The sequence below is a fragment of the Pituophis catenifer genome, unplaced genomic scaffold, assembly GCF_029215685.1.
Source record: "Pituophis catenifer annectens isolate HBS135680 unplaced genomic scaffold, rPitCat1.0.hap2 SCAF_5, whole genome shotgun sequence".
In the NCBI taxonomy this organism is placed as follows: Eukaryota; Metazoa; Chordata; class Lepidosauria; order Squamata; family Colubridae; genus Pituophis; species Pituophis catenifer.
Window position 1 is genome coordinate 5,031,616 of NW_027256885.1, and position 288,358 is coordinate 5,319,973.

General features: G+C 43.2%; 1 protein-coding gene across 1 annotated transcript; it reads right to left on the bottom strand.

Moving 5' to 3' along the window:
- Positions 1 to 58,118: 58,118 nt before the first annotated feature.
- Positions 58,119 to 214,875, bottom strand: KAT7 (lysine acetyltransferase 7). Its single transcript, XM_070944367.1, has 15 exons — positions 214,793 to 214,875; positions 172,028 to 172,175; positions 163,141 to 163,317; positions 162,436 to 162,675; positions 162,254 to 162,336; positions 161,847 to 161,936; positions 161,030 to 161,128; positions 159,272 to 159,382; positions 133,111 to 133,302; positions 126,331 to 126,420; positions 122,162 to 122,302; positions 83,630 to 83,723; positions 82,696 to 82,842; positions 81,640 to 81,746; positions 58,119 to 58,294 (listed from the first exon to the last, which is right to left on the bottom strand). The coding sequence occupies exons 1-15, from the start codon at positions 214,805 to 214,807 to the stop codon at positions 58,193 to 58,195; spliced, it is 1,836 nt and encodes a 611-aa protein (XP_070800468.1). The 5' UTR covers positions 214,808 to 214,875; the 3' UTR covers positions 58,119 to 58,192.
- Positions 214,876 to 288,358: the final 73,483 nt, after the last annotated feature.

Here is a 288,358-nt window from a genome sequence, read left to right on the forward strand (position 1 = left end):
GCTACGAGCTACATGCCCATAGCGCCGTTTTTAAATCGCGTACGACTGCAGTATCCTTCGTTGCTACGAAAGTAAACCATCATCCCAAAGCAAAACCTTGTCTATTGGTGATTTGTTGTGTTTCTTCCGTTTCCTGGTCCGAGGATCCTGAGATCAGTCCTATGTATTTGGTTGATAGATAAACCCGATCTCCCACACGGAATGGAGGTTGAAGAGATCGGTGTTTATCCATTTGTTTTTTGTATGCCTCAGTGGCTTCCACTAGCACTTCTTTAGTGTTTTCCCAGCCCTTCCTCAGCGACTCCATCCACTCAGTCAGGGTCATGGAGGAGGGGGGTATTCTCTGGGCAGTTCGGGCATGGGTACAAAGTCCATGCCACTGGTGATCTGGAAAGGGGTTAATCCGGTGCTGCTGTGCACGGCGTTGTTGTAAGCCACTGCAAATGGCAGCAGGTCCGCCCAGTTTTCTTGTTGGTAATCCACATACCATCTTATATATTGTTCCACCATTGAGTTCACTTGTTCTACAGCTCTGTTCGTACTTGGATGGAAAGCCGAGCTAAGTCCTTCCTAAGTGGAACCTAAGTGGTTCCGGCTGATCTCAGGAACTCTCTCCAAAACCTAGCTGTGAATTGGACTCCTCAGTCTGAGATGACCCGGCGGGGTTTTCCGTGCAGCCGGTAAATCTGTTTGATGAACATCTTCGCCAGTTTTTTCACTGATGGCAATCCGGAACAGGCTGTGAAGTGGGCTTGCTTTCAAAATAAGTCGATTACTGTCCAAATGACTGTATTTCTCCCACTCTCTGGGAGTTCGACTATAAAGTCCATTGCAATCTCCTCCCAGGGTTGGTAGGGGCTGGCTACTTGCTGGAGGAGCCCAGGAGGTTTCCCTGGTCTCATTTTCATGGCAGCACAGGTGGCACAGCTTTTCATGGAGTCCTCTATGTCAGCTTTCATTTTTGGCCACCAAAACTGCCTCCTGGCCAAATGCAGGGTTTTTAAGAATCTGAAATGGCCGGCCGGCCTGGAATTGTGGCTGCACAATTAGGGACTCTGTTTACGGCTTCTGCAGATCAGGAGAAAAAGAAAGGAATAGCTGTCTACATTAAAGAAGAGATAAAGGCAAACTTAATATTTGCAGACCCCAAAGGAAGAATTCTGACAATAGAAATACAGATAAATTTTAAAAAAAATTAGTGGTAATTTATGCCCCCAATGATAATCAAAAAGAATTTTACAAAGCCCTATATGATAAAATTATTGAATTAGAAAGAAAAAATATTTGCATCATAGGAGATTATAATGCGATAACAGATTATCAAAAAGATTACAATGGGGGAAATAAGAAAGGGGGGAAAAAAAGAGAACTACCCAAAATATATGTAGAAATGACCAAAGAATTAAATTTAATAGATATATGGAGAACACTAAATCCAGAAAAGAGACAATTTACTTTCTATTCCCCATCAGTCCCCATCAGTCATGGTCACGCATCGATATGGCTTGGATGAGTGGAGAACTAGCAGAAGAAGTGACAGAAGTAGAAATTTTACCAAACTCGTGGGCAGACCATAACCCACTCAGAATTAATTGGAAGGGTAAAAAAAAGCCAAGAAGAAGATGGACGCTAGATTCCCAATTATTGAAAGATGAGGAATTGACCAAGAAAATTAAGGAAGAACTAAATTTTTATTTTTAAGAAAATAATAACCAATATACAACGACCCAAAACTTATGGGATACTATGAAAGCTGTTATATGGGGAATTATAATATCCTATGTTGCAAAAAAGAACAAAGAAAAATATGCCCAACAAAACAATCTACTTCAAGCAATCAAAAAATTAGAGACCAAATTACAGAACAGCCCTCAAAATTCCCAATTACAAGAACAATTGATTTTTCATAAACACAAACTCAATTTAGTTGATCAGGAAGAATTGGTTAGAAACTTGAAGGCAACCAAACAAATATATTTCAAACAAGCAAACAAGCCAGGAAGATGGCTATCTTATAAACTTAAAAAAGAGAGAGAGAAAAGAACCATCTACCAACTACAAGATGAAAATGGAGATTACCAACACACAATAGAAAAGAAAAAAGAGATTGCACATAAATATTTTGAGGATCTCTATAAGAAAGCAAAAGTAGATGAGGATCAGATTAGGGAGTATCTAAGAGAAAAAAGAACCCGAGAAATAAAAGACGAACTGAAAGAAACTCCGACTAAGGATATAACTAGGATGGAATTAATTCAAGCAATCAGATCCCAGAAAAGTAACAAAACACCAGGCCCCAATGGTTTTCCATCAGAATTTTATAAGGTAATAGAAGAACAAGTAGGACCAATAATGGTTGATCTATACAATGAGGTATTAACATCAGCTAAAATGCCGGATACATGGAGGGAAGCATTAATTTTGCTAATCCTGAAGGGGGATACAGATGCCAGACTGATACAAAACTATAGACCAATCTCTCTGTTAAACGTAGACTATAAAATATTTGCTACTATAAAATATTGCCAACAGATTAAAGAAAATTTTGAACGACTATATACACTTAGATCAAAATGGATTTCTTCCAAATAGACAAATCAGGAATAATTTAAGAATAATAATGGACAGTTTAGAATATTACAAAGCCCACCCGGAGAAACAAGTAGCCTTTGTTTTCTTGGATGCCCAAAAGGCATTTGACAACCTCAATTGGCAATTTATGATTCAACAAGTTTATGATATGAATTTTGGCACTAAATTTGAGAATATTATAACAGCAATATATTCGATACAAAAAGCAAAAATTATAATTAATGGAGAAAACACCCAAACTTTAAATATAGAGAAAGGAGTTTGACAAGGTTGTCCTCTATCTCCTCTGCTCTTCATACTGTCACTAGAAGTATTATTAGAACGAATAAGACAAAATTCAGAAATAAAAGGATTGAAAACCAGAAATGAAGAATATAAATTGCAAGCATTTGCAGACAATTTGGCTTTTATTATCGAAAAACCAATAGAGAAAGGACAAACATTAATTAAGGAATTAGAAAGATATGGAGCTGTAGCAGGACTGAAAATTAATAGACAGAAAACGAAAATTCTAGCGAAAAATCTAACAGAACTACAAATAACAGAATTGGAAAGAACACTTGGACTCCAAACAACAAGAAAAATCAAATACTTAGGTATATGGTTGACAGCGCACTGCAAATTGATAAAGAATAACCAGTGGTGAAATCTAAAATTTGTTACTACCGGTTCTGTGGGCATGGCTTGGTGGTGGTGGGGGTAATGTGACTGGGTGGGCGTGGCCAATTTATTTTTTTTACTTTTAAAACCATTTTTTCTACAACCTCTTCGGCGAAGAGGTTGTAAAAAAATGCTTTCAAAAGGCTCTGACGATCCCAGCTGAGTTGCCTGATCGGCAGAGACTTTTTTTCTTTTAAATGCCTCTGACGATCAGGCAACTCAGTTTGGATCGAAAAAAACCCTTTTTTTTCTTTTAAATGCCTCTGACGATCCAAACTGAGTTGCCTGATCATCAGAGGCATTTAAAAGAAAAAAAGGGTTTTTTTCTTTTAAAAGCCTTTGACAATCCCAGCTGAGCTGCGCGATCATCAGAGGCTTTTTTTTACTTTTAAAAGCATTTTTTCGGCCGAAGAGGTTGTAGAAAAAATGCTTTTAAAAGTAAAAAAAAAAGCCTCTGATGATTGTGCGACTCAGCTGGGCATGGGGGGCGGGGGGCAGGGATTTTTGCTACCGGTTCTCCGAACCACCTGCCTCCATCGCTACCGGATCGGGCGATCTGGTCCAAACCGGGAGCATTTCACCCCTGAGAATAACTATAACAAACTATTACAACAAACAAAAAAAGATTTAGAACTATGGACTAACATGCAACTGTCACTTTTAGGAAGAATAGCAACCATAAAAATGTCTATATTACCAAAATTTCTATACTTGTTCCAGACCATCCCAGTTAAATTAGAAAAGACCTATTTTAATGACCTTAATAAAACAATAGCAAAATTTATTTGGCAGGGGAAAAAACCCAGAATAAAAATAAAATTACTACAAGATCTGAAGAGCAGAGGAGGATTTGGATTGCCAAACTGGAATTATATTATAGTGCAGTAACATTAGTTTGGTTAAAAGATTGGATCAATTTGAAGAATAAAAGAATACTAGCTATAGAAGGTCACGACATGCAGAGAGGATGGCATGCCTTTCTGTGGGAAACAGGACCTACAAAACAACAATACTTCCACAGACACTTGATTAGAGATTCGCTAATATACAATTGGATTAAACTCAAAAAGAAACACTACATAAAAATCCCAACTTGGCTATCCACAATGGAAGTGATGATCCACCCAAACAATTTAGATTTGAACAAAATGTTAAAATATAAAGACCTATTAGATATCCATGGAAAGTTAAAAACAATACAGGACCTCCAAGAACAAGGGCTACGAGGTGACTGGTGGGCTTATCTCCAATTACAAAACCGATATAAACAAGATATAAAAGATTATGGAATATATCTTAAACCACAACAATTAGATAAATTTTTATTAGGACCAGACAAAAAAAATATTACTAAAATTTACAAATATCTTCTGGATGTAGAGCTGGAGGAAGAAGTAGTGAAAGGATGCATGATTGCATGGGGTCAAAATATTGGACATGACATAAAACGATCAGATTGGGAGAACATATGGAACAGAAACCATAAACTAACAAAATCAGCAGCATATAAAGAAAACGCATATAAAATGTTCTACAGGTGGCACTTACCCCCTTCGAGATTAGTGAAAATGTACCCTAAAATGAGCCCCATATGTTGGAAATGTAAAAAGAAAGAGGGAACATACTACCATATGTGGTGGTCCTGTCCTGAGGCTCGAAAATATTGGCTAAAAATTAAAGATTGGCTACAGGAAATTACTAATGAACAATTAGACTTTGAACCGGAACTCGGACCATACGTTTTCTGAATAGTTTTTATCCCAGAGCTATAATTGCACTCAACAATGAACTAAAGGGCCACCATCAGTGAGCTGTTGGACAGTATTACTTGGTCTGTTGTGTGGATGTTTGGGCAGTTTAGGGGTGGGGAATTGTGGTGGGTGGGAGTGTGTTTGGGGATTATGTGTGTGGGACCTGGTCTTTGGGTGTCAAGTAAATTTCGTTGTATGTGTATACTGTGTATACACATACAATGACAATAAAGTTTATTTATTTATTTAAACTCTTCCTATTGGGGATCTTCAAAAAAAAAATGTGAAGGGCACAAAATATCTAGTACTACACATATTAACTGCTGCCAGCATTGCCTACGCTCAATGTTGGAAACAGCCATGCACACCTGCAGAAAAACTGGTCATACAAAATGTCATGAATTGCGCAGAAATGGACAAATTAACGCTGAGTCTAAAAGATAAAGAGGCATCGATATTTTACAATGTGTGGGAACAGTGGTATAACTGGATAGAACGGAGATAGATTAAAGATAGATAGTTATTAAGTATAAGTAATAGATAAAATAAGAATGTAAATACGCACAATTTAATTTTTGTAAATAATGCATGAATTATCGTCACAAGAAAAACACCACAAATAGCTGTTGTTGAGTGAAATAATTTTTTATGTTTTTAATGTAATAAAAGCTTAATAAAGTGTATTGGGGGAAAAAAAGAATCCAAAATGGCCGGCCAGCCTGGAATTGTGGCTGCACTGTAGTACTTTCAATCTCAAGCTGGTGGGGACATACAGTTTCGAACCCTTCCAAGCCAGTCCATCTCTCATGGTCAAGATATCCCTATTATCTATGAACCATGGGTTGGCTGGGAGCACTGCTTTCAGTGCCGTTGTCTGCTTGTCCCAGCTGGGATCGGGTTGTCATTTGGTTTGGCCCCTAGTGGTGACTTGTGCAGCTGATTGTGAGGGGGGAATGATGGCGTGGATGACTTCTTCCTTGCGGCTATCAAATTGGGGTTTTCTCGATAGGGCATCAGCTAGTAGATTCTTTCCCACTGGGATGTACTTCAGCTCGAGTTTAAACCGCCTGAAGTACTGTGCCCAGTGGATTTGTTTGGGAAATAGTTTCCTGGGGTTTTTTTAGAGCTTCGAGGTTTTTATGATCAGTCCAGACCTTGAAGGGCACTTTACCCCCTTCTAGAAAATGCTCCAGGAGAGGAGAGCCCAGCGGACTGTGTAGGCTTCTTTCTCCCAAATGGCCCACCTCCTTTCAGTCTTGGTGAGCTTGTTGGACATGTAGGCACAGGGTAGGAGCTGTCCTTGTGGGTCCTTCTGTAGGAGAACGGCTGCCACAGCTACATCGCTGGCGTCCATTTGGATGATGAGCTGTCGTTCCGGGTCCAGGTGTTGGAAGATCGGCTCCTCGGCAAAGAGCCATTTTAATTTTTCAAAGGCTCTTTGACAGTCCATTGTTCAGGCTAGCGGTTGGTTCAGCCATGGTGCCGCAGGAGAAGGCCCCATTTTTAATAGTTCTGTTAGGGGCAGAGTGACTTCTGCAAAGGCTGGGATAAATTGTCTGTAGACGTTTGCAAACCCCAGGAAGCTTTGAAGCTGTTTGCGGGTGTGTGGGGGCTGCCAGTCTATCACCACTTTCACTGCCATTCAGGTTCGCTGGTGTCACTGGGGTTTGTGGCATTTTGGCACTGATCTGGTTTTATGGGCAGTAGCGGTCCGATGCCTATGTTTAGTTTTCTATAGCCGTCCTCCCACATGATAGTCGGTCCCCATTTGTCTAGCCACGTGAGCCCTAATATGATTGATTCAGTCATTTTTGGAGCTATGATGAATCGGATAAATTCTCGATGATGGCCCATTTGTAGTCTGACAAGTTCCGTGACTAGTGTGGCCAGGGATCTGCCGATTAGTGTCCCATTGACCTGCTCAAAGTGGATGGGGCAGGCTAGGGGTCTCATGTGTATTTATTTATTTGTTCAACTTGTATGCCGCCTTTCTCCGATGATTCAAGGAGGCTTACAATGCATTTAAAAACCATATATAAAACATTAAAAGTTAAACCATTAAAAACAATTAAAACCCATTCACACCATTCATGGCTGGATCTCGCCAGATCGCAACAGCGAGATCAACGGCCCCAGGCCTGCCGGAAGAGCCAGGTCTTCACCGCTTTTTGGAAGGCCAATAGGGTGGGGATGGTCCGGACCTCAGGAGGTAACTGGTTCCAGAGAGCTGAGGCAGCCACAGAGAAGGCCCTCCCCTGCGGGCCCGCCAGCTGGCATTGTTTAGCTGACGGGACCCCGAGGAGACCAACTCTGTGGGGTCTTACCGGTCGCTGGGAGCTATGCGGTTAGAAGGCGGTCTCGAAGATACCCTGGCCCTGAGCCATGTAGGGCTTTAAAGGTAATAACCAACACCTTGAATTGTGACCGGAGACCAATAGGGAGCCAGTGCAGCTCACGGAGAATTGGTGTAATGTGGGTGTACCTAGGTGCACCCACGACAGCTCTCGCGGCTGCATTCTGGACCAACTGTAGTCTCCGAACACTTTTCAAGGGTAGCCCCATGTACAGCGCGTTGCAATAATCTAACCGTGAGGTGACAAGGGCATGAGTGACTGTGAGGAGAGCCTCCTGATCCAAGTAGGGTCGCAATTGGTGCACCAGGCGAACCTGTGCAAAGGTCCCCCTAGCCACAGCTGACAGATGTTGCTCTAATCTTAGCTGTGAGTCTAGGAGGACACCCAAATTGCGAGCCCATTCTGAGGGGGACAATTTCTCCTCCCCTCCCAGAACCAAGGATGGACAATCATCATGGTCTTTAGGAGACAATACCCACAGCCACTCGGTCTTGACTGGGTTAAGTCTGAGCCTGTTGACTCCCATCCAGACCCTCACGGCCTCCAGGCAATGGCACATCACATCCACCGCCTCACTGAATTGACGCGGGGTAGAGATATACAGCTGGGTATCATCAGCGTATTGCTGATACCTCACCCTGTATCGTCGGATGATCTCACCCAGCGGCTTCATGTAGATGTTAAATAGGAGGGGAGAGAGGACCGAACCCTGAGGCACCCCACAAACGAGGGGCCTAGGGGTCGACCTCTGTCCTCCTACCAACACCGACTATGACCAACCAGAGAGATAGGAGGAGAACCACCGTAACACGGTGCCTCCCACTCCCAACTCCCTTAGTCGTCCCAGAAGGATACCATGGTCAATAGTATCGAAAGCCGCTGAGAGGTCAAGTAGCACCAAGATGGAAGAATGACCCCCATCCCAGCTATGCCTAGCTGTTCGACTATGGGGAGGCTGATTAGGCACCTGGTGCAGCCAGTGTCTATGACGACTTCCCCTTCCCCTTGGGCCCCCTTTTCTGGCACTACTATCCTGGTTTTGATAGTGAAGGGGTGGATGGCTTCACTTACCATTGGGTCATCGTTGCCGCAGCTCCCTTCAGCAGAGCTTGGAGGGGCTTCCCTGGCTGGAGTTCTCTCGACTTCATTGGGAAGGAATGGAACCTCCACAGCCTGCTTGGCGATTCTCCCCTTATTGGGCAGTTCCTGCGGGGTCATCCTTGCCCGGGGTGTGGCTGGAGTCTGGGCTTGGGGGACTGGGGCTGGAGCCAAGCATTCAGAAGCCCGGTGCCCGTGCTGACCACACCAGTAGCATTTGATAGTCTCGGATGGTGTGGGCTGCAGCGCTTCAGGCGGCTTAGCTGGGGATCAGCGACCTAGGGATCTTCTCATTGGTTTCTCTGCAGTTGGCTTTCTATGGGGGTGGATTTCCAGATCCATGGCCACGGCTGTGCTGTACCATGCCTGTATGCATTCCGGTACTCCTCTGATGCCACAAGCTTTCCTAAGGTCTGGGTTGAGGGCCTCCTTGAAGTGGTGGATGAGGAGGCGCTCTGGCCAGTCCCTCAGCTTCCCAGCCAGTCTTCGAATCTCCCAAATTAGCTCCTTGGGAGGCCAGCCGGCTTGCTTCAGTGCCTTAATTTGGGCCTCAGCTTCTACTCTGTGGGCCATGTCCTCGAACTGGCCTCAGAGCAGTTGGACAAACTCATCCGCATCTTCCAGCTCGGGGGCTTCCTCATCATGAAGCTCCGCTACCCACTCTGCTGCTTCTCCCTCATTCATGCCATCTGCAATAGCTGAAATCAATTCCTGATCTGATGGGTATTGATTCCCATATTGGTCGATGTAAGCCCAGATTCAATTGAGGAAGTAGGCTAGCCTTCCTGTGGTCCTGTCAAAAGTTGCTCTGAACCGCGGAGGGGGAGCAGCTGGCGGGGCTGGTTGCTGAGCTGGCATGGGCTGTTGGGCTGGTGCTGTCTGCTGGGCTGGAATCTGCTGTGGGACCACGACTGGTTATTGGAGCTGCAGTGGTGGCTAGGCCGGTACCGGCTGCGGGCCCATGACCAGTGGCTGGAAATGCACTGGTTGACAGATGGGCACGGGCTGCAGGATCGGGGCAGGTGTCCACTGGTATTGCACCCACCCCTGGCCGGGGTAAAATGCTCACCTCGAAGGGATCTGGCTCTGCTGGAGGTGGCCTGAAGACCGGTTGCTGGGGTGGAGTGCTTGGTCCCAATGCCCTAGTTGCAGTGCCTGTAGCACTGGGCTGGGCTGGTTCAGTGAACTTTGTTGCTGTGCCATTCCCATTCCTGCGGTGGCTGTCACCCCAGTAGACTGGGCCTGATGCATGAGGCTATGGAATGAACCGCTCGGTGCCGAGTGAAAGGAGGTTGGCATCCCACTCAGTGGTGCTGCGGCTTCCTGGCCTGGGAAGGTGAACATAGGTTGAGCCAGAGCCCATCTGGGCTGCTCGGTCCCAAGGGGTTGAGCAGCGCTGCCCATGCTGAGTTGGCCGAACTGCTCTGGGAGACCGGATAGTGACTGGCTATGTGAGGGTGGCAGGAATCCCCATTCCCAGGAGTGCTCATGGCACACTTGCCCCGGTATCCGCCATTCGAGGGTTGGGATATGTTCCGCTCTGCTTCCACCCATCTGTGGTTCTGATGGCATCACCCCGGTCATTATCTCCTGGAGTGGCACAGTGGCCGCAGCTTCGCCCCACAGGGTTAGATCTGGTTGCGTAGCTTGCTCAAGCACCAGCTCTTTGGGCTGGGCACCCAGCTGGTGTTCTCTTTCTGCGGCCTCCTCTGCTTCTACCACAGCTTGGGAAGGGGAATAGATGGTCTCGACATAACTCGCTGAACCATCTCCTGTGGCTTCCTCCATGGCTGCCTTGTTTTCCTCCACCTTCCCTGAGTTTTCACACCGCCTGGTTCTGGGTTGACGTTCAGGGCTCAGGACCCCAGACAGCACCCCGGAGTCCGGGGAGCTGGTTGAATTTTTTAAAGGAGATTGGGTTAATGTCAGGGTTCCAAGTAACACCCCCGACGAAAGAAGACTCCAAGGCTTGAAGTTCCTCAAAGTTCTATTTTATTAGAGATGTCATATTGGCACATCTGGGAAAACCTGAATCTGAAAGCTTTGGTCCAATCAAAGCACCATCGCAACTGGAGATGCCACCCAGTTCCAGCCTTCCACGTGCAGGGGAAAATGTCCTTGACTCTCTGAGAAAGGAATGCTATTATGACTATATATCACCCCTGCTCCATACAATCCCCCCTCCCAGTTTCCCACAGTAGTAAATGTGGCAGGCCTGAAGGCCCAATGCAAAAGATGTCTTCCAGGCCTGACACTTACTTTAGTGCATCCAGTTTGTGAGTCCAAACTGAGGTTAGCCAGTGTGCAATTAAGGCTATTTAGTATTTTTAAAATTACACACAATGAGCCCTGGGACTCCTACTCATGAGACCACCAGTGCAACATATCCTGCTTTTACTGGGCAGCTGGGCAGCATCATTTGTGAGTCACAGTCAGAGCTTGGGGTTTTGAGATCTCTTTTCTGCTGTCTCTTCAAGTGAGGAAATTGCCTGAGGGGGATGCCCCTCCCCCATGGAATTAGCAGGGAGATATGACTGCTTGGGCCTTAGTACCACAGAGCAAAAAGGAGAAGCTTTGTGTAGAGGTAGATGAAGGGGATAGTTTCAGTCTAATTCTGAATGGGGTGTCTCTCTGTGTGTGCGTGTGTGTATGCAGCTACTTTTACAATACAGGCAATACAAACATGCTGTCAGGTATAAATGCTCTGCCCGTGCCAGGGATCAGCTATAGCGCAGCAGTGCAGGGGTTAACCCAGACTCCCACCTGGTCAGCTCCTCCCATAGACTCCTCCTTACCTGAATCCCCGCCCACAGGTATAAAAGGTGGGCACACTCCTCCATGCCCCAGTTCCTGATGCATTCAAGTGATGATGTGATGAACCTGCAAATAAAAGTGATATATTTTACCTGATGACTCAAGTCTCTTTATTGGGCCTGATCCACCATTCCTTGTAACAAAATGGTAGCAGAGGATGGTTGGTAAGGCCCAAAGATCCCAAGCCACAAGACAAGGACCCATACCTACCTGCAGAATGGCGACACCTCCGAAGCAACGGGAGAGCAACCCATCGGACTCGCCAGGGAAGGCAGGAACCTCAGCCACCCCCAAAGCCACCGCGACGGAAGAAAGGGGGGAGATCGAAAAAGGAAAAAGGGCCCACCACCACGACCAAGAGGAAGAGAAGCTGCGACTCGACGTCCTGCAGCTGCTGAAAGAGCGAGCCGGTGACAAGAACCTCCTTGCCGACCTGCGGAGCTTCATAATCGACCGCGAAGTGGCAAGGAGCGAAGAGGGCTCGGACTCCGAACTCGAGGAGCTGGACTCGGTGAGTGGATCGCCCAAAAGGGCACCCCCAACGGCCACCGAGCCCCAAAGCCCCGCTCTAAATTTGAAACGGCGGCCATCTTTGTCCACGTGGTCGGACAAGATGGCCGACCCCCAACCAATCAACGAACAGAATTCAAAATGGCCGGCGCACGAAAAATGCCGGACCATAAACAATGATGAAAGTGACCAGGGAGAGGGAACCGAATCCGACTCCGACCCCTGGTACACCCCCAGCGAACGCCAAGTGGATAGGGCCATGAAGACCCTTGCCGCCGCCTTCGGCCCAGGCCTCAAAATCACCAAAGAGAAGCCGGAGAGGCCGAAACAGAAGGGAAGGCGAGGAGAGGGACAGCGGAGCACCCACCCGAGAGCCACCGACGCCCGCGACGATTCGCCAGCCCACCTTCGCACCCCAGGGACACCGCGCCTCCGATCGCCCAGGCCGCGCACCCCGGACCGCATGGATTGGGGCAGCTACTTACAACCGTCGCCGGATCCCCAGCACCGCCAAGATCTTCATTCCGGAGAAGCAGCTGCTGAACGACGCCTCCCGGAGCACACCTGGACCCCCAAGGCCGAGGCCGAGGCCTACCCGACCGGCAGAGGCCTCTACAGCGGAGCCGCGACGAACAGGTCCTTCCTCGGCGATGGCGGAGCTGAAATGGACTTCGCGCATGCGCTCTTCCGCCTAGAGGAAGAAAAAAGAAAAAAATTACAAAGCGGGACTTTTAAACTACCGGCAAGCGTTCCTATGCCCTACTGCTGCTATAGGAACATAAGGAACCATGGACAGCAGCCAGCAGTAAGTAATTTTACTACTAGTGCTGGGAACTTACCTGCTGACTTTCCCAAGTTGAGGATGGATGGGGGTAATATTCTAGAGTGGTCACAGCAGCTCCAGGTGGTGTTTCTGAAAGAAAACATGTCTCATTTTATTAATGATCCCCCAGAGAGGCCATGGACTTTAGAGCTAGATTGCATGCACCATAAGGCATTCTACCTTTTAATTGCCAGTATTTCCCCCACAATTTACCACTGTATTGGCCATAACCTCACAGTATCCGAAATTATAGGGAAAATGTTTGGATTGTTTTATAGTGAGAGTGTGTCCACCACCACACAAATTTCCAAGGACTTCTTTTCCGCCAGACTTAAGCCAGGGACCCCCATGAGTGAGCACCTAGTGTCCTTAAGCGGTACCAGAGCAGAGCTACACCTTAGGGGAGAAGTTATTTCCGACCAAATCATGAAGAGTGTGATAATCAACTCTTTAGATCACTCATGGAATAACTTCCTGACACACTTAGACACCGTTAGCCTAGGGATGCTGTCTGTGGAGAGGCTATCCAACAGACTTATAGCAGAAGATAATCTGAGGAGGAGCTGCCCCGGCCCTCCCAGAGAACACAAAAACGAGAAGAGAGTAGTCTTCCAAGAGAAACAACACAACACGCCCGAGTGCTACATCTGCGGGTCGAGGGGACACATCAAAAGGGATTGCCCCAAGAACTATAGGGAGAGAGGCAGGCCGGAGCATAGGTATAGACAAACGGAAAGGCACACATCCGAAGAAAGGTATAGGCGCAGAGACTCACCCATCCCCAGGGATAAGAGAGGAAACAGAGACAGCTCACGCGACAGCAGGACAGGGTCTCTATACGGGATAGGGGAGCACGCACACACCACACACCAAGACAAAGACACCAGCTCATGGCTCCTAGACTCGGGAGCCTCCAACCACACCACATACAACCGGGAACTGCTCTCATCATTCAAGAGGGAGGATTTCTCGATCAAAGTTGCAGACCAAAACCAGGTTAGAGTAACAGGCAAAGGGGCAATCACATTACCTGGCGTAGGAAAGATAGAGGGAGTACTACTAGTCCCGGAGATACCCCACAACATCCTGGCCGCAGTGAAGCTTAGCAAGGAATCAGGGGTTGAGGTGTTATTCACAAAAGGCAATGTCAGGGTTAGCAAGGATGGGGAAGATGTAGGAAGGGTAACCGTTGACCAAGGGTTGCCTTACATAACTTTCTATAAGGAATACACCCACAGCATAAACACCAGTTCAGAGAACACAGACGACACCGACCAAGACAGGGCTGAGAGTGAACGGGTAGACAGGAGAGAGATAGATAGCGATGATAACACGACAACAGAAACGCAACACAACAAACACACCCAAAAGAGGCCCTCAATAGGCAAACCAATGCATGACAACTGTGCACATCTGCTGCACCGGAAGCTTGGACACGCCAGTTTTCCCGTGATAGAGAAAATGGCCAATTGTACCGAGGGTATCACAATAAAAGACTGTAAAAACTACCTCGAGTGCTCGGTGTGCAAGTGTTCTAAACTAAAGGTAAAACCCAGACCCAAGAAGTCATTGCGTGCCGCCAAACAAATATTCGACTTGGTACACATGGACCTGGTAGGGCCCCTAAGGCCATCCATAAATTATAAGAAAAGGTATTTCCTCACCATAGTGGACGACTATAGTCGATATGGCTTCGTCTACACCTTAAGGAAGAAGGATGAGGCCTTCCAAAAATTCAAAGAGTTTTATAAAAGAGTAGAAACTCAAAACAACAAACAAATCAAACAAATCATGACCGACAGAGGGTCTGAGTTTCTATCTAAGGACTTCTCCAATTGGCTCAGGTCTAAGGGCATGATTCACTTTACGTCGGCCCCGTTTTCCGCCTTTCAGAACGGGGTCGCAGAACGACGGAACTCCACGCTGCAAACGATGGTCAGGTGCGCCCTAGAGGACGCGGGCATTGGCCAACACTTCTGGTCTGAAGCCCTGGTCTACTCCAACTATACATTAAATAGAACATGGTCCAGTGTGATAGACAAAACACCCTACGAGGTCATGTATAACAAGAAGCCACAGATAGCACACCTACATGTGTTCGGTGTAACGGCTGATGTACACATACCCAAGCAGTTGCGCAAGAAAGGGGATAAGGTGTCCAGAAGGCTCAGGTTCATGGGATACGAGCCAGGAACCAAGGGCTTCAGGTTTGTGGACAATAATAATAGGTTTGTGATCTCTAGAACGGCGGCATTCCATGAGCAAGCCAACTGGTCCAGATTACACCTAAATGAGGTACCCACCAAGCGGGAGGATAGTCCAATCGAGCAAACCCAAAACAAAAACGAGACAGTGAGTAGACAGGAAGGGAGCAGGCCCAAGCCCGACCTCCAAGGCATCAAGGTTGAGGGATGGAAAGAGAATCATCCCAAGTTAAGTGTCGAATCACTGACACAAAGAGAGGCCAGATATCTGCATGACACTGAGCAGGCAGCAACCAGGCCGGTCAGGTCAACCAGAAACCAGCTGCCAAAAAGGTTGAGTGACTACGTGATGCACGTGCACACAAACCACGTTACGCCAAACTCATACGAAGAGGTACTGAGACTACCCCAGGGGGAGAGGGCAAAGTGGGAGTTGGCCATGGCCAAGGAACTGGACAGCCTGAGGAAGCTGGAGGTATACACCCCCACCAACGTCCCAGAGGGCAAGAACACAATAGGCACCCGGTGGATATTCAAAGTCAAGAACTTAGAGGGGGGCCAAAGCCTATACAAGGCAAGATTAGTTGCCCAGGGGTTTGCTCAGAGGTTTCCGGAGGACTACACAGACACCTATTCGCCCACCGTAAGAACAGAAAGCGTCAAAAGCGCCCTAGTCATCGCATCCTTGCTAGGGCTGGAAGTACACCAGTTCAACGTGCAGACCGCCTACTTGCACGCCAAACTAGACAAAGAGATATACATCAGAGCCCCCCACAGCAAGGAAACCAACAGAGGGGACACCTGGTTACTTCATAAGAGCCTGTATGGACTAAAACAATCAGGCAAACGATGGTACGAATGCCTGGTAGAGGCCCTGAAGTCTATGGGATTCACGGCGACCATAGCTGACAACTGTTTCTTCACCAGGAAAGAGGGGGACTCACCAGAATACATCCTAGTTTACGTGGATGACATTCTATACATCAGCAAACACGAAGCCAACCGCAACACCTTTGCCAGCAGGCTGAGCGAGCATTTCACCCTAAAGTACCTTGGGAGGATAAACCGATACCTGGGAGTGCAAGTCAACCAGACGCCAAAAGGTTTCCAACTGTCACAGAAAGAGAAGATAGAAGAGTTACTCCATAAGTGTAACATGGCAGACGCCAAGGGATGTGATTCACCCATGCAGGCAGACTTCCTAAAAAACATGCATGATGAATCACCCGAATTTGGAGACAACACGCTGTACAGGTCAATCATAGGCTCCCTCCTGTATATCGCTAACTGGACCAGACCGGACATCGCTCTATCCGTTAATTTACTATCCAGGCACGTGAGCAAACCCACCACATACCACTGGGACGCAGTGAAAAGGGTGCTAAGATACCTGAAACAGAGTGTCAATGCATGCTTAACCCTAGAGCCTGAAAAATCCGAAGAACCCATCCTCTCATGCTACGCTGATGCTGACTGGGCCGGAGACGCCAAGGGGCGCAAAAGCACATCTGGGTACGTATTCTACCTAAATAACTGCCCGGTGCATTGGTACTCAGGCAAACAAATCCTGGTGGCAACCTCGACTACTGAAGCTGAATACATATGCCTCTCCAAAGCCGCCAACAACCTCATCTGGTTCGACGACCTACTTGCCAGCGTGTGGAGAGAGCCAGCTTACCCAATAAATATCTACGAAGACAACAAAGCCGCCATAGAGATATCTATGTCCGACGCTGTAGGGCAAAGGTCAAGGCACATAGACATAAAGTATAAGCACGTTAGACAGCTCTCCAGAATTGGTTTCATAAAGGCCATACACTGCGATACAGAAGAACAGACCGCAGACATACTCACGAAACCCTTACAGGGCAAGCAACACTCACACTTAGTTTCCAAGCTCAACATTCACCCCAGAGTACCAACTAGTCAGTTAGGCCTACAGACACGGGTCAGGCATTTAGAGGGGGATTTGTCAGGTATAAATGCTCTGCCCGTGCCAGGGATCAGCTATAGCGCAGCAGTGCAGGGGTTAACCCAGACTCCCACCTGGTCAGCTCCTCCCATAGACTCCTCCTTACCTGAATCCCCGCCCACAGGTATAAAAGGTGGGCACACTCCTCCATGCCCCAGTTCCTGATGCATTCAAGTGATGATGTGATGAACCTGCAAATAAAAGTGATATATTTTACCTGATGACTCAAGTCTCTTTATTGGGCCTGATCCACCATTCCTTGTAACACATGCTGGACAAATTTCCCTCCCACCAGACAAAAGTCTAAGGTGTTCAGAACTTGCTGTGGCAACCACTCCCAAATACAATCCCTACATGAATCCATTTAACTGATCAGTTACAATTGTAAATGAAGCAAAGAAAGAAAACCTTACAATGAATTTCCACCTTCCCCCATAGTCTTTCCAGCTGTCTTCTGGGGATTGAAAAGAGTCTTTTAGACTTTACTTATCCATCTCAGGGTCCTTTCTTTTATGTCTGCTGGGTGGCATTAGGCTTGACCTGGTGGTAAGGGTGGTCAGTCAGGCTTGGGAAGGTCTGCTCCACTCTGGTTGCTGTGATGACTTTCTAGTGGAGGGCTGGATCCAAACCCAATTTCCTGGCTCAAATGAATGGAAGGTCTCCTCTGGAGGCAGCATCTGGATCAGCGTGATCTGCTTCTACATGTTGCAAAGTCATCTGTGCAGGGCTGAAAGACATGAGAACAAGGTCCCCTCCCCCCTTTGTGGGTAATCTTCCCAGGAAAGGCATTGTAAGAGGATTAGAGATGGGGGGGGGCTGAAGTGGGGGTGGGTAGATAGCTTGCAGGCAGCGTTTTAGGGGAAAAAATCAGTACTGCAGTTATTAAACAGATAGACCAGTTATAACAAAATGGGGACATCACAGATGAGGAAAAAAAACTGGATTCACATGCTTCAGAAAAAGGATGGACAGATAAAACCATACAGTAAATGTAAGAATAAAATTTTCCTGTAAATTAACTTAATAAACTTGGGCTCTTCTTAAAAGTACACAGAGGGAAGAAAACTTGACCCTGTTCTGCTGGCCAGGCAAGCTCAGTGTGAAGGAATTTCCATTGCTTAATTCAACATTATTTCTAACAATTTAATTATTATTTTTTCTCCTAGGGATCAGAGACATTTAAGAGTTACATTTACCTCGAGGGAACACAAAGACTTTGACACACACACACATGGAGAAAAAAGAGGAAAACAGAACTCTCATGTTTACACACACACTGGTCATTCCCACCATAAATCTCAGTTAAATTAGGGAAGGCACAAATCTTAACAAACATACCACGTGGTTGCATGGAAGACAAAGAGGAAGAGAGAGAAACAAACAGACAGACAGACAAACAAAACCCCCAACATTTTCCCTTTTCTTTTAAGTACTTTTATTTAGCCAAATTGGTTTTCCAGCTTCATTTAGTCCCTGAGCAAAGCCCACTCTTTACACAATTTGCTCACATCTTTTTCCTAAATCTCCTAGGGCAGCGGTTCTCAACCTGGGGGTTGTGACCCCTTTGGGGGTCGAACGGACATTTCACAGGGGTCGCCAAAGCCCTCTCTCGCCCCCCCCCCACGCCTTCACTCACCCTCACCCTCTGCCTCTGTTGGATCACCGTTCGCCGTTCGCTTACCCCGCCCACTCCCAATCTATTGCTGCCTCCTGAGTCCCAGCTGATGGCTAGAGGGAAAAAAACTTTAAATTCTTGCCGCGGGACTTCAAAGAGCCGCCCTACAGCTGATCAGTGTTAAAAGAAAACAAATGAATAGACCGGTGCCTGCAAAAATAGAAAAAACAGCCCCTTTCAGCTTCAGCATAGGTTAATTACCATAAGTTGATTTGATCAGCCTCTGGACTCTCAGCTGATTTGCTGTCAGCTGTTTTGCAGAGGGCTCTGTTGCTAGCTAGCTGCAAAGAGGTAAATTCCTGGAGCAGATTTTTTTCCCCCTAGCTATGCTGAAAAAGCGAAATTGAAAGTAAAGCAGGGTCTTTGCTGCAACGTGACAAAATGAGGCAGAGAAAGATTTCTTTTTCCTTTTCCCTCACCAAAAAAGGTAGGTGCAAAACTGCAAACAATGGGAAATTTAGGGCAAAAGAGGAGGTTCAAGATTTTAAAACACAAAAGAAAAAAAGCTCTCTGTCGAGCGGCAAGAAGCACTCGACATCATGACCCCGACCGCTGCGTCATGGATAGCATGCCTGATGGGGGGAGGCGGATGTGGCCCACTGGGTGATGGTGAAGGGGTTAGGTATAACGACTAGGAGTCTATGCGCATGGGTGTTTAATAGGGTCGCGTGGGCATACAGAAGAATCTGCGAGCACACAGCTTCGTCGGGGACCAGTGTGGATGACGTCACCGCTGCGTGCCCGGACTGTCAGCTGCGGGAACTTTAAATCGTCCCAGCTGTCAGCACTCAGAGACCGCCCTATAAAAGGACTCAATAGCCGACTCCCAGCAGCCGCGTCTGTGTTTGTGTTACATTCCGGTCTCTACCGAGAGCTGTTGTCATTGATTAAACCAAGATACTCCGATCCCTGGTCGAGTGTATTTCTTGTGAGTCGGTGATCCGGTCTAAGGGAGGCTGAGACTCTATTTAACTAGGGAATTGTAATAATTGAGATACTATTAATTGTATATTGTGGTGAAAGCAGAAATGGTTAAGTTGTGGTTTGGAGGAATATATGGGGGAAATTATTTGGTTTATTATTATTGGTAAATATAATTAATTGATTTGTAAGAAATTGGATTGCATGGAAATAATTGGAATATTCATGTTCATATTGATTAATTTGTGCACATGGACTACTCAGAGGGCTGAAAAAGTTATTTTTGACTGGTCCTCGCACTTTTGACCAGTCCTCGAATTTACGACTTTCCTCACATTTTACATTTTTTGCCCTATCTTATCACCATGTTGAAGAGAAGCAGTTGTGAAATGAGTGACATGGTTGTTAAGAATGCTGCACAGGCATAAATGTGAGGATGGTCATAAGTGTGAGGACCAGTCAAAAGTGCGAGGACCTGTCAGAAATGACTTTTTTCAGCCCTCTGAGTAGTCCTTATACACATAGCCATGGCCACCTGGTCACATGGCCAGCTAGCCACGCCCACCCAGTCACATGACCTCCAAGCCACGCCCACAAAATAAGCCACGCCCACAGAACCGGTAGTAAAAAAATTTAGAACCCACCCCTGGTTGGGGGTCACCACAACATGAGGAACTGTATTAAAGGGTCGCGGCATTAGGAAGGTTGAGAACCACTGTCCTAGGGGGTTCCTATCACTACCCTCGAGCTACAGCTTCCCATGTTCCCTTTCAGATGTGGGGTTCACTTTGGTTTAGCAGCCATCAGTTTTCAGATAAAAAAAGAATCGGGGGGGGGACTCTGGTTCCCTCAGGGTACGGGCAACTCCTTTCCAGGGAACACAGCCATCAGTTTTCAGACCAAAAAGGGGCCTGGGAGGACCTGCTGCCCCCTACGCAGACGAGTACGGACACCTCCTAACACAGCCATCAGTTTTCAGACCCTCGGGGATCTGGGAGGACCTGTTGCTTTTCCTAAGCCGTCGAGTACGGGCACCTCCTAACACAGGGCTTTGCTCAGTGACTTCCCAGCTGGTTACCCTCTCTCATTCACTTTTCCATTCCATTTTCACACACTCTCTCCTTTCCCTAACAGAAGGTCCTGTGCTCTGGCCTGACCCCTATACTTTCCAGGCTCTCTTGGTAGAACACACAGAGGAAGCAAGATCCAAGTGTGAATGGGAGATGGGCCCTCTCACTCACACACAGAGGCATACACACATTTCCCATACTTTTCTGGGCTTTAAAAGTTAAAATTTAGAGGTACTCACCTTCTTTCCAAGCAGCTTTTGAGTCCAACACTCAAAACCCCTTTAAAACCTTTGTTCCAACCTTTCCAGGAAAACTCACCCACAGACTCAATGGGTCTGCTGCCAGCAAGGGAGGCTTACCTGGGCCAGGTCCATTGGTCAGGTTAGCTTGGAGTCCCATCTTTGGGTGCCAAATAGTTGGAAGAAATGTCCATCTGGGTTCTGTTCCAAGTGGGAAGAAAGACACTGGAAACATGGAGACTGCTTGGAAAGATGGTTTAATGGTGGACAGGACCACGTGGTTTGAGGTCCTGGGCAAAAAGAGCACATGGGTGAGAGAGGGAGAGAGATTTATACCTTCTGTTGGGCTTTGAACCTGCTTCCTGTTCATGTGGCAAGAAATGTATCCTGATTGGTTGTCAGACTCCCATGCTTGGTTGAATCTTGCTGGGTGCTGTAATCTTCCTAGGTGCCATGTGGTGAGATGGGTAGAGGGCTAATACTATTATGTCCTGAGGGTGAAGGTCTTTTGTGTTGTAGATAAACTTGCTCAGCCTTTTGTCTTGTAAATAACCAAAGTATCTGCTGGGGGCAGGGAGCTGGGGCTGAGTTTCTGTTTTAAGATTTCTATTTCTCTTTTAGGGGAAATATTCTGCCTTTTTAATATTTCCTAGAATATTTCATTTTTCTAGGAGAGGGGTGGGTGCTAACTTCCTACACTGTCCCCAAGAGTGATTTGTATATTATCTGCCTGAGTCAAAAGCATTCCAGAAATGTTGGCTCACTGCTGGTCAGTGAAGCCTGTGTGCTTTACCTTTTAAAATCCTAAATGTGTCAAGTTTATTGAGTTACATTTTTGTCCCTTAACATGGCATCAAATCAGGGTGAAAGGGGGGAGGAGAAAGTAAAATTTGACAATCTTTGATAGAGTTTTCATGGACGTGAATAGTCTATCTGACAGTAGACATCTGCATGACATACAACCTTGATCGGGATTCCCTGTGCACAGTCACTCACGCCCTCGTCACCTTTCGCCTTGACTACTGCAATGCTCTCTACATGGGGCTCCCCTTGAGGGGCACCCGGAGGCTCCAGCTGGTTCAGAACGCAGCAGCGCGGGTAGTGATGGGAGCAGCATGGCGCTCCCATGTAACACCGCTCCTGCGCGAGCTGCACTGGCTCCCGGTGGTCTTCCGGGTGTGCTTCAAGGTGTTGGTTATCACCTTTAAAGCGCTCCATGGCATAGGGCCTAGCTATCTTCGAGACCGCCTGCTGCTACCGACGACCTCCCAGCGACCCGTGCGCTCCCACAGAGAGGGCCTCCTCAGGGTGCCATCAGCCAAACAATGTAGACTGGTGACCCCCAGGGGGAGAGCCTTCTCTGTGGGGGCACCTACCCTCTGGAATCAGCTGCCCCCAGAGATAAGGAGAATCCAAGACCTCAGTGCCTTCCGCCGTGCCCTTAAAACCCACTTTTTCCAGCAAGCCGGGCTGGCTTAGGAAGACATTTTTAAAAATTTTTTAAATGTTTAATTGGTTTGTGGTTTTTTAAATTTTGGGCCAAATTTATATAGATTTTAATTGTTTTTAATATTTGTATTTCATGTTTTTAATTCTGGCTGTGCACCGTCCTGAGTCCTCAGGGAGAAGGGCGGTATATAAATTGAAAAATAAAATAAAATAAAAATAAATAAAACCTGTTTTCAACTGGATGTTATTTTTTAAAAAATTGTCCTCTTGTCTCTCATCTTGGAGAAAAAATGAAAAGACACTTCATCTCCAGCAAGGATTCCTACACAAGAATTCCTGTCTGTTCCTGTGTTTGGTTTTGCCTTTTTATTGCTATCCTCAATCTGTCACAATTTCTGTTTCTCTGCACATTTTCTGGCAATTGTCCTCAGGTTCTAGATTATTGCAAATGGGATGATGCTCTCTTTTGTACCAAAAGGAGGCTGGCTGTTCTTGTACAGAAGCAAAACTGTTTTCCTGGATATTTTAGAATATGTTACCAGTGTATCAACTTCTTAATAAAGCATGTTCTCTGTTCTCACTTTCTTCTCATAAATATTATTCTGAAAGGATTGCTTGGTATGTATTGACCTCTAAGCAAAATTTTCTAGAGAGTACTCCTCCTTGGAACCACAACCAAAACCAAAACCATGAACAGAGGACAGTAATCATGAATCTTTTAGGTGTACTCAGAGTGTATATTTCACTAATTTCAGGAATCATAAACATCCACTGCTCTCCAACTGTGTTTTTACCTGTGAAAAAAGTCTACAATATTACCTATGCCTCCACCCTTTTATTTTTACCTAAAGGTTTCTTTTTGTTATGTGGGCATGAGGCTCGTACTCATGTCCCAGCCTACAGTTTAGGGGAGAGGGGTCATGTGCCATTGGGTGCTTGACCTCTATATGCCCTGCTTCCTGTGCAAGTAACCCTATCAACCCAATTTAAGTGAGAACTATCATCTTGCTATTTGTATTATTTTACTTTATGTTAATTTCTTCAATCTTTCAATGTGTTAAAATGTAACTCAGGTGGATTAAGTCACCTTTTTTATTCTGCATCTATTGCATATTCTACATTGCACACCCAAAGGACCAAAAGGACGACCACGTGGGAAGACTCATTGCCCGGTTGTCAAGCATTAGTGTGCAAGCTCCTTGAAACTCCAGTTGGAAAGATGAGGAAATAAGTCAGAAGGTCCTCTCTAGTAATTTGCTGAATGGATCAGTTGTTGACCACTGGATCAGCTCAGAGAATCCTTGGACAATGCAGCTTGCTTTGATGCTCTAGTCTTTTCTGAGGCCACAAGTGGCCAAGGATAATTTTATAAGAGGCCTTGATGGCAGGAGTCTCCACCCTTTTTCAGGTCAAAGAACTTGAGTTGCCTTTGATGTATCAGGAATTGGTTCAGGATGAAAACCAGATGAACAGAATAACAGAGTTGGAAGGGACCTTAGAGGTCTTCTAGTCCGACCTCCTGCCCAAGCAGGAGACACTATACCATTTCAGACAAATGTCTGTCCAGTCTCTTCCTAAAAGCCTCCAGTGATGGAGCATGCACAACTTCTGAAGGCAAGCCGTTCCACTGGTTAATTGTTCCCACTGTCAGGAAATTTCTCCTTAGTTCTAGGTTGCTTCTCTCCTTGATTAGTTGCCATCCATTGCTTCTTGTCTTGCCTTCTGGTGCTTTGGAAAATAGATTGACCCCCCCCTCTTTGTGGCAGCCACTCAAATATTGGAACACTGCTATTATGTCGTCCCTAGTCCTTCTATTAACTAGACTAGACATACCAATTCTTGTAACCATTCATCATATGTTTTAGCCTCCAGCCCCCTAATCATCTTCATTGCTCTTCTCTGCACTCTTTCCAGAGTCTCAACATCTTTTTTACATCGTGGCTTTATTATTAGTATGGGAGAAAATTAGAGAACAACATTATTTGAAGATACCAGTTTGGCTTTCAACAATGGAAGCACTAATACATCCAAATATTACTAATATGGGAAATATTGTCAGATATAAGGATATTTTGTCAGAAAAGGGGGAACTTAAAATGAAACAGGATTTGGAAAAGCAGGGGATTGATATGGTGTGGTATACACAACTGCAAATACAATCTAGATATGAAAAAGATGCAAAACAATATGGTTTTTATAGGGAATTGACAGAATTGGACAAGATATTAACAGGAACAGATGAGGGAGTGATAAGAAAATTGTATAGCTATTTATTGTGTATTAAGTTAGAAGAACAAGTTAAAGAAACAATGATAGCATGGGCAAAAAATATTGGACATACGATAGAGTTAGATAAATGACAGCAACTATGGGACAGAAATTATAAGTTAATGTCTACTGCATACAAGGAAAATTTGTACAAGATGGCATAGATGGCATTTGTCACCGGAAAGACTGGCAAAAATGTTTAAAGATAAATCAACTAAATGTTGGAAATGTCATCAGATACCGGGATCGTACTATCATATGTGGTGGATGTGTGTAGAAACAAAAAAATACTGGGCAAGAATTTGTATGTGGTTGGAGAAGATGACACAGCAGCATATTGGGGGATGGGCAGCTGGGGAGGAACCCCCACAGTGAGTCATCTGGGGTGGGGTGGTGGGATGAAGTGGTGGTGGGATGAAGTGGGCTGGGCCAGATGGCTACAGTCAATTGTCCCATTCCACAAGCAGAAAGATCCTGTTAGACTTCTTGATCTTTAATACGTTATTTAAATGGACTAAGTGCACGCTCATAGCCCATCAGTAGGAACTCCTCTTTGGAGATTCCAAGTTGTTGGAGTTTTTGTGAAATAGTCCTAACCCATGTTGATTTATAATTCCTCCATAAGGGAAAGAACAGTAATTTCAGCCAGTGTGCTGTAATGCAAATCCATGCAGCTGTTTGAACCTTGGACAACCCTGCTTCCCTCCTTAGTACTGCTGTTTTATCCCAAGTTATTGCTTTACAAGGGAAGGGAAACCACATGAGTGTAGGGTATCCAATATAATTCACAGCAAATGGTCAGTAAGAAGAGACAGGAACTAGAATATATGTTGAGAATGTGAAAATGAGAAGAACATGTATAAAGCAAAGGATCCCTCTAGAAAGGATGTTCATAATAGAAGTAGCTGCTTGCTGTGCCTGAGTTGGGGAGGGGAGGGGAGGGAGATAAAACCAGACAAATATGATATATAAGTAAACATAGCACAAATATTTGCATACAAAAATTAGTGTTGAATGTTATCCATGTTTTGTGATTAAAGTATTACAAACAAATGACCTTCAAATCAAAAGCTAATCAAATGAAATCAAAGATTTATAGATCAGAGGCCTGATTTTTTTTTAAAAAAATATATTCTTGGTGCTCTCCTGTTGGAATGCCTTCAGAGCCAATTAAAATGTGTGTGTGTGTGTGTGTGTGTGTTACAGACCATTGGAATAATAATTTATTTTCAGTAAGACACAAAAGGATTTTTCCACATTATATCCACACATAACACAGCCTTCTGCAACATTATACCTTTCCAAATGTGTCAGGGCTACAATTCTATGTGGCATGGCCAAATTCTGGGAGTTACAGTCGCAGTACATTTGTACAGTGTCTGGTTGGGAAAAGTTGTTCCAGATTTAAACAGCAAGACCATGGAGACCACAATATTTTAGGGGAAGATACCCTTACCCTAATAATATACAGAGAGTCCTTGTGCTTGTGTGAGATACAGAGATTGACCTGTGAACCCAGCTCAGCACTAAGAAAAGCAGGATCTGCATTATTTTAAACCATTGCACTATTGTGCTAATAATGGCATGAAGCCCTTACTAAGGCAGAACTGAGGACAATGCATCAACAAAAGAAAGATGTCCATCTCAAGCAACTTCCTCTTCCAGAGCCTCACAAGGATGGGATTTTTGCTCTACTCTCCCCCAGTAACCTGATGTATTTGCTTACCTCTCATGTTTCCCTATCAAGCCATAGAACTGGTGACATTTTAACCACATCAGCAAGTTAGAAAAGCCCTGGCTGCCTCTTGAGGGCTTCACCCTAGGGAGCCCATATTGTTTGAAAGGTGTCAAAAGAGGCAAGAAACTCTGAAATAAAGTACGCTTAGAAATGAAGCTGCACACATGGTTGTTTTTTATAATTTTATTAAAAGTTTTAAAAGCAAAGAGAGAAACTAATACAAACTAATATAAAATAAGGAAACAAAAAGAAAAAGGGAAAACTTAAAGTACAAGAAAGAAAAAAATGGAAAAGAAAAAAGATACAAAGAATTGCCTTTGAACTTTTTAACAACAGTTATAAGTACAATTATAAATTTACCTCTTTCTCTAAAGTTACATCATAACTCTCTTTTTCTATACAGTAATCTACCCTGCCTAACTTTCAAAACCATAAATCATAACTTCATTTTTTAATGTTTTACGCAAAAAGTCCATAAGGGGTTTCCAGTCATCAATAAACACAGATACTGTCTTTTCTCTGATCAAAGAATTCAATTTGACCATCTCAGCAAGTCATCTTAACCAACCATTCATCTGTTGTAGGTATTGCCAAATCTTTCTATCTTTGTGCACACAATAATCTTGCTGCAGTTATCATATACAAAAACAAATTTCTGTGACCTTTTTTCAACTGTCCATCAGTCCCAAAAGAAAGGCCTCTGGTCTCTGTTGCATATTAATCTATAAAATCCTCTGAATGAGTATTTGAATCCAAAATGTTTCACACGTGATTTTTTCAAAAAGGTACCATCAACTTCTTAAACCAAACATAAGCTACAGGTGAAACTCGAAAAATTAGAATATAGTGCAAAAGTTCATTTATTTCAGTAATGCAATTTAAAAGGTGAAACTAATATATGAGATAGACTCATTACATGCAAAGCGAGATAGTTCAAGCCTTGATTTGTCATAATTTTGATGATTATGGCTTACAGCTCATGAAAACCCCACATTCACAATCTCAGAAAATTAGAATATTGTGAAAAGGTTGAATATTCTAGGCTCAAAGGGTCCCACTCTAATCAGCTAATTAAGCCATAACACCTGCAAAGGGTTCCTGAGCCTTTAAATGGTCTCTCAGTCTGGTTCAGTAGGAATCACAATCATGGGAAAGACTGCTGACCTGACAGTTGTGCAGAAAACCATCGCTGACACCCTCCATAAGGAGGGAAAGCCTCAAAAGGTAATTGCAAAAGAAGTTGGATGTTCCCAAAGTGCTGTATCAAAGCACATTAATAGAAAGTTATGTGGAAGGGAAAAGTGTGGAAGAAAAAGGTGCACAAGCAGCAGGGATGACTGCAGCCTGGAGAGGATTGTCAGGAAAAGGCCATTCAAAAGTGTTGGGGACTTTCACAAAGAGTGGACTGAGGCTGGAGTCAGTGCATCAAGAGCCACCACACACAGACGGATCCTGGACATGGGCTTCAAATGTCATATTCCTCTTGTCAAGCCGCTCCTGAACAACAAACAACATCAGAAGCGTCTTACCTGGGCTAAAGAAAAAAAGAACTGGTCTGTTGCTCAGTGGTCCAAAGTCCTCTTTTCTGATGAGAGCAACTTTTGCATCTCATTTGGAAACCAAGGACCCAGAGTCTGGAGGAAGAATGGAGAGGCACACACTGCAAGATGCTTGAAGTCCAGTGTGAAGTTTCCACAGTCTGTGTTGATCTGGGGAGCCGGTGTCGGTCCACTGTGCTTCATTAAGTCCAGGGTCAATGCAGCCGTCTACCAGGAGATTTTGGAGCACTTCATGCTTCCTTCTGCAGACGAGCTTTATGGGGATGCTGACTTCATTTTCCAGCAGGACTTGGCACCTGCCCACACTGCCAAAAGTACCAAAACCTGGTTCAATGAGCATGGGATTACTGTGCTTGATTGGCCAGTAAACTCGCCTGACCTGAACCCCATAGAGAATCTATGGGGCATTGCCAAGAGAAAGATGAGAGACATGAGACCGAACAATGCAGAAGAGCTGAAGGCTGCTATTGAAGCATCCTGGTCTTCCATAACACCTCAGCAGTGCCACAGGCTGATAGCATCCATGCCACACCGCATTGAGGCAGCAATTGATGCAAAAGGGGCCCAAACCAAGTACTGAGTACATATGCATGCTTATACTTTTCAGAGGTCCGATATTGTTCTATGTACAATCCTTGTTTTATTGATTTCATGTAATATTCTAATTTTCTGAGATTGTGAATGTGGGGTTTTCATGAGCTGTAAGCCATAATCATCAAAATTATGACAAATCAAGGCTTGAACTATCTCGCTTTGCATGTAATGAGTCTATCTCATATATTAGTTTCACCTTTTAAGTTGCATTACTGAAATAAATGAACTTTTGCACGATATTCTAATTTTTCGAGTTTCACCTGTATATTGCTTAAGCAATTTGTATATATAACTTACTCCATACAGCTTTTTTTCTGGGCAAGCATAGACAATTTATGTGATCAGTGAATACGTTCTGCCTTGGTTTACCTTCCCAATAAGCAACCAAGTCAGAAGATAATTTAAAAGCAGTTTATTAGGGTACCCTGATAAAGTGGGATCTCTCTATGAAAAAGAAAAGAGAACCTCGAGCCCCATCTTACATTCCTTTTTATAGTTAACACAACAAAGAAAAATGAAAGCGGAAAGTTTGTTGGACAAGATAAGAGTAACCCCTCCTTGCACAGTAAATCAACCACAAAGCTTGTTTGAAGTTAGATAACCAGATGTCAGTTGACACTAAAAAAACTTTTTCTTATCAGAAGATAGTATCCAGACATCCTTCTGTAAATTGTCTTTTCAGTTTAGGAATGTTAAAAGCTATCTAAACAATCCATACAACCATAGGGTAAAAGTTTTCCTACATTCCAATGTGTAATGAGGCTGAACATAAAAAAGATGCCCTTTCAGCATCATCAAAAAGAAAATATTGATAAATGTTACATATTTTATGTTATATGTTATGAATATATCACAAATTGACTCAGCCTTCCATCCTTTCGAGGTAGGTAAAATGAGGACCCGGTTTGTGGGGGCAATAAGCTGACTTTGTATAAAAAAGAACACCGCTTGGGGGGGCCGAAAGCCCTACTAAGCAGGTATATACAAAAGTATGAAGGCTATTGCTTAACACATTGTAAGCCACCCTGAGTCTCCGGAAAAGGGCGGCATATAAATCGAACCAATAAATAAATAAATATAAGTTATGAATATAGGGGGCCTGTAATACAACCATAGTTAGCCTTTTCATGAATTCACTGGGAAACTCACATTGCTGGAATGTGTGTACTACTGATAAGGAAAGATTCTGAGTGTGTGTATGAATGATTTATTGTTGGTGATACCAGGTAGAACATTAGTGGGTGTAAGGAATGCAGTGGATTCATGGAACAGGGAGTAAGAATGTGAGGTTTGTGACAAAACTGGGGCAATATGTACCATACACATGGATTCAGGGTAAACAAGCTGAGTATAAAGAGAAGACTGTTATGAACCCAGACCCCCAAAGTTCGAGACGACTCTTGTTGGATCAGAGGACACCCTGAGACTGCTTTCCAGCCCACTCTAATGAAGCCTGATCACCTGTGTTGAAAGTGTATGTGAGTATTGTGTGAATGTGTAGCCTAGTTAGGCAACAATACTTACAGCAACTTGAATAGCCTTGTTAGGCATAGTAACCTGAATAGCCTTGTTGGACATAGTTATTTGAATAGCCTTGTTGGGCATAGCTTATTGTAGTAAGATAACTTTGAAATTAGACAAGTACATGTACGATTATAAAGGAACTAATTAACCTTAGTTGCACATTTGCTTTTCTTTTTCTCCGAATAACACAAGAATAAAAGAACTATTGGAAAACTCTATTTTGAGTGGCTTGAATTCAATTTTATGACATAAACAAAAACCTAACGTATTTGGACCAAGTATCAGGGACCAAATGAGCAGAAGTGTCAATTTGGAAAAGAAGGAATAGAAGCCTGTGGAAACAAGCTCACAAAAATTGCATAGTACAGGGCAGGCACCCTGAGTAAAAAGAAACAAAGCAAAATCCCTAACATATCAGTCAAAACAACAAACACCCCAAAATGGTGCCAACTATGTCAAGACAGATAACCAGGAAGGAGTAAATTTCACTTTAAAAATGAAGGAAAAAGAGACATCAACACATACTACAAACTGCTTCTGGACTTTGTGCTTGAGGTGAACAAAAATGAAACTTTGATTTTGGGTTTTACCGATTAGATAGATTTGTTCTTATAGAAATGGCTAGTTTATACTATTATGTAAAAGTAAAAAGTTGAGGTTTGATGTTAATGCCTTATTCTACTGCGCCAAAGGGAGTCGGGAGTCAATGCCTTTTTTTTACTTTTCCCCCTTTTCTTTCCCTCACTTTTCCCTTCCCTATTTTACCTATTTACTTTTGTATTTTCTTTGTATGCTATATTATAAACTAATAAAAATTTTACAATATAAAACATAGCCTAAATGAAAATACATAAAAAACTAACCCTGTGCATAACAATGGGCATAACAATCAGAAGTATTGAGTGCACATATATCTCCTAAGTTTGCCCATAAAAAAACTAGGGCCATGTGGGGCCAAATAGCAATTAGAGACACAGGGAAGACTACAGTAGGTAGTATCATAATGGCATTGACAATAATATGAGCATAGATTACAAGCAATGCAGACATGAGGAGGAGGGCAATGCCAATTGAAGAGCCTCAACCAGGCAAATACCATGTATAAGATAACACAGTATAAACAGCAGGCCCAAATATCCAAAATTAACCATCTTTTGGAGGTATTGTGGTGTTCCAACGCAGCAGAGACATTAAAAGTCCAAATGTAGTATGTCATAGTCCCAACAAAAATGACCATTATGTGGAGGGATGTGCGATATATGCAGGAAGTATAGATCATCCTGTATCACCCTAGAGACTAAGAAATAAGATGCATCTAGAAAAAAAATGAAGAGTTAAGGAACTCCCAACAAACAGGGATGCCCTCCATAGGTGGTATATACACTCAGAAATCTGCTAGCTCTATACGTACAACAAGGGTAGAGGACATTTTAAGAAAAAAAATAGCCTTCAAAATCAATAGGTGACCTAGGTGTAATATTGGCCATCTTGTTTAGCATGTTCCGTGCTATGCAGTCCCTCTGTTCTATGGACAAAGAAATCCTTTTGTAGAAAGAAAGTATAAATACAAGGTCAATTATCCCCACAAGTTACTACCCTCACAATCTGCTACACCCAGTCTTCCGGAATTATTCCCTGGAGGTTCACTTGATGGGGTTTCTCTAACATGTAGTTTGCCTATAAATACATTTTAAATACGTGGAACTTCAACAAGAAATACACATAACAAATGAAAGCATACAAATAAGTACATACATACAAATCAATACCCAAATGTTCACCATCCCACTGTTCCATTAAGCTAATATAGCATCAGTCCCAGGACAAAGTCAATCAGTTATATAGCAATGCAGCGATGCCAATCTTCTTCAAAAAAGTTTTTTATTTTTTAAACAAAAACAACATAAAAACATCAACTTTCCAAACGCTTACAGACAGTATTTCGATCGGTGAAAATCATTTCGTGCTCTCAAAATTTTCAAACTCTCGTTATATGACAGATATTCTTACCTCTATCAGAAAAAAACAAGTGCTTAAACATTTTATCCAAATTTCATTTCATATATAATATTTCATCTCCATGTTTTATTATCTATCCATTGATAAAATAGTTCCCATATCAAATAATATTGTTTATCTTCCTGTTCTCTTATTTCAAATGTCAATCTACTCATTTCAGCACAGTCCAACATTTTCCTAATAATTTCTTCATCAGTAATCATCTTCTCTCCTTTCCAGTTTTTTGCAAATACAATTCTAGCCGCTGTTAATATATTCACAATCAAATATTGTAGTTCTTTGTTAAATGTCTCTGGTAAGATCCCTAATAAAAATATCTCTGGTTTAAGGTCAATATGTCTCTTTGTCATTTTTTCCAACCATGTGTGTATCTTAGTCCAAAATCTCCTTGTTTCTACGCATGTCCACCACATATGGTAATAGGATCCTGGGGTCTGATGGCACTTCCAGCACTTCTCCGATTTGTTCTTGAACATTCTGGCTATCCTCGTCGGGGGTAGATGCCACCTGTAAAACATCTTATACAAATTCTTCTTATATGCTGGAAGAAACAGAAGGAGCTGTGGGCGGAGTCATAGAATACAAAGAGCAACATGAAGCCAGAACAACTAGAGCAACAAAACCTAATTATAAAGTATGAATATGAATGAAAGGAAATTAATCACAATAAATATAAATGGACTTAATTCGGCCAACAAAAGAAGAACAGTATTTCATAAATTAGAAAAATTAAAATTTGATATAATTTGTTTACAGGAAGTGCATATTAAAAAGCAACACGAACAATTACTGATTCAACCAAAACTTGGTAAAACTTTTTTATCATTGGCGCAAAGTAAAAAAAGAGGTATTGCTCTGTATATTAGAAATACACTTATGGCTGAACAGAAGTATGCTGATCCAGAAGGCAGAATTTTGATGGTGGAATTAATTGATAATAATACAAAATTACTCTTAGTAGCAATATATGGCCCTAATAATAATCAGAGTGATTTTTACAGGAAATTACATAACAAGATAATTGAAATGGAGTATGAAAATGTCTGCATGATGGGGGATTTTAATGGTATTGTAGATGAAAAACTGGACTATAAAACAAGTAGAACAACAAGATATAGTAGAAAGATATTGCCGAGGACTTTCTTTAAAATGACAGAGGAAATAAACTTGAAAGACATTTGGAGGGAGAGAAATGGGAAAAATAGACAATACACTTTCTACTCGGACAGACATTTATCTTGGTCCAGACTGGACATGATATGGGCAACAATGGAATTGACTCTAAATATTGAACAAGTGAATATAGATACTAATACATGGGCGGATCACAATCCAGTGATTGCTATTTGGAAAGGGCGAAAAGGCAGATCTAGATGGACATTGAACAATACAATATTAAAAGAGAAAGATTTTACACAGAAAATGAAATGAGAATTGGACTTTTTTCTCAAGGAGAATAAGAAAGAAACATCGATACAAAACCGTTGGGATACAATGAAAGCCTTTGCCAGAGGATTAATCATTGATTATACACAGAAAAGAAATGGGAAGAAAAGACAAACCCTTAAAGCTTTGAGAGATGATCATAAAAGACTTGAAAAAGAACTCCAGAAAGATCCATATAAGAAAGATGTAAAAATTAAAATGAATACTATAAAGCACAAAATGGATCTACTGGAGAAAGAAGAATTAGCGCAAAAAATAAGAATTGCTAAACAGAATTATTTTGAAAATGCAAATAAACCTGGCAGATGGTTAGCTTATAAATTGAAAAAAGAAAGAGAATCAAGGAAAATAACGCAATTAATTGATCATCAAGGACAAAGTAGATTTGGAAACAAAGAGGTGGGGGAAATAATACAGGAATACTATACACAACTATACAAGAAAGATGCGATAGAAGAGGATAAAGTGGCAAGGTATTTACAAAAAGCTAAATTACCAAAAATTCCCAAAGAGGTTGAGGAGTTATTGGATGGAAATATAACGATGATGGAGCTAACAGAGGCAATTAAGAAACAAAAGAATGGAAAGGCACCAGGCCCAGATGGACTGCCAGCCAAATATTATAGAACTCTACAAGAATCACTATTGATCTCAATGCTGGAGGTTATGAATGAAGTAATGATAAAAAAAGAAATACCCAAGACATGGACTGAGGCATACATTACTTTGATTCATAAGGAAGAGACAGACCCACAAATCAAAAACTATAGGCCGATATCCCTGCTAAATGCAGATTATAAAATCTTTGCTATGATATTGGCAGAAAGACTCAAGAGATACTTGAATAATTTTATACACTCCGATCAAAATGGATTCTTACCTAAAAGACAAATCCGAGACAATATAAGAATAATCTTGGACACTTTAGAATATTACGAAGCGCACCCTGAAAAGCAGATGGCCTTGATATTCTTAGATGCACAAAAAGCCTTCGACAATGTCAATTGGCGGTTCATGATGTTACAGATGGAGGAGATGGGCTTTGGGAAAACATTTCTTCAGGCAATTGAAGCTATATACTCAAAACAAAAGGCTAAGGTAATGATAAATGGAGAATTGTCTGAATGTATTGAAATAGAGAAAGGCACTAGACAAGGATGCCCACTGTCCCCATTATTGTTTATATTGACATTGGAAGTGCTAAACAGAAATATTAGAGAAGAAAAGGAGATAAAAGGTATGAAAATTCGGAAAGAGGAATATAAACTACAAGCTTTTGCAGATGATTTGATTTTTATCATGGAAGAACCCTTAACATCTATAAATAAATTGCTAGAAAAAATTGGAGAGTTTGAAGAAGTGGCTGGTCTAAAAATTAATAAAGACAAAGATGTCTCCTGGGGTTGGAGAGGCTGGTGGACGGCTCAAGTATTGGGTCGCTATGGATGGCCTCCCCCCCTCCCTTTTTCTGGCCCTGTTATCGGCCTATTGGCCAATGTAGACTTTCTTCCCCAGAGCTTGGGACCTGGCTCTGTCTTTCGTCCTGTCTCCTGGCTGTATGGAGGACAAGGCAGTTACGGGAGGATGGATGGAGCCAGCTCCAGACTTCGTTCGCCACGGATGGGACTCATCTTTCCAGGGCCAGGAAGCCCAAACCACCGTGAGAGGGTGGTTTTTGGACTTTTTCTGACTTTTCCCATCTTGCCTTGATTAGGATGGCCAACCACCGTGAGAGGGTGGTTGGATAGTTTCCCTCAGTTGGACTGAACGTGAGGACTCCTACCCATTACCGTGAGAGGGTAATGGTGACTCTTCCGATTAACTTAGTCTTGCTTCCTGGACATTTGAAACCATCATTAGAAACCCCTAGGCCATGTCTAGGCCAAACCTGTATTATCACTCTGGTGTTAAAATGTATTCTAGGGCAAAGCTTCTTGCGCTGCGAGATTCCCCCCTCTCGCAGGCCTGGCCCTCTATGTTATCGAGGGCCCACCTTAATGACGGATCTTGGGACCCCGAGAGGTGGCATGTCGCAAAAAGGGGATTGAGGGGTTTTTTAAAGACTTTTTAAAATAGACTTTTAAGGGGTTCTGAGGGTGGGGGAGGTTATGTGGGTTTGGGGGAAAACCCACGAGGGTTGCAGACCAGTCCGGTTGCTATTAATGGTGCCGTAGGGGGTGCGGACTCTGGGGGAAAGGGGACTGTTAGAATGCCCTCTAGTGAGGGCTTCTCTATTAACACGCTGAGTGGGAGGGGCAGGTATGGCGGGAGCAGGGGGCCATATCATGTGGTGGGGGCACGTGCTCGCTATCTCCGAGCGATTGCGTGCCCCGGTCCCCTTAGCTCTTCCCGTTCCCCAGGCTGCTTAGAGTCTCAGCGCCCGAGTCTCCGGCTGATGTTATGTAATGCCAGGTCTGTGGTAAATAAAGCCCCTCTCATTTGTGATCTTATTCAGGAGGGGGGAGCGGACCTGGCAGGTATCACGGAGACCTGGTTGGGCCATGAGGGGGGAGTTCCCCTCGTGGAGATGTGCCCATCAGGCTTCCGTGCATTTCATCAGCCGAGAGCTCAGGGCAGGGGCGGGGGGGGTGGCGGTCATTTTAAAAGAAGGTCTTGATCCGAGGGAGACCACTGTACCTCAGATAGCCGGATGTGAGTCCCTTTTTGTGAAGTGGGGTCGTGGGGCGCAGATGGGTCTGTTGATCACGTACCTGGCTCCCTGCCACGTGGCAACGACCCTGCCCGAGCTCCTCAATGTTATAGCCGAGGTGGTGGCTGATACCCCCAGACTTGTGGTCATGGGGGATTTCAACTTGCCATCCATCGGTGAAACATCTGAGGTAGCTCGGGAGTTCATGGCTTCCATGACAGCCATGGACCTGACCCAAGTAATTCACGGCCCTACTCATATGGGGGGACACACTCTGGAGTTAGTTTTTATCTCTGGTCAGTGGTTGAGTGGTCTTGATATAGGGGATGTAGATATTGAACCCTTGTCATGGTCTGACCACTCGCTCCTTCGACTTGACTTTCTGACCGCCGTACCCCGTCGCAGGGAGGCGGAACCGACCAGGTGGTTCCGCCCCAGGCGCCTGATGGACCCTGATAGGTTCCAGATGGAGCTTGGGCCATTTCCTGAGACTCTAGCTCATGACTCGGCTGATGACCTGGTGGCCGCCTGGGATAGGGCGGCTGCCGGGGCTTTGGACCGGGTCGTGCCTTTGCGGCCTCTGACCCGGCGCCGAACTCACTTAGCCCCTTGGTTTTCCGAGGAGCTGAGGGAGATGAAGCGCCGGAAAAGACGCCTAGAGAGCGGTTGGAGGGCCAGTCGTTCTGAGTCTGACTTGACACTGGTAAGGTCTCATATTAAGACCTACCTAGTGGCGATAAAAGCGGCGAAATCTAGCTATTTTGCCGCTCTTATCGCGTCATCAGATAACCGCCCAGCCGCCCTGTTTAGGGTGACCCGCTCCCTCCTCCATCTGGGAGCGCGGGAGGACCCCTTGCAGGGCCGAGCTGAGGATTTTGTACAGTATCTGGATGATAAAATAACTCAGATTCGGGAAGACTTGGCCGCCGACTGGGTTAGTTCAGACGAGATGACTGAGGCAGGCCTTGAGAGTGTTATCTGGGAGGAGTTCGATCCTGTGGCTCCCGAGGACGTGGACAGGATCTTGGGACGGCTGAATGCAACCACATGTTTATTGGACCCGTGTCCCTCCTGGTTGGTGCTGGCTTCCCGGGAGGTTACACGAGGCTGGCTCCAGGGGATTATTAATGCTTCTTTGAGCAAGGGTGTTCTGCCGGCCGCCTTGAAAGAGGCGGTGGTGAGGCCTCTCCTCAAGAAGCCATCCCTGAACTTCCGGTTTCTTTGTCTTCGGCGACGGCGGTGCCCTTTGAAGCTCCGCCAGCCCCGCCGCCTGTAGAGCCGCTTCGAGACGAAGAAGCGGCTCGAAAACTTCTAAATCCATAGGATTGAAGAAGGAGAGATCGCAGGGCACAGGTCGAGCCCCTGTAGCCCCCCAGGGAAGTTTCTGGGGAGAGAACAGGCGTGGCTCCCTTCCAACCTGCTGTAACTCCGGGCGACGTGGGACGTTTCTGCCTTTGCAGAACAAGCCGGCTGCAGGAAACTTAAAGTGAAAGAACCAGCTTTAAATAACAGCGAAACTACCTGAATCCTGAAACTTGGAAACGCAAGTATTAGCGCTTTGTTGACTTTTCAATCTGAGAAAATGCGAATGAGTGAAAGTGCTTTGAAAAAACATGGCGCTTAACCTCAGAGTTAACGAGCCAGCGAGTGTGGATTGGTGAAGTTATTCTGCTTTGTTACAAAGTTTCCAAGTTGCTACAAAGTTGCTTTGCTTGTTATAAGAGAAACAATTGGAAAATTTCTCCCTTTCAATATTTGACTTTGCTTTACTTCAACCTCTATTTGATCAAATCTGGGGGACTTTTTTAGAAGTCTTTGTGCAGGAGGGAAAGGAAAAGGAACTTCCCTTTTTAGAAAAACTAGATCACGTGGCAGGATGGCTTCAAAGAAGCAGGAAGGGAAGGCAATAGGGGGGGGATCCCCCACACACAAACATGAAACGCAACTTCCCCCTGCTCAACAGTTACAGACTCAGAAAAAAGAATTTGATGTGGGAGATTTAAAAGAATTTATTTCTAAAACTTTGGATGATAAATTTCAAAAATCTCAACAGGAGATAGATGACAAACTTCAAAAATCACATCAGGGGATAGATGATAAACTTCAAAAATCACACCAGGAATTTATGCAGGAAATTAATGAAGTTAAAGATATGGTGAAACAGAATCAAAACAAGGTGACCAAAAAAATATCAGAAGTGGCATCTGGCCTGGCAGAATTTATTGGGAAAGTTGATTTTAAAGTTGAAGAACTTAAATCAGAAGTTAATGTTAAGATGAAAGATAATGATTATAAAATTGCTGATGTTGACAATAAAATGCAGAGAGTTGAAGACGAGATTGTTATGATACAATTCAGGGCAATGGAGTTCGCTATACGGCTTCGGGGAATTCAAGAGGAGGAAAGACAGGATTTGAGACAAGTTTGTTCTGAGGCCCTGGCCAAGATTCTACAAGTTAATCCTGATGTGGTTTTTCATAAAATAGACAAAATTTACAGAGTGAACTCTTGGGTGGCCAGACAAAGACAATTACCTAGAGATGTGGTCATATATTTTACAGATAGAGAAATAAGAAACGATATCCTGCAAAAATCCTTTTACACTTCTGTACAAGTGGGGGGCTCACGAATTGGAATTTATAAAGAATTGCCTCCTAAAATGCTGAAAGCTAGAAAAGAATTTGGCTTTCTTGTTAAGGAATTGCAAAATTTACAGATACCCTTCCGGTGGGACGCACCAGTTGGGATAATTTTCAGATACAAGGGAGAAAGATGCCGTTTGAATACCGTGGAGAAGGCACAACACTTTTATACTACTATTCTTAAGGAAAGAACACCATCTCCACGTACATCTACAGTTTTGGAGATTAAAGAGAGTGAAGAGAAGCAACCTCAACGAGAATTGCAAGAACAGTCCAAGCAGGAATTAGAAGGAGTGCAAGGTGCAGAAGGAGGTTTTTTGGATGAGCCCTTGCTGGAATCTTCTCCAATTTTGGACTCGGTTCGGATGATTGAAGTTAAGGATCAACGTATAACTAGAGCTCAATCTAAGTTACTTAAACAAAAGCAACAACAACAACAGGAAAGACAAGACAAGGAGGCAGTTAAGAGTACTACACAAGAGATTGGAGCTATGGGAGGAGCGAAATCGAAGCTTTCGGATGACCTTCAAGTATTTTGCTCTGTGCTCCGAAAAGAGGCTGATGACCTTTAAGTGTTTATCTTGGAATGTTAATGGGTTGAATTCAGCACAGAAAAGGAAGAAATTATTTACATATTTGAAACAATTTAATAATGATATAATTTGTTTACAAGAAACGCATATCACAACTCAAGATCAAAAATATCTGATAAACTCCAAACTAGGAACACATTTTATATCCTCAACTTCGCAAAAAAAGAATGGTGTGGTTATCTATGTAAATAAAAAGTTAACAGCTAAAGTTATAGAAACAGATGAAGATGGTAGGTTTGTAGCAATTGAATTGCTTACGGCAAAGGGCCAAATTCTTTTGATTGGAATTTATGCTCCCAATCAACAACAGGACTATTTCTACAAGATGCTACATACCAAAATACTGCAATGGGATTATAGATCTATTTTAATTATGGGAGACTGGAATGGAGTAATTGATTCTAAATTAGATAAAAAGAGTTTGGCAAAGTCTAGAATCAGATTACCACAGACCTTTTTTGACATGAAAGAAGATATGGAACTAAAAGATGTTTGGAGAATACATAATCCAAAAGAACTGGACTACACTTTCTTTTCTGATAGACACAGATCCTTCTCTAGGATTGACTTTATCTTGTTGTCAGATGATTTACTTGTCAAGACAAAAAGAACAAAGATTTTTCCAAGAACTTTGACTGACCATAGCCCAGTATGGATAGAAATTGAGATGGATAAGGTTGAGAGACGTTCCTGGAGATTAAATGAGAACTTGTTTAGATATGAAAAAAATACAACAGAACTTAAAAAGCATTTGAAAGAATTTTTTGAAATAAATCTGAATAAAGGTACCCCAATTGAAATTGTCTGGGACGCAAGTAAAGCTTATATGAGAGGGGTACTTATCTACATGAACTCTAAACATAGACTGTTTCGACAAAAGAAAAGATCTGAATTGGAAATAGAAATAAAGAATAAAGAACAGTTACTTATTAAAAATCCAACAGATGAAAGAATAAGCAGTGCTATAAAACTTTTGAAAGACCAATTTCAAATGCTTATGGCGGAACAAGTTGCAACAAACTTACAATATGCGAAGCATAATACATTTTGTAACGCTAATAAACCGGGCAGATGGTTGGCTTACACATTGAGGAAAAAACAAAGTATACGGACTATAGATAGTATTGATATTGGAGGGAAATAAATTTTTCAACAAAAATTAATTAAAGAAGCTTTTGTGGACTATTATACCAAACTATATGCCAAGGAGGAGGTGCAGAATGGACTTATAGAAAAATATTTAAACGATAAAAGAGTTACAAAAATTACTGATCAACAAAAGGAAAGAATGAATTATCCTATAACAGAGGAGGAGATAATAGTAGCAATTAAACAGTTAAAAACAGCCAAAGCTCCTGGTACGGATGGTTTGACTGCAGTGTATTACAAAACTTTGCAAGCTGAAATGGTGGAACAACTTAGAGATTTATTTTGCAATATTCAACAAGGGGGTAAAATACCCCCATCATGGACAACAGCTTACATATCTTTGATACCAAAAGAACAAGTCGGTCCTAAAAAACTAGAGAATTATAGACCAATATCTCTTTTGAATACAGATTATAAAATCTATGCGAAAGTATTAGCCAACAGGTTGATGCCAGTAATCCAAAAGGTGATTCATGAGGACCAAGCGGGATTTATCGAGGGCAGACACATGAAGGACAATGTAAGGCAAGTAATAGATTTATTGGAATATCTTGAGAAGAATAAACAGATTCCTGCAGTGCTGGTCTTTTTGGATGCAGAGAAGGCCTTTGATAGAGTGGATTGGAATTTTCTACTAAAGACTTTAAAAAAGATGGATTTTGGGGATCAATTTATACAGGCGGTTTCAGCAATTTACCAAGAGCAAAAGGCACAGATCATCATTAATGGAAGTTTGACAACAGAGTTTAAAATTGAAAAAGGAACAAGACAGGGATGTCCGTTGTCCCCACTTTTATTCATCTTAACACTAGAAGTCTTGCTAAATACAATACGGGACTCTAATATCTTGAAAGGAATAATGATTAGGCAAGAGGATTACAGAATAAAGGCATTTGCAGATGATCTGGTTGTTACCCTATCACAACCAATGGAATCAATAATCCTGATGAAGGACATTATACAAGACTATGGTAAAGTTTCAGGTTTTAGACTGAATCCAAAAAAGACTAAAATGATAGTTAAAAATATGACACAAGATCGTAAATATGAGCTTGAAAGGAGGGCAGGCTTTGAGACTGTACCTAAGGTAAAATATCTAGGAGTTCAGGTTGCAGAATCAAACATGAAATTGTTTCAAAATAACTATGAGGTGTTGTGGCGAGAGGTGCAGAAAGACATGGAGACTTGGAAAAAACTGCAGCTGTCTTTACTTGGAAGAATAGCAGCAGTTAAGATGAACATTTTGCCAAGATTTCTTTTTTTGTTTCAAATGATTCCGGTGCTTAAAAGTGATAAACAATTGAAAGTTTGGCAATCTGGAGTGAATAAGTTTGTCTGGAACGAGAAGAAGCCGAGAGTGAAATTGAAAATTATGCAAGATGTTCCAGAAAGAGGAGGTCTTAAACTTCCAAACCTACAGCTATATTATGATGCAGCAGCTTTAACTTTAACAAGTGATTGGTTTGGAAGGAAAAAGACTGGAATATTGAATGCAGAAAGTTTTGATCTTGAATTTGGATGGCATGCTTATTTATTTTACGACGACAAAGTAGATAAAGTATTCAAAAGTCATATACTTAGAGATTCTTTGATGAGAGTTTGGAAGAAGCACCGACTCAAATGGGATTATAAAATACCGTTATGGCTGGATCTTGGTCATACTTTGTGGAATACAAATATAATGTCACTCGGGGGGTTTTTATATAAAGAGGTTCTTTTTACAGATGCGGGCAGATGGCAGCTGAAGACATTGCAGACACTGTTGGATGAAGGGATTAATTTAACTTGGTTACAATATAATCAATTACAATTGAGATGGAAAGAGGACCAAAAAACTGGTATTATGTTGCATGAGGAAGAATTGGTTAGACATATAAGAGAGAAAGGTCCAATGCATATCAAAAGGCTTTATAATGTTTTGCTAGAAAGAGATTCAGAAACTGAATTAGTTAAAGACTGTATGATTAAGTGGGCACAGAATTTTGAAGAACCAGTGATGCTGGAAACATGGGAAAAAATTTGGGTTCAGAATGTTAAATTTACACAGTCGCAGAACCTGAGGGAAAATTTCTACAAAATGTTTTATAGATGGCATTTAGATCCCAAAAAGTTGTCATGTATGTACCCTAATGTTCAGCCAAAATGTTGGAGATGTGAATGCTTGGATGCTACATATTATCATGTTTGGTGGACCTGTAGGAAAGTTAAGGCTTTTTGGATAAAAATTTGGTGGGTCATGCAGAATGTTTTGAAGAAAAAAATTCAATTTTCTCCACAACTGTTTTTATTGGGTATAGTTAAGGGTTTCACATTGGGTGAAACAAAGTTGATATTGTATATGATAACAGCAGCAAGATTATTGATAGGTAAATATTGGAAGAATGAAGCTTTGCCCACTATTGAGGAATGGACTTTGAAGATGGCCAGTTTTGCAGAGATGGCGAAGATTTCAGCATATTTAAAAGATTGTTCACAAGAGACTTATGAGTGGGAATGGAAAAGGTGGATAGAATATGTTCAGAACAAATATCAAACTAGAAAGTATCAAATAGCATTTATTTGAAAATAATGTACTAGAAATTTTTTTAATGTAATGAGATAAAGAGAAAAAATATACAGGGGAGGGTGGGGTTCAAGTTTATATATAAGTGTTATATTAGGGTTCTTTATGAGTATGAGTATATTATAGGGAAGTCTGGGGGGAGGGGAGGGTTAGGGAGGGATAGGGAGGTTGGGAAGTTTGGGGGGAGGTGGGGGGGAAAAAAGGGGTGAAAATGTAATTGTAAAACTTTTGCAATAAAAAAAAAAAAAAAAAAAAAGAAGCCATCCCTGGATCCGGCTATTCTGGCTAACTATCGTCCAGTCTCCAACCTTCGCTTTATTGCGAAGGTTGTTGAGAGTGTGGTGGCGCGACAGCTTCCCCGGTACCTGGATGAAGCTGTCTATCTGGATCCGCTCCAGTCCGGCTTCAGACCTGGGTACAGCACGGAAACGGCATTGGTCGCGTTGGTGGATGATCTCTGGAGGGCCCGGGATAGGGGTTATTCCTCTATCCTGGTCCTATTAGACCTCTCAGCGGCTTTTGATACCATCGACCATGGTATCATGTTGCGCCGGCTGGAGGGACTGGGAGTGGGGGGCACCGTTCTGCGGTGGTTCTCCTCCTATCTCTCCGACCGGTCGCAATCTGTGTTGACAGGGGGGCAGCGGTCGACCCCAAGACGGCTTGTTTGTGGGGTGCCGCAAGGGGCGGTCCTCTCGCCCCTCCTGTTCAACATTTATGTGAAGCCGCTGGGTGAGATCATCCGTGGTTTTGGGGTGGAATTCCATCAGTACGCTGATGATACTCAGCTGTACATTTCCACCCCAGACCATCCCAATGATGCCTTGGAAGTGATGTCCCAGTGCCTGGAGGCCGTGCGGGTCTGGATGGGGAGAAACAGGCTTCGACACAATCCTTCCAAGACCGAGTGGCTGTGGCTGCCGGCGTCCCGGTATAGCCAGCTGACGCCATCGCTGGCTATTGGGGGCGAATCATTGGCCCCCACGGAGAGGGCCCGCAACTTGGGTGTCCTCCTGGATGCGCGGATGTCTTTAGAAGGGCATATGACAGCCGTGGCCAGGGGGGCTTTTTGTCAGGTTCGCCTGATACACCAGTTGCGCCCCTTTCTGGACCGGGACTCCCTACGCACGGTCACTCAAGCACTCGTCATTTCTCGTCTGGACTATTGTAACGCTCTCTACATGGGGCTCCCCTTGGGGTGCACCCGGAGGCTCCAACTGGTGCAGAATGCGGCTGCGCGGGGGATTATGGGAGCGACGGGGCGCTCCCATGTGACTCCTCTCCTGCGCGAGCTGCATTGGCTTCCGGTGGACTTCCGGGTGCGCTTCAAGGTGTTGGTGATCACCTTTAAAGCGCTCCATGGCTTAGGGCCAGGGTACTTACGGGATCGCCTTCTGCCACCAATAGCCTCCCACCGGCCGGTTCGCTCCCACAGAGAGGGCCTCCTCAGGGTGCCGTCGGCCAGACAATGCCGGCTGACGACCCCCAGGAGGAGAGCCTTCTCTGTGGTGGCACCTACCCTATGGAACAATCTACCCCCAGAGATACGAGTGATCTCCGACCTCCGGATTTTTCGTCGGGCCCTAAAAACTTATTTTTTTCAGCTAGCCGGTCTGTCCTGATTTTAGGGTTAGTTTTAAAAATTTTAATATTTATTTTAATTGACAAGTTTTAAATTATGGGCAAAATTTATAAATTATTTTAACTTTATTTTTTAACTGTGATGTTTGTATAGATGTTTTTTATCTGGCTGTTCACCGCCCTGAGTCCGAAAGGAGAAGGGCGGTATAGAAATTCGAATAAATAATAAATAAATAAATAATAATAATGACTAAAAATATGTTGAAAAAGCAAAGAGAAGAATTGATGGAGCTTTCAAATATACAGGTTACGAATAAGGTAAAATATTTGGGGATACAATTGACAGCAAGGTGTAGTTCTCTTAAGGAAAATAATTATAATAAGGTTAAACGACAGATAGGACAAGAGTTGGAAAAATGGCGAAACTTGCAACTATCTTTAACTGGGAGAATTGCAACTATTAAGATGAATATTTTGCCTAGAATGTTGTATTTGCTTCAGACAATTCGGATAAAGTTGGATAAGGATTTTTTTACAGATTTGAATAAAATGATATTGAAATACATTTGGCAAGGGAAAAAGGCAAGAATAAAAATTAAGTTGTTACAAGATGCTAAAGTGAGGGGTGGCTTTGGTTTACCTAACTTTGAATTATATTATCAAGCAGCTAGTTTAATTTATTTATTTTATTTATTTTATTTTATTAAATTTCTATACCGCCCTTCTCCCGAAGGACTCAGGGCGGTGAACAGCCAGAAGATAAAACACAGAAATACAAAATTTAAAATGAATTAAAACGAATTAAATAATTTAGGCTGAATTTTAAAATACCCCATAATTAAACAGATTAAAATTTATGTTTAAAATTTAAATTTAAAAAGGAGAAGATTTAGGCCAGGCCAGCTTGATGAAATAAAAACGTTTTAAGTGCGCGATGGAAGGTGCGAAGATCCGGGATCCTCCGTATCTCCGGGGGGAGCTCGTTCCAGATCGTAGGTGCCCCCACAGAGAAGGCTTTCCCCCTAGGGGCCGCCAGTCGACATTGTTTGGCCGATGGCACCCGGAGGAGCCCCTCTCTATGGGAGCGTACTGGCTGGTGGGAGGCTATTGGTGGTAGCAGGCGGTCCCGTAGATAACCAGGTCCTAAGCCATGGAGCGCTATAAAGGTGGTAACCAAAACCTTGAAGTGCACTCGGAAGACCACCAGGAGCCAGTGCAGCTCGCGCAGGAGAGGTGTTACATGGGAGTTACATTTAATGTGGATCAAAGAATGGGTAACACTGAAAAATACTAGACTTTTGAATTTGGAGGGACATGATTTGTTGATGGGGTGGCATGCCTTTTTATGGTACAAAGGAACTAAAATACAGGGGTATTTTAGAAGACATCAGATACGTGAAGCGTTGCTTTTGAATTGGGAGAGGATTAAAAAATATCATTATTTGAAGATTCCAGTCTGGGTATCTACAATTGAAGCTTTTTCATATCCAGTGATATTCAAAAGGGAACAAATTGTTAGATATAGTGAATTATTGGATGAAAAGGGTGAACTTAAATTAAAGCAAGACTTAGAAGATCAGGGATTTAAGATGGATTGGTTTTCATATATGCAAATATTTTCTAGATATCGAGAAGATCTCAAACAAGAAGGTTTTTATAATGCTTTGACTACCTAAGATAAGATATTGATGGGCTCTGATGACCATGTAATTAAAAAGTTATATGGACACTTGCTAGAGGCAAAATTGGAAGAAGAACAAGTTAAAGAGTCAATGATAGCGTGGCGGCGGTGGGGCGCGGTGGGGTGGAGCCCCCCCCGACTCGTTCGACGACAGCCTCTCTGGAATCAGCGGGCACCCGCCGAAGGTGAAGGAGTTGTCGGCGGTGTGCGTAGAGGGCTGTCGGCGGCATGGAGGGCTGGTCGGTGGCGGAGCATCCCATCCCAGATGCGGCTTGGTGGAGGAGTGGCCGAGCCATGGGAGATGAGGAAGGCTGCGTATCGAGATCAGGCTCCATCTGCCTGCAGCTGGGGGGCTCTTCTTCCCCCCCTCCCCCCCCTCGCCATGGAACCGCAGCGTTTTTGGGGCTGCTGGAGGCATGAATCTGGAATCGCAGGCTCCCCTGTGGAGGGAGGGTGTCTTGGAGGCCTGTCTGCACCGCCCAAGCGAGTTGGGCCGAGCATGGGGGCGCAGGTGGTTGAAGGCCTTGCCTGGACGCTCCATCCTACTGCCTTGACCCCCGGACTGCTTCTGCTGCAACCACTTGGATGGGTGATGGCATCTAGAGCCCTGCTCCCCCCCCCTTCTTTCCAGCCCTAAAATGGTCGGTTCTCTGGGTGTGGTTGCCCGCCGCCGTGAGAGGGCGGCTGTGGACCTATTGTGTGATCAAGTTGTGTTGCAGTGGGAGAGCATCAACGACCTGTGGATCCCACCCAGATGATTGTCCATCTGGCCTAGGAACCTCGCTGCGGTGAGAGGGCAGTGAGGATTACCATCGTCTTTTTTCCCATTGCCGTGAGAGGGCGTTTTGGAAATGCAGACTTTATTGCCTATTGCTAGGATGGATTTTTGGATTGTAGATCTTGAACTACCGGCCTGAGATCTTGATAGCCCCTGCCACCATGGACATGCCCATCTCTATGTTTGAGTATGACTATACGAACTTATACAACTGCGGACTTGGTCGCCTTGAGAAATTCCCCCCATTCTTGGGTGTGGCCAGTGGGCCTTGAAAAAACTTACCTTAAGGATGGGTCTTGGAACCCCGAGAGGTGGCACAAGGATTTTAAGGGACATAGATTGAGAGGTTTTTTAACAAAATTTTTAGCGAAAATTTTAAGGGGACCCGGGCGGGTGATTAGGGTGGGTTCGGGGGGTAACCCACAGGGGTTGGGGGGAGCGGGGGGAGCTAGTTCCAATATTGGGGAGGGCGTTGCCATCGACATCGTGGGTGGGAGGGGCAGATATGGCGGGAGCAGGGGGCCATATCGTGTTAGGGGAGGACGCACTCGCTTTCTGCGAGCGTTTGCGTGCTCCGGCCCTCAATGCTCGTCTCGCATCCCGGGTTGTTCAGATCCTCAGGCCCTGGGCCTTCGGTTGATGTTGTGCAATGCCAGGTCTGTGGTAAATAAAGCCCCCCTCATTTGTGATCTGGTTCAGGAGGGGGGTGCGGACCTGGTAGGGATTACGGAGACCTGGTTGGGCCAGGAGGGGGGGGTCCCCCTCGTTGAGATGTGCCCTCCAGGTTTCTATGCATTCCATCAGCCGAGGTCCCAGGGGAGGGGTGGGGGGGTGGCGGTTCTAGTAAAGGAAGGTCTCGCCCCAAGGGAGGCCACTGTACCTCAGATAGCCGGATGTGAGTCCCTCTTTGTGAAGTGGGGACAAGGGAGGCAGATGGGCTTGCTGATTACGTACCTGGCTCCCTGCCACGTGTCGGCGGCCCTGCCCGAGCTCAACGTGATTGCCGAGGTGGCGGTGGAGACCCCCAGGCTTATGGTCATGGGGGACTTTAATCTGCCGTCTGTCGGTGAAGCGTCTGAGGCGGCTCGGGAGTTCATGGCTTCCATGACGGCCATGGACCTGACCCAATTAATTTGTGGACCCACGCACATAGGAGGACACACTCTGGATCTGATTTTTGTCTCTGGGCAGTGGAAGAATGATCTCGAGATAGGGGAGATAGTGATTAAGCCCTTGTCATGGTCGGATCATTCCCTTCTTAGGCTTGACTTTCTAACCGCCACACCCCGCCGCAGGGAGGCGGAACAGACCAGATGGTTCCGCCCCAGGCGCCTGATGGATCCTGATAGGTTCCAGACGGAGCTTGGGCCATTTCCTGAGACTCTGACTCATGGCTCGGTTGAGGATCTGGTGGCCGCCTGGGATAGGGCGGCCGCTGATGCTTTGGACCGAGTCGTGCCTGTGCGGCCTCTGACCTGTCGCCGAGTCTACCTGGCTCCTTGGTTCTCCGAGGAGCTGAGGGGGATGAAGCGCCAGAAAAGACGCCTAGAGAGCAGTTGGAGATCTAGTCGCTCCGAATCCGACCGAACACTGGTAAGATCTCATATTAAGACTTACCTAGTGGCGATAAAAGCGGCAAAATGTAACTATTTTTCCGCTCTTATCGCATCGGCAGATAATCGCCCGGCCGCCCTGTTTAGGGTGACCCGTTCCCTCCTTCATCTGGGAGCGCGGGAGGATCCCTTGCAGGGTCGTGCCGAGGATTTTGTCCAGTATCTGCACGATAAAATCACTCAGATTCGGGAAGGCTTGGTCTCTGACTGGGTAGGTACAGGCGGGATGATGGGTGTCGGTCTTGAGACTGCCATCTGGGAGGAGTTCGACCCTGTTGCTCCCGAGGACATGGACAGGATACTGGGGCGGCTGAACGCGACCACATGTTTATTGGACCCGTGTCCCTCCTGGTTGGTGCTGGCCTCCCGGGAGGTTACGCGAGGCTGGCTCCAGGGTATTATCAACGCTTCCTTGAGCGAGGGTGTCTTGCCGTCCGCCTTGAAAGAGGCGGTGGTGAGGCCCCTCCTCAAGAAGCCTGCTCTGGATCCGGCTGTTTTGGCTAACTATCGTCCGGTCTCCAACCTTCCCTTCTTGGCGAAGGTTGTTGAGAGTGTGGTGGCGCAACAGCTTCCTGGGTACCTGGATGAAGCTGTCTATCTGGATCCGCTCCAGTCCGGCTTCAGGCCTGGGCACAGCACGGAAACGGCATTGGTCGCGTTGGTGGATGATCTCTGGAGGGCTCGGGATAGGGGTTGTTCCTCTGTCCTGGTCCTGTTAGATCTCTCAGCGGCTTTTGATACCATCGACCATGGTATCCTGCTGCGCCGGTTGGAGGGGTTGGGAGTGGGGGGCACTGTTTTGCAGTGGTTCTCCTCCTATCTCTCTGACCGGTCGCAGTCGGTGTTGGCAGGGGGGCAGAGGTCGACCCCGAGGCGCCTTGTTTGTGGGGTGCCTCAGGGGTCGGTCCTCTCGCCCCTTCTGTTCAACATTTATGTGAAGCCGCTGGGTGAGATCATCCGTGGCTTTGGGGTGGAGTTCCATCAGTACGCTGATGATACTCAGCTGTACATCTCCACTCCGGGCCATCCCAACGATGCCCTTGAAGTGATGTCCCAGTGCCTGGAGGCCGTGCGGATCTGGATGGGGAGGAACAGGCTCCGACTCAACCCTTCCAAGACCGAGTGGCTGTGGCTTCCGGCGTCCCGATATAGCCAGCTGGTACCATCGCTGGCTATTGGGGGCGAGTTATTGGCCCCCACGGATAGGGCTCGCAACTTGGGCGTCCTCCTGGATGCACGGCTGTCTTTAGAAGAGCATATGACGGCCGTGGCCAGGGGGGCTTTTTATCAGGTCCGCCTGATTCGCCAGTTGCGTCCCTTTCTGGATCGGGATTCCTTACGCACAGTCACTCAGGCACTCGTCACTTCCCGCCTGGACTACTGTAATGCTCTCTACATGGGGCTCCCCTTGAGGAGTACCCGGAGGCTCCAACTGGTGCAGAATGCGGCCGCGCGGGGGATTATGGGAGCGAGGGGTCGCTCCCATGTGACACCTCTCCTGCGTGAGCTGCATTGGCTTCCAGTGGTCTTCCGGGTGCGCTTCAAGGTGTTGGTTACCACCTTTAAAGCGCTCCATGGCATAGGACCTGGGTACTTGCGGGACTGCCTTCTGCCGCCGATAGCCTCCCACCGTCCAGTACGCTCCCACAGAGAGGGACTCCTCAGGGTGCCGTTGGCCAGGCAATGTCGGCTGGCGACCCCCAGGGGGAGGGCCTTCTCTGTGGCAGCCCCCGCCCTCTGGAACGATCTGCCCCCGGAGATAAGAAGGATATCGGATCTTCGGGTCTTTCGCCGAGCCCTGAAAACTCTTCTTTTCCAGCAAGCAGGGCTGGCGTGAACCCCGCCCCCCTTTTTTAGTTTTTAATGGTTATTAATTGTTTAGTTTTAATTTGTTAATGGGTTTTAATTCGCACTGTTTTAATTCGGGCCAAAGTATATAATTCTTTTAATTAATTTTAAATTTTGTATTGTTATGTATTTTAGTTTTGGCTGTGCACCGCCCTGAGTCCACTAGGAGAAGGGCGGTATATAAATTGAATAAATAAATAAAATAGATAGCATGGGGGAAAAATTTTGGTTATAGTATTGATTTAGAGAAATGGCAAAAACTGCGATGCCAATCTTCTTGTAGCTGAAATGGTGATCAGTCTGTGCAGCATCTGTAGCGATCAGCAGGAAAAGCATAACCAAGTTCATTGTTGTATAGTTTTCAGTAGTGTGAAGAACTCTTCCCAAAGTGGCTATAGTTTCTCCGCACAGGTTCCTATTAAAAACTACTGAATCAAAAGACAATCATTAGTCATTAGTTGCAGGGAGCCAGGGTTCTATTAGCACTCACCACACATCTATTGGTATTTCCACTCAGGTTCTATATTGATGTTATCAGACATTTTCTGTTCTGTTGCTATAGCTCTCAGTTGTGTCCACCAGCAGGAAAACAGGTTTTTACTTTCACACATGGGATATGCAAACCTCCCCTGGGGGTTTCACTTGCATAGACTAGGTGAGATGCTTAGCTTCCCCTGCTTAAATGACCTGTGGCCAGACAGGAGACAGATCAGCTGTTAAAAAAAGACTTACAAAAAGTAATGGATGCTATAACCGACTAGGTAAGAAACCTGGACATCAGTCTGTTGCCACAGGTGCAAGAGAAGTCATAGATACAGGGAGTGCAAGCCACAGCTCACCAGAACCTGAAGTGTCCACCTTCCTTTTGCCACCATTCCACATAATTGAAAATATTAAATATTAAGCAAAAACATTTAATACTTTCCAAATTCTTGATAATACCCAGAATAAGGTCCTACAAAGTTGGGAAGCTAAATGAGAATGTATTCATCATTTTCTGGATTGCTTCCACAGCTGAAGGTTGAAGAAAGAAAAAATTCATTTGTCCTGTGTTAGCTAGACTATATTTGTCCATGGAGGCTCTATCAAAGATTGTCAAATTTTACTTTTTTCCTCCCCCCTTTCACCCTGATTAGATGCCATGTTAAGGGGAAAATGTAACTCAAAAAACTTGACACATTTCAGGATTTTCAGAGATAAAGCACACAGGCTTAACTGACCAACAGTGAGCCATGTCTGGAATGCCTGGTGTCTCAGGCAGATGATATATACAAATCACTCTTGGGGGCAGCATAGCAAGAAAACAAGAGGATAGCTGGGACGACAAAAGATTGCCTCCCCCTTTCCCCATACAAAACCTTTGCTTTTAGGGGACTAGAACAGCCTTCAAAGCAGAAAACAGGAGGAAAATTGCCATAACATTTTCCTGAAAAAGTAAATTTGGGGCTTCTCCCCTGTTGTAACATATACTAGGGAAAGCATGTTGCAAACAACTGCCTAGGTAAGGCCAACAGTTTTTCTTTGGCAACAGATAGAGACATGGTTTCCCAATGCCTCCCTTCTAGAGCTGAGGGGAGAAAAATAACTAGCCCAAAATCACCCAGCCGGTCCTCTGTACAAACACATGCTGTAAATAAAATTTCATAGGATTGTTCCTTTGACAAGAATGCCCTCCAATGCATTATTTAGGATAAATCCAAACTAAAATGCAAAGGAAAATCACTGAAATTTTACACACACTCACACACAATACCAAAAACAGAATATCAGAGTTGGATGGGACCTTAAAGGTCTTTTGGTTCAACCCCCTTCTGAAAAATTGTTGTTCCACCTTCCTTTTGCCACCATTCCACATACCGTATTTTTCGGAGTATAAGACACACATTTTCCCCCCATAAAAGAGGGTGAAAATTTGGGTGCATCTTATACACTGAATGTAGCCCCACCCACCCGCCGGCCCCCCTGGAAAATGGGGTGCTCGGAGGCGGCAATAGGCTATGGCAATCCCTGCAGCCTGAAACACCTGATCTTCGGGAGGCCGATCCAACCGAAAATCAGCTGCTTGTGCTAATCAGGCTGTGCTGAAGCTGAAATTGAAACGGGCTGTTTGCTGCAAGGAGGCAAATTGCTGGGAGGCAGAGGCAGATTTTTTTTTCTTGTGCTAATCAGGCTGTGCTGAAAATGAAACTGAAACAGGCTGTTTACTGTTTGCTGCAAGGAGGCAAATTGCTGGGAGGCAGAGGCAGATTTTTTTTTCTTGTTTTCCTCCCCAAAAAAGGTAGGTGTGTCTTATAGTCCGGAGCGTCTTATACTCCGAAAAATACGATATTTCTTGTACTGTATCTTGTGGGTAAAGGTAAATACCTGTAAATGGTTCAATGTCAAAGTCCTGACAGATTAAAAGTCACAATGTTAGGGATGGAAAAAAAATTCCAAACTTAGTTGAACTTAACTAGCCATAGTTGGTCCTTGAATCCTGTCAGGCTTAAGTACATAGTCATGCAATGTAAGACAAAGCTGCTAGGCAGACTGTTCCTCTCCTCTTACAAAGACAAATGAGGAGAGATCGGAATTGCAGAGCTGGTTCCCATACTGTGATAGGACTATACACAGCCACTTGTAGCTTAAGGCAAGACTGAGACAGGCCATTACTTGAGCTACAAAGCTCGGAAACTACATGAGAATGTATTTATTATTTCCTGGATTGCTTCCACAGCTAAAGGTTAAGGAAAAAAAAGAAATCATTTGACCTATGTCAGATGTGAAAGGCATAGCATGTGGACAATTATATCTACAGGATGCTTCATCAGGAAGTATGTCACCAAGCATTACCATTAAAAACTATACTCCTTATTCCTCCTTTTTGTGGAAATTGTAGTTAGGAGTGCAAAATGCACCAGCCCATTTTTCTGAACCCCTGAAACTGATAAAACATACTGTCTCTTTGCATAGTTCACCATGTCAGGAAGAAAAAAAAATTGCCTAAGGACAAGAAGCTATCTTAAGATCAAATCCAGGATGTAAATGTCCAGACAGCAAGCTGGGGTGCACACAGCCATCCATTAATCTCCATTGTGGCCACTTTGATTTCCTGCATGTAAGTGTACTCCCAGTTCCAGATTACTCTGTGTCTCATGATTTGAACACTGGTGTTGCACTGGTTTGTACAACACAAACTCAGCATTTAGGAGTAGGTTCCCATCTCAAACATTGGAATATTACTGCATAATATCATGCAAACCTGTGGTCAAAAGATTGGCCAGTAGAGCAACCTAATATAGCACAGAGTGCAGAGACACAGTCCAGCAGCTGAATGTTTTCAAAGACATAACTTGTCACTCATAATACATGCAAAAGGGAGAGAAGCCTTGCAAAGACAGTCAGAAGTCCAATTCATTAGGTATAGATTGCCATCTATACAAAAGTGGAACCAGTAGAAAATAGGGTAGCAGACTGGCCAGAGTTTTCCTCTTCCTCTTTTTGTACTTTAGGAACATTGAGGTTTTAGAGATGGGCAAATTAAGGCACCCTGTAGCACCTGACTTACAATGGTCAAGAGTTTTCATCGAAACAGCTTACAAATCTTCCTTCAGCAGACAAAATGCTTTCTTTCCTCTCTTCTCTTCCACTGTTCCCAGCTGTTATAAGTAGGTATTATCTTAAGGTGACCAGATTTTAACATTGGTAAAGAGGGACATTGTGGGCGTGGCTTATTTTGTGGGTGTGGCTAGCTGGTCATGTGACTGGGTGGGTGTGGCTAGCTGGTCATGTGACCGGGTGGCCATGGCTATGTGTATAGGGACTACTCAGAGGGCTGGAAAGTCATTTCTGACAGGTCCTCACACTTTTGACTGGTCCTCACACTTATGACCATCCTCACATTTATGCCCGTGCAGCATTCTTAACAACCATGTCACTCATTTCACAACTGCTTCTCTTCACCATGGTGACAAGATAGGGCAAAAACGTAAAATGTGAGGACAGTCGTAAGTTTGAGGACTGGTCAAAAATGCGAGGACCAGTCAAAAATAACTTTTTCAGCCCTCTGAGTAGTCCATATGCACAAAAGGACTAACCAGAGGGCTGAAAAAAGTCATTTCTGACAGGTCCTCACACTTTTGACTGGTCCTCACACTTATGACCATCCTCACATTTATACCCGTGCAGCATTTTTAACAACCATGTCACTCATTTCACAACTGCTTCTCTTCACCATGATGACAAGATAGGGCAAAAATGTAAAATGTGAGGACAGTCGTAAGTTCGAGGACTGGTCAAAAGTGCAAGGACCAGTCAAAAATAACTTTTTCAGCCCTCTGAGTAGTCCATATGCACAAAAGGACTAACCAGAGGGCTGAAAAAAGTCATTTCTGACAGGTCCTCGCACTTTTGACTGGTCCTCACACTTATGACCATCCTCACATTTATGCCCGTGCAGCATTCTTAACAACCATGTCACTCATTTCACAACTGCTTCTCTTCACCATGATGACAAGATAGGGCAAAAATGTAAAATGTGAGGACAGTCGTAAGTTCGAGGACTGGTCAAAAGTGTGAGGACCAGTCAAAAATAACTTTTTCAGCCCTCTGAGTAGTCCATATGCATAAAAGGATACAGTAATAGAGAGGGATGAAGGAAGGGAAGGGAAATTAGAGTAGGAGTGACGGTAAGAGAGGGAGGAAGAGAGGAGGAGAAGGAGAAAGGAAGAGGAAATAGGGAGGAGAAGAAGAGGGTGGGGGGAAGAGAAAGTAAGAAGGAAAGAAAAGAGAGGTGGTAGGTTTGAGGAGAAAGATTGCTGTACAATAAAAAAGATGAAAGGGAAGAAAGCCAACCCCAAACAAATATAAAGATATTAAGATAAAGAATGAATTGTTAAACTTTAAAGAATAAAAGAGAACAAATATGAATAAATAGCAATAATTAGAAACACACATACAAACATACAATGTATTTTCTTTGAACAGAATATTTGGCTGGTTCACAAATTTAAACAGTGTTTAGTCATTTCAATTAAATTTACAATTTCTATATTTCCTTTTTGCCATATTTATTCCTCATCTATTTTTGTAAAAAACCATTATTACCCTTCATCCTCATCTCTAATCTTAATCAAATTCAATTTTTCCCTTCTATTCTATATTATACCCCTTCTCATTGTCATCTACTTTTATATCCATCCTCACATTGGTTAATTATGTAATTATGTAATACAGTTGTTTAATACAAATTCAACATTTTAATATAAATCAATTAGTTATATAACTATCTTTTTTGTATATTAATCAATATGAACATGAATATTCCAATTATTTCCATGCAATCCAATTTCTTACAAATCAATTAATTATACTTACCAATAATAATAAACCAAATAATTTCCCCCATATATTCCTCCAAACCACAACTTAACCATTTCTGCTTTCAACACAGTATACAATTAATAGTATCTCAATTATTACAATTCCCTAGTTAAAAAGAGCTTTTTTTTCTTTTGTGTTTTAAAATCTTGAACTCTCCTCTTTTGCCCTAAATAATTTCCCATTGTTTGGATCTACCTTTTTTGGTGAGGAAAAGGAAAATAAATCTGCTGCCTAATTTTCCAACGTTGCAAGCAAACAGCAAAGCCAACAGCCTGTTTTACTTTCAGTTTCGTTTTGAGCTTGGTTTGCACAAAGAGAAAAAAAAAACTGCTGAGCAATTTAGCAAGAGCAGAGCCCTGCGCAAATCAGCTGAGAGGGGGAAGCCGAGCTAATCAACGTAGGGCGGCCCTTTGAAGCCCCGCGGCAAGAGTTTAAACAGGTTTTTTCCCTCTAGCCATCAGCTGGGACTCAGGAGGCAGCCGGGACTCAGGAGGCAGAATGAAAAATCAGGACTTTTTTAAAACGCCGCGGGACGCGGGACAAATTGCTCAAAAGCGGGACTGTCCCGCCAAAAGCGGGACGTCTGGTCACCTTATATTATCTATTACTAGTAAAGGATTCCCTTTAATTCAGAGGCTTTATTTAAAAGATAAGTGCACTCTCGTTTGAAAAGGGGCACACTTACTATGGAACTGATGCTGGAGGTCTACCACAGTTTAAGTTTTATTTTTAATTTTTCACAATTTCAAACTGTTGGAGTCATTTTATGACAAACATCCAAGTACCAAATCTTAAAATGAGATTAAAAATGTATCTTTGGGTAACCTTGTGTAGTGGATTTTATTTTTTTCATTTGCAAAACAACAAGCTATTATTTCAAAAATGCCCACAACTGTCCACCTGCCCTCAATGACTTCTGAGCCAGCTCTCAACTTTCATGTATGGAACAGCATCACTGTTGATCTCCTTATCTACTCCTTGAAAAAAGAAAAAAGAAGTTATGAGACCTAGGTAGTCTCATTGGCACGGAAAATCTAGAAATTGCCAATGTATGACCAAAAAACACAAGTCATCATAAAGACTACATTCAGTCAGCTGCAACAAATTCCCCCAAGGCCTGGTACCAGAACATCCAGCAGCTTTACAAATTGAATCTTAAATGACAAAACTGCCAAATGTACATAGTGATCTATTGCAAATGAACAACTTGGCAAAAGGAGCATCCTCCCCCCACCCTCCAGCTGATGGAATGTGTTCCTATGCATATTCCTTGGGCTCCAAGCATAGGAGCCTTGAAGCAGCAAATCCAAAACGATGAGGTATCCCAAATTAGTAAGACAATGCTATGCCAAGGCTAGAATGTTGATCTGGCAATCTTCCTTCCACAAAGTTAATTGACTCTTGGAAGTGTACTGGCAGTCTGAGCCTGTTCAAAAGCTGCCATCAGGCCACCTGACCAAAATCCATCAGCCAATTCACAGAGAGCTGACTCATTGCTTCTGCTACCATGTGTCCAGAATTATAAGCACTATTACTATTCTCAGAAATCAAAGCCACTTTGGAGATTTCCTTCCCCGTCAACTCCTATGGTGGACTGAAGGGGGAAATATATTGTGGGGAGAATGTTGGCATACACAGGTGCCAAGATCAAAGACGTATTGGGTTCTGCAAATAAATGTGAGAAATTTGCTCATCCAAAAGTAAATTGCGATTCCAGGAAGTATTGGATCATTTTTTACTTGTACCTTGTCATCAAGTGGTTGGGAAATAGTCTCATGGAGTTGCATTTCAACTGTATATAAACATGCAGCAGAATGACAGGGAAGTGTAAGGCAAATAGAATGGACTGGAGCATTTCAGAAAAAAAGGCAAAGGACTATTTTTTTTGAGTGGTCTCTTATCTATTAAAAATGTGCAAATGAAAACTAGTATAGGAATGGGACTGATGAGAACCTCTGTCCCTGGCCCCACTAGCTTTCCTTTAACAGAGAAATTTAAAATTGATCTTTCCCTGCCCCTGCTCCCCCATCTATAAAATGAAGCAATATGATCCTATCCATCACATTTGCAATCCCACTGTATTGCATAGGTGGACTACATCTGAGGGCTACAACAGAAGCAGCAAGTTACAAAACTAAAAATATGAGAAGCAACCCAAGCATAAATGTAGGAGTAAGTAAATCTTAGTACACTTTCTTGAGGCCACATTAATATTGTGCAGAACTTTTTCATCTTTTCAATTTTGCCTCATGGACAAGGCGTCTGGTCAAAAAGGTTCTTAAAAAAGTGAAGCACTGCAGGAACATCTGAAAAGGGAGAGCTGGTACCAAGAGCAAACACATATCCAAGATCTGAAAGGATGTTTCCAGCTATGGACAAACAAAAAGTACCCAGAGTGGTGATGATGGCAGCATGGTGATGGGATGTTCACACTTTTTGGAGAGACTGGTTAATTAAGTGCCCTTGGGAGGGCTCCATTTCAAACAGCTGGGATCCATGATTTTATTGCTGTTGGACCTTTTGGCCTCTTTGGCTATCCATTCATCAATAAGATCCTGAGAAGAGGTAGGGGAAAAAGAGAGAGGCAGGTTAAAAGCTTGGAAAAATTTATCTACAGAATGTAGAACTATAACTAGTATTGGCAGAAATTTCAAGCTAAGATAGCTAAAACAGTTCTGTTATTGCCCCTCTCCTTTGGCACAGTGCTCTTACCTGAGGTCAGATCAGCACCAACCCTGCTAGTGTTTAAGAAAACCTTGGAAAAATGAATGCTGCTTAGCATCATCTGTGATTAGAGTGGCCTTTAGGCCTAAATAAAAACATACATAGTTGTATGTCACAAAAACAATTTAACAGTCCTGCTTTCTTAAGTAAGATCCTCTATGTGTAGGTTCAAAAAAGGCCCCTGACTGATTAATTTAAAAAGAATCCTATTTTCCCATATTTTTTCTACAGGTTGAAAACTGATACGTCAGTATTTCAGGCTTACTGTTTTAGAGAGTGAGGCTGTAATAACTTAGATGGATAAAAAAAGAAAAAGGAAACAGAATAAAGGAAAACTTTAGGAAACAATGTTTTTTATTGTATTGATTTTGTCTTAATTCATTTCTACTGTTCACTGTATGCCTACAAAAAGGACCTCAGTCACCATGGATTTGTTGAAATGATTATTTTGTTCTTAAGTCAGAATGCCTCAGTCCAGAATGAGAACAGCTTTTTTAAAAAAATCAGAACTTAAACATCCACCACCAGGACCCAAGGGTACAAAAATCGGATATACTGTAAAGGTAGTCCTCGACTTAAAACAGTTCATTTAGTGACTGTTCAAAGTTACAAGAATAAACAAGAGAACTTGAAAGAAATGATGTCAGAGGCATTGGCACAGTTGCTGGGGGAGACGAAAACTGAGCTGGGCTGGCAGATTGACAAGGTATATCGTGTCAATTCTTGGGTGGCTAGACAGAAACGCTTACCAAGAGACATTGTAATATATTTTACTACAAGGAGAGTACGCAATGAAATTTTACAGGTGTTGTGGCCCCGCCCTCTGAGCCTATCCCATCGGAGGAAGAAAGCTCCGAGCATGAGGAAGAGGAGTCAGCCAGGCCTCCCTCTCCAGGCCCCTCCCCTCTGGCACTGTCTCAGGTGCCGGCCGAGGGAGAGGAGATTAGCAGGGAGACAGGTGTCTCGGATGAGAGTGAAGGAGAGACATCATTCCTGGACGCACGCCTCCGAAGGCGTGATAAAACAATTGCAGCAGCTCAGGAGGCGTGCTAGGGATTAGAACTGAGTCACTGGACCACACCCCAGAGACTATATAATGGAGGGTGGTGGCCAGTGATCCCTGTGACGAACAAAAATAAACCTTGGATAGTCACTAAAGCATCGTTCGAAACTGCTGAGAGGAATATTATTTTCTGTTGGACTCTTGTATGCTGAGTATATTATCTTTCTGTTTCTGTGGAAATAAAGCACTTGGCAGACGGTGTGTATATCGCTGCCAAGTTGGAGATAAAGACCTGGGTGTGTGCCAAGTGCTTCCTTAACCCTCGGCTGGCTGTGTTTGTGTGTGTGTGTGGACGGGGACAGATCAACAGGCTACTTTTAAAAACAAGCTTCAGGTTGAAGGCCAGGAGGTGATGACAATGAAAGAAATCCCCCCCAAGATGCTGAGAGCGAGAAGGGACTATGCTTTTCTGGTGGATGAGCTGAAAAAACGTCAATTACAGTACAGATGGGAGGTCCCAGCCGGTTTAGTGGTGACGTATTCTGGAGAGAGATATCGGCTTAATACAATATGGAAAGCAAGAGATTTTTATATCAATGTATTAAAGGCTGGGACACCAAAATCACCAGAAGGAAAAAGAAAGAAGGAAGTACTGGAAGGAGAGAGAGAAGAGCTACTGACAGTGGTTCAGGGGGGAGTTTTGACTGGTCAAGAAGAACCACTACAAATTCAGATGGCTGTTCAAGATGTGGAGTTAATTGATATTTTTGCAGAACCGAAGGATCAAAGACAGACCAGAGTAGCAACAGCTAAGCGCAAGGAAGAATTAAGACAGCAACAACAACAACAACAACAACAACAACAACTGCAGATAGCAACCCAAGAAACTACCAAAATAGAAGCTGTGGGGGGAGCAAGACATAAAGGTCAAATGAGGCAAGACCATCAAAAATTGCTCCAGACGCTTCAGAGGCCCAGAGATGGGAACTAGATTTTTGACTTGGAACGTCAACAGTTTGAATTCTCCACAGAAGAGAAGGAAAATATTTCACTATCTTAAACAATTTAAGAATGATGTAATTTGTTTACAAGAGACTCATATTAGGATACAAGATCAAAAATATTTGACAAATGCAAGATTAGGTATACATTAACTTGCAGCAGCATCAGAGAAGAAAAATGGTATAGTTATATATGTGAAAAGAGACTTAATTGCAAAATTAGTTGAAGCGGATGATCAAGGAAGATTTTTAGCGATTGAACTTTTAATAAAAGGAGAAAAAACGCTTGTAATTGGAGTATATGCCCCGAACCAACAACAAGAAAAATTTTATAACTTACTACACTCAAAGTTGACACAATGGAGATATAAAACTTGTATCCTATTGGGAGATTGGAATGGTGTTTTGGATGTAAAAAAAGATAAGAAGGGACCTAAACAAAATGTTTTAACAAGAGCAAAATTGCCCAAATTGTTCTGGGAGATGATGGACGACTGGGAGTTGAGGGATATTTGGCGTGAAAGAAACCCAGAAGAAAAAGATTTTACTTTTTTTTCGGATAGACATCAATCTTTTTCAAGGATTGATTTTATATTAATTACTAATGATTTATTATCTAGGGTGAAGAACACAAAGATCTGTTCAAGAACATTGACAGACCATAGTCCAGTCTGGATGGAATTGGAGTATGGGAAAGGGCCTAGGAGGTCCTGGAGGTTAAATGATAATCTGTTTAGATACGAAGAAAATGTAAAAGAGTGTAAAAAATTTATGAAAGAGTTTTTTGCTATGAATATGCAAAAGGGTACATCTATGGAAATGGTATGGGACGCAAGTAAAGCCTACATGCGAGGAATTTTGATATATTTGAATAATAAATATAGAAAGAAACAGGGGGCAAAAAGAAAAGAATTAGAAGAGGAGATTAATAAACAGGAACGGGCTTTAATAGCCAACCCAACAGATAAGAAAATTAAAGAGGCAATTAATTTACTAAAGGGTCAGTTTAATATGTTAATAGCAGATCAAGTGGCAACCAATTTACAATATGCAAAACATAATACTTTTTGTAATGCCAATGAACCAGGTAGGTGGTTGGCATATTTGTTAAGGAAAAAGCAGAAAGCAAGGTGTGGGAATGCGGTGGCCATAGTATATGTGTAGACCAGTCTAACTGGTTGGACACTGTATGGAGCTTGGCACCGAAATAATCTGAGTGGAAAAAGCGGGTTCATATGGATATTCTCTGAAGGGCCCTATTCGTTCTCTCTTTGTTCAGAACATAGGCTGTGCCTGCATAGCAGAGACATCTCCTTGTAGAACGAGGCCTCTCTGTTGGCAGGTGATGGGATGCTGGGAACAAAGCCAAATATGATAACATGACAGAGTTAAGTTTTGTTTTGCACCTTAAGTATCGCTTTCCTAGAATTCACGTGATTTACTGTAAATTGGTAGAATGTGAAACCTATAAGGAGAATATATGGATGCTTTTCTATTTCTTGTATGTAATATGAGATGTGTAGCCATAATAACGCCTTCTGATGACGCTGTATTTGGATAACTAATAAAAGAGATGGCAGCGTTTTGTTCTCTGCTCTCTCATCACGAGAAACACCTGTCCTTGTGTTATCTCTAATCTGAACCTCTCATGAGGAGCCCGCCAGGATGAATGCAACACAAGGACAATAGAGAAAATAAAATACAAGGGTAAGGAGGTTTATGAGCAAGAATTGATTAAAAAAGCCTTTTTAGAGTTTTATTCAAGGCTGTATACTGGTGATAAAATTCAAGATATAGATATAGATAGATATCTGCAGAAAGAGAATATTTGTATAACTTCAAAAGAGCAGAGGGATATCTTAAATCAATTGATAACTTCCGAGGAAATTATGTTTGCAATTAAGCAGTTGAAAGTGGGTAAAGCTCCTGGAACGGATGGTTTGACAGCTATTTATTATAAAAGTTTACAGGAGGAAATGGTGGAACCACTGAAGGAATTATTCAATAATATACAACAGGGAGGAGAGGTACCTCCAACTTGGAAGACAGCATTTATATCGCTGATCCCAAAAGATGGGCAAGACTATACAGATCCTAAAAACTATAGGCCAATTTCACTTTTAAATACAGACTATAAGATTTTTGCTAAAATTTTAGCAAACAGATTAATGACAGTTATGCAGCAAACGATTCATCATGATCAAACTGGTTTTATAAATGGAAGACAAATGAAAAGTAATATAAGGCAAATTGTTAATTTATTAGAGTATTTGGGAAGGAACAACCAGGTCCCCGCAGTGCTAGTTTTTCTGGATGCTGAAAAAGCTTTTGACAGATTGAATTGGCAATTCTTATTAAAACTAATAGAAAGGATGCAATTTGGAGAACATTTTACACAATCTATTAAGGCAATATATCAAAAACAAACAGCGCAAATAATAATCAATGGTGGTTTAACAGATAATTTTAATATAGAAAAAGGAACAAGGCAAGGCTGTCCCTTGTCTCCATTATTGTTTATTTTGACGCTGGAAATTTTATTAAATAAAATACATGGGACTGATATAATAAAGGGAATCAGAATTAGAAAATTAGACGGCATGAATATAAGTTACGAACATTTGCGGATGACCTGGTGGTTACCTTAGCCCAACCGGTACAATCGATTACAGCCTTGATGGATATAATCTGCTCATATGGACAAGTATCTGGTTTTAAAATAAATACAGCTAAAACAAAGATAATAGCTAAAAACATGGACAGAAGCCAGAAAGAAGAGATAGAAAGGTTAACAGGATTTGAAATAGTTAAGAAGGTTAAATATTTAGGGGTTTATATTATGACTGCAAATATGAAATTATATCATGTTACGAGTGTTTCCAGGATTGCTGTGGCTATCTGCCTATTCACAAACAGTATGGTTTTAATCAAGCCATCTACTGTTGCCAATTACCTGCAAGCCTTCCCCGCCCTAGTTAATTGCAGGTTAACTCCCTATATAAGCAAGGACCTTTTGCTTGCTACTCGGGCCTAGTCTTCTAGGCCTAAATGCACAGCTCCTGCAGGAAGCTTGGTGCAACGCCGCAGATGGGAGAAGAATGCAGATAAGGACTCCAGACGTTGTTACAGAGAGACTCCCACGGATGCTTGCCTTTTGCTGTTTTGTAGCACGCAAGCTATCATCGGGACTGCTGTTGCTGGACCTTCTTCCTCCCACAAGCTTCAAGCAATGTTTGCTGTTTGAACTGTTTTTACTTCAGGAGACTTTCAGCTGTGAAGCTCGTGCTGCTCCCATTATGATTGCCTTGATGATGTATCGACGCCGAAGCTGCTTACCTTCATGCTAGCTTTATTCTTTTGTGAACTGTTTCGGTATTGTGGAGAGGGATCTAGGGAGATAGCCTTGCTTCACATACCCAGATAAGACTTTGTTTTTAATGTGTTTTCTTAAAGACATAGTGCTTTTTAAATGTTTTAAAGTAAATTATATTTTTACACAAGACGCCTCTGTCAGAATCATTTCAGTCTCAGTGTGTTTACTCATGAGCTGGTTCACGGTCCGGGGTACCCCTCAACCCCATTTCGTCACAGTTGGTAGCAGAGGATGGTTTAACGAACTTATGCTCATGTGGTAACACGCTAGACTGGAATGTCTGCAGTTGAACAGATGTTGACTAGGGCAGCAGCAGCAGCAAAAAGTATGAAGTCACAAACTGGACTGTCTGGGGCTCAGGCCAAAAATGTTTTGGCTGAAAAACCCCAAACTCTAATTGATTTAGAGAATAGTGGAGCTGTAAGTTTTGGAGCAGAGGCCTCAACTTCTGAAGGGCCTAAGATAGTGAATAAACCATCATCACCTAAAGAAGTAGAGACTGGAAGAACGCCACTTCAGGTCTTGAAAACAAATACAGAGGTGGATGATGAGTTTAGGAAGGCAATCCTTCAGTTTTTAGGTTTGCCCACAGTAAGTCAGAACCCGACTGCTGATTCTAGCGGATTATTAAAGAATCCAGCCGTGAAAGGAAAGAAGATCGAAGTCCTAGAAAACACCGGATTGGTAAGAGACTTTCAATCTTTTCCTAAAACCCCCACCTCAGACCATAAGTGGAGAATGGGGGATAATAGACTGCCTGATTCGAATGTTCCTGCTTCTTTGTTAAACCAGCATGGCCAAGTTGATATTGCGCCACCTGCTGTTGAAGCCATCATAGATCAGGCCATAAAGACTTTAGCTCCCTTGATGACATCAGTGACTTCTGCTAAAAATTTAAGAGAGTCTCATGTTGAGCGTAAGGTTGCAAGTGTGATAGAAACTTTGGCAACCATTTTAGGCGATGGTTTGCAGGCACCATCGGCTCAACAAATAGTAGCTGCACATACCAAAGCACCCCTGATGTCTGCGACTAATTCAGCGCACGCCACGAGTGGGATATATCCATCCGTGATGACATCGACATCCAGGACGGTTCCGGAGGCTGCCTCAACTGAAGATAGGAATTTGGGAGCGCGTCCAAAAATTCCTAGAGATGTGCACCAGAGAGGACCCTCGAGTTTTTGTGATCAAGCCAGGATGAGCTTTGCATCCGCACAACCTGAAGTTTTAATCCCTCCCATTGGGGAGGAACGATTGTCAGAATGCCAGATGGAAGACACTGTGTTGTGTGCTTCTATTCCAATGCCTTATTGCCCGTTCCAGGATGGACCACATTTTGAACATCAATTAATGTCTGTTTCCATGTTTAATAATGTACAGGTCCTTCCTCCTAATTTTAAAAGTTTAAGTGTGGGTGGAGGAAATTTTAAGGAATGGGTTAAAAGTATTCAAGTAATTTTAATGAAAGAGAGTGTTTTATCGTTGCTGTTAAAACCCCCACCTAGACCATGGTCCTTAGAAGTTGATCTTTTACATCATAAGGCCTTTTGTATTTTATTGATGTCTATTGACCCTGCATTATATCCCAGTATACCTTGTAACCTGACCATAACAGAAGTTTGGGTGAAACTGCATAAGCTATTTTGTTCAAAAAGCTCCCATGTTACAAACAGAGTTTATAGGAAGTTCTATTCCGCAAGGTTGAAGGCGGGAGTAGATATTAATGAACACTTATGTGAGTTAAACAGGTTAAGGCAGGAATTGATGTTGAGGGGGGAAACAGTGTCTGAACAAACCCTCATTACTGTTATACTCAATTCCCTTGATCCTAGCTGGGATAATTTTATATTGCAACTGGATAATGTTAGTTGTAATAACTTATCTTTAGAAGTGTTATCTGGCAGACTGATTGCTGAAGATAACTTGCGAAAATGCAGGGCGGCTTTTCACAAAAAGGAAAAACCTTTAAGAAGGCCCGATAGTTCAGATAGAGCATATACTATCGGAGAATGCTTCAATTGTGGTTCAAGAGAACATTATAGAAGGGATTGCCCACAAAATGTGAATGCTAGGGCATGTTCAAAAGCACCTTCTGATAATAAATGTAAAAGGAGGCCATTGCCTCCTGGTAGAAAGCCAAGTATAGATGTTCCTAACCACAGAAGGGGTAAAAAGCCAAATAGAGGCAACAAAGGGAACAATCCCAGGTTTAATGATAGCTCTGTAGGTATAGTGGAAACTACTGAGTCAGAGCTTACAAGGAAACAGCGAGAGCAACTATGGTTAATGGACAGTGGAGCCAGTAACCATGTTGTCAGTGACCGAAGGTTGTTTGTTAATATGAGAAGGCATCAATCCATGGTCAAAGTTGCAAACGGTAAAAAGGTGAATGTTGTTGGCATTGGAGATGTTTATATTTCTGGGATAGGAAAGATTCATGGAGCATTGTACGTACCAGAGATAGATCACAATTTGCTAAGCCTAATGAGGATATGTGAGAACCCTAGAATGGAGATTCTGTTCTCAGGAGGAACAGCTGTGATCAAAAACAACAAATGTGTGATTGGGGAGGTTTTGAAGATAGGTGGCTTGCCTTATTATTCCCCCAATACGAATGCTGAGTCCTGCAGTGATAGCAATTATGCTATCTCATTTGGTAGTAACAATGCATCACAGTTAGAACTAGGTGATGAGGATCAAGACTTTCACCAGAGGAAGCCTTGTAAAGACAAATGTAAAGTTAATAAAAAGTTTTTAAATTTTAATTTAGAGTCAGATAGTAGGGAACCTGAAAATGCTAATGCAATTGCTATAGGTGAGCCGCTGCACAATGAATGTGCTCACTTGATGCATCGCAGATTAGGTCATGTGAGTTTTCCTATAGTGAAAAAGGTAACCGAACACTCAAGGGGAACCAAGATCAATGACTGTAACACATTCCTATACTGTTCAATTTGTAGGAGTGCAAAATTGAAGGTGAAATCTGCGCCCAAGAGGTCTCAGAGGTACTCTGAACACCCGTTTCAGCTCGTCCACATGGATTTGGTGGGTCCATTCGCACCTTCCGTGGGTAAGAGACGGTACTTTCTTACCATAGTAGACGACCATAGCAGATTTGGATTCGTTTTTCCCCTAATGTCTAAGAGTGAAACGTTGACTAAGTTTAAGGAATTTTGTAACTTAGTCCAGAACCAGCACCAGGTCAGAGTTAAGAAGATCTTAACTGACAGGGGGACTGAATTTAATTCCAGGCAGTTCTCCAGCTGGTCAAGGAGTAAGGGCATAGTCCACTTACGCACCGCGCCTTACTCTAAGTTTCAAAATGGCGTTGCAGAACAGCGCAGCGACGTATTACAAACAATGATGCGGTGCGCCCTAGAGGATTCCGGACTAGACTTCGCGTATTGGGTAGAAGCAATTAGATACGTGAACTACACCTTGAACCGAGTGTGGTCTAGCGTGGTGCAGAAGACCCCATACGAGGTGCTATACGGCCATAAGCCTAGCTTGGCACACCTCCACGTTTTCGGGGTGATGGCCGATGTTCATGTCCCGAAGGAGCTCAGGAGAAAGGGAGACCCAATCTCTGTTAAACTGAGATTTGTTGGTTACGAGCAGGGCTCCAAGGCATTTAGGTTTGCTTACCCTAACGGAAAACTGATGATATCAAGGTCTGCCACCTTTCACGAAGGGGCCAACTGGAGTAAGATCCATGCCAATGAGATTCTTACTCGGAACCCTTCCTGTAGTTGTTATAGACGAGCGGAGGATGTATCGGAAAACCTATCCGAGGATAGGGATACATCTGGTTCTGGGAAGCGTGCATCCCAGGCACCCTTGAAAGGGGTATTGAAGCATAAGATGGGGGTAGCCAGGAAGGATAGGCACCCAGCTTCTGAGACGCATAGTGATAGTCACGAGGTAGATGACTCATCGGACGACTCTGATGTGAGTGACTCTCCTAAAGGCAGACCAGTTAGGGTTACCAGGGGCAATAAGCCTAAGAGGTACAACGACTTTGTTACCTCAGTCGACCAGGTTTTGGCCACCCCTCAGAGATATGAGGATGTGTTGGCCTTACCTGACCATGAACGACAAAAGTGGCTGGCCGCTATGGATACAGAATTAGATAGCCTGAGAAGGCTCGATGTATTCATGCCAACAAGATTGCCCAAGGACAAGAGAACTTCCGGTTTGCTGGCCGCCAGCGAAGACGGTCTCTTCTTAAGGACTGCCAGCCCCGCTGTCTGTAGAGCCGCTTCGACATCGAGAAGCGGCTTGGAAACTCCAAAATCCGAAGGATTGTAGGAGGAGAGAAGGCAAGGTACTGGTTGAGCCCCTGTGAGCCCCCAGAGAATCGCTGCTGGGGAGGAAACAGGCGCGGCTCCCTTTCAACTTGCCAGACTCCGGACGGCGTGAGACGAGTCTGCTTTCTGCAGAGCAAGCTGGCTGCTGCAAACGTTCTAATTGAATGAAACCAACCTTAACAAACAGTGGAAGTATCAACTTGAACCCCCAAACTGGAAAATCGCAAGTATTAATGCTTTGGTGACTTTTTAAATTAAGAGAAAGTACGATCGAGTGAAACTGATTTGAAAAAAAATGGCGCCCAGCAGCAGAGTTAACGAGCTAGTGAAAGTGATTCTGTGAAGCTACTTTGATCTGTTACAAAGTTACTCTGCCTGTAATACAGAGGAATAGGAGAAGAGGAAAAATTCTTTCTTTAAAATCTGAGTTTGCTTCAGTCTAGCTTCTATTTGATTAAACCTGGGGGACTTTTTTAGAAGTCTTTGTGGAGGTGGAAAAGGAAAAAGGATTTCCCTTTTCAGAAAAACTAACCTACGTGGCAGGATGGCTTCAAAGAAGCAGGAAGGAAAGGCAGCGGGGGGGGATCCCCCACACACAAACATGAATTACAGCCTCCTTCCGCCCAACAGACTCAGAAAAAAGACTTTGATTTTGAAAATTTAAAAGAATTTATCTCTCAGGCTTTGGATGATAAATTTCAAAAATCTCAACAGGAAATAGATGATAAACTTCAAAAATCTCAACAGGAAATTATGCAGGAAATTAATGAAATCAAAGATATGGTGAAACAGGATTATGGCAAGGTGACTAAAAAAATATCAGAGGTGGTGTCTGGCCTTGCAGAATTTATTATTAAAGCGGACTCCAAAGTGGAAGAATTCAAATCAGAAGTCAATGTTAAGATTAAGGACAATGATTATAAAATTTCTGATGTTGATGATAAAATGCAGAGAGTTGAAAATGAAATTGTAATGATGCAATTCAGGGCGATGGAATTTGCTATAAGGCTTCGAGGGATCAGAGAGGATGACAGACAGGATTTGAGACAGATTTGTGCTGAGGCTTTGGCAGTGATATTAAAAATTAATCCTGATGTGGTTTTTTACAAAATAGACAAAATTTACAGAGTGAATTCCTGGGTGGCCAGACAAAGACAATTGCCTAGAGATGTGGTGATATATTTTACAGATAGAGCAATAAGAAATGATATCCTGCAAAAATCTTTTCTCTCCTCTGTGCAAGTGGGGGGGGCTCAAATTGGAGTTTTCAAAGAATTGCCACCCAAAATGTTGAAAGCCAGAAAAGATTTTGGCTTTCTAGTAAATGAATTGAAAAAACAAGAGATACCATTCCGGTGGGATGCCCCAACTGGTATAATTTTGAAATATAATGGAGAAAGACATCGCTTGAATACTGTGGAGAAGGCGGAGCATTTTTATTCTACTATTTTTAAAGAAAGAACGCCATCTCCACATACATCTACAGTGCTGGAGATTAAGGAGAGTGATAAGAAGCAACTCCAGCAAGAATTGCAAGAACAGTCTAAGCAGGTGGAGTTAGAGGAAACGCAGGGTGCTGTAGGAGGTTTTCTGGAGGAGCCCCTGTTAGAATCTTCTCCAATCTTGGACCCGGCTCAGATGGTTGAAGTTAAAGATCAGTGTATAACTCGTGCAAAATCTAAGCAACTTAAAGAAAAGCAACAACAGGAAAGACAATACAAAAAGGGAGCTAAGAGTACTACACAAGAGACTGAAGCCATGGGGGGAGCAAAACCGAAGATTCCGGAAGATATTCGGTTATTCTGCTCGTTGCTTCAAAAAGATAAAGATGACAATTAAGTGCTTATCCTGGAATGTGAATGGGTTGAATTCAGTACAGAAAAGGAAGAAGTTATTTGCATATTTGAGACAATTTAATAACGATATAATTTGTTTACAAGAAACTCATATCACAACTCAAGATCAAAAATACTTGATAAATTCTAAATTAGGAACACATTTTATAGCTTCAACTCTGCAAAAAAAGAATGGTGTGGTTATTTATGTAAACAAAAGATTAACAGCTAAAATTATAGAAGCAGATGAAGATGGTAGGTTTATAGCAATTGAATTGCTTACAGTAAACGGCCAAATTCTTTTGATTGGAATTTATGCTCCCAACCAACAACAGGATCATTTCTATAAAATGTTACACACTAAAATACTGCAATGGGACTATAGATCTATTTTAATTATGGGAGATTGGAATGGAGTAATTGATTCTAAACTAGATAAAAAGAGTTTGGCAAAATCCAGGATCAGATTACCACAGACTTTTTTTGATATGAAAGAAGATTTGGAATTAAAAGATATTTGGAGAATACATAACCCAAAAGAATTGGACTATACTTTTTTTTCTGATAGACATAGATCCTTCTCTAGGATTGATTTTATTTTGTTGTCAGATGATCTACTTGTTAAGACAAAAAGGACAAAGATTTTCCCAAGAACTTTGACCGACCATAGACCAGTATGGATAGAAATTGAGATGGGTAAGACTGAGAGACGCTCATGGAGACTAAATGAAAACTTGTTCAGATATGAAAAAAATATAATAGAACTTAAAAAGCAGCTGAAAGAATTTTTTGAAATAAATTTGAATAAGGGTACCCCAATTGAAATTGTGTGGGATGCGAGCAAAGCTTATATGAGAGGGGTACTCATTTATATGAATTCTAAACACAGACTGAATCGACAAAAGAAAAGATCTGAATTGGAAGTAGAAATAAAGAACAAAGAACAGCTACTTATTAAAAACCCAACAGATGAAAGAATACGTGGTGCTATAAAACTTTTGAAAGATCAATTTCAAATGCTTATGGCGGAACAAGTTGCAACAAACCTACAATATGCGAAGCATAATACATTTTGTAATGCCAATAAACCGGGCAGATGGTTGGCCTACACATTAAGGAAAAAGCAGAGTATACGGACTATTGATAGTATTGATATCGGAGGGAAAGAAATCTTTCAACAAAAGTTAATTAAAGAAGCTTTTGTGGACTATTATACTAAATTATATGCTAAAGATGATATGCAGAATGGACTTATAGAAAAATATTTAGATAATAAAAGAGTTATAAAAATTACTACTCAACAAAAGGAAAGAATGAATTATCCTATAACAGAGGAGGAGATAATGGCAGCAATTAAACAATTAAAAACAGCTAAAGCTCCTGGAACGGATGGTTTGACCGCAGTGTATTATAAAACTTTGCAAGCAGAAATGGTGGAACAACTTAGAGACTTATTTTGTAATATTCAACAAGGGGGTAAAGTTCCACCATCATGGACAACAGCTCATATTTCTTTGATACCAAAAGAGCAAGCAGGTCCTAAAAAGCCGGAGAATTATCGACCAATATCTCTTCTGAATACTGATTATAAAATTTATGCAAAAGTACTAGCCAACAGATTGATGCCAGTAATTCAAGAGGTGATTCATGATGATCAAGCGGGATTTATCGAGGGTAGATACATGAAGGATAATGTAAGGCAAGTAATAGATTTATTGGAATATCTTGAGAGGAATAAACAGGTATCTGCAGTGCTGGTCTTTTTGGATGCGGAAAAGGCCTTTGATAGAGTGGACTGGAATTTTCTATTAAAGACTTTAAAAAAGATGGACTTTGGGGACCAATTTATACAGGCGGTTTCAGCAATTTACCAAGAGCAAAAAGCACAGATTATTATTAATGGAAGCTTGACAACAGAGTTTAAAATTGAAAAAGGAACAAGACAGGGATGTCCGTTATCCCCACTGCTATTTATTCTAACACTAGAAGTCTTGTTAAACACAATTCGGGACTCTAATATCTTGAAAGGTGTAATGATAAGGCAAGAGGACTACAGAATAAAGGCATTTGCAGATGATCTGGTTGTTACCCTAACACAGCCAATGGAATCAATAATCCAGATGAAAGACATTATACAAGACTATGGTAAAGTTTCAGGTTTTAGATTGAACCAGAAAAAAACTAAGATGATAGTTAAAAATATGACACAAGACCGTAAATACGAGCTTGAAAGGAGGGCAGGTTTTGAGATTGTACCAAAGGTAAAATATCTAGGAGTTCAGGTTGCAGAATCAAATATGAAACTGTTTCAAAATAATTATGAGGTGTTGTGGCGAGAGGTACAAAAAGACATGGAGACCTGGAAAAAACTGCAGCTGTCTTTACTTGGAAGAATAGCAGCAGTTAAGATGAACGCTTTGCCAAGATTTCTTTTTTTGTTTCAAATGATTCCGGTGCTCAAAAGTGATAAACAACTGAGAGAATGGCAAAGTGGAGTGAATAAGTTTATCTGGAACGAGAAGAGACCGAGAGTGAAATTGAAAATTATGCAAGATGTTCCAGAAAGGGGAGGTCTTAAACTTCCAAACCTACAATTATATTATGAAGCAGCAGCCTTAACTCAAGCAAGCGAATGGTTTGGAAGGAAAAAGACTGGAATATTGAATATAGAAAGTTTTGATCTTGAATTTGGATGGCATGCTTATTTATTTTATGAGAACAAAGTGGATAAAGTATTTAAAAGCCATATACTTAGAGACTCTTTGATGAGGGTTTGGAAGAAGCACCGACTCAAATGGGATTACAAAATACTGCTATGGCTGGATCTTGGTCATATTATGTGGAATACAAATATAATGTCACTCGGGGGGTTTTTATATAAAGAGGTTCTTTTTACAGATGCGGGTAGATGGCAGTTGAAGACATTAGAGACTCTGTTGGACGAAGGGATTAATTTAACTTGGTTACAATATAATCAACTAACACTGAGATGGAAAGAGGACCAAAAAATTGGTATTATGTTGCACGAGGAAGAATTGGTTAGACATATAAAAGAGAAAGGTCCAATGCATATTAAAAGGCTTTATAATGTTTTGTTAGAAAGGGATTCAGAAACTGAATTGGTTAAAGATTGTATGATTAAGTGGGCACAAAATTTTGAAGAACCAGTGATGTTGGAAACATGGGAAAAAATCTGGGTTCAGAACGTTAAATTTACACAGTCGCAGAATTTGAGGGAAAATTTCTATAAAATGTTTTATAGATGGCATTTAGACCCCCCAAAATTGTCATGTATGTACCCTAATGTTCAGCCAAAATGTTGGAGATGTGATTGTTTAGATGCTACATATTATCATGTTTGGTGGACTTGTAGGAAAGTTAAGGCTTTTTGGATAAAAATTTGGTGGGTTATGCAGAATGTTTTGAAGAAAAAAATTCAATTTTCTCCACAACTGTTTTTATTGGGTATAGTTAAGGGTTTTACATTGGGTGAAACAAAATTGATATTGTACATGATAACAGCAGCGAGATTGTTGATAGGTAAATACTGGAAAAATGAAGCTTTGCCCACTATCGAGGAATGGACTTTGAAGATGGCCAGTTTTGCAGAGATGGCGAAGATTTCAGCATATTTAAAAGATTGTTCACAAGAGACTTATGAATGGGAATGGAAAAAGTGGATAGATTATGTTCAGAACAAATATCAAACTAGGAAGTATCAAATAGCTTTTATTTGAAAATGTTATATTAAGATAGAAATATTTTAATGTAATGAAGTTGAAAAATTATACGGGGGAGGGAGGGGTTCAGGTTTTATACAAAGGGGTTTTTTTTACTTGATATGAGTATATTGTGTGGAAGTCCGGGGGGAGGGGAGGGCTAGGGAGGGTTAGGGAGGTTGGGAAGTTTGGGGTGGGTTGAGGGGGGGGAAAGGGGTGAAAATGTAATTGTAAAACTTTTGCAATAAAAAAAAAAAAAAGATTGCCCAAGGACAAGAGGGTGATCGGCACCAGGTGGCTTTTCAAGCAAAAGCCCATTGAAGGTGGGGGCTTTATCTATAAGGCGAGACTAGTGGCGCAGGGATTTTCGCAGAGATTCCCTGACGATTATGAGGACACCTTCTCGCCCACGGTGCGCCCTGAGAGCGTGAGAACAGCTCTCACCATCGCTACCATGCGAGGCGAACATGTATATCAGTACAATATTCAGACTGCGTACCTGCACACCCAGTTAGACAAAGAGCTGTACGTGAGGATTCCTCAGGGAGTAAGCCATCGGGAAGATGATGTGTGGTTGTTGAACAAGAGCCTATACGGCTTAAAACAATCTGGTAAACGATGGTACGAGTGTCTCACAAAAAGCCTGATTGAGATGGGCTTTTTACCATCGTCGGCTGACGAGTGTGTTTTTGTCAAGGAAGATCAGGGCATTAGAGAAACAGTACTGTTGTACGTTGATGACATACTATATATTTGCAGATCAGAGAACAGGCATAAGAAGTTCTCTGAGGACCTAAGTAAGAGTTTCGCCTTAAAACCATTAGGTCACATTAGCAAATTTTTAGGGGTGCAATTCGTAAAAACCGAGAAGGGGTTTGGGCTCTCTCAGGAAGATAAGATTCAGGAATTGCTTAAAAAGTGTAGCATGGTAGAGGCGAAGCCATGCGATACCCCTATGGCAACAGACTTCCTTAAGAACATGTACACTGAGAGCACGGAGTTTGAAGATAAGACCCTTTACAAGTCCGTGATTGGGTCGTTGTTGTACATTGCAAATTGGACTAGACCGGACATCAGTCTAAGTGTAAATGTGTTATCTAGACATTCTGAACATCCCACACAGTACCATTGGAGCGGAATCAAACGACTCCTGAGATATTTAAAAGGTACTGTGAACTATTCATTGTTATTGGAACCAGAAGCAACTAGAGAATTAAGATTGAGTTGTTTTTCGGATGCCGATTGGGCAGGGGATGTTAGATCTAGAAAAAGTACCTCGGGGTACATTGTATACCTAAATAGTAGCCCCGTGTATTGGTACTCTGGGAAGCAGAAGTTAATTGCAACTTCCACAGCGGAAGCTGAGTATGTCAGTTTGTCCAAAGCTTCCAATAACCTAGTTTGGTTTGACAAACTTCTGGTAAGCTTATGGAGGCAGCCCATGCAACCTATAAAAGTCTATGAGGATAACATGGCTGCCATTAACATATCGGAAGCCGATGCTGTAGGCCAGAGATCACGCCATATTGATATACAAAACAAACATGTGAGGCAATTGGTGAAAACAGGTTTCATTAAGACTGTGTATTGTGAAACCAAGGAACAGGTAGCGGACGTGTTTACCAAACCGCTGCCCCGTGACCAACACCTCTATCTTCTGGGTAAAATGTCGATGGCTATGTGAACATACTTACCATTGATGTATATATGTATCCAATGTAGAATGTATGTTTGTTAACCAGTCAAATAGCCGCAGAGAAGGGGATTGTCACGAGTGTTTCCAGGATTGCTGTGGCTATCTGCCTACTCACAAACAGTATGGTTTTAATCAAGCCATCTACTATTGCCAATTACCTGCAAGCCTTCCCCGCCCTAGTTAATTGCAGGTTAACTCCCTATATAAGCAAGGACCTTTTGCTTGCTACTCGGGCCTAGTCTTCTAGGCCTAAATGCACAGCTCCTGCAGGAAGCTTGGTGCAACGCCGCAGATGGGAGAAGAATGCAGATAAGGACTCCAGACGTTGTTACAGAGAGACTCCCACGGATGCTTGCCTTTTGCTGTTTTGTAGCACGCAAGCTATCATCGGGACTGCTGTTGCTGGACCTTCTTCCTCCCACAAGCTTCAAGCAATGTTTGCTGTTTGAACTGTTTTTACTTCAGGAGACTTTCAGCTGTGAAGCTCGTGCTGCTCCCATTATGATTGCCTTGATGATGTATCGACGCCGAAGCTGCTTACCTTCATGCTAGCTTTATTCTTTTGTGAACTGTTTCGGTATTGTGGAGAGGGATCTAGGGAGATAGCCTTGCTTCACATACCCAGATAAGACTTTGTTTTTAATGTGTTTTCTTAAAGACATAGTGCTTTTTAAATGTTTTAAAGTAAATTATATTTTTACACAAGACGCCTCTGTCAGAATCATTTCAGTCTCAGTGTGTTTACTCATGAGCTGGTTCACGGTCCGGGGTACCCCTCAACCCCATTTCGTCACATATCAACATAATTATGAACCGTTATGGCAAAAAATACAGAAAGAGATGGAAAATTGGAAGAAATTGCAATTGTCTTTGCTGGGTAGGATAGCCGCTGTAAAAATGAATATCTTACCAAGATTCTTATTTCTTTTTCAAATGATACCTATACTTAAAAAAGATGAAAATTTGAAGGAATGGCAGAAGGGCATAAACAAGTTTGTGTGGGCAGGGAAGAAACCACGAGTTAATCAAAAGATAATGCAAGATACCCGAGAAAGAGGTGGTCTTAAAATGCCCAACTTAAGACTGTATTATGAAGCTGCTACCCTCTCAGCAATTACAGATTGGATAAATTTAACGGAGGAAGAGATACTGAATATTGAAGGATACGGTCTGGTCTACGGCTGGCATGCTTACCTATTGTATGACAAGAAAGTAGATAAGACTTTTAAAAGTCATATATTAAGAAATGCTCTACTGCGTGTCTGGAAAAAGTATAAATATAAACTAAAGGATAAGTTACCAATATGGACAGTACCCAGACACGCGATAGAGAATATAAATTTGGAGCAAAAGCAAGATAAATTTACATATAAGGAACTCCTTTATAAGGAAGGAGTTAGATTACAATTAAAATCTATGGAGCAATTAAGAGAAGAAGGAATTATTAAGACTTGGTTTCAGTATGGTCAGCTGCAGGCCAGATGGAGAGAGGATCAAAAAACTGGTATTTTGCAGCAGGATCAGAATTTGATAAAGCAAATAAGAGATAAAGGTCAAATGCATATTAAAAGGTTGTATAATGTATTAGTGGAAATAGATTCGGAAACAGAGCTAGTCAAGGATTGTATGATAAAATGGGCACAAAACATAGGTGAACCAATAATGTTGGATACATGGGAAAAGATATGGGTTAGAAATGTAAGATTTACACAAGCTCAAAACTTAAGAGAGAACTTTTACAAAATGTTTTATAGATGGCATTTAGACCCCAAAAAACTAGCCTGCATGTATCCAAATTTACAACCCAAGTGTTGGCGATGTGAGTGTGAAGATGCTACATATTTTCATATATGGTGGACATGTAAAAAAATTAAAAGGCTTTTTGGATTAAAATATGGTGGATTATTCAAAATATTTTAAGGAAAAAAATTAAATTTACACCACAGTTTTTTTTGTTGGGAATAGTCACGGATTGTACTGTAATAGAGACTAAGTTGGTTTTGAATTTAATAACAGCTGCCAGGTTACTGGTGGCACAGTACTGGAAGAAGGAAGATCTACCTACTATTGAGGAATGGACATTAAAAGTTGTGCATCTGGCTGAAATGGCAAAAATTTCATCATATCTTAAAGATCATTCAAATGAAAGATACATATCAGAATGGAGAAGATGGATTGACTATATGCAAAAAAAGTATCCGAACAAGAAGATTCATATAGCTTATGAATGAAATATTTTTAAGTAGTTTATGTTTATAGTTTTTGAGCTATAAAGAGTTAAAGACTTAGGGAGAATATGAATGTAATAATTTGTTAGCATATTTTAGCTTTGTTTGTGAATGCTATACCCTGTGCCTGTTCTGGGAAGTCTAGGGAGGGGGGTGAGGGGGAAGGGGGGAGGGGGAAAGGGTGGGGGGGAAATGTTTGTATTTCTTATAAAACTTTTCAATAAAAAAAAAAAGTTACACCGGCACTGAAAAAAGCGACTTATGACAATTTTTCACACTTATGACCGTTGCAGCATCCTTATGGTCAGGTGATTTACATTCGGATGCTTGACAACTGACTCATATTTATGACAGTTGCAGTGTCCCGGAATTATGTGATCCCCTTTTGCGACCTTCTGACAAGCAAAGTCAATGGGGAAACCAGATTCACTTAACAACCATGTTACTAATTTAAGAACTGCAGTGATTCACTTAACAAATGTGGCGTGAAAAGTCGTAAAATGGGGCAAATTCACTTAACAAATTTCTCACTTAACAACATAAATTTGGGGCTCAATTGTGGTCGTAAGTTGAGGACTACCTGTACTTTTAAGATTTTATAACTCAAGAATTTGTTCTGAGCACCAGAACTGAACAATGCTCACAGATTTTCCACACATAAATTCATTTCTGGCATACTTAATTTTTTAAAAGTTCATCAGTATGGTGGGGGAAGGGTGCTTTGGTTGCTATTACTAGACTCTGTGACTCAGAAATCTGAGCAATTCTTCAAAATCACCCAGAGATTTGGAACTACCGTATTTTCCGGCGTATAAGTCGACTGGGCGTATAAGATGACCCCCGACTTTTCCTGTTAAAATATAGGGTTTGGGCTATACTCGCCGTATAAGACTACCCCTCTTCCAACGCACACCAAATAAAAATTAAAAAACATCAACTAGCTCACCCACAATGTAAAAGCAGCTGTGCTAGACCCAAAATGGCCCCTGCAACAAGCAGGAACCTCACACAGCCACAAAAAGCCCAAAAAAACAACTTTCACACTTTACACACACACAACACAACTGGCTCACCCACAATGTAAAAGCAGCTGTGCTAGACCCAAAATGGCCCCTGCAACAAGCAGGAACCTCACACAGCCACAAAAAGCCCCCAAACCCAACTTTCACACTTTACACACACAAAATTCCACATACAGCTTTAGTTAGAGTGAAACACTACAGAAACACACTAAATCTCAGAAAGCTGCACAAATATTATTTTATTTTATTTTATTTTTATTTTTATATGAAAGCTAAATTTAAAACTTCCCAAACTTTAAATGGCTAGGTCTAAAAAAGAACAACTAAAAAAAACCCCAATTAACTATTTTTTTAAAGCTCCCAAAGGGGAAAAAAACTTACCCAATAGAACAGGGGTCTCCAACCTTGGCAACTTTAAGACTTGCAGACTTCAACTCCCAGAATTCCTCAGCCAGCTTTGTTTTGCTGGCTGAGGAATTCTGGGAGTTGAAGTCCACAACTCCCTGCCTGCTTGATTGCAGGCAGGGAGTGGCTTGCTGATGGAATGGATTCAGGCAAGCGAAGCAAGGCAAGCATTGCGACTAGCAGCTAAGGTAAGCAAGCTGGAGGGGGAAAACTTTTTTCCTTTTACATGGCTCTGGCGATCCAAGCTGAGTTGCCTGATTAGCAGGCAACTCAGCTGGGATCGTCAGAGCTTGGATCGCCAGAGCCATTTAAGGCTCATTAGAGCCTTTCGGGCTGGTCTGCCTGGTTACAGGAGAACGACACCTGGTGTATAAGACGACCCCTGACTTTTGAGAAGATTTTCATGTGTTAAAAAGTCGTCTTATACGCTGGAAAATACGGTATCTATATTTCAGTTTTTCTATTTGTAGTGTCATGGCTATTCGAGTCAGATGTCCTATATTCTTGTTTTCTAATGTGTACTCCTCTTGTTTTTTTAAGTAAACAAAACAAGTGGAACCAGTAGCTATCACCACAAGCATAGGGAGAAAAATTTAAGGGATCAAAGGGATTTCTGTTTACAGAACCCCCCCCACACAGATCAATATTTACATTTTGATTCCTACCACCCACTGGAGCACAAAATGGGAGTCATCAGAACCTCACACCACCGAGCTGAAGGCCTGCCTACCAGCAAAGAAGGGAAAGAAAAAAAACCCCGAAACACATCAAGGAAGCCCTCAGAAGGTGTGGCTATCCCAAGTGGGCCTTCATCAAATCTCAAAAAAGACCCTACAGGAGCTCCTTCATAACAGACAACGAAGAGAACAATAAATGAAGCAATGTTGTCATTCCATACATTGCAGGAATATCGGAAAAGCTCAGGAGGATCTTCAGCCAACACAACATACGTGCATACTTCAAACCCAAGAATACACTAAGGCAGAAGCTTGTCCACCCCAAGGATAAAACGCCCAGACACAAACTGAGCAACGTGGTATATGCAGTACAATGCAGTGAGCCATGTGCTGATCTGTACATTGGGGAAACAAAACAACCACTTCATAAACACATGGCACAACATAGGAGAACAAACCCATCAGGACTAGATTCAGCAGTCCATCTGCATTTAAAAGACAAAGGTCACTCTTTTGAAGACAGCAAAGTTCACATTTTGGACAGAGAGGACCGCTGGTTTGAAAGAGGGGTCAAAGAGGCCATCTATGTCAAAACTGAATAGCCCTCTCTCAACAGAGGGGGAGGGGTATGACATCATCTATCTCCAGTCTACAACACAGTCCTTTCAACAGTTCCAAGAAGGTTCCACACCCATTTGCACCACTCAGGTGACTCCGATGACACAGATAAACCTACAGGTGGCCTTAGAGACTCACTAAAATAATGGAAATGACTAGCTGTCTGCAAGGAGTATAAATCCATCTATTCCCCACCATCCAGTCAGAGCTGAAGAAGCTTCTTGGATGAGAAGCAAAACATCTTCAAAGAAAAACCAGAAAGACAAGTTGCCTCTTGAAAAAACACCTTTGGGACAACCATGACCTGGATAACTGAGAATCTCCATAGACATTTAAAGGATCAAAAGAGAAACAGGGGCAGTATGTAAATATTGTATTCTGCAGCCTGTTCTGCCCCAGCTACGGATCCCAAAGAACGCAGCACACACAAAGTCCGTTCAGACCTTAGTTTACTAAATAAACCAGTCTTTTACAACAACGACTGTTAATTAATTGCATTAACAGCCGCCAAGAATTCAAAGAATAATAACTGAAAGCTTACTATGGTTGGCAGAATGCCCAGAAGCAATTTGCAGGAAGCTGATAAGATAAGCAAGACAAAACACGAAGGCATGTGAACTAAATTGTTCCCTGCAAATTGCTTCAGTGGGTGTTCCTCCTTAAATAGGCTAAGGGAGTGGCCAATTAGCCCCAAGACTTACTCTTGAGGAGACCTCCTCCTGAGGAGCCACTCCTGCCTTTTGGCAGCTCTGTGCACCTGTGCATCGAGAAGAGGCTCCTCCTCTTTGTCCTCTTCACTTAAGGAAGCTTCTGGAGGTTCTGAAGGCCCTGGCTGAATCCACGCCTCTGGCACCACATCTTCTCCACCCTCCTCATTGTCCGACTCGAGTGCCAGCTGCACAGGCTGCTGGCGCAGCACCACACCAGCCTCCTCGCTGTCTGAATCAGCTACTAGCTGCACAGGCCGCGTACGAGCCACAACACAGCCATCCAAAAATACTGCAACCAACTGATTTTGCTTTACAGAATGTTTACAGTGAAGATGGAATGGAAAGTTTTGTAGCTCTTTAGATACTGGACTCCCAACAATATTCAGACAGCTATGGGTTACCAGGAAAACTGAAAAGAGTCCTTCAAGAAATTTCTGTGCTTAGGTAATGAATACAAACTCCTGTTTTCCAATACAGCATATCTAGGGCAGGAGATCAATTTCTCCCCAAAAATTCAGAGCATATAGTCAATACCCACAAACATCCGAAACAAAGATGCAGAGCTGCAAGGCAAACTCTTACCTGTCTTTTTAGGACCAGGTGTTTGCCTTTCCAGTACTTGAGCATCTGAAGGGCTTGCAGAGTGCTAACAATGTCGACAGGATTGACAGCTGTCTCTTGGCTGATCTCTGGAATAAAGTGATACAAGAGTCTATTATACTAGACGGGTGGTAATGAAACAAATACATGAGATGATCTACTGAAAAAACACTGTTTCCTGCCTAGTCACACAAAGACTGGAAGCCAAAAGCAGAAAGTTCCCATGGCTTTGTAAAAGCACAGAATACACCATTCTCTGAATTTATCATCTTAAAGGTAGACTGAAAGCATGCCTGTCAGAATATAAGGCAAAAGACTGAATGTGATGTTCTCCAGTCAAGGATTTACTTCCTTGCCTAACTCTTTGCCATAAAAACAGAATCCAACAAATACAAATTCAGCAGTTATGAGATACCATGTCTTCTTTGGTACTGGAAGACAGAACTAAGAGGATAATATTAAACTTATGTTCTTTGGAGGCATGATACAATCAGGCTTTTCTCCTCGTATAGGAAGAAAAATAGGTTGAACTAACGGGCTGGAGTTGTTTCAAAACATTTGTTTATTAGCATGCATTTATTTATTCTCCACTGAGATTCCAGATTATTTGAAAATTTTGGAATTTATTGGCAAGCTCCAAGGGAAGGACAGACATAAAGTAGATTAAAGGTTAAGAATGGGAAAAAAAGCATCTGGGGAAAAGCAGCCATGAAAAATAAACAAGAAATTATCAGACTTTTTAATCTCTGGACACCTTGACCTATTCCTCAACAGGTTCTTAGGTTTTACTCATTTTAAAATACCTAATTTCTTGCAACATGGTAAGACAGACATTTGTGGTAAGAGTATGGTATAGGGAGTACAAGGGTGAGAAAAATGAGATGCCCATATAAGATTTAGACTCTGGGGGAATTTTTAAATGTCCCCATTTTCTATCAAATTGAGAAAGGCTGCTCCAAATGTCCACAGTGAAGTGAGGGTAGAATTTAAAGAGAGAGAGAGATGGAGAACAGAAAGATGGAGAGAAGTAGAACCCACCTTTGATGGAGATTTCTTTGCCTTGGAAATTATGCAGATAACGGAGAAGAACCTCCTTCCAGTAACTACGGTAGCTAATAAGTCCCAAGTCTGAGAGAGGCCTTTCTGGAGATCCAACTTTCTCTTCCACTTTGGAGAGTAAATAGCCTGTTTAGGGAGCACACATACTCTTTTGCAATTTGGTCTTCAATATATTTTTAGAATATTTCCACCACAGTTCCATACATGGCTCCGTAAGCTCACCATCATCTGAGAGCTCAAATACTTTGTGGTGGGCAAACCTCTCCAAAGTGTATTCATTTCTTGGATTTAGTGCACATATGAAATAAATGCAGTTAAAATGCAGCCGTGCAGGGCAAATTTTAAGTTGGTTCAAAAGATAACATTGCCTGGGAAAAGTTAGAAACCTTTGTATCTGAAGGTCCCCCAGATACATAGGCCAAACCCCCCACTACCCCAGACAGTACAGATATTGCTATCCAATGTATCAGGATGGGAGCAAATAATGGAGGCTGTACTACAATATTAGTATTTGCTCTGAGCTTGAAACAAATCAGGGAGGGTTCACAAGGGTGTTCAAGAGGAACCATGTGGGTCAGTGAGAGCATGGGGCACGAAAGGCACCATGCTGTTTGGGGAGGGCGCATAAGTGGACTAAGCAAGCACAGAGAGACTAGGAAAGGGTGTGCTGGCAGGGAAGACTTACCCCAGCAACTTGCAACCTTCCCTGTTAGCTTCCCCATTGACTATCTGAGAAGCCAGCAGGGAAGGTTGCAAATGTAAGTGCGAAAGGGCTGCAAAATCCCCAGATCGCGATCACAAGAACTCTACTCACTGGACGAATGGTTCTAGGTTGAGGACTACCTACAAGTTTATTATTTGTCATTGGCTACAATTATTATCTGTCAACACATAAATAAATATATATACTTACTGAAATCGATAAGCATTTTACCATAACCCTGCCTCATGTACTGAGGCATTGTCAGTATGCAAGACACATTATAGTTGAGAAATGAGTTCTTCTCCTGAAATTGAATAAGATAGCACTTCAGGCTCATGTTTCATAAGAATAATGTTAAAATATAGTTAATAACATACTGGCTCAAATCTGAGCAAAACAAGGTGGCTGAACAAACCAAGATATTCCCAGTGAAGCAAATTTGGTCTGTCTACTCAAAAGCCATTAGGCCTATGATTAAGAGATATTCACCTCCATTATGTCTTGGTATGCCAATTAATGTTTTCTGAACTTCAGCTCACAGTGAGACAAATCAAAGTTTTCTTTGTTTGCTAGACGTCTGTGCAAGCAAATTTGTCTTTTTTAAACAGCTCTGTTAAGTGGCTTAATGTTATGCAAAAAGCATGGGATGAACTTTCTATAAACGTTTGAGCCCGAATATGCAGAGGAGGACGAGCCGGAGCTGGAGCTGACAGAGATTGAGGGGGCGGCTTCGTTGGCTTCGGAGGAATGTGGGGAGGAGCAGGCAGAGGCAGCCCAGGGCCCCTCAGGATTGGAACGGCTTGTTAGCAGGGAGGAACCGGGGCAGGATGGCTGAGAGAGGGCAAGCAGTGGACATGAGGAGTGATGGAGCTCAGGTGATAAGCAAGGATCCCTCCTGATCCCCGAGCACGGAGAGTGGAGAGAAGTCGGGAACAGCGCAGGCCAATCCAACAACTCAGAAGGAGAGCGTCCCGCCCCTCTTCACAAGGCAGACATGGGGACTGAGATTTAAGGAGACACTGTGGGGAGGGGCGTTTGTCAGGAACAAACACTGAATTAGTAGAGTTTGGTATGCTGGTACAGACATTTGGAGTTTGCAGGACTACTTGCTTCTTCTTGACTTCGTGGACTCAGTGTCTTGTTCCTTACTTTGTGGACCCATTGCTTGTTCCTTGGTTCATGGACTCATTTCCCTGTTCCTTTGCTTTGCTGGACTGGGCGCAGCCAGACGCTGCCGTGTGTGTGTGTGCGTGCACGCTTTTCTCTGGGATTTGCCAAGAATGTGGGAGTGTTTGGGGGGAAATTTGGAGTATTAAAGGGAAGTTTGAACTCTCAGCTGGCTGTGTGACCTTCGTGCCTTGTCCCGGGTCATCACACCTTGACTCTAACCTTGACTTAGGGCATGTCATTTAATGGGGTGAAAATTAATTTTTGCAATTTTTTTCACTGAGGGGTTCTAAAAATATGTTTTTACACCAAGAATTCAGCTCTGCGGTTATTTTCGCAATTGCACAACGTTTAGCTTGGTATTGTAAATCCATGTCTGATCATATACCCCACAAAAGTCTCTTGTAACCCAAATACTGTTAACTTTATCTTCTAAAAATTACACCTTGTGCTACAAAAATTAATGGTTTTTTCTGCATGAATCTTATCTAGCTAAGCAAAAATAATCATAAACTAACATCAGAAAGCAATTATCTGAGTTACAAAAATGTTTAAGCAAGTTTCATCAAGTCTTGTTTTAATTTGTTCTTTGACATCAGCTGCCGACTTGCTTCTTGGCCTCTAATATAACCCTCACATTTCTCATGTGTATACACTCTGCTTGCTGCCTCTGTGACCTGTTTCACACATCTCTCTATTGATTGGGCATGACAGGGCCACTGTGGTACTTGCATTGGTTCGTCAATGAACTACTTTATTTCTGCTGTAGTCAGTTTGCACGTCAAAGGTGGCTCATATACACCTTCAGACCAGTCAATCAGCTCCAGCAGAGTGGATGATCTGGTGTTGATTAAAGGCATTTTTCTTGCACATACAGAAAAATCTCCCAGCCCGTCATTGTCTACTACAGACTTCTTTTGCAGTCTGACTTGCTGCAGCTGGAACAACACATGACATGGGCCTTCAATCCAGGAATGTGTTACTTCGATGTTGAACCAGCAAGGGTAGTACACACCAATGATGTATTCCACTATCATTCTTAAGTTTTGGAGAGTTTTGCCTTTAAAGCCATGTTTTGAAACCCATAGTCGACAAAGCCTATTTGCAGTTGACAACCAGCGTGAATGGCTTATGGGGCCAATTTCCAGAAGAAAGGGAAGTTGTCCTGTCCTTATTGCCTGTGTGATGCTATATCCATATGCTTGGATCAATAGAGATCCTTTACAACACTGTCGCTCAGTGAAATGAGAGGCTCACCACTTGAAACTCTGGTGAATGAAGGATCAATGTCATGTTCTGTTGCAGTGTCTAGCATGTTGACAATTTTACCTGCCCATTTGTTGTTAGACAAGGTCTTCCTATCCAATTTTGTGATTAAGTGTCGTAGGGGTAGCTCATTTGTGTGCAGTGCACACACCAACCAGATAAACATCTGGTCAAGCTTGACCTCTACCCAGTGCATGGCACCACCTTCACAGCCAGTATTAACATTTGTAGAATCTCCTCCAAAGGCCTTCAAGCTTTTGTCAATGCCTTTCTTCTTCATGAAATACGGCAGATTATCTGCAATCACTTTAGCAGGTTTTCCTGTTTTTGAGCCTTTCTCTGGAGTGAAATGATAAAGGTATCTTCCACCCGGCTCACTGCACACAAAATAATGTTCTTCTTTGATGGTACTGGGGAATTGCTGATCTGAATTGTTTGCTGGGGAATTGCTGGTCTGAAAATTTATGATATTTATGTAGTTACTTACCAAGCACATCTAAATTATATTAAAGTAACCAACATATCTTTACAATCCCCAAGGAATGTCACAACGTTTTACCACCTGTAATGTTTGGAAATTGAAAGTTGAAAAATTTGACATGGTCCCTCACCATCACAGCATTAAGGGAGTTGTAGTCTGGCACCCTATGACCACGGGGTCTGGGGGCTCACGGGGTAGTGGCCTCAGGGTCGATCCAACCACGGGTTTTAAGAGGCTACTATGGAATACCGGGTGTATCTTCCCTAGCAGTCGGGGCAATTTCAATTGCACCGTGACCGGGTTGATTATCTTTACTATGGGGAATGGTCCCATAAACTTTGGCCCCGGTTTCGTGTTAGGGAGTTTTAACCTCAAATATTTGGTGGAGAGGTAAACTTTCTCCCCCAATTGAAATGGCCGTTGGGGAGCTCGGTGTTTGTCTGCCTGTTTCTTATAGGTTTGTGCCGCTTTAGCTAGCGCTTTCTTGACATTCTCCCAGGTTGCTTTCAGTGTCGCCATCCAATCGGTCAAGCTGACTGAGGAAGGGGGCTCCCTTGGGTACTCAGGCATTGGGACGAAGTCCATGCCGCTCACTACCTTGAACAGGGTTAGCCCCGTGCTACTGTGAACAGCATTCTTATACGCGACCTCAGCGAAAGACAGGAGGTCGCCCAATTGGACTGCTGATAGTTCACGTAGCACCTCAGGTACTGCTCTACCATGGCATTCAGCCTCTCTGCCCCCCCATTGATGCTCGGATGAAAGGCCGGGCTAAGGCTCTGGGATGACCCAATGGACCATAGGAACTCCCTCCAGAACCTAGCCGTGAACTGGACCCCTCTGTCTGAGATAATTCTTCTTGGTACTCCATGCAGGCGGTAGATGTGTTTCAGGAACAGTTTGGCCAACTGTTGGGCTAAGGGTAGTTCGCTGCAGGGTATGAAGTGCGCCTGTTTGGAAAATACATCTATCACAGTCAAGATCACTGTGTTTCCTCCACTTTTCAGCAACTCCACTATAAAGTCCACTGCGATCTCCTCCCATGGTCTTGTTGGCTCTGCTACTGATTGTAGCAGTCCCGGGGGGGGGGTTTCCTGGTTGTTTCTTCATTGTGGCGCAGATGGTGCAACTTTTCACATAACTGTCCACGTCTTTCTTTATGCTGGGCCACCAGAACTGCCTCCGTGCTAAGTGTAAAGTCTTTAGGAATCCAAAGTGGCCTGCTGGTTTAACGTCATGGGTCCTCTGGAGGATCAGGGTGCGTAGGGATTCCGGGACGTAGAGCTTCGTCCTCTTCCATGCGAGGTCATCCCTTTTTGTCAGGATGTGTTGACTGTCTTGGAACCAGGGGTCTGCCAGCAGTTCACTTTTGAGTTTTGGCGTTAGATCGCTTGTTGGTTGGTCGTGCCGGTCGCAGCATTGTTGTCTGGTGGTTACTTGGGCCGTTATTTGGGTAGGGGGAACAATGGCATCCACTACCTGCTCCTGCTCGCATTTGTACTGGGGCATGCGGGAGAGGGTGTCGGCTAGAAAGTTCCTCCCCCCTGGAATGTGCTTTAGCACGAAGTCAAAACGATTGAAGTATTGAGCCCAACGGACTTGTTTGGGCGATAGTTTTCACGGGGTCCTGAGGGCCTCCAGGTTTTTGTGGTCAGTCCAGACTTTGAAAAGTTTCTGGGCCCCTTCCAGCAGGTGTCTCCAGGTTAGCAGTGCCCATCTCACCGCGAACAGCTCCTTTTCCCATGCTGCCCATCGTCTCTCTGTGTCCATGAGCTTGCGGGAGGTGTAGGTGCAGGGTTGTAGATTTCCTTGACTATTTCTTTGGAGTAGCACTGCTCCAACTGCCACATCGCTGGCATCTGCTTGGATGACGAAGGGTTGTTTGGGGTCAGGATGCTTCAACACCGGTTCCTTTGCAAATATTTCTTTTAGTGTTTCAAATGCCACTTGGCAGGTTAGGTCCCACTGTAGAGGTTGTCCCAGATGGGGTTTTGTTCCTCGGCTCCCTGTCTTTAGGAGGTCTGTCATGGGTTTGGCAATCTTCGCAAAGGAGGGGATGAATTGCCTGTAGAAGTTCACGAACCCTAGGAAGCTTTGTAGCTGTCTACGGGTGCGAGGGGGTTGCCAGCCTAGGATGGCTTGCACTTTGGCTGGATCCATCTCTATTCCCTCATTTGACACTCGATAACCCAGGTAGTCTAGCCGTGCACGGTGGAATTCGCATTTTGACAGCTTGACCTACAGGTTGGCTGCCAGAAGCTTTTCCAGTACCTGGGAGACAAGGGGTATGTGGTCGTCCATGGTCCTCCGGGAGTCCTCCGGGAGTAGGGCGGTATACAAATATGATAAAATAAATAAATAAATGGTCTTGGTGTAAATGAGGATATCGTCTAGGTAGACGAGGACCCCCTTGTAGAGATGCTCATGCAGCACCTCATTTATTAATTGTATGAACACTGCTGGGGCTCCCTGCAGTCCAAAAGGCATCACTTTGAATTGGAAGCTCCCTAGGGGGCAGTTGAACACTGTTTTCCACTCATCTCCCTCCCTGATGCATACTCGGTAGTATGCTTCTCTGAGGTCTAGTTTGGTGAAGACCTTTCCTTTGGCCAGGTGAGATAGCATGTCCTTCATGAGGGGGAGGGGGTATAGGTTGTGTACACACACGGCATTGATTCTTCGAAAGTCCACACACAATCTCATAGTCCCATCTTTTTTTTCTTTGAAGAGGACTGGCGCTGAGACCTATGGTTTGGCTGGCTCGATGAACCCCCTTTCTAGATTTTTGTCTATGTAATTGCACATTTCTTGCATTTCCCGGGGTGTCATGGCATACAGTTTGTGCTTGAGTAGTTTTGCCCCAGGGATGATTTTGATGGCGCAGTCTGCCTCGTGGTGGGGAGGCAGGACGTCACACTCGGCCTCACTGAATACTTCTGCAAGGTCCTGATATTCCCTCAGGATCTGTTAGGTCTCTGGGGTTTTGTTGGATGTGGCTGCCAGTTGTTCTGGTGGGCTCTTTTGGAAGGTTCCCTGCATGGGCTGTGTTTCTGCTCACTGGTATGGAAGGGGTTGGGGCCCCCTTGCTATTCTCAGTCTGCGGGTACCCCCTTGCCACCAGATGGTCGGCCCCCACTTGTCTAGCCAGGAGAGCCCCAGTATGACTGGATCTGTCATTTTGGGGGCTATTACGAATCAAATTACTTCCTGGTGATCCGCTAGCTCTAACCTCACTGGTTCGGTCAGGTGAGTGGCATAGGCTCCCCCCATTAGGGACCCATCGACCTGTTTGAACCGGATTGGGTGGGTCAGTCTTTTTGCTCTGATCCCCAGTTTCAGGACTGTGGTTAGGTTGATCAAGCATCTAGTGCAGCCTGAGTCTATCAGGGCTTGAAAAGGCCCCTGGGTCCCCATTTTTGGGGCTGTGAGGCGTATTGGGAAAACGAAAGAGTGAACTGGTCCCTTCACCATTGGGTCATTTTCGCCTTTGTCCTCACTGTCATAGGATTCTGGTGACTGGTCCTTGTTGCCTGGGATTCCCCGCCCCCTTCGGCTGGGTGGGGAGGGACCTCTTCAGCCTGGAGGGCCTTCTGGGATGTGTTGGTGGCCCATTTGGGGCCTTGAACCAGTTGTGCCCTGGGTGGTGGCTCCAGCCTCGGGGGCCGGGTTGTGCATGCAGATGCCATGTGGCCCTTCCCCCCACATCTGTAGCACTTCAGCAGACTTCGAGGGAGGGCTGGCTTCGGGGTCTGCCGTGGTGCTGTGGTTCCCCATTGGCTGGGCGGTTTCAGGTTGGGTTGCCCCCTCTCTTTTGTGTCTGGTTGCTGTCTCATGTCGTTGGCGCGCAATCCACCATCGACTTTTATTGCTACTCAGAACCACTCAGAGAGCTGGTTTGGGATATCCCAGTCAGCGGTTACCTGGGCAATTTTCCTGTCCAGGCTTGTTCTGAAAAAATGCACTAGCAACCGCTCTGGTAAAGGGGGTAGCTTCCCAATGACTCTCCTAAATTTGCAGATGTGCTTTTTAATGGGACGGCCCCTCTGCTTTAGATAGCTGAGCTCATCTTCTGCATACGGGTCTTCATCTGCCTCCTCGAATCTGGCCTCTAGCAGTCGTAGAAAGTCATTTGTGACTTGCAGTTGGGGGGCTCTCCTCTTGTGGAGGGCTGCTAGCCATTCCCTTGCTTCCGCCTCTAGCCCCTCTGCAATGGTATTCACCATGGCTCTGGGGCAGTGGTTCTCAACCTTCCTAATGCCGCAACCCTTTAATACAGTTCCTCATGTTGTGGTGACCCCCAACCAGGGGTGGGTTCTAAATTTTTTTACTACCGGTTCTGTGGGCGTGGCTTATTTTGTGGGCGTGGCTTGGAGGTCATGTGACTGGGTGGGCGTGGCTAGCTGGTCATGTGACCGGGGTGGCCATGGCTATGTGTATAGGGACTACTCAGAGGGCTGAAAAAGTCATTTCTGACAGGTCCTCACACTTTTGACTGGTCCTCACACTTATGACCATCCTCACATTTATACCCGTGCAGCATTCTTAACAACCATGTCACTCATTTCACAACTGCTTCTCTTCAACATGGTGATAAGATAGGGCAAAAAACGTAAAATGTGAGGACAGTCGTAAATTCGAGGACTGGTCAAAAGTGCAAGGACCAGTCAAAAATAACTTTTTCAGCCCTCTGAGTAGTCCATGTGCACAAAAGGACTACCCAGAGGGCTGAAAAAAGTGATTTCTGACAGGTCCTCGCACTTTTGACCGGTCTTCGCACTTATGACTGGTCATCATTTATGCCCAATGTAGCATTCTTAACAACCATGTCACTCATTTCACAACTGCTTCTCTTCACCATGGTGACAAGATAGGGCAAAAACGTAAAATGTGAGGACAGTCGTAAGTTTGAGGACCAGTCAAAAATAACTTTTTCAGCCCTCTGAGTAGTCCATATGCATAAAAGGATACAGCAATAGAGAGGGATGAAGGAAGGGAAGGGAAATTAGAGTAGGAGAGAGGGTAAGAGAGGGAGGAAGAGAGGAGGAAAAGGAGAAAGGAAGAGGAAGTAGGGAGGAGAAGAAGGGGGGGAAGAGAAAGTAAGAAGGAAAGAAAAGAGAGAGATGGTAGGTTTGAGGAGAAAGATTGCTGTACAATAAAAAAGATGAAAGGGAAGAAAACCAACCCCAAACAAATATAAAGATATTAAGATAAAGAATGAATTGTTAAACTTTAAAGAATAAAAGAGAACAAATATGAATAAATAGCAATAATTAGAAACACACATACAAACATACAATGTATTTTCTTTGAACAGAGTATTTGGCCGGTTCACAAATTTAAACAGTGTTTAGTCATTTCAATTAAATTTACAATTTCTATATTTCCTTTTTGCCATATTTATTCCTCATCTATTTTTTAAAAAAACCAATATTACCCTTCATCCTCATCTCTAATCTTAATCAAATTCAGTTTTTCCCTTCTATTCTATATTATACCCCTTGGCATTGTCATCTATTTTTATATCCATCCTCACATTGGTTAATTATGTAATTATGTAATACAGTTGTTTAATACAAATTCAACATTTTAATATAAATCAATTAGTTATATAACTATCTTTTTGTATATTAATCAATATGAACATGAATATTCCAATTATTTCCATGTAATCCAATTTCTTACAAATCGATTAACTATATTTACCAATAATAATAAACCAAATAATTTCCCCCATATATTCCTCCAAACCACAACTTAACCATTTCTGCTTTCAACACAATATACAATTAATAGTATCTCAATTATTACAATTCCCTAGTTAAATGGAGCTTTTTTTCTTTTGTGTTTTAAAATCTTGAACCTCCTCTTTTGCCCTAAATTTCCCATTGTTTGCAGTTTTGCACCTACCTTTTTTGGTGAGGAAAAAGAAAAAGAAATCTCTCTGCCTCATTTTGTCACATTGCAGCAAAGACCCTGCTTTACTTTCAGTTTCGCTTTTTCAGCAGAGCTAGGGGAAAAAAATCTGCTCCAGCAATTTACCTCTTTGCAGCTAGCTAGCAACAGAGCCCTCCGCAAAACAGCTGAGAGCAAATCAGCTGAGAGTCGGGAGGCTGATCAAATCAACTTATGGTAATTAACCTATGCTGAAGCTGAAAGGGGCTTTTTTTCTATTTTTGCAGGCACCGGTCTACTCATTTGTTTTCTTTTAACACTGATCAGCTGTAGGGCGGCCCTTTGAAGCCCTGCAGCAAGAATTTAAACAGTTTTTTTCCCCTCTAGCCATCAGCTGGGACTCAGGAGGCAGCAATAGATTGGGGGGTGGGCAGGGTAAGCGACCGGCGACCGGTGATCCAACAGAGGCAGAGGGTGAGTGAAGGTGTGGGGGGGGGGCGAGAGAGGGCTTTGGCGACCCCTGTGAAACGGCCGTTTGACCCACAAAGGGGTCGCGACCCCCAGGTTGAGAACCGCTGCTCTGGGGGATGGGTAGAGGTGTCCATAACACTCTAGGTGGATCTCAGCTGAGTCAAGGAATAGAGCTAGCTGGTCTGAGTCCCCATCAAACTTTCCTCTGAAATGGGGCAGTTCATTCAGCACTGCACCTCTCTCCCCATTGGCCTCTGTATGTCAGTTTTGGAAGACAATTTTCTTTTTGCTTCTAAACTGCCACATATTTTAGCTGGGGAAGTTGGGAGGGGGTTGTTGTTGGAGCAGTAGAAAGTTAGTCATAACAACATTCCGTACTCAAGGACTTTTGCCTGACTTTTGCCTGCGTCTGATGGAGACTGCCTGAAGATTGTATCCGGTGGAGTGTGAAGAGTGGGGGCACCCGCCCTCTGTGGGGGCACCCGCCCTCTGGAATGAGCTCCCTCCCGGAATATGACTGATCCCGGACCTCCGTACTTTCCGTAAGGCCCTGAAGACTTTTTTATTCCAACAAGCTGGCCTAGCCTAAAAGGTCTTATGGGTTAGTTTTTTAAATTGTATAGATGTGGGGTTTTAAATTGAGAGGCCGATTGATTCAATTTATTTTAGTTATTTTTAACTTTTATATTATATGTATCTTAATTCCGGCTGTCCACCGCCCTGAGTCCTTCGGGAGAAGGGCGGTATATAAATTTAATAAATAAATAAATAAGAGTTGATTGGACAATGTGATGAACTTGTGGGGGTAGGGCAGGGCTGTGAACTCTTAGCTGGGTGGGGGAAACCTGGAAGCTTTCAGATTTGGGTTTTCCCAGATGTGCCAACATGACATCTCTAATAAATTGGAACTTTGAGGAATCTCAGGCCTCGGAGCTTTATTTTGTTGGGGGTGTTCCTTGGAACCCTGACATTAACCCGAATCCCCTAAATAACTAAACAGCACCCCGAAAGGGGGCTGAATGGGGTGCTGAGCCCCAGCACCAACCTAAAGCTTGGGTGGTGCGAAGACTCAGCGAAGATGGAAGGGGGAGAGAAGATTGCAGAGGGAGCCATGGGAGCACATACTGGAAGGTTTATTGCGACCTGGTATTCTCCTTCTGAAGGCGTGGTAGGAGCCCTTGAAGCTGCAGAGGTGATGCAAAGCCTAGGAGCTTGGTCCAGGGAGATGGATTCTGGGAAAAGTTGCCAGCCTGATCCAACTCCAGAGATGCGACCAAAAGAACGATCGCCTGGATGTCATATTGTATCCAGCCCTCATCAACCTGCCTTCATGCTACCCCCTGCGGAATTTACCCCACCAGGCTGGGGATTTTATCCCGGCCAGGGGTGGGTCCAGTGCCAGTGGATGCCAGCGCCTGCTGCTCCCCCTCTTACGGGATCACCATGGGCCCAATTTGCCCCAACGATCCCAGCACTGCCGTGGGGTCTGATCCAGCAGCCAGCAGCGCCGCCGCCGCAGGTTCCAATTCAGCCGCCGGCATTCACCCCGCCTCGAGTCGCCGTGGCGATTCCTCCAGCAAGGGTCCCGCCACCATGGTTTACAGCGACGTTTGACGGTAAGCCTACCAAACTGGCCTATTTCCTCAGCCGAGTATGGGCTCATATAGATCAGTATGGAAAGCAATACGAAACAGATTGAGACTTTGTATCTGTGATCTTGGAGGGGATGAATGAGGGAGATGCTGCTGACTGGATAGCCCAGCTGCATAATGAGGGGGTTGCTGAATTAAATGATGTGGAAGGTTTTGTTGAGCTGCTCCATGCCAGATTTGAAGACCGAGACCAAATCAATGAGAGTGAAGCAGAGATAAAGGTGATGAGTCAAGGAAATAGACCCATAAAGGACTTTGTATGGGACTTTAGACGGGTTGTGGGGAACCTTGGACATTGGCCGGACAGAATACTTCTGCATTATTTTAAAGAAGCCATTGATCAAGAAGTCAGAACCGCCTGTGGAATCCGGGGGTTGCCAGAGCGACTGCAAGACTGGTATACCAGGTATACCAGTCTCCAGACTGCAAGACTGATAGAGAAGTTCATCCACGCCACAACCCCTCAGCTGAGAGGCCCCCAGGAAGAACTTTGGCTAGACATCCTCTGACAAACCCCACTGAAACCCCTCCTGCTCAATCTACAGAGGTAATCAAGTGCTACTGTTGCTGACAAGTGGGTCATCGAGCTGCGGAGTGTCTGGCACCTGCGCCGGTTCCACACCCACGCCCCACCACATCAGCCTGAGGCAGAAGGGACTCACGAAAGCCCCCGGATGCCAGCAGAATTGCCCAGCAGGCAGTCGAGACTTCCTCTCCCCCTGGAGAGAACGAAGAGACCTCGACCAAAGACTTGCCGCCTGGGCCGGCCAGCAGTAGCAGCGGCGAAGACGACCTGATGGTTAGTGGAACCATCCACCCCTTTGTGGTCAAAGTCAAGCTGACAGTGCCAGAGACAGGGGTGCATGGAGAGGTAGCAGCAATAATAGACACTGGCTGCACCCGTTGCTTAATTAGCTCCCCCATTGTTGAGCAGCTAGGCATAAAGACACACCTCTTAAGCCGCCCCATACACTTTCAGCAAGTAGACAGGACCTTAATAGGTGGCACCCCTGCTACACGGGTCACTGAGCTTGTCAGAGTGGAACTAGGGATCCACACAGAATTCATTCGATTCATAGTAACCCCAAAAATGGCAGAGTCAATCATCCTGGGACTTGCCTGGCTAGACAAATGGGCCCCTACAATCAAATGGGAGGACGGCTACCGAAAAGTCATGATAGGGGTGGGACCTTTGCCGCCCACCCCTCCTGAAGCCGAACCCACTGAGACGAGCCCTCAGGGGCCCCACCAATGAGAGGCGGCCACGACGGCCATCAAAGTCCTACCTGGGACTCCCCAGGTCCCCAAGGAATACAGGGACCTGGCTGAAGCATTCAGTGAGGAGGAATGCAACATCCTTCCCCCTCATCACCACACTGACTGTGCAATTGAGATCGAGCCCGGGGCCAAACTCCCTAAACCAAAGATGTACTCAATGACCCCAAAAGAGATGGCTGAGCTGAGGAAGTACATAGATACTAACCTAGCCCAAGGGTTCATCCAACCTGCAAAATCCAGAGTAGCCGCCCCGGTGCTGTTTAAGGAAAAGAAAGATGGTGGGGTGAGGCTCTGCATGGATTTTTGTGAAATTAATGCGGTATGTGTGGACAACACCTACCCCCTTCCCCTCATGAAAGACCTACTGAACTACATTTCAAAAGGCAAAGTGTTTACTAAACTTGACTTGAGAGAAGCCTACTACAGGGTGCGCATAAAGGAAGGGGATGAGTGGAAGACTGCTTTCAACTGCCCATTAGGTAGCTTCCAATTCAAAGTCATGCCCTTTGGTCTCCAAGGAGCCCTTGCTGTATTCATTCAATTGATTAACGAAGTGCTGCATGAACATTTATACAAGGGGGTTCTAGTCTACTTGAACGACATTCTCATATTCAGTGAGACATTAGAAGAACATGTGAAACTAGTCCGACAAGTATTAAAGAAACTGTTAGCCGCAAAACTTTATGCGAAGCTGTCCAAATGTGAGTTTCACAAAACTTCTCTGGACTACCTGGGCTACCGAGTGTCGAATAAAGATGGATCCCGGGAAAGTGCGAGCCGTACTTGACTGGCAGGCCCCTCACACCAGGAAACAGCTGCAAAGTTTCCTGGGGTTTGCTAACTTCTACCGGCAATTCATCCCAGCTTTTGCGGAAGTGGCCCTGTCACTTACCAAACTGCTAAAGACAGGACCCTCCCCCATAAAGCCGCGGCCGACACAGCCATTAGCCTGGACGCTAAGCTGTCAAAAAGCATTTGAAAAATTGAAATGGTTGTTTGCCGAGGAGCCCATCCTTCAGCACCCGGACCCAGATAGGCAGTTCATTGTCCAGGCTGACGCCAGTGATGTTGCAGTGGCAGCAGTGCTCCTCCAGGAAGATCCCCAAGGGCAGCTGCTTCCTTGCGCGTATGTGTCCAAAAAACTCACGGATACCGAGCGGAGATGGGCAGTATGGAAAAAGGAAGCCTTTGCTGTTCGTTGAGCTCTTCTATCATGGCGGCACTTCCTAGAGGGAGCCAAGATCCCCTTTGAGGTATGGTCAGACCACAAAAACCTCGAAGCCTTAAGACCCCACGATGGCTCTCCCCCAAACAGGTCCACTGGGCGCAGTACTTCAAGCAGTTTGATTTCAAGCTGAAATACATCCCAGGTGGGAAGAACCTGCTTGCAGATGCCCTCTCAAAGAAACCCCAATATGACAGCCAGCAGGCGGACTGATCCCATCGATGGGAAGCTAACTGCTGACTTGAAGGCAGCACTATCTACTGATCCATGACTAGCTGACAATCGAGACACTTTGACAATCCGTGATGGATTAGCTTGGAAAGGTTCGAAAATTTACGTCCCCAACAGCATGAGACTCCTGCTTTGGCTGCCATAAGAAACGGGTGGGAGAGAATTAGAGACCGTGGGGGGGGGGGGGAAGTGTGCTGGTGGATTTTGAAGAAACGAAACCTAATCTCCAAAGTGGCTATCGGGTCAACCGTCACCGCGTTCCTGATTGATGACGATGCCAGACGTGCTTCCACCTGACCTCTGGGAGACCTTTGGATTGGGTGATTGTTGATGGACAGTGGGAGGGGATGCTTTCTATATGCAACTTTCGTGCCTATTGCTTTAGTTTCAGCTTTTCCTTGGTAGCGTTCATTTCATTTTCCAGTAAAAGTACATTACTCTATAAATGTGGAGTTTGGCTCATTCTTTCCTGGACTTTGAAGGAAGCACACCTGACATTAAGCTGAAACTCACTCCAGTCATCCCGGATAACCACCGAGGGTACTGAGATCCAGATCATGTCAGACCAGGAAAGTGAAGAAGGACAGATGGGAGCATCGGGTTCTACGATACCTTCACTTCAAGCAGAGAAAGAAGCTACCGAATGGTTGGAAAAACTCCGGCGGAGAGAGGAGCCTGAGGAAGCCAGATGATCGAAAGGAGTAGGAAGGCTGCCGGACTGGGGGGGAACCCCCCAGGGAGTAACCAGCTCCAGACCCCGTAAGAGAGAGGCGGTGTGGCTGCAAGAGCAAAAGGAAAGCCTCATGTTGGCACAGGCATTGCAACTCCTCCGTGATGTTGAAGAAAGCCAGAAAAGCCGTGAGTCTTATGGGTTCCCTGTAGAGAAGGGAGGAGACGGCCCCAGGGGGGAGCCGGAAGAAACAGCCTGTGGGGGAGAGGATGAGGAAGCTGAGGAAGGAACATCTCAGGCTTCTGGAGCTCAAGTGAGGGATGCAGCAGGTCAGGGACCCCCGGCATTGCAGCCCCCCCCACAGACGTAAAAAACCAAAGATTCCCCCCTAACCAGGAAATATGATGGGTATCCAAAGACCTTGGGGTTTTTTTTTGACTCAAGTGTGGAACCACATGCAGGACTGGGGGGAGGACTACTTATCAGATGCCACTTGAGTGAGATGCGTCACGAACGTTTTAGAGGGAGCAGCAGCCAACTGGATGGTGGTCCTCCACTACCAAGAGCCTTGGTAGTACAGTGGTTTAATGCACCCTGTAATTAACACAGCTGCCTGCAATTTCTGCAGGTTCGAATCTTACCAGGCTCAAGGTTGACTCAGCCTTCCATCCTTTCTAAGGTAGGTTAAATGAGGACCCAGTTTGTGGGGGCAATAAGCTGACTTTGTATAAATATACAAAAGTATGAAGGCTATTGCTTAACGCATTGTAAGCCGCCCTGAGTCTCTGGAGAAGGGCGGCATATAAATCAAATAAAAAAAAAAATAACTCCCCCTTGCTGAGAAACTACAACCAGTTCATGAGGGCTCTTAGGAGGCAGTTTGAAGACCACCTAGCTGAACGGAAAGCGAGACTTAGAATGAAAGGCATCCAGCAAGGTCGGAGATCAGTGGCAGAATATACCCAAGAATTCCGCGAGCTGGCACCCTACATGACAGGGTGGTCAGAAGCGGCTCTCCTGGAGAGTTTCAAAGATGGGCTGAATGAAGAGATATACAAGGACTGTAGAGGCCGGGGGATCCCCGAAGATTTGCAGAGTTGGTATATAGCAGCTGAGGATGTGGAGATCGAGCTGGCCCGAAGCCGACTCCGAGGGGGGCGTGCTGGAGACCCGTCATCCTTTCACCGTAAAGGAGCACCTAAGATGGCCAAGGGGAAGGCGGAATTCAAACCAAAGTCGAAGCCCTTCACCTGTTTCAAATGTGGGAAGGAAGGACATCGGGCTGCCGAATGTTTCTCCAAACCAGTACCAAAAACCACCGGCTTGGGACCAAAGAAGGCCGATAAACCATCCGCAAAAACCCGCGGCACCGCCCTGAAAGGAGAAGTCGTTGAGTTCGCTCCCCGAAATGAGGGTGAGCTGGGAACTCTGACCACCGCCGACGACAGTGAGACGGATTCCGACTCGGACTCCGATGATCTGGTGAATAACACAGAGGACCCCATGCTCATCCCCGTAGAAATGAGGGTGCCATCCACAGGGACACAAGCGCAGATGTTAGCCCTATTAGACTCTGGGTGCACCAGGTGCATAATCAGCCCGAAGGTGGTGGAAAAGATGGGCCTGAGACTAAAAACGTTAAAAAGGCCCATTGCGTTCTGTCAGTTGGACAGATCTATTGCAGGAGGGGGCCCAGCCAGCTTTGTGACCGAACTCATTGAAATGCAGTTGGGGGATCACGTAGAGAGTCTCAGATTTATTGTGGCCCCTGGCATGGAACGACCCCTCATACTTGGGCTGCCTTGGCTCCGCAGATGGAACCCACGGGTTAATTGGAAGACGGGGGTCTTGCGTATTCGCACCGGAAAACCGAGATTAGAGAGGGAACCCCCCCCCCAGAGGACAGGACAGGACCCGAAACGGCGGAAGTGGCAGTAGGCCACATTGAAGGGGAGGAGAAGATTCCAAAAGAATACTGGGATCTCCGTGAAGTTTTTAGTGAAAAGGCCTCGGATGTACTGCCTCCCCACAGAGCTACGGACTGTACCATTGAAATACTCCCAGGTGTGAAGCTCCCTAAGCCGAAAATCTACCCCATGACCCTTCGAGAATTAGGGGAATTGCGAAACTTTATTGATAAAAATCTAGAACGGGGGTTTATCCGACCTGCCAAACCAAAGGTGGCAGCACCAGTATTTTTCCGAGAAAAGAAGGATGGTTCCTTTCGCTTGGTAGTTGATTATAGAAATCTGAATGCAATTTGCGTGGAAAACGTTTACCCCCTACCACTCATGAAGGACATGCTATCTCACCTAGGGAAGGGGAAAATCTTCACCAAACTTGACTTATGGGAGGCTTACTACCGAGTGAGAATTAAAAAGGGGGATGAATGGAAGACAGCATTTAGTTGCCCACTTGGATGTTTCCAGTTTAGAGTACTCCCGTTTGGACTACAGGGAGCCCCTGCTGTGTTCATGCAATTGATTAACGAAGTACTGCATGAGCACCTGTTTAAGGGGGTCCTGGTCTACTTGGACAACATTCTTATCTACTCAGAGAACATGGATGACCATGTGAAGTTGGTGCGAACGGTCCTGAAAAAACTCAGGGCTGCTGAACTATATGCCAAACTTTCTAAGTGCGAGTTCCATCAAAGCAAAATTGACTATCTTGGATATCGCATATCGCATGAGGGGATAGAGATGGACCCTGGAAAGGTTTGGGCCGTATTGGAATGGGCCGCCCCACGCACCCGCAAACAACTACAGAATTTCCTGGGATTTGCGAATTTCTATAGACAGTTTATCCCCTCATTTGCAAAAATTGCTCTGCCAATAACAAATCTTCTGAAAACTAAAGGTGAGGCAAAACCAAGGCCCTCACGACCTCTTGAATGGACTATGGACTGTCAAGCAGCTTTCAAAAAGTTGAAACGTCTGCTTGCTGCTGAACCGGTCCTCAAACATCCAGATATGGAAGAGCCTTTTGTAGTACAGGCTGACGCGAGCGACGGGGCTGTGGGAGCAGTACTTCTGCAAAAGAACGCAGAAGGGGAATTACAACCCTGTGCTTACACGTCCCGTAAATTATCAGAAACTGAGAGGAGATGGGCCATATGGGAAAAAGAGGCTTTTGCGGTGTGATGGGCATTGTTAACGTGGAGACAATTTCTGGAAGGAGCAAAGCACCCTTTTGAAGTTTGGACTGATCACAAAAATCTGGAGGCGTTGAAAACACCACGTAAACTGTCACCAAAGCAAGCTTGTTGGGCCCAGCACTTCAACCGTTTCAACTTCACTCTACGTTACATTCCTGGTGGAAAGAATTTCATGGCGGATGCACTCTCCAGATTGCCTCAATACAACAATACCAAGAAAGAAGTGGTTCAACCCATCATCCCTTCGACACAACTGGCAGCGCCAATGACTACCAGAGCACAGGCGAGGGCCGATCCAGCCCTTTCGGGGGACTTACTCCAGAAACTGCAAGAAGCCCTAAAAACTGATGAATGGTTTAAAACCCATTCAAATGAATGTACACTCCGTGATGGTCTAGCTTGGATAGGGGCTAAATTGTATGTCCCTGATAGTTTAAGACTAACAGTACTACAGTACGCTCATGATGCCAAGGCAGCGGGACACTTTGGTTTTGTTAAAACTCTACATCTTGTTAAAAGACAATTTTGGTGGCCTGCCCTCAAAAAGGACATAGAGGCATATGTGGCTAGTTGTCCGGTGTGTGCCTCAGTTAAAAGACCTCCGGGGAAGCCACCTGGTTTGCTGCAGAGTGTGGCAAGGCTGGATGCCCCTTGGAAGGAAATATCCATGGATTTTATTGTTGACCTACCAGAAAGTGAAGGGTGCACAGTCATTTGGGCAGTAACGGATTTGTTTTCCAAACAAGTGCATTTCATCCCCTGCTCTAAAATCCCTTCAGCTAAAACTCTTGCAAAACTGTTTATTCGTCATATTTACAGATTACATGGAGCTCCAAAACGTATAATTTTGGACAGGGGTGTACAATTTACTTCCAACTTTTGGAAGGAGTTTTTAAGGTTAATAGGCTCTGCCCAAGGGCTAAGCTCCGCCCACCACCCCCAGACTAATGGGGCTTGTGAGAGAACCAATGCTGTGTTAGAACAGTACCTGAGATGTTATGTAAATTACCAGCAAGACAACTGGGTGGACCTATTGCCATTTGCGGAAGTGGCATACAACAACTCTATCCATAGCAGCACCGGGTTCACTCCGTTTAAGGTAGCATCTGGTCAGGAATTTGTGCCAATCCCCGAGCTACCACAAGACACCCCACAAAACCCATCTTTGATTGAGTGGATCGAACAGTTACGGAGCACTTGGGCTGTAACTCGAAAAGCCCTAGATGATGCACACCGAGCGCATAAGACCCAAGCAGATAAAAAACGGTCCCCGGCACATGTGTATAAAGTGGGTGACAGGGTTTATCTTTCCACCAAATATTTACAGACTTCACAGAAATCAAAAAAGCTTGGACCCAAGTATGTGGGTCCTTTCCTGGTCACTAGATTTATTAATCCAGTCACAGTTGAATTGGAGTTGCCAAAAACTTTGAGACGAATCCACCCTGTGTTTCATGTTATCTTGTTGAAACCAGAACACTCGTCCCCTTTACGACCGGACCAAGATTCCGCTCCGGTCCCCATACTGATAGAAGGGGAACAACATTTCGAAGTCAAAGAAATTTTAGACTCTAGGAAGCACCACGGTAAGGTGCAATATCTGGTGGCCTGGAAACATTTTCCTCTGTCTCAAGCTGAGTGGGTGAACAAACGTGATGTCCGGGCACCAAAGAAAGTACAGTTGTTTCATACCAAATATCCTGATAAACCTTAATGCCTGTATTGCAAATTTTCTTTTCTTCCTTTTCTTTTCCCTGTTTAGGACTAACGTCTTTTCTCTGGAGGGGCCGAATGTCAGCCTCTGACTTTACTGCTTTGGCTGCCATAAGAAACGGGTGGGAGAGAATTAGAGACCGGGGGGGGGGGGGGAGAAGTGTGCTGGTGGATTTTGAAGAAACGAAACCTAATCTCCAAAGTGGCTATCGGGTCAACCGTCACCGCGTTCCTGATTGATGACGATGCCAGACGTGCTTCCACCTGACCTATGGGAGACCTTTGGATTGGGTGATTGTTGATGGACAGTGGGAGGGGATGCTTTCTATATGCAACTTTCGCGCCTATTGCTTTAGTTTCAGCTTTTCCTTGGTAGCGTTCATTTCATTTTCCAGTAAAAGTACATTACTCTATAAATGTGGAGTTTGGCTCATTCTTTCCTGGACTTTGAAGGAAGCACACCTGACAGTAGCCATGATTCTCGATTGGCTGGTCACTTTGGATTGTGGAGGACTATGTAAAAAGTTGTGCCACATGTGCCAGCAATAAGACAAGACCGGGGAAGCCTCTCGGTTTGCTTCAACAGGTAGCTGAGCCCAGCCGCCCGTGGGAAAAAATAGCTATGGACTTTATTAGTAGAGCTCCCGGAAAGTGGCGGAAATACTGTAATATGGACTGTGATAGACCTGTTCTCCAAACAGGCCCATTTTATTCCTTGTTCTGGACTTCCCTCGGCTAAGAGATTAGCCATGATGTTTGTCATACAGATCTACCGGCTGCATGGAGTTCCGCGACGGGTGATCTCCGATCGAGGAGTTCAGTTCACCGCTAAATTCTGGAGGGAGCTCCTGAGGTCCATTGGGTCATCTCAGCGGCTTAGCTCGGTTTTCATCTGAGTACGAACTGAACCGTGGAATGCGCTAATGCCATGGTGGAACAGTACATCAGATGTTATGTAGATTACCAGCAAGATAATTGGGCTGACTTGCTTCCTTTCGCAGAAGTGGCTTACAATAATGCGGTGCATAGTAGTACGGGACTGACGCCTTTTCAGATTACTAGCGGCATGGAATTCGTCCCTATGCCAGAACTGCCGAGAGAACAGCCTTCTTCCATGACTCTGAATGAATGGATGGTGTTATTAAAGAAAGGCTGGGAGAATACCAAAAAAGCCCTGAATGAAGCGGCCGAAGCATACAAAAAGCAAGCAGACAAACACCGATCTCTCCAACCCCCCTTTCGGGTGGGAGATCGCATGTATCTTTCCACCAAATACTTACGTTGAGGTTGAAGAGTAAGAAGTTAGGACCGAAATATTTAGGTCCCTTCCCCATAGTGAAAGTGATTAACCCAGTGACTGTATAGTTAAATCTCCCCTGCATACTGGGAAAAATTCATCCTGTTTTCCATTGCAGCCTGTTAAAGCTTGCTGTGGGATCTAAATTGAGACCTCAACCTGCTGCTCCCCCAAAGCCGATTGTGGTGCAGGGTGAGACTCATTATGAGGTGAAGAAGATTTTGGACTCTAGATTGCAGAGGGGACATTTGCAATATTTGGTTCATTGGAAGAGGTACCCCTTGTCTGAAGCCACGTGGGTGAAGAGTTGGGATGTTCAGGCAGACACCTTAGTTAGGCAATTTCATGATAAATTCCCTGATAAGCCTAAGGGTCCTCCTGGGGGGGGAGAGGCGGTTAATGTGCTAATTGTGTTAACCCTTGACTTCAGTCTTGTCCCAGGATGCGTTCCTTTCCTGAGGGGGGGAAGCCTGTCAGTTTTGGAAGACAACTTTCTTTTTGTTTCTAAACTGCCACATATTTTAGCTGGGGAAGTTGGGAGGGTGTTGTTGTTGGAGCGGTAGAAAGTGTGGAGTGTGAAGAATTGATTGGACAATGTGATGAACTTGTGGGTGTGGGGCAGGGCTGTGAACTCTTAGCTGGGTGGGGGAAACCTGGAAGCTTTCAGATTCGGGTTTTCCCAGATGTGCCAACATGACATCTCTAATAAATTGGAACTTTGAGGAACCTCAGGCCTCGGAGCTTTATTTTTTATTTTTATTTTTATTTTTATTTTTTGCTTTAATTTATATGCTGCCCTTCTCTGGAGACTCAGGGCGGCTTACAATGCATTAAGCAATAACCCCCTCCACTCCACTCTTCCCAGCTCACTCAGGGGCTTCCCCTTTTTCCGGGCATTGGGGTGGGGGAACTCAACCTCAGCTGCTTTAGGGATTAAGTCCCACCAATACTCATCTCTTCTTGCTTCCGCCGTTGGAGCAGGCATCTCAGCTTTGAGGTCTGAGGAAGGCTGCATTCTGGCTGCAATCAGGCTCTTCAGATAGCCTGTCTTCTGCCATGGTTACCTGATTTTCCCTCCCGGCACCCCAGATATCGGGGAACGATTGGAGAGTCCAGGATTCAGGAAAACTGGTGATCTTGATAGATTTTAAAAGTAGTTCTAACTGTCTGTGAAGTTTCCGAAAGATGCCCTAATTAATTCATGAGCCACGAGCCAAACTTCAAAAGAAATACAGTCATTTATTAGGAGCACCATTTCGGCAATATTCGGATGCAGTTAGAACTAATCCTACGTAGATTTACGTTCCCCTATGACCCTGTCTCTCCCCTCCTCCCTGGCCATGTCATAAATCACTTTCTCCAATTAACCACTTTGGCTGGCTGTGAAACCCAAAACTCTCCTACTGATTGTGGTAGAAAAGCATCTCTGGAATGTAATTTCAGTTAGGGAAATCAATCAGCTCCATCAGTTCTCTCTCCCTCCCTGCTCATGGCAACTTGAAAGCTTTGCAAATTGACAGTGGGATTATGAAGCTTTAGCCACTCTGATCCCAATACAACTGGAAAGTGGAGGTGTCTCGTGACATACAGGGTTAACAGCTCGGTATGTTGGATGACAGTCATTGTAGCGGGGTCATGGTGTGTATAATCAGACCCGGTTTCAACGGTTGGCCATCTATTGTTTCTAAGTGCATCAGAGTCCTCAGCGAGACTATAGGGATCTATAATGCTTTAAGAGTTGTGAAGTCCATAAAGTTGGCTGTTGCCCCCGAATCCACTAACGCTGCAAACCTTTTTTCCCACCTGTAGGTTAGGGTTAAGGTAACATAGATTGATGGAGATGGTGTTGAGCCCTCTTTAATGTTCAAATATCCCCTCCTGAGAGCTTTTCACTCAACCCCCAGGCTCTGCTAGTCCATCTCCTACAGTTTGTTTCCAAAACTGGAATTTCTGAAAAATTCCTAATACAGGTAGTCCTTGACTTACAACAGTTCCTTTAGTGACCGTTCAAAGTTACAATGGCACTGAAAAAAGTGAGTTATAACCATTTTTCACACAACTGTTGCAGAATCCCCATAGACAAGTGATCAAAATTCAGATGCTTGGCAATTGACTCATATTTATGATGGTTGCAGTGTCCTGGGGTCATGTGATCACCTTTTGCGAACTTCTGACAAGCAAAGTCAACGGGGAAGCCAGATTCACTTAACAATCGTGTCACTAATTTAACAACTACAGTGATTCACTTAACAACTGTGGCAGGAAAGGTCGTAAAATGGAGCAAAATTCACTTAACAAATGTCTTGCTTAGCAACAACAATTTTGGGCTCTATTGTGGGTGTAAGTCGAGGACTACCTGGAGTTTTACATTTTCAAAGATACATTAAACTGTTCAGATACAGAAGAAACTGGCCTGTTTAGAAACAAAAATCAAGAAATAAAGATGTAAAACGGTATATAAGCTTGTCTGATTAGATTTCAAGGAACAAAAGAGAAGCTACGTTCTTTATATTTCAGTAGCTTTTCACTCCAGTTGTAACAACATTAAAAACATTTTCAAGTGGGACTTCCGGTTGGCGCCATGGCGATTCGGACGTGGAAATAGCGGGGCTCTTCGGATCCCCGTGAAAATCCCGTCCGCCAAGCCCCCGCCGGTAGGTCTGCAGACCTCCCCTGTCCTGTAGGGACAGGGGGACAAAGAGGGACCTCCTCGGACGACCAAGAGGAATGAGCAGGTTCCTCGAGGCCGGAGGATAACCCTCTATGCCGGTGGCGGCGGGAGAGGCAGCCATGGCGGCTGCCCCAAAGCCGCGGCAGCCGGGACAAGCAAAGTGCAGGAGGAGACGCTGGAGCAAGCTGTTTGAATGCCAGGTGAGTAAGACCAGCCCAGGCGGGAACAGCTTTCAAATATTTGGGACTAACAATGCCCTGGCCCTAACAGTGGCTAAGAATTATTTGGGCGAAAGATTTAAAATAATTAACAAGGAGAAGAGAAGACCCTTTAAAGGACAATAATACCTACTATCTGCTTTTGGAATTAAATGTTTTTTTAGATGGATTTTTGGTTATTAAGGAGAATGAATTAGCTGTAAAGAGAAAGAAGGAGAAGAGGAAACGGAATGTCTTTTTAAAAGCTGCGAGGATAATAAGCGGAGGGAGTTTAAGATGGACGCTTGTTAACAGAAGTGAAAGTGGAAACTACAAATTGTGTATTCCTTGCTGTTTGAAGAAGAAACTTTGTCTCTTATTTCTCGAACTGGAGTATATTGAGGAAAAACTAAGGAGGTCTGATTTTGGATGTATTCAATTTGTTTTTGAACTACTTATGGACAGTTGGGAAGAAAAAGCTATTTGGAACAGTTAAAACTGCTGATTAATGGTGTTGTAATGAAGAAGAAGGGCGTAACCCTAGAAGAGGACATGATGATACCATATATGGAATACAAAAGAACTAATTCTAAACTAAAACTTTATGGATATTGGAACTGGAAAAAGGAGGAAAAAAAAAGAAGAAAGAGTTTGGACAGAATGAGAAAAACACCATAGTTTGATTAAAATGGATGTAAATGTTTTTTTATGTAATTTGATTCCTAAACAATTTAAGGAAGAGAGTTTCTCTCTCCTCTCTCTCTTTCCCTTTTCCCTTTTTTTTTGCTCTGTATTATGTTTCTATCTCATTCCTTTCTTTTTGCTTTTCCTTTTTCCCTTTTTTTCTTTTGAATATTTTCCTTTGATATTTTTTGTCATACTTCTATTTCTTTTTTCCTCTCCCTTTCTCTTTCTTAAGTTTACCCTTCTTTATTATTATTAAAAGAAGCATTTTTTTAAAAAAAGGGGGGGAATGGGAATATAGAAAAAATTACAAGAAATATGAAGATTATGAATGATTTTCTGAGTATTAATAAGAATTGCTGATAGATTTAATAATTACAGAAAACTGTTCTTTTGTTTTTTTATAGAAAGTAAGGAAATGTGGATATCTGAATATTGCTAAGAACTATTTATAGATGATGATTTCTAAAGCGAGGAATATTATTATAGAAAAAATGTGGATACTTTGAAAGAAATTTCTTTTTTTAATTTTTTTTTATTAATAAGCATGGTTTAAAGCGCTGTAAGCTATAAGAAATATGAAGATTATGAATGAATCTTTGATTACCAATAAGAATTACTGATAGATTTAACAATTACAGAAAATTGTTTCTTTAAAATGGTTAAAAATATTGTGCTTTATAGAAAATAAGAAAATGTGAATGAAGCTTTGAATACTGTTAAGAACTTTTTATACACACTCATTTTTAAAGCGAGAAACGTGATTAATAGAAAAAATGTGAATACTTTGAAAGAATTCTCTAAAAAATATTAATAAGTGTTTTAATGGTTATAGAAAATGGATTTGAAAGTTGTTTTAAAATGTTGTTTTTCTATAGCAAACAAGAGAATGGGAATGAATTCTTGAATAACAATAAGATTTGTTTATAGATTCTATAACTATGGTGAATTGGCCTAGAGAGAGTAGAAGAGAAGATATATTTCAAAACGTATTACTATCTTAAATTTAAGAGCCTTGGTAGTACAGGGGTTTAAGGCACCCTGTTATTAAAGCTGGTTATTAAGACCAGCTGCCTGCAATTACTGCAGGGTTCGAATCTCGCCAAGGCTCAAGGTTGACTCAGCCTTCCATCCTTTCTAAGGTAGGTGAAATGAGGACCCAGTTTGTGGGGGCAATAAGCTGACTTTGTATAAATATACAAAAGGATGAAGGCTATTGCTGAGCACATTGTAAGCCGCCCTGAGTCTTCGGAGAAGGGCGGCATATAAATCAAATTAAAAAAAAAAATAAAAAAAAAATTTCTAAAGAAGTATGATTTTGGGAATTAGATGATTAAAATTAAATTGTGAATTTGTTAAATATAAGGTTAGGAGTGGAGGAAAGCATCCCTGGAGAGCAGCTGACTAGGCTGTGAACCAGCTAAAAATAAACCTAGGAGGAGTGGAGGAGGCAACGCTGGGGACCAGTTAAAGCTAAACTGTGAACCAGTTAAATATAAAGTAAGGAGTGGAGGAAAGCATCCCTGGAAAACAGCTTATTATGCTGTGATCCAGCAAAAATAAACCTAGGAGGAGAGGAGGAGACATACTGGGGAGCAGTTAAAGCTAAACTGTGAACCAGCGAAATATAGGTTAGGAGTGGAGGGAAGCATCCCTGGAAAACAGCTGAAAAGCTGTTATCCAGCTAAAAATAAAACTAGAAGGAGTGAAGGAGAAAATGTTGGAAGCAGTTAAAACTAACTGTGATCCAGCCAATAAATAAGGTTAGGAGTGGAGGAAAGCATCCCTGGAAACCAGCTAATTAAACTGCAATCCAGCTAAAAATAAACCTAGGAGGAATGAAGGAGATACTTTTGACGAATGGATATTGACTTTAAAATGTTTTTCAGAGAGGAATGAAATATTTTATATTGGTTATTAGATGTGTTCTAAAAGAAACATTGATTTGATTTGGGTCTTTGAAGTACAGAAAATACATGAAATACTGATTGTTTAAAATGATAAATGAATACTATAAAGTGCTGTTTGGATTTGAAGTTTAAGAGTTAGGGTGACTACATAATAAAAACTTAAATGTTAGAATAAGATGTTAGATTGGATGATAAAAATTGGGTTTAGATTTGGGTTTTTTTGTTTTGTTTTGTTATTTTTGTTATTTTTTGTTTGTTTTAAGATGTTAATTGATGAAATTGGGAATTTATACCTATGTTATACCGGGCCAAACTCTTGCTCCAAAAAGATGTTGTTTTATATTTTATGTTTTAAAAATAAATAAAAAATTTTTGCAAAAAAAAACCAACACATTTTCAAGTAAACTTAACCAATATATTTATCATTGTCTAAATAAATTAAACTATTGCATTTTATATAAGTAGATTTTCATAAGTTACACATACAGGTAGTCCTTGATTTATGACCATTCATTTAGGAACAGTTATGACAGCTTCAGAAACAGTGACCTGTCCTTGAAGTTATAACAGTCTTACCACCCCTACAGTCACGATAGCAATTTGGGCACTTGGCAACTGGCTCACATTGACAATGATCACATAATTTTGATTTGAGACCTTCCCAGCTGGCTTATGAGAAGCAAAATAAATTGGGGAAGCCAAATTTGCTTAACAACCATGTGATTCTGTCAGCTGCCACCCCATGCTTGTTTGGGCTTCACTGATATGTGGTGACAGTCTGCCATGAACTATGGAAGAGGGGGGCAGAAGGGAGAACACTTGGGAAACCAAAACATGATGTGCCTTCTCGAGAAACTACTTCAAGATCGCCCAGCTGGAAGGAGGAGGTGGCATACCAGAGTACACTTGAACTGACCATTAGGAAAACAGCTTGCAATATTTTAATTGGATACCTTGGGGTGGGAAATGAAAACCAATCAAGGAGGGGGAAAGGGGAAAGTAAAACATTTGGGATTTTGGCGCCCGAATCTCAGTTCTGGCTATGCATTACTGCAATCCACTTGATCATAAAACTGTACCTTTCTCAATGAATGGAGCCAAGGATCAGTTCTATTTGGAGGTTAAGTGAGGGCAGCCTGACAGTTAGCCAGAACTGCATTCTTTAATCCACCTGGAGAGTTACAGTTGCAAGAAAAAGTATGTGAACCCCTTGGGATTACGTGGAGTTTTGCATGAATTGGTCATAAAATGTGCTCTGAACTTCATCTAAGTCACAACAATAGAAAAACACAGTCTGCTTAAAATAATACTACACAAACATTAGATGTTGCCATGGTTTAATTGAACATAACATGTAAACATTCACAGTGCAGGGAGGAAAAAGTATGTGAGCCCCTAGCCTAATGACTTCTCCAAGAGCTAATTGGAGCCAGGAGTGAGCCAACCTTGACTCCAATCAGTGTGATATTGGATGTGCTGCTGACAGCTGTCCTGCCCTTTAAAAACACACACCTGTTTTGGGTTTACTGGTTTCAAGAAGCACTGTCTGATGTGAACCATGCCTCGCAGAAAAGAGCTCTCAGAAGACCTACGATCAAGAATTGTTGACTTGCATGAAGCTGGAAAGGGTTACAGAAGTATCTCCAAAAGCCTTGATGTTCATGTGTCCACGGTAAGACAGACTGTCTACAAATGGAGAAAGTTTAGCACTGTTGCTACTCTCCCTAGGCGTGGTCGTCCTGTAAAAATGACTGCAAGAGCACAGCGCAGAATGCTTCATGAGGTAAAGAAGAATCCTAGAGTGTCAGCTAAAGACCTACAGAAATCTCTGGCACATGCTAACATTTTTGTTGACGCATCTACAATAAGGAAAACATTAAACAAGAATGGAGTACATGGGAGGACACCACGGAGGAAGCCATTGCTGTCCAAAAAAAAAATATTGCAGCACGTTTGAAGTTTGCAAAAGAGCACCTGGATGTTCCACAGCACTACTGGCAAAATATACTGTGGACAGATGAAACCAAAATTGAGTTGTTTGGGAAGAACACACAACACTATGTGTGGAGAAAAAAAGGCACAGCACACCAACATCAAAACCTCATCCCCACTGTAAAACATGGCGGAGGGAGCATCATGGTTTGGGGCTGCTTTGCTGCCTCAGGGCCTGGACAGATTGTTGTCATTGATGGGAAAATGAATTCCAGAGTTTATCAAGACATTTTGCAGGAAAACGTACAACCATTTGTCCACCAACTGAAGCTCCGCAGAGGATGGGTGATGCAACAGGACAATGACCCAAAGCATACAAATAATTCAACAAAAAAATGGCTTCAACAGCACAGAATACGCCTTCTGGAGTGGCCCAGACAGAGTCCTGACCTCAACCCGATTGAAATGCTGTGGCATGACCTTAAGAGAGCGATTCACACCAGACATCCCAAGAATATTGCTACACTGAAACAGTTTTGTGAAGAGGAGTGGTCCAAAATTACTCCAGATCATTGTGCAGGTCTGATCTGCAACTACAGGAAACGTTTGGTTGAGGTTATTGCTGCCAAAGGAGGGTCAACCAGTTAATAAGTCCAAAGGTTCACATACTTTTTCCTCCCTGCACTGTGAATGTTTACATGTTATGTTCAATTAAACCATGGCAACATCTAATGTTTGTGTAGTATTATTTTAAGCAGACTGTGTTTTTCTATTGTTGTGACTTAGATGAAGTTCAGAGCACATTTTATGACCAATTCATGCAAAACTCCACGTAATCCCAAAGGGTTCACATACTTTTTCTTGCAACTGTAACTTACTGTGGGGATTTTGCAATTTTTAGAACCATGGTTAGCTCTGGTGAAGACCAAGCGGAGCTGGAAAGGAGGGAGGAATTTGAGGCAGCACCAGAGGGCAGCTGCGAAAGCCCGGACTCAGAAGAGGAACCGAAGATTGTACCGACCCGATGGAGAACCTGGCCACCCGCATGGAGGCTGACACCACTGCCTCAGCCCCCCAAGACATGGAGGGAGTCTCCAATGGTGAGGGATTGGCCTTGATGGTCTCTTGGTGTCGGGAAATCAGAAGAACCATCGGGAGGGATGACCATCATTAGAGATTCTGGAGGCAAGCCACACTGCCTGGGGGGGAGGCATGACCCATGGCAAACCAGGAGGGGGGCTCCTGACGTGACCATCAACGGGAGGGTCAAACTGTCAAGGCAACTTCACAAGTAGCTGAAAATGCAGAGGAGTTTATTGCAGTTTTGGAAGAACCTGATATTAACTTTCACTATTATGGTTCAAACATAAACCTTTCAACACAACTGAAAGAAGAGCGTTGAGAAAAAAGACAAATTTGGGACTTTTTCTTTTCTTTTTCTTTCTTAACAAGATTTAGGATTTCGTGATAAAAAGAAAGGCCTACAACTCCTTGATAAAACTTCCAGAGAAGAAAAAGATTTTACTCCATGAAGGTAAGCTAGAAGGAGTGACTTAAACTTAATGAGTTAACTGGATCTTCCTGTGCTTTAAGCATTATATATGCAACTGAAAGAAAGGTTTAACCAAAAATTTGAAAATGTATTTTTTTTTTTACATATACAGTATATAGTGCTTTTTTAAAAAAAATTTGATTTATATGCCACCCTTCTCCGGAGACTCAGGGCGGCTTACAATGTGCTAAGCAATAGCCTTCATCCTTTTGTATATTTATACAAAGTCAGCTTATTGCCCCCACAAACTGGGTCCTCAATCTACCTACCTTAGAAAGGATGGAAGGCTGAGTCAACCTTGAGCCTGGCGAGATTCGAACCTGCAGTAATTGCAGGCAGCTGGTCTTAATAACAGGGTGCTTTAGACCACTGTACTACCAAGGCTCCTTGGTATTTAAGCTCCTTGGTATTTAAGCTACCAAGGCTTAAATAATTTTTAAAGTAGGCAAAAGATATTGATAATATATTTGAGAGTACCTGTATTAAGAGAAAGTTAAAGAAAATGATGTACCAGTTTAAAGAAAAACTCACTGTGTTAAAAAGGATATTTATAAAAGAAAAATAATATTATTCTATAAGGGTAGTTTGGAGGGAGGGATCTAAACGTAATACTGAAGTTTAAAGCTTGTATGTTAAGAATTCAAAGAAAAAGATGTATTAGAAAATTTTGATTGAAAAAAAAGTGGGTTTTTTATTTTTGAAAAAAAAGTTTAGTACTTTGAAGGAAAAAAAGGGTGAAAAAAGAGTGGTTGCCCCCCCCTTTTTTGAGGAAGGTCAAAGAATTTGAAAGAATACAATGAATTTTGTAAATAAAAATGGTGACAGTTCACAAAGATTATTAGGTGCAAATAGAAATACACATTATTTCCATAGCAAGGAAGATAAAGCAGGAATGGTTAAATCGATAAGGAGGAAAATATGTTTTTATTTGGATATCACTTCTGGATTTTGTGCTTGTGAAGAAAAAAATATGAAACTTTGACTTTGGTTTTGTTGATCAGAAAGATATAGTGTTATAGGAATGGCTAGTTATATATTAATGTGTAAAAGCAAAAAGCTGAGGTTGGAGTGTATTTATCTTGTACTCTGCAAGAGTTGGAAGTCAATGCCCTTTTTCTTTCTTTTTCTCTTTCCCCTTGTATCTCATACCCCCTTTTCCCTGCTCCCCTTCCTTCCCTTAATTTCCTATTTTTTCTTCTCTTCTTTGTATTTTATATAATAAAATAAAACCTTAATAAACATTAAATAGATAGATATCAGGGTAGTTAAAGTCTCCTATTACTACTGTGGTATGTTTCCTACATACTTTTGTTAATTGATTAGCAAAGAGTTCATCTATTTCTTCTGCTTGGTTGGGTGACCTGTAGTATATCCCTATAGCGATGTCATTTTTTCCCCTTTTATATTGATCCATATGCATTCAAGGTTTTCATCCTTGGTTTTGTGGATTTCTGTAGAGATGTAGTGATCTTTTATAGATAATGCAACTCTACCTTCTCTTTTGTTAGCTCTGTTTCTTTTGAATAGTTTGCATCCTTCCATCAATACATTCCAGTCATGTGTTTCATCCCACCAACTTTCAGTAATGGCAACTATATCATATCTGCCTTCATGTACTAGTACTTCAGGTTCACCCTGTTTGTTCCCTAAACTTTGAGCATTAGTGTATAGGCATGTGAGTCCTTTATGGGTTTTGGGTATGTTTCTTATATCTCCTACTTTGTAACTGGGGTTTCCATCCTTTCCATCACTCTCTACTTCATTATGTTTTTCTTTTTTATTTCTTCTTTCTCTTTATTCCATACCTCCTTATGTGATTAGTTATCTAGTGGTTTTGGCTTGGAATTAGGTTCTAAAGGTCATGAAGATTGCCCCCCCTCTCCCCTCAATTCTAGTTTAAATCCCTTTTGATAAGATGAGCCAGTCATTTTCCGAATATATTCTTTCCAGTTCTTGTGAGGTGCAGTCCATCCCTTGCCAGTAGCCCCAGGTTGGTAATACAAACCATGGTCTAGGAAGCCAAAGTTCTGTTGACAACACCAGTTTTTAAGCCAGTGGTTCATTTCTAAAATCCTTTGCTCCCTCATTGGATGTTGGGCTCCTAATTCTTTAACTTTCTTCCCTAGCTGTTCATAATCTCGTTATTGTTTTCAAATTCATTGTTGTGTCATTGGTTCCCATATGTATGAAAAGAAAGGGGTAGTAATCCTTGGGGTTGATTATTTTAGTAAGGTACGCAGTTACAGCTTTGTTTTTTGCTCCAGGGAGACAATATACCTCCCTAGATTGACTGCCCGGTCTGCAGACTATAGTTTCTGTTCCTCTTAAGAATTGAATCTCCTATCACCAATATTCACTTTTTTCCTAGGGAAGTCTGGGATACTTTTTTTCCTGTCTCAGAAATGCTGGGTTGTGTCTGTTTTTTACAAACTATTGATGAATGCTGTTTTGTGAGTGTCTGCATATTTCCTTCCATGGGAGGCGATGAAAGTGATTGTTCAGTTCCAGAGGGGCTTCATTGGAGTGGGCTAGGGTAGATAGTAGGGGCTTTGCTCTTGGTTGTTTTCTTCTAAAGTGACATTTTCCATTGGTCTTGCTCTTTAGGTTCATATATAGGGTCATTTTCTTCGGAAGCTGTTTGTTCCCTATTGTGTTCAATTTGGGTATATTGGTTTTCTTCTTTTTGTTTATATATGGGGTCATTTTTTTAGAAGCTGTTTATTTTCTATTGTGTTTTATTTTGGTGCAGTCTTCTTGTTGAGGTTGGGATTTCTCACTTTGTTCGTTGAGTTTCAGAATGGCTAGAATTGCCATTTTTCTTCTAGTAATTCTTACTTTTTCTTCTAGTAATTCAAGTAGTTTACATTTGATACATACATAGTTTGGGACTTCTGTGGGCATAAGCTGAAACATATGACACACTTTGCAAGTCACTGTAGTGTCAGTTTCTATTTCCATTACTTTTTTTCTTTGTTAAAAAATTATAAAAAATAAATATATTCCCTGTTGTGAAGTGTCAGTTTACAAGAGTTCTTGGCCTTTTGTTCTCGGTCTTGAAAAATTCATCACTATCTTCCCTGTTTTGAAGTTTCTGTCTCTTTTTCCGTGGTTTATTATTTTTTTCTCTTAGCTCATTAAGAATTTAAAAATTTCTAAAGAATTAAAATAAGTAAACTTTTTTAAAAAAATTAATTGAAAAAAGATTAAAATTTGAAAAAAAAATAAAATTGAAAAACAAAATTAAAAAGTTTGAAAAAAGAATTTTCTTAAAAAAAGGAATTTAGAGATTTTAAAAGTTTAAGAATTTACAAGCGTTCTTGGTCCTTTATGAAGTATATGCACTTCTTTTTTGTTGGAAATTTCAGGCTGTTTTCTAGGAGATGTTTTGCTCTTAACCCTCTACTCCCTGCCTTGAAAGTTTATCCCTTTCCTTCCTGTCCACAAGGGTTCTGTACTTCCCTGCTTTCTTGCCCTTCGGTTGCCTGGCCACTTCCGGGGTTTTCAGGTATGATGTGCTGATGTGCACTCTGCTCTGCACATCATAAATGTACATAAATTCTGTGATGAAACCTTAAGAGTCTTTACTTATCAACTGTAAACCATTTTACTCTCCACGTGAGTTCTCCTCATTTCTCCTAATTGCTGTGTATGTTCCTCCACAAGCCTGTGTAAACAAGGCATTACGAACTCTAGCTGACCAGATTATGGAGGCTGAAGCCAAATACCCAGATTCACTGGCCATTATTCTGAGAGACTTAAACAAAGCAAATTTAAGGAAAGAGCTTCCAAAATATTTTCAGCATGTCAATTGTCCCACTAGAGCATGTCAGCATGTCAATTGTCCCACTACTTTAGACCATTGCTACACAACACTAAAAGATACTTATCGGTCTTTACCACGAGCAGCTGTGGGACACTCTGATCATTGCATGATTCACCTTGTACCTCATATGTCAGCTTCTGTGAAGACCTATGTGTACCAACCAGGAACTTGCAAATATACAGTAACAATAAACCTTGGTTCACAGCTAAACTTAAGCAGCTACGTCGTACCAAAGAGGAAGCCTACAGAAAAGGTGATAGAACGCTATACAATCAGGCCAGAAATGTATTAACAAGGGAGATCAGAGCAGCAAAAAGAAGCTACTCTGAAAAGCTAAGAAATCAGTTCTCAATAAACGAACCAGCAAACATGTGAAAACTCTTAAAAATATCACTGGTTACGGCAAACCTCCTTCCCAGGCTGAAGGAAATCAACAACTGGCAGATGACCTGAACGTGTTTTACTGCAGGTTTGAAAGGAAACTACAGCCACCTAGCTCCACAACCCCCTTCCCAGACACACCAACAACAGCCAAACCTCCTACAACTGACCTCATCCCATTGGGTTCACAACCCCTGGTGATCACAGAAAAGGAAGTGCAAAATCTATTTCACAGACAAAAGCCAGAAAAGCACCAGGCCCAGACAAGATAACTCCTTCTTGCTTAAAAGTCTGTGCTGACCAATTGGCCCCCATCTTCACCCGAATCTTCAATAAATCACTAGAGATATGCCATGTTCCCACGCCCCACCCACATACATTTATCTTTCACAGCTGCTCCTCATTTTGCTTCAAACGCTCCACTTTCATCCCAGTGCCGAAGAAGCCCTCCATCAAGGAACTGAATGACTACAGACCAGTTGCTCTAACATCTGTAGTTATGAAAACCTTTGAAAGGCTAGTGATGTCCCACCTGAAAACCATCACGGATCCGCTGTTAGACCCCCTGCAATTTGCATACCGAGCAAATAGACCAACAGATGATGCTGTTAATATGGCTCTGCACTACATCCTACAACATCTTGAACTCTCCAAAGACCTACGCAAGGGTCCTCTTTGTAGACTTTAGTTCAGCATTCAATACCATCATACTGGACATTCTTCTAACTAAACTAAATCAGCGAGCAGTACCTGAACACACTTGTAAGTGGATCACAAGCTTCCTAACAGACAGGAAGCAGCAGGTGAAGCTAAGCAAAATCACATCAGATACCTGTACAATTAGCACAGCCCCCCCCCCCCCCCCCCGTCAGATCCCTAAGAGTGATACTGCCAATCAATTGGGAGAAGGGGAGGCTTGGATTTGATTTACTAGCATTGCCTGTGTCAACAGATATTTTACAACCTATATCCTGGCGCCAAAGAGCTCTGAGATCCTCTTAACGTGGATAGCCATGTGGGTTGTTTCACTTTAAAGGATAACGGTGTGAATACATGTTTGTTCGGGTTCTCAGGGAAACTAGTAAAGAAAACATCTTCACACTTGTGTATTGGCTAAAATCTGCATTCTGACTTAAAGGGAGAGGTCTCTACTGCTTTAATCCTACTTGTCTTGCCTAAGGGTATTCAGATCTTGCTTTAACTGGGTTGCTATCACTTCTGCTTAATAAAAGGTTCCTTTTGAACGACCACGTTTCAAGAGTTTTTACTTTCTTAAGTTGGAAGGAGAGGCAATCATTACACCCCCCAAGGATGTGTGCTTTCTCCACTTCTCTTCTCTTTATATACCAATGACTGCATCTCAAATGATCCATCTGTTAAACTACTGAAGTTTGCAGATGATACAACATTGATTGGTCTCATTCGAGACAACGATGAATCTGCATACAGAAGGGAGGTTGAACAACTAGCCTCGTGGTGCGACCGGAACAATCTGGAATTGAACACACTCAAAACCGTAGAAATGGTGGTAGACTTTAGAAGAAACCCTCCCATACTACCACCTCTTACAATACTAGACAACACAGTAGTAACAGTAGAGACCTTCAAATTTCTAGTTTCTATCATATCTCAAGACGTAAAATGGACACCTAACATCAAAAACGTCATCAAAAAAGCACAACAAAGAATGTTCTTTCTGCGCCAACTCAGGAAGCTCAAACTGCCCAAGGAGCTGCTGATACAGTTCTACAGAGGAACTATTGAGTCTGTCATCTGCACCTCTATAACTGTCTGGTTTGGCTCTGCAACCCAACAAGACAGACACAGACTTCAGAGGATAATTAGAACAGCAGAAAAAACAATTACTACCAACCTGCCTTCCATTGAGGACCTGTATACTGCACGAGTCAAAAAGAGGGCTGTGAAAATATTTACAGACCCCTCGCATCCTGGACATAAATTGTTTCAACTCCTACCCTCAAAACGACGCTATAGAGCACTGTACACCAAGACAACTAGATACAAGAACAGTTTTTTCCCAAACGCCATCACTCTGCTAAACAAATAATTCCCTCAAACTGTCAAACTATTCACTAAGGCTGCATTACTATTGCTATTGGTCTTCTCATCGTTCCTGTTGCCCATCTCCTCCCACTTGTGACTGCATGACTGTAACTTTGTTGCTTATATCCTTGCGATTTATATTGATATTGTTTCCTAGTATGATTTGATTGTTTATTATACCATATGACTGTCACTGGGTGTTGTGCCTTGTGTTTCTTGACGAGTGTATCTTGTCTTTTTATGTACACTGAGAGTATATGCACCAAAGACAAATTCCTTGTGTGTCCAATCACACTTGGCCAATAAAGAATTCTATTCTATTCTATTCTTAGCTGGTCCGCCGTGCTGCTCTCAGCTGCTGCTGTGGGTGCCGCTGTTCAGTTGGTCCTCTCTGCTCTGCTCTCAGCCACTGCTGGTCCACCGCGCTGCTCTTAGTCACTGGTCTGGGCGCTTCACTCCTCTGCCACTTAGCTGTGCACTGTTGCTGCTCAAGCTCTGCCATGCTGCTCACAGTTGCTGGTCTTCAGCCATTTAGCTCCGTTTCATTGCTGCTCAGTGGCCTCCATTTGCACTGCACTGCCTCCGCTCAGATGTCGGGCTGGGTTACTGAGCTGCCTCTCCATCTTTCAGCTCAGTTGTCTCTCCTTCTCTCAGATGGGTCACCAGACCACCTCTCAGTTGGGCTGCCAAGCCACCTCTCAGCTGGGCCACTTCTCACCTGTTTGTTCTAGGAGTTCAAGTTCTCTTTTTGTTCCCTCCTGTAGCTAATCTTGATGTTGCCCTCTTGATATAGTTTGTAATCCACACATGTATTGAAAATGACAGATGAATAAAATTTGGAAAGTAAAACAAAATCTCAGCTTAAAAAAATAGTATCTCAGCTGAGTGTAAAAGAAATGAAATGTCAGCTTGTTAGTGTAAAAAAGATTATATATATGTGTGTGTGTGTTATAAAAAGATAGTACAAGGTAGTCCACCAAAATCCACACCATATTTAAAAGTATTTAAAAATTAAAAAATATTGTAAAAAATATATTGCAGTCTCTGCCTATTTGTAATCCACAAAAGAAGGTAGAATGATAATTGCAGTTCTGGGCAATAAAAGCAGTTCAGGGTAATTTACCATCAAAAATTTATGATCTGGCTGTAAAACTTTACAATAGTTGTAAACAATGTTTTAAAATGTTCACTCCGTTTTCTCAGGATCATTCAATATATTTAAAAAATTGTATTCAATTCATTCATGACTATTTAATTAGTAAAGACTGGACTCCTTATAAATATGCAGAGAGAAAAAGAAAAAAAAAACACCCTTGCAAACAGATCTGCGCTTCATTCATTAGAGAAAGAGATAGGGAAAAAGAACACTCATGCAAACAGATCTGTATGTAATTCATTTTGCAATTATGTCTAAGTATGCTCTGTTAATGGTAAAAAGAACTATGCAGTCAATATTGAAGAAAATAGTTTGGTCTAAAGAAAATTTTCTCAATGCTGAAAAACTTTCTCAATGCTGGTATTTTCTCAATGTCATCAGGAGAACAAAGGAACTGCAGTCTGATCATGCTACACAGCAGAACTCAGCAGAATAAACTTTGCATCTAAATAAATGTTTGATTTCCAAGATTTCTCTTCTCTCCAAGTCCAGTCTTTTCCTCCATTCACTTTTTTCCCCTGTGGTTGCAATTCTATGCATGTTTAGGGTTTTTTAGGCTTTTAATTAGATTATTCAGGAGAGTCCCACTTCTGCATGTCTGCTCTCTTTGCCGAGAGCTGGTCAAAAAAGCTTGGCTCTAAATTTGTAGGTCCTTTCCCCATTGTGAGATTTATTAACCCAGTAACCATTGAACTCAAATTGCCAAAGAACCTTAGGAAAATACATCCGGTCTTCCATTGTGGTATACTTAAACCAGCCCAAACCTCCTCCTTACGACCACTTGCAAAAACCCCTCCTACACCCAATCTCATTGAAGGCGAGCAACATTCTGAAGTGAAGGAAATTTTGGACTCACGTTTACATAAGGGCAAACTCCAATACCTGATCTCATGGAAGCATTTCCCCTCCTCTGAAGCTGAATGGGTGGCCGCCCAACATGTGCGGGCACCAAAACGTTTATATTAAATTCTATGCCCAGTATCCCGATAAACCTCACTAAATTATTGACCTTTCTCCTTCTCTGTTACTTTCCAGGACTAATGCCTTATTTTGAGGGGGGCAGTATGTCAGCTGCCACCCCATGCTTGCTTGGGCTTCACTGATATGTGGTGACAGTCTGCCATGAACTATGGAAGAGGGAGAAAGAAGGGAGAATACGTGGGAAACCAAAACACGATGTGCCTTCTCAAGAAACTACTTCAAGGTCGCCCAGCTGGAAGGAGGAGGTGGCATACCAGAGCACGCCTGACCATTAGGAAAACAGCTTGCAATATTTTAATTGGATACCTTGGGGTGGGAAATGAAAACCAATCAAGGAGGAGAAAAGGGGAAAGTATAACATTTGGGATTTTGGCGCATGAATCTCAGTTCTGGCTATGCATTACTGCAATCCACTTGATCTCTAATAAAACTATAACTTTCTCAACAAATGGAATCAAGGATCATTTCTATTTGGAGATTAAGGGAGGGCAGCATGACAGATTTACTTAACCACATGATTCACTTAACAACTGTGGTAAAATGGTCATAACTTGGGTCCTGTCATGGGATGACTTGCTTAATGACCGCATTGCTTAGTGACACAAGTTCCGGTCCCAATTGTGGTAATAAGTCAAGGACTACCTGTAATAAATTGTATGTTATAATAAAAGTGACTGTAGATCTAAAAAATTCTATATCCTCCCTCTCCCCCCCAATTGTGCCAATATTTTGGAAATTTCAATCCTAGCTTGAACATTTTTTTTCTTTTAGCAGGTACTCTACTTCTGAGCTGATTTCCAGATGTTAAGCTAGGGCAGTGTACCCATCATCACACTGTTTTGATGCACAAAGCCCTACTGATGGAACAGATCCCAGGTGGTTATTACTAACCTTGGAAAAATAGCCTATTAGGTGGCATCCTGTGTTATCAGCTTCTGTCATGACGTAGAAAAGAAATGGTTCAACATCGTAATACAGAGTCTTATGATCCAAGAAGAGCTTTGCCAGAAGGCACAAGTTTTGGCAATATATCTGGAAAAATCAGAAAGAGCATCAAGATATTAATAACTTACAAGAATGGTTACCAAGAGATAATCTACCCTCCCAGTACTTAACACAAGATAGAGTTCCTACAAACTGAACCACAAAATCTATGGATAGCCAATAGATAGAGCTATCTTAGTATTCCAATGAAGATTGTTCCAGACAAAGCAATACTGAGCCAGAATCCCCACTCCTCTCTCCATTTGGTTAATATTTGGTGAGTAGCAGTTCTAAATGTCTATTGTCCCAGGACTGTGCTGTACAGGGAGTCCTCGACCTACGACTGTAATGGAGCCTGCCCATTATGTTCGCAAGTAGTGACAACCATTAAGTGAGACAGCATCACTTAATGACCCCCACCCCCTGCTCTTCCTGATGCTACTGTTAAATGGACATGCAGGTCATTAATCAAGCTTGGGGTACCTCATGATTGGGGGAGGTCCTGGGAGGCCCGCCACCCAGCTGGGTTCATAAAGGAGGCTGACAAGCAGCAGAAAGTTTTGCAACAGCCCAGCAGCAGAGAAGAGCCTAGCTACATTAGGGTCCAGCACCAGGTTCCAATCCCAGAGAGGCTTCCAAACAAGCCTCCATGGAGGCTGGTCCTCTGCCCTGATCAGCTGGCCATCAAGAGACTGCAAACCTCTCCTGGCTCTTACTAGGCTTTGAGGAAGCCAGCCACCTACATGCAAAGGTGGCAGCTTCAGGATGAGCTTCCCCAAACCTTTCCCTTGCTTAATGCCCTCCCTCCCCCAGAAACTCACATTTCTTCAATAAAGAAAACAAAAAAAGCTGGAAGGGTAGTTTTGGGAAGCTTGTCCTGAAGCTGTCGACTTTGCATGCAGGCGGTTTGCTTCCCAAAAGCCTAGCAAGAGCCAGGAGAAGTTTGCAGTCTCCCGAAGGCCAGCTAATCAGGGCAGAAAGCTCTGAAAGGAACCACCATTTTCCGCAAAGAATTGTTGGAATACTGAAAATGGTAGCTGCTTCTAGGAGGCATGAGGAGCAGGCCCAAGTGCTGTGGGATCCTGCTGGGGCCAGATTGGGGGGGGGAAGAGAGGCGGGGGGCACTGCAGCGTCCCCATGGTTAGTCATAAGGACGAATGACTGCGGGAGGCTCTGCAACCACTGTAACTTTGAAACAGGGTCACATGTTGCTTTGTGGGGGGTCTGTTGTAACTTTGAACAGCTGTTAAGTGACCAGTCATATCTCAAGGACTACCTGTAACTGCAGAGAGCAGCTGCACGGCCCTGGAAAAAGATGTAGGTGATTTAAGGATTTGCATAGATGTTATGTGAGTGTCCCCAAATGCTCTGAAGTACCTTTTTAGCTTGGAAATAGTAAACAAGAACATGACATGAATTCTGCAACGAATTGGTAGAATCTAGGACTGTCATCATCTTACTTACCTATTTAATTTTGCTCCAGACCTTTATGGACAGCAGAGTGGAGTGAGAGATTGTGAAGAGGAGTGAATTGATTTTATCGTCTCACCCAGGCAGGGAAACAGTTTTTCTGATTACTTCCCCAATTAAGAATTAGGGTTCATCAGACAGACAGATCCTTGACCAATCCTTTTTCTACTGAGACAGTTCAATACAGTATTTGCCCCAAATATTGCAACATTTGCAATATTTACGTAGGGAAGCACTCAAAAAGAATAATTCCTTCACTTGCAGTCCTAGGTTAGGACCTATTTTCTCATGTCATGGCTCTGCCATCTCATACTATGCCATCAATAAATCTAACCTTTAAGGAACAGCCACAAGGTTTTTATAGCAGAGGACAGGGAGATTTTTTGATAAGAAGACTGTAGTTGGGAGGGATGACCTGGAGCCCATACAACTACAAAAAAAAGCCACTGAAATTGTCTATGAAGGAAGTGTTTCCAAACTAGTCAGGGAAAAGGGCTGTCTGAGCAGGTATCTAAAAAAACTGAAAGAAACATCCGGGACATTGGCAAAATTGAAATGCTGTGGTATGTTTCTCTCCCTCTTCTCCATATACAGGTGAAACTCGAAAAATTAGAATATCGTGCAAAAGTTCATTTATTTCAGTAATGCAACTTAAAAGGTGAAACTAATATATGAGATAGACTCATTACATGCAAAGCGAGATAGTTCAAGCCTTGATTTGTCATAATTTTGATGATTATGGCTTACAGCTCATGAAAACCCCAAATTCACAATCTCAGAAAATTAGAATATTGTGAAAAGGTTCAATATTCTAGGCTCAAAGTGTCCCACTCTAATCAGCTAATTAAGCCATAACACCTGCAAAGGGTTCATGAGCCTTTAAATGGTCTCTCAGTCTGGTTCAGTAGGAATCACAATCATGGGAAAGACTGCTGACCTGACAGTTGTGCAGAAAACCATCATTGACACCCTCCATAAGGAGGGAAAGCTTCAAAAGGTAATTGCAAAAGAAGTTGGATGTTCCCAAAGTGCTGTATCAAAGCACATTAATAGAAAGTTATGTGGAAGGGAAAAGTGTGGAAGAAAAAGGTGCACAAGCAGCAGGGATGACCGCAGCCTGAAGAGGATTGTCAGGAAAAGGCCATTCAAAAGTGTTGGGGACTTTCACAAGGAGTGGACTGAGGCTGGAGTCAGTGCATCAAGAGCCATCACACACAGATGGATCTGGACATCGGCTTCAGATGTCATATTCCTCTTGTCAAGCCACTCCTGAACAACAAACGTCAGAAGCATCTTACCTGGGCTAAAGACAAAAAGAACTGGTCTGTTGCTCAGTGGTCCAAAGTCTTCTTTTCTGATGAGAGTAACTTTTGCATCTCATTTGGAAACCAAGGACCCAGAGTCTGGAGGAAGAATGGAGAGGCACACACTGCAAGATGCTTGAAGTCCAGTGTGAAGTTTCCACAGTCTGTGTTGATTTGGGGAGCCATGTCATCTGCTGGTGTTGGTCCACTGTGGTTCATTAAGTCCAGGGTCAACACAGCCATCTACCAGGAGATTTTGGAGCACTTCATGCTTCCTTCCGCAGACGAGCTTTATGGGGATGCTGACTTCATTTTCCAGCAGGACTTGGCACCTGCCCACACTGCCAAAAGTACCAAAACCTGGTTCAATGACCATGGGATTACTGTGCTTGATTGGCCAGCAAACTCACTTGACCTGAACCCCATAGAGAATCTATGGGGCATTGCCAAGATAAAGATGAGAGACATGAGACTGAACAATGCAGAAGAGCTGAAGGCCGCTATTGAAGCATCCTGGTCTTCCATAACACCTCAGCAGTGCCACAGGCTGATAGCATCCATGCCATGCCGCATTGAGGCAGTAATTGATGCAAAAGGGGCCCAAACCAAGTACTGAGTACATATGCATGCTTATACTTTTCAGAGGTCTGATATTGTTCTATGTACAATCCTTCTTTTATTGATTTCATGTAATATTCTAATTTTCTGAGATTGTGAATTTGGGGTTTTCATGAGCTGTAAGCCATAATCATCAAAATTATGACAAATCAAGGCTTGAACTATCTCGCTTTGCATGTAATGAGTCTATCTCATATATTAGCTTTACCTTTTAAGTTGCATTACTGAAATAAATGAACTTTTGCACAATATTCTAATTTTTCAAGTTTCACCTGTAACTTGAAAGAATTCTTTCCTTCTTTCCCTAAATTACACTTCTTTGAACCCACACTCTGAAAGCAAAACTTTTTGGAACTAATGTACTCTTTATAAAAGAGTTGAGACAGCAGTACCACAAAGAAGTCTGTCCTGGGCCATATCACAACTTGCGATCTAGATTTTTTGGACTTCTTCACCCAATCAGCAAAAACAATGCCGAATAAGAAAGATGGAAGTAGCAGCCAACATACTGGGAAGACACCAGGTTTGGGATGCTAAACCAGTTTAAATGTCTTACGTGATTCTGGCTAATTAGCAACAGTGAAGAAAAATCTCTAGCAAAGCTACCTGTATGGCTTACAAATGGCCCACAAAAGGCACAAGCTCTCTTCCTCCCAGAAAACTACTTCATGTACAAAGAGTTACCTTGTTCTTTTTCCCATCTACTTCAAATACTGAGATTGGGCCTTTGCGGTAGATTTCATCCCCTGGAGGATGCTTCCAGACACATTTTGCCTATGAAGAATGATAGACAAGCTTTACTGTGACAATTGTTTTAAAATATAACACCAAAGAGAAAAATATAATTGCTTTGCACTCAGAAGTAATAAGGTCTATTCCAGTGATGGCAAACCTTTTAGACACCAAGTGCCCAAACTGCGCGTGTGTGCATTCCCAAACTGAAAGGTGTGCGTGTGCGTACGCAAGTGCACATGCATGGACATGTGCACATGCGCAGCAGAGACCCAAAGACCAGCTGGCCGGCAGGAGGCGGGGCATCCCAACACTGGCAGCGCAGCAAGAGGTAAGATCTTTTTCTTTTGTGAGCTTCTGTCTCGTTGTTTGCAGGGAAACAGAAGCTCATGAAAGAAACGCCACGGAGATCTGACCTGGGGTGACGATGCACGTGCCAGCAGAGAGGGCTCGAGTGCCACCTCTGGCACATGTGCCATAGGTTCGCCATCACGGGTCTATTCTATTCAGAAAACAAAATGAAGCTGGTATTTGGTATCGGCTATTGACCAATGTGCACTGGATAAGCTGTTTTTTTAAAAAATATATGTATTATTTGTAATTTTCCTTTAACAACCATACATATTTTGTAGACAGTGTATTGACTGGGTCAATATACTTTTTACACAATGCTAACAATAATAATACCATTAAATATACATATTCCTTTTGTCTTTCAACTTCTAACCTTAACATGAACATTGTAATTATAATAGATTCCTTTATATATCAGTGTATCAATACTATTTTCCCAATTTGTACTCATCTTCCCCCCCCCCCTTTGTTGGGGTTCTTCTACATTCACATCTTTGTCTTTAAACAATACCATTCTCTCTTTATGATTCTTTATCACTTTCTCCATAACTACATTTAAACATCAATAACATTTCTTCATACAATGTGTTTGTTGTCCCCTGCTGAATCACTAATATTTTAATATTTTAAAAATTACTCAATATTCCATCATAATTTCAATATCTCAATTTTCTAGAAACACCAATAAGGCCAATTATTAATAAGATTTAATCAGTCCTGGGATTATATCTCTATATCCCCTGAATTTATAGTCCTTGAAAGCTATAAGTTTCAATATATTTTTTACACACTGTTAATAATAATAATACAATTAAGTATACATAATCATTGTCTTCTACCTTCTAACCTTAAAATGCTTATGGTTATAATAAATTCTATTATATGTCAATATGTGTACTACTATTTTCCCAATTTGTATTTTCTACTTTTTTCTATTAGTTTTTAAGACAGTCACCATATTACAAGATATTTTATCTCTATCCATCATCTCTTCGCTTTTTAAAAAATTCATCATTTATTGACTTTTTGATAACTCTTTTATATTTCTCTCTTGGAATCTTATATCTCTTTCTAACATTTTTATACAAACTGAATATTCCCTCTGCCTTTCCCCTTGTCTCCTTCTGCTGTATCATTTGAGTACCCATCCGTAATCCTTTCACTATTTTTGGGAGATCTTTCTTTTTTTTCTCTGTTCTATTGTAAACTCTTAAAGGATTATCTATTTGATTCTTAGTACTTATTGTTACTGTCTCTTCAGTGTTTTTGTCTTCTTGTAACTTATTTTGATTTGTCTCCTCCACCACTCCTTCAAATTTCTCATCTGTCTTCTGAATATTATGTTCACATCTCCCCCCCCCCCCCCATTTGTTGAGGATCTTCTACACTCACATCTTTATCTTTGAACAATCCCACTATCTCACGATTCTTTGTCACATTTTCATAAATACTTTTAAACATCACTAACATTTCTTCATACACCTTTATTGTCTCCTGTTGAGTCATTTTGTAATAGTTTAATATATTAAAAATTACTCAATATACCACTAAGATTCCAGTGTCCCAATATCTAAAAACTCCAAAGAAGCCAATTATTAATAAAATTTAGTCAGTCCCAGAATTATACCTCCAAGTCCCCTAAATTTATAGTCCTTAAAAGCTATAAATTGATAATTTTAAGTCTTTATAATTTTCCAGTTTACACCTTCCCAATTGTCCAAATTTTAAAGTCTTATTTATCATTTCTTCTTTCTTTTTTTTTCTTCTATCACCTTTCTTCTTTTGCCTCGTAGAATGTTCTATCAAGTAGCATTAGTAATCCAAATCCAAATTGGCCCACCAAATTTCCTCAAATCTTCCAAATCCACCTTCCAGTGAACAGTTTCAATAGAGTTTTAGTTATTTGCAATTCAGTTTGTCTTAAAGATCTTCAAGAAGCTCACTAGATATTTCCAAACATCCAAATCGCCTACTGAAATAGAATCAAGGTCAAGTGGCCTTCCAGGTGTTATTTACTTTCCCTCCTTTCCTTTGTTTATATTAAACAATTATCACTTTCACTCCAGTTTCCCACGCTGCAATAACCTTCTTCCTCCAGTAGATGGCTCCCCTGCTCCAAATTCCAACATTAAACAGCGTGCAAAAATCAAACAGCTGATTGTCAACAGATTGTGTGTGTGTGTGTTTAATAATAAAAATAAGAAAAGCAGTTTCTCCCAATAGTCACTTTTCAAGATGTTATTAAATCTTTTCCAGGCTTTCTATGTTTTGAAGCTTCCATTAGATATTTCTTTCGCATCTGAGTCTTTAATCTTTCTCCACGTATCCAATCACCGCTTTCTTAACGTTTGGAGATTATTTTTGGAATTCTTTTACTTGGGTTAGATCTCTAGAACAAAAGTTGGAAGTTATCTCACCCAGTTTCAATGCTCTGTCCATGACCTGCTCCAGCACAAATCTTATTGTCCTGGTTGTCACAGCTTGTGACTTGCCAAAAATGGCCGTCGTCCCTGCTGCCGTTCAGGAGAGCTTTCTTCGGATCAGTGAGAAAATTGTGGTTTCCTTGTGATCGATGAAGCACCTCTCCTTCCTTCACCACCCCTCCAAGGTGGCTTTGACCCTGTAGGGTCTCCCGGCAAGCAGATACCAGTTGGTTTTCACGGAGCTCCACTATTTTCCAGCCGTTCCCGCCGTGACACCAACTGGTCTCTCTGAGTAAGCTGTTTTAAAGTATTTCATCATATGAAATTAATTAAAAGAAAGCATGCATAGCTACAATTGTATAAGCCATATTAACATTACATGTAATAATAATAAAGACAAAATAAAGAAAAAAGGTGTATCTAAATACCTCTAATACCAGTAACAATTTATAAATTTAAATCTTTTGACTAGACAATAATCCAGATTTTTCAAATTCTGTTTCTGTTCATTTTGCATAATGCTTCTGATTTACATTACATGGGCCTTTTGAAAAGTGTCAGACAAATCAGACAAAATAGGTCTCCTGAAGTTTTTCTACCACAACAACACTCATTTTAATAGGTGCGGATCATTCTAACAGTGTACATGTATACATTTGCAGGCACAAAATTCTGTCTATGCTCAACAAGAAGTATCATACATTAACTACTATACTTTTAGGTTTTGGCTCACAATGGGCAGAATTTGAAAAAATACAGAGATATTTAATAATTAGATTCTAATCACTGATCTTGAAAAACCAAGTTAGGGACAGATTGTCATGGAGGAAAACTATATATGTGGTCACTAAATGTCAACATCAACTTGATGGCATGTAATCAATCAATCAATTACTGATCTGGGTTCAGCTAAATTTAAGGCGATGGTAAACATGTACTGTCTTCTAAGCTTGAAAAGCTTACCAAGTGACTTTTTTTTTTTTTTGCTTTAATTTATATGCCGCCCTTCTCCGGAGACTCAGGGTGGCTTACAATGCGTTAAGCAATAGCCTTCATACTTTTGTATATTTATACAAAGTCAGCTTATTGCCCCCCCACAATCTGGGTCCTCATTTTACCTACCTTTGAAAGGATGGAAGGCTGAGTCAACCTTGAGCCTGGTGAGATTTGAACTTGCAGTAATTGCAAGCAGCAGATGTTAATAACAGTGCTTTAGTCCACTGTACTACCAAGGCTCTTATAATTGGTGGGTGGGGAGACTTGGTCTCCCCACCCACTATCACAAACCTTATGATTTCTACTACAGGAATTTCTACTACAGGAGTCATTGCCACTCATATTAGAAGCTGCTTGGAAGGACAGAGCCTTGTGACCAACTCAGTATAGATTCTAACAGATGATTCCATACTCATCTAGTCCAACCAGTAGCACTAATTCAATTGCCATAAACCTCATTCCAAGAGGCATTCTTCTCTAAAGTAGTAAGGTAGCCACAATTAAGCACTAGAAAAAGAGGTAGAAGAGCCAAAATAGTTTCTCTGCTGCTGGAGATGATTATTCAAGGTGGGGTCATGGCCTCATTCTTCAGAATTAATTTGTTGGCAGCATTTCCCATCTTTTCTCAGAGATATCACAGGCAGGTACAAACTGCATTTTTTACAGTCACATTTAAAAACAAGACTAAATTTCCAAAGCATTGGAAGGAGACAGTATGTTCCTGACCATATGCAAAATTATGTTTAGATATAGACAACATAGATTTAGAAGAATTCTATAATAACACATGATTAAAGTAACCCCTTGCTAAAATGTAGCAATCGCTTAATGGAATTAATTTAGTATTTTCTACCAGGATGTCCTCCTACCCTGGTAGAAGAATCTGAAAAGGTTCTATCTTGTGTAAGAGATCAAAAACACAGAGCAAGCCTGTCTCTCCTTATATTATTTTCAATTACAGTATATCGCCAGAGCAAAAAGTGGGTCTAAATACAAGAAGGGCTAGAATGAAAGCTACCAGATTTGGGCTGCAAAAATCAAGATTGGCAGATGACATCAGAGAGATATGATTTGCTGTTGATATTTGTTTCAAGACTTTTAAAAATAATTTGTTTAATGCATATTAATATACATATTTGTATTATACATTAATACAAATTTATTTATTTATAAAGTTTATTGGCTGCCCATCTTACCACAGGGTATCTCTCTCTCTCTCTCTCTCTCTCTCTCTCTCTCTCTCTCTCATATACACACACACACACACACATTAAAACCAACCATTAAAATCCAATTACAAGTGGGGAGGGCAGGGGCAAGGTGGGGGAGGTGGGATCTGTTTTACTCGATCAACCGCCTCCACTGTGCTGCTCCTTGGCAGGGGCCTAGGACAACTTGCTGCAGACAACTCACCAGTCAACTTCCCACGGCCAATTCACCACGGCCAACTCGCCATGGCCAATTCATTGCGGGAAAACTCACTGCGGGACAAAAGTTACACTAATATCGAAGAAATTGTGGAATAGAATAATTAAAGAAAGAATGCCAAAGGAGGAACAAAATGAAATGTGAATGACAAAAATTAAAATAATGTTTTAATTATTTTAAATAATTAAATTGAATTGCTGAATTGTCCTGTGGAGAGTTGTCTTGTGGTGAGTTGGCCATGGCAAGTTGGCTGTAATGAATTGACCATGGCAAGATGGCCATGGCGAGTTGGCTGCAGCAAGTTGGCTGTGGCAAGTTGTCCCATTCCGAACTGGCAGAGCCAGGTCTTTAGGCCCTTACGAAAGGATAGGAGGGTTGGGGCCAACCTCACATTGGGGGACAAGATGTTCCAGAGGGCAGGTGCAATGGAAGGCCCTTCTGGACCCCGCTAGCTGGAATAATTGGGGCAACGGGGCCTGCAGCATGCCTCCTCTGCTGGCATAGGTGGGATGGGCCAATCCCAGTGAGATGAGACGGTCTCTCAAGTAGCCTGGACCCATGCCATGAAGGGCTTTAAAGGAGATTACCAACACTTTGAATTGCACCAGGCAGCCAGTACAGTTCACGGAGCAGTGCTGTTACATGGACCATTCTTGAGGCCCCAAGAACTGCCCACGCCGCCGTACTCTGCACCAGCTGTAGTTTCCAAATACAATACAAGATATATTAATGTATTATTGTATTTTTGGAGTCCCTGTTTTATTTTATTTGTGTTATGTCATGGAATTTTCACCAAAGAAAGGAGCACAACACTGAGGAGAAATAGCCAAGCTTTATTCAATGATCATTGGGTGCCTGCTTTGCAAGAAAGAGGGACCCTAAACAATAAAAAGACAGAGATTTTTGTATACTTTGGGATTGAGGGACGAGAAATGTGAAGGAGCTGATTTGTGGACATATTTTGAGCAAGTGAGATAATTGTTGAAACAAAGGAAAATGTATTTTTATATTGTAAAACCAAGCTGCTAAGGATTCCATTGTAAAGAGGATGGGATATCTGTGGTTTGTTACCTCCTGCTTCCTAGATGAACTTATTTTAGGTGAGGAATTTTTATTGTTTTCTTTGTTAGGATTAAAAGGCTATTTTGGCAGCGGAAACATAGCCATGTTTGAGTTACACATTAGCCTGGGGCTGGTCTAGTTTACATATGCAAGGTGGGGGGGAAGCAAAGACAGCAGAGGGAAATGGTGAAAGAGTTTGCAACAGGAGGGGTGGGGGAAGGCAGAAAGGAGAAGCAAAGAAAAAAAGGGGGAGTTTGGAAAAGAGTTTGCAGGTTTATTCTATTATTTATCAATCAGAGTTACTTTTAGATTGTTTTAGTCTGGGTTGTCTGTGTGCTTTTATGTTTTACCTGTTTTTAGATTTTTTTGGTTCTGTATACTATCCAGAGTGCATTGGAGTTTGGGCAGCTATAACAAATTTGAAAAAAGAAATAATTTTCCATTTCACATGCTTAAGTTAAAAACTTACCATGTGTCTGCGAAGTATTGTTTGACTCTTCATATATTTGAGGCAGAATTCACACATGTAGAGGCGCCCAAGCCGGGCATACTCCTCTGGGTAGGGAGAATGGTACCAGGTGTCCAGTTCATAGCGGCCAAAAGCAATTGTTTTGATCATGTTACTGCCTTCAGTGATTTGGCCCTGAAGTCGCAGCTTTTCCTAGTCACAGAAATAATGGCTCGTTTATTGAAAAGAATAGATAAAATTATTTAAGCCAGTGTAAAATCTTATAATTATGCTAGAAAATTCTCTAGAGTTCATATTAAATCCTCAGAAAAACTGTAGTAAGATACTTCCTAGGTAACTGCTTATTTTACATTGCCATTAGGTAAACAAACTTCCTGTTTTATCTCTTCCCAAGAATGTTTTTTTGAGCAGTCAAACCGCCCCCCCTTTTTTTTAAAGCAGCGAGAGACTTATAATATGTAACTGTCCACAAAATCCAAAGGGCATTAAGTTTAATGTACTGCAATGCACTTCCCACAGCAGTTTTGGACAACACAACACAAACACAAACAGCAGGACATTATGCCAATGTGCCTAGGCTTCACTGATCATATGCAGTTATATGGAAGAGGCTTTGTGACCGGTTTTGCCCTATTTAGGATTCATTAGATGTAGGTAGCCTCATGTTATTTATTTTATTTATTTATTTTAGAAAATTTATATTGCCACCTACAGTACTTGCCCATGGCAACTCAAGGCGGCTTACACGAATATAAAAACATCACATAAAAATAAAAAAGGAAAAAAATAAAATAATAAAAAATAATAAATTAATAAATTAATAAAATAGTAGCCCCCCCATCCACCCCCATCCCGGCGACAACACATATTCATACAAGCCATTTAATGGGCTCCATCCTGCTCTGGGTTCCCCAGGTCCGCTGGCGGAACCATGTCTTCAGCGCCTTCTGGAAGAGTGTTAGAGTGGGGGCCAATCTAACCTCTGGGTGTCAACCCCCCGAAATGGCGACAGCGTCAAACACCATCTCAGAGTTGCCATACCTGGGGGGGAGGGACCCCTAGCTTGGTAGGTGGGTGGTGGGGTGCACGTGTCATGGATGTCAGAGGCGGTGAGCGGCACAAGCACAGCAGAGCTGACAACCAGCTGATGAACAGATGATTCTGTCTGCCTGAGGCCGGCCGACGATCAGCTGATCGTGGATGCCTTCAGGCCGGCCGAAGAACAGTTGATCAGGCTGGCGGGATGGTCGGCTGATCCAATGGTGGAAGGGTGGGGTTCCAGCCTTCAAAGGGCGCTGGGAGGTGGAGGCTCCCAGCGCTAACTTTTTTCCTGTACTCATTTCAATGGAACTCACTGTGTGCCGAGATTCCGGCTCAATAAACCATTGGGGAAAACGCAGTGAGTGGTGTCCTGATTTTGGTTTGGGTCCGGAGCTTGGACCTTTGAGACTGGGAAATGATGTTCCAGAGAGAGAGAGCCACCATGGAGAAGGTCCTTCTTCTGGGTCCCGCCAGATGTATCTCCCTAGGAAATGGGACCCGCAACATTCCTTGCCTTCCTGCTCTAGTGGGTAGGGTAGATGTGACAGGCAAGAGACGGTCCCTCAGATAACCTGGACCCAAGCGATGAAGGGCTTTAAAGGTGACAGCCAGCACCTTGAATTGCACCCGGAAGCAAATTGGCAACCAATGCAGTTCCCGCAGGAGAGGTGAAACATGTCCACACCAAGGTCTGCACAAAACCATGTGGGCTGCTGCATTTTGCACCAAATGAAGCTTCTGGATGCTCTTCAGGGGGACCCCCGTGTACAGCGTGTTGCAATAGTCAAGACGGGAGGTGACTAGGGCATGAGTGACCGTGGGAAGGGATTGTTTGTCCAGCAAAGGGCATAACTGGTGCACAACCCGCAGTTGCGCAAAGGCCCTCCTGGCCATGACTGCCATCTGCTCTTCGAGCAGGAGTTGCAAATCCAGGAGAACCCCCAGATTACGCACAGGGTCTGTTTGGGGCAGTGCCACCCCATCCAAGACCAAAGGTGGCAATTCTCCATGGGACAAAGAACCCCAAACCCAGAGCCTCTTGGTCTTGCCAGGGTTCAGTTTCAACCCGTTGCTCCCCATCCAGCCCCTAACAGCCTCCAGGTACTGTGAGAAGGAGGTCACGGCATCGCTTAACTCACCACGGGCTGAGACATACAGCTGAGTATCATCAGCATATTGATGATATCTCAGTCCATGGTGATGGATGATCTCACTCAACGGCTTCATGTAAATGTTGAATAGGAGTGGAGAGAGTACCGAGCCCTGTGGGACCCTGCAAAGCAGTGGGCGAGGCCTGGATCTCTCCCCTTCTATCAACACTGAATGAGAGCGACCACAGAGGAAGCAAGTGAACCAGGATTGTACAGAGCCCCCCACTCCCATCCCCCGAAGCCACTCCAGAAGGATACCATGGTTGATATCGAAAGCCGCTGAGAGGTCAAGTAGAGCAAGGATGGATGCACTACCCCCATCCCGCTCCTGCCAGAGATCATCAAAAAGTGCAACCAATGCTGTTTCTGTCCCATATCCAGGCCTGAATTCTGACTGGTAGGGGTCTAGATGGCATCTCCAATAAAAGTTAGCTTTGAGGAACTTCAAGCCTCGGAGTTTAATTTCGTTGGGGGTGTTACTTGGAACCCTGACATTAACCCGAATCCCCTTTCAAACTAAAGCAGCTCCCCCAAGTTTCAGGGTGCTGTCTGGGGTCCTGAGCCCCAAGCGTCAACCTGACACCGGGTGGTGCGAAGTCTCAGGGAAGATGGAGGAGGAAAAGAAGTCCACGGAGGGAGCAGCAGGCACGGGCTCAGCAACTTCTTACGAGACCCTCTAACTCTCCTTCCCCGGCTATGGAGGAAGCCATGAAATCCGCAGAAGCCAAAAGCCAGCTGGGCACCCGATGCAAGGAGCCGATGCCAGAGAGGAGGTCGCAGCCAGACCTGACTCTGCAGGGTGAAGCTGCGGGAATTACCCCGATCCAAGAGTTGCTGTTGGAACCACAAGTGGGTGCAGGACAAGCCTCGACCCTCAGCTGGGGAGTGCCACAGCAGCCGCGCTGCAGATGTTCAGAATGGGGCTTCCCGCCACCGTCATGCAGCTAGTCGCTGGCCATTCTCCCGAAGCAGTTGAGCCAACTCAGCGTGAGTGGGACGACCCAGCCCCTCGACCCTGGGCTGCTTAGGTGGACATTGGCGCAGCCAACGTTCACCTTTCCAAGCCAGAGAGTTGCAGCGCAATGGACCGGAGTGTCAGCCTCTTTCCATTCGGCCCCAAGCAGCTCAACTCCCAGCCTTACGCCCCAGCCCAGCCTGGCTGTGGGCTGAGGCTCCAGTCCATTGCACTGCAACTCCCTGGCTTGGAAAGGTGAACGTTGGCTGCGCCAGCTCGACTCCCAGCCTTACGCCCCAGCCCGGCCTGGCTGTGGGCTCCCTCCACCCCAGGGCACAAGCGACCCAGCAACCAACCCTACTGAGCCAGTCCAGCCATGGAATGCAGGGCCCTCCGCAGGGATTCTGAAGTCCACCTGCCCCACAGTACCAACCCGGGTTGCCACCAGCAAGCCAAATCCCTCCTGGGTGGGCTTTCTACCCGGGGCAAGGATGGGTGCAATGCCAGTTGACACCTGTCCAGCCGCAGCCATACCTGCAACCTCAAGCTGCGATCCCTCAACAGGTCCAGGCTCAACCACAGGTGCCAGTGGTTCCACAACAGGTCCCGGTCCAGCAGCAAGCGCCTGGCCAGCCACCCATGCAAGCCCAGCCGCTTCTCCCCCACGGTTTCGGGCGACGTTCGATGGGACTTCTGGGAAATTGGCGTATTTCCTCAACCAACAAGGAAATCAATACCCATCTGATCGGGAATTGATTTCCGCCATCGCGGATGGCATGAACAAAGGAGAGGTGGTGGAATGGATAGCAGAGCTTCATGACAAGGAGGCCCCTGAGCTAGAAGATGCCGATGAATTCATCCAACTGATGCGGGTCAGATTCAGCAACGTTGCCCAGCAAGTGGAAGCTGAAACCCAAATTAAAGCACTGAAGCAAGCTGGCAAACCCGCAAAAGAATATGGGAGTTTCAGAGGCTGGCCGGAAAATTGCAAGACTGGCCAGAGTGCCTAATGGTGCACACCTTCAAAGAGGCCCTGGACCCAGACCTCAGGCAAGCCTGTGGCATTAGGGGAGTACCGAACCGGATACAGTCATGGTACAACAATGCCGTCATTCTGGACCTGGAGCTTCACCCTCACAGGAAGCCATCTGTGGATAAACCGACCAGGAGACCGCTCGGACGCTGGGCCCAGACAAAGAAGGCCGAGGAGCCCCCTCCCACACCGTCCGGGACTGTCAAATGCTACCGGTGTGGTCAACACGGGCACCGGGCCTTGGAATGCCTGGCTCCGACTCCCATTCCCCAAACCTGGTCTCCTGCCCCAGCCGGAGCAAAGAAAACCCTGCAGAAGCTGCCGGACAAAGGACGGAACGTCAAACAGGCTGCAGAAGTCCCACTCCTTCCCAATGAAGCAGAGGGAACTCCGGCCAACGAATCTCTTCCAGTCTCCGCGGGGGAGAGCAGTGGCAACGACGACCCGATGGTAAGTGGAGCCATCCGCCCCTTTGCCCTCAAAATTAAGTTAGCAGTCCCAGAGACGGGGGTCCAAGGGGAAGTAGAAGCTGTCATAGACACCAGATGCATGCAATGCCTAATCAGCCTCCCCATAGTTGAACAGTTGGGGATACGCACAAGGCCCCTTGTGCACCCCATCAGCTTTGAGCAAGTCGACAGGATGCTAATTGGTGGGGCCCCTGCCACCTTGGTCACTGAGCTCATCAGACTAGAGATGGGGCGCCATCGAGAACTCCTCCGGTTCATGGCCACCGCAAAGATGACCGACTCAGTCATATTGGGACTCGCATGGCTCGATAAGTGGGGCCCCACAATCTCCTGGGATGGCAGCTATAGGAAGCTAGTCATTGGCATCGGGCCACTGCCACCTGTAAGGCAGGACCACCTCCTAGAAGCCACCACCCCAGAGGAGGCTACCGCGTCAGAATCTGCAGCCCCGGCCCGAGATGCCCTACCTGGCAGCCAGCAAGTGCCAAAGGAGTACCGAACTTATTGGGGGTTTTTAGCAAAGAGAATTGCAACTTTCTCCCCCCTCACCGCTTGACCGACTGAGTGATAGAGTTTGTGCCAGGGGCTAAATTACCCAAGCTGAAAATGTACTCCATGACTCTGAAAGAGATGAAGGAATTGAGGAAGTACATAGACACCAATCTAGAGCGAGGCTTTATCCAGGCTGTGAAATCCAAAGTGGTGGCCCCGGTGCTCTTTAAAGAGAAGATGGGGGGATGAGGCTTTGCGTTGATTTCCGTGATATCAATGCTGTGTGCTTAGAAAACACCTACACCCTCCTCCTCATGAAAGACATGCTAAACCACTTGTCGAAGGGTAAGGTGTTCACCAAATTGGACTTAAGGGAACCATACTATTGTATAAGAATCAGGGAGGGAGATGAATGGAAAACTGCTTTCAACTGCTTGCTCGGCAGCTTCCAGTTCAGTCATGCCACTTGGACTACAAGGGGCCCCCGCAGTGTTCATGCAACTCATTAACTAAGTGCTATATGAGCACCTGTACCAGGGGGGTCCTTGTTTACCTAGATGACATTCTCATATTTAGCAAGACCCTTGATGAATACGTGAAACTCGTCCGGCAAGTGCTGAAAAAACTCCTCGCCGCCAAGCTTTACGCGAAGCTTTCAAAATGCGAGTTTCACAAAACCTCCCTAGATTACTTGGGCTATCGAATTTCCAGCAGAGGCATGGAAATGGACCCAGGGAAAGTGAAAGCAGTACTTGATTGGCAACCCGCACGCACCCACAGGCAGCGTCAAAGCTTCCTGGAGTTCGCTAACTTCTATAGGTAATTCATCCCAGTTTTTGTGGAGGTGGCCCTACCCCTAACAGAACTGTTGAAAACGGGGTCTCCTCCGAAGAACCAAAAGCCGACCCAACCAATCGCTTGGACAATGAATTGCCAAAAAGCTTTTGAAAACTTAAAAAGACTGTTTGCCCAAGAACCGATTCTGCAGCACCCAGACCCAGAACAACAATTCATCATACAAGCCGACGTCACTGACGTGGCAGTGGCTGCGGTACTCCTACAAAGGAACAAAAGACAGTTGTTGCACTGTGCGTACGTGTCCAAAAAGCTCAACGACACAGAGAGACAATGGGCCATCTGGGAAAAAGAAGCTTATGCAGTTCAATTGGCCTTACTCTCTTGGAGAAATTTCCTAGAGGGTAGTAAAGTGTCTTTCGAGGTCTGGACTGATCATAAAAACCTCGAGGCTCTAAAGACCCCCAGGAAACTGTCTCCCAAACAAGTCCGCTGGGCTCAATACTTCAGGCGCTTCAAATTTGAGCTGAAGTACATACCAGCAGGAAAAAACCTGTTGGCAGACGCCCTGTCGAGAAAACCTCAAGTTGACAGGGAGGAAGTGGTCCACGCCATCATTCGCCCCTCACAATCGGCTGCCCAAGTCACCACCAGGAGCCATGCCAGGCAACTACCCAACCCAAACCGGGATGGATTGATGGCTAACTTGAAAGCGGCGCTACCAGCGGACCCCTGGCTCACAGACAATAAAGATGTCTTGACCATGAGGGAGGGACTAGCGTGGAAAGGATCCAAACTGTATGTCCCTGCAAGCCTGAGACTCGAAGTACTCCAGCACAGCCACGACTCCAAACTGGCCAGCCACTTTTGATTCCTGAAGACCCTACACCTCGCTAGGAGACAATTTTGGTGGCCAAGGATGAAAGCAGAAGTGGAAGACTATGTGAGGAGCTGTGCCACATGTGCAGCGATGAAGCCGAGACCTGGAAAACCACCCAGACTCCTTCAGCAAGTGGGAAGCCCCAGCAGACCTTGGGAAGAAATTGTAATGGATTTCATAGTCGAACGCCCAGAAAGTGGGGAGAACACAGTAATTTGGACAGTTATTGATCTGTTTTCTAAGCAAGCCCATTTCACTGCTTGCTCTGGACTGCCATCCACAAAGAAATTTGCAAAGCTATTCATCAAACACATCTACCATCTGCATGGAATACCACGCTGCATCATCTCAGACCAAGGAGTCCAGTTTACAGCTAAATTCTGGAGAGAATTTTTGAGGTCCGTCAGGTCCACACAAGGGCTTAGCTTGGCTTTTCATCCGAGCATGAACGGAGCTGCGGAATGGACAAACGCGATGGTGTAGCAGTACATAAGATGCTATGTGGATTACCAACAAGAGAACTGGGCAGACCTGTTACCATTTGCGGAAGTGGCTTACAACAATGCAGCACATAGCAGCACTGGACTGACTCCTTTCCAGGTCACCAGCGGCATGGAGTTTGTCCCCATGCCTGAACTGCCCAGAGAGCCCCCTTCTTCCATGTCTTTAACAGAATGGATGGAGTCTTTAAAAAAGGGGTGGGAAAATACGATAAAAGCGCTATCAGAAGTGGCAGAAGAATATAAAAAACAGGCAGACAAGCACCGTTCTCTCATACGGTTAAAGTTGCCTAGCAAGAAATTAGGACCAAAATTCCTAGGTCCTTTCCCAATAATAAAAATAATTAACCCAGTGACAGTTCAGCTTAGCCTCCCCCGCATCCTAGGAAAAATACATCCTGTATTTCACTGTAGCTTGCTGAAACCCTCAATTGAGTGCAGTTTAAGACCTCAAACCCAACCACCTCCTCCTCCTTCTATAGTTGTACAAGGAGAAACCCATTATGAAGTCAAGAAAATTTTAGATTCTAGGCTATATAGGGGTCAATTACAATACTTAGTACACTGGAAAGGGTACCCTTTGTCTGAAGCTACAAAAGTTGGAATGTGAAGCAGATAGGCTAGTCAAACAATTCCATGATAAATACCCTGATAAGCCAAAGGGTCCCCCTGTGGGGCGGAGGAAGAGGTGGTTAGGAACATGATTAATCCCCTGTATTATTCTTTTTCCAGGACACATGTCTTTTCTGAGGGTGGGGGGAGCCTGTCAGACCTGGAAGCCATCTTTATACCTTTGAGACTTCAGGCTTCAGGCCTGCCACAAATTCTACCATGGGAAAATGGGAGGGGGGATTGCATAGAGTGAAGAGGATATGTAGTAAAAAAAAAAAATTCTTTCTAGAAAGTCAAGGCGTTGTGCCCTGCAGCTGTGCTGAGAAGAATGAGGAGGTATCTTCTGTTCCAGAGGGTACCTGATTGGTTCATGTGATGGACATGTGAGTGAGGGGCAAGGACTTGAACTTTCTTTTGGGTGAGGAAAATGAACATTGGAGCTTACCTGAATGTTCGATCTAGGTGCGCTGCAGGAGAGTCCAAGCAATGGGTTCAAGTTTAGCTTGGTTGGCCAGAGACTGAGTTGAATTTGCCTAGCTACGCCTCTTTCTCCCATGAGCCTTCAGTGTTTCGACGAAGAGGTCTGTAGAAGACGTAGCAATGATGATAGAAGAATGTCCACTATAACTAGGTGTTGGATGCTGGACCGCTACCTTAGGGCGGGGTTGGACTCTCCTGCAGCGCACATAGATCGAACATTCAGGTAAGATCCAATGTTCAATCTCCTGCGTGCTGCTTGGAGAGTCCAAGCAATGGGATATACCCAAGCTAAGTATCCCCAGGGCGGGAGTCCGAGCGGTCCAGGTGTCGTTCTCCTGGTAGAACCTGCTGCAGGACTCTTCTGCCAAACGAAGCCTCGGCCGAGGCAAAAACGTCCAACTTGTAATTTCTGATAAAGGTAGTGGGAGAAGCCCAAGTTGCGGCCCTGCAAATCTCCAATATGGAAGCCTGAGTAGCCCAGCCTGCCGTGGTGGCAGCGCTACGAGTTGAATGCGCAGTGATGTTTCTGGGCACTGGAGTAGCTTGGTGTTCGTAAGCCATTGCAATGCAAGCTTTGATCCATCTCGCAATTGTAGATGGGGTAACTTTCTTGCCCATGGCAGTAGGCTGGAATGATACAAATAGTGCTTCAGACTTCCTGAATGATGCAGTCCTGTCAATATATTTGCGAAGTGCCCTACGAACGTCGAGCGTGTGCCAACGCCGTTCTCTAGGATATGCTGGGTCAGGGCAAAAGTTAGGTAAAACCACCTCCTGTGCCCTGTGAAACCAAGAATTGACTTTTGGTACGAAAGTCGGGTCCAACCTGAGGACCACCCTGTCGGAGTAAAAGATGCATAAATCTCTACGTACCGACAGTGCTGCCAGTTCGGAGATCCTCCTTGCAGACGTGATTGCTATCAAGAAGGCAACCTTGAAGGTAAGTATTTTGAGACTGGCGGATCCTAAAGGCTCGAACGGAGCAGATGTGAGCGCTTGTAGGACGAGAGGCAAGTCCCAGGAAGGATACCTATGGACTGGAGGAGGCCGTAAATTAGCAACACCTCGAAGAAAACTCCTCACCTTGGGGTGTTGAGAGAGGGATAGGACCCTCTCCATGCAGAATAGTCGCTAAGGCGGCCACTTGTCTGCGGAGCGTGTTGGCAGTAAGTCCCTGTTTGAATCCTGAGTGAAGGAAACTCAAGACGTCCGGAAGGGAAGCTGTCCTGGGAGGAATGTGCGATTTTCAGCACCAGCTAGAGAACGCTGACCAAGTGGTGTTGTAAATCCTGGTAGTAGACGGACAACGAGAGGCCTGGATGACGGAAATGACTTTGCTCAAGAATCTGGAGTCCCTCAGGATTTCCCGCTCAATCGCCAGACGGCCAGTTGGAGCCACTGGGGCTCGGGATGTTGCACTGCCCCCTGGCTTAGGACAATCCTGTCTGGCAGAATCCTCCATGGGTGGGACACTGACAGTGACACTAGGTCCGCAAACCATACCCTTCTGGGCCAGTGCGGAGCCACCAACAGAATTTCTGCTTGCTCGTCCAGAAGCTTCCGGATGACCCGTGGTAGTAGAGGTGTTGGAGGAAAGGCATATAGAAGGCCTCGAGGCCAGGGCACCCGAAGGGCGTCGGTCGCTTCTGCCCCCGGCGTCGGAAATCTGGAAAAGAACCGAGGTAGATGAGTGTTCTTTGGTGTTGCAAATAGATCCACGCATGGTTGGCCGAACCTGGTCGTCAGTTGGTGAAACAGGTCTGGATGGAGATGCCATTTGGAGTGGTCGACAGTTGTTCGACTCAACCAGTCCGCCTGTTCGTTGTGTGCTCCTGAAATATGTTCCGCCTGGAGGGAGAGCAGGTGTGATTCCGCCCAGAGGCCGAGGCTCGCTGCTTCGGACATCAGGTCCTTGGACCGGGTGCCTCCCTGCCTGTTCACATGTGCCTTGGCAGTGACATTGTCGGTTAACAGCAACACGTGCTGGTTGGTTAGCGAGAGGTGGATAGCGAGAGGTGGAAGTGACGTAGAGCTAGGTGGGCAGCTCTGAGTTCCAACCAATTTATGTCGTGCAACAGATCCTGTGGTGACCATCTGCCCTGTGCCATCTGGGAACCCAGGTAAGCCCCCCAGACGAATAGACTGGCATCTGAAGTTAGTGTTAGACGTGGTGGTTCCTTGAAGAGACAGCCTTTCTCTAGGGAAGGTGACATCCACCAGTTCAGGGAGTGGAGAACTTTTGGAGGCACTCTGACTCTTGTTGTGGAGTGACTGATACCTGCTCATTGGCTCGGTAGGAGGAACCATTGTAAGGTCCGGGAATGTAACCTTGCCCAAGGAACGATGGCCAGACATGAAATCATTTTCCCTAGCAACTGGGACAATACTGCGAGGGAGACAGACCTGGCTGACCTGACCTGATGTATCAAGGCCCGTATGCTGACTAGACGTTCTGGTGATAGAAAGACCTGGCAACTGACTGTGTCTATCCGGGCACCTAAATGAAGGATAGAATGGGATGGAATTAACTGGCTCTTTTCTAGATTTACTGAAAACCCGTGAAGTTGCAGAGCTTGAATAGTCTCTGACAAATCCTGTCTCGCCTGCCTGATGGATGAAGATTGAATCAAAATGTCATCTAGGTAACATTGAAGCCTGATTGGGCGAGCCCGCAGATGGGCTGCCACCACGTCCAGGAGCTTTGTGAACGTCCTGGGGGCAGAGGACAGGCCGAATGGAAGGGCCCTGTATTGGAAGTGTTGCCCTGCGTAACAGAATCTGAGATATTTCCTGTGTGAAATCCGAATTGGTATGTGCAGGTAGGCTTCCTTTAGATCTATGGATGTAAGCAGATCCCCCTGTCTGATGCAATTTAGAATAGAGGTTAAGGATTGCATCTTGAATCTCTTGTATTTGATGTGTTTGTTGAGTCTTTTTAGATCTAGTATTCCCCTGCAACCCCCTGATTTCTTGGGAACCAGAAAGAGGATAGAATAGAAACCGAGACCCTTCTGCGAGACAGGCACCGGTTCTATTGCCTGGATGGAAAGTAGATGAAGGATCTCGGCTTCCATCAGAGACCTCTTGGTGGCATCTCTGGGAAGAGTGCAAGAGAGGAATCTCATTGGAGGGAGGGATGAAAACTCCAATGTGAGACCGAGCCGGACGGTTTGCAGAGCCCAGGCGTCGGTTGTGATGAGCTCTCATTGGGCTGAGAACCTCATGAGGCGGCCTCCAATGGGAATGTGTGACTGGGAGTCATTTGGACCTGCGGTAAGGTCTACCGCCGGCCCCTCGAAAGGGTCTCCTAGACTGGGGTTGTCTAGACCTGTCCCTGAACTGAGCCCTATCCTGGGATCGGTCTGAAGTTGGGGGGTAAGTCCTCTGATAGGTTGGGGCGGAGTAACCACCCTCCGCCCCACGAAAGGACTGCCTGCGATAATATGGAGAGTATCTCCTGTCTGTCCTCCTGTGAGACAGGGGAAGTACCTTCCTTTTATCCTTGGTCTCTACCAAAATGGGATCTAAAACCTCACCAAAAAGATTATTGCCCTGAAAAGGAGCAGACGCCAATTTCCATTTGGATTTCAAATCGGCTTGCCAATGGCGAAGCCATAATAATTGTCTGGAAGTCACGTTAGATGCCAGGGCCCTGGAAGCGAACTTAGCCACATTAAGGGTTGCATCAGCAGAGTATTCTGCTGCAGCAATTAATTTGTTGATGTCCTGGTGTAATCTGACATCTCCAGGGGGAGCCCTTGCCTGCATTTTTTTTTTTTTTTTTAATTTGATTTATATGCCGCCCTTCTCCGGAGACTCAGGGCGGCTTACAATGCGTTAAGCAATAGCCTTCATTCTTTTGTATATTTTATACAAAGTCAGCTTATTGCCCCCACAAACTGGGTCCTCATTTCACCTACCTTAGAAAGGATGGAAGGCTGAGTCAACCTTGAGCCTTGGAGAGATTCGAACCAGCAGAAATTGCAGGCAGCTGTGTTAATAACAGGGTGCACTAAACCCCTGTACTATCAAGGCTCATTTGACGCAGCCACAAGAGGGAGGTTCTATTAAAGAAGGAAGCTGCCGTGGCTGATCTGATCGCCCAGGCAGCTGCTTGATGTGTCTTACAAACTGACATCTCAGCTTTCCTATCCTCGGTCTTCAGCCCTTCTGCAGAGTCTGAGGGGAGAATATTGGAAGATGCTAGATTGGCAAAGGGAGTATCTATTGTAGGCAACTTAAGCATGTCCTCTACCTCCTGTTCTACAGTGTACATCTTTTTGTCTACTCCGCTGGGATTAGACAAGGATCCAGGTTGAAGCCATTGCTTCTTGATAATGTCTATGAATAATCTGGGAGAAGGAACAGCGTCCTGGGTAGTGACCGGTTCTGTAAATAATCGAGCATGGGGATCCTGCTCAGCCGAGCGGTCAGATGCCCCAGCCACAACCCCTAGGTTGGCAGTGGCTTTGGCCTTGTATAACAAGGTCTTGAACATGCTAGGGTTGAAAAGGCCAGTGAAGGCTGGTTTGTCTGGAGATCTGCCTTCATCTTCAGAAAGATCATGATCTGCAAAGTCTTCCTCCTCCCCAGTATAAGACCATTCACTGCCCTGAGAATCATGCGGCGAGTGGGGGGCCCGGGAATAAACCCTATCCTGGTGGGCCTGGTGTACATTGGGAGTGGTACCAGCTGAGGCGGGAGCAGGAATGCCCCTCCTAAGCAGGGTAGAGTCTATGCCCTGGGCAATGGTCTGAACTAACATCTGGCAGAGTTCCTGAGAAAGAACAGGGGCCTGGTTTACCTCAGGGCGGAGCCCCGCCGCTGTAGGGGTGAAAGTAGCTGAGGGAGCTGACCTCCTAGGTACTGGAATGACTCCCTGATCAGATGAGCCCTGTTCTGATATGGGAATAACCTCCTCAGCACTCTCAATTAATTCAGTTGGAGGAACTGTGGTAATATCTGGAGACCAATTCAATCTATCTTCGTTTGAAGCAGAAGGAGGTGTATCCTGAATTGGAGGGATATTAGGCTCTGGGTGAACAATGACAAGGCCTAGGCCTGAGGAGGCTTCTGCCTGCTTTTTTGCCTTTACAAATTGTTTCTCTAAGGCCTTTTGCCTTCTTTCTGCATCCTTATCAACAGCTGTGGAAGAAGAGGCCTTGGATCTGGTGGAAGGCCCAGGCTGAGGCCCCATTGCCTTACTCTGATCTGAAGACTTAGCTCTCTTAGAAGCAGAAGAATGGGATGCAGTACTTTTGGAGTGAGAGGAGCTGCGATCCGCCATCTTGGAATGACAAGAAAAAAAGGCAATTCAATCAGAAGAGCTTACTAGGACAATGTTTATAATAATGATATTATTCCTCACTCCAGTATTGGTAAATATGGCGCCAAACCGACACAATAGTGTGTAAGCGCAATTTTCCACTGCTGTTAGGTATTAGGCGTGAGACTGATCAATGACCAGTTCTAATAACGCTATGAGAGAAAGGCAGCAGTAATCAATGGTGCGGGACAGACACAACAATCCCCAAACCACAAAAGGCAATAGAAGTAAATCAGCCAGAAATGCTAGGCCCAAACTCACGTGGCTCCTTGCTGTGTTTCCGATAAAGAAAGACTGCTAATTAGTGATCCCACGATGGTTTCTGAGGCATTTGAGGCTTTTCGCTGCGTTTCTGAGCTGTTAGGAGCCTAATTTGCCTTTAAAAGGATTGCCTCTGTTGTGCTGTTAATGGCGGCAATTAGGATCGGCCCCTGAGGCAAGAGATTAGCTCCGGAGCTAATTAGCTCCATGGAGCTCCTGGCGGTGGGAAACACTTCAGGCTGTTAGTGTTAAGTTTTAAGAGAAAAGGGAGAAAGAGGGCTTCTTCTGTGGCTGGCAGAATATTTTAAATAATTTTAAAGAATTTTTTTAAGACGGAGAAATTAAAGCAAGTCTCTTTAGGCCGACCGAGTTGAAACACTGAAGGCTCATGGGAGAAAGAGGCATGGCTAGGCAAATTCAACTCAGTCTCTGGCCAACCAAGCTAAACTTGAACCCATTGCTTGGACTCTCCAAGCAGCGCACAGGAGATCCCAGAAGCTCTCAGATTCGGGTTTTCCCAGATGTGCCAATATGGCATCTCTAATAAAAATTAGCTTTGAGGAACTTCAAGCCTCAGTGTTTTATTTCGTTGGGGGTGTTACTTGGAACCCTGACACCAGTCTCCTGTCAGCTCATAAAGTAGCCAAACTTTTCGTAAAACACATTTACAGGCTGCATGGTGTTCCTAGGAGAATCATCTCTGACTGGGGGGTCCAATTTACAGCCAAATTCTTGAAGGAGTTTGTAAGGTCCATTGGGTCCTCCCAGTGGCTTAGCTCTGCATTCCAGCCGAGTACTAACAGAGCCAGGGAATGCGCGAATGCCATGGTAGAACAATACTTGAGATGCTACGTTAATTATCAACAAACTAATTGGGCAGACCTGCTACCTTTTGCTGAGGTGGCGTACAACAATGCAGTGCACAGCAGCACTGGGCTAACCCCTTTCCAAATCACCAGTGGGATGGAGTTTGTCCCAATGCCCAAACTCCCTAGAGAGCTACCCTCCTCCATGACCTTAAATGAGTGGATGGAGTCACTGAGGAAAGCATGGGAGAATGTAAAACAAGCCCCTTTCAGGAAGCTACAAAACCCCAAAAATACAAGCTGATAAACATTGGTCCCCCCCAAACACCCTTTCAAATAGGGAGCAAGGTTTACCTCTCCACCAAGTATTTAAGGTTAAAACTACCCTGCAAAAAGCTAGGACCAAAATTCATAGGACCCTTCCCCATCGTGAAGGTTATTAACCCTGTCACGGTGGAGCTGAAGCTTCCCCACCTGCTAGGGAAAGTGCATCCGGTCTTCCACAGCAGCTTGTTAAAGCCAGCAATAGGGTCTCAGCTGAGGCCAGTGGACCGGGCAGCTCCAAAGCCAATTGTAGTGCAGGGAGAAATGCATTACAAGATAAAAAGGATCCTAGACTCTAGACTGTACAAGGGGAGAGTACAATACCTAGTGTAATGGAAGGGATACCCATTGTCCGAAGCCACTTGGGTAAAAAGCTGATGTAAAACCCCGGTTTACCTCTCAGGGTTTGCCTAACCGGGGGAGGGAAGCTCCTGCACTGGTGTTGGGCGGGATTGGAGCCGGAGGCTGCAGCGTCATGACGGAGAACACTGAGGAGCAGCTGGTCGGCAGACAACAAGCCGTGGATCAGTGGGGAGGAGGGGCAGCGCGAGGCAACCGGGATGTGGAGAGGCAGCAACAGCCTTATGATCAGCTGGTCGACGCGGCGGAAGCATCAGCCCAATGATCAGCTGTGCGGCCCGCTTTCGATTGGCCAGTCCAAAGTTTCGTTTGGATACCACTCCAAGCAGGCTGTAAGAGGTCCCGCCGGCGAGGGGCCCAGAGCGGAGTTCCTCATGGGGGATCCTGAGGGGACAATTGGGGTTGTCGACCAGAGAGACAGCCCGAGCAGGGGATGGGCCCCCACAGTTCCGACTTCGGAGACAAGCAGCCCAGCTCCTGGGCCAACACCAGGTCAACCAAGGTCTGCAGGGTCCGGGGTGGCCAGTGGGCTATTGGTCTTATCCACTGCCCATGGAACCCCCTCCCTTGAAGGCTGCTCTTGATGGAGATCCTGGTTTTGTTTTTAAGCCAGGCGATTAGCCACCTGGATCACTATGCCCGCCTTTACCCATTGCACTGGGTGATGGTTGTGGCGGTGACAGCGGTATTGGAGGGGGAGGTGGCTGAGTGGGTGGCGTCTCTTTATAACGAGCACACCAGTGAATTGGCGGACATTGGCCTTTTCCTGAAGGCACTATGGGGGCGGTTTGAGGACATGATCCGAGTCCACCAGGCGGAGGGGGAGCTTCTTGCACTATGACAGGAGGGGACTACGTCCAGGACTTCCACCGGGTTGCCGGTAAGGTGAGGGGGTGGCCCGAGCGCCTGCTGGTCCACCATTTCAAGGCAGGCCTGGACAGGAGTCTACACTAGGCCTGTGCCTATCAGGGCCTCCCTCACCAGTTGGGCGACTGGTACCAGGCGGTTATCGAGCTCGACGCTGAGTTGCGGGAGTGTCGCCCCAAGAGGGAGTTTGGTACTGGACCGCAAAGGGTCACAGAGCGTCCGCTGGTTGCTAGCCTTGCAAAAAGCCGCAGAAATCCAGAAGGTACAGGCAGACAGAAAACGGGCTCCGCAGAAGCCGTTCCAGGTGGGGGGGAGGGTGCATCTATCAACCAAACACTTAATGTTAAGGGTCCCCTGCCGGAAACTGGGTCCTGGGCCCATTCCCCATTGTGCAGATAATTAATCCTGCAACAGTGGAGCTGAAGCTACCCTGCCTGTTGGGGAAAGTGCACCCCGTATTTCACAGTAGTCTGCTATAGCCAGTAGGTGACGCCTCCACTTGACCACAACCATTACCATTACCCGGTCCCATGGAGGTGGGGGGGGGAGACCCATTACAAAATTGACCGGGTATTGGATTCCCAACTACATAGGGGTTGGCTGCAATACTTGGTCCAATGGAAGGGCTATCCCGATACAGAAGCCTCCTGGGTGGTGAGTGGAGACAAACGGGTGGGCCGACTGCTTAAGAAGTTCCACAGGGAACATCCCCACAAACCAGCGGGGTGGGGGGGTGCGATACGGGAGGTCGGGTGTACTGCTCTGTTGCCATATGTACTCACTATGTTTGCTTACTGTCTTCCAGGTGCGGCACTGGTAGAAGGGAGTTGCCTGTCAAAACCCGGTTTCCCCCTTGAGGTTTGCCTTACCGGGGGAGGGAAGCCTCTGCACTGGTGTTGGGTGGGAGTGGAGCCAGAGGCTGCAGCGGCATGACGGAGAACGCCGAGGAACAGCTGGTCGGCGGAGAACAAGCCGTGGATCAGCGGGGAGGCGGGGCAGCACGAGGCAATTGGGATGCGGAAATGCAGCAACAGCTTGATGATCATCTGGTTGTGGCGGAGGCATCGGCCCGATGATCAGCTGTGTGGCCTCGTGGAGCGGCCGGGTGGGATCCAATCAGCCGTTCCAACACTCAGCTGCCCCCTGGGCGAGGACTGCGCTGGTGGAGGGGGGTGGCCTGTCTACATAACCGCGCTGGGAAGTGGATGCTCCCAGCGCTGACTTTACATCCTGACTGCATTTGCTTTTTGCTTCTCGCTTTTTGGAACTCATTGCATGCCAGAGTCCAGCTTAATAAACCCAGTTAGCACCCACACGAGTTGAGTCGTTAATGCTGGTTTAGGTCCGGAGCTCGGAGCTCTTGAGAGCTGGGATGTAAAAGCAGATAGACTGACTAAGCAATTCCACGATAAATACCCTCAAAAGCCAAAAGCACCTCCTGGGGGAGGGAGAGGTGGTTGATCGAAAACTAATTTCTTTCTGTTTGAATTTTTCCAGGAACTTCTCTCAAGTTTAGGGAGGAGGTCCGACTGTCAACTCTGAAGCAAACCTGGCTGAAGCCATTTTGTGCTGCCTCATAGTTGCCGTGAAGCTTGAAAGGGGGAAGGGAGGGGAGAAGTAGATAGCCTGGCTAACAGTCAAAAAACAAAAAGTTTTTCTGTGGGAACCAAGGTCATCGTAACAGGTGGCTGTTGAAGGAGGAGTGACCAAGCAGCCCACCAGTTATATTCATTGGACAATGTGACCGGTGACATCTGGGAAGGGGGATTTTTGCTCTTTTAATTAGGTGAAAACCACGGGAACTTTTAGAGTTGGTTTTCACCGGCTGTGCCGATACGATGTATCCAATAAACATGTCCTTTGAGGAATCTACCTGCCTCAGAGTCCTGTTTTCAATGGGTGCGTTACTCAGAATGCAAAACAGTATGACTTACAAATATAAAACCAAGCATTGCTGTCCTGTTGTTAATAGTAACCTGCTGAATCCTGAAACTTGAAAATATGGCTTGGCTTGGTAGATCTCAGTAATTGGGTAGACCTGCACTACCCTTCTCTGCTCAGCAATCAAATATTCTATTCTGATTGACCTTTGCACTTCAGATGACTATATACAGTGCATTAGCTTCAGGAGCTAACCAGGTCCTGCCACTCAGTAGTTGCAGGTTCATCATATGCAGGTATTGTAAAACTGATAAAACAAAACAGGAGATACTGCACAATTGCTTTTCAGTTTCAGAGCTGCCACAATTTCTCCCATGTTCTCCACGTACTTCCAGGTAATATTAGAAAAGTAGGAAGATACTGTTTCTGGGTTGGAAGGTGGCACACATCTATTTTTTCACATCTGCTTTAATCCAAAAGTGGGAAACAAAATAATCATGGTTAATTATGGCTTTCTAGTATAATAGTAGTTAACTTGAACAACTGTACAGATCTGACTGCAATTAGCCATTAGAGAATCTGGAAAGCCAAAACCCTGCCCAATGCCTAAACAAAGAAGAGAGGTGAGGGTTATGCAGATGATGGTCTATTTCTGATTAACAGAGGTATGAAGCTACCCTGCATATCTCTCAATACAAAGCCTTTGTTTCCAACTGGATTGTGGTCAGTCCTTCCATCAGGCTGAAAAATACCACATTTAGTACAGATGTTCTGTAATTGGAGACAATTCTCTTCTCTCAAGAATACTGTACACTGGGGATGCTTTTACTGGAACCAGGGCACTTTTTTTTATTAAAAGACCATATTTCTTTGGCCCTTGAGGATTATATAGGTGTAGCAGTAGAGGAGAAAAAAAAACAGAAAACAGGATAAAAACCAGAAAACCTTTTTAAACAATCCTCAAGAAAAAAAACATGCCACACCTGAAAATAAGCCAAACCTGATGGGTCTTATTTCAGCTCACAGTTGTCTTTCCCAAGCTGGTTTTTCATCTATGCAAGAAAGATGAATCAAGCTATATTTTAGACAGCTAGAGGGGAATTTTAAAAAACACTTTACAATCTTTGACCAACAAGGAGCACAATTTTGAGCTGAATAAGCATCACAGCATAAGCACTTTTGTACTATTTTTTTTCAGATCAGTGAATTTGATCCATAAACTGGATATAGAGCAAACCATAAAATGCCTTCACTGAAGAGTAAAACATAATCAACTACAGAGATGACTGGCCAGAAGACTTGTTCTATTTTGCTAAGGTAACTGTCCCAACCTCTTTTTTTTTTTATTGCAAAAGTTTTACAATTACATTTTCACCCCATTTTCCCCCAACCCACCCCATACTCCCAACCTAACCCTCCCAAACCCCCCCTAACCCTCCCCCCTGACTTCCACAGAATATAATCCCATCAAAATCCCCTTTTTTTTAATAAAACCTGAACCCCTCAAACCCCCATATCATTTTTCATCTTCACAAAGTTCAAATATTTCTATTCTATTCTATTTTTATATAATACTTTCAATGAAAAGCTATCTGATACTTCCTAGTTTGATATTTATTCTGCACATAATCTATCCATTTTTTCCATTCCCATTCATAAGTCTCTTGTGAGCGATCTTTTAGATATGCTGAGATCTTCGCCATCTCTGCAAAGCCAGCCATCTTCAACGTCCATTCTTCAATAGTGGGCAAAGTTTCATTTTTCCAGTATTTACCTATCAATAATCTCGCTGCTGTTATCATATACAATATCAACTTAGTTTCATCCAATGTAAAACCCTTTACTATACCCAATAAAAACAATTGTGGAGAAAATTGAACTTTTTTCTTCAAAACATTCTGCATAACCCACCATATTTTTATCCAAAAAGGCTTAACTTTCTTACAGGTCCACCAAACATGATAATATGTAGCATCTAAACAGTCACATCTCCAACATTTTGGCTGAACATTAGGGTACATACACGACAATTTCTTGGGATCTAAATGCCATCTATAAAACATTTTATAAAAGTTTTCCCTCAAGTTCTGCGATTGTGTAAATTTAACATTTTGAACCCATATTTTTTCCCATGTTTCCAGCATCACTGGTTCTGCAAAATTTTGTGCCCATTTAATCATACAATCTTTAACCAATTCAGTTTCTGAATCCCTTTCTAACAAGACATTGTAAAGCCTTTTAATATGCATTGGACCTTTCTCTTTTATATGTCTAACCAATTCTTCCTCATGCAACATAATACCAGTTTTTTGGTCCTCTTTCCATCTCAGTTGAAGTTGATTATACTGTAACCAAGTTAAGTTAATCCCTTCGTCCAACAGAGTCTCTAATGTCTTCAACTGCCATCTGCCCGCATCTGTAAAAAGAACCTCTTTGTATAAAACCCCCCCGAGTGACATTATATTTGTATTCCAAATAATATGACCAAGATCCAGCCATAGCGGTATTTTATAATCCCATTTGAGTCGGTGCTTCTTCCAAACTCTCATCAAGGAATCTCTAAGTATATGGCTTTTAAATACTTTATCCACTTTATCTTCATAAAATAAGTAAGTATGCCATCCAAATTCAAGGTCAAAACTTTCTATATTCAGTATTCCAGTCTTTTTTCTTCCAAACCAATCGCTTGCTTGAGTCAAGGCTGCTGCTTCATAATATAACTGTAGGTTTGGAAGTTTAAGACCTCCCCTTTCTGGAACATCTTGCATGATTTTCAGTTTCACTCTCGGTTTTTTCTCGTTCCAGACAAACTTATTCAGTCCTCTTTGCCATTCTTTCAATTGTTTATCACTTTTAAGCACCGGAATCATTTGAAACAAAAAAAGAAATCTTGGCAAAATGTTCATCTTAACTGCTGCTATTCTTCCAAGTAAAGACAGCTGCAATTTTTTCCAGGTCTCCATATCTTTCTGAACATCACACCACAAAACCTCATAATTATTTTGAAACAATTTCATATTCAATTCTGCAACCTGAACTCCTAGATATTTAACCTTTGGTACAATCTCAAAACCTGCCCTCCTTTCAAGTTCGTATTTTCGATCTTGTGTCATGTTTTTAACTATCATCTTAGTTTTTTTCTGATTCACTCTAAATCCTGATACTATACCATAGTCTTTTATAATGTCTTTCATCTGGATTATTGATTCCATCGGCTGTGTTAGGGTAACAACCAGATCATCTGCAAATGCCCTTATTCTGTAATTTTCTTGCCTAATCACTATTCCTTTCAAGGTACTCGAATCCCGTATTGCATTCAACAAGACTTCTAGTGTTAAAATAAATAACAATGGGGATAACGGGCAACCTTGTCTTGTTCCTTTCTCAATATTAAAATCTGTTGTCAGACTTCCATTAATAATAATCTGTGCCTTTTGTTCTTGATAAATTGCTGAAACCGCCTGTATAAATTGATCCCCAAAGTCCATCTTTTTTAAAGTCTTTAATAGAAAATTCCAATCCACTCTATCAAAGGCCTTCTCCGCATCCAAAAAAACCAGCACTGCAGGGATCTGTTTATTCTTCTCAAGATATTCCAATAAGTCTATAACTTGCCTTACATTGTCCTTCATATATCTGCCTTCTATAAATCCCGCTTGATCATCATAAATCACCTCTTGAATTACTGGCATCAATCTGTTGGCTAATACTTTTGTGTAAATTTTATAATCATTATTCAGAAGAGATATTGGTCTATAATTCTCAGGTTTTTTAGGACCTAGTTGCTCTTTTGGTATCAAAGAAATATAAGCTGTTTTCCATGATGGGGGTATTTTACCCCCTTGTTGTATATTACAAAACAAGTCTCTGAGTTGTTCCACCATTTCTGCTTGCAACGTTTTATAATACACTGCAGTCAAGCCATCAGTTCCGGGAGCTTTAGCTGTTTTCAATTGTTTAATTGCTACAATTATCTCCTCAATCGTTATAGGGTGATTCATTCTTTCCTTCTGTTGTTTAGTAATTTTTGTAACTCTTTTATTTTCTAAATATTTTTCTATAAGTCCATTCTGTATGTCATCTTTAGCATATAGTTTGGTGTAATAATCCACAAAAGCTTCTTTAATTAATTTTTGTTGAAAAATTTCTTTCCCTCCAATATCGATACTATCAATAGTCCGCATGCTCTGCTTCTTCCTTAATGTATAGGCCAACCATCTGCCCGGTTTATTGGCATTACAAAATGTGTTATGCTTTGCATATTGTAAATTTGTTGCAGCTTGTTCCGCCATAAACATTTGGAATTGATCTTTCAAAAGTTTTATAGCACCACTTAATCTTTCGTCTGTTGGATTTTTAATAAGTAACTGTTCTTTTTTCTTTATTTCTACTTCCAGTTCAAGTCTTTTCTTTTGTCGATTCTGTTTGTGTTTAGAGTTCATATGAATGAGTACCCCTCGCATGTATGCTTTACTCGCATCCCACACAATTTCCATTGGGGTACCCTTATTCAAATTTATTTCAAAAAATTCTTTAATCTGTTTTTTAAGTTCTGTTATATTTTTTTCATATCTAAACAAATTTTCATTTAATCTCCATGATCTTCTCTCAGTCTTTCCAGTCTCAATTTCTATCCATACTGGACTATGATCAGATAGAGTTCTTGGAAAAATCTTAGCTCTTTTTGTTTTAACAAGTAAATCATTTGATAATAAAATAAAATCAATCCTAGAAAAAGATCTGTGTCTATCAGAAAAAAAAGTATAGTCCAAGTCTTTCGAGTTATGTATTCTCCACACATCTTTTAATTCCAGATCTTCTTTCATATCAAAAAAGGTATGTGGTAGTCTGATCCTTGACTTCGCCAAACTCTTTTTATCTAATTTGGAATCAATTACTCCATTCCAATCTCCCATAATCAAAATAGATCTGTAATCCCATTGCAATATTTTGGTATGCAAAATTTTATAAAAATGATCCTGTTGTTGGTTAGGAGCATAAATTCCAATCACAAGAATTTGGCCATATACAGTATGCAGCTCAATTGCTATAAACCTGCCACCTTCATCTGCTTCTATAATTTTAGCTGACAATCTTTTATTTATGTAAATAACCACACCATTCTTTTTTTCCAAATTTGAAGCTATAAAATGTGTTCCTAATTTTGAGTTTATCAAATACTTTTGATCTTGTGCTCTGATATGAGTTTCTTGTAAGCAGACTATATCGTTATTAAATTGTCTCAAATATGTAAATATCTTCTTCCTTTTCTGTGGTGAATTCAATCCATTCACATTCCAAGATAAAAACTTGACCATCATGTGTACCTTTTTTGAAGCGACGAGCAGAATTGCCGGATATCTTCCGAGATCTTCGGCTTTGCTCCCCCCATGGCTTCACTTTCTTGTGTAGTACTCTTGACTCCTTTTTTGTATTGTTGTGCCTTAGCTTCGTCCTGTAATTGTTTTTCTTTGAGTTGTTTAGAAACTGCTCGGGTTATACGCTGGTCTTTGGCTTCAGCCATACGAGCTAGGTCCAAGGCCACATCTCTTGTAGTCAAAATTGGAGAAGATTCTAACAAGGGCTCCTCCAAAAAACCTCCTGTAGCACCCTGCACTTCCACTGGCTCTGATTCAACCTGCTTGGGCTCTTGCTGAGGTTGCTTCTCCTTATCACTCTCCTTTATCTCCAACACAGTAGATGTGCGTGGGGATGGTGATCTCTCTTTAAAGACAGTATAATAGAAATGTTCCGCTTTTTCAACAGTATTCAGTCGATATCTTTCTCCATTGTACTTCAGAATTATACCAGTTGGAGCATCCCACCGAAATGGAATCTGTAATTTTTTTAATTCATTTACTAAAAAACCAAAATCTTTTCTATCTTTCAACATCTTTGGCGGTAGTTCCTTATAAATTCCAATTTGAGTTCCCTCCACTTGCACAGAAGAAAGAAAAGATTTTTGCAAGATATCATTTCTCATTCTTCTATCTGTGAAGTATATCACCACATCTCTAGGCAGTTGTCTTTGTCTGGCCACCCACGAGTTCACTCTGTAAATTTTGTCTATTTTGTAAAAAATCTCTTCAGAATTAATTTTTAGCAGCACAGCCAAAGCATCAGCACAAACCTGTCTCAAATCTTGTCAGTCATTCTCCTTAATACCTCTAATTCTTATAGCGAATTCCATAGACCGGAATTGCATCATCGTAATTTCGTTTTCAACTCTCTGCATTTTATTATCCACATCAGAAATTTTAAAATCAGTATCCTTTATTTTGACATTCACTTCTGATTTAAATTCTTCCAATTTAGAGTCCACTTTAATAATAAATTCTGACAAGCCAGACACCGCATTCGATAACATATCAGTCACCTTGCCAAAATCCTCTTGCACCAACTTTTTCATTTCAGTAATTTCCTGCTTAATTTCCTGTTGTGATTTTTGAAATTTATCATCCAAAGCCTGAGTAATAAATTCTTTTAAGCTTTCAAAATCAAGGTCTTTTTTCTGAGTCTGCTGATCAGGAGGAAACTGCTGATCGGACTTATGTGTGGGGGATCCCCCCCCGTTGCCTTGTCTTCCTGTTTCTTTGAAGCCATTCTGCCACTTAAGTTAGGTTTTCTGAAAAAGGAGATTCTTCTTCCTTTTCCAGCACCACAAAGTCCTCTAAAAAAATCCCCCAGGTTTAGTCAAATTGAAAATGAAATTAAACTGAAGAGAGCTCTGGCTTATTTAAAAAGGATTTTTTTTTCTCCCTCTTCTCCTGTTTCTGCTTGTTACAAGCAGCGCAACTTTGTAACTTGTTGGAATAGCTTTACAAGACCACTCTCACTCTCAGCTCGTTAACGCTGGAGCCGGGCGCCATTTTCAAGCCGTTTTCGCTCTCTCTGATTTTTACTTAGATCGAAAAGTCCCCCCAAAAAATAATACTTGCAGTTTCTTGGTTTAAAGGTTCAGGTTGTTTTATCCGCTGATTATTAAAATTGATTTCAATCAATTTAAATGTTTGCTGCAGCCGGCTTGCTCTGCGGAAGCAGAGTCGTCCCACGCCGTCTGGAGTCTCCGCAAGTTGAAAGGGAGCCGCGCCTGTTTCCTCCCCAGTAGCAAACTTCTGGGGGCTCACAGGGGCTCGACCTGCGCCTTGCTTACTCTCTCCTTCAAATCCTGCAGATTCTGGAGTTTTCAAGCCGCTTCTCAAAGTTGAAGCGGCTCTACAAACGGCAGGGCTAGCGGTCCTTAAAAGGGGACCGTCTTTCACCAGAGGCAGACAAACCGGAAGTCTTAACTGTCCCAACCTCTTATTTTACCCAATTTATCGCTTTGTCTCCTACTGAGTATGCTTCAAGTCATTATATCTATGTTGAAGCATACTCAGTATATGCTTTCAGTTAATATGTCTGTGTATTAATCTAAAAAAAAAGTCTGACGGGCAAAAATGTTATTTAGGTAGGCCAACCATTTATCACAGCCATCAGGCCAGAAAAGGTCACCAGCATATGAGGTGATTCATTGATAGACTCATCTGTTCTTTATGGTTTTTCTATTGCATTTCTAATTTAAAATTAGCCATAATCCTATAAATTATAACTAGATTATATTTTTTTAAATAGCCAGAGATAAATACCGAGAGTAATATTTAATTACATTGAATGTAATAAAATGTAAACACATGCTAGGGTCCTGTTCCTGTCTACTTTTGGAGTGTGTATCCTCAATTTAATAGGAAAAGACCAAACTTTAACCTTAAAAAAGTTGAGCTCTGCTATGAAGTGTACAATCAACCTTTCAGCTTTGCTTCCTTCTATCAGCTTGCTTTCGTTTTATCAATTTACAGGAATCTGCATACATTACAGGGAAGTAAGTATAAGTGGCTTATTACTTCATAGCTGCAACATGAAATGAAATTAGCTCAGTCCTACTTACTAGATCTTCAGAAGCTCTTGCTTGGGCTCGTCGGAATAGTTCTAGGTCATATTCACTGGTCATATTCTCTAGAAGGGGCTCTCTAGTGTTGCCGTAAGTTTTTCTCTGTTCCTGAAACAACAACAGAAGAAATATCTCATAAACACAGAGAAAAAATTTCCACTGGCCTTGGGGAATCAGCTCCTGGTAGCCACCATCCTATTTCTTTAGAGGGTAAGTGTGGATGGATAATCAGCCATAAGAAAGATGAGCAACACTGCTCTGAGAAAAAGAAAGGTTGGGCTGGCTGGGGTAAAGGAGGGGAGGGAAGAGAAACTACAGACAGGATCTATGGACAGAGAGGTATGCTGAAAATGAGGAAGCAAGGAAGCAGGAAAGGAATGAAGATAAGTTGTTATTAATACTGCATCTTTAAAAAAAAAGGTAAAAAACCAGCATAGACTACATAATGAGCCATGGTGGCGCAGTGGTTAGAGTGCAATACTGCAGGCTACTTCTGCTGACTGCCTGCAATTTGGCAGTTCAAATCTCACTAGGCTCAAGGTTGACTCAGCCTTCCATCCTTCTGAGGTGGGTAAAATGAAGACCCAAATTGTTGGGGGCAATATGCTGACTCAGTAAACCGCTTAGAGAGGGCTGTAAAGCACTGTAAAGTGGTATATAAGTCTAAGTGCTATTGCTATATGCCCATTCAGTTCTATGCAGCCCCCCAAACCCCCAAGACTCTATTGTGAAGATTGCTTGATAAACCACTGTTTCTCAGTAGTACAGTCTTTCCATTTTTAAAATAAGCCATAAATAGTACATGAAAGACACTGAAGAATTAACCTGTTTTCTATAAACTTTCTTGCCATAAAAAACTGGACTAAAAATTCAGCCCCACTCCTTTCAATAGTGACACTATATTTCCTGTTACTTTCAGAGAACTGAAAGGCTTTTACGAAAAATGTTCATGCTGAAAAATGTAAATTAATTAAAATGTATTTAAAAGAACATTCAGGTGACTGGATAGAGGAAAAAATGTATGGGGAATGTTGACATGGTTCGTTGAGAGAAGACTACAACTACAGTCCCACTTGCTCCTTTTCATCACAGAAAGGTTTTCTGATGTCTCAGAATATCTTAACAGACTTAAGTTAATGGAAACTAGCATTTGCTTAAACATGGTAAAAACTTCTAAATGGTATGAGCAGTTTAAGGATAGAACTATGAACTTAGAAAAAACATTTTTCTCTTTGGCTGAAGAACTTTTAAGCATCAGGCTTAAAGACTCAACAGTCCATTTAATAAATGCTCTTTTTCTCATGCCTCAAATGGAGGGCAGGACTAGACAACTTCTAAAACCATCTCCACTTCTGTGATCTCAGATGAGATACAGGTCAGGGAGGACAGTATCCTATGGGAAAAAAAGGCTATAACAACAAGGGTGAAATTCACATATGGATTTTAAACAATAGAGTTAACACTTCAGCTCAATGTTTAAATTCTAATTTTAGCTCCAGATCGCTATTATCCATTTCAGCCACCATTCTCCATCTCAAAGCTTGTTGCATACAGAACTGTTCTTTGTGAATCCATGGCATAAAAGTATTGATCCAGGTGCATTAAGTTTTAGCTCCAATTTCTCTAATCTACCACAGATTGTGTTTAAGGACAGTGATGACACATCTGGAGGGACCAGACTGAGAAAGATGTATTAATGTTTGACTCATTCTCCCATGCTCAGCTCTCTAAGGAAAAGAAATGAGGTTTCTGTACCATGTATTTTTCCTTCTGCTCCTTGGTTAAGCCTCCATTCCTCTTCTTTCTCACCTCTGCAACTTTCTCTTTGTATCTCAATTGTCTTTCAGTTGGTGCCTTGCAGGGAATAAGAAACAAAATGTTTGCTTAGGAGAGGAACACACACAGACAAACCTAGGGACTATTTTAAAACTGCCTGACACCAGTTACATGGCTCTGTTACATTTTTGGAGGTATCTGTGAAATTTAGATGCATAACCATGCCCTCCAAGTTGCAGCATTGCTGGAACATTGAAGTTCACACAACATGATAAAACAGGACCGTTAACTATTGCACCATATTTTATGAAGTTCAGCATCTTGTTTCACCAATGTTCCATGGGTTCTTCAATACTTTATGGCACCTGTTTTATACATTTTCCCCCAGTTTATCAGAAGAGCAGCTCTTTATAATGCTGCACTACAGCATGAAATTATGAGCTGGAAATATTATTCATATGTCCATGGCTGTCATAGTGCCATGTGGCAACCCTTAAGTAATAAACACACATGGAAATATCTCCCTTCCCTCTTTCTGAGCAAAAAAATACACAAAAAGATGTGTGCAATAGTCACAAAAGAACAAAATATATTTAACAAATAAATAATTGAATAAAAAGATGTATGCATTTCAAATAAGAGGCCATATATTCAGACAAAATCTTATCCATCACAAAATTATTTTAATGTTTGAAAACAGTTTGATGTACAATGACCACTATGAAAGACATTTGCCAGCTGGGGTTCTAAAGCCAGCAAATACTTGAACAATACATATAAAATTAAAAGAAACTACCTGGTGTCTGGTAGCATGTCTACTGTTGTCATCCTCTCGTTGAGAAAGCATCCGCTCCTCCACTTGTTTGTCTCGGCTTTGCGCTCTCACCTTGAAATCCAGAGAAATATTATATAAATCCCCTTCCCACATCATGCAGTTTAAAGGAACAATATGAAGAACCTGCAGCAATGTGGGTCTTGAACCTAGAAACTGCTGGAAATGACAGCATTTTCCTGGGGCCACCAAGCCTCAAGTTATGGTTAAAACAACCCATGTCTTGGTACAATGTATAAAAGGTACTGTCTTTCAGAAGTTGTAATTTGCAAAGATGTGTTGAAACATTTGAACTCTTGCTCCATTCTCCATACAATTACCACTCCCCATTTGCTTTCTTTCATTACACACATCCTGGGAGAATAAATTACCTTGCATTCATCAGCTGAAAGATTATGATACAGGGGGCACCCAGATATAGAGAAGTGTCGCTCATGTTTTCCTGTCAGATGTCCTGTGGAAAGCCAAAGAAATGTAGTTTATGGCTTGCCAAAAAGAACATATGGGAAGTTTTGGCAACAGAAAATCCTAATTAAAACTCATTCCACTGTACCTAACGAGTTGCAGCCAGGGGTGGGACATTTCATGTTGAAATTATAGCTTTCATGGAAACGCCGTCGTTTGGGGCGATGGGAAAGATCACTCCCTGAATCTTTCATGGACAGATCCTTGGCAATACTTTCATCATGTGACATGTTGGGACTAGAAATATCAATATCAGACTCTGATGAAGGAGCATTGCCAGTTGGAGTGCGTGGTGGAGACTCATCACGGTCACCTGCATTTTTTGTGTCTGTTGAGAAGGGAGAAAATTAGGATATTGTGCAAGTTGCTAAGTTAGAAAATATACAAAGAATAAATACTTCCAGAGTCATTTCTGTATGTCAGCATTACACAAAAAATGGAACACAATGCCAGAGATATATTGTTTCCTTCCTAGCCAGTCACCGAGGATGCTCTGGAGATGAACAAGAAAATCAATCAGCCAAAGTTCAGTTGTAATCACGGGTGACTTAAAATAGACACCACACTGTTGTTCTTTATCTCCATCTCTCTCACACATATTATGGGATCAAGCAATGCCTAGGTAGGATGTCGAATGCAGTCTTAGCAAAGATATTGCTTTTTAAACTAGTATATTACGACTAAAACATTCTACAAAGGAAGCTGAGCAAATACTACTGTATGAATGAATTCTCCATCTCCCCATATGGTAAGTTATTAGGAGTGTCCTCCCCAACCATTCAAATGTACAAACCTCTATCAGAAAAATCAACCACTTGCTCTGTTTCTGAGCCTGATGAATGAGTCTGTCGCAGTGGATATTTCTTTGGAGTTACAGGTGTGGGCTGCTGCTGACTGCGGGTTACTCTCCGAGTAGAATAAAGAGGCTCTTCTGCTCCAAATGATGGTGGACTGCAAACTGGGCTGGAATCTATGAAGGATTGGGAGGGATTTTAAGGGGGAAACCTAGCATCTCATTTTAGGAAACATCATTGCAGAGCCCACATTAAGTGTTGCCGTATTATTTGTGGTTCTTACTGTAGTAGATTAACATGGCTATTCTTTTAGAAACTATTAAAAGGGGCGTTGGTTCTTACCTGACATGCACCTTCTCATTGAGTAGAGACAGCAGCCAGGAATGGGTTGTGCTCCGTTCAGACAAAGGACTGAGCCTGTGCAAAGTTGTTAAGTCCCGCCCTTGTTGCCAGGGACTCCCAGCTTACGGCGAAGACGAAGATAAGAGATTCGATGTGTTGGAACCAGGTAAGGAAAGAAGGAAGACAAGAAAAAAAGGGACCAGACCACCAAGGGAGGGGCTGGCTGCTGTCTCCACTCAACAAGAAGGTGCGTGTCAGGTAAGAACCAACGCCCCTTCTCCGTATTGGTGGAGACAGCAGCCAGGAATGGGACATACCAAAGCTTACAGTCCCAATTACAGGTGGGCCCTAGTCTGGTCCTGGGTCTCCCCACTAGTATGAACATTTTGCAACACCCTGCGACCAAATGCAGCCTCAGCCGAGGTGAACTGATCTATCTTGTAATGTTTAATGAAGAGTGAAGGAGAAGTCCAGGTGGCCGCTCTGCATATTTCCAGCAAGGATGCCTGAGTAGCCCATGCTGCTGATGTAGGTGCGCTGCAGGTCGAGTGCACTGTTATATGAGAAGGCCGCTGCAGAGAATGCAAATTGTAAGCCTTGGCAATCGTCAGGTGAAGTCACCTGCCAATGGTGGATGGAGTTACTCGAGAACCCAATGAAATTGGTGTAAAGGAAACAAATAAGGGTTCTGTACGGCGGAGGTCTTTATTCCTCTTTAGGTAAATACGAAGGGCCCAGCAGACATCCCGGGAATGCCAGCGCCTCTCCAATGGGTGAACTGGCCGAGGACAAAAGTTGGGAAGAATCAATTCCTGAATCCAATGAAAGGTAGTGTTAATTTTGGGAATGAACAATGGGTTGAGTCGAAGAACCACGCGGTCGGCATGGAACACACAAAGGTCACTACGTACAGAGAGGGCGGCAATCTCTGAAATTCTCCTGGCAGAAGTGATTGCCACTAAGAATGCGACCTTGCAGGACAACAAACGAAGACTGGTCGTCCGCAACGGTTCATATGGAGGTCCGGTAAGAGAATTCAGGACGATAGAGAGAACTCAGGTGGGATACCTATGCATGACCGGAGGGCATAAATTAGTAGCCCCTTTGAAGAACCATCTAATTGCGGGATGCCGAGATAAAGAGGAAAACGGTCCAAAGGTTAGAACAGACGATAACGCCACCACCTGCCGCCGAATGGTGTTGAGCAAGAGGCCGCGGTCAAGACCATCCTGCAGAAAGGTCAAGATTTGGGCAATTGATGCCTGTAGAGGAGAAATTGATGCCCGGTCACACCACGAGCAAAAAGACTGCCAAGTGGCCGAATAGATCTGTTCCGCGGCCGGCCTTCGGGCAGCCTGGATAGTATGAATAACTCTGGAAGGAAAGTGGGCTCTTCTCAGAGAGCGCCGCTCAAGCGCCAGGTGGTCAGCTGGAGCCACTGAAGTTCCGGATGAACCACTGACCCCTGGCTGAGGAAAGCGACGGTCTGGGGAATTCTCCAGTGCGGTGCTATGGACAGGGCCTTGAGGTCTGCCAACCAAGCCCGTCGGGGCCAATGTGGTGCAACAAGAATGACATCCGCCTTCTCGTGCAAGATCTTCTGCACCACCCTCGGGATGAGAGGCAGCGGGGGAAAGGCATAGAGGAGGCCTCAAGGCCATGGACTCCAGAGTGCGTCCATGCCCTCCGCCCTCAAGGTTGGAAATCGGGCATAAAAGCATGGCAGTTGAGCATTTTGTTGTGTGGCAAATAAATCCACTTCTGGAAGACTGAACCGGTCCAAAATCCGTTGGAAGATGGACGGGTGCAGGTGCCACTCCGCATGATTGATCATTTGACGGCTTAGCCAATCGGCTTGTATGTTGGCTACCCCTGATATGTGTTCCGCCTTTAGCGAGCACAGGTGGTGTTCCGCCCACAGACCCAATCTCCTGGCTTCCAACATTAAACTGGATGATCTGGTGCCTCCCTGGTGATTTATGTGCGCCTTCGTGGTCACATTGTCGGTGAGGACCAACACGTGGTGATTCGTAACCAGACGTTGGAAATGTCAAAGGGCAAGAAAAACGGCTCGCAGCTCCAACCAGTTGATACTGTGCTGTTGTTCGCGGCTTGACCAACAGCCCTGGGCGACCTGTGACTGGAGGTGCGCCCCCCAACTGAGCAGGCTGACGTCCGTGGTCAGTACTAGCCGAGTTGGTTCGTGAAACAGTTGGCCTTTGGAAAGAGCCAGAGATCGCCACCAGGTGAGGAAACGTCTGACTTCGGGCGGAACCTGGACCTTCGTTGGGGAAGAGCCCTTTCCCGCCTTCTGAAAGGGCAATAAAAACCACTGAAGATCTCGTAAGTGGACTCACACCCATGGGGTAATCTGAAACCATCTTGCCTAGGAGCGTAGATAGCAGCACCAAGGAAATCTTGGAACTGCTTTGTACTTCCCTGACTAGCTCTCTGATGCTGGCCTGCCGCTCCAAGGACAAATAAACCATCCCTTCTACTGAATTAATAATTGCCCCAAGATGATTAATGCTAGTAGTAGGGTCTAAATGACTCTTTTCCAAATTAGGTGAAAACCCGTGCTCCTGGAGACAGGAAATGGTTATCTGGAGATCCTCAAGAGATCGATGCCTCGATGAGGACTGGATCAAAATGTCATCCAGGTAACATTGTACACGAACAGGGATGGTTTGCAGATGAGCCGCCAGAGCGGCTAGTACCTTAGTAAAGGTATGTGGAGCAGAGGAAAGGCCAAAGGGCCCGGTATTGATAGTGCTTACCGGCGTAACAAAATCTGAGAAATCTACGATGGGATAAATAGAATATGTAAATAAGCCTCAGTGAGGTCTATAGAGGTAAAGAAGTCGCCCTTCCTGATGCCAGCTAGAATAGACTGTAAGGACTGCATTTTAAAACGCCGATACACAATGTATCTGTTCAGTCTTTTAAGGTCCAAAATAGGTCCCCCCCCCCGAGGACTTAGGCACCAGAAATAGAAGAGAATAAAACCCACGCCCTGCTTGATCTGCAGGGACGTGCTGGATCGCTCTGATATCCAAAAGATGTTGAATTGCCAAGTCCATAAGTATCCGCCGATTACTGTCCTTAGAAACAGGAGAACAGATTAAAAATTCCGGAGGGGAGGAAACGAATTCAAGGGATAGACCAGATCTAACCATACCCCGGACCCAATTGTCGGAAGTAAGATGATCCCATCGGTTGGCAAAGAGGGCCAATCTGCTCCTGATGGGAACATCCAACTCGTAATTAGCACTGGCGCCGGAACGAACGACTCTCTCCCCCTCGAAAGGGCCATTGTCCTGAGAAAGATTTACCTCGGGCCAGCCTGTCAGACTGACCCCGCTGTCTAGTTCCAAAGGTGGACATTCCCCGGGAATGGGCAGCACCCCAATCAGGTGATCTAAACTGCAGTCTGCGGTAGGGAATAGACTAATGGAACTCTGACTTGCGTTGTGCACTTGGCAAAATCTTCCTCTTATCTTTAGTCTCCACCGTAGTGGGTCTAGAGGTGGTCCAAATAAGTTACCTCCCGCAAAGGGAGCCGAGGCGAGGCGCCACTTGTGGTGGGCATCCGCTGGCCAATGTCGGAGCCAGAGCATTCTGTGTGTTGCCACCGCCGCCGCCATTGACTTGGAGGCGAAACGCACCGAATTCAATGTCGCATCTGCAGCGAATTGGACAGCTGCTATAATTTTGTTTAGATCTTGTTGCAGTCGAGTGTCCTCAGACAGCAACTTGTCGCGAAGTTGTTGAAGCCAAACCAGAGTAGCCCGGTTGAAGAAGGAGGCCGTGGAAGCTGAGCGAATAGCCCACGTAGCTGCTTGGTGCACCCGTTGCAAGGATTGATCAGAGTGTCTCTCCTCTGGACGTAGACCTTCTTCCGGTTCACCGGGAATGGAGGAATTAGGCAATAAAGCAGCGACTGGGGAATCAACTTTAGGAACCTGGAGAATTGATGCCAATTCCGGAGCCACATTAAAATAGCGATGGTCCAATGAAGAAGGAAGAGAAGCCGATCCTGGAACCACCCACTGCTTTTGCACTACGTTGATGAACATGGGAGGAGCTGGAACCACGTCTATAGCCCTAGAAGGTTCCGAGGACAACGGGTCCAAAGGTCCCTTAGAAGTAGAAGGTACCTCCCTGTCCGGGGAAGACCGCAATCCTGCGGCATTAGTAGCCTTGAATAACAACAATTTGAAAACTGCCGGAGGGAACAGACCAGTAAACGCCGGCTGTTCGGGCTCCAGACCTTCATCATCAGAAAGATCGTGCTCGTGACGATGGACCTCTTCCTCGAACAGTGATTGGCAGCCACCCGTAGAAGGACCCGTAGATCCCGGATCCCGAGTAGAGTGAAACTCTTCCATGCTTGGATCGTAAAATGACCCAGAATGCTCAGACACAGCCAGAGATACACCTTCGGTCTGATGTAGAAAGGTGGCTGCAAGGCTCTGCTGAATAACTCTGGTCAGGATATCCTGAAAATTTTCAGGCAAAGGCTCCCTGACCTGTCACAGCCGACCTATCAGCAGTTTGTGAGACTGGTTGAGCAGGAACAACATGTGACCCACGAGGGCCCCACAAATCTGCAGTTGGAATAGCCACGGGGCAATCCTGATCTGAAGTATTCCCAGGAGACCTGGGACGAGGAACGGCTGAGACCGCCTCACTGGTTAAGGGGTGGCGACTTGTTTCAGTAGCTTTACTACAAATTTTCTGCAATGCCTGATCCCTGCGTTGTTCATCTCTCAGGGCTGCCTGACTGTGCCCTCTGTCAGATTTCTTGTGAGTGTGGGAAGCAGAAGTGCCTTTCCCTGGCACTGGCTTCTCAGCTGGCCCAGCCAATGGTTCCACATCAGAATGGGCATCTGCCCGCTTAGATTTAGATTTGGCCTTGGGCATCTTGGATCCCAGAAGGAATCTCTAAAATTCAAAGATAATCAAACTCAGAATCACAAGAACTCATAGGGTGAAAAAAAGGCTGATATATTAAGTTGCTCTGTTGGAAAAATGCTGGCCGCACAGACTTGTAAGGTTAGCAAAAAACAGAGCTCAAAGCTCTTGATTCAGGTCAGCAGAACGTTCTGCAATAAAACCAATAATGGAGCGCAAGACTCCTGCACAGCTATGCCTGAACTGGAAGTCTCAGACACAGACCACGATTCACACAAGCTCACAATGTGGCCTCAGAATAACAGGGCAGATCTGCCTAGGAGACCAATATGCTGAATTTCAGAGCAACAAGTCAAGCCACCATGTAGGGCAGTGAAAACACCCCCAAACAGCCTTCAATTGCTTCCAAGGAGCGCTAAGCTCCTGCTCTAGAACGAGGCCCACAGGCGCTCACAATCCATGTGCTCACAATGCCGGCCGTTAAAAAGGGACCTCCAAAATGGCCACCCTCCATTTACACCGCAGCTTAGAAATGCCCTTTAAAATGGAGCGCGAAGCTCCTGCAGCCTAAATCAAGCCCCTGAGCCAGGCAATAGATTAAAGGAAGCCGAAGCCCCCGAGTCCTGCTGAATCAATCTCAGCGATTCAAGCCCTTGGCGTGTACTGGCCACCAACCTTGGAGCACAAAGCTCCTGCAAACTTGCACACCAATTTCTTTTGGAGCACGAAACTCCTGTATGCGTGCTGTGCTGTTTTGAAGCGCAAGGCTCCTCCAGCGATCCATGGAGGCTTAAAGTGGAGCGTGAAGCTCCTGTACTAATTATAGACCAATTTGGAGTGCGAAGCTCCTGTAGCCTCCTCCCTCAGTGTCTTCCTTTCTGGGGACCAACTCAAGCCCCGAGGAGAAATTCAAATGCAAATGAATTGCTCTAAGCGTCAGGACAAAGCCCACTGCTAAGAAATTAACTCTTCCCCCCCCCCCCAATCTATCCCAGGGAAGGAAGGAAAAGACTACTCACAAATCCTAAAAGGAAATATAATTATTCAAAGAAGAAAAGTGAGGCAACAGCCAGAAATAGGGAGAAAGTTCCGACACAACCATCCAGTCTGAGGACTGAGCCGAAAGCTGGGAGTCCCTGGCAACAAGGGCGGGACTTAACAACTTTGCACAGGCTCAGTCCTTCATCTGAACGGAGCACAACCCATTCCTGGCTCCTGGCTCCACCAATACGGAGAATGGGCAAGTTTTACACAGTTTTCATCTGATTATAACCTACTTCCTTGCATTATTGCATATGTAAATTAAGTTTAAAAGACAATGTAAATCAGTTTATAATATAAATCTTCAGTTCATCATGGTATTGGAATAGAGCAGGGGTGTCAAACTCAAGGCCCGGGGGCCAGATTTGGCCCGTGGGGTGCTTAGATCTGGCCCACTGGGCCACCCTGGAAACAGCAAAGGACCAGCCTACAGTGCCTCTACCAGCGAAAACGGAGCTCAGGAGGGCTGTGTGTGGCCCTCCCAAGCTCCGTTTTTGCTGGCAGAGGGTTGCAGGAGGACGTTGCAGCCGAAACGGAGCTTGGGAGCCCGTTTTCACTGGCAGAACGCTCGGGCCACCACAAGTGCCCCTGACACGAGTGATGTTGAGCTGGTCACACCCACCCTGGCCACGCCCACCCCGGCCCCCCAAGGTCAAACACAACCCCGATGCGGCCCTCAATGAAATTGAGTTTGACACCCCTGGAATAGAGGATCCTGGAATACAGAATATATATGGAAACTGTTCTTTATTGTACTATCTTAATTTGTCTAAATGCTTGTCAAAAGGTATATGTTCCAAAATGCATATAGGTTCATCACTTTGATAACCTGAATTTTCCTGTCCTGAAATGTTGACAACCAACAGTATGTTTAAATAACGATCAAAACTTGTGCAAAGGTGTTACGATTCAGTGGATATTCTGTTATAAACTGCCTTTTTGTATTTATCTAAGGAACAGAGTTTGAACCAATTCACATATAAATTGCCACAAGGATGTGTGGGAGTAAAGCTGTTTACTTTGCAGGGGGTTGCCTGCCACCCCACGGAGGGAGAGGTCTTGCTCCCTGGAGGCTCCCCTGAAGTGATAGACCTGTTTTGTTATGCCCTGCTGGCAGATGCCAAGAAATCATCAAGCCACCTGGAGCAGCTGAATAATGGGTAGGGTGGTCAGGTGAGCTGCGGCACAGCAAGGGGAGCAGACAAAAAACCTGGCAACCTGACCTGTGGAATTTCGGATCCTGCAGAGCCTGACTGGCAAGCCTACAGCTGTGACATTGGCAAGCACCAAGATGCCGGTAAATATCTAAGCCATCTGAAACAGCTGGGTGGCTGCAGCCAAGACAACAATCAGCTGGGATGCAACAGAACAGGCGGTGGCAGAGCAGGAGAAAAACGGAGCAGTTCAAGGCCCAAAACCAACCTGGGGGACCTCCATGGAACCCTGCTGATGAACCAGCCAGCGAGAGACCAGGGGGAACTTCAGTCGCCAGCAGCAGTCAAGTAGTGGCAACAGCTAGCTGAGTGCCATGGACCAGGGAAGTGGCTGGGCAGCTCAAGACTTAAGACTAGCCCATGAACTAACTGAGCTATTGGCTCACCAAAGAAGCAACTGGCACCAATAAAGGATAATATTTGTAGCTCAGGTTTGAAATGAGGGGTCCTTGGTGCTCTTTGAGCTTGGCTGTTTTCTTCCAGATGTTTCATTACCCAAACTAGGGAACATCATCAGTGCCAGTAAGGAGTGGGGTTTGCTCTGTTTATATTCTAGTGGTTTGCACTGTCAGTGTTCGTCAAGGTGGTCTTAGAGGTTCTTTGGTTGGGCTGCTTACTGATGGATTGTTTGGCAGTTCCTTGATTGGGTATTGTTTACTTTTTGACTGTTGGTCTGATCTTGGAGTTATAATCTAGGCTCATCTGGGTGCTGATTGATGGGGAGGTGTTTTGGTCTTTTTGTTCCCTTTTTGGCTTGTTGATTGTCTCTTTTGCATAGTATGTAGATATTGTTTATGCCTGTGTCTATTGATAGCTAATTTGTCAGCATGCCAAGTTTCTAGAAATTCCTTAGCATTTTTGGACTTGGCTTGGTCTAGAATGGTCACACTTTCCCAGTTGAAACTATGGTAAAGTCTGTCCATATGTTGTGAAATTAAAGAGTTTTCATCATGTCTTCTGACTGCTAGTTGGTGTTCATGGATGTGTTTTGCTAGTCTTCTGCCTGTTGGTCATATGTAGTGGCTGTTGCAGTCATTACACTGCTTTTTCTTCTGGGGTTGCTGGGTCTTTTGGTTTGCTTAGGATGTTTTGAAGGGCTTTAGTAGGCATCAAAATGCCAAGATATACATCAAGAACATCTCAGGAACCACCAACAGACTACTACAATCACATGGAATCAGCATAGCACACAAGACAACTGAAGCCCTTCAAAACATCACTCCATGAAGGGTGGGTGGAGATTCATTGGCATATGATACAGCTCCTCTCATTTGGACAAAGCTTAGGAGAAAACATCTAATCATTGCAGGCATCCTTTCCCCAAAAGCAGAATTTTAAGATCCAAAATGAAGAATTCTGAAACATCTAGATATACCTTGTGAACTCTGGCTGAGCCTAGCAGAAGATCTTGTCACACGGGAAGACCGGCGTGATGCACCATCACTTTCTGAACTGTCTGTATGTTCTGGGTCTGTAGAGAAATCTGAGTCTTCTGTTCCATCTGAACTGCTTCCTGCATTTCTCTGAAAGGCCAACAACACATAAGGCAAATTCTTTAATGCAGATCTGCTCAACTTTTTTGGGGTGTGTGTGTGATTTTGAGTCAGCTTTTGACTCCTGGTGACTGGGGTCGTGGTGGCTCACGTGGTAAGATGCTGGGCCTGTGCACCGCTGAGGTCAGCAGCTCAGCGGTTCAATTCCCCTGAGCAAATAAACCACGGAAGGGACAAGAAAGGAGCCTCCCCCGATTGCCTACCGGCATTCAGGTGCCCCGCGGTTAAAGATAACACCGCCCAAAAAAATTCCTTCCACAGCCAGCCACCTCGGTGATCCCTGGCTAACACGTGCCATATGCTAAATAAATCCTGGTGACTGCCTGGACCAGTCCCTGCAGTATTCTTGGCAAGGTTTTTTGGAAGTGGTTTGCCATTGGCTCCTTCCTAGGGTTGAGAGAGAGAAACTGGCTCAAGGTCATCCAGCTGGCTTTGTGCCTAAAGTGCGACTAGAACTCCCAGTCTCTCTGTTTGGAGCTTGGTGCCTTAAACACTACACCAAACCAGGTCTTGTCTCAAAAATTAGGATACACTATATTTAATACATGTTATAAATTTAAAATAATGCTCATGTGTCTAACAGACATTTAGTTCTGGCTAAAGCCTAGGTGAATTTCAGAGTTCTCTATCATCTTTGTATCCAACCTTTGTATGCCGTTTCATTTAATTTTGAGAGATTGCAACAATATACCATAAAGAAACCCCTAAGTCAATATGCCATGGATATTATATATTTTTTCTTTTAATGACCCTGTAATCCCTTGCATCGGGGTGGAGTCGTGGCGACTGAATGGAGCTGAGCATTTACTGGCAGGATGCCTTTCCTGACGCCTATGCGGAGTTCATACCAGATATTTTCTCTTTGCACCCAGAGAAACATCTGCCGCTACCTAGGATTGCATTTGCAGCTTCCTGATTGTGAGGCGAGAGCTCCACCTCTAGGTCACCACGCCACTCTGCCATGGATATTATATATGAAACCTAGTTCCCTCTAATTTAGACTGACAGATCACATGAACCATCTTATTAAGGGAAATACCAATGTTCTTTTTTAAAAAAGATTCTAGTATATATCTAAAACTCTCTACTAAACATGAATAATTCTTCACAGAGCTGGCAAAGCTAGTGACATTTTTACAAAGGTTTAAGCCAAAATAAATTTGCTAGCCTTTAAATTAAAGTATCATGATGCTCATTCTTGCAGGGATGACTGCCAGAAAAACTCCTATCCGATTTGCATGCTGTTCAGTAGAACTAGAAATTTCTTACAAAAACCTGGTTTTATAGCTCATTAAAAAGTTTGGCATGTTAAAAATGCAGTTCCATTCTAAACAGATTTAACTTACAGGCAAACCCAATTGACTTCCAGCAGACATGCAAATAAAATTAGAATGACCCAAAAACCAACCTATTGCCCATTCAATCTTGTTGTTGTTGTTCAGTTGCTAAGTCATGTCTGACTCTTCACAACCCCATGGTCCATAACTGTCTTCCAGTCTCCCGGAGTTTGCCCAACTTCATGTTCATTGTGTTGATGACACTATCTAACCATCTCATCCTCTGCCATCCCCTTCTCTTTTTGCCTTCAATCTTTCCCAACATCAGGGTCTTTTCCAATGAGTCCTCTTCTCATTAGGTGGCCAAAGTATTTGAGCTTCAGCTTCAGTATCTGTCATTCCAAAGAACCATCAAGGTTGATTTCCTTTAGGACTGACTGACTTGATCTCCTTGCAGTCCAAGGGACTCTCAAGAGTCTTCTCCAATACCACAATTCGAAAGCATCAATTCTTCGGAGCTCAGCCTTCCTTATGGTCCAACTCTCACAGCCATACATTACTACAGGAAAAACCATAGCTTTGATTATACGGACCTTTGTTGGCAAGGTGATGTTTCTGCTTTTTAATATGCTGTCTAGGTTTGCCATAGCTTTCCTCCCAAGGAGCAAGCATCTTTTAATTTCATGGCTGCAGTCACCATCTGCAGTGAACTTGGAGCCCAAGAAAATAAAATCTGTCACTGCTTCCACTTCTTCACCTTCTATTTTCCAGGAAGTGATGGGACTGGATGCCATGATCTGAGTTTTTTTAATGTTGAGTTTCAAGCCAACTTTTGCACTCTCCTCTTTCACCCTCATTAAGAGGCTCTTTAGTTCCTCTTCCTTTTTCCTCGATGGCTGGCATCAGCTTCTCCAAATGGGCTTCAAACCAATCTGCTGTCTTTCTGGCCTCCTTACCATATATGGACAAAGCAGTGTTATAAACAGCATTCTTGAAATATTCCCATCGTTCAGTTGCATTTGCTTCAGCCGGGTCTGGGAAAGTTTCCTTGAGTACTTGTGCAAATTCCTCCACTTTGCCCTGATTGCGGGTCTTGTTGATGTCAATTTGTGGTCTTCCTTCCTTCTTCAAGTGATGCAATCTCTTGAAAAAAGGAGGAAAAAAGGAGAGCTCTAACTGCATATAAAGCCTGTTCCAGTGAGTGCAACCTACAAGTTCTGTGAGCTGCTCGTAGCAAAGTCCAACAGATCGCTAGGAGATGTGTTAACAATTATTGGCTGCAGCTTTGCTCGCAGATCCATATAGCAGCTGACACAGGCAACATTAAGGGGATGTATGATGGCATCAAGCAGGCCTTAGGTCCAACACAGAAGAAATCTGCTCTTCTGAAGTCAGCTACAGGTGAGGTTATCCAGGACCAAACACAGCAGATGGCACACTGGGTGCAACATTACTCTGAGTTATACTCTAGAGAAAACGTGGTAACTGAAGAAGCATTAAATAACATTGAGTGCCTGTCTGTCCTGAAGGAGCTTGATAGTGAACCAACTTTAGAAGAACTAAACGTGGCCCTGGATTCCCTTGCCGCTGGCAAGGCACCCGGGAAAGATAACATCCCTGCCGAAGTTCTGCAGTGTTGTAAAGAGAACATCTCCACTGAATTGCATGAAATCTTCTGTCTTTGTTGGAGGGAAGGTGGAGTACCACAGGACATGAAGGATGCAAATATTGTCACACTGTATAAGAACAAAGGCGACAGGGGTGACTGTAACAACTACTGCGGCATCTCTCTTCTTAGTGTTGTAGGGAAGCTGCTTGCCCGTGTTGTACGGAAGAGGCTCCAGGTGCTTGCAGAGAGAGTCTATCCAGAATCACTGTGTGGATTTCGAGCGAACAAGTCCACTACTGACATGGTATTTTCCCTTAGACAGCTGCAGGAGAAATGCAGGGAACAAAGACAACCACTTTTCGTAGCCTTCATAGATCTTATGAAGGCTTTTGACTTGGTTAGTAGGGACGGCCTTTATAAAATTCTCTCCAAGATTGGATGTCCACCTCAGCTCCTTAACATCATTAGGTCCTTTCACGAGGAAATGAAAGGCACTGTAGTTTTTGATGGCTTATCATCAGATTCCTTTGACATTCGAAGTGGAGTGAAGCAGGGCTGCGTCCTCACGCCAACTTTATTTGGGATCTTTTTTGCTGTCATGCTGAAACATGCCTTTGGAACTGCAACAGATGGTATCTAGCTCTGGACTAGATCAGATGGAAAACTCTTTAATCTCTCTAGATTGAGAGCAAAGTCTAAAGTCCAGCTGAAATGCTTATGAGATTTCCTCTTTGCTGACAATGCTGCTGTTACTGCTCACACTGCCGAAGACCTTCAACAACTTATGGACTGTTTTAGCAAGCTTTGCCAAGACTTTGGGCTAACAATCAGCCTGAAAAAGACACATGTCATGGGTCAGGACGTGGATTTATCTCCCTGTATTACAATCTCTGCACAAGAACTGGAGGTCGTCCATGACTTTGTGTACCTCGGTTCAACTATATCCGATACTCTCTCTTTAGATACTGAGCTGAATAAACGTATTGGTAAAGCGGCCACCACGTTCTCCAGACTTACAAAAAGAGTATGGCTCAATAAGAAGCTGACGGGACATACAAAGATCCAGGTCTATAAAGCCTGTGTCCTGAGCACACTCTTGTACTGCAGTGAGTCTTGGACCCTTTACGCACGGCAGGAGAGAAAGTTGAACACCTTTCATATGCACTGTCTCTGACGCATCCTTGGCATTACCTGGCATGACAAAGTTCCAAATAGCGCAGTCTTGGAACGTGCTGGAATTTCTAGCATGTATACACTATTGAAACAGTGACGTCTACGCTGGCTTGGGCATGTCGTGAGAATGGCTGATGGTCGGATTCCGAAAGATCTCCTGTATGGAGAACTAGTGCAAGGAAAGCGCCTTAGAGGGAGACCACAGCTGCGATATAAGGATATCTGCAAGAAGGATCTAAAGGCCTTGGGAATGGACATTAACGACTGGGAAACCTTGACCTCTGATCATTCAGCTTGGAGGCTAAAGATGCAACATGGCCTCCAATTCAAAGAGACACTTGTTCGGCAGGCTGAGGTGAGCCAGGCTAAGATTCGATATTGGGATAAAATTCAAATATTAGAAATCCAAATCTTTGGTCAAGACAGAAGTGCCTCTTCCGTGCCAAGGTGCTGAGATGACAAATGGTATTTGACGTAGGTACAGAATTGTAAAAGGGCAAACTGACCCTAAACAGATACATTCTGTTGTTTAATGTTTATTGCATCCCAAATGTCATGCATATCCCTGGATAAGGGGTGCTGCTTCCTTATTGCCCTTGAGGCGTCTTCTAGCCTCTTATCTCCTTTTGTTATGTCTTGAGCTCCGGAGCTGAAAACCTGAGCCTGTGGGAACAGGGCTGTTATGTCTTTCCTAGAGATAGATTAAAGGGTAGCTTCTACGTGTGAAATGCATCACTCTCTGTAATAATTTTGCCTTTAAACTGTATAAATACATGGCCAGAAGAAGCCATCGGCGTTCAGACCCTTTTCTTGTCTTTGGACTGTTTGAACCGTGCACAATAAACTTTTTCCTGCATTGGAGAGCTTGCCCAGTCCGTTATTTTGTCTACAACAGCTGGCGACTCCGCCAGGACTAGGTGCAAGGCGATATTTCGCTGAGGACCGTTTTGACCCCTCGGGACCATCGGGAGATCGCTCCTGAACATTCTCCAGGCGCCACGGAGATACGTCTCCGGGAGACAGAAGCGATAGCCCTGTGGGACGGACGGTGCTCTGATCGAGTCCAAGAACCCTGCGGTGCAGGAAAGGTGGTCTGAACAAATTCCTGGCCAGGAATCTACGGAGTGGGAGCGTTTTAAGTGAGTATATTGTAAAAGAATTGTACCTGCTTCATTTGAAAGCAGACGGAGGGAATTGATCACTCCCTCGGACTCGGGGTGTCTACCCTAATGAAGTCCATGTCAGGTTGTGTGGGTGGTTAAGCCGTCGCATTTCTCATTAGTAGCCGTGAGTTTCTGGGGCTATGAGTCGACGGCAGTGTGGTAGAAGGGATGGGGTTCAGAGCGTGCCAAATACTCCGTTGGCATGCATGTTAAAAGGTTTTGACAAGTATTTTAGCAACCCTTCCTATCCGAAAGGATCAAAGGATCAATTAAAATTCTTATGAAAACATGTGTGGCCACAAAGGGAGATGGGCTGACCCCCTCCCCCTCAGGGATGGTTAAGGGAAGAAACAGTGGATAAGTTGTGGGGAGTGATTGTAGTGAATCAGGATAAATATCCTGATCAATTTCAATATATTGATCAATGGGTGAGAGCCCTGTTGAAAAAGCTGAGGATTTATTGCAATGTAGGGCTGAAACAGTTGGGTTATGTGTATCTGAGCAGGCAGGAAAAGTAAGGGGGCTGCTGGAGGGAGCGGAGGAGGAAATCAGAGGCGTATGAGTGATCCTGGCGTGAAGTCAAAAGTCAAGGGGAATCATTCGCCTAGAGGTAGCAGTCAGAGTGAGGGAGAGGAGGATGATGATGATGATGATGATGATTTGGAGGCTGTGGGGGCTGTAGGTGGAGAAGAAAGAGCAGGAGGCACGGATGAATAAAGTGGCTGGTTTGTTGGCAGGGGCACTGCGAAGTGGGATGCAAGGGGGTTTTTTCTCCCCCCCCCCCTTCCTTTGGAGGGGAGAAAGAGGAAAAGAGATGCTTTTAAAACTTTTTTTCTCCTTTCTGGTGTTTGTCTGGTTTTTTTAACAAAATAGGCTGTACACCGCCCTGAGTCCTTCGGGAGAAGGGTGGTATAGAAATAAAATTATTTGGGAAAAGGAATTACTTGGGAAAAGGAATGCCCAAGACAGATGGTGAGAAGTAGAGGGACGAGAAGAGCGGATTTTGGGTCAGGGATGCGTGGGCAGCTCTCTGGGAGAAGGGGAGAGCGAGGACAGAGGAGAGGTTTGAGCAGAAGGTTGGACAGACAAGTTCAGGTTGGGGTTTTGGTAGAGGATTTGGAGAGGGCGCAGGGCAGCAGAAAGTATTGGATTGGCAGACATGACTTGGTCAGATTGAGGGGGACCAGGCTTGGAAGAACCCCCGCCTGAGCCATTAGTTACAATGAAAATAGGGGATCAGAGGACTTCCGGTTGGTGAATCCCAGCGATATGGCGCTGTGACAGCGATCGCTGCTTGCAGCGCCACTTTTTTGTTGCGTTTTGGGGTCCCTTCGAGGCGTGGGAGCTCGGAGAGCTCCGCGGACGATAGCGGGGTGTCAGCAGGCAGAGCGGTGAGGAGCAAGCACTCTCTGCTGGACCGACTACCGCTGTCAAACTAACGCGGCGCGTCTGCTTTAAATGGCAGACTTGAAGCTGTGATAGCCAACAAAAGACAGGAAGCAAGAAGATTTCGGTGAAGTTGGTGCCTATGATCATTCGTACTACTTGTCAGGGCATTTATTAATCCCATGTTTGTGCAGGAGGGTCAAATACCATACAGTGAGTACCTTCTCTAAGAAGCAATAGTGTAATCTCACTGACCCAGGCTTTGTAATTGTGTCCTGACACTACTCTCCCTTAAACACGCTCGGAGTGAGTTCAATTGGATTGTGCTGGCTGCGTCGGATAAGAAGGATCCTGGAAGGAATTGGCGGCGATTGTGAGGTTGGAGGAGATTGGTGGGAGACGAAATCGCAGACGTGCTGGTGAGATTGAGGACACTTTTAGAAAGGGAGACGGAGCCTTCAGTGGATTGGATTGATACTTTGTTTTGAGCAAACAAACTTTGGAAAGTTAAGAGTGTGGAATAGACTAATTGAATAAAGGAACTGGATTTTGGAAGTGCGGTAGCTGTCAGGACTAATAATAAGACTGTCTTGAGCTGAGAGACTGAGAAGGAGCACTTGGGGAAGATAACATGGCTGATGAAATCTGAATGACAATGCAAATGGAGAGTGATTGAATTTAAGAGCAACGCGAAGCAGATCATACAGCAAAGCGTGCCTGCTGCATCATTGTAAAAGAATTTTTTTATATTTTTGGTTGCTTTTCCCCTTTGCTCTTTTATGACTGAGAGAAGTTATTGAGCAATTAATCAATCAACGAGTTAATTTAATTTAATTTTAATTTAATTTCGAATTTATATACCGCCCTTCTCCCTGAGGACTCAGGGCGGTGTACAGCCAAGATAAAAAACATAGAATACAAATATTAAAACATTTAAAAATATATATAAAATTTGGCCCAAAAAATTAAGAATCGCAGACTAATTAAAAGAATTTAAAAATTTTAAAAATTTCTTCTTAAGCCAACCCGGCTTGATGAAAAAGATAGGTTTTCAGGGAACGACGGAAGGCATTGAGGTCCTGGATTCTTCTTATCTCCGGGGGCAACTGATTCCAGAGGGTGGGAGCCCCCACAGAGAAAGCCCTCCCCCTGGGGGCCACCAGCCTACATTGTTTGGCTGATGGCACCCTGAGGAGGCCCTCTCTGTGGGAGCGCACGGGTCGATGGGAGGTCATCGGTAGCAGCAGGCGGTCTCGGAGATAGCTAGGCCCTATGCCATGGAGCGCTTTAAAGGTGATAACCAACACCTTGAAGCGCACCCGGAAGACCACCGGGAGCCAGTGCAGCTCGCGCAGGAGCGGTGTTACATGGGAGCGCCATGTTGCTCCCATCACTACCCGCGCTGCTGCATTCTGGACCAGCTGGAGCCTCCGGGTGCTCTTCAAGGGGAGCCCCATGTAGAGAGCGTTACAGTAGTCAAGGCGAGAGGTGACGAGGGCGTGAGTGACTGTGCACAAGGAATCCCGATCAAGAAAGGGCCGCAACTGGCGAATCAGGCGAACCTGATAAAAGGTCCCCCTGGTAACAGCCGTCAGATGTTCCTCCAAAGACAGCTGCCTATCCAGGAGGACTCCCAGATTGCGAGCCCCTTCAGTGGGGGCCAAAGACTCGCCCCCAATAGTCAGTGATGGAGTCAACTGACTATATCGGGATGCCGGGAGCCACAGCCACTCAGTCTTGGAAGGGTTGAGCCTGAGCCTGTTCCTCCCCATCCAGATCCGCACAGCCTCCAGGCACTGGGACATCACTTCAAGGGCATCGTTGGGGTGGCCTTGATCTGTCCCCGTCCCCACACACACACACACAGCCAGTCGAGGGTTAAGGAAACACTTTGGAACGCACTCAGTTCTTATCTCCGACTTGGCAGCGATAGACACACCGTCTGCCAAGTTACTTTATTTTCACAAACAGACAGATAAGATACGAACGTTCAAGAAAGTCCAAACAGAAATAATATTTCTCCCAGCAGTTCCGGACGAGGCTTTAGTGACTCCAAGGTTTTGCTTTGTTCGTCACAAAAGATCCTTGACCACCACTCTCTATTATATAGTCTCTGGGGTGTGGTCTCTGGGGTGTGGTCCAGTGACTCAGTTCTAATCCCTAGCACGCCTCCCAAGCTGCTGCAAACGTTTATCACGCCTTCGGAGGCGTGCGTCCAGGAATGATGTGTCATTATCACTTTGACTCGAATCAGCTGTCTCCTCTCCCTCGGCCGGCACTTGAGACAATGCCAGAGGGGAGGGGCCTGGAGAGGGAGGCCTGGCTGACTCCTCTTCCTCATGCTCGGAGCTTTCTTCCTCCGATGGGACAGGCTCAGAGGGCGGGGCCACAACAGGCCTGGGGTGGAGATGTACAGCTGGGTGTCATCAGCGTACTGGTGGTATCTCACCCCAAAGCCACGGATGATCTCGCCCAGTGGCTTCACATAAATGTTGAACAGAAGGGGCGAGAGGACCGATCCCTGCGGCACTCCACAAATGAGAGGCCTCGAGGTCGACCTCTGCCCCCCTGCCAACACAAACTGCGACCGGTCGGAGAGAAAGGAGGAGAACCACCGTAACACGGCGCCTCCCACCCCCAACTCTTCCAGCCGGTGCAGCATGATACCATGGTCGATGGTATCAAAAGCCGCTGAGAGATCTAATAGGACCAGAACAGAGGAATAACCCCTGTCCCGAGCCCTCCAGAGATCATCAACCAACGCGACCAATGCCGTTTCCGTGCTGTGCCCAGACCTGAAACCCGACTGGAACGGATCTAGATAGGATGTTTCCTCCAGGAATTGTGGAAACTGTTGCGCGACCACACTCTCAACAACCTTCGCAATGAAGCGAAGGTTGGAGACAGGACGATAGTTAGCCAATATTGCTGGATCCAGGGACGGCTTCTTGAGGAGAGGCCTCACCACCGCCTCTTTCAGGGCAGCGGGGAAGTGACCCTCACTCAAGGAAGCATTAATGACGCCCTGGAGCCAGCCTCGTGTAACCTCCCGGGAAGCCAGTACCAACCAGGAGGGACACGGGTCCAGTAAACATGTGGCCGCACTAAGTCTCCCCAAAATCCTGTCCACATCATCGGGAGTCACAGCATCAAACTCCTCCCAGATAACATTCTCAAGACTGTTCCTCGTCACCCTGCCCTGATCTACCCAGTCAGAGTCCAAATCCCCCCGGATCTGAGCGATTTTGTCATACAGGTATTGTCCGAAATCCTCCGCCCTGCCTTCTAAGGGATTCTAAGTTGGGCAAATAACAACAACAACAACAAAAAACATTAGAAAATTTATATATCTACAAGTATATATCTATATTAATATTATATATATTACATATTCCATTTTAGATAATCTAAATTAATTGTGAACTTATTTAAAATTTATTAAGTACTTTTTGGATTTTTTTATTAAGGAATTTATATACGCTATAATCTTTTATATTCTATAATTGGACTTTTCCTTTTATTCTCCTCCTTTCTTCTTCTTTCAATTATTGATTCTTAATTTTGATTAGCTTTTTATAACTTAAAATATTGAATATTGAGATTGCATAATTAATTATCTATATGTGTACTTAGATTGCTTAAGATATATTAGAAAGTCATCAGTGCTTAAGTGTTAAATAAGAGTAGGTAAAGATAATTTGCTTAAGTAGTGGTAGCAGGTGAGAGGGTTATCTTAGTTCAAATTAGTTTAACTATTAATTGATTAATAAGTGACTTATTACAAGATAGATTTGTGCAACAGATAAAAATTTGAATTATTGAATTATTGTATTACTAAACAATATTGAATAGTGGAACGGAAGGGAACGATTTAATATAAATTCATTTGATAGAGGCAGTTAAATATTGGTGGATGACAATCTGGAAAAACATTGAAAATATAACAAGAAAACAGAAAAAGGTATTAAAAGAGATGATGAGCTTCTCATCCACGGTGACAAAAACAGGAAAGAAAACATCCTCAAATCCCACGATCACAACGACATCACCTGCTACACAGAAATTGACTGAAGGTTTCTCTAAAATGGAGAAATCAGGAATGCTACCCACAATGCAAGCAATGCAATCAACATTGACAGCAATACAGGACACGATGATTATGTTACAAGAAAAAATGTCTAGTAACCATACTGAATTGAAGACAGATATTAGGGCATTAGATCAAAAAATGATTGGTATACAGGAATCGATACAAACTAATACACAGAAGATTAAAAAGATGGAAGTTAAAATGGAACAACAGGAAAAAAATTTAGATACGGTTGACCAAAAACTGATGGAACAGAACAGGGAATTGGCAGACTCAATTACCCAATTGGAAATGGATCGAGCCTCCTTCTATCTCCGTTTCCAAAACATTGCGGAAGATAAGGAAGAAGATCTGTGCCAGGTGATGGCAGAATTAATTGCTGAGGTGTTGCAACAAGATAAATTGGATATTATAAAGGAAATTGACGAGGCGTATAGGGTCCAGACAAATTATGCACGAAGAAATAAATTGCCAAGGGAGGTGCATATAAGATTCGCAAGGAAGAAGGTAAAGGATATCCTCTATAGTATGGCAAGAGATGAGCCAGTCATGTATAAGGGAAAGGAGGTGATCATATTGAAACAAATTCCAAGGAGGGTAAGGGAGATAAGGAGAGATTATAGGTTTCTGGCTACTCAATTAAACAAAAGGAATATTCTCTTCAGGTGGATCTTACCAGAAGGCATGTGGATCACGTGGCAAGGGAATAAAGTTAAGATAGATAGCTTAGTAGCAGCTCAAGAGTTCCTGGATCAATTACGAGCGTCTGAAGAGGATCAAAGTAGTAAAGAGGAGTTAGAGGCGGAAACATCGAAAGAAGAAGCAACCCAGCAGATAAGAGAGAAAGAAGGGACATCGAAGGAAAAGGAGGAGGAAGATAAGGATAGTAAGGAGACAAAGAAAGACCAAAGTCCACAAAGAGTCACACGTGCCAAGAAGTATTAGGATAGTATACAAAAATTAAGAGATGGATGATTGGAAATTGATATCGGTTAACGTAAATGGCCTAAACGATAACAAAAAGAGGAAATTTTTTTTTACAAAATTAGCTAAACAAAATATGGATATAGTGTGCCTTCAAGAGGTCCATATTAAAAAGGAAAATCAAAAATATTTGGAATATAAGAAATTGGGGAATCTTTATGCATCCCTAGCTGATAAAAAGAAAAGGGGAGTAGCATTGTACATCAAGAAGGAAATAAAAGCCGAACTAAAATATGCAGACCCGAAGGGAAGGGTATTAATGGTGGAAGTTAAAAGAGGCAACTGTCCAATCTTATTAACAGCAATTTATGCCCCGAATGAAAACCTAGGAGACTTTTATAAAAAATTAGGAGAGAGATTAAGCATGATGGATAAGAGCAAGATTTGCATAATTGGCGATTTTAATGGGGTAATAGATTCGAATAGAGATTATAAGGGGACCAAAGGTAAAAAGAAAAAGAGGAAAAATTTACCAAAACCATTCTTTGATATGGTAGAAGAACTCAATCTAGTGGATATTTGGCGGGTTCTGCACCCATATCAGAGGCAGTATACATATTATTCTAATCCTAAGAAATCTTGGTCTAGGATTGATATGATGTGGATAAGCAGAGATATAGGGTTAGATATTAAGTCAACAGAAATCATGCCCAACATTTGGGCAGACCATAATCCATTAGAGGTTAAATGGGAATGTACGCACAAGAGAAGAAATACAAGATGGAGATTAAATAATCAATTTCTAAAGGACAAGCAAAATGTTGAGAAAGTAAAAAAAGAATTAAATCTATTTTTTGAAGTAAATGAAAAGGAAGCAACATCTCGAGGTATCATATGGGATACAATGAAAGCGTACATAAGAGGACTAGCAATATCGTATAGTGCACATAGGAATAAGGAAAGAAGAGAGAGGCAGAAGGCACTGATAGAAGAATTAGGGAAAGCCGAGAGGGAACTACAACATAAACCAGATAATAAGGATGTTAAAGAAAATTGGATGGTTATACGGCACAAATTAAACGTTATAGATCAAGAGGAATTGGCGTACAAAATGAAACGAACCAAACAATATTATTTTGAAAATGCAAACAAACCGGGCAGGTGGCTGTCCTATAGGTTAAAAAAAGAAAAAGAGAAAGGCATAATTCATCAATTGGAAGACCCGGAAGGCCACCTCAACAATAAACAGGAAGATAAATTGGAGATTGCCCGAGAGTATTATGCGGCTCTGTATGCGGAAGAACAAATTCCTAATGAAAAGGTGGTCCAATACTTGTCAAAAGAAAGTCTTCCAAAAATCGGGGAAGAGGATAAAGAAATACTTAATAAAGAAATAACGATGACAGAATTAAGGATGGTAATATCAAAACTTAAAAAGAACAAATCCCCAGGCCCAGATGGACTTCCAGGGGAATTTTATAAAAATTCGGATTTGGGAGAAATTTTGTTACCAAAGTTGTTAGAAATTTATAATGAGGCCCTAACAGAATCCAAAATTCCAGAATCATGGAGAGAGGCGTATATTACTCTCCTCCAAAAAGAAGGAGAAGACCCAAAATTAATTAAAAATTACAGACCGATATCCCTCCTGAATACGGACTACAAAATCTATATGGGTATTTTAGCAGGAAGGCTAAAAATAATTTTGAATAAATTAATACACAGTGACCAAAATGGATTCCTCCCTGGGAGGCAAATCAGGAATAATACAAGGATGATAATAGACATATTGGAATACTATGAGGAACACCCGAACAAAGAAATGGCATTGGTCTTTGTTGACGCCCAAAAGGCATTCGGCAATCTTAATTGGCAATTTATGAAACAACAAATTATCCAAATGGAATTCGGATCAAATTTTGTCAATACGATATCCACAATCTATCAAAAACAAAAGGCTAACATATTACTGAATGGAGAATTAACTAAGGCTTTTCAAATTAGAAAAGGGGTCCGACAAGGGTGCCCTCTATCCCCACTTCTATTTATCTTAGCACTAGAAGTATTCTTGAGAAAGATTAGGAACAATAATGAAATAAAGGGTCTGACAATCAGAAAAGAGATATATAAGACACAGGCATTTGCAGATGATGTGGTGTTAATCATGGAAGAACCATTAGAATCAGGCACTAAAATTCTGGAAGAATTGGGCAATTACGGGGAGGTAGCAGGCCTTAAATTAAATAAATCCAAAACTAAATTATTAACAAAAAATATGACGGAGGTAAGGAAAAAAGTACTGGAAGAATCAATGGAGATCCAAACCGCCAAGAAGGTAAAATACCTGGGGGTCTGGATTTCATCAAGGTGCTCGGCCCTCAGAGAGGATAATTATTTACCATTGATTAGAAATATTAAACAGGAACTGGAAAAGTGGGGAAGACTACAGATATCATTATTAGGCAGAATCGCGGCAATAAAAATGAGCATATTACCCAAGTTATTGTATCTATTCCGAACGGTCCCTGTTAAATTAGATAAAAAATTCTTTCTGGAGCTCAATAGCATCATCAGGAAATTTATTTGGGAGGGAAAGAAACCAAGGATAGCAATTAGGAATTTACAGGACAAGAAGGAAAGAGGGGGTTTCGGATTACCTAAATGGGAGTTATATCAAAAAGCTGCAAACCTAGTATGGCTGAAAGAATGGGCAACCCTGAGAAATAAAAGACTGTTAACTTTAGAAGGGTATGATCTCCAGAAGGGTTGGCATGCATATCTCTGGGATACTGGGAAGAAGACAAAAACTTACTTCCATAGACATAAAATAAGGGAGATCTTGATACAAATATGGGGAGAGATGAGACAGAAGCACTATAGGAAAATTCCGAGATGGCTTTCCACCATGGAGGCTATAATATATCCAAATGTATTAGAAATGGGTAAAACGGTCAGATACAATGAATTATTAGATGGGGGAGGGAACCTTAAAACAAGGGAAGAATTGATGGAACAAGGTATTTCTATAGACTGGTGGCCATATAACCGAATTAAATCCAGATATAAAAAAGATAAGGAGGAATTTGGCATTGAAATGAGCATAAATGGATTTGACAAGATATGGATGGGTACGGACGACAAAATTTTAGCTAAATTATATAATTACTTATTGGAGTACGATATGGCAGAGGAAGTAGTTAAAGAACCGATGTTAGCATGGGCCAAAAATATAGGACAGAATATAAATCTGAACGAATGGGATTCAATATGGAATAATAACCTTAAAATGACAAAGGCGACGGCTTATAAGGAAAACTAATACAAGCTGTTTTATAGATGGCATATGGCCCCAGCTAGGATAGCGAAGATCTACCCCAATTCGAGCCCTAAATGTTGGAAATGTGACCATCAGCAGGGTACTTTTTATCATTGCTGGTGGACATGTAATCAGGCACAAAAATTCTGGAGGATGATATGGATGTGGATTAGAGAAATAATAAAAGAAAATTTTGATTTCGACCCAAAAGCTTTTCTCCTGGGAATTTTGAAAACTGAATATGCAAAAAAGAAAAAGTATTTAATTATACATATTCTGACAGCCGCTAGAATTTCCTTTGCCCAGTATTGGAAAGAAAAACAAATACCACCTCAAGAACATGTTATTGGAAAAATATTGGAGTGCGCCGAAATGAACAAATTGACTTCAGAAATTAATGACAGAGAAGATTCAGAATCTTATAGCGTGTGGGACATGTGGTACGAATGGATGGGGGAAAGAAAGAAGGTAATAGAGATTAAATATTAACTAATTAACAAAATCTATATGAATAATATTATATTTAGTCTTAGAGAGTTGAGCACTATTATCTTTAAGTGTTTTGAAATTAAATCTAGCTTCAAGAAACAATATCAATAAAAGACAAGCAATAATGCATGTAGATGTATATATGTATATAATTGCACCAATGAACCGAAAATGTACCGATTGTATCACTATATGTTATAATAAAAATCAAATTTAAAAAAAAAAAAAGAAAAAGAAAATAGGGGGTCAGTACAGAACGTTTTTGGTAAATATGGGAGCAGGAAGATCAGTTGTAAATAAGCAGATTGCAGCCCCCCGGATCCCATAAAATCCAGGTTCAGGGGGTATCAGGACAGATTATGGGGCGGCAGGTCTTGAAATCAGAGATGTGTGATTTTAAGGAAGCTGAAATCCAGCATGAATTTTTGTACATTCCTGAGTGCCCTATTCCATTGCTAGGCAGGGATATGCTGAGCAAATTAGGGGCAATAATTTCTTTTGATGAAGATAGTTAGAGAATGACCATAAGGCATTCTCCGGAGGAGATTTGGAGGTTGTTTGATGTGCGCTGAGGATAACCTGCCGGGTTTTGCAGCTCGCCACCCTCCAGTGGGGGTGGAACTAAAACCTGGAGTGGCGTCTGTGAGTAGAAGGCAGCGTCCCGTTTCTTGGGAAGCTATTTGTGCTATTTATGAAAGCATTCAGAGATTTGGAAGCGGGGTTTTTGGTGCCTATTTAGTCCTCCTGGAATACTCCAATTATCCCAATTAAACAGTTAGATGGGTCTTACAGCCCAGGGCACGGTAACTTTACACCCGGCCGTGTTGAATCCATATACCCTGTTAAGTTTAATTCCACCCCGGGCTGAGTGGTTTTCTGTTATTGATTTAAGGGATGCATTCTTTACCATTCCCATTCACCCCATAAGCCAGCCACTGTTTGCATTTTGAGTGGGAGAATCCTTATACAGGAATGAAAATGCAATATACTGGGACTCGGCTGTCTCGGGGATTTAAGACCTTCCCCACATTGTTTGGAATAGCGGTAGCTAGAGACTTACAGTATTATGTGCCTCAACAACCAGGAGACACAATACTGTAATATGTTGATGATGTTTGGATCAACAGGACTGACAGAGGATTTATGATGGGATAATACTAAGATGAATGCACGATGATGTTAGATTTGTTACTAGAGTGTGGTTATTGGGTATCAAGAAAGAAAGCTCAATTGGTGAAAAGGAAAGTTAGATATTTGGGATACAATATAAGGGTCATTGAGCTTTAGGACCAGAGCAGAAAAGGGCGGTCCTAATGCTGGCAGAACCCCAAACAAAAAGACAACTGAGAAGCTTTTTAGGACTAGCTAGCTTTTGCTGTAATTGGATGGGGGGGGCCAAAAAGCTGGCCCCACTGTTTGAAGGTGCTGGCTGCAAGTGCAGAATTGATTCAGAATTGTAATAAACTTACTTTTTCTTGTCCTATACTCATGCACTCCCCTCATGAGGAGCAGTCTGTGTTGGATACTAAGGGACATTTGTGGATTAGTGGGCAAAGGCTGACAAAATATCAGGCAATTAGGAGTGAGAATCCACAGGTGTGTCTGGTGGTGTCTAACCGATTAAATCCAGCAACTTTGTTGCCTACGGAGTCTGTTTCTGAGCATGATTGTTTACATGTATTGGAGGTTTATTCCACCCGACCATGTAAATAAGGTAAATATGTATGTTAGGTGGCCTGATTTAGGTCATAAAGGGGGGGGGTTGGAATATGGAGATGGTACAAGAACTTAATAAGCAAATTGAGAGATTCCAACAATATGTGATGGAACAAGTACCCCCTAGATTAGTAACTTAATGTCACTCATTTGAACCGGGGGACCAAGTGGAAGATGGAAGGGATCTTTTATTGGTATTATGACTTCTCCACTTGCTATTAAGATTGCAGAATCAAAATCATGGATCCATCGGACATGAGTCAAGGCAGCAGCTGACACCGGCTGGAAAGTGTCCGTGGACAAACAACATCCAACAAAACTGACATTTGAATGTGCTTAAAGAAAGCTTTTGTATTCTATATATAGGTTACCTTGATGTATATCTGCTGATGTAACCCGCTGTAAACTAAAAAGAGGATGGAGCACCTGCTCTCTTGAATTAGTCCGGAACTTGGATCCTGACGAAAGATTGAAGATCACTGCGGATCCATGTGGGAGGAAAATTGGGTGTGGGCACTTTGAGTAATTGGGGTAGTAGCTTTATTGATTATTGTGTTTTACAGATATAAGCAATGGTTTTGTGGACAACCAGGGCCCATTTGATTTCTCAGTCATTCCGATCCCTAATATTTCCCAACTGGCTGCGGAGTGTGAACCTCTTACAGATGAAAGAAGTCCCTGCTTGGGATACCCTGGAAGCTACCTTTTGATGCAAAAGAACAGAAAAGAGAATTTTCTTTAAATGTGTTGGTTTTGTAATTGTGGGTGTGAGTGTTGTTGTTGCACTCACTGTATTGATTGTGTTTTATGTATAAGCTGTAAGGTAGAGTGTGACGTGAAAATTATAGAGGAGGTGCTAGTACATTATTTGGTAATAAATCCTGAAGAAGTCCCCTTGTAATGTTATCTGAAAAGGGAAAAGCTGAATATACCCGAAATCCCTAGCTATGTAACAAATACCTTTGTCAAATTGGCAGAAGACATAGCCCACACTCTGAATGTATCAAATTGTTTTGTATGAGGAGGAACTAACATGGGAGAAAAATGGCCATGGGAAGCCCAGGAATTAAATTATTCCAAAATATTAGAAATGGATCAGAAAGGTAACCTGTCATATAATAAGGGTAAGGATGGAGACTGGACATTGACTACTAGTCTGGTAGGGAATGTGTGTTTCCAGAGAAAAATTGTGGCAGGCTGTCATCAGGTAGGAAACCTCATATGTACAGGAAAATGGGAAAGTAAGGTATGGTGGTCAGGAGGTAATGCCACAGAGGGAACTGATAAAAGGGCCCTGTTTAAGGTAAATGGGTTATCTTTTTTTAAAGGGTCCCGATAATCAGGCCCTTGAATGGCTGGCTCCTGACGGACTATACTGGATATGTGGTAAAATGGCATATGGGGTTCTACCAAAATCTTGGTGTGGAGCTTGTGTCCTGGGAATAATTGGACCAGGATTCTTTTTGCTTCCCCTTAAAACTCGACAGGTTTTAGGTGTCCCGGTATATGATGAGGTGGGAAACTGAAGACAAAGAAGACATGTAGATATATCTGCAATAGGAAGAGTTAGGGTTGGAGGTAACCAACGTAGTTGGGGAAGTGAAGAATGGCCTGCAGAGCGAATTATTGAGGTTTATGGACCAGCTACATGGGCGGAAGATGGCATGTATAGCTATCGGACCCCTATATACATTCTGAACCATTTAATTCGTCTGCAAGCGGTGGTTGAAATCATCACCAACGAAACTGTAAAAGGTCTTACTCAATTAGCTAGGGAGAGTGTCAAATCAAGGACATATCTTATGCAGAATAGGTTAGCCTTAGACTATTTGTTAGCCAAGGAAGGAGGGGTATGTGGAAAGTTTAATTTGACTAACTGCTGTATAGAGGTTGATGAAAGCGGAAAGGTTATTAAGAAAATAACAGACAAAATGGTTGAAATAGCTCATGTGCCAGTCCAGACTTGGAAAGGTCTTAATTTACAGGATATGTTTTCAGGATGGTGGCCAAAGTTACCTGGCCTGCAGGCCATTTTTGGCCTGGTGGGGTTAGTAGCTGCAGGGTGTATTTTTCTCCCATGTATCTTACCTCTGTTTGTTAAGACTATTTCTAAAAGTCTATCCTTGCTGGTGGAACGTAAGACAACTGCTCAGGTGATGGCTATGTGGGATTACAAACGGCTCCAGCAGGAAGAGGACCTGGAGGTGTGACTCGTCTGGATAAACAGATGAGTCACAAAGGGGGGTATGAGCCAGGCTAAGATTCGATATTGGGATAAAATTCAAATATTAGAAATCCAAATCTTTGGTCAAGACAGAAGTGCCTCTTCCGTGCCAAGGTGCTGAGATGACAAACGGTATTTGACGTAGGTACAGAATTGTAAAAGGGCAAACTGACCCTAAACAGATACATTCTGTTGTTTAATGTTTATTGCATCCCAAATGTCATGCATATCCCTGGATAAGGGGTGCTGCTTCCTTATTGCCCTTGAGGCGTCTTCTAGCCTCTTATCTCCTTTTGTTATGTCTTGAGCTCCGGAGCTGAAAACCTGAGCCTGTGGGAACAGGGCTGTTATGTCTTTCCTAGAGATAGATTAAAGGGTAGCTTCTACGTGTGAAATGCATCACTCTCTGTAATAATTTTGCCTTTAAACTGTATAAATACATGGCCAGAAGAAGCCATCGGCGTTCAGACCCTTTTCTTGTCTTTGGACTGTTTGAACCGTGCACAATAAACTTTTTCCTGCATTGGAGAGCTTGCCCAGTCCGTTATTTTGTCTACAACAGAGGCAAAGAGGAAGTTCCGGAATCAGCGAAATCTGGGAGCTGGGCAGGGGACAGAATGTATCCGCCCTCAGTGTGGAAGGGATTGCCACTCTCGAATTGGCCTTTTTAGTCACACCAGATGCTGATTGATTGATTGATTGATTGATTGATTGATTGATTGATTTCGTCAAGCATGTATTTTATGACAGATACAAGTTTAAACATAATTATAAATACATGAAAAGGATACTTCCTGTATATTGTCTATAAGGTCTGTTGACATCCATATCATATCTATCCTTGACCACGACAAATGTCTATTTGAATAAAAAGTAAATTGTTTTTCTTTCAAGTGTCTTTGTCTCCAAATATCTTGAATACTTAATTCTTCAATCATTGTGAAAAAAGATTTTTGGAGTTTTTCTGAGTTTCTTTTTTGTCTTTGTTGTTTTATAATCCAACTCAACATCCATTACAGCATTAAAGTCACCCATTATACATATATTTTCATAATCCAATTCTATAATTTTCCTGTGTAATTTCTTATAAAATTCTTGTTTATCATTTGGAGCATAGAGCGCTATCAAAAGTATTTGTTTAAAATTCATTTTTATTTCTACCATTAGAATTCTACCTTCTTCATCCTCAAATGTTAATTTAGGCTCTTATTTTTCTTTAACATATAAAACTACTCCCCTTTTGCTTTGTTGTATCAATGAAGTGAATACCACTGCTAGTTTTGGATGCTCTAATAATTTTATGTGTTGTTTTCTAATGTGTACTTCTTGTAGACATGTGATATCCGTCTTTAGCCTATTTAATTTGTTAAAAATTCTATTCCTTTTTGTTGCCGAATTCAGTCCATTTATGTTTATTGATATTGCTTTGATTTCTTCTTCCATATTTTATTTTACTTGTTACTAGTTTTTAATTTCATTGCTCTTGTCTCTCTTTGTTCCTTTGGATCCTTTGATCTTGCTCCTTCTCTTATTGCTCTTTCTTCCTGTTCCTTTGTGGTTTCTTCTTTTCTTTCCTCTTCATCCTTTTGTTTAGTCTCTCTTGCTATTCCCACTTCAACCTCTAATGCCCAAGCATCGTGAGAGGATGCCTGGAAGGAACACCCCCTGGATATGCAGTAATGGCATAAGACTCTCTCCACTGTCGTGGGAGGACAGTGGAGTCCAGTTTCCCACATCTTTAAGTTTGTTTTAGACTCTATGAACCCTGCCAGAGGTCATCCTCACCTCTTCCATTTGTGAATGTACTCGACCGCTGAACTTCTTGCGCTGCGAGACTCCCTCCTCTCGCAGGCCTGGCCCTCCACGTTATCGAGGGCCTACCTCGATGACGGGTTTTGGAACCCAGAGAGGTGGCATGCCGCAAAGAGGGGGTTGAGGGGCTTTTTATCTAAATTTTTAGTTAATCTTTTAAGGGGCTCCGGGAGGGGGGAGGGTTGGATTAGAAATCGGGTTGTGGGTATGGGGAAAAACCCACTAAGGGGAGGGTCGGGTCTGGCTATGAAGCGCGGTATGGGAGGTGGGGGGCCCGGGGTCAAGGGGGGGGGGGGTCAGAGCTTATCCAGATAGTGTTTTTAACATCAATTCTGTGAGTGGGAGGGGCAGATACGGCGGGAGCAGGGGGCCATATCGTGTTAGGGGAGCGCGCGTTCGCTGTCTACGAGCGGTAGCGCGCTCCGGCCCCCAAGGCTCCACCCGTTCCCCTGTGCAATGCCAGGTCTGTAGTAAATAAGGCCCCCCTCATCTGTGATCTCGTGCAGGAGGGGGGAGTAGACCTGGCAGGTATTACGGAGACCTGGTTGGGCCCAGAGGGGGGTCCCCCTCGTAGAAATGTGCCCACCAGGTTTCCATGCATTTCATCAGCCGAGGCCACAGGGGAGGGGTGGGGGGGTAGCGGTTATCATTAAAGAAGGTCTTAGACCGAGGGAGGCCACTGTCCCTCAGACGGCCGGCTGTGAGTCCCTCCTTGTGAAGTGGGGTCATGGGGTTCAGATGGGTGTGCTGATCACGTACCTGGCTCCCTGCCACATGGCAGCAGCCCTGCCTGAGCTACTCAACGTCATCGCCGCGGTGGCAGTTGATACCCCTAGACTTATGGTCATGGGGGATTTCAACCTGCCGTCCGTGGGTGAGACGTCTGAGGTGGCTCGGGAGTTCATGGCTTCCATGACAGCTATGGACCTGACCCAGCTAATTCATGGCCCTACCCACACGGGGGGGGGGGAACACGCTGGACTTGGTTTTTGTCTCTGGACAGTGGTTGAGTGATCTTGGGATAGGGGATATAGTCACCGAGCCCTTGTCATGGTCAGATCACTCTCTCCTTCGCCTTGACCTTCGAACCGCTGCACCCTGCCGCAGGGAGGCGGAGCCAGTAAGATGGTTCCGCCCCAGGCACCTGATGGAACCTGATAGGTTCCAGATGGAGCTTGGGCCATTTCCTGAGGCTCTGGCACACGCCTTGACTGGAGAACTAGTGGCCGCCTGGGATAGGTCGGCCGCTGGAGCTCTGGATCGGATTGTGCCTTTGCGGCCTCTGACCCGGCGCCGATCTCACCTGGTTCCCTGGTTTATCTCCCTGAGGGAGATAAAGCGCCGGAAAAGACGCCTAGAGAGCAGTTGGAGGGCCAGCCTTTCCGAATCCGACCGGACACTGGTAAGATCTCATATTAGGAATTACCTAGTGGCGATAAAAGCAGCGAAATGTAGTTATTTTGCTGCTCTTATTGCATCATCAGATAACCGCCCGGCAGCTCTGTTTAGGGTGACCCGCTCCTTACTCCACCAGGGAGCGAGGGAGGACCCCTTGGAGGGTAGAGCGGAGGATTTTGTACAGTATCTACATGACAAAATCACTGATTCGGGAAGATCTGGACTCTGACTGGGTAGGTTCAGGGGGGACGACTGGGGCAGGTCTTGAGAATGTTATCTGGGATGAGTTTGATCCTGTGACTCCTGATGACGTGGACAGGATTCTGGGGAGACTGAATGCGACCACATTTGTTGGACCCATGTCCCTACTGGTTAGTGCTGGCTTCCCAGGAGGTGACGCGAGGCTGGCTCCAGGGGATTATAAATGCTTCATTGGGTGAGGGTGACTTCCCCGGTGCCTTGAAAGAGGCGGTGGTGAGGCCTCTCCTCAAGAAGCCTTCCCTGGACCCGGCAGTGTTGTCGAATTATCGTCCGGTCTCCAACCTTCGCTTTGTGGCGAAGGTTGTTGAGAGTGTGGTTGCGCGACAGCTCCCCCAGCACCTGGATGAAACGGTGTATCTAGATCCGTTCCAGTTGGGCTTCAGGCCTGGGTACAGCACGGAAACGGCATTGGTCGCGTTGGTGGATGATCTCTGGAGGGCTCGGGACAGGGGTTGCTCCTCTGTCCTGGTCCTATTAGATCTGTCAGCGGCTTTTGATACCATCGACCATGGTATCATGCTGCACCGGTTGGAAGAGTTGGGGGTGGAAGGCACTGTGTTGCGGTGGTTCTCCTCCTTTCTCTCCAACCAGTCGCAGTCTGTGTTGGCAGGGGGGCAGAGGTAGACCCCGAAGCGCCTCATATGTGGGGTGCCACAAGGGTCGGTTCTCTCGCCCCTTCTGTTCAACATTTATGTAAAGCCGCTGGGTAGATCATCCGTGATTTCGGGGTGAAGTACCATCAGTACGCTGACAATACTCAGCTGTACATCTCCACCCCGGACCACCCCAATGATGCCCTTGAAGTGATGTCCCGGTGCCTGGAGGCCGTGCGGATCTGAATGGGAAGGAACAGGCTCAGGCGCAACCCGTCCAAGACTGAGTGGCTGTGGTTTCCGATGTCCCGATATAGTCAGTTGACACCATCACTGACTATCGGGGACGAATCGCTGGCCCCCACGGAGAGGGCTCACAACTTGGGCGTCCTCCTCGATTCACGGCTGTCTTTAGAAGAGCACTTGACGGCCGTGACCGGGAGGATTTTCCATCAGGTTCGCCTGATTCACCAGTTGCGTCCCTTTCTGGATCGGGACTCCTTAAACACAGTTACTCATGCCCTCGTCACTTCCCGCCTGGACTACTGTAATGCTCTCTACATGGGGCTCCCCTTGAGGAGCACCCGGAGGCTCCAACTGGCGCAGAGTGCGGCCACGCGGGTGGTTATGGGAGCGACGTGGCGCTCCCATGTAACACCTCTCCTGCGCGATCTGCACTGGTTCCCGGTGGTCTTCCGGGTGCGCTTCAAAGTTTTGGTTACTACCTTTAGAGCGCTCCATGGCTTAGGGCCTGGTTATTTACGGGACCGCCTGCTGCCGCAAACAGCCTCCCACCGGCCGGTACGCTCTCACAGAGAGGGACTCCTTCAGGTGCCATCGGCCAAACCATGTCGGCTGGCGGCTCCCAGGGGGAGAGCCTTCTCTGTGGGGGCACCTACTATCTGGAACGAGCTCCCCCCAGAGATACGGAGGATCCCGGATCTATGCACCTTCTGCCGCGCTCTTAAGACCTTTTTATTTCACCAGGCTGGTCTGGCCTAAGCTTTCCCATTCTCTTTTTAATGTAAATTTTAATGTAAATTTTAATTTGTTCTTAACCTGGGGTTTTAAATTTGTCTTGGGCTAAATTGATTTAATTCGATTTTACTTCTGCTCTTAAAGTTTTGTATTCTATGTGTTTTATCCTATGTCTGTTCACCGCCCTGAGTCTTTCGGGAGTAGGGCGGTATACAAATTAAATAAAATGAAATGAAAATGAAAATAATGGTCCACAAAATTCTTCATAAAATAACTTTGCTTTTTCAATTGAATCTAATCTGTGTCAGCCTCCGCCTTTTCTCCTTTGGCTGCCACGGTAACGGGGGGGGAAGCTAGGTTGGGGGGAGGGGAAGCGTACTGGAGAGACAGAGACAGAGACAGAAACGAAAGCGAATCCTAAGCTACTGGGCTGCATCTTTGAAGCTGCTATCGGTCAACAGTCGTGTCATTCTTGATTGATGACGCTGCCAGACGTGTGCTCCCACCTGACCTTTGGGAGACCCTTGGATTGGATGATTTACAATGGACAGTGGGAGGGAATGCTTTCTATCTGTAATTTTCGTGCTTTTTGGCTTAGATCCTGCTTTTCTTTGGTTGTGATCACTTCATTTTCCAGTAAAAGTACCTGATTCTATAAACAATGGAGTCTGGGTCATCCTTTCTTGGACTTTGAAGGAAGCACACCTGACAATCTGTGTCTTCGTTCTTGCCATGTCACCAAGATTCCTTCTGGTATCAACCATCTAAAACTCCTTTTGTTATTAAGAATTTTGTTAGGAACTTATTTATTTATTTATTTATTTGTTTCCATTTCTATACCGCCCTTCTCCAAATAGGACTCAGGGCGGTGAACAGCCAAAGTAAAAAACAGAACATACAAAATTTAAAAAACAGTTTAAAATAATTAAATATTTTGGCCGTAAATTAAAACAATCCGATTTAAAATCAATTTAAAATTTAACTCAAGCCAGCCCAGCTAGTTGAAATAAATAGGTTTTCAGGGCCCGACGAAAAATCCGGAGGTCTGTTATTGTACGTATCTCTGGGGGGAGGTTGTTCCAGAGGGTGGGCGCCGCCACAGAGAAGGCTCTCCCCCTGGGGGTCGCCAGCCGACATTGTCTGGCAGACGGCACCCAAAGGAGGCCCACTCTGTGCGAGCGTACTGGCCGGTGGGAGGCTATTGGTGGCAGAAGGCGGTCTCGTAAATACCCCGGCCCTAAGCCATGGAGCGCTTTAAAGGTGGTCACCAACACCTTGAAGCGCACCCGGAAGACCACCGGGAGCCAGTGCAGCTCGCGCAGGAGAGGTGTCACATGGGAGCGCCCCGTCGCCCCCATAATCCCCCGCGCGGCCGCGTTCTGGACCAGCTGGAGCCTCCGGGTGCACCCCAGGGGGAGCCCCATGTAGAGAGCGTTGCAGTAGTCCAGGCGGGAAGTGACGAGTGCCTGAGTGACTGTGCGTAGGGAGTCCCGATCTAGAAAGGGGTGTAACTGGCGTATCAGGCGAACCTGATAAAAAGCCCCCCTGGCCACGGCCGTCAAATGATCTTCTAAAGACAGCCGCGCGTCCAGGAGGATGCCCAAGTTACGAGCCCTCTCCGTGGGGGCGAGTGATTCGCCCCCAATAGCCAGCGATGGCATCAGCTGGCTATATCAGGACGCCGGAAGCCACAGCCACTCGGTCTTGGAGGGGTTGAGTCGGAGCCTGTTTCTCCCCATCCAGGCCCGCACGGCCTCCAGGCACTGGGACATCACTTCAAGGGCATTGTTGGGGTGGCCTGGGGTGGATATGTACAGCTGGGTGTCATCAGCGTACTGATGGAACTCCACCCCGAAGCCACGGATGATCTCACCCAGCGGCTTTACATAAATGTTGAACAGAAGGGGCGAGAGGACCGACCCTTGTGGCACCCCACAAGCAAGGTGCCTCGGGGTCGACCGCTGCCCCCGTCAACACAGATTGCGACCGGTCAGAGAGGTAGGAGGAGAACCACCGCAGAACAGTGCCCCCCACCCCCAACCCCGCCAACTGGTGCAACATGATACCATGGTCGATGGTATCAAAAGCCGCTGAGAGGTCTAACAGGACCAGGATAGAGGAGCAACCCCTATCCCGAGCCCTCCAGAGATCATCCACCAATGCGACCAATGCCGTTTCCATGCTGTGCCCAGGCTGGAAGCCGGACTGGAACGGGTCCAGATAGACAGCTTCATCCAGGTACCGGGGAAGCTGTTGCGCTACCACACTCTCAACAACCTTCGCAACGAAGTGAAGGTTGGAGACTGGACGATAGTTAACCAAAACAGCCGGATCCAGAGAGGGCTTCTTGAGGAGGGGCCTCACAACCGCTTCTTTCAAAGAGAGAGAGAGAACTGATATTCTCTCCTCAAATCTCTAACTCTTTTAGGTATTTGTCTCAATACTATTATTTCTTTGTCTTTGTATTTCAATGCTGTACTTCTTGTTACTTGTAGTATCTCTGTCTTTAGTGCTTTTTTTGTGAATCTTACATGTTGTCAGCCTCCGACTTTCTGCTTTGGCTGCCATAAGAAACGGGGGAGGGAAAAGAGGAGGGGGAGGGAAGCAAGCTGGTGGATTGAAGAAACAAAACCTAAGCACCGAAGTGGCTATCGGGTCAACCGTCATCGCGTTCCTGATTGATGACGATACCAGACGTGTGTCCACCTGACCTCTGGGAGACCTTTGGATTGGGTGATTGATGATGAACAGTGGGAGGGGATGCTTTCTATATGCAACTTTCGCGCCTTTTGCTTCAGTTTCAGCTTTCTTAGATTGCGTTCATTTCATTTTCCAGTAAAAGTACATTACTCTATAAAATATGGAGTTTGGCTCATTCTTTCCTGGACTTTGAAGGAAGCAAGCCTGACATTAAGCTGAAACTCACTTCAGTCATCTCGGAAAACCACCGAGGGGACTATAACTCAGATCATGTCAGATCAGGGAACTGAGGAAACACAAATGGGAGCATCGGGGTCAGCGATGCCTCCATTTCAAACAGAGGAAGAAACTGCCGAATGGTTGAGAAGACTCCGACTCCCAGAGGAGACTTAGGAAGCCAGATGGTCAAAAGGAGTAGGAAGGCTGCCGGACTGGGGAGCGACCCCCCAGGATGTAACCAGCTCCAGACCACGTAAGGGGGAGGCAGCGTGGCTGCAGGAAGAAAAGGAGAAACTCATGCTGACACAGGCAGCGCAACTCCTCCGTGATGTTGAAGAAAGCCAGAAAAACCGTGAGTTTTATGGGTTCCCTGTGGAGAAGGGAGTAGACGGCCCCAGAGGGAAGTCAGAAGAAACAGCTTGTGGGGGAGAAGATGAGGAAGCTGAGGAAAGAACATCTCAGGCTTCGGAGGCTCGAATGAGGGATGCAACAGGTCAGGGACCCCCAGCCTTGCAGGCTCCTCCCCGCAGACGTAAAAAACCAAAAATTCCCCCCCTAACTGGGAAATATGATGGAAATCTGAAGACCTTGGGTTATTTTTGACTCAAGTATGGAACCACATGCAAGATTGGGGGGAAGACTATTTGTCAGATGCTGCTCGAGTGAGATGCGTCACGAGCGTATTAGAGGGAGTCACAGCTGACTGGATGGTGGTCCTCCACAATAACGACTCCCCTTTGCTAAGAAACTACAACCAATTCATGGGAGCTCTTAGGAGGCGTTTTGAAGACCACCTAGCCAAATGGAAAGCGAGACTTAAAATGAAAAGCATCCAGCAAGGTCGGAGATCAGTGGCAGAATATACCCAAGAATTCCACGAGCTGGCACCCTACATGACAGGGTGGTCAGAAGCAGCTCTACTGGAGAGTTTCAAAGATGGGCTGAATGAAGAGATATACAAGGATTGTAGAGGCCGGGGGGTTCCCGAAGATTTGCAGAGTTGGTATATAGCAGCTGAGGATGTGGAGATCGAGCTGGCCAGAAGCCGACTCCGAGTGGGGCGTGCTGGAGACCCGTCATCCTCTTTTTACCGTAAGGGAGCACCTAAAATGGCCAAAAGGAAGGCGGAATTCAAACCAAAGTCAAAGCCTTTCACCTGTTTCAAATGTGGGAAGGAAGGACATCGGGCTGCCGAATGTTTCTCCAAACCAGTACCTAAGACCACCGGGTTGGGACCCAGGAAGGCCAACAAAACACCCGCAAAAACCCGCGGCACCGCCCTGAAAGGAGAAGTCGTTGAGTTCGCTCCCCGAAACGAGGGTGAGTTGGGAACTCCGACCACCGCCGACGACAGCGGGACGGACTCCAACTCCGATGATCTGGTGAGTCACACCGAGGACCCCATGCTCATCCCCGTAGAAATAAGGGTGCCATCCACAGGGACACAAGCGCAGATATTAGCCCTACTAGACTCTGGGTGCACCAGGTGCATAATCAGCCCGAAAGTGGTGGAAAAGATGGGCCTGAGATTAAAAACGCTAAAAAGGCCTATTGCGTTCTGTCAGTTGGACGGATCTATTGCAGGAGGGGGCCCAGCCAGTTTTGTGACTGAACTCATTGAAATGCAGCTGGGGGATCATGTAGAAAATCTCAGATTCATTGTGGCCCCTGGCATGGAACGACCCCTCATACTTGGACTGCCTTGGCTCCGCAGATGGAACCCCCGAGTTAATTGGAAAACCGGGATCCTGCACATTCGCACCGGAAAACCGAGATTAGAGAGGGAAACACCCCCCCCCAGAAGATAGATCCGGACCTGAAACTGTGGAAATGGCAGTAGGCCACACTGAAGGAGAGGAAAAGATTCCTAAAGAATATTGGGATCTCCGTGAAGTTTTTAGTGAAAAGGCCTTGGATGTACTGCCCCCCCCACAGGGCTACGGACTGTACCATTGAAATACTCCCCGGTGTGAAACTTCCTAAGCCAAAAATCTACCCCATGACCCCTCGAGAATTAGGGGAATTGCGAAACTTTATTGATAAAAATCTAGAACGGGGGTTTATTAAACCTGCCAAACCCAAAGTGGCGGCACCGGTGTTTTTCCGAGAAAAGAAGGATGGTTCCTTTTGCTTGGTAGTTGATTATAGGAACCTAAATGCGATTTGTGTAGAGAACGTTTACCCCCTACCACTCATGAAGGACATGCTATCTCACTTAGGAAAGGGAAAAATCTTCACCAAACTTGACTTACGAGAAGCTTACTACCGAGTGAGAATTAAAAAGGGAGATGAGTGGAAAACAGCATTTAGCTGTCCACTTGGATGTTTCCAGTTTAAAGTACTCCCATTTGGACTACAGGGAGCCCCTGCGGTATTCATGCAATTGATTAACGAAGTACTGCATGAGCACCTGTTTAAGGAGGTCCTGGTCTACTTGGACGACATTCTTATCTATTCAGAGAACATGGACGATCACGTAAAATTGGTGCGAACGGTTCTGAAAAAACTCAGGGCTGCTGAACTATATGCCAAACTTTCTAAGTGCGAGTTTCATCAAAGTAAAATTGACTATCTTGGATATCGCATATCACAGGAGGGGATAGAGATGGGCCCTAGGAAGGTTCGGGCCGTATTGGAATGGGCCGCCCCACGCACCCACAAACAGTTACAAAGTTTCCTGGGATTTGCGAATTTTTATAGACAGTTTATCCCCTCATTTGCCAAAATAGCTCTGCCTATAACAAATCTTCTGAAAACTAAGGGTGAGGCAAAACCAAGGCCCTCACGACCTCTTGAATGGACTATGGACTGTCAAGCAGCTTTTGAAAAATTGAAACGACTGTTTGCTGCTGAGCCGGTCCTCAAACATCCAGACATGGAAGAGCCTTTTGTAGTACGACGTGAGCGACGTGGCTGTGGGAGCAGTACTTTTGCAAAAGAACGCAGAAGGGGAATTACAACCCTGTGCTTATACGTCCCGTAAATTATCAGAAACCGAGAGGAGATGGGCCATATGGGAAAAGGAAGCTTTTGCGGTGCGATGGGCATTGTTAACGTGGAGACAATTTCTGGAAGGAGCAAAGCACCCGTTTGAAGTTTGGACTGATCACAAAAATCTGGAGGCGTTGAAAACACCATGTAAACTGTCACCTAAGCAAGCTCGTTGGGCCCAGCATTTTAACCGTTTTAATTTTACCCTATGCTACATTCCTGGTGGAAAGAATTTCATGGCGGATGCTCTCTCCAGAATGCCTCAAAACAACAGTACCAAGAAAGAAGTGGTTCAACCCATCATCCCCTCCACACAACTGGCAGTGCCCGTGACTACCAGAGCTCAGGCGAGGGCTGATCCAGCTTTCTCGGATGACCTGCTACAGAAATTACAAGAAGCCTTAAAAACTGACGAATGGTTTAAAACCCATTCAAATGAATGCACTCTTCGTGATGGTCTAGTTTGGATTGGGGCTAAATTGTATGTTCCCGAGAGTTTAAGACTAACAGTATTACAATACGCTCATGATGCCAAGGCAGCCGGACACTTTGGATTTGTTAAAACTCTACACCTTGTTAAAAGACAGTTTTGGTGGCCTGCCCTCAAAAAGGACATAGAAGCATATGTGGCTAGTTGTCTGGTGTGTGCCTCGGCTAAAAGACCTCCGGGGAAGCCACCTGGGTTGCTGCAGAGTGTGGCAAGACCGGATGCCCCTTGGAAGGAAATATCCATGGATTTTATTGTGGACTTACCAGAAAGTGAAGGGTGCACAGTCATTTGGGCAGTAACGGATTTGTTTTCCAAACAAGTACATTTCATCCCCTGCTCTAAAATCCCTTCTGCAAAAACTCTTCCAAAACTATTTATTCGTCATATTTACAGATTACATGGAGCTCCAAAATGTATAATTTCGGATAGGGGTGTACAATTTACTTCCAAATTTTGGAAGGAGTTTTTAAAATTAATAGGCTTCGCCCAAGGACTAAGCTCCGCCCACCACCCTCAAACCAATGGGGCCTGTGAGAGAACCAATGCTGTGTTAGAACAGTACCTGAGATGTTATGTAAATTACCAGCAAGACAACTGGGTGGATTTATTGCCTTTTGCGGAAGTGGCATACAACAACTCTATCCATAGCAGCACCAGGTTCACTCCGTTTAAGGTGGCATCTGGTCAGGATTTTGTGCCAATTCCCAAGTTACCACAAGACACCCCACAAAACCCATCTTTGGCTGAGTGGATCGAACAGTTACGGAGCACATGGTCTGTAACTCGAAAAGCCCTAGATGATGCACACCGAGCGCATAAGACCCAAGCAGATAAAAAACGGTCCCCGGCACATGTGTATAAAGTGGGTGATAGGGTTTATCTCTCCACCAAATACTTACAGACTTCACAAAAATCAAAAAAGCTTGGACCCAAGTATGTGGGTCCTTTCCGGGTCACTAGACTTATTAATCCAGTCACAGTTGAATTGGAATTGCCAAAAACGTTGAGACAGATACACCCTGTGTTTCATGTTAGTTTGTTGAAACCAGAACACTTGTCACTTTTACGACCGGAACAAGATTCCCCTCCTGTTCCCATACTGATAGAGGGGGAGCAACATTTCGAAGTCAAAGAAATTTTAGACTCTAGGAAGCACCATGGTAGGGTGCAATATTTGGTGGCCTGGAAACATTTCCCGTTGTCTCAAGCTGAGTGGGTGAACAAACGTGATGTCCGGGCGCCAAAGAAAGTGCAGTTGTTTCATAACTAATATCCTGATAAGCCTTAATGTCTATTTTGCAATCTTTTTCTCCCTTCCCTTCTTATTCCCTATTTAGGACTAACGTCTTTTTCCTGGAGGGGCCGAATGTCAGCCTCCAACTTTCTGCTTTGGCTGCCATAAGAAACGGGGGAGGGAAAAGAGGAGGGGGAGGGAAGCAAGCTGGTGGATTGAAGAAACAAAACCTAAGCACCGAAGTGGCTATCGGGTCAACTGTCATCGCGTTCCTGATTGATGACGATGCCAGACGTGTGTCCACCTGACCTCTGGGAGACCTTTGGATTGGGTGATTGATGATGAACAGTGGGAGGGGATGCTTTCTATATGCAACTTTCGCGCCTTTTGCTTCAGTTTCAGCTTTCTTAGATTGCATTCATTTCATTTTCCAGTAAAAGTACATTACTCTATAAAATATGGAGTTTGGCTCATTCTTTCCTGGACTTTGAAGGAAGCAAGCCTGACACATGTACTTCTCTCGGCAGTTTATTTCTCATTGCATATCTTGTATGTACTCTAAAGACCTCGTCGATCTCATTTAAAATCTTCTCCTTTGGTTCTTCTGTCGCTTCTGCCAGTATCTCAGCAATCACCTCTGGTAGATTTTCTCCTTTTTCCTCTTCTATATTTTGAAATCTTAGATAATACTCAGAACGGTCCCTCTCCAATATAATTATTTTTTTTCTTGATTTTTATCAACTGCTATCAACTTTTCTTCTAACTCTTCAACCTTCTTTTCTGTCATTTCAATTTTTTCCTCTACTTTTTGAATTCTTTCTTCATTTTTCCTAATCATCTCTTTCATTTCTTTTAAATCCTGCTTCAAATCATCATGTAAGGACTGTATAAGATTTTTTAAGTCCAATGTTTCAGAGGTTTTTGTTTCTGTCGATGATGGGCTTGCTGTTGGGTGTAAATGTGCTGTAAATTTCTTCATCTTGATATTATAAATTTATAATCCACTTATGCTTTATTTATAATCCAATTATCTAATCCACCCCGATGGTTAGATTAGAGAAAAATAAAAAAGGAAAAAAAGAAAAAAATCAATCCCCCCTCCAAAAAACAAAACAAAAGTTATTCCAATAATAAAAAAGGAATAAGAAGAAAAAGAGAAAAACCACCCATAAAAATAAAAACCACAAGAAAAAATAGAAAACAAAAATTTAATCCCAAACAGAAAATTTTCTTCACTCTTCTTGTCTTAATCCACCTTCTCAACAGACCAGTTCTTTTAAAATCAAAAACAAAAATAGACAAGTATAAAAAAAACAACTTTCATATTATCCACTCCTTATTCCCTTTATTAAAAAAGTCCAAGAAAAGCAAAAAAAAAAAAAATTACATCCAATCTCTATTCAACTCAGCGAAGTCCAAATGGAGTACATCAAAGTGTTCAACGAAAGTAAATAAGGGAATAGGCCAAAAAAAAAAAAATATTAAAAAGTGCAAACAAAGTTAACAATCCAGACCTTCTCTCTTGAACATCTGCTTCCTTATCTTCCCAGACAGAGTTGTCAAGGTCAGCTTTAAAGTTAAAATTGATTCAAAGTCTCTTCCCCCCCCCCTTTTTTTCTTCTGCCACTACGTGGCACTGCAGGCTAATTCAGTCAGTATAACAAAGCATTTTCAACACTCCTAAATTTTACTGTTAATTAGTTCTATTCAAACTTTAAACACACAATTGTTTAGAACTATTTCATCTCTTTGTAAAAAAAGAAAGTTCAGCTTTCTCCATTTAATTAAGCTTAGTTTTCAAAAAAGATCCCAACTTCTTTTTTTTTCTCCAGAAAAAAAAGTTTCTTTTAACTGATACTTTCGCTTTCCTCGCCGCTCAATGGCGGATGTGAGCTGAATACACACCCGCTCTCACTCCTCTCTCTCAGTCTCTTTTTAACTTTATTCACCACAAGTGGGTATGAAGGGAAACTTCTTTTCCCCAAAAATAAAGATTTTTCTCACCTCAATGTCACACGCTGTCTTCTTAAGCTTTCTTCTTCCGTTGTGGCCGCCCCAGCTTTTTAGCGACTTCTAAGGTCGCTTTCTCTGCCGCCCAGTTTGAGGAGCTTCTCCTGACTAGCCAAGGGGTTTGCAACCCCCCTGTGCTGGTCGGATCGTGCTCCTCTTGTTCGTCGTCCCCACAGGACGACTTAGGTCACTCAGGACCCCTGGACAGCAGAGATATCGGCAGATCTTCGGGGAGCTCCCAAAGAGTCTGTTGTGTCGCCGCGACGTTGACCACGCCTCCTCCTGCAACATTGGCCACGCCTCCTCCTATATACAGGAAGTAAATATTGAAACAAACATTTGGGGTGACCACAATCCAATAACAGTAACTTGGAAAGGACAGAAGAAAAAGACAAGATGGACACTGAATCAAATATTAAATGAAAAAGAATTCCAACAGATTATGGAAAAGGAACTAGGTTTCTTTTTTAAAATAAATAAAAAGGAGGATACATCACTTCAGAATGTATGGGAAACAATGAAAGCATATATCAGGGGTTTGGCAATAACATACTTGGGGAAAAAAATAAAAAGAAAAGACAATTACAGAAGAAATTGGAAGAGGAATATAAGAAATTAGAGAAAGAGTTACAAAAAGATATACAAAACAACAAAATTAAGAAACAAATGGAAATAAAAAAGCATGAAATAAATTTGAATGAGCAAGAATTTTTGGCAAATAAATTAAGAGCATCCAAACAGAATTTTTTTGAAAATGCGAATAAACCGGGAAGATGGCTAGCATATAAAATAAAAAGAGAGAAAGAGAAGAAAGCAATAAAATATTTACAAGATGAAAGAGGGAAAATACATTATAGAAATGAAGAAAAAAAGAAAATAACTCAAAATTATTATGAAAAGCTTTATTATCAAGAGAAGATACCTGAAGAGAAGATAACAAAATTTTTAGAAAAATCAGATCTACCTACAATACCTGAAAAATATAAGGGGATGTTAGAAGAAAAAATAACAATGATGGAGCTAACAGAAGCGATTAAAAAACAAAAAAATGGGAAAGCACCAGGTCCGGATGGACTTCCAGCGGAACTATATAAGACATTTCAAGAGGTGTTAAGCAATGTAATGCTGGAACTATTTAAAGAACTTTTATTGAAAGCTAAAATGACAGATTCATGGATAGAGGTCTATGTTACACTTATACCTAAAGAAGATTCAGATCTGCAATTAATAAAAAATTATAGGCCGATTTCATTATTAAATGTGGATTATAAGATTTTTGCTTCAATAATGGCGAACAGATTGAAGAAACTATTAAATGAATTTATTCATATGGACCAAAATGGATTTTTACCTAAAAGGCAAATTAGAGACAATATGAGGATAATTTTGAACACTTTGGAGTATTATGAGATACATTCAGAAAAACAAATGGCGATGATATTCCTAGATGCACAGAAAGCTTTTGACAATGTGAACTGGCACTTTATGATAAAGCAATTACAGATAATGGACTTCGGAGAAAGATTTATGAACATTATAAAAACAGTATATAATAAACAATTAGCCAAGATAATGATGGAGATGACAGAAAAAGTTAATATAACAAAAGGAACAAGACAAGGATGCCCATTATTCTCATTGCTATTTGTATTGACTTTACAAGTTCTAAATAGAAATACAAGAAGGAACGAAGAAATAAAAGGGATGAAAATCAAAAAAGAGGAATAGAAACTACAAGCTTTTGCAGATGATTTAGTATTTATTCTTGAGGAACCTCAAAAGACAGAACCAAAATTATTAGAACAAATAGAGGAATATGGCGAGGTGGCAGGTTTAAGAATAAACAAAGAAAAAACAAAAATATTGGTGAAAAACACTACAGAAAAACAAAAAAGAGAATTAAAGGAGAAATTAGACATACAAATTGTGAAAAAAATGAGATATCTAGGAATACAACTAACTTCAAGATGTGCAACGATAAAAGAGGATAATTATTACAACATAAAAAGACAAATTGAGAAAGATCTGGAAAAATGGAAAACTTTGCAACTATCACTTATGGGAAAGATTGCAATAATCAAGATGAATATACTACCGAGACTATTCTTTTTATTCCAAACAATTCCAATAAGAATTGAAAAGACCTATTTTCAACACCTTAATAAAATAATGAGGAAGTATCAGTGGTGGGTTGCTCCCGGTTCACACCGGTTCGGGAGAATAGGCAGTAAAAATTTGTCATCAATCACAGAACTGGTAGTAATGGTGGGCTGGCCACGTCCCCGAACTGGTCTCCCGGTCGCCACTCTCTTGCCCCAGCTGCCATGTTCATTGCCACCATGTTTTTCATGCACGCGTATCCCATTGCCTTGCAAGTCCAATGGGATGCGCATGCGCCAAGAACATGGTGACAACGGCAGCAGCTTTTTCCACCAGTACTTTTCAGCGGCCTGCAGAGAAAGCAGCTGGCAAAGAAGCCTTCTCGGAGGCTTCTTTGCCAGCCGCTTTCCAGCAGCGGTGGCTGGCTGGGGGGCGCTGGTCAGCTTGCTTTCCGGACTCTGGACCAGCTGCCACGGAAGGTAAGCAGGCGGGGGAGGGAGAGCTGGCGGAGGGGTGATACCAGCAGCGGGTGGACCGATGCACACGGGGAAGGAGGGAGGGAAGAACGCGGGGGATCCTAGCTGAAGAGGCAGGGAGAAAGGCCAATGGTGCTCATGAGTAAACTGCAGATTAGAGGCAGCAGCCGAGAGCCAGTTCCGAAAGGAGGCCAAGCCTTGCCATGTTGCCCCCAAGGCAGCCCTTTGGCCAAACGGGCAGGCCCAGAGTAGGTCTCCCTCCCGCTGTGTGCTGCTTTCCTCATTTAATTATGGAGGCGCCCGGGCAAGGGCAGCCCGCTGCATCTAGGCCCGGCAGCACCCCCCCACCCAGGGGTGATCCCTGTCGCACGAGCCAGCCCGTCTAGCCCAAGCCCGCCAGGCGTTCCTGGCCAGTCTGCCAGGGGCCACAAGCGAAGGAACGATCGCCCTCTGCCAGCTGGCCTGAGCTCACCCGTCCAATCACGATGTGGGAGTGCCTGGCCTCCCAACCACCGCCCCCCCCCACCCTCTGGAATGGCAGCAGCAGCTCAGGAAAAGGGCAGAAACAGCCTCATGTTGTGCTACCCGGCTGCCTCGGGAGCGAGAGGGATAAAGAGGCCATCTGGCAGCCCGAAGCATTGCTTGCTTTGCTCTCCCATCTCTGCTCTTGCAAGTTTCACTGCCCTTTCTCTTGCTGCATGGCCCTCCCAATCTTTGAGACTGCAGCTTCTCCCTAAATGAAAAAGCTGGCTGCAAGACGAGGGGAGCCAAGAAAAGGCAGCGGAGGTAGGTGAACAAAGCAAGCGAGTGAACCTTTACCTGCTGGCCTCTTTATTTCCCCTCGCTCCTGAGCGAAAAGGAGGGCGGGAAAAAAGCGGAGGGGAGGGGGCAGGGCGCCACTTGCGCACGTGCCTCCCGGGCTTTGCCTGTATATGCTACCTCTAAAGCAGAGGTCTTCAAACTTAGCTATGCTGGCTGGAGAATTCTGGGAGTTGAAGTCCACAAGTCTTAAAGCTGCCAAGTTTGAAGACCTCTGCTCTAAAGCGGTAAGTTAAAAAAACAAGGCGAGGGGAGGGAAAAAAAGGCGATCTGTCAGGGCAAGCCAAGCAGCTGTTGCTCTGGGAGGACGTGCACTGTTTGGTCGCTTTTGCTTCCCTTCCGTTAAAGCCCGCACCTTGGGGCTTCAGCCTTGCAGGCACTGCGAGGGGAATGAAAAGCTCGTGGGGTAGGGGGAAAGAAGAAGAGAGCGAGACCACAACAAGAGGGGGGGGGAAGAGGAAGGGGCATTTGTGATGTTGGCGCTCAGGGCCAAGATGCGGTCTCAAACCCGGGGAAGTGGATGGCTCTGTCCTCTATCAGGTTTGCACGCACACACACACAAACAAACACACACACACGAGAGAAAGAAGGGGGGAGAAAGAGAGCGATGAGAAAGAGAGAGACAGATGGAGAAAGAGAGAATAAGAGAGAGAGGGAGAAAGATGAGAGAGAAAGAGAGGGAGGAGAAAGAGAGTGATGAGAAAGAGAGAGAGAGAGAGAGGGAATAGAATAGAATAACAGAGTTGGAAGGGACCTTCGAGGTCTTCTAGTCCAACCCCCTGCTTAAGCAGGAAACTCTACACCACTTCAGGCAAGTGGTTATCCAACATCTTCTTAAAAACTTCCAGTGTTGGAGCATTCACAACTTCTGGAGGCAAGTTGTTCCACTGATTAATTGTTCTAACTGTCAGGAAATTTCTTCTTAGTTCTAAGATGCTTCTTGACTAGTTTCCACCCATTGCTATTGTTCTACCCTGAGGTGCTTTGGAGAATAGGTTGACTCCCTCCTCTTTGTGGCAGCCCCTGAGATATTGGAACACTGCTATCATGTCTCCCCTAGTCCTTCTTGTCATTAAACTAGACATGTAAATTAGAACACTTGCTAAGCAACTGGCCATTAAGCGAGGACCACTTGTATTTGGTTTGCCTTAAGGGTTCAGAGCTGTATGGAATCTGGTTTCCTTTGACCCTTTGGGGGATTGCAAAAGGTCTGGATGGGGAATCCTCGTAGGGGGAACTAGGATCATGACCACCTAGCCACCCCCACCCAGTCACATGACCACCAAGCAATGCCCAGTCACATGATGACCAAGCCACGCCCACCAAACAAGCCACGCCCACAGAACCTGTAGTAAAAAATTTTGGAAGCCACCCCTGGGAAGTTTATATGGCAGGGGAAAAAGGCGAGAATTAATATAAAGATGTTACAAGATGTAAGAATAAGGGGAGGATTTGGACTGCCGAACTGGGAATTATACTATCAGGCAGCAACACTGACTTGGATGAAAGAATGGATAGAATTAAGAAATACAAGATTATTAACTTTGGAAGGACATGATTTACAACTGGGATGGCATGCTTTTTTATGGTATGGTAGAAGTAAGATACATACTGTAGGAAGTTAGCACCCACCCCTCTCCTGGAAGAGTGAAATATTTTAGGAAATATGAAAAAGGCAGAATATTATATTTCCCTGGATAAGAAATGGAGAAGCATATTTTACAGACAAAGCAGCTCCCACCTTCCTGCCCCCCACCCTTTGTCAATGGGCCATTAAGGCCTAGGCCAGTCTATTCTACATAACAAAGATCTGCCTCCTTCAGGCAGAGCCATAGTAGGAATTGCCAAAGATAGGATTAGCTCTCTACACAATAGCAGCAGAAACTCACCACATGTGACCTGGGAAGCACATGTGACCATCAGCCAGCAAGACCCCCACCCCCTGGGAGTCTGACAACCAATCAGAGTACTCTTTCTGGGCCCCAGGAAGTTCAAAGCCAGAGAGAGCATAAAACCTGAAAAACTCGCTGTATCTGCCCTTTTCTGTTCAGGAACTCAAGCCATGTGATCCTGTCCACCATTAAACCATCTTTCCAAGCAGTCTCCATGTTTCCAGTGTCTGTTTCCCCACTTGGAGCAGAACCTAGAAGGAGATTTCTTCCAACAATACGTATTTTCATAGACATTATGTAAGAAACGCATTGTTATTAGTATGGGAGAAGATCAGAGATAAATATTATGTGAAAATTCCAATATGGCTATCAATAATGGAAGCACTAATACACCCAAATATGGTTAATTTTAAAAATATTTTTAGATATAAAGATTTACTTACAGACCAGGGGGAATTGAAAGGGAAACAAGAATTGATAGAACAAGGGATTGTGATGGATTGGTATATGTATATGCAAATACAAGCAAGATATGAAAAAGATGCAAAATTATATGGTTTCTATTTAGAAATGACAGATCTGGATAGGATACTCATGGGAACAGAGGATAAAATAATTTTAAAAATTTATAACTTTTTGCTTAGTATTGTATTAGAAGAAGAGCAAATAAAAGAAACAATGATAGCATGGGCAAAAAATTGTGGATACTCAATTGAGCTTGATAGATGGCAACAGTTATGGGAAAGGAACTATAAACTAACAATGTCGACGGCATTGCGCTTTAAGGTGTTGGTTCTCATCTTTAAAGCGCTCCATGGCTTAGGGCCAGGGTATTTACGAGACCGCCTGCTGCTACCGATAACCTCCCACCGGCCAATACGCTCTCACAGAGAGGGCCTCCTCGGGGTGCCGTCGGTCAGGCAATGTCGGCTGGCGGCCCCCAGGGGGCGAGCCTTCTCTGTGGGGGCACCCGCCCTGTGGAATGAGCTGCCTCCTGGAATACGATTGATCCCGGACCTCCGGACCTTCCGTAAAGCCCCGAAGACGTTTTTATTTCATCAAGCCGGCCTAGCCTAAATGGTTTTTAATTGGGATTTTAAATTTTATGGATTTGGGGTTTTAAATTGGGTAGCCAGTGATTTAATTCTTTTTAATTGTCTTAACTTTTGCATTTTGTATGTTTTTTTAATTTTTGGCTGTTCACCGCCCTGAGTCCCTTTTGGGAGAAGGGCGGTATACAAATTAAATTAATAATAATAATAATAATAATAATAATAATAATAATAATAAAATGTTTTACAGATGGAATATGCCTCCTGAAAAATTGGCAAAAATGTTTAAAGATAAATCAGCAAAATGTTGGAAATGCCACCAAATACCAGGATCTTATTATCATATGTGGTGGACTTGCCCAGAAGCTAAAGATTATTGGAGCAGAATTAAGACATGGATAGAAGAAATGACTCAACAACATATTGATTTAAAACCTGAGTTGTTCCTACTGGGTATCCTACCAGAGAAAATTGGTAAAGAAAATGTATATTTGATTATACATATAACTGCAGCAAGAATAGTATTTGCACAAAGATGGAAAGCAGAGAAAATCCCTTTAGAAGGGGAAGTAATTAGAAAAATTTTGGACTGCACAGAAATGAATAGATTAACCTTAATGATTAAAGAGAAAGAGGATATGGAATATTTTAAGATATGGGGGAAATTTTATGATTGGATAGAAAAGAGATATAAAGAATTTGATAAGCAAACAGGAGAAAGTTACATTAAATATATGTACTTTGGGGGAAATAGAGAAATGGGATTTATTAAGGAAGAAATAAGAAGAGGAGGAGTAACAAAAAGAAGTCACGGAACACGGAAAGACTGATGTATTTTATGTTTGTTTAAAAAAAAAACTTATTAAAAAAAAAGATACGAATAAAAGAAAACATTAGGACAGGGATGGTAGGCATGCTGGTGCGCTTATGCACGCCCCTTACAGACCTCTTAGGAATGGGGTGAGGTCTACAGTAGACAGTCTAAGGCAGTGGTCCCCAACCCCCGGTCCGCGGACCAGTGCCGGGCCGTGGAGTACCTGGCACCGGGCCGCGCAGCGGCCGGGGGACATGAACGCTGCAGTGCAAAGGCTCCTGGGCCGTGCGCAAAAGCTCCTGGGCCGTGCGCAAAAGCTCCTGGGCCGTGCGCAAAGGCTCCAGGGAAGAGAGCCCCGCGCAGGTACGCACGTGTGGCCCAAAGCCCCCACCCCTGCGCGCGCTCAGCGGGCCACGGTAAAATTATCAAAGGCTGATTGGTCCGCGGCGATAAAAAGGTTGGGGACCACTGGTCTAAGGTTAAAGTTTTGGGGATTTGGGGAAGAAACCACAGAGTCAGGTAGTGCATTCCAGGCGTTGACCACTCTGTTACTGAAGTCGCATTTTCTGCAGTCTAGTTTGGATCGGTTTACCATGAGTTTGCATCTATTGTGTGCTCTTGTATTGTTTTGGTTGAAGCTGAAGTATTCATTGGCTGGTAGGACATTGTAGCAGATGATTTTATGTATTATTTTTAGGACCTCTTTCCAGAGCACGATACCATAGTCTTTTGAGACTGAAGGTTGCCAATGACAAGTTCCTCTTCACTTTCTGCCATTAGAGTGGTTTCGGCTGCGTATCTGAGGTTGATATTTCTCCCAGCAATCTTTTAATTCCGGTTTGTGATTCATCCAGCCCAGCATTTCACATGATATTCAGCCTTGTCTACCATATTTTGAATCATTTCTTAACATTTTCTCTCGACTCCAATCCTACCAAAGAGGGGGTTTGACTTTTGTAACACTCTCTTCCCCAATGAGAAACAGAAACAGTAGCAGGGCGGGATTTCAGGGACATCGATTCAGAATCAATGCCTCCCTCAACATCCACTGCCAAAGCATACAGCCAAGTATGGATACAGGAGGGAAAAAAACCGCGCCAGTAGGAAATGATAAGGAAACCAACCAGTTCAGACGCGAATCAATTAAAAAACGAAAGGTGGTGGGGTACAACAGTCATCGAACGGGTGGAGGGAAACAAATAACCATTGAGGGAAGGAGTTGTGCTTAATTTATGGCGAAGATGCTGCGGGAGGCAGGAATAGCCAATCACACCGCAAGATGAAACGGGGCCTTGAAGGCCTACGTTTTTAACTGGTTTTCAAGCCTGACGGTCTAAGCTCGTAAAAAGGGGGAAAGGAGGTTGGTTCGTTCTGCACTTACCTTTCTGCGCGGCATCCTTGATGGAGGAGGCGGCGGCAGCAGCAGCAGCAGCAAGAACAGTGAATGTGGCTGTGTCCCGGCTACGGATGAATCCGTGGTGACTGGCGTGAGACAGGTTCTCCAGCGCTAATCGCGCCGCTTTATTTTCCCTTTGCGGTAAGATGTTACCCTTCAGTCGTCTCCCTTCACGACGGGGGGGGGGGGGGGTTGCGTATCACGTGACACAGACAACTCTCACCCTCACGCCAACGACACTCTTCTGCCTTGGAATCGGGTGGAGCTCCTAGCGAATCTAGCCGGTGAAGTGTAATGGCCATTTTCACTGTGGGCTACAGCTCTATGTATGAATAGGGAAAGCGGCCATATTTTTGTTGGGCAAGTAGTCATCTGTAATAGGAATCGCTGGTGCAGCGAGACTACAGCCGTAACGTGATTCTCATTGACGTCTTGATTCACCATCTTTGTTTTGGGACTCAGATGGCTTTTGTGATCAAAAACTATCTGGGAGAGAAAGACGGTTGTAGTGTCCCAGTTTGTACCGAAAGGGTACATTATTATCTTCTAATAGGAAAAACAGTTCTGTTAGGGAAGAATTGAATTATTTATGAACCAAAGCTACGTGTTGACAATAGATCAGATAAGTGAAGAACAATTTATTTCTGATTAGAAAAATGGTCTTGACCAACTGAAAAAAAAGCCTTCGAGTTATGACCACAATTGAGACCAGAATTTCAGTTGCTGTTTCTTTTATTTCTTTTATATAGGCCCAATAATCAGGATGCAAGTCATGAGAACATAAACAGTATTTATTTCTTTGTTTCTATTGCAGGAGATCATCAGGCAAGGCAAGGCAAGGCAACTATTCAGGACATTAGAATATATACACAGTAGGAGGAGTCAAATGGTAAGGAGGAGTCAGTGGGTGGGACAATTGATGTATAGATGATTAACCCTTACATGACTTTAAATATAGACATATAGTTAGGTATTTTCAACATGCAACAAATCCCCCTCTAAAATACCTAACGGTTATCAATATTACAATTTATATACATATATTCAATTTCGAAGTTAGATAAGCATGTTGTTTAATTGGTAAAGGTTTTGTCAAAATGTCTGCAATTTGTTCACTCGTATCGCAATGAATAGCCTTAATGAATCCCATATTAGATAGCTGTCTGACATGTTTATATTTTATATCTATATGGCGCGACCTTTGACCTATTGCTTCAGAAGTTGAAATTTCTATGGCTGCTTTATTGTCCTCATGGATGGTTATGGGATAATAGGGTACAGACCAGATGTTAGATAGTAGGTTGTTAAACCACGTTAAATTATTGGTCGCTTTCGATAGACAGATATATTCAGCTTCAGCTGTAGAGGTTGCAATTAAATTTTGTTTGCCGGTGTACCAATAAACGGGACAATTGTTTATAAGGAAGACATAACCAGATGTGCTTTTTCTACTTTTTGAATCTCCGGCCCAATCCGCATCAGCATAGCAAGACAGAATAGGTTTTTCTGAATGTACAGGTTCTAAGTATAAACAAACATCAGTGGTGAATTTTAGATATCTAAGAACTCTTTTTACCCCTTCCCAATGATATGTATTAGGGTTACTTACATGTCTGGACAGGAGGTTAACAGAGAGAGTGATATCAGGTCTAGTCCAATTAGAAATATATAGTAACGACCCAATGACTGATCTGTACAAGGTATTGTCTTTAAATGAATCACCTTCATTGTTCATATTCTTTATAAAATCAGTTTGCATGGGAGACTCACATGGTTTTGAGTCAATCATATTGCATTTTTGTAAGAGCTCTATTATTTTTTCTTTTTGAGATAATTTGAATCCTCCTTTGGTCTTGTCAATTTGAACACCCAAATATTTATTTACCTTCCCCAAGGTTTTCAATGTAAAATGTTTGCCCAATTTTTCAGCGAATTCATCACACTCATGTTTTTGTTGTCCAAAGTATAGAATGTTGTCAACATATATGAGTACATATTCAATGGAATTTTCTCCTTTTTTGATAAAAAAAAACATAAGTCAGCGGATGTGGCTGAGAAGCCCATTTCTTTAAGTATCTTTGCCAAACACTCATACCATCTTTTCCCAGATTGCTTTAATCCGTATAAGCTTTTGTTTAATAACCAAGTTTCTCCCTTTTGTGTATTATTTCCCGGGGGTGCCTTCACATATATTTCTTTGTCAAGGTCAGCATGTAAATAAGCAGTTTGTACATCAAACTGGTACACATCTAAATTTAAAATGGATGCTATTGTTAGTGTGCTTTTAACACTCTCTGACCTTACGGTGGGAGAGTACGTATCCACATAGTCATCTGGGAACCGTTGTGCAAAACCTTGGGCCACAAGTCTAGCTTTGTATAAGAGTTCATTATTTTCTAGTTCCTTAATTTCAAATATACATTTTGTCCCTATGGGAGTTTTACCTGCAGGTGGTTTTGCGTGTGTGTATACATTTAACTCCTTTAAGCTATCCATTTCCTTTTTCATTGCTTGTTCCCACTTGACCTTCTCCTCTTGTGGTAATTTTAGTATTTCTTCATATGTACTGGGTGTTTTATTGTATGCATTGATAGACAGTATGTAATCCTCCAATCTTTTTGGTACTTTGTTTCTGTTGGTTCTAATGGGTCTATTTGGGGGTGCCTCAGCATCATGCATATACCTTGCTTCCTTTTTTGTTAATGCATCTACTTGTAGGTTGGGATGATTTTTATTCCATTCTCTATTTGAAGCCTCTTGGTGTCTGTGTATGTTAATTTGTCGTGTTTTGGGTTCGGCTTTATATGGTATGTGTTTATTAAGACTATTGAGTTTTCAACTTTAGGGTACAACTCATTTAAATGTATTTTAGACCAATTTGCGTGCTCGTGGAATACAGCCGTTCTAGATATTATGAATTTATTGTTTTTGTCTATAAATCAATATCCTTTGGTCCCTGATTCGTATCCCATGAATTTTAATCTTTTTGATACCTTTTTCCCTTTGTGTTTTAATTGTTTTGGAACATATACATCAGCAGTGACACCAAATATATGTAGATGGCCAATTTTTGGTTTTCTGCCATACATAACTTCGTAAGGTGTTTTCTCAATTACACTAGACCATAGCCTATTTATGGTATAATTTGAATACGTAAGTGCTTCGGCCCAGAAATTTTTTCCTAGTCCAGCATCATCTAACACACATCTAACCATGGTTTGTAACAAACCATTTTTGCGTTCTACGACTCCATTCTGGAATGCAGAAAAAGGAGAAGTTTTGAAGTGAAGTATTCCTTGCATTCTTAGCCAATTAGAGAATTCCTTTGACAAGAATTCTGATCCCCTATCAGTCATTATTTGCTTAATTTTTATATTATGTTGGGTCTCTACTCTTTTGTGAAATTCTTTGAACTTTTTAAACACTTCGTTTTTATGATTGAGCGTATATACGAAACCATATCTACTGAAATCATCAACTATGGTGAGGAAGTATCTTTTTCTATATTTAATTGATGGTGTCATGGGACCAACTAGGTCCATATGTACCAATTGGAAGTTTGAGTGTGTGGTGCGTGTGGCTTTTCTTGGTCTAGGTTTGTTTTTGAGTTTTGAAGATTTGCACACGGAACATTCTAAATAATTTTTGCAATTCTTTACTTTTACATCATCAGAACATTCTAACATTTTTTGAATAACAGGGAAACTGGCATGTCCCAACTTTCTATGGAGTAAATGTGTGCACTCATCATGCATTGGCTTACCATTGGATATTTTTTCAGTAGAAACATCATCATTAATGTGGTTATGTTTCATGTCAGATTCAATACCTTCATGATTATCTGTCTTACATTTTTTATTTCCTGACATTATGTTTGTGTGTGTTCCTTCATCATCTTTTGGTTGAAAGTATGTCAATCCTTCTTTGGTAATAATATTTCCTATGTCCCTTTTGTTTTTAGTCATATACACCTTTCCATTTTTGAATGTAATTTCTATCTCCTTTTCTTTGCTTAATTTAAGAGTAGCTAATATGTTATGTGGGATTTCGGGAATAAACAATACTCCCTCTATTTTTCCTATGCCCTTGATGTGTGTGTTGCCTATTCCTTTCACTAGGACTTTATCTTGATTAGCCACATTAACATAGTAACTCTTTTCTGTGAAATCATTAAGAAGTTCCTTATTGTTGGTGGTATGATTAGTGGCTCCAGAGTCAATAAGCCACGTGTTACTTGATTCTGTTGGTGTGGATTTGTTATCTCCTAGTCCATATAATGACCCATGTCTATCTTCCTTATAATTTGCCTCTGTAACTTTTTCTATCTTTAGTGATGGATGAATCTCTATGTTTGTATCTATAATCAGGTGAATGTCTGTCTGTGAAGTTAACTCTTCTATCTGACCTCTCTCTGCGATATGATTGGTCCCTATTTCTTTCATACCTTGGGCAGTCTCTCATATAATGATTTCTTGAACCGCATGTGTGACATTCAGGTGTATATCTACCTCTGCCTTGGAACTCTACCTTCTTTGTAGTTCTACTTTCTCTGTGGCTCATGGAACGTTCCTTTCTCAGATTATCTTCTGATATAAGTTTGGTAGTAAGTGTTTCTAGTGATAGGTTCTCTAAACTGAGACTGTCTAGCAGGGTGATATAGTTATCCCAGCTAGAATCTAATGAGTTGATTATAATACTCTTTAAACTTCCCTCTGAAATATTTTCTCCTCTTTGAATGAGATCAGCTCTGGTGGCAATTAAATTCAAAATATGTTCACTCATGGGCATTCCACTCTTTAGCTTGGCAGAGTGGAATTCCCTAGAAATCCTAGTTGTTGTGGCAACACTCTTACTATGAAACATGTTAAACAATTTTTGAAATATTTCAGAAACAGTTAAGTTGTGTTCAATGCTAGGGTAAATGCTAGGTGATATAGTGGCAATGAGAATATAATTAGCTTTATGGTGTAAACAGTCCAGTTCATAAGTCCAGGGTTTGCTGGGTGGATCATTAATAAAAAAATAACATGTTTTCTCTTAAGTATATAACTTGGAGCTGTTGACTCCAATCCAATAAATTTGATCCATCTGACTTTAATTTTACATAGTCTGCTGGTAAAGCCCCTGGGTTGTGTGAAGAATTACTTACAGTCTGTCGCTGTCCATGGTTTAGGTCTTTAGTGAACTCACAATATGGCGTTGGAATGCTAGAGGCGTATCTGTACTGACTTGAGTCTATGTTTTCTGTATTTTTTCTTACAGGGGCATTCTGAGCATGCTCAGATCGCATTTTTCTCCAGCAGTCGCTGACGAAGGATCCTGTGCTCGTGGCTCTCGGGAGAAGGCCCCAATCTTCAGGACCATCGAGTAGTTGATGGTCGCCTGGGAGGCTGTTTGAGTCGCTGGGGCATTCCTGCTGCTCTGCTGGTCATCGGAGTCATCTCGGAGGGTCCGGTGGCTCTGTTCCTCTGCTTGGCTGCAGAACTGGGCCTGGTCTGGATCATCGCTGTCGGAGTACATTGACTGCTCAGCGTGAGGTCTTCTGATCGGTGAGTATGATCTTTTATTTCTGGGTTCTTGCGTGATTCTTGAGTGTGCCTGGCAGCTGGATTCGATGGGTGGCGGCTTGTAAATTTTTTTGCGTGTGGTGGCTTCATCTTTTATGCAGTTTAATTCAGTTTGTTGTTTGTTATAGGTAGGTTTAGTGGATTTTTTCTGTTTGTCTGGCTGTGGGTCCGGTAATTTTAATTTCTTTCCAAATGCCTTGGTTAACACTTGCATGGCATTATTTATTTCTAGTGTGGAAGGCTGGTCAGATAAATCATCTTTTAATGGTTTATCATTTGTTTTTCTTGTTTGGTGGGCGTTTTTTTTTGTAGGCTCTGTTTCCCGCCTTGGGATTCGAATCTTGAAATCCCATTGGCTGCTGGTCGGCCACCTTTAATGAATTAGTCATGCAAGATGGCCGCCATGAAAAAGGCGCGAATTTTTCGCCGGCTTCATCATCAGTTATAGAGTCAGTATTTGGTTTTCCTACCTCGCTTTCTTCATCTTGGCTGGATTCCTCTTCCTCCTCATCTGTCGCTGCTCCATGATTTTCTATGAGATTGTGGAGTTTCGCTAACAGATTTGGATAGTTCGGGATTTCTTCTATCAGTTTAATTATTTTCTTTTTCATGTCTTCTTCCCTTTTGATGACTGATGGGGTATCTTCATTTATGATTTGTTGTTCTTTGGTATCTGGCAGTATTTCATTACTGGAAAGTTTCTCTTCTTTCTCTGTCTTTTCTTTCAGTGTGTTTTCTGTAGGAGTTAGTTGAGCTGCCATTCTTTTTTTGATTGATCTGGTAACAGGTCTTCTTTTTCCTAAATCTAGCTTTGGAGTTTCTTGCATCTTTTGGATTGGTTGGGCCTTTAAACCATCCTCTGCTACCAACTTGTTTCTTTTATTTCTTTTATATAGGCCCAATAATCAGGATGCAAGTCATGAGAACATAAACAGTATTTATTTCTTTGTTTCTATTGCAGGAGATCATCAGGCAAGGCAAGGCAACTATTCAGGACATTAGAATATATACACAGTAGGAGGAGTCAAATGGTAAGGAGGAGTCAGTGGGTGGGACAATTGATGTATAGATGATTAACCCTTACATGACTTTAAATATAGACATATAGTTAGGTATTTTCAACATGCAACAGTTGCTAAGCTTAAGTGAGTCATGCCCAATTTTGTGACCTTTTTGCCATGGTTGTGTAGGAGGTTAGCACCCACCCCTTTCCTGGAAGAGTGAAATATTTCGGGAAATATTAAAAAGGCAGAATATTATGTTTCCCTGTATGAGAAATGGAGAAGCATGTTTTTAAAGACAGAGCAGCTCCCACCTTCCTGCCCCCACCCTTTTGTTAATGGGCCAGAGGCAGAAACTCAATCTTTGTCAATGGGACCCATCTAGACAGAAACTCACCACATGGCACATGGGAAGATTACATCAGCCAGCAAGGCTAGCTAAAACCCCCACCCCCTGGGAGTCTGACAACCAATCAGGATACTCTTTCGGGGCCCCAGGAAATTCAAAGCCAGAGAGAGTATAAAAACCCGGGGACGCTGTATCTCGCCCCTTTTTCTGTTCAGGAACTCAAGCCATGTGATCCTGTCCTCCATTAAACCATCTTTCCAAGCAGTCTCCATGTTTCCAGTGTCTTTTTCCCCACTTGGAGCAGAACCCAGAAGGATATTTCTTCCTACAGTTGTTAAGCAAATCACTGCAGTTAAGTGAATTGTGGTCATTAAGCAAATCAGGCTTCCCCTTGTGGGAAGAAATATCCATCTGGGTCCGTTCCAAGCTGGGAGAAAGACACTGGAAACATGGAGGCTGAATGGAAAGATAGTTTATTGATGAAGCAGAACCACATGTGATTCTGGACAGCTGACAAAATGGAGTTGAGAGTGGGTGGGGTTTTATACCTTATTTGGGCTTTGTATTTGAGCTTCCTGTTCCTGTGCAAGAACATGTCCTTTTGTTGCAGAAAAACAACGGAGATGAATTTCGAGATCAGAAATAGACATGCATTCTGTTTTACATTCTGAACAAAAGTCCTTCTTTAAGACACGTATCTTTATAGAACAAAAAACAGGAAGTATCTGAGATCTGCCTCTTTAGCTAGCCCCCCTCCCCTATTGCTTTAGGCAGGAAGCTCCATGTGGTTTAGTTCTGCATTTTAACATAGTACCACCAGGAAGTTAGCTAATACTTGTAGTTTGACTTTTTGAACCCAGCAACTGTCTCTTTGCCTGCGATTTGACTACTTGAACTCTGCAACTTTCTCAAGTCAAAAGGGCCCTTCAGAGATCATGCAGGCTGACCCCGTATTATTTCACTCTTATATCCAATTTCATTTTACGTTCTGCCTTATCCCCCCTTTAAGACTCTATTTTACTTGTTTACAATTGAGTCTTACCTATTACAGAGCTTAATTCAACAATGTAAGCATATAACATTTGACATAACATAATCAATTCAGGATAAGATACATAGTAATGCAAAGGAAAGACAAGTAATACATATGATTTTCAAATCTTATTCTCTGAAGCACTTTCTCTAATTACCCAGTTGAGAGTTGTACATATGTTCCTGCATCAGAAACTTCATTTTCATCAAAGAGATCAGGGTCAAGTCTATAAGGCTTTCCATCAAAATCAACTCATTTTTTCAACTCATCTCTTTCACTGCTCTCATAGTTAGTTGTCTGAACAAGGAATAAAAGCCAGGCCTGTCACAACAGGAATAACATCTGTGATATAGTGATGGATCTAACCCAATAACTCACGAGACAGAGTAATGTCTTCAAGAAATTCTTTTATTGCAGGCCTGGATTGTTCCTAGGCCCATTCCTCTGATAGCAACTGACCTCTTGTCCTTCTCTTGCAGGTACACATCTGGAACTGCTGGATGGCCTCGTGGTGAGACGTCTTATACCCAGAGGGAGGAGTCAGAGGTAAGGTGGAATGATGAGATGTGTGGTTGTGTTAACCCTTGCAGGACTGTGAGGGGATGTGACATGAATGGGTTAGACATTTAACCTGACAAAACCCCCTCTAAATGTCTAACTGATGGCTGGTACATGATATTTACATACACACGTTACATGCACAAGATTACATGATTTACATATAGACACATATTTTTGACGTGAGGTACACGTGTTGTTTGTGAGGTAAAGGTTTGGTAAGTATATCAGCAGTTTGCTCCTCAGTGTCACAGTGTATGGCCTTAATAAAACCAATCTCCGAGAATTGTCTAACATGTTTACATTTAATGTTGATGTGTCTTGATCTCTGTCCCACGGCATCGGCCTTTGATATTTCTATGGCTGCTTTATTATCTTCATGGATAATTATTGGGTATGATGGTTCAGTCCAAATATCACTGAGTAAGTCATCAAACCATATTAGGTTATTTGCGGCTTTAGATAAACAGACGAATTCTGCCTCGGTGGTAGAAGTGGCTACTAGTTTTTGTTTCCCCGAGTACCAATGTATGGGGCTATTGTTGAGGAAAAGTACGTACCCAGAAGTGCTTTTCCTACTTTTGATATCTCCCGCCCAGTCAGCGTCTGCATAACAGGTTAACTTTGGTTTCATGGACAGGTCTGGTTCAAGGCATAATTGGGCATCAATACTGTATTTTAGGTACCTGAGTAACCTTTTGATGGCATCCCAGTGTAGAGTTGTTGGCTTACTCACGTGTCTAGATAGTAGGTTGACAGCTAAAGCGATGTCTGGCCTTGTCCAATTAGCTATGTACAGTAGTGACCCTATGGTAGACCTGTACAGCTTATTGTCGATGAATGTTGCAGCTTCGTTATACGTATTTTTTAGAAAATCTGGTTGCATAGGGGTCTCGCTGGGTTTTGCCTCAGACATATTACATTTTTATAATAGTTCTATGATTTTTTCTTTTTGCGAGAGTCGGAAACCTTTGTCGGTTTTGGTGACTTGGACCCCTAAGTATTTGTCTATTTTCCCTAGTGATTTTAATGAGAAATGACTCCCTAATTCAGCGGCAAACCTGTCACATTTGGTTTTTTGTTTCCCTATGTATAATATATCGTCCACATAGACAAGGATGCCTTCAAATGATTCCTTTTCTCGCTTTATGAAGAAACATTTATCCGCTGAAGTGGCAGTGAAGCCCATAGAGTTGAGGGCTTTGGCTAGACAATCGTACCACCTTTTACCTGACTGTTTAAGTCCATATAAACTTTTATTCAGAAGCCACGTGTTGTTTTTTCCTTCGTTGTATCCTGGTGGGGCCTTGACGTAAATTTCCTTATCCAATTCCGCATGAAGATATGCAGTTTGCACATCGAATTGAAATACTTCTAGTCCCAGGATGGTGGCTACTACTAGGGCACTCTTGACACTCTCAGCCCTGACCGTGGGCGAGTAGGTGTCAGTGTAGTCCTCTGGGTACTTCTGGGTGAAGCCTTGTGTGACTAGCCTCGCTTTGTACAATACTTCATTGTTTTCTAGTGTTTTGACCTTGAACACCCACTTGGTCCCTATTGGTTTTTTGCTCTCTGGTGCTTGAGCTGGTGAGTATACTCAAAGGTCCCTAAGGCTCTCCATTTCCCTTTCCATGGCTTGTTTCCACTTTTCTCTCTCTTCCTGGGGAAGGTCGAGTATCTCTTCATAGGAACTGGGTGTGATATTGCCTGTGTGTATAGACATGACGTAATCCTCAAGTCTCTTTGGTATTTTGTTTCTATTCGCCCTGACTGGTCTGTCAGGAGGTGTGTTTGTTTCATGCAGGTGCTCGGCTTCTTTGTTAGTGAGGCTATCTAAGTTCAGAGTGGGGTGCCCTTCTGTCAAGTATTTGCAAGCCATTGGCACATATATCATACAGACACTAGTGGAGGCAGAAAGTTAATATGTTTTGTTATATGAATAAATACACTTATCACAGTTATTCATGCATCTGCCTTTGGACTCTTCTATGCTCCTGGGTGTTTCTACGATCCCAATTTCCACAGAATGGTAGCAGAGGGAATGGTAGCAGAACTCCATTCCAGGAGCTGTTGAAAAGGCGAGATGCCCTCCAAAATAACCTGTGAGAGAAGCTCCCCTGTTGTGACCAGAGGCCTTCAACGGAGGAGAACTTCACAGCAGCCCCAGTCTGAATCAACGATGGAAAACATCGAAGGGGGTTTCCATCCAGCTACACCCTGGCAGCCAGAGGCCACCCAGATGCAGCAAGAGATCCCAGGGGCCGAGCCAGGCAATGTTGGAGAAGGCTTCTTCAGCACTGACGAAGAGGGGGCAGAAGGACCAGATGAAAGCCTGGACAGGCAAGTGGCTGAGATGTCAGAAGAGGAGTACCGAGCAGCGCTCGCCTGCCTCCTGAAGACAAGGGCAGCAGCCAGAAAGAGGCCTGAGGAGGCAGCACCAGAGATGCCTGCCATCCCGGTAAGGACTCCCCTGCCTGATCTCTCCAAGATGGCGCCTGCCGCCAGAGAGACTGCCCCCCCCACCCAGTTTCCCGCCAAACAAAATGGCTGCCAGGCCACTTCCGGAGGCAACTTCCTCCAAGATGGCTGCTCCCCTGGGCACTTTGCCAGCACCACGAGCCAGGCCATCCCCAGCTCCACAGCCCAGGCCTACAACGCCAGCCAGTCAGTTCAGCCTTCCAGCGGCCCAGAGGACCACTCCGAACCCACAAGCCCCTTGCCAGGCCCCGCCTGCCACGGCAAACATCAAAGAGGCCATAGAGGCCCTGGTCGCTGCCCTGCAACTTATGGAGCAACCACCCACTGGCCCCCCCGAGGTCCCAGACCCAGCTGCCCACTCAAGGAGGGCCCCAAATCCAACCTCCCACCCCCGGAGGAACCCAGATGGACCTGCAGCCTCCCACCCCCCACTGCAGAGGCACTCACCACTCACTGAATGCTCCACGGAGGCCCAGGCTGAGGCCTCCGCACCTTTCCGGCCCTGCTGGGATGATCCGGAGCTGCAATCCTGCTCCTCTGATGGAGAAGAGGAGATCCAGAGACATTTCCAGGCCTACCCAGCCCATGGACCTCATCTGATGGGCCTCCAGTCTCCAGAAAGATCTCCAGGCCTTCTTCCCACTCCTCCAAGGTTTCCCCACCACATCGCTGATGTCCGGGCCTATGCAGAAGCTCCAGCCAGACCTGACTTCAGAGCTCAGAGAGGGAGATTGGAGCTCCAACAAGAAAAGGCTTTGGAGCATGCTCCATTTCCTGCACGTGCCCAGTTGCTTCAAACTACAGAAGGACTACAAAAGGAGCCAGACCTAAGCAATCGATCCCAGGCTTAGGGATCCCAATGCCATTCACAACAGGCTCTTTTCAGCCATTTGAACAACTCCCCATGCAGTTTAATGGCAATAATTTTGTAACTTTGCCAAATAATTTTGAAAAATTACATTTAAGTGGTCAGAATTTTAAAAAATGGTGTAAAGAGATTCAGATAATTCTCTTAAGAGAAAATACTCTGGACATGATCAAAAGACCACCCCCTTTACCTTGGAGCCCTGAAATTGAGTTCCTGCATAAAAGAGCTTACACAACCCTGTTAAGTTCTATAGACACAGCTCTGTATGCCAGTCTTTCAGACGGCCTCAGGAAGTTTGGACTGCCCTATATAATTTGTTCCATAGTGACAATATGGCTGCAACCAGCAGATTGTCAAGAATTTTCCACAACTATAAACTCAAACCTGGTGTCAAAATGGGGGAACATTTGGCAACGCTTAAAGCCATGAGGGATGAGCTTATACAGAGGGGGGAGCCTGTTTCTGAACCCACTTTAATTAGTGTGATGTTGAACTCCCTAGACAAATCCTGGAGTCCCTTTATTATTTCTCTAGAAGGGGTTTCTAGGGAACAAAGAAATATAGAATACTTTTCTGGCCGCTTTATTGAGGAAGATTTAAGGCGCAGAGATGAGGAACAACAAGAAATGAAGGAGGCATATCACAGACCTAGGCCTCAGAGGAGGCGCCAGGACACATGTGAAAGGATTAATACCCTTCCCACCTGTTTTGACTGTGGCATACAAGGTCACTTTAAAAGGGAGTGCCCTCGCTCTAGGGCCAACACGGCTGGACTTAAGCACAATAAAAATAAAAGAGGCCGTGGAAGAGGGGGAGGTGGTCATAAAGGATACCAATTCTGTAGTGTCACTAGTGACAATCACACCTCCCAGGTAAAGGATGCTGAGGGGCTGTGGCTTCTTGATTCAGGTGCATCAACGCATATAGCCAACACGAAGCCACAATTTAAGGTTTTACACCCACTCAAGTCCTCAGTAAAAGTTGCCACTGGGGACAAGGCAGAGGTAACTGGGGAAGGCGTGATCAATGTGCCTGGTATAGGAGATGTCACAGGGGCACTGTATGTTCCCTCAATCAAGAACAACCTTTTAAGCATCTTAAAATTGACTGAGGATAAAAATGTAAAACTGGTTTTTGAGAAGGGTGGAGGTTATGTTTCCGAAAATGGGGGTGTTGTTGGCGATATTGTAAAAATCAACAATTTGCCTTATTTTTCCCCAAAAGCACAGGTCAAAAGGCACAAGAAACCCAACAAGAGGGCTCGGGGAGCTAACGCCCAGATAGAGCAGAAAGCTTCTGTGCCAGCCCCCAGGTTGTCCAAACTCAAGGACCCTGGACCTAAAACCAATGAAGCTTTTAAACCAGCTCCTAGGACATCCAAAGCCATTAAGGCTGAGCCCATTAAGGTCACAACTCCTCAGCCAACCCTGAGGAACTCTAAGGTGACCATTAATCCAGTGCCTACTCTCATTACTGAACAGACCAAGGCTTGTAATGGTAAGATACATAAGGTTGACAAAGTATGCATGGGTAAACCTTTACATTTGGATTGTGCTCATATATTACACCGCAGGCTCGGCCATGCCAGCTTCCCGGTTATTAAGAAAATGCAAGATTTTTCTGATGGGCTTAAGATAAAGAATTGTAATACCTATTTGGAATGTGCCATCTGTAAGGCAGCAAAATCTAAAACTGCTGCTATACCTAAGGTCTCTTCCCGTCGTGCAAGGTACCCTTATCAGCTGGTACACATGGATTTGGTTGGTCCTTTTAGACCCTCCCTTGTTAGGGGGCGTTATTTTTTAACGGTAGTAGATGATTACTCTCGTTATGGCCATGTATTTATTTTAAAGGACAAAACTGAAGTCTTTACCAACTTCAAATATCTTTACAATCAGATCCAAACGCAACACAAGGTGTGCATCGCTCAGGTGCAGAGTGATAGGGGGACTGAGTTTACATCCAAGACTTTTGATAAGTGGATGAAGGAGAGAGGTATCCTCCATTTTAAATCATCCCCTCGAACTCCGTCCGAGAATGGTATTGCAGAAAGGAGAAATGGCGTGCTGCAGAATGTCATGAACTGCCTACTTGCAGATGCTGACATGAGCCAAGTTTTTTGGGCAGAAGCGGTCAAAATGGCTAATTATCTAGTCAACAGGACGTGGAGTAGTGCCATTAACCAAACCCCATACTTCCTGGTCCATGGAAGGAAACCTAGCCTCTCACACCTGAGAATTTTTGGTTCCTATGCCTGGGTCCATATTCCCAAGCACCTCAGAAGAAAGGGGAGCAAGGCATCAAGGAGGCTCAGATTTATAGGTTATGCAACTGGCAGCAAGGCCTCTAGGTTTGTAGACAAAAATAACCTTGTCATTGTCTCTAGATCAGCTTCCTTTGAGGAGGGGTCAAATTGGTCAAAAATTCATTCCAATGAACCCGGTTATTCCCCTATTAGAAGCGACACTGAACAAGCAGCACCACCTGAAGAGGATGAACCAACAAACTCCAAGCAACTGACCAGCGAAGATCCGGATGGTGATGAATCCCTACCTGACTCTGACGATTCAGACAAGGAATCCCTGGGTGACTTCACACCTCCTGCCTCACCTAAACGACCATATCTTCGCAGCGCCTGGGACAGAGGCCCGCCCCATTTTGATTGGAAAGATACCTCCGGCAGCTCCAATTCTGACACCGATGCTCCGGATGACAATGATGATGGTGAGTGGCAATTTCCCAGATGGTCAAAACGCTCCAATAAAGGGGTGCCACCCAAAAGGTTGGACATTGGCTGTGTTGCCTCGGTCAACAGCGTTACCATGGCCCCTAAAACGTACTCAGATGTCCTTCAGCTTCCCGAGGAAGAACAGCGCAGGTGGAGGGTGGCAATGGAGCGGGAAATGGACAGTCTCAAAAAATTGAAAGTCTTCATCCCCATGGAAGTCCCCAAAAAGAGGAAAGCAATTGGCACCCATTGGGTCTACAAGGTCAAGCCAATGCCCAACAACAAACTCCTCTATAAGGCCCGGCTGGTAGCACAAGGCTACGCACAGCACTACTTACAGGACTTTGATGAAACATACTCCCCCACCGTGAGAGCGGAAAGTGTGAGGGCTGCTTTGGTCACCGCAGCAGCACATGGGGAACACATTTTTCAATTTGATGTGCAAACTGCTTATTTACACGCACATCTAAAACAAGAAATTTACGTCAGAGGTGCCCCCGGATTTCAACGGCAGGAAGGCCACACCTGGCTTCTGAAGAAAAGTTTGTACGGCCTCAAACAATCAGGCAGACTGTGGTACAAATGCCTGACTAAAACTCGCAAATCACTGGGTTTCCATCCATCTCCAGCTGATAAATGTACCTTCACAAGGGATACCAAAGGGGGGCTGGAGAAAGTCCTAGTGTATGTCGATGATCTTTTATATATAGGGCCTGACAAGGGGGGAAGTATTATATTTGCCAGGACCCTACAAAAAAAGTTCACTCTAAAGTCTTTAGGATATGTGGACAAGTACCTAGGCGTACAAATCATCACTACACCAAAAGGTTTTGCTCTCTCCCAAAAGGAAAAGATAGAGGAACTCTTGGTGAAATGTAAAATCGAAGATAGCAAGCCAACGGCTATCCCAATGCAGACCGACTATTATGGATTGGCACACAAGGATAGCCCAGAGTTCCAAAATAATACTCTATTTAGGTCAGTGATCGGCTCATTACTATATATAAGTAACTGGAGCCGTCCAGATATTGCCCTAGCCGTAAACCTGCTATCTAGACAAGTGGAACATCCTACCCAGTTCCACTGGTTGGCCATTAAAAAGCTATTAAGGTATCTCAAGACCACAGCAGATTACGTGCTTCGCTTGGAACCTGAGAATAGAGACAAGGCCCAATTAAAATGCTTCGCGGATGCGGACTGGGCCGGAGATACCAAGACACGTAGGAGTACTTCGGGCTTCTTGGTACTATTAAATGAGGCACCCATCCATTGGTATGTGGGGCAACAGAAATTTGTTTCGTGCTCCACCGCTGAGGCTGAATATGCATGCTTATCAGAGGCAGGGAACGATCTGATATGGTTTGATGCCTTAATTTCTAGCATCTGGACACCACCGACTTTGCCCATCCAAATTATAGAAGACAACACCGGGGCCATAGGCATTGCCAAAGCCTATGCGGTGGGAAAAAGGTCCAGACATATTGATATCCGCTATCAAAATGTTAGGCAACTAGTAGAGATGGGGTTTATATCTTTATCACATTGTCAGACCAAATATCAAACAGCTGATATTTTCACAAAACCTCTACCAGCAGATAGGCACAAAGATCTGTGTAAAAAGTTATGTCTCACAGGGTAAAATCTGTTGTGCATTGCATTTGTATGTTTGCATGCCATTGGCTCGCAAGGAGGGGAACTGTCAAGTATTTGCAAGCCATTGGCACATATATCATACAGACACTAGTGGAGGCAGAAAGTGCCCCCACCCCTATGTGGAGAGGAGGGGCTTACACTGAGTAAAAAACCCCCTCTAACCTTTCCACCAAGCTCTCTCTTTTACGTTTGTTCTCCATGAGACATGATCTTTGATAGGGGTAGTCACACACGCTGTTTGTCCCCTATCCTAATGGATATTAAGACAGCCTTTGTATATAGTTAATATGTTTTGTTATATGAATAAATACACTTATCACAGTTATTCATGCATCTGCCTTTGGACTCTTCTATGCTCCTGGGTGTTTCTACGATCCCAATTTCCACACCTTCCTTCCATTCCTTGGCCTTTAGTTTGTGGTGTTTGGGCCTGTGTGTTATGGTTTCATTTGCTTTTTCAGTGATTGGTTCCTCATCCCTTTGTTTATGCGAGTGCGCGTCCCCGCCAAGGAAAATGTCGTTGGAATGAAGCCTTGACCAATTTGAGTGTTCATGAAAGTCCGCAGATCTAGACACAATGAACTTGTTGTTGCAATCCACGAACCTGTAACCCTTTGTTCCTGGTTCATACCCCATGAATCTTAGTCTTTTGGATATCTTTTCTCCTTTCTTTCTTATTAATTGGACTTGACCACAATCTGTTCAGTGTATAGTTGGAGTAATGCAATGCCTCTGACCAGAATGATTGGCTCATCCCTGCGTCTTCTAGGACACACCTTACCGTTGTTTGGCGCACGCCGTTTTTATGTTCTGCGACTCCATTTTGAAAGGGGGAAAAAGGTGAAGAGGTGAAGTGCAATATGCCCCTTTCCCTTAACCATTTTGTAAAGTCTCTGGCCATGAACTCTGTACCTCGGTCAGTCATTACCTGTCTAATTTTGGTGCCATGTTGTAGTTCCACTCTTTTATAGAACTCTTTGAATTTTTGGAATGTTTCATTTTTATGTCTGAGTGAGTATACATAACCGTATCTACTATAATCGTCCACTATGGTTAGAAAAAACCTTTTTCTATGCCTAATGGATGGCTTCAATGGTCCCACTAGGTCCATGTGTACTAGTTGAAAGGTAGAGTCAGTAGTCCGCTCTGATTTCTTAGGCCTCGCTTTGACCTTAATTTTTGAGCATTTACACACGGAACACTCTAAATAATTCTCACAATCTTTTACTTTTAAACCCTCGGTACAGTCCAACATTTTCTTAACAACTGGGAAACTGATATGCCCTAGTCTTCTGTGGAGAAGGTGTGCACAATTATCATGGATGGGCTTTCCCATAGATACCGTGTTTTTACCTGGTGACATGCAATTGGTTTCCCTCTGGTGTATCCCTCCTGTTTCTGTGTTTCCCTTTTGTTCATTGGCAGTGCTTGTGTTTACACTCCCTTCTTCATTCTCGTTAGGTGTAAAATAAGGTAGACCGTTGTGTATGGTTACCTTCCCAACCTTTCTACCTTGATTGGATAAGTATACTCTGCCTTCTTTGAACATTATTTCGGTGTTTGTATCTGTTGTGAGTTTAGTGGTAGCTAGCACGTTATAGGGTATTTCTGGCACATATAGCACCCCCTCTATTTCCCCTATTCCTGGGATACGTACACTTCCCTTTCCTATTACCTTGGCAATGCTCTGGTTAGCCACTCTGATCTCAAAATCTGTCTCTATGATGGGAATGAATAAATTTGGGTTATGTGTGGTGTGGTTAGTGGCTCCTGAGTCTAAGAGCCACATGTTCTTGCTTATTTTCTGTTTGGAGTCTGGCTTCTCATGTCTGAACCCGTACATGGACCCTGGGTTACTGTCCCTGGAACTGTCCCTACGCTCACTGTTTTGCCTGGGGTTGGGGGACCACCCGCGCCCTTGTTCCCTAAAAGGCCTGCGGTCTGGTGATTGTCTCCCTCTGTGATCATTGTATCCCCTGTCCCTATTGTTTCTGGGGCAATCCCTTTTTAAATGGCTCTTGGAACCGCAAGAAAAGCATTCTGGAGTACCTTTTGCCCTATCCTGGAATTCAACCCTCTTGGTGGGCCTAGGGTCTCTCCTGGATAGATGGCGGTCCCTCCTTAGGTTGTCCTCTGCAATTAGGCAGTTGGTGAGTATGTCTAAAGATAAGTGTTCTAGACTGAGACTGTCCAGTTGTGTCACAAAGTTGTCCCAGCTATTGTCTAATGAGTTTATGACTATGCTCATCATACTCTCCTCGGTGATTGCTTCCCCTCTCTTCATTAATTCAGCCCTGGTAGCATTTAGCTTCAACAGGTGCTCTCTCATGGGAACCCCTGGCCTGAGCCTGGCAGAGTGAAAATCCCTGGATATCTTTGTAGTGGTGGCTCTACTTCTACTGTAAAATAGGCTATAAAGTTTTTGCATGACCTCGTGTACCATCATGTGATCACCTATGCTTGGGTACATAGTGGGTGAGATGCTGGTTAACAGTATACAAAAAGCTCTGTGATGAATACAGTCAATTTTAAATGTCCAAGGTTTCTGGGGTGGGTTTGAAATTAGAAAAAGCATGTTTTCTTTCATAAATGTTATTTGCAGTTGCTGACTCCATTCTAAAAGGTTTCTCCCATCTACCTGTAGTTTAGGAAAGTTAGCAGGTAATGTTCCAGAATTATTTGGGTAATTACTTACTGGAGGCAGCTGTCCATGGTCCTGGATGTGAGTGAATTCACAATAAGGCAATGGAATGCTTGAGCTTAGGTTAAAAAAACTGCTAGACACTTTTTTTTCTCCTCTCCCTGCAGGTGAAGACTGGGCATGCGCGAAGCTCATTTCGCGCTGGAAGTCGTCGAGTGGTCGTGGCTCCCAGGCCTAGGCCTAGGCCTGCCAGGGGGAGGTTGGACTCACCCCTGGCGTATCTGGACTCCACGCTGGGCGTTGGAACCTATTGCTGGGCGGCTGGATCCCCCGTGGACATCAGTGGAAGGCGTGGGGGCATCGCGGCCGTTGGTTGAGGACTTCCGAAGTCCGGCGGCGGCGGGGGGTCCCGATCCATTGATGCCGGTTCCTGGGTGAGCAGAGAAGCCCGGAGGAGGCCGTGGAGCAGGTAAGTAGCTGGCCTGGTTTTCTTCCCTCGGGTCTCGCGCCGATAGTTGGAGGGGTGGTGAGTTCAAGTCCTGCCATGGGGTCAGTCCGTAGGCGGTCGATGTTCTTTGTTCATCGCGGAAGTGAGTCGCTTTTCTTGGGAGTGGCAGGGTTGCTGTTTCGTTGTTGATGGTCGCTCTGAGGTCCCTTCGGGTCCCAGGGGCTTCCTCGCAGTTTGTGCTTGCCGCAGGAGGTTTAAAAGCGGAGCCGAAGGCTGCTTCGAGGGTCTCCATTGCTTTCTCGATCTCGAGCTCAGTAGGTGAGCTCCTGGATTTTTGGTTTTTATTTCTGTCATTGTTTTTGGATGAGTCTTTATTTGTCTTAGGGCTTGGGCAGGTTCGCACCAACGGATTTGAATCCGGGCTTCCCATTGGTTGCTGGCCATTCCAAGATGGCCACCGGGAAAAGGGCATGAAAACGGATCCTGCCATCTCTAGCTCGTCCAGTTGGGGTGATGTTTCCGTATCGTTCCAATTTTAGTATATGTGCTGCCGAAGCGAGCACATGTTTCCCTTACCGGATCTGTGCCCTCGCAGGTAGGTTCCTTCTCCTCGTTCGCTGCTCCATGGTCCCTTAGCAGTCTCTGGAGGTTCGCGATAAGGTCCTCGTCTGTGACAGGTAGCTCCATGATTTTCAGGACGGCCGTCTTGAAGTCGTTGTTTCTGAGTGGGGTGGTGCTGGTACCATTCCCTTCATCTCCCCTGCGTGGCTCAGCCCTGGATGGGGTACATGGATCGTCCATCTGCTCTCTCCCAGCTGAGGTGGTCTTCGGAATGGCTCCAGAGGGAGACAGTTGTGCAGCCATTTGTCTAGTGATGGCTCTTGTGTTTATTCTGTTCTTCTTCTCAGAATAAACGTTTGATTCAGTCATTATTCAGAGTTATGGGTAACCATCCTCTGCTACCATTTGATATAGTGATGGATCTAACCCAATAACTCACGAGACAGAGTAATGTCTTCAAGAAATTCTTTTATTGCAGGCCTGGATTGTTCCTAGGCCCATTCCTCTGATAGCAACTGACCTCTTGTCCTTCTCTTGCAGGTACACATCTGGAACTGCTGGATGGCCTCGTGGTGAGACCTCTTATACCCAGAGGGAGGAGTCAGAGGTAAGGTGGAGTGATGGGACATGTGGTTGTGTTAACCCTTGCAGGACTGTGAGGGGATGTGACATGAATGGGTTAAACATTTAACCTGACAATCTGTCTAATCCAGCCAGGCTCAGACAACTAAGAGAACCACATTTCTGTTGTTTGTAACTTCTGACCCATTTTGAATGCCCGGTCTTGTAAATCCTTGGCAATCTCTCTGACCACACCTGTCCTGACTTATTCATGGACTTTAACCAAGGTTTCAGCAATTTGGTTCAGGCTTTCTTGGAACTCCTCTGACAATTGCTTGAACTGTGTTATGTAGTGTGCCATTCCACCTACACCTGTTCCAACAGCAGTCCCTATACCCAGGATTGCTAATAGTGGGGCCAAGAGTGGCACCCTTTTTTGAACATGCCCCATGAGGGGAACAGGGATAGTGTGCTCTCCACTGACACCACCTATTTTTGGGGAAAGATGTACATGTTCCAGTCCAGTTTGTAGGTAAACACAATTACACATTTTTCCCACATAAGAAGAAAACTCCATTTTTCCTTACCCACACTCCTATGTTCATAGAAAGGCATGGGCTCGTTGGTTTTTCTCATTAGTCCAGACCCCTAAAATCCCTGCCACTAGCATGCCAGTCAGAGGCTGCAATGGGACTTCTAGTGTAGGGTCCTTTTGCTTTTCTCTGAGAATTGTGCCTTCAAAAAGATAACGGGAGCTTGCATTTCCAAGGGGAAGTAGGACACATAAACCTGTGTTGGACCTAATGGAGACATGTGGTGGTATTGAGAAAGTGACCTTCTGTTGAAATAAAAGTGGGCATAAAGAGAAATGCCACTAGTTAGGTTTACATCCATAAGTATCATTCTAGGGTCAAAGTGTATTTCTGATGGATATTGATCTCCCATCAGGGATCCTACAGGAATATCTGGTTCTTGATGTCACTTTACACACAAGGAGACTGACCCTAGGATTTCCACACCAACGGCTATAGGCCAACAATGGGGAGACGGCTCGTCCTTAGCCTTTTAAAGCCGTTATAAAAGTCTCCTTGCAATTTGGCTACTGCTACTTTGGTTCTCCATTTAATATCTTTCTCAAGGACTATTGTGGCCCTGGTCCTGACCCAAAGATCTGGCTCATCTGGAACAGCATTATAAAATGAAGGACCAGTAGACAAACAGAACCAGCATTTTTGGCTTAGGGTAGGGTCAGACTGATTAACTAGGCTTTAACTCAATTACAGTATTCTTAACATGTAGTTCCCTTTTCTCAATTGTTACAGGGGCCCATTCTCCCTTTGTTCTACCCCACTCTGTTCTGGGATTGTCAGACACTTGTCTTTAGGTTTTGGGGTTGGCTTAGGTCCAGGGTACCGACCCCACCTATTGATGATACGTCGTTGGCGGGAGTGGACCTGGTCCAAGGAGTTCACACCTTGTGACCCGTTCTTGCCTTGTACTTTGTGGTTTTCAACTTCCCCAGATCCTTCCTTAAGAGCAAGGGTGTCACTTGGGCATTCTCACAACATTGGGAACTACTGTTCAGGGTGTAATTACTCATTAGGCCCTTTGCCAATAATAGCCAAAGCCACAGAAAACTCATAATTGTCCTCTACACAGAACCTATCCAATCACAATTCCCTTAATCTACAAAATCACCACATCAGGAAGAAGGTTAGGGTTATATGTGACTTGGGAAAGGGCAATATTAGTTTTAGGTATCCCACAGAACCACCCCTTATTTGTTAAATACAATATCCACATTCCCAGAGCTAGAGCAGCCCCACAGAGAGCCCACTCCCTGACTTCTTCAAACATAAATATCTACAGGAGTTTCGTACTGCTCTCTGTCACAGTCAATGATTTTAGGTTCAGCACCTGGGAAAAGGTGATTCCAGCATACTATATACAGGAAATCACAACTAATCACAATAACAGCAAGCACGCTTATTAAAATAAGAGATAGTACAGCTATGGCTATATATGTTTGACTTCTCATTCCAAATCTTCAGCCGTACGTGGAGGGTCAGCTTCCGGTGTGACACCAGTAAGGCCTCTTCTGCCCCGTATGTTGCCTGCCCGTTGCCGGTAGGACAGTTATAGGGGGCGCTCCTTCAAGCGTACTACTAGGGGTCGGGCCTGGGCCTGGTCTGCCTCCCAATATTCCTAAACTGCGGACTTAACTCGAGTCCAGTGAATCCAAGACTTGGATTCCAACATTTTTACTGAAAGTGGGAACACATGACCACAGTATACGGGCCCTTCCACCTAGGCATTAAACTTTTTCCTTTCCAGTGTTTTACCCATACAATCCTCCAAATCACAATTTAATCATTTCTTTTTACTTTCATCACAATATAAATTTTAAAATATTTCAATCGTTACAATTTCCCTAATTAAATTTAGAAATGTTCTAGCTGTTATCCAAGTTACAACTTAACCTTTTTTTACCTTCACCACCATATACCATTAAAGTATTTCAATTGTCACAGTTTATACTTATTCATATTTCTAGAAAAAGATTAAAAAGGAAAACTTATCATTGTCTAGATTTCAAAATACAAAGACAATACTCCAATTATTATTCATTTCATTTTTACAATCATGTTTTCCCATTTATTTCTTACTACTATTTGAATATTATAACTAGAGGTGGTTAAAAATGATGGGCTAAGGGACACACAATATTGTTGGATTTCTTGTATTTGCTATTTAATTCTCCCACCATCTGATTCACCCACTTAGTTCCTATCTGGCTTAGGTCTCCTATATGAATTTCAAGTATTTCAAAAGGAAATAATCTAATTCCTTTACGTGGAGAATATCACACAGATCAAAAGTACTAGTGGTAATGCATTTACTCACTTAAGGTGATTTTCAAGGCACACCTTTGTCACCTTTTCTCTTATAGTCCTGGTAAGGCTGGTCAGTCAGGCTTGGGAAGGTCTGCTCCACTCTGGTTGCTGTGTTGACCTGCATACGTTGTTTCAATTTCAGGACCCGATGCTTGCAAAAGAGTAGCTGGGTTAAAGCATTTGTTTGTTTCAGGATCACTCGTGGTTTCTGAGTGAGGAGAGCTTGATGCTTGTAATTTCTGGGGTTTGTCAGCCATAAATGGCCCTTTGTCTCTAAAACTCCTTGAATCGCATGGCTGGTGTAAATGGTAGTTGGCTGCCTAAGGGTTAATTTCCTAATAGTTGGACAGACAGCTTCCTTCCATCGCTCTCTGTCTTTGACTTATGATAATGGGCGGGGTTAGCTTTTCTGCCTGAGAGGAACAGGCACTGCTAAGGCTTCAGCATGGGGTGTAGCATATCCTGGTGGGTTATCTTCAACTTTGGTACTTCAAACTCTTGCCAGGTATGGGGATTTGACCCTCTTGAGCCATATTTCTCGCCATCACGACCAGGAGGGAAACTGGACACACAGGCATATCTATATTTCTTCCATCTAAGGAACATTTCAGGGTTTTCAGCATGGGGCGACATTTATGAAGCCATTAACCCCTTGGATATTTATTACATCATTAGAAAAGGGAGCCAGCAGCTTTGTTTAGATGCCCCTGTGTCTACTAAGAAGGTTACATTATTTCCCCTATTTTCATTCGGACCAAGGATTCAGGGGGGGCTTGACTGAACCCTGGTCCCCTTCAGTCTTCAGGCCTCTCATCTACTGCAGCCAGGCCTATGGCTTCCTTTCTTTACAGAATGCTTTTGCAGCTTTTCTTCAAATGCAGATTGAGCTCACTAGGCTGAGAAGCAACTTGTCTAAAACAACATACGCACAAACCTTGCAAAGATGATTCAAACATGCTGCCCTGGGCCCCTTTATGGCAGGGCAATCTTTTTAGCCAACACAAGAACTGTCTTTCCTCTTTCTGTCCCTCTACTGCTGAGCAGAATACTTTCACTCAATTAAATCCAATGGAATTTGGGACGCAAAGAGAAGGAAAGCAAGCTTTGTCACTTTTGTGGCTAAGCAAAGGTCTCAATTAGATGCAAACAAAGTCTTTTTTATAAGTTGTGTGCAGAGAAGAGATGCATTTTCACTCAAACAGAATGTCCAGCAATGCTCCAAGAGAAGAAAGGGAGGATCCCTTCTTGGAAACTGTTGGTCTATTATAGCCTGGAGGTTTCCCCCATCTGTGGGTTTTAAAATGTTACCAATGGCACTACTTAATCTCTCTCTCTCTTCACCATTAAGGAGAGTGGTCATCAATTGTTCCAAGTTCTGCCAGGTAGGATTGTGGGTCTTTATAATGACTTGTTGGAAGGAAAAAAGAAGCCTTTCCCTTTAAGGATTGTTGGAAGGCAGAGCTTCCGTTTTTTCTTGCTTGAGAGCAAAATTAGTTTATTGTTTATAGGAAGGCAGGCAAGAACAATACAAGCACAGCGTTCTGAGGCTAGCCTGGAATTTAGTTTTATTCTTGCCCTTGCTTTTTTCTAATCCAATTTTTACTTTTTTAAAAGAGAAGTATAATTTTCTTGGAGTTCTTGGTAATTATGATTAAAATTTATTTCAGCAAGTGAAAAGGAATTTTTGTTTTCTCTTCTTTTTGTCTGATGTCTTGTTGTACAAGTTTTTCATTTTCAGCTATTAATTTGTCTAAGAACTTCTATCTCTTCCTTGAGGTTATTTACCAGAAGCATCATTTCTTCAGAGATAGTAATTACTATAGGTAAATCTTTTAGTCTTGCTATTTCTAATGTAAGTTTATTCTGATTTTATTATTATTATTATTTTTAATTAAGCTGTCATTTTTGAATTGCATAGCTTCTAATTTTTCTTGTTCATTTCATTTGCAAATCATCTAATTGCTGTTTAGCTTGCATAGTCATATTATCTTTAAGATTTTCAATATTTATTTTGTGTCCTATTTGTAAATCATCTTTCACTTTTGATAATTCTTCATGCCTGAATAAAAGTTGAGTCCTTAATCTCTCTAGTTCTGCTTTTACAGATCTAAGTCAACCTTGCAGGGCTAAAAGACATGAGAACGAGGTCCCCTCCCCCCTTTCCGGGTAAGGAAAAGCATTGCAGAAGTAGAAGAAAGGGAGTTTGAAGGACAGCAACTACACATCAGTATTGTAGCTAGTGAACTTAAAACTTTTACTTATAAACTCGCATGGAGCATGGAGAAGAAGGAAAGTTGAATTTTGTTCTTCACTGCGTCTAGTTGGCCAGACCAAACTGGGTGAGATATTTTTCTTCCTCTCAATACTTTCAATTCTTTTCTAACAATTTAAAATTCATATCTCTAGAGATCAGGCAGTTGCAGTTACCTTGAAGGTACACAAAAGACTTAAGACAAACACACTAGTCATTCCGGCCTTAAATTTTAGTTGAATTAGAGAATGCACAGATCTTAACAAATAATTTTTAACAGAAATCATATCAAATTAATCAATTCAATTATCTGAGTCTTCCCATTTAGACAGGCTTTTCCTTTTTTATTACCTGCTAAACCCCGGGTGGGAAGAACAATAACAATTTTCTTCTCTATTCTTAGTTCTTTCAGAGTTCTCTGGTTCTTTTAAGAATGGTAAATTATCAGAATCTTTATAACACTGCAGTATTTCTCCTTTAAGGACTAGTCAGGTCTATTTGCAGTTTGGGATACTTTCTAATTGTTTTAGTGAACTTCTCACTTTTTTTTTAAGGATCTTTCTTTTGCCAAATTGGTTTTCCTGTGTCATCCCTCAGCAAGGCCCCTTTCCTACATCTGTTTCCTCTCTCTTCTTTAGGCTGGCCAGGACAGGCATCTGCCTCTTGTCCCAAACAAATTTCTTGTCCCAAACAAATTTCCTGAAGGGGTATCTACCACCCTTGAGCTGCAATTTCCCATGTTTCCCCTTTCTATGTGGGGTTTTACACTTTGGTTCAGCCGGGCTACACAACATCAGTTCTGCCACTGATTCTCAGACCCCTCTTATAAACGGAAATCTGGGAGGACCTGCTGCCCCCAACACAGACTACGGACACCTTCTACACTTCACAGCTTCACAATTTCCTAAAAATCCTGGGGTTTGCTTTTGGGATTTTCACAGGAAAAAGGAACAACAAATTTTCTTTTCTTTTCTCACTTGCATGGGCACATAGTGAGTGGAGGCTATTGATGTAAGCTATGCACTGAAGTGCTTCTGCTTTAGAGTATCTGGGGCTCAGTCCCCTTGGCATTTGCAATGCTGCACAAGCTGGCATTTCAGGGTGGTCTCTCTTCTTCATAGATTGCAGTCTGTAAGATAGGTTTCTTTTCAGGGTGACTCTTTCTGACCTGACATTTGGGATTTCCTCTCACTCGAGCCACACAGACTTGCATGACTTCTACTTGGCATTTGTGAAGTCAGTCAGGGTTCTGTTTCACTACTATTTGCCACCCATTTTCTAAGACACTGCCATTGACCTGCGGTGCTGGAGTTCCAACAGCCACCAACAGGAACTGCAATGGCTTAACCACCCAAACAGTTCTAGAGTCTCATTAGGACACACCGGTTCCGTTAGGAAGGGACGTTTTCCTGGACCCAGGGAGGTGATCAGGCTCCCTCTTCCACTCTCAAGGAGTGGGCCTACAATTCCCACAATATTTGCCTGCAGGCGTCTTCTTTTTTTTTCCCAGCCGGCGTTTATCTATTACCTTATTTTTGATCTTGTTTTAGTTCTTGGGTTGGTCAGAGCCATCGAGTACCCAGAGGGGTCATCTGCTTCCTTCCAGAGAAAAGCTCTCAGTGGCAGGATGGCCTCACCCAGGCACTGGCTGGTCTTTTCCGCCCACAGCGAAATCTTGCTTCAGTCCTGCCGCGGTCGCCATAAATGTTGCAGAAAAACAACGGAGATGAATTTCGAGATCAGAAATAGCTTTTTTTATTTTGGCCAAAAGGTTCAGACATGCATTCTGTTTTACATTCTGAACAAAAGTCCTTCTTTAAGACACGTATCTTTATAGAACAAAAAACAGGAAGTATCTGAGATCTGCCTCTTTAGCTAACCCCCCTCCCCTATTGCTTTAGGCAGGAAGCTCCATGTGGTTTAGTTCTGCATTTTAACATAGTACCACCAGGAAGTTAGCTAATACTTGTAGTTTGACTTTTTGAACCCAGCAACTGTCTCTTTGCCTGTGGTTTGACTACTTGAACTCTGCAACTTTCTCAAGTCAAAAGGGCCCTTCAGAGATCATGCAGGCTGACCCCGTATTATTTCACTCTTATATCCAATTTCATTTTACGTTCTGCCTTACTTTAATATTCCATTGGCTGTTGTCAGATTCCTATGGGGGTCATGTAGGGATTATGAAGGGGTCATAGCTGGCTCTATAGCAGAGGTGTCAAACTTGCGGCCCGCAGCCTGGATGCATCACGTGCTGGCCACCCGCATCCCCAGTTTAGCGAAGTGGGGAGGAAGTCAGGATATATCAAGTTGTACGATATAAGGGAATTCAAAAATAAAATAGTAATGAAGGGAATAGTAATAAATGAATAGAAACTTGTTATTCTATTGTACAATATATGTTATGCTGCTACAAAAGTATTTTCCATTTAAGCATTTATTTGTTAAGCATTTATAATACATGTACCTCTGTAAAAACATATGTATGAAATCAATTGTATCCTTCCTGCATTAAGATCTAAATATGACTGAATTTTACAATGTAGTTAGATTATATGCTTTGTGGAACTTTTCTCCCATGTCTATGATGCATATGCTTGGAGAAGGACATGTGGGCATTATCTTGTTCTTTGGCATAGGAAAGGGGCCTGCTGAGGGTGCACGGAGACATTCCTTAAAACTGACAGATGCTATGTAGATGTGTAAGGTACGGAGAGGAATGGTGTTGTAAATGACCACACACACAAAGGGTGAAGATATATGTGGTGTCTTTATTGCCTTACATAGTGACATTATATAGTTTGTTACTTTCAGCTACAGAGCACTTGTCAGCATCTCATTGGCTCACAAAAGTCTTCCAGCAACTATAAGATCTTTGATTAACCATTACTACTGCTTGCTTAAGCACTTATAATGTTTAGCTATAGTTAAAGTCTAACATACATCCCACTTCCTCTCCTCTTATTTACAGATTTAGGGTCTTATTTTCTAATGTCATTTCCTGGCACCTACGTGCATGTAACCTTCCTTATCTGAGGTTTGCCTTCGAGATTAGGAAAATTCCTGCACGTATGCAAACTCCTACATGTCCTCTCTTTTTACTTAATTTTGAGGGAACAAAGATTTTTGTATATGTCGCATTTGAGGAGGAGGCAGAGAGAGAGGGACAGGACGAAACATAGTAATTAATGAGGGAATACACTGAATGAAACAACAGCAAGCAACTAACATGACAATAATAATCACAGCATAAAAAAACAACTGCTTAAGCCAGGACCAATCAGGAAGCCAATTGGTTAACCAGTCAAAAGGAGAGGAAATAGCATGAACATTATTCTGAAAATATGATTGAAGTTCATTAAGTTCATCTTCAATAGTCTTATTCAGGGAATGAAAATGAACAGCACATCCACAATGGCCAACGAGTTTACAAAAAACCCCTTGTCGTGCTAACAAATAGTCAACAGCAAAACGTTGCTGTAGAACATCCTGATTCAGGTCCTCAATTTCATGTTGGAGATCACGAACAATAGCAGCAGTGGCATTAATTGATTTCTCCAGGCGACATGTTAAGCCCAGGATAGAATGTCTATTTTCTTGAGCTATTATTCCAGGATAAGCCCCTAAGGTGATCACCCCAGTAATAGCTCCAGCCACAGCACAGCCAAAGGTATTTAAGGAAGAAAGTTGTGTATCAATGATGACTTCATCATTACATGTAGGACCTAATGGAGCACGGCGTTGTCGTGAGGAAGAAGAGAGAGCACCAATCTGCACAGGTAGGGAAAAGTAGCCGATAGCAGCACACTGATAGTTCTGAGGGTGTACGTTGGTTGCATATTTGTCAAAAAAGAACCACATATTAGGGTCCTTTAGTTGCCAGCCAGCACAAATGGATCCAGTATCAGTCATATCAGAAGCATTAAAAATAGGAAAATTATCAGGATACATTTCTGGAACTAAATTAGGTCCATACAATAAAGAATTAAAGGTTCCCCATAACCAATTTTTAAAAGTTTTAAAAAAAGCCTCTGATGAGGTGGGCGGGGTAAGCGAGCGGTGACCGGGCCAGGACCGGTTCGGGGGCGTGGCCAGCCAATTTTATTACCGGTTCTCCGAACTACTACAATTTTTTATTACCGGTTCTTGCAAACTGGTGCGAACCAGGAGCAACCACCACTGATCTCTTCCCTTTTTTTCTCTTCACCCAAGCTCTTCAAGGCATGTGATTCTGTCCACCATTAAAACCATCTTTTCAAGCAGCCACCACGTTTCTAGTGTCTTTTTCCCCACTTGGAACTGAACCCAGAAGCATATTTCTTCCAATGGGCTATTAAGAAAGACTGAGTCTGCTTTCTGTCTTTAAGAGCATGTTTCTCCATTTCTCCTTTAGGGGAATATATCATTTTGCCTTTTTTAATATTTCCCAAAATATTTCATTCTTCTGGGCGGTAGGTGCTGACTTTCTACACCCCACTGACTTTGCTTGTCAGAAGCCAACTGGAAAGGTTACAAGTGGCAATCACATGACTCCAGGATGCTGCAACTGTTGTAAAATACATGCTGGTTGCCAAGTGCCCAAATGTTGATTACATGATCATGGGGGTGCTGTGAAAGTCTTAAGTGCAAGTGTGAGAAACAGACTCATCAGTCAGAAATTTGAGAGTCATTAAGTGAAGCAGCAAGCAGTTTATTGTATGTAAAATATGTTCTTGCAAGAGCAGGTGGCTAGCAAAGTAGGCACACCCAACAATAGATTTCAACAGTTTTTTACTCCCTCAACCCGAAGCACAAGTACTTCCCTTGCAGCCCCCTTTGACAAAGACTACAAGATCACAATCTTCTTGGAACGCCTATTCCCCTCTCCATGAACTTCCCCATTTTTATCTTTCTCCCCACCTTTTGCCCAGTTCCCCTTTTTCCTAGACTACCTTTTTCCCTTTTTAAATTGATTTCTTAACCTACAGTTCCTGTTTCATTATAATCTTAGCAGCATAAGCATAATAAATTGAGGCAAGTGGATAATTTCTTTACTATGTGCCAGACTGTGTGGTTAAAACTGTCGGCTAGTCTGTGCACAAGCTGACTTGCTTATCAGAACCGCAGACCTTTCCTGGGTTTTTTTCTAATCTTGACCTCTTCCCTAGTATCCTAATGCTCTACTGAACTTCTAAACACATATTTCTCAAAACGGTACATGATTTTTGCAAAAACAACACTATCTCCATCAGTTTCTTACACAAGGAATGGTTTTAAGTAACTTTTTTGAGTGCCATTGTAACTTCTAACAGTCACTAAACAAATGGTTGTAAGTCTAGGACTATCTGTACTTAGAGAATGGCAAGTGGCTTTTGATTCTCTGAAATAGCATTGCTCTTTGCTTTCTCTTAAGAGACACTTCATCTGTTACAGTAGGTCCTGGAGTGTAACATTTGATATTGTCTTATAGATTAAAAGCAATGGATAAAAGTATCTCAGCTCCCTAAGTTTTTCTTATGAAGGTTAATAAATGTATGCCATCATCCAAATATTGTCTAATAGCATCATCTATATTTGATGCTGATTAAAGAACCAATGTAACAAACTGGTTTTATGCATGTTTTCCAGACAAAAAAACCTTGCTATGTTCAGTGGTATTTGTTCCCTGATAGAAAACCTTATACATTAATTTTATGCAGACTAAACTAGATGCAGCTATACTTTCAGTTAATTTTTTTTACTAATACTCAAGGAAGCTAAGCATGACTGAATTTGGGATTTACACTCATTCATGTTTGGTTAGAAGTAATGCTATTAATTATAGCAGAGTTGCTTCCTTGTAGTTAGGAAAAAAGTCTTAAAATCGGGTTGCAATTCTACTGCTTGTAGATCTACATCCTCACAGATGAAGTTATTTGAAGTTTTTCTTTCAAGTCTTTTATTTTGCAGTTCCCAATACTTCATAATACTCTTGCATCATTCCTACTGAGCTGAAGAGTCTTGATAGTTTTTAGCAGCATTTCTATCATATTGTTTTAGGTTCAAAGAATCCAGGTAGTCTAACTTTCAAGAAAGAACTGCAACACAGAAAATAAGTATTGGGTTACACTGATGAACACCATTTATGCCACTTGTATAAAGTACATATAATTAAGTGACAAACAGAACTTATTAAAAAAACAAATCTAGACATATCTCTTTTTGGTCCCACAAGTATTTCTCAGACTTTTTCAAAAAATACCAAAAACAATATTAGAATGAGAAAAATTGCAACCTTGGATTGTTAAAACAATTTATTTTTTAAAGAAATACATTTCCCCAGTTTTAAAAAGCATAGTGGAAGCCTTTGACAATTTCCTACAATATGGGACATTCCCCCAGCACCCATAATATAGAATTAAACTTGTGAGGGGCACATGACATGGATTTTGTAACTTGCTAACTAACATAGTTACTTAGTATTTTAATTATGATTTATTTTCTCTTTTAAAAAGATTGTTGGAAGAAATGTCCATCTGGGTTCAGTTCCAAATGGGGAGAAAGCCACTGGAAACATGGAGGCTGATTGGAAAGATGGTTTAATGGTGGACAGGACCACATGGTTTGAGGTCCTGGGCAATCGAGCACATGGGTGAGAGAGAGAGAGATTTATACCCTATCTTGGGCTTTGAACTTGCTTCCTGTTCCTGTGAAAGAAATGTATTCTGATTGGTTGCCAGACTCCCATGGGGCCATACAGGGGTAATTTTGTAGGTTGCCTTGAGTCCCAGGCTTGGTTGAATCTTGCTGGGTGATGTAATGGGGCTTTGGGCAATTCCTATTATGGCTTAATGGCTTTGTCCTGGTTTGGATCTTGAGTGAGGACTAATCCTATCATGTCCTGTTTTGTAGATAGACTGGCCCAGTCTTTTGTCTTGTAGATAGGTTGGCACCAGTCTTTCTGGGGCTATTAACAAAGGTGGGGGCTGCTTTCAAAGAGCATGTTTCTCCTTTTCTCATCCAGGGAGGTATAATATTCTGCCTTTTTAATATTTCCTAGAATATTTCATTCTTCTAGGAGTAGGGTGGGTGCTAACTTTCTACAAGATGTTCAGGTTTATTGGCTTTTAACATTCCTAACGTGATAAACAGACTGGAGACTAGCTCCAGATAAGGAAAGGTTTGTTAGTACAAACTGGGGTCTGGTTTCTCTCTTTTGTGAACTCCAAACAACCTTTTTCCTTACAATTTACGTCCCTTCTGACGTCAGACCTCATTTTAATGAACGTGTGATATTATGGGATGCAAATATGTAACATGTTTGACTACATGTAACTGATTTCCTATGCAAAGGGGAGGCTACTTTTATCCTGTCCAATGAACTTTCCTCTTGCATTTTCTTTGTTGTGTTAACTATAAAAAGGAGTGAAACAAGGGGCTCGAGGTTCTCTCTCCTTTTTCATAGAGAAATCCCACTTTATCAGGGTACCCTAATAAACTGCTTTTAAATTATCTTCCGACTCAGTTGCTTATTGGGAAGGTAAACTGAGGCAGAACCTAGGGCCAGATTTGGCTATCACTTGAGAAGTTTCATAAACCCAATTTATATGTTCTTTTGTAAGCACACAGTTCAGAATGTACAGCAACCAATAACATTTCAATCCTAGTTTTTCTTGCACACCAAGTCCAATCATCTTGTGATAAAGTTGGTGTTGGCTCATCTAATTTATTGGTAGACTGTTTAGTTTAAAATTTAGGATATCACTTGTCAACCCTGAAGTGAACCTGGCTGAAGCCATCTTGGAGGCTTCAGGGTTGCCACACAGCAGCAGGAGGGGGGAAATAGTTAGAGGAGGGTTTTGTAGCCAAAACAGTAAAGTTTTCCTGTGGGAACCAAGGACATTCTCACAGGTGGCTGGTCAGAGGAGGAGTAAATAACCCAGCAACCGGCCTGGATTGGACAGCGTGACCAGTGACTTGGGGGGAAAGGGAAAAGTTTTAATTAGGTGACAGCCACAGGAAATCTCAGAGTTGGCTTTCACCAGTTTGTGCCAATATGATGTATCCAATAAACTGTTCTTTGAGGAACTCAAGTGCCTCAGAGTTTGTTTTCTATGGGTGCATTACTTGGAACCCTGACATCAAGCCGACTCTCCTTTAATTCCAAACTCTCCGATAGAATCGGAGTCGCTCTCCAGGGTCCTGAGCCCTGACTGCTCACCCGGCCTTCTGTGGGAGCAGCGAAGACTCAGGGAAGATTGCGATGATGGAGAGGCAAGAGGAGGAAATTGCGGGCACCGCTGCTGCCCCCATGGAGGCTGCACAGACCCCTACTGAGACCCATAGGGTGGCTGAAGCGGTGGCTGAGATCACTTTCCAGATGACGACCCAGCTGAAAGTCTGGACCGAATGGCCAGCCACAGGGGATCTCTACCAAGCCGAGGAAGACTTCAGGTGCAGAAGCTCAGTACAAGGCTTGGTGAGGAACCTGCCAGTGTCCTCAACACGGGACACGATGACCACCATCCACGAGTGGAGGGTGAAAGGACCCCTGGAGTTGGATGAGTCCGGGGACTGGAAATATCAGACAGCGGTCCACAGCCAGACCCTGGAGGGCCTGCCAGAGAGGTTTGACAGGTTGAGCTTGGAGAGCCTGGAGCGAGCATGCCGGGTTGAGCGAACCCGGGTGATCCTGACCCAGCCAATCTTGATGTTCCCATCCCCCAGGGATCAAGCCTCTGTTCCAGCAACTCACGTGGCTAGCCCCCTACCAGCGCCGTCATCGCAGTCAAGCCCTGGACCACAGCGCAGCCCATCAAGGTACCCCATCGGGTCACCCACCACCCCAGCCAGGATTGCAGGCACCCCCTGGATGGGCATACTACCCCGGACACAGCTGGGTCCAAGCCCATTGGGCTCCCCCACCGCCGGAGGAGAGCAAGGCCAACCCGATGGTAAGTGACACCATCCAGCCTTTCGCCATCCTGTCAAAATTAGTAGTGCCCAAGACGGGAAAAGAGGGGGAGGTGGAAGCCATCATAGACACAGGTTGCACCCGCTACCTAATCAGCCTACCCATGGTCCTAAAGCTAGGGATCAGGACAAAAACGATGGCTCAACCCATAAGAACAGGTCAATGGATTGCTGATAGGGGGAGCCCCTGCCACACTCCTCACCGAGCCTGTCCGACTAGAAATGGGCCGGCACTGGGAACTCATCCGCTTCATCGTGGCGCCAAAAATGATGGAAGCTGTGATCCTAGGACTGGCTTGGCTAGACAAATGGGGCCCCACCATCTGGTGGGAAGGGGGTAACAGAAAGCTGAGGTTGGGGAGAGGAAGTGACATCCCGGTGTTACCAGCTGCAAGAGAACGGAGCTCTCCATTCCCTGTGTTGGCTTCTGCTTGTTCGTGGGCTTTGAAAAAAGCCAAAAAAACCTTGGAGGGGGGTGAAGCTAAGGAGGAGCGTCCTGTGAGGTTTCAGGAGAGATCGCAACTCTCCTGCAGAGCCCCGGGGCTTTTTTCCTATATGCCACATCGAGAGAAGAGACAGCCTAAGATGGCTGTCACAAAGCTGGAGACAGCTTAACATCCAAGAAGAGCGCTGGAGTGGATTTGGTGAACAGTGTTTGGAACTGGGTGAGAAGAATCCTTTTTAACTCGAAGTGTAACCCCAAAAGAATATTCAGGAAAGAGAGACTCATAATTATTTTTAAAGTGGCGGCGACCTAGCTATTTTGAGTTAAATTTTAGAACTTTGAAACAGAAGAGAAAAGAATCAAAGGAAGAAAATAAAAACATTGTTAAAATACAGAAGATTGGATTTTTAAATTGGATGGGAGTTGGCGTTGGATAGGCATTTTAAAATGCTGGAATTATTTATATAAAAAGCTAATATCACATTTAAATTTTGGAGTATTATAGTAAAATTGTTTAAAGAAGAATAAGATCGAAATCTGATTTAAGAATGCCACCTGTTGACAAAGGAAGGTACAACATACCCCCAAAAGTCCCAAAAGACTTGGCTTGTGGAAATTCAAGTGCGAGAACAAGAAAACTTAATTATTAAAAGGACCCCTAAAAGCTTCAAAATAAGACTAAATTGGCAGAGGGATTTATGAAGGTTTCATCTTTGGACTAACTAGAGGAACAGATTGATTAAGTTAATCAATTTAATTTGGAGATACAAAGTCTCTTGGACATTGGATATTGAATCACTTGAGAAGTGGCTTCAGGTTTGAAAATAAGATTGTTGGACTGTTAGACAAAAAGAAACAAAATAAATAAAAATAAAAAATAAAAATGAGTGGAACCTGAGAAGAAATTGTGTCGGTAATTCTGGGAGTTAAAGACACCTTGACAAGAGGATTTGAGGAGATTATGAATAAAATGCAGAGCATAGATGAAAAGTTGGAAATTATAACACAAAAGACAAAGAGAAACTAGGACGCTCAGGAAGAGGAGGAGTCAACTGAAAGAGCAGCTGGAAAAACAACAGACAAAACAACAAGCAAGAAGACAAGACAAAAAGGAGATAAAAATAAAAATAATGATTGATGAAATAAACCAAGGGGAGAGTATTTTAAGGGAAGTTAAACAGGAACTGGAAATACAGGAAGATTTTTTTGGGAGAGAAACAGGGGTAAGAGTAGATAATTTGAAACTTAGACAATGGAATAGGGTAGAGAAGGGAGAATTATTTAAGAGGATTGGCCAAGCAGTGCAAGCAGATAGAGAAGATCCAAGAGATGAATATGGGAGACAAGCTAAGAAACGGAAAATTAAAGCTTTAAAGTGGGTGAGAGATGATGGATAAAAAAAGGGGGGGGAATATTTCTTAAAAATAACAGTGAGATAAGTTAAAATAGGGTTGGAAGTTAGAGAAAGGGGGATTAATGTAATATATATTTTTCAGGTGAATTAAGAATGGAACCTAGGCTTTTAATGATAATTTTGAATATGTTTGAATAAAATGGTGATGGCTATAAAAATAACATATAGAAATATTGAATAAGCAAAAGATTGAAGATTATAACTTAATATAAATATGTGTATTATTAGTATAACCATATAGGTTTGTTAAAATGTAACAAATATGATTATCAACATTTTATTTGAAGTAAAAGGAATGATATGTAGAATTTGATTGGCATGAAAACAACATTCAACTATTGAACAAGATAATAATGAAAGATTATAATTCAACAAAACGTATTATTAGAATTATATAACTTGTCAAACATAACTAAGATGAACATTGTTTTATTTGTTTTAAAATGTGATTTGAAAGGGGATATTTTTTAAATATAACAGTGGCATAACTAAAAATTAGAAAGGGGAACAATGGAAGATTATAATTCAATATAAATCTGTGTATTACTATTAGAATTACATAAGTTTGTTAAACATAACAAATATGATTATTGGTATTATATTTGTAGTAAAAGGAGTGATATCAAGAATATGGAGATTGGCATAAAAATAATATATTGAAATATTGAATAATTAAGGAAAGATTATAATTCAAAAAAATATGTATTACTACTAAAAGTCTATAAGATTGTTAATTGTGTTAAATATGAAGAGTATTGTTTTATTTGTACTTAAATGTAACTTTGGTTCCACACTGTTCACACAACAATATGTTTGTAGAAAAATAAAAAACTTTATATAAAAAAAGAGAGCTGAGGTTGGGAGTGGGTCCCATCCCTCCCCCCCAAACACAGCCACAAGAAGACCTGGCCGACAGCTAAATGTCACTAAGCGAGACGAGAAAGCCAAAGCCATGTCAGAACAAACCCCAGGAACACCCCAAATCCCCAGGGAGTACCAGGATCTAGCAGGGGTTTTCAGCAAGGAGGAATGCAACACCCTACCACCCCACCACCCGTGGCATTGAATTTGTACCCGGGGCAAAACTACCCAAGCCAAAAATGTACTCCATGACCCCAAAAGAAATGAAAGAGCTAAGAGAGTACATCGACATGAACCAAGCGAGGGGATTCATACAGCCCACAAAATCAAGGGTAGCCGCCTCAGTCCTTTTCAAGGAGAAAAAGGATGGGTCGATGAGGTTATACGTAGATTTTAGGGGAATTAATGCAGTATGCGTGAAAAATATGTATCTACTCCCCCTCATGAAGGATCTGCTAGCCCCAACTAGCAAAAGGAAAGGTGTTTACAAAGCTAGACCTGAGAGAGGCGTACTATTGAGTGCGAATTAGGGAAGGAGACAAGTGGAAAACTGCATTCAATTGCCCCCTAGGAAGCTTCCAGTTTATAGTAATGCCATTCGGCCTCCAAGGTCCCCTGCGATGTTTATGCAGCTATAAAGGGGTCCTCATGTATTTGGACGATATTCTCATATTCACCAAAACCCTAGAAGAGCATATTAAACTAGTACGTCAGGTACTGAAAAAACTCTTGGCGGCTAATCTATACGCCAAGTTCTCATAATGTGAATTCCACCAGTCTGGCCTAGACTACCTGAACTATTGGGTATCTAGTGAAGGAGTGGAAATGGACCCAGGCAAAGTCAAAGCCGTGTTGGACTGGCAAGCCCCTTGCACCCGCAAACAGCTTCAAAGCTTCTTGGGGTTTGTGAACTTTTACTGACAGTTCATCCCCTCATTTTCTGAGATTGCCCTCCCCATCAACGAACTCCTAAAAATGGGAGGGGGTCAAACTGGACTTTAAAGTGCCAAAAAGCGTTTGAAATGAGATGACAAGCCAAAGTGACTACATTCAGCACCACCTTTTCATGGCTACATTTGGTCCACCAGCTGGGTAATGGCTTGATTGGCAATGGCATCCACCTGGTCTTTGTGACTCAGCCTACTCATTTAAGGGTAATGGAAGTGCCTAGTTTGTAAAGTACAAGAATAAGCAAATGTGAAAAACTGAAGTATACGAAGCTTTCACAAATAATGGGTAAGTGGAACAAAGTATATTTATGAATGAATGAATGAATGAATTTATTTTCAGCTTTTATTATTTTTATAAATAACTCAAACATATTGAATTCAACTTCTATTTTCTCCACAATTGTGAGGTGGGTTGGACAGAGAAAGTAGCTGGCTTTCATGGCTAAGGCTGGACTTGAATTTCTGATCCCATCTAATACCACAATTAACATATTATACGTGAATTTTATGTAGATTATTAAAAACACAGTGGTGCTTAAAAGTTTGTCTATCCTACTGAAGTTTCAATATTTCTGGATAAATATTATCTAAAATGTTATCAGCTGTCCAAACAAGTTCTGAAATTAAATAAAGAGAACCCAATTAAACACATGAGCCAAACATTATACTTGTTCATTTATTTATTCAAGAGAGTTCACAAATTTTTAAGCACCATTGTAGATATGGGGAGAATATGGAATAAAAAATGCATGTGAATGTGATACAAATGTGGCTGTTCTCACAAAAGCTAAACAGGATTAAATTTGGCTAGTACTTGGATGGGAGATTACCAGGAATTCCTAGGGCTGTGGACTTGCTTCAGACATTGAAAAAAATAACCTAGAAATCAGGAATGAATTGTATAATGCATTGGTAGAAATAGATTCAGAAACGGAGTTAGTTAAGGACTGTATGATAAAGTGGGCACAAAATATTGAAGAGCCAATAATGATGGAAATGTGGGAAAAAATATGGGTTAGAAATGTGAAGTTTACGCAAGCCCAAAACTTAAGAGAGAATTTTTATAAAATGTTTTATAGATGGCATCTAGATCCTAAAAAGCTAGCCTGTATGTATCCAAGTGTGCAACCTAAGTGTTGGAGATGTGAATGTGATGATGCCATGTATTATCATATATGGTGGACATGTAAGAAAATTAAGGCATTTTGGATAAAAATATGGTGGATTATTCAAAATATTCTCAAAAAGAAGATAAAATGTATTCCACAGTTCTTTTTGTGTTAGGATATGGTGTAAGCCTAACAAGTTGTCCAGGCAATATATGTGTGCTATAACTTTAAATGTATTCTGTAACTTTAAGATGTAATGCTGAGTAATTGTACTGATGAGTCATTGTAACTGACTGCTGACTGACTGCTGACTGCAATTATCCTAATTGTACTGTTGAGTCATTGCACTGCTGACTTCACTTATCTTAAGTGGATAATTACTAGTGTAATTATTAGGAGGGATGGGGGGGAGGAGGGATGGGGAAAAATTGTTGTAATATTTGATAAAACTTTTTAATTAAAAAAAAAGACTTTAAATGGGTAAAAGTAATTATACTCAGTGTGGGACTTTTAAATGTGTTTTCAAATTGTAATTTTCTTAAACTTCATTAATTGCAGTAATATTTATTACTTTTACTGAACATTAACAGTGCAATTAAATTTTCCTGCAAACTGAACGCTGAACTAGGTTTATTACTTATATGCACTGACCTGAACATTTAAGGAATGGCTCACATAGAAAAAAAAACATTTGTCTCAGTGCAGTAAGATTTTTTTTTAAATATTCTATTAGGCACTTTCAATACATCCGGACAAATATTAAGGATTAAGAAAGAATAGACAGATTCTCCAAAACGTTTTCTCAACATGCTGCAAAACAAACCTAATTTGTAGAAGTGAGTACTACACTAAATAACTAAGGCCATATTAGTATGCTGAACACCTACTAGAACTAGACAGTTTATTCGAAGTAGTGTCCTCTGAAGTATACTGAATTTTGCATGACCACAAATATGATGATGATTAAAGAAGACCTTTAAAATTTAAACCCTTTGGACCCTTATAAAATAAAAAATGTAGGTTTTCCTGAATACCTGGGCAGTTCCAGATGCTCTGTTCAACTTGATTAAATATTCAAAATTCACTGAATATGCTGAGAAGTCCCATATTAATAAGAAAAAAAGAGCTTCTATTGGTACTTTTTTGGTACACAGAAAAGTAAAATCCAACTTTCTGATTTAGCTGTAAACCTGGTACTTCACCTACCGCTACTCAGTGTTTGCACAAACATCTTCCGAGGACAATCTAATATCCAGATAATACCCACTTGGCTATGGGGATATAGGCTATAAAATATTCCACAAAATTTCCTTGATGAAGAAATAAACTACTGAAAAATAGAAAACAAATTCAAATCATACCTGGATCAAGTACTGTTGTTTCAATGGTGATGATGCAAAGCAAGTTTACCAGATCACCCCGATAAATGGTTGAGCTATCTGAATGCACTGAAACATTAAAAACAGATCCTAGGAAGAAAGAAAAACAAGTGTTTATCCTATGTTGCTGCAAAAAAATTATTGTGCTATATATCTATGCAAACCTGTGTAGTCAAATATGTGCATAAAAATTTGATCTGTGATCAAAATCTCACAGAACCAGTTCTTCATGCTTAATAAAGCATGTTATGTGTCCACAAAATTCTTAAAGCTGAGGCTGCCTAGCAGGAAGCTGAGTCCCAAGTACGTGGGACCTTTCCCCATTGTGAAAGTGATTAACCCAGTCACAGTAGAATTAAAGCTAGCCAGAATATTGGGTAAAGTACACCCAGTATTCCATTGCAGCTTGTTGAAGCTGGTCAAGTGTTTCATGTTAAGGCCAGTCGAGGGAGTGGGTCCAGGACCAATATTTTTTTTTAAGTTTTTTATTTTTATTTTTTAAACAAGCGGTACATCGTTATTCAATCAGTGTGTCATCTGAGTACAAAATTTTATGTCCTCATATTTGGTCCAGGACCAATAATAATGGGTGGTGAAAAGCATGAAGTTAAACAAATTTTAGATTCTAGACTTTACAAAGGGAAACTACAATACTTGGTGCAGTGGAAGGGTTATCCAATTTCAGAAGCAAGGTGGATTAAGGCCCCTAATCACTTAATAGGTTCCATGTGAAATACCCTCAGAAACCAGGGGCCCCTCAGTGAAGTGGTAAGGAATTTAAATGCTATTAATATGTGTTTGATATTTACCAGCTACCTCCTCCTACGGTTTGGGTGGTGGGGGCAGACTGTCAAGCTTTGAAGTGTATTCAAGCCGCTTTCACTTTTACTGCTTCTCAGCTTGCCAACAAACTATGGGGGGAGGAGAGGGGGAATTGGAATGTGGATTTTAGACATCAAGCAGTCAAGCCATGAGAACCAAGGTCACATCAGCAGGTGTTTGGCAGACTTTCAAGATATCTTCTCACAACAATATTGTGACACTCAATTGGACAATGTGACCTGCACTAATAGGAGGGAGGGAGGATTCTATACCTTAATTTTATTGAATTGCCTGGGAATTAGCCAGAGCTGGTTTTGCTGGTCTCGTCAGTGCTTGCTGGGTTGGGTTCATCAGTCGAAACCTTGACATATATATCAGATGACCTCAGCAATTCTAAGGGAGAGGCTAGCAGTGGGATGTTATATTCCGAACTTAGATCACTGTCAAGTTCCCAGAAGCCTCATTGGAAACTGCAGTCACATCACTCTATTGACAGCCAGATCAGCAAAAAAGCAATGGCAGCTCACCTAATGCTACCATCTCAGAACTCAAATAGTGGTATCGGTTGATAGCAGGCAGGGAATGTCATGCCTCCAGCATAAAGTTTGTGTAAGTAATTATGTATTTTTATTGCTATTGTTGTTCTTTAATGTATCTTGAGCTCCGCCTAGTGGCCAAACACAAACCTTGAGACACAGTCCTTTAAGGGTCATCATCCTAGCAACCCTTACTCCAAAAACAAGTACATCCTGGGAAGTCGGACTCCATTTCCTTTAGCATTCAGAGGAAACAGAAGCACCAGGAAGAATCCAGCCTAATCTGTGGCACACGTTTATCTGAGGACAAAAATCCACATCCCATACACACAGCATCGCTGGTGAGATTTAGATTTATCTGTATTTGTTAATTGTTCTGCTCAGCAGCAACTCAACACTGCTTATTTTGTATTTGGGTTCTTATTGTATGTATTTCTATTTTTCCCAGTTTCACCCATCCTGTTCCTTTAATAAAGCATCCAGATCTACACGCACAGTCTGTTTTATTGGAAGATAGGTGGGTTTAGCTGCATGTCAAGCTGCACACAGAGTAACGTGTAGTTGGACAGAGCATACACAATATTGTGATGCCTACTATTTTCTTGTCCAGAAAAGGAATTTTTTTTATTTGTATCCTTTTATTACTTTATACCTCAAAACAGTGAACATAATCCAACCCATCTTTCTGCTCCTATCTTCCCCACAACAACAACCCTGTGAGGTGTGTTGGGCCGAGAGAGAGCGACTGGCCCAAAGTCATCCAGCTGGCTTTCATGCCTAAAGTGGCACTTGAACCAGAGGTGGGTTGCTGCTGGTTCGGACCAATTCAGGCGAACCAGTAGTTGGGACCCGCGGGTGGGCCTGGCCACCCGCCCCGGCGCTATTCCGTCCTATATTGCCGCATTTTTGAAGCTGCGCACGTTCTCACGTTTTCGGTGCTGGGTGAACCGGTTGTTACAACCAGCAGCAGCCCACCACTGACTTGAACTCATGGTCTCCCGCTTTCTAGCTTGATGCCTTAACCACTAGACCAAACTAGCTCTCCAGTTAATCTTCACCATGCACACCTTTTCTCACCCTGTATCTAAAAACCTTATTGGAAAGAGGCAAGGGGGTTTTGTTTTAGTTTTCTGTTCTGTTTCATTTTGAATCTCCTAAATTTTGTGGTAAAATGGCATTGAAATATCAGCAAAAAGCTGACACCAGTGTGTATTAGGAGGACAAACTCAAAAGTCATTTGGAAAAGCCGCCTGAATTAACCTCTTCACATTTATTTTATGAATTACATTAGCACTTAACAAGCATTCATCCCATTCATCAGTAAAGCTGACATCCTGCTTTCCCCTAACATGGGCCATTATGAACCATGTCCTAATGAGAGGAAATCTGCCCAATGACATCTACTGATTCTGATAAGGGAACGGTAAAGCCAAGATTTCCTGGCTCCCAGCTACTGCATTTAAGTAGAGAAAAATGATAACCAAAGCCCCAGGCAGGGGATTGTTTGCTTTTCATTTACACATAAATTAATATGCACTCTTAAGTAAAGTAGGGATCTCCTGGAGTGCTGCCAAGGAGATCTCTGGAAGCTCCAGCTCAGAGTTCTTGACTCATAACAGTTCAGCAGCTATTTAAGGCCTTTCCTGGCTGGCATCAGGGTCCATTTGAGGCACATGCACTCAAGTTCAGAAGGATATGTCTGAACATAAAGCTTACTTAGAAGCATTCCTTCTTCAGCCCGGAAATTCTGCTCTTTCCTTTGAGCATGACACAAAAGGCAATCTCTCTTCAAACTGAAGAAATCTATAGTCCCCCTTCTCGGTAGCCTAGGACCGACAAATGTATGTAGGAAATATACCACAGTAGTAATTGGAGAATTTAACTACCCTCCCTGATATCTACTGGGAGACAAACTCTGCAGAAAGTGGGAAATCAAACAGATTCCTAACCAACCTAGCTGACAACTTTGTCATCCAAAAGGTAGAGGAGGAACTAGAGGAAAAACTATACTGGACCTAATTCTTAGTAATAGAGAAGAAGTGATAGAGGGAGTTGAAGTTGTCGGAACTTTGGGTGAGAGTGACCACATCATATTTGAATTCAATATAACGCAAACACAAGCAATAGAACAGTGATGGCTAACCTTTTCCAGACCGAGTGCCCAAAGCGCGCCTGAACCCTCAAAATGCAATGCGCACATGGCTCCTCGCACGCGCCCTGGCCCCCCACGCATGCACAGCAGAGACCCAAAGACCAGCTGGCCAGTGGGAGGTGCGTGCACATGCGCAGCAGAGCTGAACTGGGGCGACGGCTCACATGTCATCGGAGAGGGCGCTGCGTGCCACCTCTGGCACGCATGCCATAGGTTCACCATCACGGCAATAGAACATAATCCAGCCAGTGTCTTAAACTTCAAAAGAGCTGATTTTAACAAACTCAGAGACAGCCTAAGAAAAATTCCATGGATGAAAATCCTAAAGGGGAAAACAACTCAAGAAGCATGGGAAACTCTGAAAAATGTGATCATAAAAGCCCATTCCAGCACAATACCACTGAAAAAGAAACACAAGAAGAAACCAGCATGGTTGCACAAAGAACTTTCTGATAAATTGAAAGACAAAAAGGATAAGTATAAAATATTGGAAAGAGGGACACATAACTAAGGCAGAATACCAGCATATAGCCTGAATCTGCAAAAATGAAGTCAGGAAAGCAAAGGCTCAGAATGAATTTGAACAAAGACTTGTAACAAAAGTCAAAGATAGTAAAAAAAAAAAGTTTCTTTCAACACATACATAACAAGATAAAAGTCAAGGAAACAGTAGGTCTACTAAAGATGGCAAGGAAGTAACAGGCAGCAGAGAGAAAGCAGAACTGCCTTAACTCATTCTTTGCATCAGTCTTCACACAAAAAGAAACTATAGCCCAACCTACCAAAAACATAACTGTAAAAGACAGACTAGAAATAAAAATTAAAATAAGCAAGAAAATGGTTAGAGAACGCCTATCTGATGTTGACCAATATAAATCACTGGGACCTGATAGATTACATGCCAGAGTTCTGAAGGAGCTGGCAGATGTTATCTCAGAACCATTGTACCATATCTTTCAAAAATCCTGGAACACCAGGGAATTACCAGCGGATTGGAAAACAGCTGATATGGTTCCCATCTTCAAAAAAAGGAAAAAAACAGACCCAGGAAACTACAGACCAATCACCCTGGCATCAATACCTGGGAAGACGCTTCCGGTTTCCTTGTCTTCGGCGACGGCGGCGCCTTTTGAAGCTCCGCCAGCCCCGCCGCCTGTAGAGCCGCTTCGAGATGAAGAAGCGGCTCGAAAACTTCTAAATCCACCGGATTGAAGAAGGAGAGATCGCAGGGTACAGGTCGAGCCCCTGTAACCCCCCAGGGAAGTTTCTGGGGAGAGAACAGGCGTGGCTCCCTTCCAACCTGCTGAAACTCCGGGCGACGTGGGACGATTCTGCCTTTGCAGAACAAGCCGGCTGCAGGAAACTTAAAGCGAAAGAACCAGCTTTAATAAACAGCGAAACTACCTGAATCCTGAAACTTGGAAACGCAAGTATTAGCGCTTTGTTGACTTTTCAATCTGAGAAAGTGCGAATGAGTGAAAGTGCTTTGAAAAAACATGGCGCTTAGCCTCAGAGTTAACGAGCCAGCGAGTGTGGATTGGTGAAGTTATTTTGCTCTGTTACAAAGTTTCCAAGTTGCTACAAAGTTGCCTTGCTTGTTATAAGAGAAACAATTGGAAAATTTCTCCCTTTCAATATTTGACTTTGCTTTACTTCAACCTTTATTTGATTAAATCTGGGGGACTTTTTTAGAAGTCTTTGTGCAGGAGGGAAAGGAAAAGGAACTTCCCTCTTTAGAAAAACTAGATCACGTGGCAGGATGGCTTCAAAGAAGCAGGAAGGGAAGGCAACAGGGGGGGGATCCCCCACACACAAACATGAAACGCAACTTCCCCCTGCTCAACAGTTACAGACTCAGAAAAAAGAATTTGATGTGGGAGATTTAAAAGAATTTATTTCTAAAACTTTGGATGATAAATTTCAAAAATCTCAACAGGAGATAGATGATAAACTTCAAAAATCACATCAGGGGATAGATGATAAACTTCAAAAATCACACCAGGAATTTATGCAGGAAATTAATGAAGTTAAAGATATGGTGAAACAGAATCAAAACAAGGTGACCAAAAAAATATCAGAAGTGGCATCTGGCCTGGCAGAATTTATTGGGAAAGTTGATTTTAAAGTTGAAGAACTTAAATCAGAAGTTAATGTTAAGATGAAAGACAATGATTATAAAATTGCTGATGTTGACAATAAAATGCAGAGAGTTGAAGACGAGATTGTTATGATACAATTCAGGGCAATGGAGTTCGCTATACGGCTTCGGGGAATTCGAGAGGAGGAAAGACAGGATTTGAGACAAGTTTGTTCTGAGGCCTTGGCCAAGATTTTACAAGTTAATCCTGATGTGGTTTTTCATAAAATAGACAAAATTTACAGAGTGAACTCTTGGGTGGCCAGACAAAGACAATTACCTAGAGATGTGGTCATATATTTTACAGATAGAGAAATAAGAAATGATATCCTGCAAAAATCCTTTTACACTTCTGTACAAGTGGGGGGCTCACGAATTGGAATTTATAAAGAATTGCCTCCTAAAATGCTGAAAGCTAGAAAAGAATTTGGCTTTCTTGTCAAGGAATTGCAAAATTTACAGATACCCTTCCGGTGGGACGCACCAGTTGGGATAATTTTCAGATACAAGGGAGAAAGATGCCGTTTGAATACCGTGGAGAAGGCACAACACTTTTATACTACTATTCTTAAGGAAAGAACACCATCTCCACGTACATCTACTGTTTTGGAGATTAAAGAGAGTGAAGAGAAGCAAACTCAACGAGAATTGCAAGAACAGTCCAAGCAGGAATTAGAAGAAGTGCAAGGTGCAGAAGGAGGTTTTCTGGATGAGCCCTTGCTGGAATCTTCTCCAATTTTGGACTCGGTTCGGATGATTGAAGTTAAGGATCAACGTATAACTAGAGCTCAATCTAAGTTACTTAAACAAAAGCAACAACAACAACAGGAAAGACAAGACAAGGAGGCAGTTAAGAGTACTGCACAAGAGATTGGAGCTATGGGAGGAGCGAGGTCGAAGCTTTCGGATGACCTTCAAGTATTTTGCTCTTTGCTCCAGAAAGAGGCTGATGACCTTTAAGTGTTTATCTTGGAATGTTAATGGGTTGAATTCAGCACAGAAAAGGAAGAAATTATTTACATACTTGAAACAATTTAATAATGATATAATTTGTTTACAAGAAACGCATATCACAACTCAAGATCAAAAATATTTGATAAACTCCAAACTAGGAACACATTTTATATCTTCAACTTCGCAAAAAAAGAACGGTGTGGTTATTTATGTAAATAAAAAGTTAACAGCTAAAGTTATAGAAGCAGATGAAGATGGTAGGTTTGTAGCAATTGAATTGCTTACAGCAAATGGCCAAATTCTTCTGATTGGAATTTATGCTCCCAATCAACAACAGGACCATTTCTATAAGATGTTACATACTAAAATACTGCAATGGGATTACAGATCTATTTTAATTATGGGAGACTGGAATGGAGTAATTGATTCTAAATTAGATAAAAAGAGTTTGGCAAAGTTTAGAATCAGACTACCACAGACTTTTTTTGACATGAAAGAAGATATGGAACTAAAAGATGTTTGGAGAATACATAATCCAAAAGAACTGGACTACACTTTCTTTTCTGATAGACACAGATCCTTCTCTAGGATTGACTTTATCTTGTTGTCAGATGATTTACTTGTCAAGACAAAAAGAACAAAGATTTTTCCAAGAACTTTGACTGACCATAGCCCAGTATGGATAGAAATTGAGATGGATAAGGTTGAGAGACGTTCTTGGAGATTAAATGAGAACTTGTTTAGATATGAAAAAAATACAACAGAACTTAAAAAGCACTTGAAAGAATTTTTTGAAATAAATTCGAATAAAGGTACCCCAATTGAAATTGTCTGGGACGCAAGTAAAGCTTATATGAGAGGGGTACTTATCTACATGAACTCTAAACATAGACTGTTTCGACAAAAGAAAAGATCTGAATTGGAAATAGAAATAAAGAATAAAGAACAGTTACTTATTAAAAATCCAACAGATGAAAGAATAAGCAGTGCTATAAAACTTTTGAAAGACCAATTTCAAATGCTTATGGCGGAACAAGTTGCAACAAACTTACAATATGCGAAGCATAATACATTTTGTAACGCTAATAAACCGGGCAGATGGTTGGCTTACACATTGAGGAAAAAACAAAGTATACGGACTATAGATAGTATTGATATTGGAGGGAAAGAAATTTTTCAACAAAAATTAATTAAAGAAGCTTTTGTGGACTATTATACCAAACTATATGCCAAAGAGGAGGTGCAGAATGGACTTATAGAAAAATACTTAAACGATAAAAGAGTTACAAAAATTACTGATCAACAAAAGGAAAGAATGAATTATCCTATAACAGAGGAGGAGATAATAGTAGCAATTAAACAGTTAAAAACAGCCAAAGCTCCTGGTACGGATGGTTTGACCGCAGTGTATTACAAAACTTTGCAAGCTGAAATGGTGGAACAACTTAGAGATTTATTTTGCAATATTCAACAAGGGGGTAAAATACCCCCATCATGGACAACAGCTTACATATCTTTGATACCAAAAGAACAAGTCGGTCCTAAAAAACCTGAGAATTATAGACCAATATCTCTTTTGAATACAGATTATAAAATCTATGCGAAAGTATTAGCCAACAGGTTGATGCCAGTAATCCAAAAGGTGATTCATGAGGATCAAGCGGGATTCATCGAGGGCAGACACATGAAGGACAATGTAAGGCAAGTAATAGATTTATTGGAATATCTTGAGAAGAATAAACAGATTCCTGCAGTGCTGGTCTTTTTGGATGCAGAGAAGGCCTTTGATAGAGTGGATTGGAATTTTCTACTAAAGACTTTAAAAAAGATGGACTTTGGGGATCAATTTATACAGGCGATTTCAGCAATTTATCAAGAGCAAAAGGCACAGATCATTATTAATGGAAGCCTGACAACAGAGTTTAAAATTGAAAAAGGAACAAGACAGGGATGTCCGTTGTCCCCACTTTTATTTATTTTAACACTAGAAGTCTTGTTAAATACAATAAGGGACTCTAATATCTTGAAAGGTATAAAGATTAGGCAAGAGGATTACAGAATAAAGGCATTTGCAGATGATCTGGTTGTTACCCTATCACAACCAATGGAATCAATAATCCTGATGAAGGACATTATACAAGACTATGGTAAAGTTTCAGGTTTTAGACTGAATTCAAAAAAGACTAAAATGATAGTTAAAAACATGACACAAGATCGTAAACATGAGCTTGAAAGGAGGGCAGGTTTTGAGACTGTACCTAAGGTAAAATATCTAGGAGTTCAGGTTGCAGAATCAAACATGAAATTGTTTCAAAATAACTATGAGGTGTTGTGGCGAGAGGTGCAGAAAGACATGGAGACTTGGAAAAAACTGCAGCTGTCTTTACTTGGAAGAATAGCAGCAGTTAAGATGAACATTTTGCCAAGATTTCTTTTTTTGTTTCAAATGATTCCGGTGCTTAAAAGTGATAAACAATTGAAAGTTTGGCAATCTGGAGTGAATAAGTTTGTCTGGAACGAGAAGAAGCCGAGAGTGAAATTGAAAATTATGCAAGATGTTCCAGAAAGAGGAGGTCTTAAACTTCCAAACCTACAGCTATATTATGATGCAGCAGCTTTAACTTCAACAAGTGATTGGTTTGGAAGGAAAAAGACTGGAATATTGAATGCAGAAAGTTTTGATCTTGAATTTGGATGGCATGCTTACTTATTTTACGACGACAAAGTAGATAAAGTATTTAAAAGTCATATACTTAGAGATTCTTTGATGAGAGTTTGGAAGAAGCACCGACTCAAATGGGATTATAAAATACCGCTATGGCTGGATCTTGGTCATACTTTGTGGAATACAAATATAATGTCACTCGGGGGGTTTTTATATAAAGAGGTTCTTTTTACAGATGCGGGCAGATGGCAGCTGAAGACATTGCAGACACTGTTGGATGAAGGGATTAATTTAACTTGGTTACAATATAATCAATTACAACTGAGATGGAAAGAGGACCAAAAAACTGGTATTATGTTGCATGAGGAAGAATTGGTTAGACATATAAGAGAGAAAGGTCCAATGCATATCAAAAGGCTTTATAATGTTTTGCTAGAAAGAGATTCAGAAACTGAATTAGTTAAAGACTGTATGATTAAGTGGGCACAGAATTTTGAAGAACCAGTGATGCTGGAAACATGGGAAAAAATTTGGGTTCAGAATGTTAAATTTACACAGTCGCAGAACCTGAGGGAAAATTTCTACAAAATGTTTTATAGATGGCATTTAGATCCCAAAAAGTTGTCATGTATGTACCCTAATGTTCAGCCAAAATGTTGGAGATGTGAATGTTTGGATGCTACGTATTATCATGTTTGGTGGACCTGTAGGAAAGTTAAGGCTTTTTGGATAAAAATTTGGTGGGTCATGCAGAATGTTTTGAAGAAAAAAATTCAATTTTCTCCACAACTGTTTTTATTGGGTATAGTTAAGGGTTTTACATCGGGTGAAACAAAATTGATATTGTATATGATAACAGCAGCAAGATTGTTGATAGGTAAATATTGGAAGAATGAAGCTTTGCCCACTATTGAGGAATGGACTTTGAAGATGGCCAGTTTTGCAGAGATGGCGAAGATTTCAGCATATTTAAAAGATTGTTCACAAGAGACTTATGAGTGGGAATGGAAAAGGTGGATAGAATATGTTCAGAACAAATATCAAACTAGAAAGTATCAAATAGCTTTTATTTGAAAATAATGTACTAGAAATTTTTTAATGTAATGAGATAAAGAGAAAAATTATACAGGGGAGGGAGGGGTTCAAGTTTATATATAAGTGTTATATTAGGGTTCTTTATGAGTATGAGTATATTATAGGGAAGTCTGGGGGGAGGGGAGGGTTAGGGAGGTTGGGAAGTTTGGGGGGGGAGGTGGGGGGGGAAAAAGGGGTGAAAATGTAATTGTAAAACTTTTGCAATAAAAAAAAAATACCTGGGAAGACGCTAGAAAAGATAATACAAAAACAGATAGGCGAACATCTAGCAACAAATAACGTTATAACTAAAAGCCAGCATGGTTTTGTTAAAAATAGATCATGCCAAACAAATCTTATTTCATTCTTTGACAAAGTGACTAAATTAGTAGACCAGTGAAATGCTGTGGACATTGTATACTTAGACTTCAGCAAGGCATTCGACAAAGTAGACCACAACCTACTTCTTGGTAAGCTAGAAAAACATCACCACCAGATGGATTTGTAAGTGGCTGACAAACCATACTCAATGAGTCATCCTTAATGGCACTACATCTACATGGGGGAGAAGTAAGCGATGGGCTACCACAAGGTTCCATCCTAAACTCAGTACTCTTCAATATCTTCACAAATGACTTAGATAATGAGGGAATAAGAAGGGGAACTCATCACATTTGCAGATGACACTAAACTGGCAGTAATAGCCAACACCCCAGAAGACAAGCTCAGGATCCAAATAGATCTTGACAGACTTGAACAATGGGCCCTATCCAACAAAAAGAAGTTTAATGTGGAGAAAAGCAAGGTTTTACACTTAGGCAGGAAAAACCAAAGGTACAAGTACAGATTAGGCGAAACCTGGCTCAAAAACAATAACTGTGAGAGGGACCTTGGAGTCCTAGTGGACAATTACTTAAATATGAGCCAGCAGTATGAGGCAGCAGCCAAAAAAGCTAATGTCAGAAGCTGTGGGTGCTTCATTACTGGAGGTTTTTAAGAAGAGACTGGGCAGTCACTTGTCTGAAATGGTATAGGGTCTCCTGCTTGAGCAGGGGGTTGGACTAGAAGACCTCGAAGGTCCCTCTTTACTTTACTTTACTTTACTTTACTTTACTTTACTTTACTTTACTTTACTTTACTTTACTTTACTTTACTTTTATTTAATTTGTATACCGCCCTTCTCCCGAAGGACTCGGGCCGGTGAACAGCCAACAATAAAATACATACAAAATTTAAAAACAGAAATAAAATCGAATTAAATAATTTGGCCCAGACAGATTAAAACCCCAATCAATTTAAAACAGATTTAAACTTTGAAAATTAAAAGATATTAAAAATATTAAAATATTAAAATTGTTTAAAAAGAGGGAGAAAGTTAGGCCAGCTCTATTCTGACTGATTGATTGACAAATAAGTCAATGATTGGAACTGCAAAGATATCTGGGAATCAGTGGCTGCACACTGTTAGCAGAGCTGGAAAGCTAACAGATCCATAGCTGGTCTGAAGCATTTTCCTGTCTCAGTCAAAGCAGCACAACCTAAAAATACACAAGAGACTGCAAAACAATGCCTACCTAAAGAAAAAGATGGGTTGTGAGAGAAGCAGTGGCAGGGTGCAGTGTCCTGTTTACAGGGCTACTTTATTATCAATTTAGTCCATTAGGCTGGGACCAGACCAGCCCCACCTGGCTGCACATTGTGGGATTGGTCCAAGTTCTTTGTGCCAGTTAAGCATCAGGGTTGTGTCAAAAATGTGGGAAGCCAAGGCAGAAGAGCTCTCTGATAAATTTATTTGCAAATAATGCCCAGAGTTACCACACAGTAACTCTGGGCAGCTTACAATATTAAAAGATAAAACTGTATAATCCTAATGATATAAATACAATACTATCAAAAACAACCCAGCTAAAAAGATAAAACTAGTATCTCAATTTACCAGGCTGGTAGCTGCCTCACATCTGCTTCTCCATATGGGACTTCTCCTTTCTCCAGTCCCTTATTTTGCTTTACATGCATGTGGAAATTATTAGCGTAGGAGAGTGGAAAGTTGTGCCCCATCTCCCCGACTATTTCACTTCATCTGCTCTTAGCAACATTGGCAATAGCTCCTTTCCAGCTTCTGTGACTTCAGGATACAGAAGAGGAGCATAACAACAGCATTTAGCTGAAATTCTGCAGGCTAATGACACATGTGAAACCCCGTAAGACAGAAGCTGGTTCCACATTAATTTCTACAGGTAGTTCTCCACTTATGGCCATTTATTCAGTAACTGTTTGAAGTCACAGTGGCATTGAACAAAGGGACTTATGACTGGTCCCTTAAGTTATGGCTGTTGCAGCGCCCCTGCAATCACATGATCAAAATGTGCATGCTTGACAGCCTGCCCACACAACCACAGGGGTGTTTCAACTCCCCCTCACCTATCTCATCCCCCTCACACTTTTGGCCCCCCACACTGTGCTGGCCCTAGCTGACCTTCACCATCTTTCTCCTGCTGACCACCCTTGCCCAGCCTGGCCCTCCACAAGGCAGCTGCTGGCCACACAAGGCTTTCTTCCCCAGGTGATGCAGAACGGTTTCCTCACAAGTCTGGGAATGACAGTCTCATGTGGATAGCTTGGACCTCACAAAGGCCAGGCTGGGCAGTGCAAAGCCCTTCACAGCACAAAGCCCAGCCCCAGTCCAGCAGCATGGCACAGGGGCTTCTTGGTGTGCGGTAGCTGTGGGGCAGCAAGAACTCCCTTTACACCATACTGCAGGGCTGAGCTGGGGTGGACTGAGGCTTCCAGGGGTGACTGTGGTTCAGGGATGTCTTGCAGCCGAACAACTGCAGGGCACCAAGAAGCCCGAGCTACAGAGGGAAGAGCCGAGGATTTTGTTCAGTATCTGTATGACAAAATCACTCAGATTCGGGCAGGTCTGGACTCTGACGGGATAGATCCAGCGAGGGTGACGGAGGCAGGTCTTGAGACTGTTATCTGGGATGAGTTTGATCCTGTGACCCCAGATGACGTGGACAGGATTCTGGGTAGATTGAACGCGACCACATGTTTGTTGGACCCGTGCCCCTCCTGGTTAGTGCTGGCTTCCCGGGAGGTGACGCGAGGCTGGCTCCAGGGGATTATAAATGCTTCGTTGGGTGAGGGTGTCTTCCCCGCCGCCCTGAAAGAGGCGGTGGTAAGGCCCCTCCTCAAGAAGCCTTCCCTGGACCCGGCAGTATTGGCTAATTATCGTCCAGTCTCCAACCTTTGCTTCGTTGCGAAGGTTGTTGAGAGTGTGGTTGCGCGACAGCTTCCCCAGTACCTGGATGAAGCGTCGTATCTAGATCCGTTCCAGTCGGGCTTCAGGCCTGGGTACAGCACGGAAACGGCATTGGTCGCGTTGGTTGATGATCTCTGGAGGGCTCGGGACAGGGGTTGTTCCTCTGTCCTGGTCCTGTTAGACCTCTCAGCGGCTTTTGATACCATCGACCATGGTATCATGCTGCACCGGCTGGAAGGGGTGGGGGTGGGAGGCACCGTTTTATGGTGGTTCTCCTCCTTTCTCTCTGACCGGTCGCAGTCTGTGTTGACAGGGGGGCAGAGATCGACCCCGAGGCCCCTTATATGCGGGGTGCCGCAGGGATCGGTTCTCTCGCCCCTTTTGTTCAACATTTATGTAAAGCCGCTGGGCAAGATCATCCGTGGTTTCGGGGTGAAGTACCATCTGTACGCTGACGACACCCAGCTGTACATCTCCACCCCGGACCACCCCAACGATGCCCTTGAAGTGATGTCCCAGTGCCTGGAGGCCGTACGGATCTGGATGGGGAGAAACGGGCTCAGGCTCAACCCATCCAAGACCCGAGTGGCTGTGGTTTCCGACATCCCGATATAGTCAGCTGGCGCCATCGCTGGCTATTGGGGGCGAATCATTGGCCCCCATGGAAAGGGTTCGTAACTTGGGCGTCCTCCTGGATTCACAGCTGTCTTTAGAAGAGCACTTGACGGCCGTGACCGGGAGGATTTTTCATCAGGTTCGCCTGATTCGCCAGTTGCGTCCCTTTCTAGATCGGGACTCGTTATGCACAGTCACTCATGCCCTCGTCACCTCTCGTCTGGACTATTGTAACGCTCTCTACATGGGGCTCCCCTTGAGGTGCACCCGGAGGCTCCAACTGGCGCAGAGTGCGGCCACGCGGGTGGTTATGGGAGCAACATGGAGCTCCCATGTAACACCTCTCCTGCGCGAGCTGCACTGGCTCCCGGTGGTCTTCCGAGTGCGCTTCAAGGTTCTGGTTACCACCTTTAAAGCGCTCCATGGCTTAGGACCTGGTTACTTACGGGACTGCCTACTACCATCAATAGCCTCCCACCAACCAGTACGCTCCCACAGAGAGGGGCTCCTCCAGGTGCCATCGGCCAAACAATGTCGGCTGTCGGCCCCTAGGGGGAGAGCCTTCTCTGTGGGGGCACCGACGATCTGGAATGAGCTCCCCCCAGAGATACGGAGGATTCCGGATCTGCGCACCTTTCGCCGCGAGCTGAAGACGCTTTTATTTCATCAAGCTGGCCTCGCCTAAATCTTCTCCCTTTTAAGTGTAAATTTTAAATTTTTACTGTATTTTAAAATATGGGTATTTTAAATTATGGGTATTAATTCAGCCAAATTTATTTAATTCATTTTATTCGATTTTAAATTTTGTATATCTATGTGTTTTATTTCATGGCTGTGCACCGCCCTGAGTCCTTCGGGAGTAGGGCGGTATAGAAATTCAATAAAAACTAAAAACTAAAAAAAAAACAGTGTATTCTTTCCATAGTGTCATGGTTGCCAGCCCACAAGCCAAGTGTCAAGGTTCCAACTAATGAACACAAACAAATCAGAACTCTGAGACTGGAATCTTCCTCAAAGGACTTCTTTATTGGGTACATCATATCGGCACGATTAAATGCAAAACCAACGCTAAATATTCCCCACGGTTTCAGTATAATTAAAATAGTAAATGATCCCCTCCCCAAGTGTCACTGGTCACATTGTCCAATTAGGTTAATTGGCAGACTCCTTAGCCACTCCCCTCCTTCTTCATCCAAGACCTGTGGAGATGATCTTGGTTCCCACGAGATAGATTGGTGTTGTGTCTGGCAATGCATTCCAACCTCCCCCCCCCCCAATACTGTGTGGCAACTGAGGAACAAGAAAATGGCTTCTGCCAGGTTTGGTTTGAAGTTGACAGTGGGCTCTCCCATAGTGAGTGAGAAGTACCTGGAAAATATCAAGTACAGACAGATTAACTCCCTACTAGCCACCCCTCCCATCACCATCACCAGGTTGTTCCTGTGGCTTCTGGGGGGTTTTATCATGGAATTTCTTGCCTAACTTATCTGCCCTTAGGTCCTTACTCTTCACCCAGGTAGCTTCTGACAGGGGGTAACCCTTCCACTGCACTAAGTATTGCAGCCTTCGCTTATATAGTCTAGAATCTAGGATCCTTTTTACTTTGTTGTGGATTTCCCCTTCCACTACAATAGGACCTGGGTGTTGTGGTTCACCAGCAGCCTGCAGAGCTGGCAGCAGAGTTGGACAGCAATGAGGCTGAGGAAGAACATGGGCCAGTCCTGGAGGCTGGGGAAGGCCCGGATGAGGGCTCTGCGTCAGAGGCAGAGATGGGGCCAGAGCCATCAGGGAGTGATGTGCGGACTCCGGAGCCTCCAGAGGCTGGCAGTAGAGAGGCAGAGGAACAGGAGGAGCCTGTTCCTAGTGCACGTATGAGAAGAGCTGCCAGAAGGCAAGAGCAGCTAAAGCAAAGAGGACGACTCAGGAGTAGGGCCAAGAGATGATTGGCCCGTCCCATAAGGCTTAAAAGACCAACAACGGCTCTTGGGTTCTTTGTCAGAAAACAACATTGATAGTATTGCTGGACTTATCTCTTGTCGGCTTTTGAACTTTTGCCAAGAGAAGCCTTTGGCAGTTTGCCTAATTATACCAAGGTTGGTGATTAGACTGAAGAATTTGTGTTATGAAGAGTTTGTTTTAATTTAGTTTGGACTACGCTGAGAATGAGTTAATTCTCAGCTGTTCTAATAAAGTCTGTTTGTTTTGGAACTCTTTGCGTTGATTACTACCTACTTGGGCCTGGGTCACAACAGTTTGTTTTCCAACCAAACGAGGATACTTATCAACAAACCTCTATCACAATGGAGCAGCTCCGTGCCGAGAACGCGCAGTTGCAGCAGCAAGTCGCTTTGTTAGCTGCACAGATGGCTCATCTCCAAGCTAGAGTTTCTCCTCCTCCCCGTAGAAAAGGTCATGTTGCCGTGCCAGACAAGTTTGACAGCACTCAATCCATGTTTTCTGCTTTTATGGGAAAATGCCAGCTTTTCATCAGCCTGAGAACGGAGGACTTCCCCACTGACCGGGATAAAATGGGGTTTGTACTCAGCCTGCTCTCCGGCTCTGCAGCTCGCTGGGCCACGCCCCTGCTGATCCAGGCTAGTCCTCTGTTGGACGATTTCAGGGGGTTTTGTGAACATCTCAGACTTATGTACGAGGACCCCATCAAAATGCAGACAGCCTTTTATTTCCTTTCCTGCCTCACTTTTCTATTTAAAATCTCTAATGTTAATATAAATAATAATGGAGATAAAGGGCATCCTTGTCTTGTTCCTTTTCAAATATCTATTTTCTCTGTCATTTCACCATTTACCATCACCTTTGCTGCTTGGTCTCTATATATAGTTTGGATCATATTTATAAATATGTCTCCAAAATCCATCATTTTCAACTGTTTTATCATAAATTGCCAATTCACGTTGTCAAACACCTTTTGTGCATCTAAAAATAACAATGCTATTTGTTTCTCTGAGTGTAGTTCATAATATTCTAATGTGTTTAATATAGTTCGCATATTATCTCTAATTTGTCTTTTTGGTAAGAAGCCATTTTGGTCCAAATGTATAAACTCATTTAATAATTTTTTTAATCTTTCAGCCATGATTGATGCAAAAATCTTATAATCCGCATTTAATAAAGATATCGGTCTATAATTCTTTACCTGTTGCAGATTTGCCTCTTCTTTTGGTATTAAAGCTATATATGCCTCCATCCATGAGTCTGGAATTTTAGCTTTAAGTAATAGTTCATTGAATACTTGCAGCATCACACTGCTTAGTACATCTTGTAGGGTTTTATATACCTCAGCTGGTAATCCATCTGGGCCTGGTGTCTTCCCATTTTTCTGTCTTTTAATTCCCTCCATTAATTCCATCATAGATATTCTTTCTTTTAATAATTTTTTTAACTTTTCTGGGATTCTAGGCAGTCCGTTTTCAAATATTGTTCTATCTCATCTTCTTCTATTATTTCTTGTTGATACAATCCATTGTAGTATTTCTCAATTATCCTCTTCTTTTCCTCACTTCTATAACATATCTTTCCATCTTGATCTATTAATTGACTTATTAGTTTCTTTTCTTTCTCTTTTTTCATTTTATATGGTAACCATCATCCTGGTTTATTTGCATTTTCAAAAAAGTTTTGCTTTTTAGCTTTTATTCTATTCGCCAATTCTTCATTTTCCATTAAATTCATTTTATGTTTTTTCAAATCCAACAAATTTTTAATCTTTTTGTCGTGTGGGGTTTTTTGCAGTTTCATCTCTAATCTCTTATATTCTTCCTCTAAGTTCTTTTGCATTTCTCTGTTTTGTTTATTTCGTTTTCCTAAATATATCATTGCCAATCCTCTAATGTATGCTTTACTGGTATCCCACACGTTTTGTAAAGATGTATCTTCTTTCTTATTCTCTTTAAAAAAGAAAGTCAATTCTTTTTCCATATATTGTTGGAAATCTTTTTCATTTAGTAATTTTTGATTTAATGTCCATCTCATTTTCCTTTTTTTTCCTTTCCATGTCATCATTATTGGATTGTGGTCTGCCCATACATTTATTCCAATATCAATTTCTTGTATTTTAGCTATTAATTTTGTTGACATCCACATCATATCTATTCTTGACCACGATAGATGTCTATTTGAGTAGAATGTGTACTGCTTTTCTTTTGGATGACTTCGCCTCCAAGCATCTTGTAGACTTAATTCATCTATCATTGTGGAAAAAGTTTTTGGCAATGTTTTTCTTATCTTCTTATTTAATTTTGTTGGTTTATAGTCCAAGTCATTGTCTATTATTGCATTGAAATCCCCTAATATACATATCTCTTAATATTCATATTCTATTATTTTTTAATGTAATTTCCCTTAATATTTTTCTTGATTATCATTTGGAGCATATATTGCCACTAACAATGTTTTTTTTTTATTCATAGTTATTTCAACCATTAATATCCTTCCTTCCTCCTCTTCAAAAATCTGTTTGGATTGAATTGTTTTTTTTAATATATAATGCTACCCCTCTTTTACTTTGACTGGCAAGTGTTGTATATAATATTCCCAATTTCTTTTGCTCCAATAGATACTTATGTTGTTTCTTAATATGAACTTCTTGTAGACATATAATCTCTAATTTTAATTTTTCTAATTTATTGAATATCCTTCTTTTTAGTACTGAATTTAGTCCATTTATATTCACTGATATTACTTTTACTTCTTCTTCCATTTTTACTTGTTTATTTGTTTAGTAGATCTAGTCACTCTTGTTTCTCTTTGTTCTTTTATCTCTTTTGCTTTTGCCCCCTCTCTCAATGCTCTTTCCTCTTGTTCTTTGGTTGTCTCCGTTAGTTGTTCTCTTTTCTCTTCCTGGCAGCTTGCCCCTTCTTCTTCTCTCACTTTTGCTTCTTCTTGTTGTTCTATATATTGCCGATAAAATAGCTCTGCCTTTTCTACTGTATCCAATCTGTGCCTTTGTTCTTGTAAATTCACCAAGATTCCTTCTGGTATCAACCATCTAAAACTCAATCCTTTTTTAATCAAATGTTTCGTCAAAAATTGGTATTCTTTTCTTAAATCTCTCACTCTTCTTGGAACTTGTTTCAATGCCACTATATCTCTACCTTTATATTGTATCATTGTGTTCCTCATAAGTTGCAAAATCTCTGTTCTCAGTGTTGTTTGTTTGTTTGTTTGTTTTTTGGTAAATCTAACATATATTTCTCTGGGTAGATTATTCCTCATCGCATATCTTGTATATACGCTGTAAATTTCATCTATCTTGTTAATTATCTTTTCTGGACTTTCTTTCATAACTTCCGCTAATATTCCACCAATTTTTTTTAGTAAATTCTCTCCTTTTTCTTCCTCTATATTTTGGAATCTTAAGTAAAAATCTGCCCTCTCCATCTCAAGCTGTATAATTGTCTTTTCCTGGCTTTTATCTGTAGTTGTGAGTCTATGGTCCATCTCCTCCACCTTTTTCTCTGTCACTTCTGCTTTCTCTTCCACTGTTATCAATCTTTGTTCATTTCTTTCCATCATTTCTTTCATTTCCTTAAGGTCATCATGCATTGCCTGTATCATGCTTTTTAGTTCCATTTTGGTTTTGTCTTGTTGTCTTGTTGTTTCTGCTGCTTTTTGTGCTGCAAAGCTTGGTGCTGCTGTTATTGATGGTGATGATAAATGTTGTGGTTGCTTCTTCATTTTAATCTTTACTTTCAAATTGCCCAATTTATAATCCAAATTTTGTAAATCAATATTTATAATCCACGTTTATCATCCTGGTCACCACAGATCTTCAGGTTCTTGATACCCTAATCCATATGTTTAAAAAATGATATTAACAAAACCAAACACTAATGTTCCCCCTAAAGGAAAACTGAAATAAGAAAAAAGAAAAGAAAAAGAAAATCCAGGCAGTGGAAGAAAAAAGAAAAAGAAAAAGAAAAAAAAGAAAAAAGAAAAAACACCAACTGCCAAAAAGAAGTTTTTTTTTATTGAAAAAGTTTTTCAAATACAAAATTTCCCCCCCTTTTTTCCCCCCTCCTCCCTAACCCCCCTCCCCCTCCCCTCCCCCTGTGACTTCTTCATAATAAAACCCAAATTCATAACAGATTATATAATACTTTACCATCCCCTTACTCCATCCCCATATGCTGACCCTTTCTTTCTAATAAGATTATCATATCCCCCTTATACTATACATTTCAAAATGACTTTCTACTATAACATTATATAATAACTCCTAATTTAGCATAATAATAAATCAAATCTTTTATGTATATTAAGCTATCATTTAAAAACAACCTTCCGCTATGAAACTATATAATAAATCCTAATTTAACATTTATTCAGTTCATAGTCTACCCATTTCCTTCACCCCCATCGTTATATCTCTTAACTCAAATCTTTTACATATATTCATATCTAAACATAATATCCCTTTTCTTAAACTAAACAATCAATAAACTAACCTGTCTCCACCCACTTTCCTACAAGACTACCATACTTAATAATTCTTATTATCTTTATTCTTCTGCCCACTCCACTAAAAAATATTCCCTTATGTAAATAAAATCCTCTTAAAAAGACTTTAGGCTTGTAATCCATATAATATCTTCTGTAATGTCTTTCAACTAAATTATAAACTCCATCACCCATATTAGGGTAACATCACATCCTAATTCCAACAGTATGTTCGGTATCTTCAATTACCATCTGCCCCCATCAATAGCAAATATCTTCATAATAAAAAAAACAACAACAACCACCCGAGTGACTTTGTATTTGTATTCCATATAGTGTCTGTAGAGGTGTCTTTTATCCAAATTATTAATTCCAACCACCGTAATAGGGTAACAACCAGATCTTCTGCATGCCCCAATCCCATAACTCTCTTGCCTTGTAACTCAGCATAAACGTAATATATTTATCAAAGAATCCAAAAAAAGATAGTTCCAATCCATTCAGTTTAAGGCCCTTTTCACATCCCAAAAGTACAGCACTGCAGAAGTCTGTCACTCTCCTCAGGATAATATAAACCAATACTTTGCCTCAGCTATCTTTTCATGTATTCAATCATCTCTTAAATAACTGGCATTACACTGTTGTTTAGTTTAAAAGTTTTTTGTTTTTGTGAGACCTGCTTCTTCTTTTCTTAACTTTTTGTGGGTTGGATCTCCATCCTGAATTCCTTTCTGTAGATTGTATATCAACTATTTGGTTTTCAAGCTAATCTATAACTTGATCTTGTTGGTTTCGCTTTTGTGGCTTAAATCTCCATTCTGGTTCTATAAATTGTATATCAACTGATTGATTTCCATGCTGGTTTGTGACTTGATAAGTCATTACATTAGAATCCAGAGCCGCCTCTCTTGTATTAAATGGTCCAGCTGAGACCTCTGAAAGAGAATCCAAAAGCGGCTCATCTGTAGAGACCTCTGTAACTTGTTGTTTCTTCATTACTTCCACCTCCTTCTGCTTTTCTTGAATTTCTATCTCTTGTTGATTTTGCTTTTTGAGGACCTTGTAGTAAAATTCTTCCGCTTTTTCAACAGTATTTAGCTGATATCTTTCTCCTTGATATCTCAATATTATACCAACTGGAACATCCCACCTGAATGAAATATTTTGTTTTTTTAGCTCAGTCACCAAAAGTCCAAATTTCTTTCTATCTTTTAACATCTTAGGCGGCAATTCTTTATATATCCAGATCTTTCTTCCATACAATTGTGGAGTAGAATTAAAGGATTTTTGCACAATATCATTTCTTATTTCTTTATCTGTGAAGTAAATCACCGCATCTCTAGGCAGTTGCCTTTGCTTTGCAATCCAAGAATTTACTCTATAGGCCTTGTCAATCTTACAAGATACCTCCTCAGGATGAACCTTTAAAATCCCAGCCAGAACTTGAGCAGATATTTTTCTTAGATCATCTCTATTATTTTCCTGTAATCCTCTCATTCTGACCGCAAATTCTGTGAGCCTGTATTGCATCATTACAACTTCTCTTTCAATCCCTTGCTTTATATCTTCTGCATTGTAAGTCTCGTGACCAGCTTCCTTTTTAGACTTTACTTCTAAACTATTGTCTTGAATATTTATCAAATCATTTTCAATTCTTTGTATTTTATTGTCCAAATTATAAATCTTATCATCAACTTCCTCCATTTTAGACTCTAATAATTTAATATTTGTATCCATCTTTATAACAACTTCTGAAAAAGCATTAGTCACTGTTACAATCTTTCGTTGCAGATTATCATACTTTAGTTGTATCATTTCTTTAATTTCCTGCCTTAATTTCTCAAATTTCTGGTTCATAGTCTCATGATATTTTGCCATTTCCTCCTGAAGAAATTCTTTTAAATTAAAACCATTCTGCAGAGTCTGTAGGCTCAGAGCTTGTTCAACTAATTGTGGATGGGGGAACACCCCCCCCACACTGCTTGTTTGTCAGCCATCCTGCCACACAAAAAAGCTCTTTTTTTTTTTTAAAGAAAACTTCTCCCCGAACAAGATCAAATACAGATCTCCAAAAAAAAAAAGAAACTTAAAATGGATATTTTCCTTCTAGTCTAGCCGGCACTGTATATTTCGCTACTGTGTAGCTTATTACGGAAGGACTTTTACTTTCGGCTTTCTTCTCAAGCCTCAGCAGTCGCCATTTTAAACTTATTTTTTCCGTTCAGTTAGAAACACTTGTAAAATCATTAAAAATACTTGCGGTTTAGGGTCCCAGGTACAAATCTCGCTCTCTTTAACTAAACCATCTGTTATTTTATTAGTTGGTCTGGTCCCGGCGCCTAGCTCTGCAAAAAGGCAGAGTCCTCCCGAAGCCCAGAGCAGCGGCGAGCGAAAATAGGGAGCCCCGCTCTGCTCGTCCCCAAGAGTAAAAAAAAACTCTGGGGACTTCGCAGAGGGCTCTACCTGCCCTCGCCTGCTCTGGCTCACATTTCCATCAGGAAATGGAGTTTTTTGAGCCGCCTTTCAGATGTAAAGGCGGCTCTTTACAGGCAACGGGGCTGGCGGTCACGGAGGACTGTCTGGTGGCGACGGAAGCCAGACCGGAAGTCCAAAAAGAAGTTTTAATAATCAAGAAACAAATGCAAAAAGTCCAAAGGTCAGCCAAAAAATATAAAAAACCCAACTATAAAAAAGAGAGTAAAGAAAAAATATAAGCAAATAAAAAATAAAAATCTGGTTATCGAAATGCAATAAAAAACAATAAGTAGAAGAAAAAAGAGTAATTATCCCAAATACAAAATATTAAATGTCAAGAAATGCAAAATCCAAAAAAGGGGGAAAAAAAGAAGAAAAATACAATATCCAAATTTTAGCTGTTCCACATTTCAGGTTTTGAACAGAAAAAAATAGAGGAAAGGAAGAGAAAAGATCCAAAAATTTGCACTCCAGGTAGTCAGCAAAAATAATATACCAGCAGATAATATATAGACAGGGAAAAAAAAACAATTCCAACAAAGTAGTCTTTGAACTATTACTCAGTTGTTAATCTTTTTTCTTCTTCCCCTTCTCTTCTTTTACTCCCACTGAGTCATAAGACAGTTTATCTCAAATGTTACTCAAGGTCATTCTTTGCTCATTCCACACTTCCAAAAAAACAAAAATCAAGATGTGCAATGCTTAAGGAAGACAATTATCATAAACTGAAAAAACAAATTGAAATAGACCTGAAGAAATGGAGTGTCATATAAGTAGATGCCTCATACAATAGATCAATAAGGATTAACATATACACTCCCTCCTCCCACTTTCTCCTCAAACCACTCCTTACCTCTGGTCCCGCCCTTTCAGTATAAAAGGGGCATTCCACTCTGATCCTGCGCTCTTCCAGAAGTAACCTGAGAATAGAAAAGGACATGTCAGGCAATAAAGACCTTTGCTTTAATTGAATAACGAGTCTCTCCATCTTATTGAGTCTGATCCTCGAAACTAGTCACAATATGGTAGCAGAGGATGGTTGGATGACTCAATAAGGAATTAAATATGTCAAGGAAGAGACCAAATACCAGAGCACATATCAAAGAGATGATGGCACATCGATCTCCAATTAACAGATCCTTGATGGAAACTGCAGAAGAATTTGAAGATCCCACGACAGACGAGGAAGGGGAGATCCATGAGCAAAGTGACCAAGAAATGGAGGTACAGAGAGACAACAGCCTGAGACTGGACATCCTCAAACTGATAAGAATGCAGGGAGATCATGAAAGCCTTGTCGCGAACCTCAAAAACCTCATGCAAGACCGAGAGGCAGCGAGAAAAGGCCACGATCCCAACCTAGAAGACTCAGACCACAAATCAGTAAGTGATCTGCCCCAAACCGAAATACTAACAAATGTAGAAAATAAAGATCCCGTGCAAAATCTTGAATGGCGGCCATCTTTAATCAGCCAGCCCGCCAAAATGCCCAAAGAACAACCAATCAGAGGCCACAATTCAAAATGGCCGGCGCGGGAAAACAATTCCTCTAACCGAAAAGAGAAAAATAAAAACTATTGGGATAACGATCCCAATTCAGACAATGAAACATCCCCAGACGATCAGAAAATTGAGGGGGCCATGAAAACCCTCATTGCAGCCTTCGGCCCTAATCTGTGAATTTCCACAAGATCCCAAAGGGCCTTAAAGGACAGTAATCAAAAAGAAAAATCCGGGACCCTCCGTATCTCCGGGGGGAGCTCATTCCAAATAACAGGTGCCCCCCCAGAGAAGGCTCTCCCCCTGGGGGCCGCCAGCCGACACTGTTTGGCCGACGGCATCCTGAGGAGCCCCTCTCTATGAGAGCGTACTGGCTGGTGAGAGGCTATTGGTGGCAGCAGGCGGTCCTGTAAGTATCCAGGTCCTAAGCCATGGAGTGCTCTAAAGGTGGTAACCAAAACCTTGAAGCGCACCCGGAAGTCCACTTGGAGCCAGTGCAGCTCGCGCAGGAGAGGTGTTACATGGGAATGCCACGTCGCTCCCATAACCACCCGCACGGCTGCACTCTGCACCAGTTGGAGCCTCCGGGTGCTCCTCAAGGGGAGCCCCATGTAGAGAGCATTGCAGTAGTCCAGGTGGGAAGTGACGAGGGCATGAGTGACCGTGCATAAGGAGTCCAAATCCAGAAAGGGACACAACTGGCGAATCAGGCAGACCTGATGAAAAGTCCTTCCAGCCACAGCCGTCAGGTGCTCTTCTAAAGACAGCCGTGAGTCCAGGAGGACACCCAAGTTGCGAGCCCTCTCCGTGGGGGCCAACGACTCGCCCCCAATAGTCAGTGATGGAGCCAACTGACTATATCGGGACGCCGGAAACCACAGCCACTCGGTCTTGGATGGGTTGAGCCTGAGCCTGTTTCTCCCCATCCAGATCCGCACAGCCTCCAGGCACCGGGACATCACTTCAAGGGCATCATTGGGGTGGTCCAGTGTGGAGATGTACAGCTGAGTGTCATCAGCGTACTGATGGTACTTCACCCCAAAACTACGGATGATCTCGCCCAGCGGCTTTACATAAATGTTGAACAGAAGGGGCGAGAGGACCGACCCCTGTGGCACCCCACATATAAGGTGCCTCGGGGTCGACCTCTGCCGCCCCGCCAACACAGACTGCGACCGGTCGGAGAGAAAGGAGGAGAACCACCATAACACGGTGCCCCCCACCCCCAACTCTTCCAACCGGTGCAGCAAGATACCATGGTCGATGGTATCAAAAGCCGCTGACAGATCTAACAGGACCAGGACAGAGGAGCAACCCCTGTCCCGAGCCCTCCAGAGATCATCAACCAACGCGACCAATGCCGTTTCCGTGCTGTGCCCAGGCCTGAAGCCCGACTGGAACGGATCCAGATAAACCGTTTCATCCAGGTACTGGGGGAGCTGTCACGCAACCCCACTCTCAACAACCTTCGCCACAAAGCGAAGGTTGGAGACCGGACGATAGTTAGCTAACACTGCCGGGTCCAGGGAAGGCTTCTTGAGGAGAGGCCTCACCACCGCCTCTTTCAAGGCAGCGGAAAAGTCACCCTCACTCAACGAAGCATTTATAATCCCCTGGAGCCAGCCTCGTGTCACCTCCCGGGAAGCCACTACCAACCAAGAGGGACACAGGTCCAACAAACATGTGGTCGCGTTCAGGCTACCCAGAATCCTGTCCATGTCTTCTGGAGTCACAAGGTCAAACTCTTCCCAGATAACATTCTCAAGACCTGCCTCCACCATCCCCCCTGAATCTACCCAGTCAGAGTCCAAGTCTTCCCGAATCTGAGTGATTTTGTCATACAGATATTGTACAAAGTCCTCGGCTCTACCCTCCAAGGGGTCCTCCCGCGCTCCCTGGTGGAGTAAGGAGCGGGTCACCCTAAACAGGGCAGCTGGGCGATTATCTGATGATGCAATAAGAGCGGCAAAATAGTTACATTTTGCTGCTTTTATCGCCACTAGGTAAGTCTTAACATGAGATCCGTTGGAAGGAGAAATTATAAAGAAAATTTTAGAATGTGCAGAAATGAATAGATTAACATTGAGAATAAAAGATAAAGAGGAGTCGATGTATTTCCTAAGACATGGGATAAATTTTATGATTGGTTAGAAAAGAAATATGAATAAGGATATAGAAATAAAATAGATAGAGAATAGATGGGAGAAAACAATTAGAAAAATAGATACCCAGATGATGTCAAGTAAAAGGAGAAAGGGGGGGGGGGTAAAAGGGAAAAAAGTGAGATATTATAAAAATGTACGCAAATGATGAAATAAAAATTAATAATTGAATAAGAAATTGAAATGAGAATAAAGATAATTAGGAAATCGGGGCTGCTCGAATACCACTTTAGATTGAACTGAAAAGGGAAACAACAGGAGAGAGGGGAAGGAGTAGAGAGAGAGGAAGGGAAAAGAGAGGAGAGGAGAGAAGAGGAGAAAGAAGAAAGGGAAAAGGAGGGGAAGAAAAGGGAGGGGAAAGAGGAGTAGAGGAGAAGGTTAGAAGGGGGGAAGAAGAGAGGAGTGGGGGAAGAGAAGGGGAAGTAGGAAAGAGAAGGAGAGAAAGAATGAAGGAAGTAGGAGAAGAGAGAGGAAGGAAGAGAAGGGGAGGAGAAGAAGAAAGGTTGGAGTAAAGGTAAAGAGTAAAAGAGCAGTCCCAAAAAATTAAAAATTAAAAATGAAAGTTAAAAGAAAAGATGAATGAAAAATGATGGAAATGACTGTACATGTAAATGTGTTTATGAGAAATAAAAATAAAAAAATTGAAAAAAAAATACAGCCAGCCACCTGACGACTGAAGACCCTGAAGCAGTGCTGGAAACTGCTGCAGGAATATGTCAGTGAGTTTCGGCTGCTTAGCCAGGATTCGGCCTGGAATGAGGCGGCCCTCATGGACGCGTTCCGGGATGGCTTATCAGAGGAGTTGCAGGACGAGCTGGTCCAGGTTGCTATCCCTCCGATGCTCAATGCTCTGGTACATCTGTGCCTTAGGATTGATGCTTGGTTGCAGATACGGACCAGTCGCCGTGCCTGCCAGGAAACCCGGGTGGTACCAGTCGTTAACAAAATTTATACCTAAACAACAGAATATAGGAGCAAAAAACCATAGCAATAGTCTGAGCTATGCTTTGCTTCTTTAAATGGAAGTACTACCCATTTTAACCAGACATTAAGACTCATTAGTTTGGAATACTAACTTGCACTGAACCTTGACAGTACTTGTTTTCCTTACAAACTAGCTCAACTTTGTTTACTTTAAATCTTGCTTTCGTTACACACCGCCTGCTTCGGACCAAGAGCTCTGTTTTTAGGGAAAGAGAGTGGACTGGAGGGGGGTGGGGCTTTGGAAATAAAAGTGTAGCAAGAGAAAAGAGGAAAGGCACGCTATGGATTCTGGACTCCAAGCCTTCCCTGAGCTGGGAAGCCCTCCTCGTTCTCATTCTTCCCAATCCCTTCCCACTCCCGGATCCTTCTCCCCCACCCCTTGCTTCCTTTTGCTTGAAACTCCTTTCAGGGTGGGAGGGAAAACCAAATAAAAATGGGAAGGAGGCAAGGACAGAAAATGGTGCATGGAGGAGGGCATTTTTCAGCCACTTTCTGGGACTGAAAAGTTGAGGGGACCCAAGGAAGCAGTAACCGGCTGGGACTAAGATGCCCCCCACTCCCACCTCCCACCATCCTGCACCACCTTCTTTTTCTCTCCCCGCCCCTGTTCTTCTCTCTCCTGGGAAGAAGGGGACTAACCTAACAAAAAAAAAGCTCTGCTGCTGAGCAGAGAAAGAAGCAGCTGGGAAGGATGTTGCTACAGAGTTAAAACAATGAAAAAATTGCCCTTCCCCTGTTCCTACCCTCCCTCTTTTTCTCCCCACCAGTTTCTTTTAGCTTTGGCTCCAGTGCCAAAAGAGAGAATTCTCTTTTGTTTGTGAAGTCACCCTCCTTTTTTTCCCGCCCAGGTGGAGAAAGACAGGAGAGGGCTGCTGCTGCCCCATCAGTCCCAGCACAGTGGCTGCATGCAATGCCGGCGGCTGCATGCAGAGCCAACACAGCAACCTTTGCAGCCACACAGCTGCAAAGCTTGCCGAGCTCCCCCCCATCCCCTGCCCCACCTGCCACCCCAAATTGCACCCCACTGTGAGATGCGCATTTTACCGGAGAGTGGCAGCTCCGGGTTGTCTCTCAGCCATTGCATGCAGGGAGTGCGAGGCAACTAATTTCTCACACTCAGGAGAAGTTTTTCTTTACTTTGCAAGGTTTTTCCCTGCACACAACAGCTGAGAGACAACCTGGAGCTGCCAGTCTGCGCTCTGCCAGGCGAGCAGCAGAGCGAGTAAACCAACGATCTGCTGGCTTCCTGTAATCCGCAGTTTACTCGTGAGCACCATGTTCACAAGTAAAGTACAGATTAGAGGCAGCCATCAGATCGCAGGCAGCAAAAGAAACCACCACCTCCTGCCTCCATGCATCGAGGAGGCTGAGTAGCAGCGGGAAGAGCACGGGACGGGAGATGCAGGAAGTGGCTGCCAGCGATGCCCTCAGGTGAAGATGTTGTGGGCGGGGAGGCTTGATCCCTGTTAGGAGCCTCAGTTTACTCATAAGCACCATTGGCCTTTCTCCCTGCCTCTCCCGGCCAATGTTGCTCACGAGTAAACTGCAGCTAGGATCTCCCGCGTGCTTCCCTCGCAGGCCAGGTCAGCTGGTGGAAACGCATGGGAAGAGCTCTGGTGCCGCAATCTCCCAAGCGTTCCCCTCCCTCCCCACGCACATCGGTCCACCACCCGCTGCTGGTATCACCCCTCCACCAGCTCTCCCTCCCCCGCCCACCCATGCCCTTCGGCCTTACCTTTGCCAGCAGCGGTGAGTAGAAGTACGGGGCTAGATTCTGCAAGTAGTGGCTGGGCGGGGCGGGCAAGCATTGGGTGAGCGGGGTGAGTGAGCAGGGACCGGTTCGGGGGCATGGCCAGCCGAAGATCACTAACGGTTCGGGGAACCATGTCAAATTTCCACTAACAGTTCTGCCGAACCGGTCTGAACTGGTAGCAACCCACCTCTGGAACAGTCGCTAAGTCAGTCACACAGTCACTAAGTGAATCTGGCTTCCCCGAATCTCCGTTGCTAAGAGAGAGCTGTTCAGTGAGCTTGAATCCATTTTACGAGCTTTCTTGCCACCTCTGTTAAGTGGATCATTGTTTAGGTCAGTCAGACGATGGTTAAGCGAAGCTGGCTCCCCCAGTGACTTTGCTTGTCAGACGGTCATAAAAAGGAGATCACGTGACCCCAGGACACTGCGACCATCATAAATGCGAGTCAGTTGCTACGCATCCAACTGTAAATCATGTGACCATTGGGATACTGCAATGGTCATAAGTGTGAAAAATGGTCATCAGTGGCATTGTAACTTTGAACAGTCACTATATGAACTGTCATAAGTTGAGGACTACCTGTACTGTTTTCCAATTGGACAGCAATCCTTGATTTACAACCATCATGTCCAGCTTTAACCGATGTTGTATGTCCGTACCTAAGATCATGCGGGGGTTGGTGGGAGCAGCAGCCCATCTGCAGGATCAGGTGTGGGGTGGGGAGAGAGCAGAATATTAGTTTATTTGATTATTTTCTTCATCTGAAAAGGGGGACTGTTTTATCTCCCCACCCGCAAAGTTCCCATTTTGTCTGTATATCTTGATATCAAGATATGCAAATTTATAAAGAAAATTTGTATAAGATGTTTTACAGGTGGCATTTACCCCCAACGAGAATAGCCAGAATGTTCAAGAACAAATCTGAAAAATGTTGGAAATGTCATCAGATACCGGGTTCATATTACCATATGTGGTGGACATGTGCAGAAGCCAAAAGATACTGGACTAAAATCCACACATGGTTGGAAAAAATGACAAAAAAACACATAGACTTTAAACCAGATATTTTTTTATTGGGGATTGTACCTGAAATATATAATAGAGAATTGAGATATCTGATTGTGAATATATTAAAAGCGGCTAGAATTGTGTTTGCTAAAAATTGGAAAAATGAGAAAATACCAACGTGTTCTGTCCCCGTCTCACACACGCACACAAACAGTCAGCCAGGAGTTAATAAAACCAGCAGTCGGGAATTTCTTTGAGATAACAGCATTGGCAGCAACCCAGTAGCTGCTTGCCAAAAACTTTACTTACAAAGGGAGGTTTTCCTCCTCCGTCAGATAAACCAAAATAAGTTCACAAAGCCAAAGAATTGTCAAGTCCAGTCCATAATAAATCCAAGGAAGGCATATAACGAAGTTCCAGAAACGCAGTATGACTTGCTAGCTGTTCAGTTTTGTCCGTCACAAAGCCTGAATGGCCACCACACCCCCTTTTACCTCCTGTGGGGTGTGGTCCAGTGACTCAGCTTAATCTCTGGCACGCCTCCTTCTCTGCTGCGCGCGCTTGTCTTTCCGACGCTGTCGCGGATCCAGCCAAGACTTATCTCCGTCGCTGTCTAACTGCGGCTGCTCGGAAGTGCCTGGCTCCTGGCCTATCTCTTCTCCTTTGGAAGACACCTGAGGCATTGCCAGAGAGGAGGGTCCTGGAGAGGGAGGCCTTGCAAATTCCTCTCCTTCACTTTCGGAGTCTTCTCCCTCCGATAAGACGGGCTCGGGGGTCGGAGTCACAACACAACGCAAGATGAAGTTATTAAGAAAATAATGGAATGTGCTGAAATGAGCAAATTGACATTTGAAATTAGAGAACAAGAAGATAAACAATATTATAAGATATGGGACTTATTTTATCAATGGTTAGATAAAAAAATATGGAAATGAAAGAAGATAGAGATTTTTATAATACAAGAATTGTAGAATTATATAAAATATAACATAAAGATGTATTATTATTGGATCGATTTAGTGATGAAATGAATGTTATATAAATTAACTCAAATCTTAGAATATTTTGTACAAAATGAGGGAAGAATAACGATAAATGATCAATAAGGACAATAATATATAGATATATATTAGATCGATAATATAAGAATTTAGGTAAACTGTAAACTATGAATATGGGGAAGATGCACAAAAGACTTGTAACCAACCGACACACTGTGTGTAATTGAAGATGGTTTTATGTTTTTATGTATGTTTGTTTAAAATTTAAAAAAAATCAAAAAAAAAGATATGCAAATTGAGTTTCCTACGGAAGACTTTGAGCTACATGCAATGAGGGAGGCTTATTTGCCTCGGGTGTTTACATTGCTCTGGCTTTGATTTGCCTCCCCTTTAAGCTTAACAACCTGTTTCCTGAATAAACAAACGCTGCACCTGAACAGTTACAGTAGCACTTCAGGAGAACTTAAGACGCCAGATTCCCTCCTAATTATCCACACCTACAAAGGATTTTCCTTCTGGTCTTCAGTCAGTCTCCATCATTCCATGTAACAAACCACTACCCCAACACTGACATGAGAAGCCAATAAAATACTGTACATTGCTTAACTCTCTCCATGCGTCCTGCAAGCTTAATTCTTGTGTCATCTCGAAGAAAGTTTTTGGAAGTATTTTTCTTACTTTTTTATTTCTTTTGCTGCTTCTGTAATCTTTTTTAGCATCCACAATTGCATTGAAGTCCCCTATTAAACATATGTTTTCATAGTCTATTTCTGCTATCTTTTTGTGAAGTCTTTTGTAAAACTCTTCCTGCTTATTATTTGGGGCATATATTGCAATCAGACCCCTTCATGGATTACTGCCTTGTCATGGTGAAGGGGCTTGCGTAGCTCAATGAACCTATAAGCTATGCCGTGCAGGGCCACCCAAGACAGACAGGTCATAGCAGAGAGTTCTGACAAAACGTGATCCACTGGAGAAGGAAATGGCAAACCACTCCAGTATCTTTGCCATGAAAACCCCATGGACAGTACCAAAAGGCAAAAAGATATGACGCTGGAAGATGAGCCCCTCAGGTCGGAAGATGTCCAATATGCTACTGGGGAAGAGCAGAGAGCTAGTACTAGTAGTGCCAGAAAGAGTGAAGCGGGTGGGCCAAAGCCAAAAGGACGCTCAGCTGTGGATGTAACTGGTGGTGAAAGGAAAGTCCGATGCTGTAAAGATCTATACTATGTAGGAACCTGGAATGTAAGATCCATGAATCAAGGCAAGCTGGATGTGGTTAAACAAGAGATGAAAAGACTGAACATCGACATC

Coding starts and splice junctions, on each gene's coding strand:
- KAT7 (XM_070944367.1), bottom strand. Junction 162,337..162,435: donor CCCTGGCTGCAACTCGTTAG/GTACAGTGGAAT, acceptor GGCTTTCCACAG/GACATCTGACAGGAAAACAT. Junction 161,129..161,846: donor GACATGCTACCAGACACCAG/GTAGTTTCTTTT, acceptor ATTCCCTGCAAG/GCACCAACTGAAAGACAATT.